This window comes from Phyllostomus discolor, chromosome 6 (assembly GCF_004126475.2).
Source record: "Phyllostomus discolor isolate MPI-MPIP mPhyDis1 chromosome 6, mPhyDis1.pri.v3, whole genome shotgun sequence".
NCBI lineage: Eukaryota > Metazoa > Chordata > Mammalia > Chiroptera > Phyllostomidae > Phyllostomus > Phyllostomus discolor.
This window is the reverse complement of record NC_040908.2, coordinates 90038979-90327336: the sequence shown is the minus strand read 5'-3', so window position 1 is coordinate 90327336 and position 288358 is coordinate 90038979. Positions and strand designations below refer to the sequence as shown.

The 288358-nt window shown below is 38.7% G+C and overlaps 3 protein-coding genes and 4 pseudogenes across 5 annotated transcripts; 4 read left to right on the top strand and 3 right to left on the bottom strand.

Moving 5' to 3' along the window:
• Positions 1-48423: 48423 nt before the first annotated feature.
• On the top strand, positions 48424-82227 carry RAB39A (RAB39A, member RAS oncogene family). Its single transcript, XM_028515955.2, has 2 exons — positions 48424-48809; positions 77384-82227. The coding sequence occupies exons 1-2, from the start codon at positions 48583-48585 to the stop codon at positions 77808-77810; spliced, it is 654 nt and encodes a 217-aa protein (XP_028371756.1). The 5' UTR covers positions 48424-48582; the 3' UTR covers positions 77811-82227.
• LOC114501055 lies at positions 67428-67513 on the bottom strand (annotated as a pseudogene).
• Positions 82228-82572: 345 nt separating the features above from the next.
• LOC114501037 lies at positions 82573-82798 on the bottom strand (annotated as a pseudogene).
• Positions 82799-109831: 27033 nt separating this feature from the next.
• CUL5 (cullin 5) lies at positions 109832-216981 on the top strand. Its single transcript, XM_028514489.1, has 19 exons — positions 109832-110364; positions 135265-135374; positions 158112-158211; positions 161703-161879; positions 165175-165316; positions 167002-167147; positions 167230-167310; positions 177952-178045; positions 181271-181401; positions 181634-181741; positions 184389-184453; positions 201948-202080; positions 202956-203087; positions 206598-206721; positions 207280-207455; positions 207987-208148; positions 209045-209163; positions 210055-210178; positions 214277-216981. Exons 1-19 carry the CDS (start codon positions 110341-110343, stop codon positions 214469-214471), a joined length of 2343 nt encoding a protein of 780 aa, XP_028370290.1. The 5' UTR covers positions 109832-110340; the 3' UTR covers positions 214472-216981.
• LOC114498539 lies at positions 148604-149231 on the bottom strand (annotated as a pseudogene).
• Positions 216982-225549: 8568 nt separating the features above from the next.
• Positions 225550-278807, top strand: ACAT1 (acetyl-CoA acetyltransferase 1). 3 transcript variants are annotated; one of them, XM_028517315.2, is made up of 12 exons: positions 225550-225703; positions 253454-253501; positions 254580-254697; positions 254949-255044; positions 255285-255385; positions 268962-269105; positions 269542-269692; positions 270703-270798; positions 271947-272060; positions 273290-273354; positions 277712-277869; positions 278266-278533. In XM_028517315.2, exons 1-12 carry the CDS (start codon positions 225632-225634, stop codon positions 278384-278386), a joined length of 1284 nt encoding a protein of 427 aa, XP_028373116.1. In that variant the 5' UTR covers positions 225550-225631; the 3' UTR covers positions 278387-278533. The 3 variants fall into 3 exon arrangements, with proteins under 3 accessions (XP_028373116.1, XP_035884503.1, XP_035884502.1); XM_036028610.1 differs by having other exon boundaries at positions 225556-225703; positions 278241-278359; XM_036028609.1 differs by having other exon boundaries at positions 225561-225697; positions 278266-278807.
• Positions 278808-283045: 4238 nt separating this feature from the next.
• Positions 283046-285344, top strand: LOC114498806 (annotated as a pseudogene).
• Positions 285345-288358: the final 3014 nt, after the last annotated feature.

Below are 288358 nucleotides of genomic sequence, written 5' to 3'. Positions count from 1 at the left end.
AGCTCCAGGCCCAGAAAAACAGGAAGACCAGCTGGGGCAACGTCATGGCTAACATCAAGACCAATCACTGGACACCAAAACCATGAGGGACACACCTGTACACCTGGAAAGCTGATACAGATTCGATTAAGATCCTCCTCTGAGTCCTCCAGATAAAACCCCTCACGACCAAGGAACCAGCCTGAAGCTCCCGCTCTCTCTCTCTCTCATGCCCGAGTCTGTTATAAGTGGCATACTGCAAAGAAACACCATTCCCCATGTGACTCATATAAAACCCAGGGGTACTCTCTTTGTCACCTAGGATAAGGCCAGACCCTTGCCTCATAAATTATTAGCTGAACTACCTATCCCCCCTGACTAATAGGAACAAAATGCTCCTAAACCAAACTGGTTAAATTCTCCTTCTTCTTCCAGGCCTGGGAACTTGTATCCAGTGTGGCCTGAGCCAGCGTATAACCCTTCCTTAACAGGCCCCCCCTGTGAATATGTTTGCCTCAGGGTAAAACATTCCCTGATCTACTATGCAGTCTAGCAACCCTTTCATTCCACTCCCCACAGGCAGGGAACATTCTCCAGGTTCCTATTGTAATAACCCCACCACCATCACCACCACGTGTGCACGCACACACACACACACACACACACCCCTTGCAATCCTTTCAAATAAAGTCTCTCCTTACCTAAATCAGGTTTGTTTTTTATTCCACAATATGTATGTGGTTAGTGAGCATGGGGAATAGTGTAGGTAATTCTTTAAAAATTTAAGGAATACAGAAAGAAAAAGAAGAAAATGACTTAAAACACTCCAGCATGTCTGATAGGTTCCTTTTATGTAAAAGTGTGTATTTTGTATAAATACATGCAATTAAAAAATGGATTTAGATGTGGAAAACTGAATAATGTCACCCCAAAAATATCCAGTTCCTAATCCCTAGAACCTGAGAATGTTCCTTTACACAGTAGTCTCCCCTTATTCATGGTTTCACTTTCCACAGTTTCAGTTACCCATAGTTACCCATGGTCCAAATATCTTAAATGGAAAATTCCAGAAATGAGCACTTCATAAATTTTAAATTGTGAATCATCCCTTTGTCCACAGTATCAGTGCTGTATCTACAACCTGTCCCCCATTTAGTTCTCAGTTATCAGATGGACTCGTGCTATATCTCAGTGCTTATGTTCAAGTAACTCTTAGTTTATTTAATGGCCCAAAGTACAAGAGTAATGATGCTGACAATTCCGATATGCCAAAACGAAGCCGTAAAGTGCTTTCTGTAAGTCAAAAAGTATGTACGTATAGGAAAAAAAACACAGTATGTATAGGGTTTGGTACCCTCCACAGTTTCAGGTATCAATGGGGCTCTTGAAACATATCTCCATGGATAAAGGGGATGACTGTATAGCCAAAGGAGTTTTGCGGATGTTATTACATTATATGCCTTGAGAGTAGGGAAACTATCTGAATTATGTGATTGGCCATAATATAAGAGGGAAGGAAGCAGAGGAGGAAGGTGATACGATGATGGAAACAGAGACTAGGGTGTTGCAATGTGAAGATGGAGGAGGCGCCACAAGCCAAGGAATAATGACAGCCACTAGAAGCTCAGAGCCTCGAAAAGGAAGTAGCCTCCCGAACTGTAGCCTTAGCTTGTAGCCCAGTAAATCATTTCAGACATCTGATCTCCAGAATTGTAAGAGAATAAATTTGTTTTGTCATTATGTTAGTGGTAATTTGTTATATCAGGCATAGAAAACAAAAGCAGATGTACATACACTAATGTGTAGAACTCATGATATATTGTCAAGTGAAAAAAAGAGAGTTGCAGAATAATTGTATAACATGATTCCATTTCAGTAAAAGCCCCAACTAAGTAACTAAGTATCTTTATATGTACATATATTTATATGCGTATCTTTATGCTTCCCTGTGTTTATATGAGCAACAAGAAGGGTGTGGAAGAATACAGAGCAGGCTACAGATATTAGCTTAGGTCATGGGAGTGATGGTGGGAATAGTGAGGAGAGGAATACAGAGAAGAAATGGCCTTATACATCTTCATTTCGTGTTCTTACTATAGGTATATTCTACTTCTGCAATTTGAAAAATAAGCAGTTAAGATACATTAATATGCAGTTAAATCACATTAATCCTAATTCAAAACATGTTAGATTCAGCATATCGCCCCCACAGGAAAAAGGAGCCAGGAAATATAGCCTGCCACTATACGTGGATTCTAAAGTTATGAACAAAATTACAGGTAATATTTTCTAAACAGAAAACCCTCAAAAAATACCAGTGGGCAGTTCATACCACTTTTACTCCCACTGCCCAGGTTCAAATCACCATCATTGCTTAACTGGACTATTGGGATAAACTCTCTCTCAACAGTCTGTTCTCTGCCCAGCAGTTAGTGTAAGCCTTTTAATATACAAGTCAGATCATGGCACTCATCTGTTCAATACTGTCTTTTAAAATACATCAGAATAAAAGTTAAAGTCTTTCCAATGACCTGTAAGAGAATATGTGGTCTGGTCCCTTGTGGCCTCTGTGACCTCATCTCTTTTATTCCCCCTTGATCTCTGTAATTCAGCCACACTGGCCTCAACTCAGCTCATCAGACAGACCAGGTACACTCCTATCTTAGGCCTCTGTATTGTTCTTCTCCCTGCCTGGAACACTCTTCTCTCAAGCGTCCTCATGACTTGCTCCTCCACCTCCTTCAAGTCTCTGCTCAAATGGCCCCTTGTCAATGAAGGACTTTTTTCAATAAAACATTTTGATCGGCCTATTAAAACGGGCAAATGCAATTCCCCTAGTGCCTTACCAGTACTATTTCTCTCCTTCCCTGCTTTTTCTCCTCAGAACACTTCACCATCTGACATATTACATATATTCTTAATTCTTTATTTATAGATCATTGCTTATTGTATCCTCTTTACAATATAAGCTTCATAAAGGTTCCTAATATATTCCCTTGCCTAAATCAATGCTTTGCACATAGTAAGCAACCAATAATTTTGTGAATTTAATTTTTTTAAGTAGCAATGGTAGTAATATTCTAGCATTGCTCCAAAATAAGTTCATCCCTTCACTGAGGATAACTGGTCAGTCTACATTATTTTGGTATCAGGATTAAAATAAATTGAGTGAATCCATAGGCACCAATCCACAAATTTACTGAAATTTACTGGAAAAAAATGATTTAGATGTTGGAGATTTTGTACATAATAACCTTCTTACAAGTACCAGAAGGTAGCTACCACTTATTAAGCACCTTCTGTGCCAGATGTTTTATAAACATTTTCAGTACTGTTCCAGTTATCGACTGAATGTATCAAATCACTCAAAGTTTTAGTGGCTTCCAACAATAATCATTTTATTATCTCCTGTGGTGTCTGTGGGTCAGAAATTTGGAAGGTCCTGGCTAGGAGATCTGGCTCAAGGTCTTTTACGCAGTTGCAGTCAGAAGGTAGCTGAAGCCGGAAGTCCAGGGGCAGGGGGACAGTGGGGAGGGGTGTTAGGGCTGGAGCATCTAGGGGCTGACCAGCATCTCTCTCTCCACTTAGTCCTCACAACATGGTGATTTTAGGGAAGTTGGTCTGCTTACATGGAGACTGGTTTCCCTCCTAAACCTCCACTCCCAAGCAAGTGGTCTACTAAAAGAGACAAAATGTAGTTTTGTTGATGTCTTCTAGCCAGACTTTCATGAATATACGTGTAGTTAAATAAATTCAATGTATTACTCCTTGCAGTGAGGGAGAACAAATCCCCTGGGAGAACTATAGGCTAAGTAAGAGCACGTTAGAAAGAACCTATTATAGGATTTGGGCTTTGACTGAGTTATTTGAGGAAGGGTTTGAGGAAGGAGGGATGGATTCTCCAGATTGAATGCTATCAGATTGGATGCAATTCTGATGGGTATCCCAACTGTCTTACCTACATGGAGAGCAGAACAAGATGAGGATAAAATTGCAATTGGTAAAGAAGTAGCCCTCACTCATTTTGACCAAGAGGAGGAGAGCTGGTATTTTGTGGATGGCACAGTGACCTTGTTTTAAGTTTAGATAAAATTATGAAGTGGTCTTGCTTTGTCTCATTTCATCATGGTCTCAGAGCAATCCTGTGTGAGGATGGTACTCTTAAGATGTTCAGTAAGAAAAAAATATGGCCTAGAATCTGAGTGTCAGTCCAACTTCAAAATGTTACAGACTGCTTTTTTCCCCGTAGTATCTCTTTTCATAACTTAGCTTTAGAAGTCATATAGCACCCTCTTTACCATAATCACAAGCCCTTCCAGATTCAAGGGGAGACCCCGTTATGGACTGAATATATGGGACCCTCCAAAGTTCATAGGTTGAAATCTAATTCCCAAAATGTGATGATATTTGGAGGTGGGAACTTTGTGAAGTTATAGGGCATGAGAGTTGAACACTCTGAGAAGCCAGCGAGCTAGGTCATTCTTTCTTCCACCACTCGAGGATACAACAAGAAGTTGGCCATCCACCACCCAGGAGAAGGCTCTCGCCAGGCCTGACCATGCCGTTACCCAGATTTCATATTTCCAACTTCCAGATTTGCAAAAGCTAAATGTTTGCTGTTTAAGGCACACATCTATAGTCATTTGTTACAGAAGCCCCAATAAACTAAGAACCCCCACATCGCAGTGGAGATGCAGCAGAGTCACATGGAAGGGAGCATGAGAAATAGAAGATACTGTTGCAGCTGTCATTTAAAAATATAGTCTGCCACATGTGCTTTCTAAAATGCTAGGCTTATTAACACTTATTAATGTATTAGCACTATTTTTTTCAGGTAAGTAAACTAAAGCTCAGTGAAAGTCACATGAGCCATGTGACTTTGAAAGATGCTAGACACAAAAGATGCTTTTACCCTGCCTTCCATCTTTTCATCGTAATTTCTTCTTTGCCCATGAGTTGTTAAGATATCCCTTAATATGTAAGCATGTTTTTAGTTATTTTTCTACAATTGATTTCTAACTTAATTGCATAATAATGTAGCCTAGATGGTGCCAACACTCTGAAATTTGCCAAGACTAGCTTTAAGACCTAGTACATGGTCAATTTTCATAAATGTTTCACGTGTGTTTAAAATAATATGTATTCTCAAATGTTTTAATACATCCATTAGATCAAGCTTAATAATGGTGCTCTTCAACTATTCCATCTCCTACTGATTTTTTGTGTGTTTAATCTATCAATTTTTAAAACATTTGTTAAACTAGTGTTTCTAAAAATGTTCTGGAACCATAAACATCAACAGCACTTGAGAACTTGTTAGAAGTGGAAATGTTGAGACTCCACCTTCAGCCTATTAAATCAGAAACTCTGAAGGTGGGGCCAACAAACTATGTTTAGCAAGCCTTCCTTGGGTTCTGATGCATGCTCAAGTGTGAGAACCAGTGCGTTCAACAATCCCTCTGTGATGGGGGCTTTGTCGGTTTCTCCTTGCAGATTTGCCAATATATGCTTTGTATATTTTAATTTTTTTCTTAGTAAGTACTTAGTACTTTTACATTGTTATTGCCCTGGCTGGTGTGGCTCAGTTGGTTGGAGTGTTGTCCTGTAACTAAAGGATTATACATTCAAATTCCAGTCAGGACACAAACCTGGGTGGTGGGTTTGATCCCCAGTTCTGGCACATACAGGAGGCAGCCAATCAATTGATGTTTCTCTCTCATATCGATATTTCTTTCTCTCCCTTCATCTCTCTCTCTCCCTTCATCTCTCTCTGAGGGCAAAGAAAAAAAATGTCCTTGAGTGAGGACAAAAAATTAAGTTTTTACTTCTTTTCAATGAATTGAATATGTTATTATCATGAACTGAGACTCTACCTATGGCAATACTTTTTGTGATACAGTCAGTTTTTTCCTGATGCTATTATATCAATACCGTCTGTAGCTTCTCTTTATGTAGTTAGTATTTACCTAGGGTATTTTCACCCCATTCGTTGCCTTTCAGACACATTATACAGACACATTTGCTGTACAATAATGATATTTATACATCTCTTAAGACAGCATATAGCTGGATTTTGTTTCAATTTTCAACTTGACAATCTTTGTTTTTTCATTATAGTTTTGTCTCTTTACCTATAGAGTGGTTACTGGAATATTTGGATTTAATTTATCCAAATTAATATTTACCCAAATATTTTGGATTCACTAAAAAGTATGTGTTTTCAACTTGTCTCACTTCATGGTACTTTCTTGCCTTCTTTTTGGATTAGCTACATTTTTTTCTCCTCTACTTATTTGAAAGTTATATACACTATGTCTATTCTTTTATGGTTGCCCTACCTATTCTAACATGCAAACTTAACAAAGTTAAAATTTGTCTTCATTCTCTTCCCAAATAATACAAGAACCTTAGAATACTTGAACCCTAATAATTCCTCCAAATTATATGCTGTTGTCTAGTAATTTAATTCTCACTTGCTTTTTCTCTCCCACAAAGTAGGTAAATTTATTATTGTTTCATGCAATTGATTGTTTAGATGTACCTAGGATCAGATTCATGGGTGGGTGACATAGGACACCTGCTCAGAAGGGACCCATGCTTGATTTCATGCCCTGCTGTTGCCATCTTGAAATTCTTAATAGTGCTTTTTGTTTGCTTGTTTGTTTGTTTGTTTGTTTTTTAATGAGAGCCCCTGAATTTTGGGTGCCTTGCACTGAGATCCAAAAGTTATGTAGCCAGATCTCCACTGGGGATTTATTTCCTTTCTACATGGGTTAGATTTTTAGAACTTCCTAGAGGATATCTTTTGACGGTAAAGTCTATTTTTGTCTCTGAAAATATCTTTATTTTACCCTCTTTGTTTTTTAAGATAGCTCTGGTGGGTGTAGAAGTTTAGACTGAATAATATTTCCTCGCTGCTTTGAATATATTTTTTCTGTCTTCACTATTGAAACTGAGAGTCACCCAGCCATCTAATTACCATTTCTTTGTAGGTGACCTGACTCTCCTACGGCTACTTCTTCCTAACTTCCCTTTTTTCAAAGGGGTAGAGAGAGGGTTGTACATTTCATTATGATGTGTCTAGGTTTTTTGCATGGGATTTGTTTGGCTTTGTTAGGCTTCCTGGATCTAAAAATATTTTTCAATAATTAAAAAAATATTTAGCCATTATCTTTTTGGAGACTGCCCTTTTTTTATCCCCTCTATTATTTTCTTTAAGAGCACCTTTTAAACATAGATGAGACATTCTTATTCTCTCCCCCATCTCTTCATTTCTTTCACATTTTCCATATCTTTGTCTTTGAACTTATCTGGGATAATTACTTCAACTCTATCTTCTCTTTTTAATTGTGTTTTAATGGTGGTTTAAACCAATTTTGAAATTTTCATTTAAATTATTTCTTAGAGGTTATTTTGCAAATCTATCTTTGTTTCCTTCTCATATTTTCAAGCTTCACTGTTATTTCTTTAAACACTGTACAAAGTTATTTTATATTTTGTCTTAAAATTCTAAAAGCTGAAATTTTTATAGACCTATTTCTGCTGTTCATTGATTCTATCTTTTCTCACCAATGATAGCTTTTTTCTTCAAACTGTTCTTTCCTTTGAAATATTATCTGTGAATATTTCAAAGTATATTTTTGATTATGCTATTACAGTTGTCACAATTTTACTATTTGTCCGCCTCTACCTGGTACCCCATTCCCTCAAACAATTCCCCTCACTTAGTTCATGTCTATGGGTCATACATATAAGTTCTTTGGCTTCTCCATTTTCTATACTATTCTTAACCTCCCCCTGTCTATTTTGTACCTAACAATTTATGCATCTTAATCCCTAACCTTTTCCCCCATTGTCCCTCTTTCCCTCCCAGCTGATAACCCTCCAAATGATCTCCATATCTATAATTCTGTTCCTGTTTTGGTTGTCTGCTTAGTTTGTTTTTTAGATTTAGTTGTTGATAGTTGTGAATTTGCTGCCATTTTAATGTTCATAGTTTTGATCTTCTTCTTTTTCTTTTTTTTTTTTTTTAAAGATTTTATTTATTTATTTTTAAAGAGGGAAGGAAGGGAGGGAGAGAGAGAGAGGGAGAGAGAGAGAGAGAGGGAGAGAGAGAGAGAGAGAAACATCAATGTGGGGTTGCTGGGGGTTATGGCCTGCAACCCAGGAATGTACCCTGGCTGGGAATTGAACCTGGGACACTTTAGTTCCCAGCCCACGCTCAATCCACTGAGCTACGCCAGCCAGGGCCTTCTTCTTTTTCTTAAATAAATCCCTTTAACATTTCATGTAATAGTGGCTTGGTGACAATGAATTCATTTAGCTTTACCTTGCCTGGGAAGCACTTTATCTGTCCTCCCATTCTAAATGATAGCTTTGCTGGATAGAGTAATGTTGGCTGTAGGTCCTTGCTTTTCATCACTTTCAATACTTCTTGCCAGTCCCTTGTGATCTGCAGTTTCTTTGGAGAAATCAGCTGACAGTCTTATGGAAACTCCTTTGCAGGTAACTATCTGCTTTTCTCTTGCTGCTTTTAAGATTCTCTCTTTATCTTTAACTTTTGGCACTTTAATTATGATGTGTCTTGGTGTGGTCTTCATTGGGTCCAACTTGTTTGGGATTCTCTGTGCTTCCTGGACTTGTGTGTCTATTTCCTTCACCAAATAGGGAAATTTTCTTTCATTATTTTCTCGAGTAAGTTTTCAATTTCTTGCTCTTTCTCTTCTCCTTCTGGCATTCCTATGATCCAGATGTTAGTATATTTGGAGATGTCCCAGAGGCTCCTTAGACTATCCTCATTTAAAAAGTTTTTTTTCTTCTTGCTATTCGGATTGAATGCTTCTTTCTTCCTTATGTTCCAAATCGTTGATTTGAATCTGAGTTTCATCCCCTCCACTGTTGGCTCCCTATAGACTTTTCTTTATTTTACTTGGTGTAACATTCATTTCTGCCTTGGTCTTTTTTATGCTATTGCCATACTCATTGAGTTCTTTGAGCATCCTGATAACAAGTGTTTTGAACTCTACATCTGAAAATAGGTTGGTTATCTCCATTTCATTTAGTTTTTTTCCTGGAGTTCTGTTCTTTTTCTGGAGTTTTGTTCTGTTCTTTCTTTGGCCATGTTTCTTTGTCTCCTCTACTTGACAGCCTCTCTGTGTTCATTTTTGTGTATTAAGTAGAGCTGCTTTGACTCCCTGTCTTGGTAGCATGGCCTACTATAGAAAAGGCTCCTATAAATTGTGTAGGGCAGAGCCTTAGGTAATCACCAGGGTGAGGCAACCTGTTTTACTACTTTGTGGCTCTGTGTGGGGGAGTGCTCAGAAAGGAGACAATGCTGCTGCCTGGCTTCTGGAGGTTTGCCCAGGAGGAAGCTATCTCCCAGCACTCACCCTATTTCCAGTCACTTAACTTTCTCCCCATATTCCAGCTGTTGCCCTAGTGCTGAATCCTAGAGGGTTGGGTCTGCATAAGTCCTAAGTCCATGTGGGCCCTTTAAGAGGAGTCTCCTGAAAATCAGGCAGTTTCTTCCACTGCCCCAACTCCCACTGGTTTTTACAGCCAGAAGTTATGGGGATTTATTTTGATGGCACTGGAACCCTGGACAATGGGGTCTGGACTGGGACTGGGATTCCTCACTCCCAAGGTATCCCTCCCAATTTTTATCCACTACAGGTGAATGTGGGACCACCTGTTCCATCACATCTCTGTGTCCATATGCCTCTCCACCCCCCATCTCTGGGTCTCCACCTCTCCTATCCATCTGAATGAATATGGCTTCTTTAAATCCTTGGTTGTCTGACTTCCATACTACTTGATTTTCTGATGGTTCTGTATGATATTTGTTTTGTAATCTAGTTGTAATTTTTTCCATAGTCGTGAAAGGAGGCAAAGCATGTTTACCTATGCCTCCATCTTGACCAGAAGTATCTGTGAATATTTTGATATCTAGATTGCATCTATCAAACTGGGATCACTTTAAATTAAATTCTATACTGGAGATTTTTTGAGTCACACAAATAGCATTATTTAGAACTGTGAAACTCACAAGGGCCAGTTTGTGTTATTGAGGACTTATAAGAACTTTAATTTCATAATTTGTGGCCCAATATTTGAATTTTTACAGGTTGAGCTCTGCAGCTGCTTGCAGAACATAACTTTGCCCTATTGGGCTCTGGATCTGCCTGCAGAGCCAGCAGCCCCACTGTGCTGACTGTACTATTTGATAAACTGTACTCCTTGCATTGTTATTAAATAATATTCACTGTACTATGATGGTGATCAAAGACAGCCTTTTTGTTCTACAGGCCTAGACTGAAACCAGGACTTGATAAACACTTCATCACGTATTACCCATTGTTCTCACATCACAACCTCACTTGCTTGATCACTGAATCAGCCAACCATTGAAAGTCCAGTTAGCCCCACCAGTCAGAAAACAAACAAATGTAAGTTTATGGTCATTTTTTCCCTAGAAACCCATCTCTTTGATCATTAGCTCCTCGCAACTTTTGCCTTTATAAACCATTCCCCATCCCATCCATTTTTAAACCTATTCTCAATTCATACCAAGGGACTATGTTTCCTAGTTTGAAAATCATTATCTGAATAAACTGTCTATAAATTTCTTTTTTTTAAAAAAGGTTATCTCCGGGCTTTTGTTTACATTCTTAATCTTCAAAGAATATTTTTCACCTCCACCAACACTCAGTTTCAAGACAGGCAACTCTCTTTTCTGATCCCTTCAGCATATGAGATTCATTTTTCTTTCACTCTCATTTTTCAACTATAGTTCTCTGGGCCTCCAGCTTTATACAGAAGATTTATCACTAGGCCCTTCATTTTAGGCATGCCCGAACCTTAACATCTGCACCAAAAGAGGTAACTGATCTTCAAAGCAGAGGTTCATATTCTTCAAGATTTAGCAAAAGTCTTCAGGGCAAAAGCTGGCTTTAGCATCTCCTTAGTTGCCAGGATCTCTGAGTGCACTTTGTTTAGAGGCCTCTGCAGAGGTGCTACTTTCTTACCATCTCAGCAATAGATTTTAAATGATTTTGTATTCTTTGTTTTATTTATTTAATTTGTAGGGCCATTTAGGGACTCTAATTGGCAACAGTACCTGAAATGGAACACTGCATTTACTTAATCTATAACATGAATGTATTGAACGATTGGAATAATTTAAGAAAAAAAAATAGCAACAGACTATTTTTGGGGAGAAGATATTTACAATACCTATACATATCAGACAAAATACTGAAGTCCACAGTAAATTAAAACTCCTACAAGCCCTGGCTGGCGTAGCTCAGTGGATTGAGCGCGGCCTGTGAACCAAAGTGTCGCAGGTTCGGTTCCCAGTCAGGGCACATGCCTGGGTTGCAGGCCATGACCCCCAGCAACTGCATATTGATGTTTGTCTCTCTCTCTTTCTCCCTCCATTCCCTCTCTAAAAATAAATAAATAAAATCTTAATAAATAAATAAATAAAATCTTTAAAAAAAACAGCTCCTACAAATCAAGAGAAAAAGACAACCCAACTAAAGAGCAGGCATATATTTTTACAGGCACTTCATAAGATAGGATATATAAATGATGCACAAATATAAAATACTATCATTACTCATTAAGGAAATGAAAATACATTCCACTACAGATCCAACAGAACTGCTAACTTTTTAAAACAACAATAACAAGCATTGATGAGGATGTAAAACTACTAAAACTTTCATATACTGGTGGGAATATGATTAAGTACAACCGCTTCAGGAAACTGCATGAGGAGAGACCCCCCAAAAAACTGGAATTATCTTCTGGAGGACAAGCTCCTTGTAGTACAGGCTTCCCCAGGTAGGTGAGTGTTCTAGTAATCCATGTGTATCTGTACCAGCTGATGGTGTTATGAGAGGCTGTGTTCAGCGTCAGTGAATTTTTTTTTGAAGACTCAGCACATTTGCCCATTTCATGATGGGTGATTTACAAGTGCACCTGCCCACATCACACTGACTGTTCAGCAGTTTTTGGCCAAAAACTGTATGGCCCCATGCCCCACCCTCCCTATTCACCCAATCTCACCTTGAGCGACATTTTTTTTTGTTTCCCTGGGTGAAAAAAGTCGTCCAAGGGAAATGTTTTGCCAATATGGAAGAGGTGAAACAAAACACAGTAGAAACATTAAAAGGCATCAAAACTGACAAGTTCAAAAACTGTTTTGAGCAGTGGAAAACAACATCTCGACAGGTGTACTGCATCAAATGGACATTACTTTGAAGGTGACTGAAGTTTAAACATGTAAGAATAAACACACAATTTTTTTACAAATAAATTCTAGGTTTTTGGGGGGTCTCCCCTCACATATCTGCTAAAGCTGAACATGTGCATACCCCAATTCTAGTGTAAACCCAAGGGAAAATGAATACATATTTGCATCAATGGCATATATAAGAATTGTTCATAGCATCTTTATCAATAATATCCCTATAATATGATGATGTAATAAGAAATACATATTTGGTCCCAATTCCTAGCACAGAGCTCCTAAAATTCATAAAACTTCCCAAGTAATGGGATTAGAGGAACATCTTTTGTTATTTAGACCACATCTGAGTTTATGCCAATGTGATGAATCTTGGAAGATGGGGTCTGATTGCTAGAGAGACCAACAGCTTGATTAGAGAGTTGGAACTCTTAGCTTTACCCTCTGACTTCCAGGGACAAGAGAGGATCAGGAAATTTAGTATATGACCAATGGGTAGTGATTTAATCAACTGTAGCTCCATAATAGAACCTCCATAAAAACATTAAGACAGTGAGGTTCCAGTTTGGTGATCACAAGGAGGTTCTTGGAGGGTGATGCACCCAGAGAACATGGAAGCTCTGTGCCCACCTGCCTCTCATACCTTGCTCTATGCATCTCCTCTAGTTGGCTGTTCCTGAGTTTTATCTTTTGTAACAAACTAATAATAGTAAGTAAACTCCTTCTGAGATTTGTGAACCCTTCTTATAAATTATAAAACCCAAGGAGGGCATCATGGGAACTCCTTGACTTTAGAGCTGGCTGGTCAGAAGTCCAGGTGGCCCAGCCTTGCAACTGGCATCTGAAGTGGGGTGGGGGTGTGGGGGAGGGGGGAGTCTTGTGAGCCATTAACCTGTGGGATCTGTGCTAACTCCAGGTAGTTAGTATCAGAATTGAATTGAACTGTAGGATACCCTGTGGGTAGATGGAGAGTGGCTTAATGGGTCATTGGTATGGAAAATCTACCCATTTGGTGTTAAAAGTGTCCTGTGAATAAAAACAGATTCTAGTACCTCCAAGGTGGAAAACATGTAATTGTCCATCAACAGTAGTGTATATAAGTATCTACAGTGAAGCACTATGTTGCACTGGAGGGGGAAAAGGGTACTGATATGTAAAACAGTATGGGATGAATCTCACAGAGATATATGGAGTTAAAATAGCCTGAACTACTCTGTGCTTTCACTTATATGTATTTCAAGATGTTCAAAAAAGTAAAACTACTCTATTATAATAGGAATAGAATAGTGGTTACTTTTGGTGTTATGGATTGAACTGTGCCCCCTCCAAAACATAGGTTGAAGGTCTAAGTCAGGTACCTGTGAATGTGACCTTATTTGGAAGTAGGGACTTTGAAGGTGTAATCAAGTTGGGTAAGGTCATACTGGATTAGGGTGAGCCCTAATCCAATGACTGATGTCCTTAGAAGAACAGAGACATAGAAGGAAAATGACATCTGAGGAGGACGGCAGAGATTAGAGTGATACAGCTACAGGATAATGAGCTCCAAGGATTGCTGGCAGCTGCCAGAAGCTAAGAGAGAGAGAGATCATTTTCTCCCCCAGAGCCTCTAGAAGGAACCAACCTTAACAATAACTTGATGTTGAACTCTTAGCTTCCAGAACTGCGAAAGAACAAATTTCTGTAGTTTAAGATACTCTGCTTGAAGTAATCTGTTATGGCAGCCCTAAGAAACTAAAACACCATAGGGAGATATCAACTGGGAGAGAAAACAAAGAAGCCCTCTGGTTACTAAAAATGTTTGTATCTTGACCTGAGTAGTGGTTATATGGTATAGACATATATAAGAATTCACAGAACTACACTTTTATATGCACTATAATTATACTAAAATTTAAAAAGTAGATAAAAAGGAAACTAGACAGAAAAAAACATAGTACATACAGTAAAATAGAGTAAGATGTGGGTGCTGAAAAAGGTTATCTCTATATGCCTCCAGACCTAAACACTCTTAATGAGAGCTTTTATTTTAGGAGAAAATACAAATGATAAAGGGAACCAGGTGACATCTCAGGGCAGGTCTCACAGAGTGCACAGGTCTCAGGTCCGAACCCTGAGATGATACCGTACAGAGACATGCCCCATTCTAATTTTTTCAGTCAGGGTTTAGTTGCAAAAAAAAAAAAAAGTAACTAGGAACTATTTTAAACATAAAAGGATATAAATGGGAGAATTAGGTGCTTACAAAGAAAACATTTGGAGTGCCTGGAGAAGCAGACATTAGTCAGGTCTCCAGGACATCTAGAAAGAACAGCACCATAGAACTAGCCCACCAGGGGAGCTGCAGCCTCTGCCACAGTCAGGAAGGTGGAGAATCCAAGGCTGCCGTTGGATTCCAAGGCTACAGTTGGTAGCAGAAAATTCTACAAGTGATGGACACATGGACTTTGCCTCACTTCCACCTTTAAAGCATAACAAATGCACTTAATTTGTGGAAACTATATCACAACAATAATCATAAATACAAGAGAGTCTTAAATGTGCAGTTTGTAACATTTTTGGATTGGAAATCAGGTTGAATTATGAATTATGTTGCCCATAATTCAACCCTTTGGCTACTCCATGGCCATACATAGACTTCTAAACAATGGAAAGAGCAAAAAAACAACCCGCTTCTACCTAATATGATGCAATTTCCCTTCCTAATAAAAAGACATGCTAAATCTTTCACAAGAAGGATATATTCAAATTCTCAAGGATCACTGCATCCATCTCTGGGTGATGTTCAATCTTCATCTGCTTGAATCCCAATCCTGCCATCATGTTTTATAAGCAGTGGGCTAAATTACAAAATTAACCACTGACAACACACCCTATACAAATAAGGAAAAAGGAAGAAGAAAAAACGATGAAAATTGGTTCAGGTGTATAAATATTATACCCAAGACAAGGACATGGGTGCATGTATTTATTTGGGTGCTGATCCCACAAAGGAAGAATGAAAGAGTTGGGTGTGTGAGACAGGAAAGAAGGAAATATAATGAGGTACCCATTATTTAGCTGGTTACCACTAGGGGAAACTAGAGCTGGTTCTACTGGGACTCCTCTGAAGAACAAATCAAATACAACTCCAAGTTATCCCTCTGAAGGATGGAAGGGGGCATTTATCCCACAACTCCAATCCCCCAGGGTAGAGAGTTGCCCCAGTGTGTTAATGTATCTCCCTTTCTGGGCTGCCCTGTGCATGTGCTGGGCAAACTCCCACAACTTCAGAGAAGACCCTGAGCAAGAAAACAGAGAAACACTTGAAGAGAGACAATATCAGCAAGCAAAGGAATTGTCTACCAAGGGAACTATTCACAACAATTGCAGCTGAAATCAGAGAACACCAAAGGTGTCTGCAACAATGTGTAAAATCAAAAGGAAAAAAGTCTGGGTTGCTACTACAGGTCCTATTTCTTTTACAGGTCCTAAAACCGTAGTTGGTATTCGTAATTTCCTTCTTCATTACTCATTCCATGTTCCCTCTTAGAAGTTAAGCTGGTTTGGATCTTACCTGGTAGGATGATCCAAACTAAAAACTGGTAAAATGCAGTTTTAAGGTCTTGACTCTGGAGTTATGTCTTCTGGATTTGAAGCCCAGTTCTGGCTACTTATTAATTTTGTGACTTGGTCAGGTTATTTAATTTCTCTGTGCCTCAGTATGCTCATCTGTAAAACAAAGAAAATGAAAGTGTCTCCATCATGGGTGACTGTGAGAATTAGATAGGTTGATGTATGTGAAATGCTTAGAACAGTAGGTGACATGCAGTCAAGGCTATCTAAGTACAGGATGTTGCTCCTTTCCTGAGGAGTCCTGCCTGCATTAGGTAGCTTAGTTTTCTATTAAATTTTATCATTGGCATGGCACATAAGAGGCAACCCAGAGGACTTCCTAGATTCCAGAAAAACCCTTTTTTCCCCCTGTATTGCTAGCAGCAACCCTATATCTCCTTGATGATAAAGATCATTCATTTCAGAAAGTGTGCTGACTTTTCATTGGCCAATAGTAGCAGTTAGACACCGGACTGCTGTTGCAAATAAACTCAGTGTTTTCACCACCCATGCCCAACAGTAGAAGTTACAGACAGATGACCTCCACCTCCCCTCTACCTTTCACATCTTGATCATATACATCTTGTAAGAGATTAACTGTTGTCATATTTTCAAGGTACTTATCAGTTACAGACACCTTCTGAAATACTTATAAGTACAAAGAAATGACATCTTAAGATTTGTTTTTAAAAATTCAAAAAAAAGTGGAGGGGCTAGATGGAACAAGATTGGCAAAATGTTGATAACTGTTGAAGCTGGATGATGCATAGATATGCAGGGTCCAAAATACTAGTCTTTCTACTTTTGTAAATGTTTGAAAATGTCCATGCTAAAGTTTTTTTTTAACACAGCCACAAAATAATCTGGAAATCTAATTTTTATGTTTCCAGCCTTTGCTAACCAGGAAAGCTCACAGGGAGGAAATGAAGTGCTAGGAAGGAAGGATGGAGATCAAGTGCTCAGCCATGATGTTATCACATAGATGGCACACAAAAGAGTCGGTACATAAATTAGAAAGCTTTTGCCCTGCAAGAGATTCCATCTCTCCAGTAACTGGAATATTTATATATGTTAAATACAATGACCCTCTATCTTGGATAGTGCAGAAGGTTATAACTTTCTGGGTTATTTAAGCACTAGAATTACAGTCTAAGCACAGTGTTTATCAACAATAAACACAGGTGGTGTCCACTGCAGGAGATAAATAATTAATGCATTGATTCTTCTTGGTTCTGCTCTCAAAGCCAGCCAACTTTGGGAAATGCCTTACTGTAGCCCTCTTTATACTTATCTCATTCTCACTGGGGAATAACTCAGTTGCCTGTATTGAAAATGTCAAAGGGAAAGAAATTAAGGAGAAAAAATGCATAGGGAAGCTAGGTTCGTTATGTAGAGTTATTCCATGTAAAATCTACTTTGTACATTATTGCATTATTGTTCAAGTACTGAAGTGCTTTTAGAAAAATTTCAAGCAGAAGTAAAAAAGGAAGAGATTCGAACATTTAGGATGTAATGGAACATCATTAAAAGTACTGTTGTTGAAAAGTAAGTAGGTAAGCACTTGAGAAATTTGGGCATATCACATTCAGTACATATAAAAGAGGATATTTTAAGCTCAAGGATGAACTAAATGTCTTATTGAACTGCTGACAGTTTTGAAAAGTATTGAAAAACTATAGTAGCACAAAGAGTTGAAAAGGCAGCTAGAGTGCCATTCTGCATCAATCGCCTAGACACTGTCCCTTAATGTTTCTTACAACTATCCTCACAAGCTCAACCCACTTGTCAGCAAAAATTAAATGGCAGAATTATAGTGCTATTATTACTGAAATGCTGCCTACTTTTACAAAACACTCTTCAAGACATTTACTAATGCACTACAGTGTGTTGTTATAAATAATTAAAATCAAATAAATTCAAAGCAGCTAAATAATTTAAACACTTGTCAAAATAAATCAGCTAAGAATACTTTGAGGTCTAATATATTTGATTTTCATGCTTTGATTTATTTGTTTTCTCATTATCAGATAAAATAAAATTAGTGAAACAGTTAAACTCTTAACTCATATGTGGTAAATAATATCACATTTACTACCCTGCAAAACTTAATTGTTAGAAAACAGACTTCAGTACATCAACAAAAAGGAGTTACAAAGTTTGACATTGGAGTGGATTTCCACAAGTCACGAGTGGCCCATTTTCAAATAGCAGTCCTCTCTCCCCCATAAGGACACATTTTTCACAGATCATTTGTCCCAATTTTTAGTTTAATGTATACAATCCTTAGACACAAGATATTAGTATATGTATTAATATACATATGTGTCCCTGACATCAAGAAATTAGCACTTTATTGGCAAAATAGAGAATGTATAATAAAAGTTAACTGACAAAATAAGACACTAAATATCAAGTACCATAAATTCCACAGAGATTCAGAATTAGGTGAGATGTTTCCAGGCACAGAGAAAACTTCCTGAGGAAAAAAAATACCCCTTTTTCCTAAGCTTTAAGTCATGGTAATGACCTTGGATAGGCGACAAGTTGGAGAGCATTCGGAAGCAAGGCACAAAGTAGAGCATTATGTGTGACCACGAATGAATAAGCAAAAAGAGCCCGACTGTAAGAGATTTCTTGATAAGAAACAGGAGGAGAGAAGGATGGAAAAGTAGGTAGATTGGGACCAAATTGTGAAGGGCCTTGAAATTCAGTCTGCTAGTTTCAGTTTCATTCTGAGGACCATCATTAGAACCTTTTTGAGCAGTAGAGTTGTACTAAGAAGGTTGCTCATGTAGAATGAATTTAAAAGAAAGGACCTGACAGCAGGGAGAGCCATTAGAAGGTAATTACTGTAGCACCACATTCAGTAATAGGGTCCACTTGAGTAGCAGTGATAGGAATACAAAGGAAAAAATCAAAACAAAAGAGGTACCTATAGGATCTACAGAACTTTGGTGATTTGAAAGTGACCAAGAGGATGATGGCACTATTGGCAGAGAAAGAGAAATCAGGAAGATTCAATTTGTGAAGAACAGAATGTTTGAATTTCAAACCTGCTGCACTTCAAGGAGCCACTAAGCTTGCAACACATCTGGGCCTGATTAAGATATATGAAGAAGACAACACTAGAAAAAGATGTTTGGGATTCTTTTGCCTAGAAATGGTAGCTGAAACAATGAAACTAAATTTCTGAGGATGAGAATGTAAACAAAGAAAAACAGAACCAACCTAACAAAGCCCTCACTTAGAGGATGGAAAAGAGGACAGAAGAGAGGCTACTGTGAAGGTCAAAACATGTAGTAGATGTCAGCTCAGAAAATGAAAAATTTTAACATGAATGACAATAATAATTATTATTCTAGAAGGTTATTTCTCAATATTACTCAAGAAAATATAAGATATTGAAAATTTGTGATACAACAAGGCAATAAAAATAATAAAAAGACAAGCATGACATCAAAACTCTTTTTCATTAAATTATACTGTGTTAAGAGAAAGATAAATGTTGCAATGTTTTCAAGTCAAATGTGTATTCCTCACTTAAATGACATGAAGGTTAGTACTTGAAACAAACATTTGAGTAAAAATGAATACAAAACTTCTAGGAAAGGTAAGATGCAATTATCTGTAGTAATGACATTTATGTATGGGAAATAAATCACCTGTGCTAGCTACCTGAGTCAATTAACTAATGGGAGGTTTTTGTCAATAAATTGGCCAATTTAATTAATGTATTTGATTGCTTGTTTAGAATTTTATGGTCACACGGACAAAGCCAAACATATTCAAATCTATGCTTAAATCCTAATTATTCGCTGACACTATATAAATATTCCTCAAACCTGTTCTGTGTGGGTCCCTGAACTCTGACTGGGTTGATCCCATTTCCACAGTATATTAAGCAATAACGATATTTGGAAATAATTACATTATAAGCATGAGACTATTAATAAACTTTTAAGGAATCACCAAATTATTAGAAGAATTTAAAGAGATTGAAAACCAGGATGCTGTCTGGTAAAATAGTATGAATTTGGGAGGCAAGCAGACTTAGACCCAAACAGAACATTGGAAGTATATGAGTGAATATGTGCACATAAAAAGTGATTAGTTAATGTTGTTGAATAATCAGTTAAGGAAGTTCTGACTTCAGGTGCTCATGGGCAACAGAGGAAACCAGATATATAAGTCACCAGTTAAAGTAAAATAGCCTTGGCCTGGTAAGTCAGTTGGTTGCAGTGTCATCCCTGCACCAAAAGGTTGCAGGTTTGATCCCCAGTCAGGGCACATACAGGAGGCAATCAACCAGTCAGTGTTTCTTTCTCTCTTTCTCTCTCTCTCTCTCTCTCTCTCTCGCTCCCTCCCTCCCTTTCTCTCCCTAAAGTCAATGAACATATCCTCCACTGAGGAAAAATAAATAAATAAATAAATAAATAAATAAATGCAATAATAACAGTACCTTATTATTATCATTATTACTAAGTGCTTACTTACCATGGGTAAATTATTATCCCCACTTTATAGAACAAGAAACTGAAGTCTAAAGAAGTTATATAAATTGCACAATGTTACAGCCAATAAGTGATACATTCAAACACAGATTTGCTGACTCCACAGTCTGGGTTCTTAAACACAGATCTCCTGATGTAGTTGGATAGAAGGTATTATGGAAGTAGAAATGAGGAGGTTCTGATGCAGGGAGTCAAGAGAGAGCACTGAGAGGATGAAAAAGGGATCAAGAGTAATATTACTTTGGTCAAGATGGCAATGTAGGCAGACATGGCTCACCTCTTCATACAACCACATCAAAATTACAACTACAATATAGAACAACCATCACTCAGGAGCATCAGAAGTCAAGCCGAATAGAAGTCTGACAACTATGGAATTGAAGAAACTATATCCATCCAGACTGCTAGGAGGGGCACAGGCACAGAACAGGCTGGCCCCACACCCACGTGGATAAAAATTTAGGAGGGATATCCTGGGAGTAAGGAGTACTGACCCACACCAGGCCCCCCAGCCCAGGGTTCCAGTGCCAGGAAATTAAGTCCCCACAAGTGTGTGGTTGTGAAAACCAGCAGGGATTTGGCTGGTGGAGGAGGCTCCTGGAGCCCTAAGCACTTCCCCTTAGGAAACATACACACAGACTCACCTACTCAGACTCACTCCCCCTGAGCTCCAGCACCATGGTGGCAGCTTGAAGGGCACCAGTGGTATACAGGGAGAGACTGAAATGTCTGGCATCAGGGCGAGCAGAGACCATTGTCCCTTTGCTGAGCACCTGCCCTCCCTGCCCAAATCAGTAGGTTGGTGCCATACCTGAGACTCCATCAACCTAACACTGTGTGACTCACCTTGGAGGTCCACCAAAGCTCTATACCACCCTACTTACATGACCACCCAATCTGCTTTTCCAAAAGAATTGGCTCTTCTTGAGCCAATTCTGGAAAGAGCTCGTCTTGGCTCTTAAATCCTTTCAAATGAGAGACAACTGGCTTCATTGAGCCCTAGCAGCAGCTAGATTAGAGTCACAGCTTGGCTTCACCTGGGAATATCCAAGCCCAGCACAAGTTGCGGGGACCTCAGTTTACTTTACAGCTCAGGCAGGGTGCCCCAGAAAATTCAGATGGGGGCTGACTTTGGCCTGCTGCACCCAGGAAACCCCAGGGCCAGCACACCCAGTAGATGGCTACAGACTATGCTGGAGCACCTCCAACCTGCCTCTGCATAGCTGATCCTCAACAGGGGGCAGACATTGGTGCTCAGTGATCACAGCCAGTCCTTGCAGCTGACTGGCCTGGGAAAATCCCCCTCATTGATAGCAATCAAGTCTCAACTACAAGAGGAGGGTGTACTCTGCCCACACAAAGGGCGCACCTCGAGTACCCAGCTTGGATAATAGGGGAGGCTGTGCCACTGGACCCTATAGGACACCTACTACAATAGGCCACACTACCAAGACATGGAGTAAAAGCAGCTCTATCTAATACATAGAAACAAACACAGAGAGGATGCCAAAATGAGGAGACAAACAAACCTGGCTCAAATGGAAAAAACAGATCAAAACTCCAAAAAAAGAACTAAACAAAGCAATCTATCTGATGCAGAGTTCAAAACACTGGTTCTAAGCATGCTGGAGGAACTTTGTGAGGATCTTGGCAACATAAAAAAGATCCAGTAAAAAATGAAGGATACACCAATTGATATAAAGAACAATTCACAAGGGAACAACAGTAGAGTGGATAAAGCTGAGAATCAAATCAATGACTTGAAACATAAGGAAGGAAAAAACAAACAATCTGAACAAGAAGAAGAAAAGAGAATCAAAAAAAAAAATGAAATAGTATAAGGAGCCTCTGGGTCAACTTCAAGCCTTCCAACACTCACATCATAGGGGTGCCAGCAGGAGAAAAGAAAGAAAAAGAAATTAGAAATCTATTTAAAAAAATAATGAAAGAAAACTTCCCTAATTTTGTGAAAGAAATAGACATACAAGTCCAAGAAGCACAGAGAGTCCCAAACAAAATGGATGCAAAGAGGCCCACACCAAGACACATCATAATTAAAATGCCAAAGATAAAGATGAACAGAGAATCTTAAAAGTAGCAAGAGAAAGCAGTTGGTTACCTACAGAGAAGTTCCTATGAGACTGTCAGCTGATTTATCAAAAGAAACTTTGCAGTCTAGAAGAGATTGGCAAGAAATATTCAAAGTCAATGAAAGCAGGGATCTACAGCCAAGATTTCTCTACCCAGCAAAGCTATCATTTAGAATTGAATGGCAGATAAAGAGTTTCCCAGACAAGAAAAAAACTAAAGGAGTTCATCAACACCAAACCATTATTATATGAAATGTTAAAGGGACTTATTTAAGAAAAAAAAGTAGATCAAAACTATGAACAACAAAATGGCAATATATATACCTATCAACAAGTGGACGTAAAAGAGTAAAATAAGCAAACAAGAACAGAGACAGAATCATGGATAAGAAAAGGGTTTTGGGGTTGGCAGGCTGGAATGGGAGCAAAAGGGAGAAAACTGTGGGGGGGGGGGCTCCACCCACAGGGCCCCCACCCCCAGCCACCATGGATGAGAATAAGTCTACCAAGACATGATCTGCTTGGGTAGGAAAGGTGGCCATCTCTCACAGGACAAGGGCCAAGAGCCTTTTCCTCAATGGCTTTTATTGGGTTCATTTACACAGGAATTCAGGTAAAGCTCATTACTCATTGCCAAGGAGTAAGGATCAAATAACAAGGAACTCTGAGGGCCTATTTTGAGTCAGGGTCAGATAGCTAAAGAGCTGTAAAAAACTTTAAGGAACAAACTTACTTCTTCCTTGGACCCTTATCATTCAATTGAGAGCATTCTAAACAAAGCAGGTTTCACAGGATTTTACATATTCTTTCTTAGGCCTGATCACCTGGGGAACCTGCCCTTTCCAGCACAGGGCTGTACCACCCTCTGTCATTGTTTCAGGCTTAGGTGGAGCAAGGGAAGTAAGGCAGCCAAGAGATTAGGAGATTTTCTCACAGACAATGAGGACTCAGGCTATGTCAAAGCCAAGGGGCAGGGGTCCATCACCCCCTTTTGCTGTAGCCCCCAAAGACCTTCCTTGGGGGCCTCCCAAATGATCGTGCCTGTCTTAGATCATTCCCCCCTTGGGGAATCTTACCCATCGTTGGCTAACCAACCAAGCATTGGGGGCCAGGCAGGGTGAAGTAAAAGGAGCAGAAGCAGTGCTCCTGCCAGGGAAATAAGCTTTTGTCTCCTTGGTGGCTTTGGTCCAAGGTCATTCCCTCAGCCTTAGCCTTGGCGGGGGTTACAGCTTCTGATACCAGGCAGGGAAGTTCCCCCCAAAACTGTACTTGAACAATGATTAAAATAAAATTTTTTTAGAAAGGGTTTTGATGGTTGTCAGATGGGAGGGGGATTTGGGGCAATGGATGAAGAGGTGAGGGGATTAAGAAGTACACATGGTAGTTACAGAATAGCCATGGGGGTGTAAAGGTACAGTATGAGAAATGGAGTAGCCAAAGAACTTATAGGCATGACCCAAAGACATGAACAATGAATGGTGTGGAAATTGCCTGAGGGAGTGGGGATGCTGGGTGGCAGGGGACAAAGGGGAAAAATTGGAATAACTGTAATAGCATAATCAATAAAATATGATTTTATAAAGTAAGAAATAAATAAATAAAAACAAAAGCTTTGCTAATTATTAGAGTCATCATAGTCTGAAGATTTAGGGAAGAACACCAAGACAATAAAGAATGACTTTCTAACCTTTAGGAAGTAAACTCACACAAGTTCTAACAAAATATAGTTAGTTAGCAGTTATCCATAATGAATGAGGAAGAAATGCCTCCTTTCTTCAAGCACAGACACCATAGAACTCCAAAAGGGAGAATGACGATGAGGAGAGACAAGGGCAAACTTGAAAGAATGAACTGATCTGAGGCTTTAAAATTCAAACTTTCTTACCTTCTAAGACTTTTTAAAAGGAGGAAGCAGTTACAGATTTTTTAAGTAAGATAGCTGGGATTTGAACCCAAGAACAAAAATCTAGTTCTTTTTTTTCATTATTGAATTTATTGGGAGGTGATATTGGTTAATAAAATTATATAGGTTTCAGGGATACAGTTCTATAATACATTGTATGTATACTGTATTGTATGTTCACCAACCGAAGTCAAGTTTCTTTCCATGATCATTTATCACCTCCCTTTCCCTCTGGTAATCATCATACTGTTGTCTGTGAAGGGTTTTTGTTTTGTTTTTTTACTTAATCCCTTCATCTTTTTCACTCAGCCCCCACTCCCTCCCCTCTGTCAGTCTGTTCTCTATCCGTGAATCTGTTTCTATTTTGTTTATTAGTTTATTTTATTCATTAGATTCCATATATACAAGTAAGTGAAATCATATGGTATTTACCTTTCTCTGACTGGCTTATTTCACTTAGCATAATACTACCCAGGTTCATCCATGCTGTGCAGCAAAAGGTAAGATTTCCTTCTTTTTTACAGTCAAGTAGTATTCCATTGTAAAAATATACCACAGCTTTTTTATCCACTCATCCATCTACTGATGGATACTTGAGCTGCTTCCAAATCTTGGCAATTGTAAATAATGCTGCAGTGAACATAGGAGTGCTTATATTCTTTCAAATTAACATTTCAGGTTTCTTTGGATATATTTCCAGAAGTGGAATAATTAGGTCATAAGGCAGTTCCATTTTTAATTTTTTGAGGTAACTCCATACCGTCTTCCACAATGACTGTACCAACCTGCATTCCCACCAAGAGTGCATGAAGGTTCCTGTTTCTCCACATCTTTGCCAACACTTGTTGTTTGTTGATTTATTGATAATAGCCATTCTGATGAGTACAAGATGATATCTCATTGTGGTTTTAATTTTCATCTCTCTGATCAAAAACCTACCTATATCTTTAAATTTTATTCTCTCAATCACCCTGCTTTCTGTCTGTTAGTAAAGAAGTTTAGATATTATCTTTCAGAGCCCCAAGTCAAAATGTCTAAATGCCTCTCATCCACCATCACCTAGAGAACAGTTTGTCCTCTCCAAAAGCCTAATCCTAAGTGAGGGGAAATCAAAGGTACAATTCTCTTACCTTTTTACTAATCCATTTAATAATTAAATACTGAGTGCTTACTCTGAGCCAGGCACCATTCTAGTATTGCATATATACAGCATGAAAGATGGAGTGGGGAAGTGAATGAATGAATGAGTGAATAAAATAAAAAGGAAGCATACCACATAGTTATACATGCTGGAGGTAGAAGAATAGGGGAAAGAAAAAATTGTTAATAACCTTGAACTTGAAATCAAAAGAACTAAGTTTTAGTTTGGCTTTGCCACAGACTTGCACTTGGTCTTTGGGCAAAGCAGCTCACTCTGCTGAATCTTAGTTGCTCACACACCAAATGAAAGTCATATTAAAACCTAACGTATTGAATATATGAGGAAAAAGTCCAACCATTGTTAATATAATGAGAATGGTTTGTGCAACATTGATGTAACCTGACAGCCAAGGAGAGTGGACTGGAATACACATGTATGAACAATGATTACTTCCCTGTACTACTCAGTGGAGTCTGTAGACACTGTTGAGTGAGCATGTGACTGTGTGACTGTGGCATTCAAAATAACTGAGCAAGTAGAGCAACAAAACTGCATCAAATTTTGCTTTAAGTTTAAACATTCCTGTGCAGCAACTGTTTGGGTGATTCAGAAGGCCACAGCTATGGACAACTGTTGATTGGCATCTTCATCACAAGGCTCCCGCTCAGGCATCACGTCTTGTGCAGAGTTTTTTGTCAAAACATTAAATCACCCATGTTACGCAGGTTCCTATAGCCCACATTTGTTTATCCTTGTTTTTTCCTAAAACCTCAGTGAGGGACATGGTAAACAGGTTAATAACAACAAAAAAGTCTAATACCTCAAGGACAAAGATAACAGAAGACAAGACAACAACAGAAAAGGTGTCCCTCAAATTTTGGGAGACAAAAGTAGTGAACAAGTGGTAACTACATAGAACTGAGGAAACTGGAACCTCAGTGTGGAAAGTCAGAGGCCAAAACAAACCACCAGAGAGAATAAAAGGAACTCAGAGGAAATATAAACTAAGTAGACACCAAAAGAAAACTTTAAAAATAATAATTAATATCATCAGAGACATATTACAATAATGTATTCATGAAACAAGAACAATATGCTGTTACAAAAAAGAGAGCAACAACAAAACAAAAGCCTTTTGGAAATTAAAGTAGGATAGCAAAATTAAAAATTCAACAGAAATATTGAAAGATAAAGTTGAGGAAATATACTAAAAAGTAGTAGAGATAGAAAACGGGAGATAAACAATAAGACAATCAGAAGATATATCCAAAAGATCTTACAGCAAACTTTTACACCAGGCATTTCAGAATAAAAACAAAGAAATGGAGAAAAGGAATTTCTCAAAGAAAAAAACAAATACAAAAAACTCTAGAACTGAAAATTTAGAATATCAATATTGAAAAAGCCCATAGTGAAGCAAACAAAAAATAACATTATTGTAAAACTTTATAAAATTAGATATAAAGAAAGGATCTAAAAAGCTTCTGGAGAGGAAAAGCAGATAGTCTCCACACAAACATTTAAGAATGAACATGGCCATGGCTGCTCTGGTTGGTGGATTGAGGACCAGCCTGCAAATGAAAAGGTTACCAGTTCGATTCCCAGTCAGGGCACATGCCTGTGTTGTGGGCCAGGCCCCCAGTTGGGGGTACGCAAGAGGCAACCTATCAATGTATCTCACACCCTTCAATGTTTCTCTCCCTCCTTTTCTCCCTTCTTTCCTTTCTCTCAAGAAATAAATAAAAAATATATTTTTTAAAAGAGAATGAACATGGCATTGACTTCTCAACCACAACACTGGAATCCAGGAGACAATGCAAAAATGTCTTCAAAATTCTTATGGAAATTATTTACAAAACTAAAAATACTATACCCAGGCAAACTATTAAGTAAATATGAAGGTCAAATAAAGATATTTTTAGACATGAAAATTCTCCAAAAAATTCCTATCAATGCATCTTTTGGGGGGAAGCTGTTGGAGAATGTAATCCACCAAATGAAAAAGTGTATGAAGAAATAAGGAGATATGGTATGCTAGATGCAGTGATGGGCTCCCTAAATAACTGTCCTGACCTTCCCCTAGTGTGCTTCTCTGGTGGTGTGAAGGCTGGGGAGCTAAAAATTGTTATTTGACTGATTCTCTTGAGTATGCGTGCATGTAAGACTTCAATTCAGGACTGAATTCAGTGGAGAAGGGGTATATAACATGTATGACATCTGATTTTGCTGGCATGGCTATAGCAATTATGACATGGCTCTGATGGTACTGCGGCAGCATCCTGATTTCTTTGCAAAGCTCAGAGGATCTGTTCCTGGAGACAAACATTGCAGCAAGGCTTCCCAATTCACCAGCATCCTGGTCAGAGCAGATGTGGCAGCACTCCAGTAGCCAGTCTTGTTCTGAGGGTCATCTCTGTAGGCCCAGCCTAGAGCTTGCTCCTCTGGCCCTCTCAGAATCATCTTCACTACAGAATTGCTGTATGAAATCATTTTCTGCTTTAAATAGCTAGAGTGATTTCTGATGTCTACCTGTACCCAAAAGGATTGTAGGCAACAGACATTCAAGGAAGGATCTGGGATTATGTGACCTGGATATATCTGAAAGGAGTGGGGAACTGTTACAATTAGAAGATGGGATACTAATAGTCTGTGCCACCCAATGGCATGTTACGTAACTTGTCACTTGTGTTATAATGAAGTGCCTTTTGTAGTCACAGCTTTGATGGAATGAGTAACCAAAGCTCCTCATAATACATAGTACAGTGTGATGTGCACAAACTATATAAGGACTGAGAGTTTCAGGTTATTTTTTGACTCCCTGGGTTCCTTTACATACCCTCTATTGCCTTTCACCTCGAAGTAAAAACTGAAGCCATGGACTTTTCAGGCCAACCTTGTAGTACTCCAAGTCACACAACACACACTAATTCAATAATCTCCTGTTCCATGATTCACTTGTGGCTTCTCCCCTGCTCCCCACCACCCACATACACCTGCTCTGGCCTGTTACATGAGAAGGCAGCAATCAGGGAAGAGGAAGAAGGCAGCTTCTCCCCCTATGCCACCTAGTGTTGCTCCTTCTCCTCCCACATCTTGCCAGTCCTGGGTTTTGGCTCCTCTAGGGTATGAGGACATGAAAAGGGAAGAAGAAAGGAAAGCAGAAAAAATTCATACCTAACTGGCACTGTTGTGGTGATATGGCAAAACATTTCCTTCCTGTTTATAGAAAACACTTCCTCATCTTTTTGCCCAAATCAAGAGGAGAAATGCAGGTTTCAGTGACCCCAACATATCAGCGACCTCTCTTTTGCTCTTGCACTGGAACAGAGAGCCAGCAAGGCTCTCACTCTAGATTTCTCAGGGGAAGCTCAATTTCCCCACACTATGGGGGGGGGGGGGTGGTAATTGTTGAGCTCTGTAAGTGGCCTTTGTTGAGGCCCTTTCCCTGCATGGGAGAGCAGGAGTAGGCATCCCTTGCGAGGGGACTAGGGACACACAAAGCACAACCCCTCTCTCTAAAACTCTCCTCTCATCACTAACAACCTGTGACTTTTTATGTTCTCTTTGTAGCTGATTTTTTTAATATTCTCTATATAGGAAGAGGTTTATGAGTGAAATGACCAGTTTGGGGCTGTCTTCTTTGAAATTTTTTAATCTTGTCTGAAGACTTACTTTGGAATATGGTCTCTGTTGTACAGGAGATTGTCAAAACTGGTATTATATCTTGTTACATTTTGGCAAAAAATTAAATTTAAATGATGGGCTTTCACTACACTAGATATTTTTTAAGGTCTCTTCCAGCTCTAAAAACTGTGTTTTCAGGTGGGGGAAGGTGTATATGAATAGAAGAGGAGGAAAGGGGGTGCAAATGTGTGTGGGGTGATGTGATCAGGGAAGAGAATGGCAACCAGCCACGCTTAACATCCTATTGGCTGTCCCTGAAAGCCTCCAAGGATGAGGCCAAAACGATGACCATAAAAGATTTCCAAGAACGATTGGCCAGCCACTGTCATTCAGTTATATATTAAGAAGGTGGTTTAGGGAAAAAACTAAGCTTTTTTCCCCTTCACTTTGAGATCTTTAGGATGTTAGGGAAATGCAGTTCAACATATTTAACACTAGGGAGGACCATAATAGTGACTCTTTTATAATATGCTAGGTCTCTATATTTTTAATAAAAATAAATGGGTACTCTTTTACAGTAACTCTATGAATGCATTATTGAAGAATGCAGGCTGCCTGTTCCTAATGAAATGTTGCTTGTTAGCAAATGTAGTAAAAGTGAAATCATTTCTTAAGGAATCATCAGAGCCCAAACGTTTAGCTCTGATGAGGTGAATAGGTCCTGAACACTCTGGTAGACTTCCAATCAGAAATAACTGGCATCTGAGAAGGCTTAGAATTGGAAGAGATCCAATTCTTTCTCTGTCCTCTTCCTCAATAATATTGATTTTGGAACATATTTGTGAAGCAAAATTTCCTAAATGTTTTGGGTTACTAGAGGAAAATTTGTATCTACTTTCACAGTTCAGAAATTCTAGCAAAATTGCTTTCTTAACAATCTTGAAATTTATTGCGATGATTCATACACTCTAACCATTGATTCATTTAATTCCCAGTAATGGGAAAAGTAAGGTAAGGAAAAACCAGAGGGATCAATCAAATTAGTCACCCTCAGCAAAACTGTCACTCTGATAGGTAAAAACAGCATATTGTTGATCTAATTTACATCTTTTTAAAATATATTTTATTGATTATGTTATTATAGTTGTCCCATTTTCTCCTCTTCACTGCCCTCCACCCCTCATCCCCCCTCTAATTTACATCTTTTTGATTGCTAGTAGGGTTAGGCATTCTTTCAGAGCTTAATGGCCATTGTATTTCTTCATCTGTGAATAGCCTCTTCATAGGTAGAGTGGTCTTTTAATAAATCAGGTAACAATTTCCAGTGAGGTAAAGATGAACTGGTCCCTCTCATTTTAACTTTGCTCCTTAATGATAATGCTCTTGGATGAGTAGATTACAGGCCCCTAGCCATAAAACAAAAAACAAAATATCAGCCTTTATCTCAAATGTAAATTACTTTTATTTTTCTTAGTATTTAGTAATTTAGTATTTTAGTATAACCAATCTCCTCTCTATTTTTAGACAAGAAATGCTTCTGGAAAGTCAATTGTTCTAAAAGTAAATTCTTACCCTTGAAAGACGGATGCCAATGTTTAACTTACTTGTATAATAAATGTATACAAGTTAACTCATTCAGCTACCTACACATATTTTCACTTTGATTAGTTGAGATAGATATTAGTTTCATCTAATTTAAAAGTTTTCTGGATTAAGTTATTACAGTCATGTTCTACTATATTGAACAAACTAGTTCCTGAGGAAAATCGAGTCCCCAGCCAAGGGTAGTCTCTTGGCCTACTCCATGCCTTTATAAGGCTTTTCTGCCTTCAAAACACTTAGTTCTATTTCCAGCCCAGTTGCCTATTAAGATTTATGGCTTCACCTTTAACTACACTCCAGGTGCCTGGCAATAAGAATAACATTAAATTCACAATACCTGTCCAAATGAGACAAATAATATTTTATGGAAGATTGGATGATCTATTCTTCTAGTTTACGCTCAGGTCTACTATTAGGAAAGACCAAACCAGAAGGGAGCTGGACCTCAGCCTCTCATCATCTGTTCTTGCTGAATTAAGATCCGACATTGATGCCATTGGCCTACACCAAGGAGCTTTTATGTGAAATAATCAAATTTACTGGCCTCTCCCTTTCCTGACCTCCTCATCTCCAAGGACATTTTTTATCTGCACTACCTAAGGTATACCCACTTTCCAGAGTCACATTCTGGATGTCACCACCAGAAACTGTACCACTTCCAAAATGACAAATCTAACATCTCAACCTCTCTGCTGTCCACCCAGCTCCTTTACTCCAGTAGCATACTGCTGCACTCTTCACCTCACACAGAGCATCTATCCACTGACACCACCAAGACCACCAGCACCACTTGTAACCTATCAAGGTTTTTTTGTCATTACTTTCCTTCTTATCCACCTTAGGTACCATGGCCAAAATTTATAATCACAACCTCAGAGATATTGCTGGTTCGTTTCCAGACCACCACAATAAAATAAATAGTGTAATGAAGCAGATATTATCATAAAACAAGTCCTGTGAAATTTTTGGTTTTCTAGTACATATAAAAGTTATGTTTACACTGTAGTCCATTAAGTATGGAATAACGTCTTAAAAAAACACAAGGCAGCTACCTTTTTTAAGAATACTTTATTGCTAAGAAATGCTAACCAGAGTCTTTAGCAAGTTGTTATCTTTTGGCTGGTGAAGTTTTGCCTCAGTGTTGATGGCTGTTGATGAGGGTGGTGGTTGCTAAAGGTTAGGGCAGCTGTGGCAATTTCTTAAAATGAGACAACAATGAAGTTGTTGAACACCTAGATGCTATTATAGGGTTATTAATTGGCCTAATTTCAATATTGTTGTGTCTCAGGGTATAGGGAGGGCGGGGTTGGGGAGACAGCTGGTTGGTGGGGCAGTCCAAACACACACAATATTTATTAATGATGTTCACCATCTTACGTGGCCGTTGTTTGTGGTGGCTGCCCCAAAACAATTACAATAATAACATCACAGATCCCAATAACAAATACAGTAACAATGAGAAGTTTGAAAGATAAAAATTAACAAAACGTGACACACAGAGACACAAAGTAAGCAAATGCTTTTGGGGAAAATGGCACCAATGGACTTGCTTAATGCAAAGTTGCCACAAAACTTCAATCTACAAAAATACAATGTCTACTAAGCACAACAAAGGGTAGCTCAATAACACAAGCTATGCCTGTGATTTAAAAAATGCAAGGGTACGTCTTGCTTTAGCTACAGTTTGATGCTGGGCATTAGACGATATCAAGAGTACTTAGTCTCTTTTCTAGGTTTAAGAGTCTCTGCTTCCTCCAGGTTGGCTCCACTCTTAGGCTGGCTCAGTCTTCATGATGGCAAGGAGGATGCACTCAGCCTGAAAATTTCAAATCCAACTAAAAGAGCTATTTCCTTTATTAATAGTTTTCACTAAAATTCTGGGATTCACTAGGAATCACTTACCAGAGGGTGCACACTTCATTCTTCCCTCTTCTGGCTTACTAGAATATGGATATAATGGCTGGTGCTCACGCAGCCATTTTGGAGGTAAAAGCCACGTGGAGAGCATGGCCAAGTGGCTCAGACAAAGCCTAGGTCCCTACCTTTGAAAAGCTGCTCTATTAGTCCTGGACACCACTTTATACTTCTTTTACATGAAAGGGAAATAAACTTTCACCTTGTTTAAACCATTATATATATATATTTTTTTTTTCTTTCACTGACAGCCTAATCTAATCCTCAACTATTCAAAGTGTATGGTGCTGAGATAGACCATGGCATTTCAGGAGCCATGGATAGTATAACAACATAAGGACAAATAGAAGTAGGAGAAGGAAAGAAAGTCCAGTGGTGACTAAAAACATTTTATGTCGTCCTAATTATTTAAATTGTATCTTTTAAGCAGTCTGTGTGTGTACCTACAGGGGAATTTGAAATAGCTTAAGCCAGGCATAATGTAATGGGATTATTGTACATGTTAGAAAGATTCTTCATGTGAAATGATGGATATTTTGGAGGTGGACAAGAGGAATTGAGCTTGTATTGGGCTGGCTGAAAAGTATGTTTAGTTTTTTTCATGAAATAAGAGATACATTTTTCATTTTTACTAATAATGTATTGATTTGGATATTCTGAGCATGTCAGCTATCTCTTGCTACTGGCTTCTAGTGGGTAGAGGCCAGGGATGCTGCTAAACATCTTCTCATGCATAAGACAGCCCCACAGCAAAGAATTATTTGGCCAAAATGTCAATAGTACTGAGAAACTTTGCAAACCACTTCTGACATGTTTGATCAGTCACAGCACCTTCTCCATACCCTGCACAGATCCTTTTTAGTGTTTCAGTTGTGTTTTTACCTTTCTTGAAATAATAATGCATAATACACCCAAAATATTGTGTATTTTCTTCCATCTTCAATATTAAAATAGCTGCACAAAAATTCACTAGTTCTGGTAAGTATTTTTTAAATGTACAGTTGTCACAATACAATCTAACTAAATTGTTTCAAATGAAGTTAAAAATAACTAAGCGCTACTAGAACCATCCTATGGAAAAAAACTAAACAGACTTCTTGGCCAACCCACTAGCAACTCTAGCAAGGAATAAGGATCTAAATCAGAGCAAACAGTGTTGGGGAAGGCAACCAAGGGACAGATTTAAAAATACATATACAAAGCAGAGTGGGCCAGAAATTGGTCAACGTGAACAAGTTCTAAAGCATTAGAGGCAAAGAGGCACAATTAACAAGAGTACAACTGGCTGATGTAAGGAGTCCAAAAGGGCATTCTAGAGAGATGACATGAAAAAATGCAGCTATCCATGTTGTAGATTTTTTATTTACCACTTGTGACTATAGTTGTCATAAAAGTCCTGAGATTCACGTGCATATTGTGTTTGAATGAATGTTCATAATTTATTGGAGTGCTTTTGAGCAGGCAAGATATCTTCAAACTACTGCCTCAGGTATGCAAATGAGCTGTAACTTTATTCTCCTCCAACTTAATGTAGTCTTTATTCTTAGCCTCTATTCCAATTAATGACCTAATATAGTTATTTAGGATATTTTTTTCCAGCCATTGTAAGTTTAAACTCTTCTCAGTTCAGGATATTTTCTTCTTCCCCATATCTGTTCAGATCATTTAAACTCCTGAACATTTATATGTGTTCATTGTACTAGAGGCAGGATGTAGAATTAAACATTGGTCCAACTGAGAGATGACAAAGGCCTTCACTAATATAATGTCTGTAAAGTCTTATCTTTTAAGTACAGAGGAGTATCTAGAGGAAATTCCACCATCAGATGCCCCTCACTACAAATATAACAAAATTAAAATAATGCCTACACAAGTTAAAAAATTATTTACATTTTTAAAGTGTAAGATTACCTCTAATTCATTTGGATGGTCTGTCCTCCTCAGGAAAAAATTGTAAAAACACAAATCACAATTTTTTTAGAGTATTGAGAGTGGCATGAACATATATTCCAAGCTGACTTCTAATTTTATGCAGTTATTTATGTCCAAACTACTCATATACTCCTGAAAACTCTATTTTCTCCAACAGTCCCATTCTAGGTAAACAAGAATAAATGAAGCTAGTTAACCAGCTGAAATCAGAAGTTTGGTTCTAGTTTAATCTGTCTCTGATTATGAGGGTCAGGATATTTAGGGTACTAAGGATTTTATTGTGTCATATGGATCCCACGATAGTTTATCTCATGACTCCCTGGTGGAACCACTAGAAAAATATCCAATTTTCATATCAAATTTAATTTATTATCAAGTTAATATTTGATAGAAAAAAATATGAAACACTCAATTTATCAATACAAAATTATAACTGATAAATCCCTTTCTCTACTCTCCATACCCAGAAATTTTTTCTTTCATACAAAGTCTAAAAGAACAGTACTTTCACTTACTAAGCTGATGAAGACTAACAGAGGAGCAGATTCTTTTTGCTGTCCTCTCATCTATGTATCCTAACACCCATAGTGAGTATACAAAGCACTTCTCAGTGTTTAACACAGTAAACACAAAGAGCACATGGAGACTTTCTGAGCATTTTAAGAGACTCCCAAAGCCAGAAGATACATTAGAGGTCATCTAGCTCACTCACTTTTGAAATTTTTTACTTTGATCCAAAAGAAATAAATTTTACATCTTGACTCAGAGCACAGGCATGAACACACACACACTTACACTCACAGTTATGCATGAAGTTTTATGAAACTTCAAGTTTTCATGAAACAAACATCCCTATTATATATGATGTATTCTCGTGTTTTGTTTCACTTTAAAGCTTGGTACTTACCCACCAAATTGATTTTATTACCCTCAGTTTCAAAAACATAGATGCAGCTCAACCTTTTTATTGTTTAAATGAGGAAAACAGAAACTCAGAATAGGTCATTTATAAAATGCCCCCAAATTTGTTCTGTGCCTTGAAAGATGAATTGAAATTTGCTGACCAGATAAAGGGGTATAAGGAGAGGAGACAATAGCTTCAGAAAGAAAAAAGTAAAACCTGAATAGCACATTATATAGAGGAATCACTGCTTAGATCACAGATGCCACATTATGATTGCTCATATGTAACATAATTAGGTATTTAGAATGTATCCTAGGGTGAATAACTCATCAAAGGTGTTTAATAAATTAATTCTGGGAATAATGTAGATACTAAGTGGCAAGGTATTATGGGTTGAATTGTATCCTCCAAAAAAAGATATGTTGAAGTCCTACCCTCCAGTACTTCAGAATGTGCCTTATTTGGAGATAGTCTTTGCAGATGGATGATCAAGTTAAGATGAAGTCATCAGGGTGGGTCCAATGACTTGTGTCCTTATAAAAAAGAGAAAATTTGGACACTGACACAGACATGCACAGAGGGAAGACTATGTGAAGAGACACAAAAAATGCCATGTGAAGGTGAAAGACTGGAGTGATACATCTACACTGCAAGGAATGCCAAAGATTGCCAACAAACCACCAGAAGCCAGGGAAGAGGCATGGAACATTCTCCCTTATAGCCCTCAGAAGGAACCAACCCTGCTGACAACTTGATTTTGGACTTCTAGCCTCCCAAACTGTAATGCAGTAAGTTTCTGTTAGAGTTGCCCCAAGGTATCTGCAAGGGATCACTTCCAGGAGCCCCTCAATACCAAAATCCAAGGATGCTCAAGTCCTTATATAAAATGGTGTCATTTTTGTATATAACCCACACATATCCTCCTGTGTTCTTTAAATCATCTCTACATTACTTGTAATACCTAATATGATGTAAATTCTATGTAAATAGTTGTTATACTATATTGTTAGGGAATAATGACAAGGAAAAACAAATCTATGTATGTTTAGTACAATACAGGCACAACCATCCTAGGTCTAACTATGTAGTACATGTCAACTACAAAGTAACTTTTTATCTGACCATTTTTCATCCAAGGTTGGTTGACTCTGTGAGTATGGAACTCACATACACATAGAGCCAACTGCATTTTAAGCCACTCTGTTTCTGGTACTTCGATATAATAGCCCTAGGGAACTAATACAGGCTATTGAGCAGTGCAGCCTAAAGTGATGGGACTGAACAAAGACAGTGGCAGTGGGATGTTCAGAAGTATCATAAATCTGAAAGATACTGATGATGTAAAAGCAACAGGATATAATGATTGGCTGAATATGGCCAAAGAAAGGGAGGAATCCAAGATGGATACAGCACAACCCTCAGCCTCCAAGTTCAACACCACACACTCTCACTTATATAGTGAGCTAGAACAGGCACTAAAGCACTTTACCAACTTGTAAATATATAGAAAAAGAAAATATGGCAAGAAAGCTGATGAGTTCACTTTTGGACATTATAGAGAATATATTTTAAAAGATGTTATTTATTTTTAGAGAGACAGGAAAGGATAGAAAAGGAGATGGAAAGAAACACTGACATGAAAGAGAAACATTAATCAGTTATCTCTAGCATACCCTCACCTGGGGACCTGACCTGCAACCCAGGCATGTGCTCTGACCAAGAATCAAACTGGTGACCTTTTGGTTTGTAAGATGATGCCCAATTCACTGAGCCACACCGATCAGAGTGAGAATATATTTTTGACACAAAGGAAAGGAAGGTATTAACCTACCTTTTCTCCAGGACTGCTAATACCCCATATACATCATCCAAGGATTGGCCTGCTGCATATTCCTGTTCCACTGGCCCTATCTCTTTGGTATGAACACCTGTTTCAAACTGGAACAACTAGACAGTCTCTACAGAGAAACAGAAGTCAGTCTCCATATTTATCTACCTATTTAACATGAAAACTGCAGAAAACTTTGTCTTCCATATAAACTAAGCAGCAGGAGAAACTGGTTTGCCGAGAGAGAAGAACTAAGTAGATGTTAGAGACAAAGACACATGATCCTTGGGTTCCTTACAGCTTTCCCTTTTCTGGTACCAATTCCTTTCTAATACCAGTTACATTCCTTCCTGTGGAGTCCATAAAAATGCCTCTGTATCTTCATGATAAGTTCATTCATCTTTTTATATCCCACTAACTGGTGTTTGTTTTAAAGAACCCTAACTAAGGCAGAAGTGTTGAGTCTGAAATGTGTATCCAACATCTAAGAGGAGATGTAGTTGAAAATGTGGGTCTGCAGAAGGTCACAATACTCAAATGCTTCATAATACTCAAGGGAATAATCCATCAAGAAGACATAAACATTGTAAATATATGTACACCCAACATAGGAGCACCTGAGGAGCACCAAGGAAAATCTTGGAGGACTTCAAGAAAGATATTTGCAGCAACAGAATTATAGTAGGAGATTTTAACACCCCACTGTCAAAAATGGATTGACCTTCCAAACAAAATATCAACCAAGGTATTGTGCAATTGAACAATGTCCTAGATCAAATGGACTTAACTGATATATGTAGAAGCTTTCATCCCAAAGAAGCAAAACACATTCTTTTCAAATGCACATGGAATATTTTCAAAGAAAGACCACATGATAGGACACAAAACAAGCCTCAACAAATTCAATACAATTGAAATCATATCAAGCATTTTCTCTGACCACAAGGGACTGAAACTAGAAACCAACCCCAAGGAAAAAACTCAAAAACACTCAGACTCATGGAGATTGAATAGCATGCTATTAAACAATGAATGGGTTAAGAATGAAATCAAGGAAGAAATAAAAAAATTTCTGGAAACAAATGAAAATGAACTCACAACAATCCAAAACTTATGGGACACAGAAAAAGGCAGTCCTAAGAGGGAAGTTCATAGCTATACAGGCCTACTTACAAAAATAGAAACATTTCAAATAAACAACCTAACCTTACACCTACAAGAACTCAAAGAACAACAACAAAGACAGCCCAGAGAAGTAGAAGGAAAGAAACAACCAAGATCAGAGTAGAATTAAATGACATAGAGAATAAAAGCACAATTCTAAGGATCAATAAATCCAGGAGCTGATTCTTTGAAAAAACAAACAAAATCAACAAGCCTTTAAGCAGACTCATCAAGAAAAAAAGAGACAGGACCCAAATAAACACAATCAGAAATGAAAGAGGAGACATTACAACTGATACCACAGAAATACAAAGGATTGTAAGAAAGTACTACAAAGAACTATATGCTAAGAAATTTGAAAACCTGGGTGAAATGCACAAATTTCTAGTAAAATATAATCTTCCAAAACTCAGTGAAAAAGAAGCAGAAAGCCTGAACAGGCCAATAACAGCAAAAGAAATTGAAGCAGTAATCAAAAAATTCCCAACACACAAAAGCCTGGGACCAGATGGTTTCACAGGAGAATTCTACAAAGCATTTAAGGAAGAGCTAACCCCTATCCTTCACAGACTATTCCAAAAAATCCAAAAAGATGGAAGACTCCCAAACTCTTTTTATGAGGCCAACATCATCCTAATTCCAAAACCAGATAAAGATACAACAAAGAAAGAAAACTTCAGACCAATATCACTGGTGACCATAGATGCTAAAATCCACAACAAAATATTGACAAACCACACCCAGGAATACATTAAAAAGATCACACACCATGACCAAGTGGGATTCAACTCAGGGAGGCAAGGATGATACAGTATTTGCGAATCAATAAATGTAATACATCACATAAACAAAAGCAAAGACAAAAATCACATGATCATATCAATAGATGTGGAAAAAGCATTTGATAAGGTACAGCACCCATTTATGATACTCAGCAAAGTGGGAATAGAGGGAGCATTCCTCAAAATAATAAAGGCCATATATGAGAGACCTACAGCCAACATCATACTCAATGGTCAAAAACTAAAAATTTTCCCACTAAGCTCAGGAACAAGACAAGTTTGTCCACTTTCACCACTTCTATTCAACATAGTATTGGAAGGTTTAGTCACAGCGATTAGACAAGAAAAGGAACTAAAAGGCATCCAAATTGGAAAGGAGGAAACAAAACTGTCATTGTTTGCAGATGACATGATAGTGTACACAGAAAATCCTGTAGACTCAACCAAAAAACTACTCGACCTAATTGCTTGACCTAATAAATGAATTTGGCAAAACAGTTGGATGTAAAATCAATATCCAGATATCAAAGGCATTTTTGTATACCAACAATGAAACATCAGTAACAGAAATCAGGAAAAAAATCCCATTTAATACAGCAACAAGAAAAATAGAATACCTAGGTGTAAACCTAATCAAGGAGGTAAAAGTTTTCTGTACTCAGAAAACTACACAACACTGAAGAAAGGAATTAAGGAAGACACAAACAAATGCAAGCATGTACCATGTTTATGTATCAGAAGAATTAATAACATTAAAATGCCCATACTACCCAAAGCAATTTATAGATTCAGTGCAATCTCTATTAAAGTACCAATGACAAATTTCACGGATATAGAACAAACATTTCAAAAATTTATATGGAACCATAAATGACCCCGAATAGCTACAGCAATTTTGAGAAAGAAGAACAAAGTAGGAGGGATCACAATACCTGATATCAAACTGTATTACAAGGCCACTGTAAACAAAACAGTCTGGTACGAGCATAAGAACAGACACATAGATCAATGGAACAGAAAGAGACCAGAAATAAACTGAAGTCTTTATGGTCAATTAATATTTGACAAAGGGGGAAGAAGCATAAAGTGGAGCAAAAATAGCCTCTTCAACAAATGGTGTTGGGAGAGCTGGACAGCTACATGCAAAAAAAAGAAAAAAATGAAACTCGAGGGATTTCTGGCCAAGATGGAGGTGTAGGTAGACACACCATGCCTCCTTACACAACCAAAAGAAGGACAACAACAATTTAAAAACAACAACCAGAACTGACAGAAAATCAAATTGTATGGAAATCCAACAACCAAGGAGTTAAAGAAGAAACATTCATCCAGACTGGTAGGAGGGGTGGAATTGGGCAGCCAGGATGAAGAGGACTCCCCACAAGGCAGCGGCTAGCAGACCGGGGCACACAAGGTGGCACATTGTGGAATGAGGTACACAAGGCAACAGCTAATGGAGCCAGTGGTCCCACATTCATGTACAGATACCCTGGGAGAAACTACTGGGGAGCAAGACAGCCCTGGCAACCGATAGCTCCAGTTCAGGGAAATAAAGCCTCAAACCACTCGTTGAAAACACCTGTGGGGGTTGAGGCAGCAGTAGGAGAAATTCCCAGCCTCACAGGAGAGTTCATTAGAGAGACCCACAGGGTCCTAGAATGAGCACAAGACCAGCAACCAGGAATTAGCACCAAAAGGGTCCACTTTGCTTATGGGTACCTGGGGAAGTGACTGAAACCCAGCAGAGAGCAAAGCAAGCATCATTGTTCCCTCTCAGACCCCTGCCCCACATACAGTGTCAGAACACTGCCACGTGGGTGGCCCCGCCCTGGTAAAAACCTAAGGCTCCGCCCCAATGTGTAATAGGCATGCCAAGAAAAAAAATGGCCCCAATGAAAGAACAGATCAAAGCTCTAGAAAAAATACAACTAAGTGATGAAGAGATAGCCAATCTATCAGATACACAGTTCAAAACACTGGTAATCAGGAGGCTCACAGAATTGGTTGAATCTGGTTGCAAATTAGATGAAAAAATGAAGGTTATGCTATGTGAAATAAAGGAAAATGTACAGGGAACCAACAGTGATAGGAGGGAAACTGGGTCTCAAATCAATGGTGTGGACCAGAAGGAATAAACAAACATTCAACCAGAAAAGAATGAAGAAACAAGAATTCAAAAAAATGAGAAGAGGCTTAGGAACCTCCAGGACAACATTCCAACATCCAAATCAGGGGTAGCAGAAGGAGAAAATGAAGAGCAAGAAATTGAAAACTTATTTGAAAACATAGTGAAGAATAACTTCCCCAATTTGGCAAAGGAAACCAACTTCCAGGAAGTCCAGGCAGCCCAGAGAATCCCAAAGAAGTTAGACCCAAGGAAGCACATGCCAAGGCACATCATAATTACATTAGCCAAGGTAAAAATGAAGGAGAGAATTCTAGAAGCAGCAAGAGATAAGGGGGCAGTCACCTACAAAGGAGTTCCCATCAGACTGTCAGCTGATTTCTCAAAAGAGACCTTACAGGCAAGAAGGGGCTGGAAAGAAGTATTCAAGGTCATGAAAGGCAAGGACCTACATCCCAGATTGCTCTATCCAGCAAAGCTTTCATTTAGAATGGAAGGGCAGATAAAGGGCTTTTCAGATAAGGTCAAGTTAAAGGAGTTTATTACTACTAAGCCCTTATATGAAATGTTAAAGGGATTTAGCTAAGAAAAAGATAAAAAATATAAACAATAAAATGACAGTAAACTCACAGGTATTCACAACCACACGTAAAACAAAAACAAACTAAGCAAACAACTAGAACAGGAACAGAACCACAGAAATGGAGATCACATGGAGGGTTATCAAGTGGGGAGTAGAAGGGTGAGAGATGGGGAAAAGATACAGAGAATAAGTAGCATAGATGGTAGGTAGAAAATAGACAGGGGGAGGGTAAGAATAGTATAGGAAAAGTAGAAGCCAAAGAACTTATATGTATGACCCATGCACATGAACTAAAGTGGGGAGGTGATGTGAATGGGAGGTGGCATGCAGGGAAGAGGGGAATAAAGAGGGTAATATGGGACAACTGAAATAGCATAATCAATAAAATATATTTAAAAAACGAAACTCGATCACCAACTTACACCATACACAAAAATAAATTCAAGGTGGATAAAAAGATTAAACATAAGTCATGACACCATAAAAGTTCTACAGGAGAAAATAGGCAGGGAAATCTCAGATATTCCATGCAGCAATATTTTCCCTGATATGTCCCCTAGAGCAAGGGACATAAAGTAAAGAATAAACAAATGGGATTTCATCAAAATAAAAAGCTTCTGCACAGAAGAAAACAGCATTAAAATGAAAAGGGAATCAACTGTATGGGAAAACATTTGCCAATGATACCTCAGACAAGGGCTTGATCTCCAAAATATATAAAGAACTCACAAGAATCCACTCTAAGAAGACAAACAACCCAATTAAAAATGGGCAAAAGATCTGGACACTTCTCCAAGGAGGACATACCCCAGAGACATATGAAATGATGCTCAGCATCACTAGCCATCAGAGAAATGCAAATTAAAACCACAATGAGATACCACTTCGAACCAGTAATGGCCATCATAAGCAAATCAACAAACAACAAATGTTGGAGAGGACGTAGAGAAAAGGGGACCCTAGTGGACTGTTGTTGGGAATGCAGACTGGTACAGCCACTATGGAAAACAGTATGGAATTTCCTCAGAAAACTAAAAATGGACCTGCTTTTTGACCCAGCTCCACTGCTAGGATTATATCCTAAGAACCCTGAAACACAATCCAAAAGTGTTGGGAACCGCCCTTCCTGGTTTCAAAACCTGTAACCCCTCATGGCTAAGGCTGAGTGAGAGACCTTGAGACCTTAAGCCACTGAGACATAGCTTATCTACCTGGCAGGAGCACTGCCTCTGTGTACTTTACTTCAACCTCCCTGGCCCCCAGTGCATGACTGGTTAGCCATTGACGGGTAAGATTCCTCAAGGAAGGGATGACCTAAAACAGGCATGGTCACAGAGACCCTGAGGGAAGGACTTGGGGGGCTCTAGAAAAAGGTGGTGATTGACCCTCACCCCTCAGCTTTGACATAACCCGAGTCCTCATTCTGTCTGCAAGAAGTCTCCTAATCTCTTGGCTGCCTTACTTCCCCTGCCTGACTTAAGCCTGTAAAATGACAGAGGGTGGTGCAGTCCTGTACTGGAAAGGGCGGGTTCCCCGGACAATCAGGCCTAAGAAAGAATACATAAAATCCTGTGAAACCTGCTTTGCTAAGAATGCTCTCTATTTTCTGATAAGGGTTTGAGCTGGAAATGAGTTTGTTTCCTGAAGTTTTATAGCCCTTTAGCTAACTGACCTGGAATAAGCCCTGGTAGTTCTTTGTATGTTATCTATTGTTTGATCCTTACTGCCTGACAATGATTGATGAGCTTTACCTGCATTTCCGTGTAAATTGAACCCAATAAAAACCCATTGAGTAAAAGGCTCTTGGCCCTTCTCCTTTGAGAGATCAGCCACCTTTCCTCGCCAAGCAGATTATGTCTTGGTAGACTTATTCTCATCTGTGGTGGCTGGGGTCCCTGTGGGCAGAGCTCCCCCCCCCCAACAACCATACTTGAACAACAATAAAGGGAGGGAGGGACGGAGCGAGGGAGGAAAGGAAGGAAGGAAGGAAGGAAGGAAGGAAGGAAGGAAGGAAGGAAGGAAGGAAGGAAGGAAGGAAGGAGGGAAGGGAGGGAGAGAGAGAGAAAGAAAGAGTGTAGGTCCAAAGGCAGAGGTGAGGTGAGGTTGGGCGGAGGTCATGTGGCTTGTATAAAGGAGCAACCAAAGTCTGTGGAGCAGAGGAAGTCACCAGAAACAGCTCAAAGTAAAAAGAGGAAATATGGGTCCCTTAGGAACTTCAATACATCAGAAATGGGTCACAGAGAGAGGAATCAGTGAAGAAGTTTAAAAAGAATGGGAAACTAGAAGAGAATGTTTTTATAGAAGCCAAGAAATAAGAGTTTTCATATTGTACTTAGAGAAAATCCAACCACCAGTAGCTTAAACAAGTGTTGATTTATCACAAAGAAAATGTACGGAGCTGGTAGAGCAGATCAACAAGTTTGTCAGGGAGTTAGGCTCTTCCTCTTTCTCCTACTACCATTTTTAGCACCTGGCCTTCATCTTTATGGTCACAAGGTGGCTGGTACGTGTTCCAGGTAGAAAGAAAAAGGAAAGGAGAAAGGGTGAAGGGCAGTACAGGTGTCAGTCTCTTATCAGAAAAGCAAAAGCATTGCTAGAAGATCTGTCACAGGTGGGCACAGGTAACCAGGTTCTTGGTGATGGGGACAAAGAATTGAACCGAACACCCAGAGTTTATAGCAGAGAACATGGAAGCAGGCCAGCTCCAAGCAGAGATGAACCTCGTGGGCTGGAGGTACTCTATTCTTATAGGGCGGATTCTTCCTGGCTAGTTTTGGTGGGCTTTTACTGCGCATGTACAAGTAGTTGTATTACTTTAAAGCTACTGCACATGTGGTCTCCCATGATTTTCCCTGGCTGGCCACCAGGGAAGAGGGTCCCACAATGTTACTGAATTGATCCCCCCTTCTCCTGGGGTCCCCCTGTACTAGGTTGACCTTTCCCTTTGCCAGAGAATTATAGCTCTCATGTTAAAGATTGGTGAAAAGGAAAGGAGTCATTTATTCAAGTTATACAGACCTGAGAGTAATGAGTTAATGTTTTCATCAAAATTCCAAACTCCCTTAAAACACCCACAAACACACACCGTCCTTCCTTTCCTCCTTTGCCCAGTCTGGGGTACCATATCTCAGGAAGAAAAATAGAAGTCTATGGCTCAGGCAGCCCCCGGTTCTTCTCAGTAATCCATACTCAGCTGGTAGGCCTCCCTCGGTTCCCAGCACTATCGGTTGTTTTGCCAGGATTTCCAGCTAAAGCCACGTGGTGGTTCTCTGGTAAAGCTGTGTGGTGATTCTTCTCATGGCTGGGAGGGGTCCCCACTATGCCAAAAGCGTACGGTTCTCCTTTGCTAGGATGCCGCAACTGGGTTTAAATCCCCATGCCAATCTTCCTCTGCAGCCCCATTTCCAACTCCTCCCACAATCGGCTACACTTACCAGCACTCACATATCCTCCCAGCTTTACTGGGCCGCCATTGTGAGTCTGGGCAGGGGTGGCCCCATAGCATGGAGCCAATCTTCTCCAAGCTCTCACAAAGGAGCTGTAAGCAGGGGAGTTGCCTCCCAGTTACTTAGTGGGTGGAAGTCACTCCCTTCTCCCTGGCTCAGAGCATGGCCACAGCTATTTAACATATCTATGAAACCATTTAAAGGTTATAGAGATGTGTTAAATGACTATGCCAGAGGTTAGCTACAAAGCTGTTGCTATGCAAAACAGCTCTCAATGGCCCTGCAACATGTGTACCTTCCCCCAACTCACACCTGTGGTGGAGGGTGAGGACATCCTATATATCTTTCTAATATTTCCTGGACACCTTGAGTTCTGGACCCCATTACAAATCCTTCTTTTGGGCCACCCCCCTGGCTGCACCCTCCTACAGACCTACATACCTCTCGTTGGTCCAACTCTTTCACTTGGCCATCCCTAACCAGAGGAGGACTAGAAGAACTGGGGCTAAAAGTTGGGTTAACCAATGAGCTTTCTGCCACAGAATATAATAAACAAAAGCTACCAGGAGGTCAAGAAAGATGAATGGGGGGGGGGTGGGAGGACACTAAAGGAGGACACAGCTGTATCACAAAACTTCCCCCACCCCAGCCCCACAACTTTATCAGCAATTTGAGGAGTTCATTAGGTATGGAAAGGGTTGTTGAAGACTAACTGGTGGATGAGAAGTTAGAATGAAATGGTTCTTTCCTAATGTTTGAAGATGAGAATAATGTAGGAAGCAAAATTCTAAAGGAGAGGTATAATAGACAGATATTTTGCCTGGTTTTATAATTGTGGGTACTCGAGTATGTTTAAAGGCTGAGGAGTAGGAATAATTGGAAAGGGGGAGATTTGAGGTAGAAATGCCGTGAAATAGAGATTAACTGTTGGAAAATGGTAAAACAAAAAAAAAATAGGTGGCAGGGGATTAAACATATCCTCTTCCTTCAAAACCAGAAAAGAAGGATAACAACGATAGAACAAGTTTACATGTGGGCCCAAAAAAAAACATGGAATGTTGAAAATTTTATTTTGGCAAAAATATACTTTAAAATTCTTTTAGAAAATAAACTTTGAATTCACTATTTTCCAGTTTTAATAAAGGCATGAGAAAGTTATTAAGATTTCACCAGAATTCAGGTGTGGTTTGTTTTTTTAGGTCCGTTGACCAGACAAGCTAAATTGAAACCACATTAGGATTTTACTGACTTACTGAACAGAGACAGAGAATGTTTTATTTGTGTGTGTGTGTGTGTTTTAGCATCTCAATATTTCATTTTTTTTTCCTCCTCTTCTTTCCTGGACTGGAGAGCCCCGAGAGTATGGAGATGATATTTAGCATTTTTCTTACTCTTCTGTGGTAACGGAAAGCAGTGAGGTAAAGATGCTGGTAAGAGCAATGGAAAAAGCCCTTACAGAAGCATCCTTAACTTTCTCTGCAAATTTATTTCGACTGTGCTTGTAACAGGGTGCAGCCAAGAGGGTAGCCTCAAATAGGGATCTGTAATAAGATCCAGAAGAGCCTGGAGATAATTGGCTCCACACCACAGGGCCACACCTGCCCGGAATTTGGCAGCTGTAGCCAATTGTGAGGGTGTAACAGGGTGCAGCCAAGAGGGGAGCCTCAAATAGGGATCTGTAATAAGATCCAGAAGAGCCTAGAGATAATTGGCTCCACACCACGGGGCCACACCATGGGGCCACACCTGCCCAGAATCTGGCAGCTGCAGCCAATTGTGAGAGTGTAACAGGGTGCAGCCAAGAGGGGAGCCTCAAATAGGGATCTGTAATAAGATCCAGAAGAGCCTGGAGATAATTGGCTCCACACCACAGGGCAGGGCCACACCTGCCCAGAATCTGGCAGCTGTAGCCAATTGTGAGAGGAGCCAGAAATGGGGCTTCAGAGGAAGATTGGCACCGGGATTTAAACCGAGATGCAGCAGCCATTGGAGGGGGAGGGCTATGCGCAGCCCTGCAAGGGAGAACCCCACAGCTTTGGCAGAGTGAAGACTCCCTTGGCCCTGAGAGGAGGAGAAGCACGCGGACTTGACGGAGTGTAGACTCCTGCAGCCCTGAGGAGAGAACCACGCTGCCTGGCAGAGTGGGGCCCCCACAGCTTTAGAAGGGGGAATGACCACCTGGTTTTAGCAGAGATCCCGGTGACTCAGCCCAGGGTGCCGGGAACCCAGGGAGGTCTCCCAGTCGAGAGGGAGTACTAACTGAGAAGAACCAGAGGACTACCTAAGCCATGGACTTCTATTTCCTTCCCTGAGATACGGTACTCTGGACTGGGCAAAGGGGGAAGGAAGGAAGGACTGTGTGTTTGTGGGTGTTTTAAGGGACTTGGGGATTTTGGTGAAGACATTAGGTCACTACTTTAAGTTTGTATAGCATTAAATAAACGTTTCCTTTCCTTTTCACAAATCTCTGGCATTGAGAGACGTCTTTCCTCTGGCGGCGGACATAACGGACACGGGGCCTTCTTTCAATAATAGTATATCATCCCAGGCCCCCCTTGTTGTGTGTTCTGTAACATGCTCTCAAACTCCTTCACATTAGAATGCCTCGGAGGTGATGCTCAGCAGGCTTACAGAGCAGGACGCTGCAACAAGAATCTTCAGAAATTTGGAAAATAAGGGAGGCCACAGAGCTGGTTAAACCTTATTAAAGAAGAACCAGCAGCACTGACCCAGACTCAGTAGTTACGGCCTGTGAGTTCCAAAATCAGAGCCGGAATCTGACAAGCCCGCCCGAGGATCACAAGAGTGTCTCACTTTTCATTGACCGTCCTTCCCAGAGTTAGGACCTTACTTCATTTTCATTGGTTGTTGCTTCTGTACGTACTTTCACCACACCCACTTTCTCACCGTGGCCCAGTGAGCTTTTCGGGATAGTGATTTACAGAAATCTGGGCGGGAGCCTGAGCGTAGCGAGCGCGTTTCCCCCTCCTCAGCTTCGTGGCCCCGCCCCGCCCCATGGCGGAGGCCCGCCCGGCCCCGCCTCTCCCTCCAAAGAGGGCGGGACGAGGCGGTGGCCGCAGCTGCAGGAACATGCTGGAAGCCAGCGGGCGGGCAACCGAACGGTGCTGAAGGGACAGTTCCCGCGGCCGAACTTGCCCAGCGCTGTTGGGAGGGTGGGGCAGCCCTCGGAGCCGGCGGGGCGCTTGAAGGATGGAGACCATATGGGTCTACCAGTTCCGCCTCATCGTGATCGGGGACTCCACCGTGGGCAAGTCGTGCCTCCTGCACCGTTTCACTCAGGGCCGCTTTCCCGGGCTGCGCTCCCCCGCCTGCGACCCCACCGTCGGGGTAGACTTCTTCTCCCGCCTGCTGGAGATCGAACCTGGCAAAAGGATCAAGCTGCAGCTCTGGGACACGGCGGGTCAGGAGCGGTTCAGGTAGGGCCGCCCGTGCTGGGATACCCGGGGACCTCAGGGACCGCGGTGCCCCTTCTGTCAGCCCGGGCGCCCTATCCCCGAGCTCCGGCTGCAGGAGCCCTGGGCGGGAGAGGCTCTCTGGCCCTTCCCTCTTGAAAGTGCAAACACTCCATTCTCGCTTCCCCTTGCCCCTCCTCTTCCAGGAACGACTTCCTCCTCCGCAATTACTCACTTCTTTCTTTGGCGCCCATTTCCTGCGCGCCCTTTCGGCTTTTCCCTATCCGCCTGAAATGGGGTCACCCTCACGGACCCCCCTCTTCGCCAACTCTCTCAGTCCCAGCTGGTATTTTGGTCCCCAACTCTTCGGCCCCCTTGCTGCCTTCTCCCCAAACTCAGCGTACCTCGCTGCGCACACCCTCCTCACAGCTCGCTTTTTCCTCTTTTAACCAAGCTGTTTCCCCGTTGTGCGCGCCGGAGAACTGCCAAGTAGGTTTCCCAGGTTTGTGACTGATCCCCTTAGCTTCACAGCAAGCAATGCTGAGGCCCACGTTACTGCCTGAGCTCACTGAGCATCGTTTAGAGGGAGATGGATGCGGTAATGGTTTGAGCACCTCACAGCACCGAATGTGGTCATTAGAAATACGGGGCCATCACCCGTAGCAATGAGTCTTGTATAACAAGGAGGTGTAACATCGGGGTCACAGGCACAGCTGAGGGATTTTTGTTTTGTTTTGCTTTTTAAAGGTTGAGCTCTTTCGAAGTTTGTCGTCATTGGTGCTTTGATGGGAAAAAGAGATGCTGAGGTTTGTCGGGAACTTTTATTTATTCTTTTATAATGGGTACTTAACGTTCCAATAATACATCCGAATATACATTTCTAAACAGAGAAGGAGGGATCCAAATGAGTAGTCTCACTCCAAATGTTCGCTGAGACCCTGAAAGAAGGATTTCACAAAGGTGACTATGCAAATAAAACCAAATGTAAATTGTATGTATTTTCTGGATATTTAAGACTAAACCAGAGACAAATCACATTTTAAATTTCTAGGATTTGGCGACACTTTTTTTTAGTGGAAGGTAGGAAATCTGATATATTTTGGTCTTTGGTTTCTTTTTTTAACATTTCAAATCTGTAAGCAAACATTTTGCAATCTTCAGCAAGTACATGGCCTGTGAAATACAGTGCCCCATGAGGGGACTTCCCAAACATGGCTCCTCCTCACCCCCAGTCAGCATCCCATTCTCTATGAGATCAGACTACTTCTGTGAGATTGTTCCAACATTTAAAGTTTTGGCTTCCGTTCCCAGCTATGACACTGATTCATAGAGATGATATCAGTGAACTGCTTAGCTTGCTTATTCCTTAGTTTTCCTATGTATGAAGTGGAAAGATGATAAGACCAGCCCTTCGAAAAGGTGTTAAAGGTTATTGATTTGAATTACACAATACCTAGAATTTCATGAAGAAATTTTTTCCATTTCAGGAATTTCCTTTAATTAAAATAATTTTCAAACTTCTGATTCCTCATCTGTGAAATGAAGGAGCCATTGAGCTCTCTAAGATTCTTTGAGATTTTACCATTATAAGGTGGACTGCAAATTCTTTGTGATGCAGAGATGAATTCTAAGATATATCAGGGTCAGGAAAAAAGCATTCACTAATAGCTCTTGCTCCACCCCCTAAAGTGAATATAATAAAAACATGTTTTTTATGCTTTAAACTTCTAGCCTCTACTGTGAACTGCAACTTCAAGAAACATGAGTAGTAAAATCTTATTGTATCTAATTGTTTCTTAAAAGTAGCTCCTGAACTTATTGACAAGAAAGTAAAGGATAGATAGATCTTAAAGACCTTTCTGCTAGATAATTACCTTTAAGAAGAATGTAAATAGTAATTCATTTTAATGTTATTAAAACCATTTATATACATTATTATGGGAGTTAGCAGACTATAACTCCCATAATAATGCAAGGACGTGTACAAAATGTGTATTGACAATGAATCTTACCTTATTTTTGTCTGGATCTTTACCAAAGGTACGTTTATAAATAAGAGGGGGCACCCCAAAAAAACCTCCAGAATTTATTAATAAAAAATTATTTATTCTTACATGTTTAAACTTCAGTCACCTTCAAAGTACTCTCTATAAGATGTAACACACCTATCAAGACATTTTTTCCACTGCTGCTCAAAACAATTTTTGAACTTGTTGGTTTTGATGCCTTTTAGTGCTTCTGCCATTTTTTGTTCTACCTCTCCCACATTGGCAAAACATTTCTCCTTTGAGGATTTATTTCATTTGGGGAAACAAAAAAAAGTTGCTTGGGGTGCAATCTGGTGAATAGGGAACATGGGGCATGGGTGTCATGCCATTTTTAGTCAAAAACTGCTGAACGCTCAGCATGTTCAGGGCAGGTGCACTTGTAAATCACCCATCATGAAATGGGCAAACACATTTAAAGAGTCTTCAGAAAAACTCACTGAAGTCGAATGCAACTTCTCACAACAATGCCAGCTGATACACTGATACAGATGGGTTACCAAAACACTCACCTAGTGTGGGAAGCCTGTATTACAAGGGGCCTGCCCTCTAGAGGATAATTCCCATTTTGGGGGAGTCGCCCCATACATACATATTTTAATAGCTACATCCAATTACTTGATTTTCTTTTTTTTAGTAAATTGTTTGTTTTTATGTGAGTTGTGTTTATTATATATTTTTATATTTTAGTTGTTCAAGTACAGTTTTCTGCCTTTTACTCCCATCCCAGCTTAGTAGAATGTTTCACCGTAAAATTTAGCATAAAACATTCTGTTAAATCATTCTGTATCTTCAGGAAAATACAGATACTTCTTTTGCATAATAGATATCCCTGAACATGTATTTCATAGAAAGATACTATAGTTCAAAAAGATATATTTCTGTCATAAATCATACCATTAGGAATTTGGGAAATCTCATATTTGGAGGTTTATTAGTGATTAGTTTTTTTAAATATATTTTACTGATTATGCTACTATAGTCCCATTACCCCCCCTTCACTTCCCTCCACCCTGCACACCCTCTCCCACCCACATTCCCCCCTTTAGTTTATGTGCATGTGTCATAAGTTCTTTAGCTTCTACATTTCCCATACTATTCTTGCCCTCCCCCTGTCTATTTTCTACCTACCATCTATGCTACTTATTCTCTGTATCTTTTCCCCATCTCTCGCCCTTCTACTCCCCACTTGATAACCCTCCATGTGATCTCCATTTCTGTGGTTCTGTTCCTGTTCTAGTTGTTTGCTTAGTTTGTTTTTGTTTTACGTGTGGTTGTGAATACCTGTGAGTTTACTGTCATTTTATTGTTCATATTTTTTCTTTTTCTTAGCTAAATCCCTTTAACATTTCATATAAGGGCTTAGTAGTAATAAACTCCTTTAACTTGACCTTATCTGAGAAGCCCTTTATCTGCCCTTCCATTCTAAATGAAAGCTTTGCTAGATAGAGCAATCTGGGATGTAGGTCCTTGCCTTTCATGACCTTGAATACTTCATTCCGGCCCCTTCTTGCCTGTAAGGTCTCTTTTGAGAAATCAGCTGACAGTCTGATGGGAACTCCTTTGTAGGTGACTGCCCCCTTATCTCTTGCTGCTTCTAGGATTCTCTCCATTTTTACCTTGGCTAATGTAATTATGATGTGCCTTGGTGTGTTTCTTCTTGGGTCCAACTTCTTTGGGACTCTCTGAGCTTCCTGGACTTCCTGGAAGTCTTATTTCCTTTGCCAGAATGGGGAAGTTCTCCTTTATTATTTGTTCAAATAAGTTTTCCACTTGTTGCTCTTCCTCTTCTCCTTCTGGTACCCCTATGATTCGGGTGTTGGAATGTTTGAAGATGTCCTGGAGGTTCCCAAGCCACTCATGTTTCTGAATTCTTATTTCTTCATTCTTTTCTGATTGTATGTTTTTTTCTTCCTTCTGGTCCACTCCATTGATGTGAGACCCAGTTTCCTTCCCATCACTATTGGTTCCCTGTGCATTTTCCTTCATTTCTTTTATGGTAACCTGCATTTGTTCATCTAATTTGTGACCAAAATCAACCAATTCTGTGAGCGCCCTGATCACCAGTGCTTTGAACTGTGCGTCTAATAGGTTGGCTATCTCTCCGTCACTTAAAAGTACTGCTTGTGGGGTTTTCATTTGTTCTTCTGTTTGAGCCATCTTTTTTTTTCCCTTTGGGCTGGTCGTGCCTCATAGGTATGAGGGGCAGAGCCTTACGTGTTCACCAGGGCATGGCACCTCAGTCGCTGGGTTGTGACGCTGTATGTGGGGGCGGGGTCTGAGAGGGAACAGTGGCACTTGGTCTGCTCTCTGAGGACCTCAGTCCCTTCCTCCACTTCCCCTGCATAAACTGGGCCTTTCTGGTGCTATTTTCTGTGGGTGGGCTTATGCACCCCATGGGTCTTTCCAAGGACCTCTCCTGTGAGGCTGAGAGTCTCACCCTACGCCTCAGTCCCCCACAGGTGTTTTCATTGACTGCCCCATGCTCTATTTACCAGTGCTGGGATCCTGGGTTGCGTGCAGTGCCTTGCTTCACAATTACTGTCTTGCTGGGTCTGCCCGCTGCCGCTTGCACACCCAGGGTCCGCCTGCTGCAATCTTGCGCACTCGGGATGCCGTACGCCGGTCCCAATGCTCTTTGTTCCGTGACCCCTCTCCACCCAGCTGCCAACTGCCTGACTCTGCCCCTCCTACCGGTCTGGATGAACGTGTCTATTTTAACTCCTTGGTAGTCTGACTTCCATACAGTTCAATTTTCTGTCAGTTCTGGTTGTTATTCTAAGTTGTTGTTGTCCCTATCTTGGTTGTGCGACGAGGCACAGTGTGTCTACCTAGGCCTCCATCTTGGCCAGAATTCTAGTGATTAGTTTTAAACTAACAAAAATGAACCTCATTTAGGCAGCTTGGGGTGTAGCTTGAAAACATAGACAGATATGTTACAAAATAACTAAAGAGTGGGCCAGTAATTGTAACCAAAATTAGTTTTAGTTTTCTTCCCCACCCAGCTTTATTAAAATATAATAGACAAATTTATCTGTTCCTTAGTTTTCAATGTTCTGATTAACAGGCTGGCAGACAATAACTTCTTGAAAAAAATAGAAGGGAATAAAGTAAAAATTAAGAAGGTTTAGAACAGCAATTTTCAACTGATAGGCTACAAGAATTTTTAAAACATGCAGTACCTGACTGTTTAGTCAGGGGCACTGACCTCTTTTCCCTTAGATTGTCAAATTAAAAAAAAAAAAAAAAAAAGACAGCAGCCAACATAACAATAGCCATTGGTTCAAGAATAAAAATTATACCTATTTTTTGTCAGATCAGCAAAAAATATATTTTTGGTGTGCCACAGAAGTTTAGTAATTAGTTTACATGTGCCATGAGACAGGTGAAAAGGATGGAAAATTGCTGCTTTAGAAAAATAATGTGTATGTGAACATACTGTGTATGTGATCAAATGTTAAGTTTTTATTATTAACACTACATTTTAGTGAGGATGAATGTTAAATTGCTATGTTAAGGAGAGTCAAAATTACAACTCTTTCATTAAAGACACAAGTTTATTTCTCTTGTATAACAGTCTTAAGGGGTCCCAGGTGGTGGAGTGGCTCTCCTCCAGGCTGTCATTCAGGTGCCTTCCCTCTCATCTTTCTGTTATCCTTAGGACATAATCATTTTCGTGGACACTGTGTTCCAGCTCAGGGGAAGGGAAAAGAAAAGATCTAAATTACATGATGTTCCTTTTAAGCAAGTGAGATTAAATGGTACAAATCACTTCAGCTGTCAATTCATTGAGAAGAAGCTAGTTAGTTATAAGGTCAGACTTAGACTGGGCTACCATGTGCCCAGGAAGAAAGGAAGATGGATTTTGCCTTGTGGGGGTTGCAGGGAAACTATCAATCGCCATGTTTAATTTTTAATCATCATAGTGGAAAAGACTTAGCAGGGAAGGAAACAAGATTATTATTTAACACAGTGTTAATAAGGATAAATATTGGAAGGGCTAGAAGTATGGAGAGAATCGAATATAAGAATATAGGTTTTAGCCCTGGCTGGTGTGGCTCAGTGGATTGAGCACCAGCCTGCAAACCAAAAGTTCACTGGTTCAATTCCCGGGTCAAGGCACATGCCAGGGTTGTGGGCTAAGTCCCCAGTTGGGAATGTACCAGAGACAACCAATCAATGTTTCTCTCCCTTTCTTTCCCTCTCCATTCCTCTCTCTTTAAAAATAAAATAAATAATTTTTTTAAAAAGGAATATAGATATATTTTAATTTTTATTGTATTTATTGGGGGTGATATTGGTTAATAAAATTATGTAGGTTTCAGGTATATAATTCTATAATACATCATCTGTATATTGTGTCTTCACCACTCCAAGTCAATTTTCCTTCCATCACCATTTATCCCCCTTTTATCCTCTTCCACCTCCTTTCCCTCTGGTAATCACCATACTGTTGTCTGTGTCTATGGGTTTTTTTCCTTTGCTTAATATCTTCATCTTTTTCACCCAGCTCTCCCCAACACCCTTCCACTCTGGCAGCTGTCAGTCTGTACTCTATGAATGAGTCTATTTCTATTTTGTGTATTTATTTTGTTCATTAGATTCCACATGTAAGTGAAATCATATAGTACTTTTTTTTTCTGACTGGCTTATTTCACTTAGCATAATATTTTCTAGGTCCATCCATGCTGTCGCAAAAGGTAAGAGTTCCTTCTTTTTACATCCAAGTAGTATTCCATTGTGTAAGTGTACCACAGCTTTTTTATCCACTCATCCATCTACTGATGGATACTTGGGCTGCTTCCAAATCTTGGCAATTGTAAATAATGCTGCAGTGAACATAGGAGTGCTTATATTCTTTCGAATGAGTGTTTCAGTTTTCTTCAAATATATTCTTAGAAATGGGATCACTTTTTGCCAAAAGGCAATTCCCAAACTGCCAAATGCCCAAAATGCTTTTGCCAAAGGCATTTTTAAGTTTTTGAAGTAACTCCATACTGTTTTCTACAATGGCTACACCAGTCTGCATTCCCACCAGCAGTACACAAGGGTTCTTTTTTCTCCACATCTTATCAACACTTGTTTGTTGCTTTATTAATGACAGCATTCTGACAGGTGTGAGGTGATATCTCATTGTGGTTTTAATTTGCATTTCTCTGATGATTAGTGACACTGAGCATCTTTGCCTATGTCTTTTGGCCACCTGTAGGTCCTCTTTGAAGAACTGTCTGTTCAGGTCCTTTGCCCATTTTTAATTGTTTTTTTTTGGGGGGGGGTGGTGTTGAGTTTTATTAAGTTCTTTATAAGTTTTGGACATCAACCCCTTATCAGATATATCATTGGTGAATATATTCTCCTACTCAGTGGGTTGTCTTTTCATTTTGTTGATGGTTTCCCGTACTGTGCAAAAAATTTTTAGTTTGATGCAGTCTCATTTGTTTGCTTTTTTCTGTTGTTTCCCTGCCCAAGGTGATCTATCAGAAACAAATATTGCTACAAGAAATGTCTGAGATTTTACTACCTATGTTTTCTCCTAGGATTTCTATGGTTTTTTAAAAATATATTTTATTGATTATGCTATTTAAGTTGTTCCATTGTTTCTCCCCTTTATTCCACTCCATCCTGTATCCCCCCACCAGCATTTCCCACCCCACTTAGTTCATGTCCATGGGTTGTACATATAAGTTATTTGGCTTATCCATTTCCTATACTGCTCTTATCCTCCCTGTTTATTTTGTACCTACCATTTATGCTTATTCCCTGTACCTTTTCTCCCATTGTCCCTCCTTGCCCTACCTGCTGATAATCCTCCATGTGATCTCCATTTCTGTGAATCTGTTCCTTTCTAGTTGTTTCCTTGGTTCATTTTTGGTTTTTTTGTTGTTGTTGTTCTTTTAGGTTCGGTTGTTGATAGTTGTGAGTTTGTTGCCATTTTACCATTAATAGTTTTGATCTTTTTCTTAGATAAGTCCTTTTAACATTTCATATAAGGGTTTGGTGATGATGAACTCCTTTAGTTTTGCCTTATCTGGGAAGCACTTTATCTGCCTTCCATTCTAAATGAAAGCTTTGCTGGATAGAGCAATCTTGGATGTAGGTCCTTGTGTTTCATGACTTCAAATACTTCTTTCCAGCCCCTTTTTGCCTTCTCAAGGTTTCTTTTGAGAAATTAGCTCATAGTCTTATGGGAACTCCTTTGTAGGTAACTGTCTCCTTTTCTTTTGCTGCTTTTAAGATTCTCTCCTTATCTTTCATCTTGGTTAATGTAATTATGATGTGCCTTAGTTTGTTCCTCCTTGTGTCCAACTTCTTTGGGACTCTCTGGGCTTCCTGGACTTTCTGGAAGTTTATTTCCTTTGCCAGATGAGGGAAGTTCTCCTTCATTATGTTTTCAAATAAGTTTTTAATTTCTTGCTCTTTCTCCTCTCCTTCTGGTACCCCTATGATTTGGATATTGGAACGTTTAAAGTTGTCCTGAAGTTTCTTAAGCCTCTCATTTTTTAAAATTCTCGCTTCTTCATTCTGTTCTGGTCAAACATTTATTTTTCTTCTTTCTGCACTAGAACATTGATTTGAGTCCCAGTTTCCTTCCCTTCACTGTTGGTTCCTGTATATTTTCCTGTAATTCACTTTTTATAGCCTCTACTTTTTCCTCTAGTTTGCAACCATACTCAACCATCTCTTTGAGCATCCTGATTACTAGTGTTTTGAACTGTGCATCCGTTAAGTTGGCTTTTCTTCATTGTTTAGTTGTATTTTTTCTGGAGCTTTGGTCTATTCTTTCATTTGGGCCACATTTTTTTTGTTTCAGCACGCCTGTTATGTAATAAGGGGTGGAGCCTTAGGTATTCACCAGGGCAGGGCAACCCTTATCACTGCATTGTGGCACTGTCTGTGGGGAGGGGTCCAAAAGGGAACAATGCCATTTGCTCAACCCTCAATGGGCTTTCAGTAACAACTTCTGCTATCCACTAGCAAACTGGGCCCTTCTAGTGCTGATTCCCAGTGGTGGAAGTGGTTTTGTGTCCGTTGTAGGAACCTGTGAGTCTCTCCAATGAACTTTTCTGTGAGGCTGGGAGTTTCTCACTGCTGCCTCAACCCCCACAGGTTTTCCCAGTCACAGGTTTTAAGGCTTTATTTCTCTGTGCTAGAACCCTGGGTTGTGCAGTCTGTTTCACTCCCCAATTGTTCCTCCCAGTTTATCTGCACACAAATGTGGGACCACCTGCTCCACCAGCCACCACCTTGCCACACATCCTCTCCACCCCAGCTGTCTGTCTCCACCCCTCCTACTGGTCTAGGTGAATGTTTCTTCCTTAAGTTCTTGGCTGTTGAACTTCCATACAGTTCTATTTTCTGGAAGTTGTGGTTATATTTGTTTTTAAATTTGCTGTTGTCCTCGAGGAGGCAAAGTATATCTACCTATGCTTCCATCTTGGCCGGAAATCTGTATTTTTATGGTTCTGAGTCTAATATTTGTTTTTAATCAATTTTAAGTTTAATCTTGTGTATGGTGTAAGAAGATTGTCTAGTTTCATTTTTTGCATGCATCTCTCCAATTTTCTCCATACCAGTTATTGAATAAACTACCTATACTCCATTGTATGCTTTTGCTTCCTTTATCAAATATTAATTGATCATATAAACATGAGTTCATTACTGTGCATTGATCTATATGTCTGTTTTTATGCCAATACCATGTTGTTTTGGTATTTTTTAAAGATTTTATTTATTTATTTTTAAAGAAAGGGGAAGGGAAGGAAGGAAGAGGGAGAGACATCAGTGTGTGGTTGCCTCTCGTGCACCCCCTGCTGGGGACCTGGCCTATAACCCAGGCATGTGCTGTGACTGGGAATCAAACCAGTGACCCTTTGGTTCATAGACTAGCACTGAGCCACACTTGCCAGGGCCAATACCATGCTGGTTTGATTACCACGGCCTTGTAGTATAGTTTGATATCAGATAGTGTGATTCAAACACATTTAGGGCAATGTGAAAATAAAATGAGATAAATACTAGATATGTTGGCTATAGGGAATAGGAAACTTCGAGGCTTCAAACCAGGTTTGGCCTTTCCTTTTTCCTTTCATATTGTCTGACCTTTGAGGTGTTATATTTATAGCTACTGGTAATAACGCTCAGAAAATAATGTCCTCCTAATGCAGTGCTTCTCAAAGCATGTTCTGTTGAACACTCATCCCTTCGGACTCATTTTAAAAGATGGGCTCTGTGCCCTGAATGGTGTGGCTCAGTTGGTTAGGCATTGTCCTGCAAAGCAAAAGGTCTGTGGTTTTATTCTGGTCAGGGCACATGCTTGGGTTTTAGGTTTGCTCCCCAGTTGGGGTGCATGCAAGAGGCAAGTGATTGATATTTCTCTCTGACATTGATGATTCCCTCCCCATTTCTCCCTCCCTTATCCTGTCTTTAAAAATAAATAAATAAAATCTTCTTTAAAAAATGAATTCTGTGATCAAATAAGTTTGGAAATCCCTGTATTCCATATAGTACTGTCTTAGAAATGTATATCATTGAGGCTTTAAGAAGTACTGTGGCAAGATCTGTTTAACTTTGATTAAACTACCTTTCAAAATTTGAGGGACAATTTTTGAAACAAGGAAATCTACGATCACTGGTGTTCTAAGGAGTATAATTTGAGAAACACTGCCTTAATGAGTTGCTTTAGTCACATTTTTTTTGAGCAGAACCACTAGCTTTGGAGGTTTGGAGCTGTGGAAGACCTGCAGACATTATAAGTTACCCAGAAAACCTAGCTTAGCAAAGGGTTTTAAGCAGTAAGTGATAAATACAGTACAGCCTCCCCCATAACCCCACAAAAAAATCTCAGGTTGGCCAATAATTCTACTAAGTATGCTAGGCTTCTCTCTCACCCTCGTCCTCTGCCTGCTTCTTTTTTTCTTTAGCTGCTCTTCTGTGTATCTTTCTCTTCCACATGTGTGTTACCTGCCCTTCACCTTATTTTAGTTTTTCCCTTGTCTGTTTCTACTCACAGTTTCCTTTCAGTCTTTTTCTCTCCTTTTAATTTTAATGTGTCTCATACTTGCATTTTCTTTTTAGTGTATCTCCCCTTATTTATCTCTTTGGTCCCCTGTGTCTGTTTTTTACTCTACTGACTCAAAATATGAAGTTAATGTTTAAATGTGGTTTACTTTATGTTTTCTGCTCTTGTTTTTAAAAATAAGCAATGTGAACATTTTATATTTCTCCTTAAGAGACCTTTTAAAATGCCTACACTGAACAGTTTTATGTGTTTTGTTTAAAGGGACCACATTTGATGCCTACCCTCTTTACTATAGCTCTTCACAGTCTTCAATATTAAAAAAGATTTTCTGATCCTGGATTGGTGTGTTCATAATTGCATAGTTAACAAAGTAAAGATTGTCACAATTAAATACCATGATCATTGCCGTCTACTGTAGCTCCAAGTTATTAGAAACAATAAAAAGCTAGGCTATATTTTTATATTGAGAAACCAGATAATACAATGTCTTGGTTAAAATTAAGTTGTAATATGTAACAGAAATCTAGCCAAATTATTTTATTTTATTCTATCCTTATCCAAGGACTTTGTCTTTCATCGCTTTAAGAGAGAAATATCTATGCAAGAGAGAAGCATTAATTGGTTGCCTCCCAAACATGTGCAGACCAAGGATGGGCCCCCAGGTCCTCAGACCAGGGATCATCAGCATCTGATGAACCAGGGGGTCATGTGCACCTACGCCCAGACAGGGAATCAAACAACCTAAGTATGTGCCCTGGCCAGAATTGAACCCTCAGCCTTTTGGTTACACCACAACACTTCAACCAACTGAGCCACATTGGCCAGAGACTAGCCAAATTAGTTTAGATAATAAGAAATAAATTATTAAATAATACAAATCTTATGAAAAACAAAAACTGATTACACAGGTGTCTGAAAACATAGAAACTCCAACAACAAGAGTTTGTGGACCTTCCTTTTAGTTTATTTTCATTTTCCAACTTTGTTGGCTACAAATTCTTTCAATCTCTGAGCCTTTTATTCAATTTCTTGAATGAAAATATCTCATTGGCTACTTGAATGACCAGTGAATCAGCTTCCCCACAGTTAGTTATTAAGATGTACTTACATATAATACAAATCTACTATAATATAAATACATTGGGTATGTATTATGTACATATGTACAGATACAATGCAAATTAATCTGTGATGGTCTGACTTTTGGGAAGGAGAAATTCACAGAAGAAGGAAGTGAGCAGTCATCCCCAAAAGTGTCTGTTATGTGGTGTTTCAGAGTAAAATGATATGTAAGAAGCCAGCATAATTTCTAACAAGTGAGACAGAATGTGGAAAGATGACTCATATAGCCAAATGTACTTATAAAGATTTTCACTGTCCACTCAGGCAATTCAGACCATTTTGAGTGATTTTATAATCAGTACAGTCAAGAAACTTACCAGTAATTTGAAAAACCTGTAATTGTTTTTTTTTTATTTTTTTCTTCAATAAATTCATTGATTTAGCATATGTAGACAATGCCTCAATGCTGGATTGCAATACACACCCTGAAGTAAACTAAATAGTGTACGCTAAATGTCTAAAGGGCCTGGTCCAGCAGTAGGCAAAATTGCTAAGTAGGTAAAGCTCATTTTGGGTATTTTGGGGCTTTCCCATTTTTCTTTGTTTTTTAGAAAAAGTAAGAATAAAAGAGTTCTATTTCCTGGAACCAGCATTTCTTATCCCTAATTGTAGGGACCCCTACTTTTACTTTCTATTATAGTTTTGATTTGTTAGAAATAATGTTACATTTATGGTAACTTCATCTATATGAGCTATTTATTTGTAGTCATGTCTGAATACTGTATATTTTTTTCTGTGCATTGCCTTACTGTCAGAATGTTGCCTTTAAGGCTATATGCATGTTCTACAAAGGAAATTTTACACACACCCAAACAAAAAAAAATAAACCAAAGTACCTTCAGATTCTGAGAAAATGAGGCAGAGAATGGAAAAGGAATAGGAAGGAAAAACCAGTCATGACTTGGAACACAGACATGGTGTGAAAGTCTACAAAGCCAGTGCACATTGGAACAGTGGGCCTGGGTGAAGGGTCACACTGGTAGGACCAATAAATGAAGAATAGATGGAGACTTGCCTTGGGGTGGTAAACACACAATACAATGTATAGATGATGCATTGAAAATTGTGTACCTGAAACCTATATAATTTTGTTAAACAGTATCACCCCCAATAAAAAGGGGGAAAAAGAATAAAACAAAGACAAAAAAGTAAGGACTTTCAGTACATGTATGTATGTTGGGGGTTAAGACTGTGTAGTCCTTTCTGCCACTCAGCTCCCAGAATGCTGCCAGTCAGGCCTTCACCCTTAAAACAGGACATGGTGAGATCATTTCTGAAAAATCTTACCAGACCAAGACAAAAGACTTATGATAGCAACATTACAGTTTCCTCAATTAAGTAATCCAATCTGATCATTTTACAGTGGAGTTTAGTCTCAATTATGAACATTTCTTTTAATATGAAATCTAGAGACCAAAATAAACAGACCAAAAGCAACTGGAGAAACAGCTTAATAAGGGAGAAAGGAACGTTGATACAAACAAACAAAACTATTTTTAATTTCTTCAGAGAGGTAATAGGAAAATACTGTAATCATAAAAGAAAAACAGTATACTATTTTTTTTAAGAGAATATTCTGAAAACAAAAGACCCTTTGGGAGCACAGTAGAAAATATAAAACACTTAATATAAAGTTGAGGAAATTCCTCAAAAAGTAGGGCAAAAGGGCAAAAACTTAGAAAATAGGAAAAAATTTTTATTAAAAATTAGAGGACTAATCCAACAGTTCAATACACAAATAACTGGCACTACAAAAAGATAAAACGAGAGGAGAGATCATCAGGGAAGCAATTCAAAACAATTTTTCAAGATTTAGAGACTGAGTTTTTAGATTGTTAAGGCCCAGTACAATAGATCAAAGCAGACACATTCTAAGGCACATTGTCATGAAATTTGAGAACACTGGGGCCACAGAGAAGATCCTACAAACTTTCAGAAGGGGATAAAAGGTCACATAGAAAAAAGATCAGGGATATCAAAATTACAACTATACTACAGAACAACCATCATTCAGAACTGTAAAACTTAGCTGAATGAAATTCCTACAAGTAGTGATTTAAAGAAAAAGCCACACTGAGACTGATAGGAGCTGTGGAGCCCCAGAACAGGCTGGTCCCACACTCACGTGTGGCAAATAAAAATTGGGAGGAGTATATCTGCTGTGGAAGCTCCTCTGAGGAGCAGGATCCCACACCAGGGATCCAGTGTCAGGAAGAGAAGTCCCCATAACTTCTGGCTATAAAAACCAGCAAAGATTGTGGCTGAATGAGGCAGAGGGCTTCTGGAGCCCAGACAGTTCCTCTTAAAGGGCCCACACACACATACTCTGACTCACTCACTATGAGCTCTAGCACTGTGGCAGCAGCTCCAAAGGCAACAGGGGCATGTGGGGAGAAATGGAATTGTCTGGCATCAGGATGAGAGCTGAAGGGACAGCTTTCCGCTAGATAACAGTTCTGTCAGAGGCCATTGTTTCTTTTCTGCCCTCCAAAGCCCTCCAAAGAGCCATCAGGCAGGAGCCAGATCTAAGTCTTGATCGCTGGCTCACACCATTCACACCATTCACCATTCCCTGGTGATTCCCTGAGACCCTGCCCCACCCAACTTGCAGGCCAATCCAAGCAGTTTCCAGTGGCTTTTCCATACAAATGGACTGTTGCAGCTCATACTTCAGACTTTCCCCAAATCTGAAACCAGCAGCCTCAGTGTGCCCCATACCTCTTGCTAAGTGGCCACAGGCCCAGCAGTAGCAGCAGTCAGCCTTTTTACACAGCTTGGCCTCATCTGGGCACCTCCAAGCCCAGCACTAGTAGCAGCCATTTGCAGATTGCTTTGTAGGCTCATGCCTGGTGGCTCTTTGCAGAACAGAGACAGTGGCTGACTTTGGCCTATGTCTCCCAGGAAGCCCCAGAGCCAGTACACCTAGTGGACAGTTTCAGACCACATGGAAGCACCACCCAACAACTTCCACAAACGACACACTCAAAGGCAGACTCAGCAGGCATCAGAACCCCACTGAAGAAAGTCCTGGTCTGTGGGTTGGGTGCTTGCTCAACTGACCCTCCACAGTAGTCACTGTTCACAGCCAGTCCCTATTGCCTATCAGCCTGGGGATAAATCCCTCCCATTGACATGCCAACAATCATCAAAGCTTAACTACAACAAAGGGTGTACATGGCACATGTGGATGGGGTGGGTGAACCTGGAGTGCCCAGCTTGGGTGACTGGGGCGTCTGTGCCACTAGATCCTACAGGACACCTACTACATTAGGCCACTCTACCAAGCCCAGGAGATGTAGCAGCTCTTCCTAACACATAGAAACAAACAGGGAGGCAGCCAAAATGAGGAGACAAAGAAATATGTCCCAAACAAAAGAACAGAACAAAACTCTAGAAAAAGCACTAAACAAAATGGAGATAAGCAATCTACTAGATACAGAGTTCAAAACACTGATTATAAGGCTGCTGAATGTACTTAGGATAAGAGTAGTTGATTTTAGTGAGAACTTAACAGCATTAAAAAAGAACATGGTTCAGTGGATTGAGCGCGGGCTGTGAACCAAAGTGTCGCAGGTTCGATTCCCAGTCAGGCCACAAACCTGGGTTGCAGGCCACGGCCCTCAGCAGCCGCACATTAATGTTTCTCTCTCTCTCTCTCTCTCTCTCCTTCTCTCTCCCTTCCCTCTCTAAAAATAAATGAATAAAATCTTTAAAAAAATAAAAAATAAAAAATACAAATAATAAAATGGTAATAAATTCATATGTGTTAGCAATTGAATGTAAAAAACAAAATAAACAAAAATACAACAAAAACAAATTCATAGGTACAGAGAACACTTTGTCAGCTGCCAGATGAAAAGGAGGAAGTGGGGGGTGGTGAAAAAGAAAAGGGATTATGAAGTACAAATTTGTTGTTATGGAATAGTCATGGGGATGCAAAATACAGTATAGCACATATAGTCAGTAATATTCTGTGTAGTGTCAGATGAGTAGCAGATTTATCAAAATGATCACTTAATAGGTTATATAATATCTAATTACTGGGATGTACACCTGAAATAAATATAATATTGTATGTCAACTGTAATTGTAAAATAAAAACTTATTTAAATTTTTTTAAAAAGATTAGGAATCAGATTGTCCTCAGACTTCCCTAAAGTAGTTGAAGCTAGAAGACAATGGAAAAATGACTTCAAAATTCTGAAGGAATTCTGTATCTAACAAACTATCATTCAGTTGTGAGAGCAGAAATCTTGTTTGAAATCTTTTCAAACTTGAAAGATTTCAAAATATTACTTCATGAATCCTTTTTAGATAGCTACTGGAGGAAGTGCTACATATACACATATACCAATAAGGGAGTAAGAGGAATGAAGAGGAACTACCTGTGAAGAAAGGCAAAGCTAAATACATAGAAAGATGGTGAAGAGAGATCCTAGGATGATCTCTCTGCTGCAGATACCAAGGCCAGATTGAAGCAAAAGGTTGTAGGAGAGAACTCTTCAGAAAGAGGAAATTGGCAGAAAAGCTAATGGGAATGAACATCTTAAAAGAAGATGACTGGTAGAGAGTTTGGGGTTGGGTTATTGAAAACTCCACAGAAAACTTAGCAAAAGAAAGGAAGGAAGAAAAAAATGTGGTAGAGACCTAGTGCACACTCATATTTGATACCTCTTCTGGACACATGAGAAGAATAAATTTCTCTTCCTTTTGCATTTAGCAGAAGCATATGACAAACTGTGGCCAGTGGATCTGAGCAGAAGTCTCATGTGATGGTTTTAAAATACAGCCCAGATTCTTTAACAGTCTTCCTGTTGAGAGGTAGGTTGTTACTGCCCATAACCTAGTCTATCTTGAAAGATAATATGAAGGATAATTATTAACTCTAAAGAAAAGAAGTCATAGACTACCCCAAGGCTCAGTGATGAAAAAAATCTACATGGTCAGAATAACACAAGTGTTAAAAATGATCTTTCTAAAATTATGATTCTGTGATACTGGCAAGTTGGGGGAATGGGAAGAGTAAGAATGTGTGGTAAGTGTGCACATGTAAATTTGATAAAAACACTAAATTAGAGAAAGAAAGAAAAGAACATAAAAGAAAAAAAGATGATAATAAAAGCTACATAATTTGTTTTATCCTCACCAAGCACATTTTTTTTATTGCCTTTGGAGAGAGAGGAAGAGAGAGAGAGAGAGAGAGAGAGAGAGACACTGATGTGAGAGAGATACATTGATTGGTTGCCTTCTTGTATGTGCCCTGACCAGGGATTGAACCCACAACCTGGGTTTGTGCCCTGACCAGAAATCTAACCCACCACCATTTGGTTTGTGGGCCCATGCTCCAACCAAATGAGCCACACTGGCCAGGGCAAAACTGCCAAATTTCAGAGATAGAGAGAAATGAGGAAAGTATAAACATCAGTTATAAATTCTGAGATGTAGACAGATATACTTAAGCAAATGGGACAAAACAGTCTAGAGGAAGTCATATGAGAACAGACAGAAATCACAAAAATGGTTGGAGAATTATAACCCAAGGAAAAAAATATTCTTTAATGATGTTAGATCACATATGTTATATGGAAAATAAAATAACCATGAGAAGCTGGTCATTGTCTCATCTTTGTTCTGCAAAAGCATGCCAGGAAGCATTGGGATAAGTAAAGTCTGTTATTATACTTTCTGGTAAAATATCAGATGGAAAATAAACAACCTTTCATAATCACCTTCTCGGCAATTAATGAAGCTAGAAACATTTGTCACTACTTTCTATATAAATTATTTTGATTTTCATACAAACTTGTTTGCCTTCCAGAATCTACTGCAAAGAACAGTTTGAATTACTAATTACTTCTAATTTAAATAGAGTAGTTTTTTAGAAAATGTAGATTACTTCACTTACATGCTTATGGTGTTTGTAATTCTTCAGCTTATTTTTCTCCTTTTGACTTTACAGATCCTTACTATAAATATGAAAAGGAGATAAGGATTTTTTTTTCTCTCTGTTATTCTCCCATTTGCTTAGCATTCACATGCTGGCTGGGCATGATCTGAGAAAATCTGAACTTATTAATCTGGCTCTTTCTTCATATACAAATACGGGTAGGACTCATGTGTGCCCAGCCTGTTTTAGACACTTAGGGATGCAGCATTTCAAATGAACTGACAAAAATCTTTGCTCTCATGGAACTTATCTTTTAATAGGGAGAGAAAATCTATGACCAGAGACAAACTAGAAAAAACTACATAGGATATCGGAATGTGTAATTGCTACAGAGGAAAATAGAGGACAAAAGATGAATAGAGCATGCCAAGGATGACAAGAGGGCCTCAATATCATAAAATGATGATCTTTCATAAAAGGAAAATACAAGGTGGTATTACAAGGGAATAAATTCACATGTTCAAAGAGAGAATATGGCCCATTAGGTCTTATCAGTGTTATATATAGTTCCCACAGCCACAGACTTGGTTCATAATGAAAAGACCTTGGAATTATAGTAACGAACTATAGAAATGATCCCTGAAAGTATAGTCTTATGGAATTATAAAAGAAAATGAATTTTAATGTTTGTATGTATAAAGAAAAATATAAGTTATAAGCTTCCAGTTTCCGAATCTTAAGCAAGTGCAGGGACTATTAACATCAGTACTAATAAAAAGAACAGTGAGACTTGTTTAGTCTTGTGAAAGCAGTTCGAAAGGTCCAGATCACAAGGCAACTGACACAGTTAAATAAAGTACAATGACTGCTCCTAAAATGGAGGCAGGAGTGTAATGTCATGATGAACAGAGGCTCTCACAAGACTAATGCTTTGTTGGGTGCTTGCTGCCAACAGCGTTTGGCATCAAAGTACTCCTATCCTCTAAGTGCCTATTTTACAATTGGCAAAGCCACAAGAAGGGCATTTCCAGGATGGAACATCTGGTTCATTTTACCTAAGTCAGTCCACAAATGCTCCATGTTTTGTTGCTTTTTAAAGAGGTCTGTGTACATCCAACCACGTTCATAATAACAGCATATAAGATGTATATAATCTTGCCACATTCAAATAAAATTTTATATATAACTAATAGAAATAATATTGAACATTCTATAGCCTATGAACTTTTGTCCTTCATATGACAATGGCATCCTATTTCTTAACACCTTTCAGGAAACTAGATAACTGTTTAATTTGCGATATCATTTACACATTTTAGAATCACACGTGCTCAGCAGCCTGCAGTGAGTGCAGAACACTGCGGATGGCTCGTTGAAACGTGAGAAAAGCATACACAGAGACAACCAGGTCCTGTGGGGAAGTAGGGACAGAACGGCCACTTTCTCTAGTGGGGAGCGCCCTGTTTCCATTCCCAAGCAGATTTTTATTAAGAATACAGACTTAGTTTGTGGATTCACAGTCTGGCAGAAAAGATCAAAAGAAGTAGGTGACTTACAAAGGTGCAGACAGAACCCCCACTGTGATTCTGAGCAGAGCTTAGAGTTTTAACATATGAAAAGACTACATGGCTCAAAGGGCTAGTTTTGGTTTCCTGTCTGTGCCTTCAAATTCTAATCTAATAACATCCTCCAGCAAACAGATCTCACAGGATCTTGTATATTCTATGTCCCAGGCCTGATTACCCCGGAGGTCTGCCGTTTCTGATCTGGGCTGCACCATCCCTACTATTTCCACAGGCCTAAGTCAACAGAGGAGACAAAGGCAGCCAGGAGACTTGGATTTCTCACTTCTAAGAACAAGGACTCAGGCTTTGACAAAGCCAAGGGGGCAGGGGTTGATGTCGATCACCCCTTCATATCCACAGCCCCGAGTCTCTTCCCAAAGGCCTCCTCATGATCATGCCTGTCTTAGGTGATTCCCCCACCGTGGGAAATCTTACCCGTCATCGACTAACTGATCAAGCTTAGGAGGTCAGGCACAGAACAGGCAGCGTTCATGCCAGGGAAATAAGTTTTATCTCCTTAGTGGCTCCTGGTCCAGAGGTCTCTCACTCAGCCTAAGTCAGGGGGAGGTTACAGCTTCCTGAGACCAGGCAGGGTAGTCCCCAACATTAGAATCTTAGTAATCATGTCATTTGTGTAAAAAAAAATTCCAAATTCGCCAAGGAATATCATTCATACTTGATTGCATTGCTCATATATTAAGTAACTCATTGTAAATGTAAGCAAACATCAGTGCTCTCAATATCCTTTGTGTATTTCAGGAATAAAAGGAAAACAGTTAGAAATGTTTACATAAACAAGGTGAGCATTTTTTTTCCATTATAAAGCAAATATACCATAGTTTTAGGTCCATAAGATGCACCTAAGTTTTAGAGGAGGAAAATAGGGAAAAAAATTTTGAAGCAAAAAATGTGGTAAAATACTTAATAACCTGTGACCCTGCTCCACCGCACCCACCCCCCACAGCGAGCCATGTAAGCTACATTGGGACTGTAAGACATACCACCCTTTTCCTCCCAAGTCGGGGGGGGGGGGGTGCATCTTATAGTCCAAATAATATGGTACATAGAAGAATAAACTTTGTGGATGAATAAAAGTGCAGTATATACATATGATTGAATATTATTCAGCCATTTTTAAAAAAGAAATCCTCTAATATTCCTCAACATGAATGAATCTTGAAGACCTTATACTGAGTAAAATAAGCCTGTCACAGAAGGAAGGGCAAAGAATGCATAATTCCGCTTATATGAGGTATCTAGTCAAACTCATAGAAGCAGAAAATAGAAGAGTGGCTGCCACAGGGAGGGCGGAGAAGGAGATGTGCTGGTGTTTGGTAGGTATGGAGTTTTATCATGCATCATGAGAAAAGTTTTAAAGAGCTGCTCTGCAACTTGTGTGCATAGTTAACAATACAGTTAAAAATTGTTAAGAGGGGTGGATCTCGTGTGTTTTCCAGCACAATAATTTTAACAAAGAATGAAACTGTTGAAAGTTTATAAATATTTGTGACTTTGCTTTGTGTCATTCTTTCTTACAAAATATATACAGACTGTATCAATTGGGTCTTTGGTTGCTAGCTACAAAATAAACCTGAGGACCTTAATCAAAAATGAAAGTAACTGGAAGCATGACTGAGGCACAGAGACTTGATAGGAAACTGGAGGGACCAGGCTGGGAAGAATCAAAAGATCCTAGGAGTTCTAGGCAGCAAGAACCACAGAAGGCCAGTATGGTCCCCACAAAACCCTTGTCTCTTTTTTGCCTGTTTACCCACTGCCATAAGAATCCCCAGATGGCCAGTTGGCAGTCTCAGCCAACTCAGTAGAAGCATCATGTAGTTGTCTAGTGAAAGCATTTCTCCCTTGCATACTTAAACCTTTATATCAGCATAATTTAGAGTTATGGGAATTAGGGGCAAAAAAAATTAGTGACTTATTAAGTATAATTGTGAGAGACACCATCACCCCACTTTCACCCCTTGTTCCCCAAACCACAGTGTCTTGGGAAAAAATACCATCTACTCTGTTCCTCACTGGTTTAGAACATAGATCCTGAAGGATCATGCCAAAATTTAACAAATCTGAACATGGGCATAGCTGAATCTTAATACCCGTTCCACAGTTTTACAGGGCAATGTGCCTCTGTGTGGCAGTGACAAGATCAATGAATTCCCTGGCATCTGCCAACTTCCCTATCTCTTCCTCTGTGAGGTGAAGTCTTTGCTCTGTATCAAACTATGAGATACCATGGCTGTACAAGGTATTTCATAAGTTGGTGGATGGTGGTGCTAGTATCATTTGAGTCCAGATTCAATGTCTTACAGTATCCATTCCATGATGGCCCACCCAGAGTAAAGTATCATATCCAAGGTGTCAGTAGCTGCTGTGAAATGGGGGATTAAGCAATGACAGTCCAGGTAAGAAAAAGTCTGTTGAGCCCAGTCACACCCTGCATCTCTCCACCGTGACTACTTTGAGTCCAAACTGGGGTGAAAGTGTACTGACTCTTAACTTAGGACAGAATGTTTTGTTTTGCTGATCATTAGGAACTTCTCCATGGGGATTTTTTGGTGAAATTCACATAGGATACAAGTATTCACATACTGTAGACCCTTCAACATACCTCTTCCCTAATACCTCTTTTTTATCAGTCCTCCATTCTTGTTTTTTTCACCATGCCAAACCCTCAGCCTCTGCTTAGGAATTGATGTAGGTTCTTACCTACATCTCTCTGTCTCTTCCTCTGGGAGAGGTTCCACAAATTGGAGGGTTGCTCTTTTCCATTGACCTTCAAGTTGAGTGGGGCGGACCAATGGCAGCATATCATTTTAAGCCATCTATAAGGCAGACTTGAAATTATTTCCTCCTTAATTATTGGAACATCCAGATAAGACCATACATGGAGAGGGTGCTGTAGGAGTAAGCATACGGATGTTTGAGCTTTGTTACTTTAGGTCCCTTGAGCTTGCACCCCTATTCCTACCTATATATGTGACTTCTGCTTGATGACACAGTTCCAACCTAATGAGTCAGAGAACATACAGCTCTTGATGAGCATTTAGATTGCACAATCACTTGGTGTTCCACAGCTAGGCATTTTGATCTCTTACTAAAGAAAGATTGCATTTCTCAAAATTGAGATTGCTCTTGACAAAGAGAGCGTGGCTTAACTCCAAAATACCACTCCTGTAATTGTCCAGTGAAACCTTCCCTAAGCTTGATAGAGCATCCCAGTCTGCAATAGACACTTCAGACAGGCACCATCAAACCTGGTGGCCCATGGGCCGAGTGAAAAAGCTGCTTGCATTGTAGCTTCAACAAGCTTAAGGGACTTCCCTTCCTTTCAGTTCTATTAAAGCCAGTGGTAGCCTTTTGGGTCTCCCACTTACTGTGTTACAGAAGTACATCCAAATATTTATACAAAATCCTCCAAAACCCAAAGAGGTCCACCAAGTAGTATGATTCTTTCTTCATGGTAGGGGGCATAAGATAACTACAACTTGTCTTTGGAGAGGTTTTTTCAGCATGTTCTGGATTAAGGGATCCTCCACCAAAGAAAAATCACAGAGATTACTGGCTATCATATTTTCATTGGACATACAATGAGGTCTGTCTGGGAAAAGTCCAACTGTTGTTAATATAACCAGAATGGTTTGCACAACATCAATGTAACCTGGCAGTCAAGGAGAGTGTACTGGAGTGCACATGCATGAACAATGACAACTTCACTGTTCTAGTCACTGGGGACGGTAGATGCTGTTAAGCGAGCACATGTATTGTGTGGCCATTGCATTCAAAATGACTGAGCAAGGAAAGCAATGAATATAAATCAAATTTTGTGTTAAGCTTGAACACTCCTCCATGGAAACTATTCAGATGATTCAGAAGGCTGCAGCTATGGGCCACTGGTGGTTGGCAGTTCATCACAACAATGCTCCCACTCATGCATCATGTCTCCTACAGACTCTTAGCAAAACATCAAATCCTTCAGGTGACTCAGCCCCCTGTAGCCCAGATGTGGTGCCCTGTGACTTCTGGGTTTTCTCAAAACTAAAGTCACCTTTGAAAGGGAAGAGATTTCAGACTGTTGATGAGATTCAGAAAAATAAGAGGGCAGCTGACGGTGATTGGGAAAACTGTGTGAGGTCCCAACATACCTGCTTTGAAGGGGACTGAGGTGTCATTGTCCCATGTACAATGTTTCTTGTATCTTCTTCAATAGATGTCTCTATTTTTCATGTTACATGACTGGACACCTTCTGGACAGACCTATATTTAGGATATATATATATGTATATTTAATTTATCCACCCTTCACTGACAGTGACATGCTAATAGCAACTTAGTGACCTAGTGATGAGCACCTTTCTTTTTTTATGCACTGCTAGTATCTTATTCCCTCAAACTTCCTTAACTCTCTCCGCCATTTGTTCTATTTCCCCAAAGCTGTATTCATGGCTCCTATCAAATTAACCATTCATCCACTAATAATGCACTGAGTGCCCACAATGTGGCAGACACTTAAGGACCACTCAGTATTCAGTGATGAGCATAAACATGGCAGCTGCCTACCACTCACAATTAGCAAACCAATATAAGGATTCAGAAAGCGGAAAGGAGAGGAAAAGGATGCTATACAAGGATACTATCCTTGAACACAGTGATTCTTCCCACCAGCCTGAGAAAGACTCTAATCACACAGAGCAGCCATGTTTCCTTCTCTGGAGGAATCTAGTAAGAGAAGTAAAATGTTCCCATCACTTTTCTTCTGGGGAGAGGAAGGTTGTATGGAAATTGTTTTTTTCTTATTGTAGAAACCTAAATGTGAAGAAATAGGGAGAAGACTTTCTCCTAATACCAGTAGTATTCCTTGACAGTGCTGAGTGTCCATTTGGGATTGGTTATTATTAATTCATAGGGATGCCAGCCTATCTGGTTGAATGGTTTTCCTCAAAAACATTCAGCTGCACTCTGGAATGATCTGGATATAGTTTTCCCAAATGAAGATGACAGAAGGAGAGGGCTTGGGAATTGAGATGTTTCTAAGAGAAAAACTGTAGTTATGTTTCATAGAACTAAGACATAGGAGGAGGTAAAGACAGCAAGATATTGATGGATAGAAAGTCACAGAGTTGGGCAGTGGATTACAAATCTTAGTAAAATTAAATAATTATCAAAGTAAAAATATGCTGGTGTGCTGTGAGATTTTGATCAAAAAATAAATTAAAATTTTCATTTTGGGGGTGGTGAACATTTCTGATGATGAAAAGGAAGTGAATGAGAAAGGCAGAATGGAGGGGAAAGTTCATTAGAGATGAGGAAGTCAAGAAACAGAGATTACATCAGAAAGTTAAATGGATGTTGAAATCAGTGAGCAAAATGACAAGAATTGAGATAGAAAGAGAAACAAAGCAAAGTTCTAGTCTTCAGTACATCGAGAATGACCAAGCAGTTGGCAGATGACAGCAATGATAGAGCCAGATGGCATAAGCCTCAAAGGAACAGGGGATTTTAATTAATTAATTTATTTATTTATTTTACATCAGGGTTGGAAGAGAATAATTATCTGGAAGTGGCATTGGGGATGCAGAAGCTACCTCCTGAGCCTATAGAATGAACAACATGAGGATGCTGCAGGGAAAGCTGTGTTCTCAGGGACTAGCTGTTCTCAGTTAAGGCAAAGAGGAGAAAACAATTCTGAGAGAAAACTGCTCTTTGAAAATGGAATAGGAGTTGCTAATAGTGTAGCTTTCTAGGCATAAAAGAATCAGTAGGGCCCTGACCAGTGTGACTCAGTTGGTTGGAGTGTCATCTCTTACACCAAAAGGTTGGGAGTTCAATTCCCAGTCAGGGTACATACTTAGGCTGTGGGTTCAATCCCTGGTTGAGGCACGTATGAGAAGCAACCGATCGATGTTTCTCTCTCACATTGATGTTTTTTCTTTCTCCCTTCCTCTCCCTCTAAAACTAATAAAAATATACATATATATTTTACCTTTAAACATAGTTTTTATTTTTATTTATTTTTATTTATTTTTTTATTGCTGTTCAATTTAAAAAAGAACCAGTAGAGTTTTTTGTTTGTTTATGTGATCAAAACCAGATCTTCCACATGGGACAGATAAGATGTGACTAAGAACTTATAACCCTGATCCCTGTCCTCCATAGTTCACCTTCCCTTTCATACCACCATCACAGTGGTTTTAGGGGGTGCAGCATCCCCCTTACCAGTAGTGCCAGAGTGTAGTCTCATAATTCTTAATTCTCCAATAACACACTTGAGACCAGATTGTAATCCATGATTTTATTTCTCCTCTCTTCTCTAATGTTTTCCTATTTAGTCAGGGGCACTGACTTCTTCTCCCTTAGATTGTCAAGTTAAAAAATGACAACAGCCAACACAACAATAGCTGTCCAGTGTGAATGAATCAAAATTATACCTATTTTTTGTCTGATTGGCAAAAAATATATTTTTTGGCATGCCACAGAAGTTTAGTAATTAGTTTATGTGTGCCATGAGATGAAAAAGGTTGAAAATCACTGCCCTAAATGATTGACAGCAGGATTCCCAATTGTTGTAGGGAAAACCTACCCCCTGTGACAAATAAAATCTTAATCTGAAGCCTAACCTTATCAGAATTTTAAACCTGATATCCATAACTGCACCCAGAAACTGGAGATCAACTAATTACATAGAAAGCGGCAGATGCCATATTGAGACCCTTTATTCTAATGTATCAATAAGGGCTGTTGTATAGGATAATTGCATATACCGTACTTTGTTGTATTTTACTTTATAGAATTATTTGCCAACTGTATTCTAAATGTTTTCAAAATTAAATGCCAGGTATTAGAAAACATGGTAATTCCTGGAGTGTAAGACATGTCTCTGCCTAATATATAAGCATTTCAACATTGAGTTTTCAACCACAAAAGCATGTTTCTAAAAATCTTACAAATGGTAAATTAACTAGGAAGGGAAATAAAATTAATGAAGATGTGGTGCTGAATAAATTAAAACTTTCAGCCTAATAACATAGCTTTAATTTTGTCTTAAGGCACTGTACATCTGCCTAAATTCACACATATAAAGATGAGTAGTGGAACAATAACAGATTGATTATCCCTCAAAAAAATGTTTAAAGCAACAACTTAAATGAACTCCATTATTTGTAGCCTGCTAAAGATAGTGGGAGGTGAATTTTTATTGTCAATGGCTAAATAATACAGTAGTCCTTGAGAAAAAATATTTAAGTATAATCACTTGAGAATCTCTGGTGGAAATTCTGAGGAGAAACAGGAAAGGAGAAGAAATGGCAAGAAAGGGGAGGTGAAATACTTCCTTCACATTCCCACAATAAATGGTACTTATGGTATCAGGTAACAAACTGAATTGTAATTTCAGCAATAAGGATGATGAAAGTATGCAGAGGTTGAGAGGACCCGATAATCCATTGGTCCTCTACAAAGACCTTTGATGAAGTCTTTGTAGAAGTCAGTCAAGTAATAGACAAGTTTGCTTATGGATGATCTCAGTGCTCAGAACCATTGACAACTTGGAAACTGAGATACATACTATCTTTGGCTCATACAACTTTTAGCGCTTTCCCTCCAATAAAATTAATTAATCCAGTATAACAAATATTAAGTGACATCTATCATTTGCCAGGCTATGCAATTGTTAGGTACAAAATAGGTGAAAAATATTTGACCCTCAAGGAGCCTTGAATTTAATGGGAGACATACCACCAGCACCTCCAATGAGAGCATTATGAAAATTGATATAATCATAATGGCAGTGTGCCTAAGGTCTAACAGAATATAAGAGGAGTACCTGAGAGAAGTGAAGGTGGGGAGGTCAATGGCAGGGAAGGCTTCTCATATACATGATTTTTGATCTGACACACGAAGGAGAAAAGGAGAAACAAGTTTGCTAGGCAAAAATGGAGAGAAGACATTCTAGGTAGAGAAAATAACATATTGTAGAGGCAAGAAATATGAAACAATATATGGCCTTGTCACCTTGCCTCATGATTCAGTCAGGAAACAAATGGTACAAGTGAAGGTTAACTGAAAAGAGTTTAATGAAGTAACCATTTACAGAAATGTGGGAAAGATCAAGGGCACCAACAAAGAATGGTGAAGCATTCAGGGATAGCTACAGTGGGAAGACAGATGGAGCGGGAGAGGAGGATGAAGTTGGCAGAACCTGGTGAAAGCCATGGGAGTGGGCCTGCCCAACGGGAACCTTGGCCAGAAGCAGAGGAACATAACCAATGCCAAGTCACAGGCTGGTGGGGGGTGGGGGCATGGGGGTGTCAATACCTATCTTCTCTTTCTTCTAGGCTCCAGCTGGCACCTCACATTGGCTGGACCCCACTGCAAGCCAGATGGCAAGGGTGTTTGGGAAAGCTTTCTGTAAAGGGTCAGCTTCCTGAGGCCCAGGGAGTGGAGACTAGATCTGGAGAGGCAAAACTCATTAGCATACCTCCTCCCATATCTAAATAATTTCCTTTTTCTTGAATAAGTATAGGATAGGACTCTAACTGTGATTAACATGATAGCAAGTTTGCTGGCAACCTCTGCCCTTCACCAGATCTTTCTGTGTGTCTATTTTAAACTACAATGATGTAGTAATTATTGTAGAACTACAATTATTCTTTCAGACATTTAAAAAATAAAAACAAATAATCCTAAAATAGTGTGAGAAGATATACCATGTAAGTGCTTGTCTATCTAAAATAGCTTCTTGTTCAGTGGTTGAAACTGGCTTGCATATTAGTCTCAGAATATTTTTGTTCACTTAAGATACTTTGTACTTGATTTATAAATTCTAATTAAATCACATTAAAGTATATTCAAATTTTATTATGGTGAAATATTTCAAATTTTCATTATTTGAAAAGTGGGAATAAGAACAACTTGTTCTTTTACAACCATTTTTTCTATTTATTTTTCAGATCAATAACTCGATCTTATTACCGCAACTCAGTTGGTGGATTTTTAGTATTTGACATAACTAACCGACGATCTTTTGAACATGTGAAAGATTGGCTAGAAGAAGCAAAAATGCACGTACAGCCATTTCGGATTGTATTTCTGCTAGTGGGACACAAATGTGATTTAGCTTCACAACGTCAAGTCACAAGAGAAGAAGCTGAAAAACTGTCAGCAGACTGTGGAATGAAGTATATAGAAACCTCAGCAAAAGATGCTACAAATGTTGAGGAATCCTTCACTATCTTAACAAGAGACATATATGAACTTATCAAAAGGGGAGAGATTTGTATTCAGGATGGCTGGGAAGGGGTTAAAAGTGGTTTTGTCCCAAATACTGTGCATTCTTCTGAAGAAGCAGTGAAACCCAGGAAAGAGTGCTTCTGCTGACTTCAAACATGCCAAAGAATAAGAACAGATTGAATGTCATTTCAGGATAAACACCAACATTACCAGGAAAATGACACAATGAAAACATTTATTAAAAAAGTGCTAAACCCATGTTAACACTATTTTGTAAGGTATTTGATTCAGAGCATGATGCTTACTTGTAACACTACAAGATTAAGTATTTTGCTAAAATATCAGGCAAAGAAGGCAACTTTTTCTTGAAACTACCAAATTACCCCGTTCTCACTTTATTGCATATAGGTGAACTTAATTTCCAAATATGTCAATATTACTGATTTTTCTTGACAGATTGAAATGGGCTTTTTGTACAAATATAGTCTGATTGAAAAAATTTTATCAAGAATTACATTCTCTTGAGTTAATTTATTAATATTGAATAGTAAAGTGGATTTAAAAATGCACTGTTCACTTACAAATTAAGCAATTTCAGAGGTATCAACTAAGACTAAAAGAGCAGTTTTTTGTTTAAGGTACCAGGTTTTTAACTATTCTCTGAAATATTTGTCTTCCCTTAATTTTGCCTGAGCATAAGAAAATAAGTTTTATACTCATTTTTGTTCTCTGATTTATTGCTCCTGAAAATTTTATGTTTTATGAAGCTATGTAAGTATCCAAGCAAAATATTTTATGTTTTATGAAGCTATGTAAGTATCCAAGCAAAATATTTTATTGCAAATATTTGTAAAAATAAAAGCAAAGGACCACTTATCAGCAAATGTTTTGATGTTATATTATACTGTCCCTATTTAGACAAGAAAAACAAATGTATTTATATACTGACATTCTCACAGAAGTAAATGAAATTTACTCAAACTAAATGCAATTTACCCTGAACTATTATCAAAATTATCAATATAAGTAAATATAGAATGTTTTTAGTAATAGCTTTTTGTCCAAGTAAATTTCTAAATTTCCCCATTTCCAATAAAAGAAAATTGTAGTAAAGATTTTCCTGGACAAGGTTAGAAGTTTGATACATTTAGCATTCAAATTGTATTTTACATCTCATCAGTCAAGGTAAAGATAAAATAATGAGTTAAGGCTACAAAATGACTTTTGAGTTTCTGAATTTTTAACTTACTGGTTAAATTTCCCTCCTGGAAAAGACAGTTTGATGATAATGTCATATATTTTACAACACACATTTCTATTCTGTTCTGTAAACCATTCCTATCACAAAGGGGCACCATGAAGCTGCCTTTTTGGAATCATGAGGTTTTTACTGTTAAACTGTGGTAGCTTCATTTTGTTCGAAAACCAAAATGGTATGGTAGGAAGAATATTTAAGGAGAAATAAAAAAACCTGAGTTCTAAGCTTGCCTTTGTTGTACTGGCATTTGTACACAAATAAGTCACTTAACCTCTCTAAGTATCCATTTTCTCATCTGTAAAATGAGGCTAATAACTGCATTTATGGGATTATTTTGAGAATCAATTGAACCATGTGAAAAAGCTTTATAGATAGAGAAAGCAACATACAAATGTTAGATTGGTATCAGCTGCTCATGGGCATACTATTATATTTACAGTGGATAAGAATTTGGATTTCTCATGTTCTTTCCCTGCATTCCCACATTCTGCAGAGAGAGCAGAAAAGGTGCATGTTCTCATGGACCCGAGGGAGTTCTTGGTTTGATGTACACCTTATGCCCTCCTATCCTGGAACTCTGCTCCTCCAAAGTGCAAATGATGGAAAGGGAAATCCCGGGAGACTTAATTGAATCAAAATCATGTTTAAATCTAGATTCTGTGCATCTTAAAAGTAGATATTTAATTATGTTTTTAAATACTTGTACATGTAAGCTGCATGTAAGTATTTTTAATAGCACATACAGAGAGAAAAATAACATTTTTGTATATTTATACTATCAATATTTTCTTAATATCCTTAGATTAATTTCACTTAAGTTCAAACTATAATTGACCAGATAAGAAAATACCTGTTCCCCAAAGTGTGAAATAATCTATTTTTATTGTTAAAATTTTGTATCTTATATTACAATTTTCCATCAGCCCAAAATGGCATAAACTCAAAAACTGACTATATAACAGCAGTTTAAAGTATAGTCACCTGTCCTACTTATAAAATTACACAGCTAAAATACAAAATGTGTAGTTTAGTGGACACCCTTTGTGATGCTAATTAAGACTAATATTTGGGCTAAATGGTGTGATGTGTTCCAAGATTCAGAATGGAATTAAGAATAGAAAAAACAAATGACAAGGCAGGGCCTCCAAAAGTTGATAATTACCAAGGCCACACATGAGCAGAAGCAAGCCTAGAACTCTGGTTCTCCTTCCACCTTGGTCAGGGTTCTTTCCATTACCATGCTATGTTGGGTGTGTATGTGTTTGTGTGTGTGGTGAAGAAAAGGGGAAATGTGATTTTAGCTGAATCCACAAAATACTAAAATTGGGCTAAATCATTCTGATATTTTACAGGAGCTATATATGATAAAACAATTTTAAAATGAACAATGACATGAAGATCTGAGATACGGGGTTGCCAAACGTGTATAATCTTAGCCAGATATCTTTATCCAGATATATATATATAAAATAGCTAACCTATTTTCTTACATATCATTATAGAGCATATGGGTAATAATGCCAAAATAGTAAAAATATTTATTCGAGGCAAACATTTTGACTAAGTGTCTTAGAAGTCAGACATACATGAATCACATAATTGAAATTATTTAATTTAAAATCTATTTAGTTTAAATTTAAGTCCATTTAAATTAAAATTTTTCAAACTACTGAATAATGTTGCTAATTACTAAACATTTTAAATAAATATCACTTTTAAAAAAGAAATGAAAAGCTATCCAGTTATATGATAAACTTGTCCCTAACTGAAATTGGTCATTTTTTAAAGTATATTTTATTGATCATTTTGAGTTGCATTAACACTTTTAGTACATGTGGTGATGTGATGATTTGTTAAATGGTAATAAGCTTAAGCTAAAATAAATAACTATGTAATCAGAGTGCTTTTAAATCTGGTCTTTATATATATATATATAGTGGTAAACAAGATTTCTTGAGCCTAGAAACTTGAGAGTTTACTATAGATTTCAAAAAGCCACAAAGAACTCCATGATTTTTGTGTGTATGGCAACAAAATCCATCTTTATTATTAAGATAACCTCACTAGTCTATCCAACTTTACATCATCAAAAAAATGAACCTATGGATTAATAAAATCATGTTAAGAATGTTTTCATCAGGTTTTATATTGCCCCTGGTTCAATTAATTACAAAGCTTCCATTGACTTCAAAAAGTGCACTATGTTTGAATAATATCCTTAGGTCTGACAGAGAGAAGAATTTGAAAGACTAAAGGCCCATTTCATAAGCTAACCCATTTGTTCTCAAGTAACTGCCTGGAGAGATTTAGTTGGAAATGCAAAGGAAACATGTTGTCTTTAAGGAAAAAAAAAAAAGATTATAAAGGCTTTAAATTTAGATCCTTTATATTTTAACATAGAATACATTCCCAACTAGAAACTAATTCTTGGAAATTCCACAGCTGATAAATAGCTATCTCTGCTTTCTAAATCCAAATGTTTTCACTAAACTTTACTGAGCAGCCAATCTTCACATGGTCTTAAAATAACTAACAAACTATTCTAAACCTAAATCTACTGCTGCATACTTGGTATTTTTATAATCTTAATAACCAATTAAAGTAGACATGAGTAATGAGCTGTGACAATCTCTATCAATCATTAACTATCTAGTTCATTTACTATAAGTAATCATGGTATAGAATAAATGAAAAGAAAATTCTTTAAGATTTTAAAAAGTAGTGTTCTTGATTGTTATCTCTCTGGGAACCTTTTTTGTGTTTTTTTTAAATAGTGCCTCAAACATTGTGACATTCAGTGACTTCTAATCGATGTTATTAGGTTGAATTAGTCCTATTAAATTTGGGTTCCATATACATGGTTTTAATTTATACATTCCATTCTATTTCATGGAAAAACGTGTTTTGCTACAATTATACCTTGTCATTTTTTAAAAGAATGACAGCCAATGGAAGAAAGATATGGTATAAACTTTTTAAGTATGTTGTTACTTTTATTTTGTAGTATTCTTTTATTCTAAATAATGAATAAACAGAATGAGAATGAGAACTATGATTTTCATAGGATTGTTACATTACCTTTCATGGTGCTTTTTAAAACAGAAGCAACTATTTAACTGCAATTAAATGCATGTGCATCTGTTCACAAATGAAGTGCACAAAAGAACCAATGAAGCATCTGAAATTTCTTATGTATTACATAATATCCTAGTAAACTACAGGGTAGAACCCTATAACCAAATATTAATATATATGCAGCAACATGTATGAATATTCACATTAGAAAAGACAAAATCTAGTAAGTTCAGGTCAGATTTTTTTTTGCTGCCAAATGAATTATTAAAAGAATTTTAGGTTTTTCAGAGCTTTGGGGATTTTGGAATGGTAGAAAAGGGATCATGGTAATGTACTATACCTTAACAGATAATTCAGAATTTGTAACTTTTCTAGTTGGTTCATCTTTGCCATGCTTCAGACTTGCATATAGTAGGAGCTTATTAAACTTTGACTTGACATGCACACACACAAAATGTCATGACTTCTGCACATATAACCAGTTACACATGTCATATAGAGTGAGGCAACTGATTGTTGCCTCGCTCATGCCCCTAACTGGGGACCCGGCCCGCAACCCAGGCATGTGCCCTGACCAGGAATCAAACTGTCAACCTTTCAGTCCGCAGGCTGGTACTCAGTCCACTGAGCCACACCAGCCAGGGCACCAAAAACTAACTTTCGATAATGGTTGTCTTACTGGTTCATTGTAAATGGTCATGACTCTTTGAAATGGTCCCATTCTTAGAGTCAAGGAAGAATGTTTTAAACTGATCAAGAACAGATACTACACTTGATCTTAGCCAAAAGGTTGAGAAGTAATTAAAGGAAGAATGTTTTAATACAACAAAGAGAGATAATACAGCTATTGGGGATAGCTGGCAATGACCAACATCATCTGACTGAATGGGTAGGTGCTCAAATGAGGGTAGGCCATCATGTTTCAACAGCAGTGCTGGAAACAGTTATCACCAGGAACCATAAATGTATGTGCATAGTGTAGCGAGGGCTATGCGTCAAAGGGTTGGAATTCTCAGTCTGTCATATCTAAAAAATACTTTGTTTTTTTAATCCTCACACAAGAATCTGTTTTTATTGATTAGAGAGTGAGTGGAAGGGGAAGAGAGAAAGAGAAAAAAAACATCAATGTGAGAAACATCTACGTGAGACAGAAACATCTATCGGTTGCCTTCCTTAGGCACCCCAACCAGGGATCAAACCCGCAACCTTTGGCATATGGGATGATGCTCCAACCAACTGAGCGACCGGCCCAGGCGAGTCTATTATATATAAAATAATTATTAGTATCATTGTTTTTTAAATATATTTTATTGATTATGCTATTACAGTTGTCCCATTTCCCCCTTCACTCCCCTCCACCCTATACACCCTCTCCGACCCACATCCCCCCCGTTTAGTTCATGTCCATGTGTCATAAGTTCTTTAGTTTCTACATTTCTCATACTATTCTTACCCTCCCCCTATCTATTTCCTACCTACAATCTATGCTACTTATTCTCTGTACCTTTTCCCCTTCTCTCCTCCTCCCACTCCCCCGTTGCTAACCCTCCATGTTATCTCCATTTCTGTGGTTCTGTTCCTGTTCTAGTTGTTTGCTTAGTTTCTTTCAGTTTTGCTTTAGGTGTGGTTGTTAATAATTGTGAGTTTGCTGTCCTTTTACTATACATTTTTTTTATCTTCTTTTCTTAGATAAGTCCCTTTAACATTTCATAAAATAAAGGCTTGGTGATGATGAACTCCTTTAACTTGACCTTATCTGAGAAACACTTTATCTGCCCTTCCATTCTAAATGAAAGTTTTGCTGGATAGAGCAATCTGGGATGTAGGTCCTTGCCTTTCATGATCTTGAATACTTCTTTCCAGCCCCTTCTTGCCTGCAAGGTCTCTTTTGAGAAATCAGCTGACAGTCTGATGGGAACTCCTTTGTAGGTGACTGTCCCCTTATCTCTTGCTTCTTCAAGGATTCTCTCCTTCATTTTTACCTTGGCTAATGTAATTATGATGTGCCTTGGTGTGTTTCTTCTTGGGTCCAGCTTCTTTGGGACTCTCTGAGCTTCTTGGGCTTCCTGGAAATCTGTTTCCTTTGCCAGAATGGGGAAGTTCTTCTTTATTATTTGTTCAAATAAGTTTTCCACTTGTTGATCTTCCTCTTCTCCTTCTGGTACCCCTATGATTCAGATGTTGGAATGTTTGAAGATGTCCTGGAGGTTCCTAAGCTTCTCCTCATTTTTTTGAATTCTTATTTCTCCATTTTTTCCTGCTTGGTTGTTTTTTTTCTTCCTTCTGGTCCACTCTATTGTTTTGAGTGCCAGTTTCCTTCCCATCACTATTGGTTCCCTGTGCATCTTCCTTCATTTCTTTTATGGTACCCTGCATTTGCTCATCTAATTTGCGACCAAAATCAACCAATTCTGTGAGCTTCCTGATCACCAGTGGTTTGAACTGTGCATCTGATAGGTTAGCTGTCTCTTGGTCGCTTAAAAGGATGAGTCCTGGGGCATTGATTTGTTCTTCTGTTTGAGCCATCTCTCTCTCTCTCCCTCTTTTTTTTTTTTTTTTTGGTCTGGTCTCTCCTGTTACAGTGAGGGGCGAAGCCTTAGGTGTTCACCAGGCCTCAGTACCCCAGTTGCTAGATTGTGACTTTGTATGTGGGGGCGGGCTCGAGAGGGAACAATGGGGATAGCTCCGTTCTCTGTGGGACCTCACTCCCTTCTCTGGGATCCTGGGTTGCATGCTATTCCCTGCTCCACAATCACCACTCCACTGGGTCTGCCAGCTGCCACTTGCGTACTCAGGGTCCACCCGCTGCAATCTTGCACGCCCCAGATGCCTTATGCACCAAATTCTCCCTGTTCTCCATGCCGCAACTCACACCTGGCTGCTCGTCTCCGCCCCTCCTACCGGTCTGTATGAACGGGTCTATTTCAACTTCTTGGCTATCCATTTATCTCCTTGACTTCCATTCAGATAAATTTTCTGTCAGTTCTGGGTGTTATTCTACCTCTAAATTGTTGTTCCAATCTTGCTTGTGCATGGAGGTATGGTACGTCCACCTATGCCTCCATCTTGGCCAGAAGTAGTATCATTGTGTTTTTAAAAAGTTTTTGGTACTTCTTTATTTACATATAATTCACATGCCATATAATTTATCCATTTAAAATGCACAATTAGCCCTGGCTTGTGTGGCTCAGTGGACTGAGCTCTGGCCTGCGAACCAAAGGGTCCCTGGCTTGATTCCCAGTCAGGGCACATGACTGGGTTGTGGGCCAGGTCCTCAGTAGAGGGTGTGTGAAAATCAACCATACATTGATGTTTTTCTCCGTCTTTTTCTCCCTCCCTTCCCCTCTGTAAAAATAAATAAATAAAATCTTAAAAAAACACAAAACTAACTGGAGTTGGCGGAGAGTGGTGGAGGGAAAATGAAGACAACTGTACTGGAACAGCAATAAAAAATGTAAAAAAAAACCCTCATCTCCATTTAAAGAAATGAAATAAAATAAAATGCACAATTAAATGTTTTTTTCAGAAACTCAGAGTTGTGCAATCATTATCACAATTAGTTTTGAAACATTTTTTGTCACCTCAAAAAGAAATCCCCAGGCACTGTTACTTCCAACACCACTCCCCATGCTTATACCACCTGAGTCCTAAACAACCACTAATCTACTTTGTGTCTCTATATTTGTCAATAGTGGACATTTCATAAATGGAATTATGAAATGGAGTGGAATTATACAATATGCTGTCTTTTGTGACTAGTTTGCTTCAATTAATTTAATGTTTTTAAGGCAGTACCATCATTTTATTAAAAGTGTCCCCATAAGGTAATAAATACTGGCTCATACATTTCAGCTCTACTTTTATTTTTTTAAGATTTTATTTATTTATTTTTAGAGAGAGAGAAAGAGAAACATCAATTTATGATTGTCTCTTGAGCACCTTCTACTAGGAACCTGGCCTGCAACCCAGGCATGTGCCCTGACTGGGAATCAAACCAGGGTCCCTTTGGTTCGCAGACCAGTGCTCAATCCACTGAACCACACCAGCCATGGCTTCTAACTTTTTTTTGAAGTTATTTCTATATTTATTGGTTGCTTTACTAATTTATACTTATAAATCATAGATGTGCACATAAAATAAGGAAATATCCCTATTGTTTTATTTCCTTCACTGACTTTGGTTTAACAAGACATAAACCACAGGAACTAAGTTGACATACAAGGTCTGTCCAAAAGGTATCCAGTCATGTATATGAAAATAGAGACATGTATTGAAGATACAAGATACAAGAAACACTGTACATAGGACAATGATGCCTCAGTCTCCTTCAAAGTAGGCACCTTGGCATCTCACACAGTTCTCCCAATTGCTATCAGCTGCCCCTTTGTATTTTCCTGAATCTCACTGATGGTCTGAAATCTCTTCCCTTTCAAAGGTGATTTTAGTTTTGGGAAAAGCCAGAAGTCACAGGGCACCAAATCTGGGCTATAGGGGAGCTGAGTCACCTGGGTGATTTGATGTTTTGCCAAAAAACTCTGCGCAAGACATGATGCATGAGTGGGAGCACTGGTAGTGATGAAGCTACCAGTCACCAGTTGCCCATAACTGTGGCCTTCTGAATCATCCAAATAGTTTCCACGGAGGAATGTTCAAGCTTAATGCAAAATTTGATTCAGATTTGTTGCTCTACTTGCTCAGTCATTTTGAATGTAAAGGCCACACAGTACACATGCTCACTAATGGTGTCTACCACTCTCACTTACTAGTACAGTGAAGTCATCATTGTTCACACATATGCATTCCAGTCCACTCTCCTTGGCTGCCAGGTTACATCGATGTCACACAAACTATTCTCATTATATTAACAATGTCTGGGATTTTTCTGGACAGACTTCATATAAGTAGTCTATATAAGAAATATTCCCAAGCCCTGGCTGGTGTGGCTCAGTGGATTGAGCACAGGCTTGTTCAATTCCCAGTCAGGGCACATGCCTGGGTTGTGGGCCAGGTTCCCAGTAGGGGGTGCATAAGAGGCAACCACACATTGATGTTTCTCTCTCTTTCTCCTTCCTTTCCCCTCTCTAAAATCTTTAAAAAAGAAGTATTCCTCAAAATATTTTAACCCAAATTTGTTTATATAATTTCATTTTTAGGAAATATTACACATGTAAAAATCTGTAATACAGTTTTATATATATGAGACATTCCTCACTGAAGCAAGAAAGTTAGTGATACAAGTAATATTGTACAGTTATCAGTACATTTTAATGATATAATAAAAGTTAGCTATAGTTTAGATGATCAATAACTTTTTCCTAAAATATTTATGCTATGTCAGGCACTGTGTTAAGATTAGAAGTGTCAACAATGAAAAGAAAGCAGACTCACTCAAGGAAGTTATCTTAAGGAGCAGAAAAGCTATTGAACTATAACACAAACAAGAACTTTAGGACACAGTAATGTGATGGACAAAAGAAGAGACCTATGGCAGGTTTCATAGTCAGAAGGTTTCTTCAACCACACAGTAAGGAATGATTGGACCAACTAAAAGAAATGAAGCAGACATGGGAGAGTTTCCCAGCACAGGAGACTGCAGGGAAAAGACCTAGAGGTTGTCCACATAAGAAACATCTAAACCTATAGAGAATTTGTGTAAGAGTTTATTTGAGCCAAATTGATGACATGCTGGGAAGTCAGGTCTCAAACGCTCCCCCACTCTGCTTTTAACAGGCCATTCCAGTGTTCTGTCAGGTCAGCAGCTTCTGGGTGGTGCAGTACATCATCACGGGCCCTCTCCTTCACATTTTTTGACATAAAGTGGGTCCCTAGTCTATGTGGTAATTAATATGTGGCATGTTAGGCTGAGTCACTGCAAGAAAGGCAAACCCATACCAATATATGTGTCTATTCCTGCTAGAATTAACAGTTGACTTTTCCAACATAGTCAACTTGCCACAAAGGGGCCAATTATGAATGACTCCATGTTGGTCTCTTCTGCTGGTAGATTCAACTTTCAATGATGGACATTCATCCTTAATAAGTGGTGGCCCATGCTGTTGGGTCTAAACACAGCCTCCATTCCTGCCACCATGGCCACTTTGCTCATATGTCCTTCATGCCAGAACTGGGTGGCCAACAGCAAAGATTGTTTGATGCCAACTGGTAGGGTAATTTTCTCTGTTTAGTTTAGTGCCTCTTCTGAGGTAGCTGCTCTTGTCAACATTAACATAATAAAAAGACCTTTATACTTTGTGCCCTACCCCATATGTTCATCCGGTACCTCTACCCAGACTTCTTTGTCCTAAATCTTCCTACTTTCACACCCTTAATGAATAGCTAAGGCATTTAATACTGCATAAGGGTCTGTATATTCTAACTTCATTCCATTTCTCATTCTACATAAAGTGTAGAACAACCAATTTGTCAGAGAAAAACAAGAACTGAACAGCAATTAAAAGAGTAAAAAGAGATTTTACTGAGCAACCACACAATGGAGGAAAAGAATCCTCCATATAGAACTGGGTTTAAAATTGGGGTGGTGGACACACACTACCATCTACAAACGATGCATTATAGAACTGTACACTTGAAACCTACATAACTGTATTAACCAATGTTGCCCCAGTAAATTCAAGAAAAAAGACAAAAAAGAACTGGGTTTAATTCCAAATTCAACAAGAAAAATGGGAATTTATAGACAAGAAGCAGGGTGGGACCAGTGGATGGAAAATAACTAAGAAATATTAGGGGATTCTGGCCTAACAGGATTCTGCTGAAGGTGGACCAGGGTGACCAGATTACCTGGGAGATGATAAGGGATGAGTAATTTAATCAGATATCAAGAATTAGAGATTTGGGCCAAACTGACTTAGCAGGGTTCTTACTAAAACTGGGCTCTGAGACATGCCCAAGGATGAGGCCTGCTCAGGCTCAAAGGAACCTGACTTAAATTAGGTCAAAGAGAGCATCTTTGTAAAAGTGCACCACTCAAAGCTCTGTCCATAAGGCAGTTTTCCCTACCACTGTCTTTCAAGGCTTTGGTGCAACTGCTGGTCATTTTTGGCCTGCACGCACACACACTGAACCAATCCATCATGAATCAAGCCTGGCATGTTTTTCTTCTTCTTTCTCAGTTAGTCAAAAGTGTGACTTATGGAAAGTGTGACATAGGTGTGAGCAAAGGAAGAGGTATTGGTACAATAGCATTGGAAGACATAGGATTCCAAACGTCCTGCCTACACAGTTTCCTCTTGCTCCTGGACTCACTTGTGCTCAATACTGGATGCATCACTCTATCTTGTGAAAGTGCTGCTATATTTGGTGGCTCTAATGGAAACCAATTCATGAAGAGCAGTTGTAGCTACAATACATGGTCATTTGGTGCTTCATAGTCAGGCTCTTCACCTCTACCAGTGCCAAGTATCATGCCAGAAACTGTTTTCTAAAAAGCATAAAACTCCCTGCTATAAGTGGAACAACTTTGATTCAGAATGCTAGAAGTTGTTTGTGATTCTCCTATTGGGTCTTGCCGTAAACTCCACAGTATGTCTTTTCCACTACTGATATGTCTAAGAGTAGAGTCTGCTGATTTTTGGTCCAAGCAGTAAGGCCACCTGCACCACAATCTGGACCACTTTCATTTTTAGAAATCTGGTATATAGGTCAGAAGAGTATTATCCAGTGTGAACTTAAGTTGTCTTCAGAACCCGAGAGGCCTTCCAGTATCTGCTCTTCCTTCTGCATGGTAAGAGGCAATGTCTCTTACTATGCAGAGTAAGATGCAATGTCTCAGCATGAATCTGATCACTTGACCCTTTAAAAACTTCTACTCTTGTGGAAAGTTCCCGAGTCTTCATAGGGTCTATTTCCCACCTCTGAAGTACAAGTGTCTTATAAAGGCTTCCAGAATAATAGCCAGTCATTTATCATAGATTATGTCATTTATCAATTAACCAAATGTTTTGCAGGATGTTAAGATAGTCTACACCTCTTTGGACTACAGTATGACAAAGGACAAGAGCATTAACTCAGCTGTAGGGCAAAATTGTAAGTTTTACTGTTGTCCATACCATGTGCAAACTTTTGATTCTCTTTTCTGATGTACATGGAAAGAAGGCATTCACAAAATCAAAAACCATATACCATGTATCTAGGTCCCTGTGAATCTACTCTAGCAAAGATAGCCCATCTGGGACAATGCTACAGTTGGTAGTATTGATTTTGCAGCTGGTTGAGTTTGGTAGTCTACTATCATTCTCCCAAGACGTGGGCAGTGTCCATGGTGTTATGGATGAGATGAGATAAATTCACACAGACTACTGAGTCCTCTGGAGGAAAAGGGATGACACAGCTACTGTCTCAAGGGGAGAGTGCACCGAACCTTGCCTTGACAAGCTTTTATTGGCTTTCTAATAGCATACATCAAAGAAGGTTTTCACTCATTATACTTAGATTTCCTTTAGGTAATTATTTTTACAGATAGCAATGGAAGGGATGTTACTAATTACTTCTTACAGATCAGCGAGGAAAAAATGTTGCAAATGCAAGGGAACAATAAGAGTAACAGGTCTGGTTACACTTCAATCCTTGGGAGAATTAACACAGACTTCAGGAAATTACTTTAAAGAATGCAACAAGTGCTCCCCGCCTGAACTCAGGGTGAGGGAGTTTTAGGAAGAGCAAGTCACAAAGCAGCTTAGGTATAATGCAGGCCTGAACTCCCATGGGAGAACTTCTTTGTGGGGGTGGTCTTGCATGCCAACTTGCTCCCACTGGTTTTCCACGTGGGTGCTGAGCTACATTCCCATGCCTTGGGAAGTGGTTCCCTACACTCCCAAATCCATCTGGAGTATTCAGGGGCAAGACTGGTAAATTAAATGGAGATGTGATGAGAATTACCACCCTTGAAATCTAAAATCTTTAAGAATAGCCCTAATTCCCACCACCTCCCTCACAATATAATATTTATTCTCTTGGCCATGGAAGATGTGCACTTTGAGAGCCTACGATTTGCCCTTCACCACTGTGCTCAATTTTACCCCGTTATAGGCTAATAACTTGATATGATGTGTGAACTACCAGGTATGGGTTTCCTGGGCTTGGGGAGTTTGAAGGAATCTAGTGGTTCAAGATTTTGTAGATCATAAAACTAGATGTTCTCACTCCATGTATCAGGTTCCTTTTTTGTTTTGTTTTGTGTTGTTTTTGTTTTTTTCAATTAACTCTCTTTGGAGCTTGGCTACTCTAATGATTAAGTCTTGGTCCTGGTCCTTGGCTTTCTTTATCCTCCCATTGTAAGAGATGAAAGCCTCTTTGTAAGCTATCAGGGAGACCTGGATTTCACACTTAGATTACAACTGGTGATTAGTGCTCTCAGCTTTTCAATATTTTCTCTAGTTCTTAGTGATAACTAATATCATTGTCCTTAGAGTTACTATAGTTACCTCCCATATTGTTAGCTTATATTCTTTAAATGCCTCATATATCTCACCAGATAAGGAATTCCCTTCCACCATATATCAAACAATTCATCACTGAAGAAAATTTTAACAGCCTGTGATATGTCCTTATCACAAGTAAGAAGTGATTCAGTTTCAAAATTTCATATTATAACTGCTCCTTTATTGAAACCCTTCTGGTAAGAACAGTTACAGGATGGATTTCTCAGGAAGCTGACTCTAAGACAAAGTTTGGTTAAGACAGCCAGGCCTTCATTACTTTTTGTTGACAAAAGTTGTCAGACATGGGCCTTCCCAAAGAGGTGTGGCATTGGGTGAGGAAGCTCTCTGCAGCTGAGACAATCCCTGAGGGAACTGGTGGCTGAATGCTGCCTATTGACAGCAGCTGAGACAGTAAGCCCTTCATAGAAAAGGAAGCAGTGTGGGGTGCCCACCAGAGCCCACCAGAGAAGCTAATAAGTTAAAGAGACTTAAGGGATACATCAAGCATATGCGTTGTATTGATCAAGTGATCCTGATTCAACTGTAAAAATTATGTGAGAATGAGGGAAAAATGGATACTGAACAATGACATTGACATGTTGATTTTTTAGGTGTGATAATGGTATGTAGTCATGTTTTTAAAATGAGCTCTTTCTCACCTTTTAGAGATACATGCTCAGATGTTTATGGATGAAATGAAAGGCGATCTGGGATTTGATTCAAAGTAGTAGGTTGAAACCAGTTAGAATATACATGGAACAAGAGTGACTATGAGTGGCTGGTATGGGTGGAAGACAAACTAACGCCTCACCACCTGCAAAGATGGCCATGTCCTAATCTCTAGAACCTGTGACTATGTTAATATACACAGCAAAAAAAGGATTTTGTAGATGTGATTAAGGATCTTTTTTTTTTAGACTACTTGCCCTTTTATTTTTTTTAATTTTTAAAATATATTTTATTCATTATGCCATTACAGTTGTCCTATTTTCCCCCTTTACTCCCCTCCACCCTGCCCACCCCCTCCCACCCACATTCCCCTCTTTAGTTCATGTCCATGTGTCATAAGTTATTTAGCTTCTACATTTCCCACACTATACCTGCCCTCCCCCTATTTTCTACCTATTGTCCATGCTACTTATTCTCTATATCTTTTCCCCCTCTCGCCTCCTCTCACTTCCCTGTTGCTAACTCTTCATATGATCTCCATTTCTGTGGTTCCACTCCTGTTCTATTTGTTTGCTTAGTTTGCTTTTGTTTTAGGTATGGTTGTTACTGTGAGTTTGATGTCTTTTTTTACTGTTCATATTTTTTATCTTCTTTTCCTTAGATAAGTCCTTTTAACATTTCATATAACATTTCATATAATAAGGGCTTGGTGATGATGAACTCCTTTAACTTGACCTTATCTGAGAAACACTTTATCTGCCCTTCCATTCTAAATGAAAGCTTTGCTGAATAGAGCAATCTTGGATGGAGGTCCTTGCCTTTCATGACTTGGAATACTTCTTTCCAGCCCCTTCTTGCCTGCAAGGTCTCTTTTGAGAAATCAGCTGACATTCTGATGGGAACTCCTTTGTAGGCAACTGTCCCTTTATCTCTTGCTGCTTCTAGAATTCTCTCCTTCATTTTTACCTTGGGTAATGTAATTATGATGTGCCTTGGTGTGTTCCTTCTTGGGTCCAACTTCTTTGGGACTCTCTGAACTTCCTGGACTTCCTGGAAGTCTATTTCCCTTGCCATATTGGGGAAGTTCTCTTTTATTTGTTCAAATAACTTTTCCATTTGTTGTTTTTCCTCTTCCCCTTCTGGCACCCCTATAATTTGGATGTTGGAACATTTAAAGATGTCCTGGGGGTCCCTAAACCTCTCCCCATCTTTTTGAATTCTTGTGTCTTCATTCTTTCTTTTTGGTTGTTTCTTTCCTCCTTCTGGTCCCTTCCATTGATTTGAAACCCAGTTTTCTTTCCATCACTATTGGTTCCCTGTGCATTTTCCTTCATTTCTCTTATTGTCGTCTGCATTTGTTCATCTAATTTATGACCAAAGTCCATCAATTCTGTGAGCATCCTGATCACCAGTGCTTTGAACTGTGCCTCTGATAGGTTAGCTATTTCTTGGTCACTTAAAAAAACTGGCTCTAGGGCTTTTAACTCTGTCTGAGCCATCTTTTTTATTTTTTTCCTTTGGTCTGGTCGCATCTGTTATATATGAGGGGCGGAGCCTTAGGTGTTCACCAGGGCGGGGCACCTCAGTCGCTGGGTTGTGACGTTGTATGTGGGGCCGGGGTCCAAGAGGGAACAATGGCACCTGTTCCATTCTCTGTAGGACTTCAGTCCCCTTTGCCACTTCCCGCAAGCAAATTGGGCCCTTCTGGTGCTGGCTCCTGGGTGGGTGGGTTTGTGTACTTTCTCAGACTCTGTGAGTTTCCCCAAGGAGCCTCCTGTGAGCCTGAGAGAGTCTCCTGGCCTCAACTTCCACAGGTGTTTTCAGTCGGTGCCTTTAGGCTTTGTTTCCCAGCGCTGGGTCCCTCGGTTGCTTGGTCTGTGTCACTGCCCGTTTTCGCTTAGTTTGTCTGCACGCGAATGTTTGGCTACAGACAGCCAGCTGCCTTGCACGCCTCACTGGGTCTGCTGGTTGCCGCCCGCTCCCAGGGTCTGCCACCAGTCCGTCAGCTGCCCCTGCGCTTCTGGAGTCTGACAACTGCCGTCTGCACCCTGCGGGCCCGCGTCTGCCAGCCACCGGTTTTTCCTGCCGGTACCCTTCAACCCCTCTCTATAGGCCTCCAACTCCGCCCCTCCTTACCGGTCTGGATGTATGGTATTCAGACTTCTGTTCGGTTCATTTCTCTCTGTTCTGGTTGTTTTTTTGTTTGTAAGTTCTTGTTGTCCTTAGTTTTGGTTGTGCGAGTAGGTACAGTGTAACCACCTATGCCTCCATCTTAAGTTAAGGATCTTGACATGGGAAGATTATTCTGGATTTTTTCCAGGTGGGCCCCATATAATCACACAAGTTCTTATAAAAGGGAGGCAAGAGGGCCAAAGTAAAAAAAAGAGAGAGAGAGAGACAGAGACAGACACATACTCTGACTGGTGTGGCTCAGTTGGTTGAACATTGTCCTATAAACCAAAAAGTTGCCAGTTTGATTCCAAGTAAGGGAACATGCCTAGGTTGTGGGCCAGGTCCCCAGTTGGGGGGCATGCGGGAGGCAACCCCATCACACAATGATGTTTCTCTCCCTCTCTCCCTTCCTTCTACTCTAAAATAAATAAATAAATATATGTTTTAAAGGAGATCTTATCACAATGGAAGCAGAGTCAAAGAAAAAAGGTGCTATGCTACTAATTTGGAAAAAGGAGTCACCAGCCAAGGAATGAAGACAGCCACTAGAAGATGGAGAAGTCAAGGAACAGATTCTTTCCTGCAACTTTTAGAAGAAATGCTGCCCTACCAATACCCTTATTGAGAGATTAGTCTTCTGATCTCCAGAACTGTAAAAGAATAAATTTGTATTGTTTTAAGCCACTAAACTTATGGTAACTTGTTACAGCAGCAATAACTATCTAATGCAATAGACATATGGGAATTTCATGTGCTATTTTTTCTACTCTTGTGAAATTTTCTATAATAAAAAGTTTTTAAAAAATACAACTGTCTGACTGGATAGCTCAGTTGGTTAGAGCATTGTCTCAACATGTCAAGGTTGCAGGTTCAATACCCGGTCAGGGCACATACAAGAATCAACAATGGGCACACCTGGCTGGGTACTGTGGGTCTGGAGGGACAGAATGGAGGAGATAGTCCAGTGGCAGTCGCTGGAGCTCAACCACGCCGCCCGCCTGTGCTGCAGTCCACAGAGTCTAGCAGGGGGGCCCAGCATGGTCATGGCAGATGGCCCAAGGCATTTGCAGAGCTGGTTGGTCCATGAGGTTCTATGGCATGGAGGGCATGTTGGGCAAGGGCACCTTCACTGTGGTGAAGCTGAGGAGCTGGATCACCCGATGGTGCAAAACCATTTTACTGACGAAGGTGAGTAAAGGTCAAGACGAAGATGCAGGTAGATACACTTCGCCTCCTTGAACAACCATAGAAACGATTACAACCAGATCTCAAAAACAAATAACACCCAGAACTGTCAGAAAATCAAGCTACATGGAAGTCTGACAACCAAGGACTTAAAGAAGCCACACTCATCCAGATGGGTAGGAGGGGTGGAGTTGGGGAAAAAAGGAAAAGAGGCAGTAGCCCAGGGTTCTAGCACCGAGAAGATAAACCACCATTACCTCCAGCTCTAAAAACAGTGGAGGTTGGGGTGGTGGAAGAAACTGCAGGATTTTTACTACTAAAGGGCCTGAAAGGTCTTAGAATACGCAAACCCCAGGGCAGCAACAGGAAAGACACCAATTGCATACAGGAAGAGAGTGAAGTGACTAGAAACAGGGCAAATGCCAGGCAAACCTCCAGAAGCCAGACAGCAGCATTGCCCCTCTCTGAGCCCTCCCCCACACAGAGCCACAGAGTGGTGAAGCAGGCTGCCCTGCTCTGGCAATTACGTAAGGCTCCACCCCACACAATTTACAGTGCCTTTTATTATTATTATTATTATTATTTTAAAAATATATTTTACTGATTATGCTATTTCAGTTGTCCCATTACCCCCTTCATTACTCTCCAACCTGCATACCCTCTCCCACCCACATTCCCCCGTTTAGTTAATGTCCATGTGTCATAAATTCTTTAGCTTCTACATTTCCCACACTATTCCTGCCATCCCCCTATTTTCTACCTACCATTTATGCTACTTATTCTCTGTACCTTTTCCCGTCTCTTCTCCCACTCCCCTGTTGCTAACCCTCCATGTGATCTCCATTTCTGTGATTTTGTTCCTGTTCTAGTTGTTTGCTTAGTTCCTTTTTGTTTTTGTTTTAGGTGAGGTTGTTAATAATTGTGAGTTTGCTGTCATTTTACTATACATGTTTTTTATCTTCTTTTTCTTAGGTAAGTCCCTTTAACATTTCATAAAATAAGGGCTTGGTGATGGTGAATTCCTTTAACTTGACCTTATCTGAGAAGACCTTTTCTGCCCTTCCATTCTAAATGAAAGCTTTGCTGGATAGAGCAATCTGGGATGTAGGTCCTTGCCTTTCATGACCTTGAATACTTCTTTATGGCCCCTTCTTGCCTGCAAGGTCTCTTTTGAGAAATCAGCTGACAATCTAATGGGAACTCCTTTGTTGATTACTGTCTCCTTACCTCTTGCTGTTTCTAGAATTCTCTCCTTCATTTTTACCTTGGCTAATGTAATTATGATGTGCCTTGGTGTGTTTCTTCTTGGGTCCAACTTCTTTGCGACTCTCTGAGCTCCTTGGACTTCGTGGAAGTCTGTTTCCTTTGCCAGAATGGGGAAGTTCTCCTTTATTATTTATTTGTTCAAATAAGTTTTCCACTTGTTGCTCTTCCTCTTCTCTTTCTGGTACCCCTATAATTTAGATGTTGGAATGTTTAAAGATGTCCTGGAGGTTCCTAAGCCTCTCTTCATTTTTTGGAATTCTTATTTCTTCATTCTTTTTTCTTCCTTCTGGTCCACTCCGTTGATGTGAGACACAGCTTTCATTCCATCACTATTGGTGTCCTGTGCATTTTTCTTCATTTCACTTATTGTAGCCTTCATTTTTTCATCTAATTTTCAACCAAAATTCTAATCTAATTTCATGTAATTTGCTCAACCAATTCTGTGAGCATCGTGATCACCAGTGCTTTGAACTGTGCATCTGATAGGTTGGCTATCTCTCAGTCGCTTAAAAGTACTGGTTGTGGGGTTCTCATTTGTTCTTCTGTTAGAGCCATCTCCCCCCCCACAGCCCCCCGCCTTTGGTCTGGTCATGCCTCATACGTATGGGGGGCAGAGCCTTAGGTGTTCACCAGGGCAGAGTACCCTGTTGCTGGGTTGTGTCGTTGTATGTGGGTTGGGGGCGGGGTCTCAGAGGGAACAATGGCGCTCCCTCTGCTCTTCATCGGACCTCAGTCACTTCCGCTGCTTCCCTCAAGCAAACTGGGTCCCCCTGGTGCCAATTCCCATGTGGGTGGGCTTGTGCACACCATGGGACTTTCCAACGACCTCTCCTTTGAGGCTTGGAGTCTCTCCCTGCACCGCAACCTTCCACAGGTGTTTTCAATCAGTGACCCAAGGCTCTATTTCCCAGAGCTGGGATCCTGGATTGTGCACAGTGCCTGGTTTCACAATCGCCACCTTGCTGGGTCTGCTGGTTGCCACCTCTCGGCCGGGGTCTGCCAGCTGCCGCTTGCATGCCCAGGGTCCACCCACTGTGGTCTTGCGGCACCCCAGATGCCTTACGTGCCTGGTCCCAACACTCTCTGCACCATGACCCGCGCCCAGCTGCCCGACTCTGTTCTTACCGGTATGAACGTGTCTATTTTAACTCCTTGGTTGTCTGACTTCCATACAGTTCAATTTTCTGTCAGTTCTGGTTGTTGTTCTGTTTCTAAATTGTTATTGTCCCTATCTTGGTTGTGCGAGGAGGCACAGTGTGTCTACCTATGTGTCCATCTTGGCCTGAAGTTAAATCCTACAGTGCCTTTTCTACATAGGCCATGCTACTAAGACAGAGTAAAAGCAGCTGTATCTAATACACAGAAACAAACACAGAGAGGCTGCCAAATTGAGGAGACAAAGCAATATGGACCAAATGAAAGAATAGAACCACCACCCAGAAAAAGAGCTAAACAAAATGGAGAGAGCCAGCCCATGAGATGCAGAGTTCAAAACACTGGTAATCAGGATGCTCAGGAAAATCATTGAGTACTGCCACAAAATAAAGGAAGAAATGAACGTTACACTAAGTGAAACAAAGAAAAATATACAGGGAACCAACAGTGAAGGGAAGGAAGCTGGGATTCAAATCAATGATTTGGAACAAAAGAAAGAAATGAACATTCAAAAAACCCAAAACTGAGTAGAGGCTTAGGAACTTCTGGGATAACTTTTAGCATACCAACACCCAAATCACATGGGTGCCAGAAGGAGAAGAGGAAGAGCAAGAAATTAAAAATTTATTTGAAAAAATAATGAAAGAAAACTTTCCTAATTTGATGAAGGAAATAGACATACAAGTCCAAGAAGCACAGAGAATCCCAAACAAGTTGGACCCAAAGAGGGCCACACCAAGACACATCATAATTAAAATGCCAAAGATTAAAGATAAAGACAGAATCTTAAAAGCAGCAAGAGAGCCCTGGTTGGTGTGGCTCAGTGGATTGACAGCAAACTAAAGGTTTGCCAGTTCAATTCCTAGTCAGGGCATATGCCCGGGTTGCATGTCAGGTTCCAAGTTAGGGGCACACAAGAGGCAACCACACATTAATGTTTTTCTCCCTTTCTCCCTCCCCTCCCCTCTCTCTAAAAGTAGGTCCTTGCCTTTCATGACTCTGAATACTTCTTTCCAGCCCTTTCCTGCCTACAAGGTTTCTATTGAGAAATCAGCTCATAGTCTTATGGGAACTCCTTTGTAGGTAACTGTCTCCTTTTCTCTTGCTGCTTTTAAAATTCTCTCCTTATCTTTCATCTTGAGTAATGTAATTATGATGTGCCTTGGTGTGGTCCTCTTTGGGTCCAACTTCTTTGGGACTCTCCGAGCTTCGTGGACTTCCTGGAAGTCTATTTTCCTTGCAATATTGGGGAAGTTCTCCTTTATTATTTGTTCAAATAACTTTTCCATTTGTTGATTTTCCTCTTCCCCTTCTGGCACCCCCATAATTCGCATGTTAGAACATTTAAAGATGTCCTGGAGGTCCCTAAGCCTCTCCCCATTTTTTTGAATTCTTGTTTCTTCATTCTGTTCTGGTCACATGTTTATTTCTTCCTTCTCCTCCAAATCATTGATTTGAGTCCTGGCTTCCTTGCCATCACTGTTGGTTCCTGTACATTTTCTTTTATTTCACTTTTCTTAGCCTTCACTTTTTCCTCTATTTTGCAACAATACTCAACCATCTCTTTGAGCATCCTGATTACCAGTGTTTTGAACTGTCCATCTGATAGGTTGGCTATCTCTTCATTGTTTAGTTGTATTTTTTTCTGGAACTTTGATCTGTTCTTTCATTTGGGCCAATTTTTTTTTTTGTCTTGGCATGCCTGTTATGTAGTAAGGGACAGAGCTTTAGGTATTTGCCAGGGTGGGGCAACCCGCCTTTCTGTGTTGTGGCACTGTATGTGGGGGAGGGTTCCTAGAGGGAACAATGCTGCTTGCTTAGCTCTCTGCTGGCTTCCAGTCACCTCCCCCATCACCCACAAGCTAATCGGGCCCTTCTGGTGCTGATTCCCAGGGAGGGGGATGGTTTTGTATACGTTCTAGGACTCTGTCTCCAACAAACTCTCCTGTGAGGCTAGGAGTTTTTCCTGCCACCTCAACCCCTACAGGCTTTTTTGGTCAAAGATATTGAGGCTTTATTTCACCTCACTGGGACCCTGGGTTGCATGGTCTGTCTTGATCCCCAGTTGTTCATCCCAGTTTATCTGAATGCAAATATGAGACCAACCGGTCTGCCAGCTGCCACCTTGCCTCAAGTCCTCTCTGCCTGGCTTCCCATCTCCCCCCCCCCCCAACACCCATCTGAATGTATGTTTCTTCTCTAACTCCTTGATTGTCAAACTTCCATACAGTTCAATTTTCTGTCAGGTCTTAGTTTTTTTGTTTTTAAATTTGTTGTTGTCCTTCTGTTGGTTGTGGGAGGAGACACAGTGTATCTACCTACACTGCCATTATGCTTGGAAGTTGACGTTTTATTATTTTCATAGTCTGTTCTTATCTTGTCTACTATCTAAACTGAGAAAATTTTAAATTAACCAAGACTTTTGAATGAGAGTAGCTTGAATATAAAGGTGTTATTGTAGAATTTTAATGTAAAATTTTAATGACATAGTCTCCAACTGATACTCTAAATAAAAGGTTATAATTGGCCAAGAGCTGCTAATTTTTGTTTCTTCTATTTAGTGCTAATTAGGTGAGATAAAGTTGTTTTTTCTGGTATTGAGAAAGCGAATAATTATTTGTGTAATTATAGATAATGAAACAAGTATTAGGTGTGTGTGTGTGTGTGTTTTTCTGGGTGTTTGAAATCCTCCTTAGACCAAAGAGTCAACGCAATCCACAGCTGTGGACAGGGCAAAGAGAAACTAGAGTCTGAGCCTTCTGGACAAGCAAAACATTACCTGAGCTTTTTGTCCCTGTTCTCTTTGATGCTTTTTCCTGAAACCATCCTTCACACAAAAGCACTGAATTGCAGATTGGAGGGCTTGGTCCAAGCCCTAGTCCAAGTTCTGACAATGGACAATACTAATTGATATGGTGGAAGGTATTTGACCCTAAGCAAGTTCATAGAATGCAGGTTGGTCAACTGAGGTTGGTTAAAATGTCTATCTGTTCCAGAAATTGTATACCTAATAAATGATTTTTTTCAAGAATTAATAATTCTGGGGCTTCACAGTGTTGTTTTGCAATATTTTTTAAATATATTTTATTGATTATACTATTACAGTTGTCCCATTTCCCCCTTCTCTCCCCTCCACCCTGTACCCCCTCCCACCCACATTTCCCCCTTTAGTTCATGTCCATGTGTCATACTTATGAGTTCTTTAGTTTCTACATTTCCCGTACTATTCTTGCCCTCCCCCTATCTATTTTCAACCTACATTCTATGCTACTTATTCTCTATACCTTTTCCCCCTCTCTCCTCCTCCCACCCCCCTGCTGCTCAGCCTCCATGTGCCCTCCATTTCTGTGCTTCTGTTCCTGTTCTAATTGTTTACTTAGTTTCTTTTGGTTTTGCTTTAGGTGTGGTTGTTAATATTTGTGAGTTTGCTGTCCTTTTACTATACATGTCTTTTCTTTATCTTCTTTTCTTAGATAAGTCCCTTTAGCATTTCATAAAATAAGGGCTTGGTGATGATGAACTCCTTTAACTTGACCTTATCTGAGAAGCACTTTATCTGCCCTTCCATTCTAAATGAGAGCTTTGCTGGATAGAGCAATCTGGGATGTAGGTCCTTGTCTTTCATGACTTGGAATATTTCTTTCCAGCCCCTTCTTGCCTGTAAGGTCTCTTTGGAGAAATCAGCTGACAGTCTGATGGGAACTCCTTTGTAGGTGACTGTCCCCTTATCTCTGGCTGCTTCTAGGATTCTCTCCTTCGTTTTGACCTTGGCTAATGTAATGATGATGTGCCTTGGTGTGTTTCTTCTTGGGTCCAACTTCTTTGGGGCTCTCTGAGCTTCTTGGATTTCTTGGAAGACTGTTTCCTTTGCCAGATTGGGGAAGTTCTCCTTTATTATTTGTTCAAATACGTGCTCAATCTGTTGCTTTTCCCCTTCCGATTCTGGTACCCCTATAATTCGGATATTGGAACGTTTAAAGGTGTCTTGGATGCTCTTAATCTTTTCTTCAATTTTTTGAATTCTTATTTCATCGTGCTTTCCTGCTTGGTTGATTGTATCTTCCTTCTGGTCCACTGTATTGTTTTGAGACTCATATTCCTTCCTTTCACTATTGGCTCTCCTCCGCGTATCTTCCTGCATCTGTTTTATGGTAATCTGCATTCTTTCATCTAAATTTCGTCCAAAATCCACCAGTTCCGTGAGCTTTCTGATCACCAGTGTTTTGAACTGTGCATCTGATAGACTGGCTAATTCTTGGTCGCTCAAAAGGATGAGTCCTGGGGGACTGATCTGCTCTGTTGAAAACATATTTTTTTTTCCCCTGTCTCTCCTTTTATTTTCCGGTCTGGTTGCTCTTGTTACGGTGGGGGGCGGAGCCTTAGGTGCTCACGGGGGCTGAGCACCCCGGTCGCTAGATTGTGACGTTATAAGTGGGGGGCGGGGCGGGAGCGGGAGCGGGGCGGAAGAAAACAATGGCGGTAGTTCCGTTCCCCTGGACTCAGACCCTTTTCTGGGCTTCTGGGCCGCGAGTTCTGCCCTGATCCACAATCGCTACCCCTCTAGGTCTGCCAGCCGCAGCTTTCGTACTCAGGGATCACTGCTGCCTTCTTGAGCCCCCGGATGGCTTTTGCGCCGATTTCGCGCCAAACCTTCCCCGACCTCCGCGCGCCGTGGACCCAGCCCCGCGCCCTGCCGGCTCGTCTTCTCCTACCAGTCCAGATGAACGCGTCTACTTCAACTTCTTGGCTGCCCAACTTCCATTCAGATAAATCCTCTGCCGGATCTGGGTGTTATTCTGATAGTAAATTATTGTTGTAAATTATTGGTTTTCTAATCTTGGTTGTACGAGGAGATACGGTGCGTCCACCTACTCCTCCATCTTGCCGGAAGTCCCTGTTTTGCAATATTTTTAATTTTTAGACACTTTTCCTATTTTTCAGCATTTGGGGGTTATTTTCCATTACAGATATATAGTAAGTCCCAGATTATTTAATTCATCCTTGTCTAGAAAATATAATTGAGGCATAAGCCTCAGGCATTGTTCAAGTTATTAATAATAGTAAATAAGTTAATAGTTGTCTATTCACCAGTTGCTTTGAGAAGACTAGCACCAAACTAGTTATTAAATCTTTTTCTTCAGAATCCTCAGTTCAGTACAGGTAAGCTTATATCTCTCCCTGGGATCTCTGACTCCTGCAGTAATGGCCAAGAGAATTCCCCAAAACTCTGTGAATTTGAGTGGAGTAGGAGGGCCTCTCCCCAGCTTTCTCACTTTCCACTGTGGCAGAGAAGAGGGGACCTTAGAGATCTGTGTGTTTCTGGCAAGATACCCCTCCCTATCATACCCCTACTGTCTGCCCTTCCACCATTAAGACAAATCTCATTATGCCTTTAGTCTTATTTCAGTCTTTGCAAGAAGTACCCACACTTAAGTTACCCCTCATTTGAGTACATCTCAGCACTTAACCCTTTCTGAGTCCATCTCCCATTTCCCTGACCTCCAAGCCTCTGGACAGGCAGCAAAATCCTCTGAACCTCAAGCTCTTCTCTAATGGTTCCTTTACTTATTCTGAGTGGAACTTAGTAAATAAATAACCCTCATTTAGGGTTATTAACCCTCCTTGTCATTGTCATGTACTGACCTGCCCCCCATGTCATACTCCCTCATCCCTTAAATAATTCAGGTCCTGACTCATTATCATTCTCTCCAACATTCTCCCGGCCTAATTCTTACAGATTTCAATATTCACATAAAAATTATTAATACCTCCTGGCTGGTGTGGCTCAGTGGTTGAGTGTTGGCCTGTGAACCAAAGGGTCACAGGTTTGATTCCCAGTCAGGGCAAGCGCCTGGGTTGCGGGCCAGGTGCCCAGTAGGGGGAGTGCAGGAAGGCAACCACACATTCATGTTTCTCTCCCTCTCTTCCTCCCTCCCTCCCCCTCTCTAAACAATAAATAAAATCTTTTTTAAAAATTTATTAATACCTTCGTGTTTCAGCAAGTTTTCTCCTGAAAGCAGACCCTGAAACAAGGACTTGGGACATAATTGGTTTATTTGGGAGATAACCCAGGAAGCAGGAACCAAGGAGCAAGAAAAATAAAATAGAGAAGGAAGAAAAACCTCTGTAAAGTTTTTTTCTACCATGAACAAAGGGGACTTAAGTCCACTGAGATCTCTGGGAAATATCCTGAATGTCCCACAGAATTGTTTGTCAGAGGACCAGAGGCTGGAACACATATTCAATGGCTTTTGGCCCAACTGGTTAAAAGTTGTTCCCCTAAACCATTTTATTCCCCATACTTTGCTATATTTGCCTGTGAACCTAGCAGGTTCGCAGGCCTTTGGAAAAGACCTGGGGTGAAAGAAGAAAGGAGCCCTTTTCGGGTGGGAAGCTGTTAGGAGGAGTCCTAAATGTCCACTTTAGCTGCTGCTGAAATTAGAGGTGGGTCAAGGGGATGTGACTAGGACACCAAAAGTGTCTGGAATGCCTGATTTCTCAGCTCTCTGACCTCGTTTTCCAGGGATCCTGTTCTCTGCCCTACCTCAACTGTTCTCCTTTGACCTTAACTTAGCCCTTGTCATTACCAGTAACTGCAAACAATAACAACCTAGGCTCAAATTCACCTTCAAGCCACCTCCTTCTATCTTTCCAACTCCTCCCTCCCGTGTAGTCATTCTGACAGTCCTGAGACTCTCACCTAGGCACATGGTACTTTGATCCCACTATCTTTCATTGTTCATTACCCTACAGATTCAGCTTTCGTCCCATGGTCAATCATCATACTCTTACATATATGCTCAACTCCCTGCAACATCCTCTCAATAAAACCCCAAACCGGGTTACATTCTAATTTATACCTATTCAGGGCCAGCATCTGATTTGGCTTTAGAAGCAAACAGATCCTGCCACTCAAGAGCCAAGAGATCTTGGGCACCTTGCTTAACCCTGCTCTGTCTTAGTTTCCTTAGCTATGCCAAGTGGTCTCAACCAAAATTCAGGATTACTGCTTTCAATTGGGTATTTGGGGCTAGCCAGGAATCAAAGCCTTTCCTGTCTTAATTTTCCCTCCATTGTATACAATAATTTCCTATCTTCTTTTCTCATTTCTTCTTAAACTTCACAACATCTGTTGTTGAAGACATTTGCAAATTATGTAAAATGTATAAATTGGACTGTGGGAGTGTCACTCCTGGCCTGGTCCCAAGAAAATCTAGGATAGTTCTCTTTGGTTTCACACAGTTGCTAGTGGGGCCTTCACTTCCTTAGCTTCCCCAGCCACCTATATTGTCCAGGGCTCCACTTTCTGGAGGCAGGAATGAAGCCTAAAAGTGTTTTGGACCATGGGAGAGGGGGTTATCCCAAAACAGTAATTTTGTGGGCTCACTGTAGACTTAAGGTACAGGTGACTGTCTTACAGGCACTGTGGAGAAGGCAGATGTCTCTGAGATACCCTCTCCCAAGAAAGACAACATCCCCCTCAGCACTGGCAATGTGTGGCATTCCCTGGCACAGCTTTGACTTAATAGTTAGAGTATGTATTTAAAGTGGAATTCAAGAGCCTATTTTCATAATCCCAAACATCCTGGAGGCAATGGATACATTAGGGCCTGTCAGTAATTGTTTGAATTTCTATAATAAAGTGTGAAAAAAAAATAAACACAAACATATTTTCAGTGATTTATATCATACAGCTGAATGGAAAAAAAGATGTTAACAGTGTAAGTAGTATGCCATCATCTGTGGGGAGTGAAAAAAATACATATGTGAATGTTTACATATGCACAGAACATCCTAAGGATTTGCAAGAAACAACTGCAGTTGTCTCTGAGAAGGAAGAAACAAAAAAAGAAGTACCCATAAGGTTCAGAGTGTCCACAGAATGATGGCAATTAGAATATTGGTTCCTCTCCCTACCATATGGTCTCAAGGCATGTTACAGTTTTCCTTTGGAGTATTTATCCAAATTCCAATTAAGCAATATTTGATTTGTGTAACTATGCTTCGTATGTGCCTCCCTTTTAAGACTATAAGGTCCCAGACAGCAGGGTTCTCTGTCTCATTTATTTCTTATATTTCCAGTGCCTAATACATACAGACATACTTTGGAGGTTTTGTGGGTTTGGTTCCAGACCACCACAATAAAAGGAGTAGAAATCTCTTTGTTGGTGGAGGGTCTTGCCTTCAATTTGTGAAAAATGCAACACTTGTGAAGTGGAATAAAGCAAAGAGCAATAAAACAAGGTATGCCTATTGTAGGTACTCAAATAAGTACTAAATACTTAACTGGATTCTTTAAGTGGTGTCATACATTCATTCATGCATTACATTATGACTTGCCACCTATTTTTTTTTACAGTACAAAAAGCTGATTATTATTTAATCTACAGTCTGACATTTTATTTTTTTAAAGGCAGGAACAGAGGGAAAACCTCCTCTCTTTGTTTTCTTTAAAATTGTATTTATTTTTAGAGAGATGGGAAGGGAGGAAGAGAGAGAGGGAAAGAAGCAACAATGTGTGGTTGCCTTGCATGCACGCCTAACTGGGGACCTGGCCCGCAACACAGGCCTGTGCCCTGACTGGGAATTGAATCAGTGACCTTTTAGTTTGAAGGCCAGAACTCAATCCATTGAGCCACATGGGCCAGGGCCACAGTCTTACATTTTAAATTAGGTAGAAGAGTTTGACTAGGTTTAAAGATAACCTAGTTTCATTGGACAAGGGAACTATATATAAAGTTTATTCTGGACTAGGTCTTCTCTGACCCAGTTGAGTGACCTTGGCCAGATCACCTGAGTCTCATTTTTTCTAATCTGAAAACAAAGATGGCCTCTAAGAGTCATTCCTATGTTCATATTCTTCCAGGACATTATGGGCATGGGCTCTGAACCCTGGTTGTACCACTTACTCATTGTTTAATAGTGCCTAGATTGCTGTCTACTAAGTCATTTGTAAAATGGAGACACCTAGGTGGCATGATTGTTGTGTTGATTTAATGAAATATTACAAAAGCTTTCTAAATTACTTTTCTGCTTCTATTCATTATGCAACAGCCAGAGTAATCATGTTAAAACAAGAGTATGACCACGCCAGTCCTTTGTTCAAAAGCCTGCAGTGGTGCCCCACTTCAGTCAGAATAAAAACCAGTCTTTACAGTGGTCAACAAAGCCATATAGTCTTATGCTCTCTTTCCTTTCTCTGCTCTGAACACAGCAACCCTCTCACTGTTCCTTGGACATTCTTGGCAACCGGCCACCTGTGAGTCTCCTCTGGGATGCTCTTCTCCCACATAGGCCTGGTTTTCTTCCACACCTCCTTCAAGTATTTGCTCAAACGCCATCTTCTCAGTGAGTCCTACTTGGATGAGTCTATTTAAAATTTTAAACATCATCCCCCTTCCCTGGTTTATTTTACTCTATAGCTCTTATCTATTTCTAACATATTATGAGTGAATGATGTTTGTAAACATGCACGATGCAGTATCAGGTATATTGCAGGTTCTACCTATAAATTATATTCTCTTCCCTTTTCCAGTGGCTTGTGGTCTAAAGGTATAAACCTTGGGGGCTTGTGGTTTAGGATCTTCTAACATAATATGCCTTCAGGAAATGCATGATTGATATTCATTGTCTAATCAAGCATTTATAGATTTCAGTGTTAGGCACTCTTTTTTTTTTTAAGATGTTATTTAATTATTTTTAGAGACTTTGGATTAAGATGGAGGTGTAGGTAGATACACTTTGCCTCCTTGAACAACCAAAAGAAGTACAAGAACACATTTAAAAACAAAAAACAACCAGAACTGCCAGAAAATCAAACTGTATGGAAGTCTGGCAATTAAGGATTTAAAGAAGAAACATTCATCCAGACTGACAGGAGGGGCAGAGATGAACAGCTGTATTGGGTGGTCCCACACTTGCCTGTGGATAAACCAGGAGGAAGAACTGGGGAGAAAGACACACCACATAACCCAAGGTTCCAATAGGGTAAATAAAGCCTCAAAACCTCTGACTGAAAAAACCTGTGGGAGCTGAAGCAGCAAGAGATACTCCCAGTCTCAGAGAAGAGTTTCTTGGAGAGACCCACAGGGTCCTAGAAGGTACACAATACCACCCGCCTCCTTGGGATCAGCACCAGAAGAGCTCAATTAGCTTGTGGGTAGCGGTGGAAATGACTGAATGTGCACTGATTGCTGAGCAAGCGGCACTGTTCCCTCTAGGAACTCTCCCCCACATACAGTGCCACAACACAGAAAGGCGGGTTGCCCCACCCTGGCAAATACTTAAGGCTCTATCCCTTACTGCATAACAGGTGTGTCAAGACAAAAAAAATTTGGCCCAAATGAAAGAACAGATCAAAGTTCCAGAAAAAAATACAACTAAACAATGAAGAGATAGCCAACCTATCAGATGGACAGTTCAAAACACTAGTAATCAGGATGCTCAAAGAGATGGTTGAGTATTGTTGCAAAATAGAGGAAAAAGTGAAGGCTAAGAAAAGTGAAATAAAAGAAAATGTACAGGAACCAACAGTGATGGCAAGGAAGCCAGGACTCAAATCAATGATTTGGAGGAGAAGGAAGAAATAAACATGTGATCAGAACAGAATGAAGAAACAATTCAAAAAAATGAGCAGAAGCTTAGGAACCTCCAGGACATCTTGAAACATTCCAGCATCTGAATCATAGGGGTACCAGAAGGAGCAGAGGAAGAGCAAGAAACTGAAAAGTTATTTGAAAAAATAATGAAGGAATCTTCCCTAATATGGCAAAGGAAACAGACTTCCAGGAAGTCCACTAAGCTCGGAGAGTCCCAAAGAAGTTGGACCGAAGGAGGAACACACCAAGGCACATAATAATTAAGTTACCCCAGATGAAAGATAAGGAGAGAATCTTAAAAGCAGCAAGGGAAAAGCAGACAGTTACCTACAAAGGAGTTCCCATAAGACTATCAACTGACTTTCAATGGAAACCTTGTAAGCAAGAATGGGCTGGAAAGTATTCAGAGTCATGAATGGCAAAGACCTACATCCAAGATTACTCTATCCAGCAAAGCTTTCATTTAGAATGGAAGGCAGATAAAGTGAAGCTAAAGGAGTTCATTATCACCAAGCCCTTATATGAAATGTTAAGGAGACTTATGTAAGAAAAAGATAAAAAATATGAACAACAAAATGAGAACTCACAACTATCAACAACCGAACCTAAAAAAACAAAACCAAAATGAACTAAACAAACAACTAGAACAGGAACAGATTCACAGAAATAGACCACATGGAGGGTTATCCATGTGGTAGGGGTAGTGGGGAGAATGGGGGAAAAGGTACAGGGAATAAGAAGCATAAATGGTAGGTACAAAATAGAGAGGGGGAGGTTAAGAATAATATGGGAAGTGGAGAAGCCAAAGAACTTGTACGTATGACCCATGGACATGAACTCAGGTGGAGGAATGCTTGTGGGAAGTGGGGTACAGGGCAGAGAGAAATAAAGGGAAGAAAAAGATTGCGGCAACTGTAAGAGCATAACCAATAAAGTATATTTAAAAGATATTTTATTTTTTTAGAGAGAGAGAGGAAGGGGAGGAGGGAGAGAAACATCGATAAGTTGCTTCTAGTAACTGCCAGGATCTGGACCAAACCAGCAACCCAGGAATGTGTCCAGACCCCTCAGGATCCAACAGGTAACCTTTCCCTTTGGATAACATGCTGAATGAACTGAGCCAAACTGGTCAAGACTAGTGCCAAGCCCTCTTTAATAGAGTAGTCAATACTTTTGTGCATTCATTCATGTACTCATTCAATAAATATTTATTGGGAGGCTTCCACGTGCCAGTTCTTACCGAAGACAGCTGTTACAGACATTTCATTAGACCTCCCTTAAAACCCAGTCACCTGGTTTGGTGCGCTGGATGAAGAAGATGTATGGTCCCGCCAGCAGAGGGCGCGCTCCCACTCCTGCGCCGCCTCCGGGACCCACCAAGGTTTCCAGGCTCCCACGCTCGCTCTCGAGCGCGCCCCCGCCCGCTGTGTCACGTGATGCAGCCGTGGAACCTGAGCTGCCGGGTCTAAGCCGAGCTAAATTCGTTGCCGGTGGCGGCTGCGGGTGCAACTTCAAAAGCTAATCCGAAGGAGTGGGGAAGCTCGTAGAGTCGATGCTTCCACTTCTCATTCAGGTCGGCTCCCGTTACCCTCTCACCGTTCGCCGTAGCCAGCTCCCTGAGCGTTTGCATGAGTTCTTCCGAGTGGGGAAGCTCCGGTGACCATGTAGGGGGAAAGAGAGAAAGCTCCAGGTACCTGGGACGAAGTCAGCGCTGTTGGCACGCCGTCAGCTTCCCACCACACCCCCGGTGTGGCCGGTGGGCCCGTCGGACCTGGTGGGAACTCCGGCCTCTAGTTGTGGCCTGGTCTCCGGCGCCACGAAATCTCGCGCCGTCTCGCGAGATTCTAAGTTGAAGAAACATGGCGACGTCTAATCTGTTAAAGGTAAAACCCTCAGTCCAGCTTCGTTTTTAGTCCGTGACCGCTGGGTTCAGCTCTTCGGTAAAGACTCGGTTCAGGTTCTGGAGGGAAATGTGGGAGTTGTCTACCGGAAGGGAAACCTGGGAGGCTGCCGCTGAGGACCGGAACGCGGGTCTCTGGCCTTGGGGTCGAGAGGTTTTGGTTGTCCCTCCCGCGGATTGACCGATGTTAGAAAGGCCCGGCTGCGGTCTAACGGGGAGCGAAGCTTCCAAAGGACCAGTTCTGACCTCCGGCGGGAGAGGAAATGTGCCCTGACCGATTAAGCAGTCGCTACTCTGAGGGTCTCGGTTTTTTCCGAAATGAGAATCTAAAAGGAAAATCCCAGAAAATGCTGCCCAACATGGGTTTCATGACTATCTCCTCCTCCTCAATTTCTGTTCTCATTCTCTCTGCACGGAATTCCATGTCAGACAACAGCGCTTTCCACCTCACTCCCCGTTCTACACGCTGTACTTTCCCTTCTACTGTTCTCCCATTCTTCAGTTCCTATTTTACCCTCTTTTTTCCCTTGGGAAACTGCTCATTATCTCCATTACAGCACCCAACCAGTTGAGTACTGAGGAAGTGCTACTCTAATTTTAGGGTTTAGGAAAGTTACCGTATCCAAGAAAAACGGTTTAAAGTTAGTTTTATAGATTTGGGATAGCAAGGGAGATCTGGGCCTAGAGGGTCAGGTTCTCTATCAGTTAAAATGTTGAGAATGAGGAAGACAGAGCACTACTTTGCTTATTCTATGCTTGTGTTTATAGTAGGGACGTTTTGCCTTAAAAGTATTTACTGAAATGGGGGCCTGATTAGCTCAAGGAACATAAGCACAACGGATGAAGTACTCCTCGCTCAAACCATCATTTATGCCTCTAGGCAGTGTTGATGGATAGTGGAAAATAATCGAATAGAAAACATGTTAAAATACACTAAATCCTCTCTCGTGTCTTCTCTAAACTACTTTACATCATGCCTGATAGATGGGACTGTCTTAGAATGTAGACCTATTTTTACTAACTTATGGGGCAATATATCTTCTTTTAAAGGGGGAGGGGCCTAGAACTAGACTGAATTTTGGTTGGTTAGAAGCTGTGTGACTTTGGGCAAGTTTCTTAACCTCTCTGCCCGGTTTCCCATCAATGAAGTGAAATTATCAATAGTGCCTGTGTCATAGGAGCATTGTGAAGGTTGAGTTAATGAGTGTAAAATGCTTGAAACAGTGACTGGTACTTAATTCTTGAACGATACACATAAATTACTAGAATTACTACTCTTGCTGTTTCTCTAGGAAAAATAATTCACAGAAATTGAGTAACCTGTCCTACTCTACGCTTTTTTTATAACAGTATAGCAAAGTTCTAATATATCACCTTAGAAAGAAAATTTGTTTGACTTCTATAGACTACTGTTAATGCATCCGCATGTAACTTAAGCAATAGCTTGTTTTTAATTGAAATGTGTTTAAGAAATAATTGGGTTCCTAAATCTTTATGAATTTTTGACTTGATTACCTGCATATTACAACAACATATCTTGTTTCCCCCCCAAAAAATATCTCTTAGAAAACAGTAAGTCACTTTATTTTACCCCATACAAAGTCTGGCAAAGGATTGACTGGAGGAGGTGTAAGTCTGAAACTACTTCAGTCAACAATAGTAAGTGCTTACCTTGTAGAGATTGTGAATCTACATCTACAGCACACATCTAAAGAATGAAAAAATTGCCTGAATGTATAGAAAATGAGCAGATAGTATTCAGGTTAAAAAGATAAGGATTCAAAAAATCTGTAACCCAAACAACTTTTGCAAATAAAAGGAAGGAAACAATGCTTTTAAAAACTGGTAAATGATTCAGTCATTCTAGTGAACATGAAAACATACCAAAGATACACTGGGAAAATTTCAATAAAATTGTTTTATGAAATGTTGAAAGGGGGAAATGAACTTCTAAATATTCTTTTATATAGTATGTGATTTTAGATATGTACAACTAATGTAATATAATGGACATTATAGAGAGACGTTTGATCCTTTTAACTGTATCACCAAAAGTTTACATATTTAAATTGGCCAGAAATTTTTTTTTTCTCTCCCTGTTTGGGGAGGGGAGATTTCCTTATATTCATACATTTAGGAGTAGCTAATTAAAAAGTGGAAAGTTTGTCTTCCTTGGAGAAAGGTAGTGTGATCCTGTCAGGATAGAGCCATTAACATGATTTATAGGATCATTTAAATTCAGAGCTGGTGGTACCTTGAATAGAGACAGGGCTGGCTAGGGTGTGGCCAGATTAGCCTCATTTCCTTTTTTTTTTTTTTTTTGGAGAGAATTAATAGACTGGTTCACTAGAAAAATGCTTTAGACATTGTATAATTAGATTTCGCCAGAGCAATTTGACAGAATTATCACGTTTTGTGGTCAAAATACAGAGATGTAGGCTACATGTGAATATAGTTAGAATTTGATTCATTATCAGTTAAACAACCCTGATTATCATCAATCCTGAAGGAGGCCTTTTTAGTGTCCTGCTGAAAGAAAATGTCCACTTCCTGTTTTGGGTTAAGTTTATTGAATTTGTGGATGATCCAAAAGAGGGTAGTTAGTGTTATGAAAGATAAGATTCAAAGCTTTGATATGAAACTTATTAAGTCAGAACTCAATGCAATAAAAACCACCTACTTTTTAAAATATTGGGATTTGATTGTGATACAGTTGTATTCTCTGTTTAAAGCAAGTAGACTATTGCAGGATTTTGGGAATATTTTGGATAATACAAAGATTTGTGTTGTACATGTTGATGTACAATTACTAGTTGCCTGGAGAGTTTATAACTTTTTAATGTTACTACTCTTTTTGTTTTAACGTTTGTTCTTTTACTTTTGCAGTTATCATCTAGGTCTTCAGTGCTCATTTTCTTTATTTCCAATTGAGTGTCCTTTTCCAAATAGCAATTGCTCACATCTTATTTTGCTGAGCCTCACCCTATTTAATTCTTTATTCCATACTTTATCCAATTATTGGAGTGCCCTTAATTTCCTTGTCAATACCACAAATTTTTATAGTTTCCCCTATGTTCTCCTCTTTTTCAAGGTACCCTCTGTATTGCCTCCTTCCACTTTTTCTGCCTTCATTTCACCCTTCAGGACTTGGCAGCATGTTTCCTGTTATTTTGTTTCAGTTTCCTTTATTCTGTGGGGATAAAAAAGTTCATATAACTCCTCATAGAAACTTAACCTGTGCTCTGCTTTGGCCTCAGACTTTTGCCATTTTCTCTCTTTCCATTCACTATCACAGTTCTTACAAAAGCAGTCCCCACTTGCTGCCTTTCTAATTCTTTACCTTTTCCCTTAACTTACTGTGAGTTGGCTCTCTCCCTGCCCGCACACAATTATATTGAAACTCTTAGTCTTAAGAGCTTTAGCAACCCCCTGTTTGTCAAGTAAGATTCTTTTCATACATTCATCCTCTCTTCTTTTATTGTTGGTTACTACCCCTGCTTCCCTTCTGGTTTTTATGAGATTCTCTCCTCGGTCTCCTGTCTCTCAGCTCAGGTAACTTGTGTTTTTCACTGACCTCCTTCCTCTTTTCCTCCTCAGTATAATCCTCAGGATTTAGTTTTTAGCTTTGGTACTCCCCCCCCCCCCAACAGTTTTTTAATGTTTTTTAAAGATTTTATTTACTTATTTTTAGAGAGAAGAGAAGGAGAAAGAGAGAGAAAGAGAAACATCAATGTGTGGTTGCCTTTCATGTGCTCCCTACTGGGGACCTGGCCTGCAACTCAGGCATGTGCCTTGACTGGGAATTGAACCAGTGACCCTTTGGTTTGGAGGTCCGTGATCAATCTCCTGAGCTGCACCAGCCAGAGCTCTCAGAGAGTTTTAACTGCCATGATTTCACTATTTTTATCTCTTAATCCTGATCTGAGCTGTAAACTGAAACAGTACTAATCATATTACTTTCCTACTTAGATACCTTTGATAGTTCAAATTCTTTGAGGTCCTTCCAGCTGGGTCTTCTCCCTAGTAACACATTCATATTCATATTCCCTCCTTCCCTCTCTCCTCTTACTCCTTCTCTCTCTCTCTCCTTCTCTCTCTTTCTCCCCTCTCCCCCTCTTCCCTTCTTCCTCTTCCTCTCTCTTTCTGGCTGTTATTTTTTGGTTCACTAGCATACTAGAGATTTCCAAGACTTTATCTTTACTGCTACTTCTGTTAGGAATGGCCCCTCCCTTTGGTGTTTTCCTGTTAAAATCTTATTTATTCATTAACACTCAGCCTAGATATCCCCTTTCTTTTCAGTGCTCTCATTTGGAATTAATTGTTGCCTGCTCTACACAACCCCAGCACAGCCATCAGTCTGTTCTAGCGCTTACAGTATGCCTTATGTGTAATTTACAGGATCTGCTCACATATCTCTGTTTCTGGATTGTAAGCCCCATTAGTGCTGGGACTTTATTAATCTTTTGATGCCTTAACCATCTAGTGCAAAGGAGTGACTCAGAGTTGTGTACAATTTATTCATTTTTAAATTAATTTTGTTAGACACATGTCTAAGGCATCATGAAGGGTACAAAGATAAATAAAACAATGCCCAGCCTGTTTGGGAAATTACCATATGTTAAAGGAGATTAAAAAGTACTAATGATCTGCTTTAAGATAAGAGCTTCAAGAGTGTTACCACATGTTGTATGGTCCCTTACAGACAGATCATTTCTGGTGGGATGATGAAGGAAAGTTTTATGGAGAAAGCATTAGATCTGGATTTTGAAGAATGTTTAGGCTTTTTGTAAGTGGTGGTTAGCAGAAAATTTGGCAGGAAGGGAGACTAGATCATTGTGGCTGCAGTGTGCAGGAATGCATGCTGTGTCTACGTGAGTGGTTCTTCGTGAAGTCTGCAGCATAGTAGCCCAGAATATGGGAAACAGTGGGAGATAGGAATACAAAGGAAAGTCAGATTAGATTGTGAAAGGTCTTCAGTGCTAGACAAGGGAGTTTGAAATAAAAGTTCCATAGATAATGAGGAATATTTGAAAGAATATGTGAGCATATATATTAAGCCCTCAATCTCTTCTTGGCTCTTACACATAAATCATATTACTCATTGCTTCTATTTTGTGTGTATTCAAAATATGATTTGTGGGGTGGCCATGTATGAGGGGCATTTGTGCTAATAAAACCATGTTTCTTAAAAACCAAACCGGAGTCTTTAAGTCTGTGGAAAATAAGTTTAATTCAACAAGTATTTAGCATTTTCTAATTCCAACCGGGTAATGGTGATCTAGGCAGACAAATTCTTGCCCTTAATGTAACTTATAACTTACATTTTTGTAGGGGAGACAGACAATAAACATGTAAGCAAATAAATATATACTGTGAAGTCAGGTTTTGATAAATGCTATGAAGAAAAATAATCATGGTAAAGGATAGAGAGTGATAGGTGTTATTTTTGATAGGATGATTAGGGAAGGTTTCTAAGGACATGATATTTGAGCTGAGACCTGAAGGAAACAGGAAACAAGTCATGTATTGGGTTGGCCATAAAGTCCATTTAGTTTTTTTCATAAAATAAAAGACATTTTTCATTTTCACCAATAACTTTTATTGGTTTCGATATTTTGAGTATGTTGAGTATCTTCCACATGATATAATGTTGACTGTTCTGAATTTGATTGCTATCACCTTCAACTGGTCTACCTGACCATGGAGCATTGTCCAGTGAGAAATCTCTATAATGTAACTTCACAAACCACTTTTGACACATTCAATCAGTCACAGCACCTTCCCCATACACTGCATAAATCTTTTTGTGTGTTTCAGTTTTGTTTTTACCTTTCTTGAAATAATAAAGCATGATATGCCGAAAATGTTGCTTTTTTCTTCCATCTTCAATATTAAAATGACTACACAAAAATTCACTAATTTTTAACAAATTTTTAAAAAATATTTATTTTATTTCTTAGATGGCAAGGGAGGGAGAAAGAGAGGGAAAGGAACAACAATGTGTGGTTGCCTCTCGTGCACCTCCTACTGGTGACCTGGCCTGCAACCCAGGCATGTGCCCTGACTGGGAATCAAACTGGTGACACTTTGGTTCACAGGCTGGTGCTCAATCCACTGAGCTACACCAGCTGGGGCAAAAATTCACCAATTTTGTAAGTTTTTTAAATGTACACTGATATGACAGATATCAAATGCCATCTAATAAAATTGTTTCAAATGAAGTTAAATATTACAGGACTACTAGTAGTTAGGTACAGGACCATGAGTCTAGTAGTTAAGCACTGCTAGAGCTAGCTTACGGAAAAAACAACAAACTTTTTTTTTTTTTAAGATTTTACTTATTTATTTTTAGAGAGGGAAGGGAGGGAGAAAGAGAGAGAAACATCAATGTGCGGTAGCTGGGGGCCGTGGCCTGCAACCCAGGCATGTGCCTTGACTGGGAATCGAACCTGTGACACTCTGGTTCGCAGTCCACGCTCAATTCACTGAGCTACGCCAGCCAGGGCTTAGAACAAACATTTTGGCCAACCCCATAGTTAAGAATAATCTGGAGGTGATGTGTGTTAATTAAAGCTACTAATAGGAAGTTGCAATTCAAGATGAACTTTGAGGGATCAATCATCAGTGAATTATCAGAGGAGAATTTCAGACTGCAGGAGGGTATCAAGAGGACACTAGGCTTCTATCTGGTGGACAAAGAAGGGTAGAGAAGAGAGGTAGACAAAGCCAGGTATTTCTTATTGTTTTGCTACGGTCCTGGTGATCCTAGTTGTGTCACAGAAAGTCATCTACCTCTTGCTTCAGTATAGCAGGTAGAATAAATTGGTGCCAGATAGGCTCTGTAAACAAATTAACAAGTTACAGTCCTGGTTAAAACATAATACATGGAGTACATAAAGGTACTGTGAAGGATGTTTGACCTCTATAACAGGGGTTTGTTCATTCCACTAATACGTGAGAATCTACTCTGCCACATACTATTCTAAGTGTCAGTGATACAGTACTGAATATGACAAGTTAAAGAAATGAGTAACACATTGGGTAGTTTTTGTAGCAATGAGGGATGTGAAGAAAACAATATAGTTGAGTGTTCAGAAGATGGGGACACTATTTTACTTACTTATTTGCGACAGGAAATCATCTTATTTTTTTCCCTAAATATCACTTTCAGCTATGTTCTGTTGAGTTTTCCTTCCCTGGCGCTAAATGACATTTCAGTCAGATCCCATAGATTTCTGACCTTAAAATGTTTTGTTTAGTCTGAGTTAAAATTTCAGTCTCATAGCAAATGAAAGCAAGTTTCTTACCAGCTCATGACCTTGGCTCTGGATATGCAAGGAAGAAAGGGAGAAAGGCATTTCTTAGATTGGTTTGGGAAGTCCTCTCTGAGGTAATGTGGGTGCTGGGACCTGAATGATCTGTATTTTAGGCAAAGGCCTTAAGGTGCAGTGGTGAGCTTGGCATATTTGAGGAATGCTTTTAAAACAGTGGTGTGGCTGCCATAGAATTGATAGGATTCAAGTATATGCTGTAGATTGTGGTTCTTTGGGTTAATGGGGATTGCAGATGTGGTTTCAAAATCACATAACTGGGAGCACTGGTGGGTTATTGACAGTATGGGAACCCACACATTCAAATAGCTAACTTTATAATTTACATGAAACCTACACAATACAAATTGGATTCCTTTTGTAAATTATTAGAATGCCATCATTGGATATAATCCATAATCAATAGATTAGGAACTTCAAAGAAGGAACAAAGAGAAATTTTTTTTAAGGGACCAGCAGCCTTTTACTCTATTGTTTTGGTCAATTTTGTATAAGATTTATTATTTATTTTTAGAGGGGAGAAGGGAGGGAAACATCAATGTGTGGTTGCCTCTTGTGCTCCTCCTACTGGGGACCTGGCCCGCAACCCAGGCATGTGTCCTGACTGGGAATTGAACCAGTGACCCTGTGGTTCTCAGACTGGCACTCAATCCACTGAGCCATACCAACCATGGCCTTTTTTTTTTTTTTTTTTTTTTTAGATTTTATTTATTTATTTTTAGAGAGAGGGGAAGGACAGGAGAAAGAGAGGGAGAGAAACATCAATGTATTAGAGATACGTCAATCAGCTGCTTCTCATGTGCCCCAAATGGGGACCTGGCCTGTAACCCAGGCATGTGCCCTGACCGGGAATTGAACCTACAACCCCTTAGTTTGCAGTCCAGCACTCAATCCACAGAGCCGCTCAATCCACCAGACAGGGCAGAACAAAGACAAATCTTAAAACAACTAAACTCCTTGGCCAATTGTGAAACTGTGGTCAAAATACTATGGGTGTGAAAAAATACAAATGATAGAAAATAATTGCTATTTGTTGTGTACACATTACTATTTCTAGTCTTGCCTTGAGCTTTTCCTTTCACCATAATTATTCTTGGGTTTTTGTCATCACAAAAAAAGATAAAGCAAGATGATATGCAGTGATGATAACTACTTTTTTTATTTTCTCTTAAATGCAACATTTGACATAATATTGTAGTAATATTGCTTCTACTTTCTGATGGGGTAAGTTTTGTTCTATATGTTATATATGGGTTTCTGGACATTTTCAGGCAAACTAATAAATCATTTGTGTTTTTGTTTCAAAGTTAAGTGAGTCATTTAAAAATGATTCTATTACTTTTAAAACATTTTGCAAGCCAATGGACTTTTCTGTTTTTGTTTACTTTTATGTGTTTATTTAAGCATTTCTTTTTTTTAACTGGGTACCAAATTTTCCACATAAGCAATTACATGTCTCCTTTTTCTTGAGATTAAATAAAATGGGATTGTTGTAGGTTAACTCATTATTTGAAAAAGCACTCTTGCATTTCAGTGGGAGGTGTGACTAATAATTTTTAAGTAATAATATGTTCCAGAAAGATCTATATAGCATCTTTCATTACTGGCCTATAACACCTCCCCACACTCCAAACACATTATTAAAAAGTTAAACTTTTTCTGTAATTGACTTTCTTCCAAATGCATGGGTTTTTTATTTTGTTTGTTTTAAACAACCATGACTACAGGTAAGATATTGTGGGACTTTTTGTTACTCTGTTTTAGAACCAATTCTTTCATTAAGGAATACTTTAATGAGAGTATTTAGGTAAAGCTGAATATATTTTATTTGAGTCTGGGCAACCAACAGTTGTATTAAGACATTCTGATTTTTTAATACTGATTAGAGCAGGGAAGGGGAGCTGAACCTTTGGTCACTTGTTTTTCTTTCATCTTTTTTTTTTTTATACAGTCTTCATCCTCTCTCCTAATTGTTTCTGAGAAACTTGAAACAGATCCTCCCCCACCCTCAGTCCTGTGAGGGAGACATTAGGTAATAAGTAATTTAGTAGAAAATAAACTTTTATTTAAAAGAATGAGAAAGGGAGAACACAGGGAAAAAGAAATGAAGGCAAAGAGTTATAACTGCTTTTATCTGACAATACATCTGAAACTGAACTCATCTCTTCTAAACCACTGGTGGCAAACACAAGGCCCAAGGGCTGAATCTAGCTCTCCACCTTGTTTTATCTGGCTTGGCACCTTGTTTCTACCCAGCAGCAGTGCTGAGCTCTCACATAACTGTTAAGGAGGAGTAACATTTATACAGTCCTAAAATTACATTCAGCCCTTTGAGGGCAACTGCGAGGCTGATGTGACCCCTGGTGAAAATGAGTTTGATACCCCTGTAACCATCCGACTGAAATGCATTCATCCCCAGCATTTCTTCTATGGTCAGTGACTCTACCAGCCATTCACTCAAGTCAGAAACTGAGAGCCCTGTTGTATTATCAAATAGGCAGAAGAAGCACTTGTTTAGGATACCCTAACCCACAGAAAAAAAAAATGGGGAGGTTACACATATATCCTCATAACAACCCTTTCAAATACATGCTTATTATGTTTTATATTGATGAAGCCAGAGCACAAAAGTTACTGAAGGCCACACATTTGGCAAGTGGCTAAGTTATAATTTTGTTCTTAGACAGTCTGCTTCCTGACCATCTTAACCATTAGCACCTTTCTTTCTGATTGCGTCAGTTTGGGGTTTCATCACTTATTGTCCTTGTGGACCGTTTCAGTTGCTTCCTGTAGACTCCCTTTCAATTTTTCCTTCAATTAATTTATAGATCATCTTTCTAGAAGTTAAATATAATCATGTCAGTAGCCAGTGGCTATCATTCTCCCACCATCCAAAGAATTATTTAATGTGTTACAGATTATTACTATCATTTATTTTGCTGGGATTGAATACTTTCTTTCTGGTACAAAAATCTGTTCCAGAATCATCCCTGCCCCAACCTTGGAATTAGCACATTCTGTAAGAAGTCTTTTGTGGCATCGACTATCGAGAAGTCAAAATCTTGATGCTAGGTATTCTGGTGTCTATTGTGGCATCTCTCCTTTCTGGCCCTCTCAGGGACCGAACTAGGATGCACACACAAACATGTACCTACACCACTATACTTATTTCTGTATCTGTGTTACTGAAACCCATGAATTCACTCTAATCCCTCTAATTCCAATAAATTGAATTCTGTCTTTTTCCCTTTTCATATATGTAACTTTCATCTCTGGCAGTGAGAAATCTGGCTTTTGGACTGAATTATTCAAGAAGGAGGGATGACAGGATGGAAGGAAGAAAGGAAGTTATAGCATTCTGAATGTTAGATGTGAAACTCTATACATTTCTTTAAGCTAAAAATTCTTTAATAATTAAAAAATAGACTTACCAATTAAGTACAACACTAAAAACTCAAGATTTAAATAACACCAGTATGACAATTTTTTAAAGTAAACTATTGAATTATGATCTATTTACATGAATTTTTATAAAGTAAATATACCTGTATAATCAGACCCACAGCTAGAAAGAATAATAACAGTACCCCTGAAAGCCCTTCTCTTATCTGTCCCAGTCTGTAACTTGCTACTCCCTCCCCATGATAATCACTTGTGCTTTCTAATAACTATAGATGTGTTTTGTGTATTCATGAACATAGTATGTACTTGTGTGTGACTTCATTGCTCAACATGTCTGTAAGATTCATCTATACTATTAAATGTTAAGTTTTTGTTGCCTTTTCCTATTCCACTATTATGACTATTCCACTATTATGACTATTCCACAATTATTCCATCCTATTGTTGATGGACATTTGGGATGTTTCCAGTTTTTTTATTATTGAGAATAAAGATACCGTGTACTTTCTTTTACAAGTCCTCTGGTAGACATATGCATGTAATGTAGCTTTGTTGGAAGTATACCTAAAAGTGAAATTGCTAGATTATATGGTATACATATGTTTAGTTTTCATAGATACTGCTTAAATAATTTTCTGAAATGAGAGTTCCAATTTCTCTAAATTCTCTCTGATACTTGGTATTGTCATTCTTCTCTGTTTCAGCCTTTTCAGTGGTATGTAGTGATATTTCTTTGTGGTTTTAATATGTATTTTTCTGTTGATGGATGAATGATATGGGTACCTTTTCATATGATAATTGGCCATTTAGATACTGTGTTTGTGAAGGGTTTGTTCAAATGTTTTACCAGTTTTAATTTTTTAAAAATATTTTATTTTTAGAGAAGGGGAAGGGAGGAAGAAAAAGAGGGAGAAAAACATCAGTGTGTGGTTGCCTCTTGCATGTCCCCTACTGGGGACCTCCTGGTCCATAACCTGTGCATGTGCCCTGACTGGGAATCAAACCAGTGACACTTTGGTTCACAGGCTGGCACTCATTCCACTGAGCCACACCAGCCAGGGCTGTTTTACCAGTTTTTAAATTAAATTGTCTTTCTCATTAATTTTTAGGAATCTTTACATATCTGGATATGAGCATTTTGTGGGTATATGTATTAGAAATATTTTTTTCTACTCTGTGGATTGCTTTTTTTCACTCTTGACGGTGTCTTTTAAGGAACAAAAGTTCTTAATTTTAGTATAGTATATAATTTGTCATTTTTTTTATGGTTAGTCTTGGTTATTAGGTCATAGGGATGATCCAGCCTCTACTTGTATTAATATTTTATTTAACTTGTAAGAACAAAAACAAAATTAAAAGTTTATTTTTATAGTTCTGAGCCTCAAAAATACACCCTGGGCCCTTTTAGGAGTCTGTGAACCACACTTTAAGAAGCATTGTACTAGAATGTGAATTCCTTGAGGGCCTTTCATTTGTGTCCCAGTAACTAGTATAATTTTTCATGTATAGTAGGCACTCAGGGCTTGATTGAATGAATAAATGTAATAAATGAATGGTGAAGAAGCCCCCTAAAATAAACAGTTCCATCAGTGCTATTATTTTTGTTTTTTTTTTCCCTTAAAATAAGTTATTTGGGTTTCTAAAAATATGTGCATTGTCAGAATTTGTTTAATTTTTTTTTTGTCTATAAGATAAACCTAAAGGTTTTAAAGGAAAGTGTAATGTGATATTTCTTATTTCCATGGAAACAGATATTTAACTTTTGGGAAAATAGTGTTTTTCCCCTCTCCCACCATGTTTAAAGAGAAATATGTCTTTTACATAGTAATGCCTCCACCTAATGGCTCCTAGATAATTGCCACTAAATTTTTGTAATTGTAGATTTTTGCAATTTATTCTATAAACCTAATGAATTTGAACCAAAAGCTGGATCTGGCCTGTAGGTTAGAAGTTCCTCTATTCTTCATCCAGGAAAGATCCAAGTAGTAGTTAAGAATGTGGCTGTAAGCAAACTAAATTGGATTTGAACTTCTGCTCTGCCACTGTAGCCTGTAACCTTAGGGAAATAACCTAACCTAATCTTAGGTTAAAATGTACAGTTTTTTTCATGTATAAACTGATAATATCACCTAACACATAGTATAGTTGTAAAGAGTAAATGAATTAATACTTGTATGTATTTAGAACAGTACTTGATACATAATAGCAATCACATACTATAAAGTAAAATTATCAAAGTGATGGAGTGATCTACACTGAAGATTACATATACTGAAGTTAAATAATAGTGGGCATAAATAATTCAAATTTATTTACAGATACCAGATATCTGAACTACTTATGGAATTGTAAAGGAAACTATTTGAAGATAAAAGAAAATTCTCTTTTGTACCGCAGATATCACATGTACAGAATAGACAGATGCCATATATTCGTAATGAAAAAAATAGTAAAACATCTTGTAGTGAAAATCAGTGGTGTCCAACCGAGCTGTGGCCTGTGGACCACATGCAGTTCAGGAAGGCTGTGAATGCAGCCCAACACCAGATTGTAAATTTAGTTAAAACATTATGAGATATTTTTTGTGTGATTACGTGTTATACTATATTTAATGTGTAGCCCAATACAACTCTTCTTCCAGTGTGGCGCAGAGATACCAAAAGGTTGGATACCCCTGGATTAAACAAAACAATAACATAATGAGAAAGTTTTTAAAATTCCACTCTTCCATGACTTCAATATCAAGCATCCTACTCTAATTACCCCCTCCTATTCTTTTAACTCACTCTAGTGCACTTATTCTGATAATCTAACTCTGCTAGGGCCTCCAGCTCATTGCCTCTAACACTTTATTGTATAATGCCTTAGATCTGTGGAGTTTTTTTCATTATTAAAGCATTATTATTTTTTTATTACAGTTGACATACATTATTATATTAATTTCAGGTGAACACCCTAGTAGTTAGACATTACATAACTTACTAAGTGATTATCCTTATAAATCTCACAACCAATCTGATACCAAACATAGTTATTACAATATTATTGACTATATTTTCTATGCTGTAATAGTCATCTGCATGACTATTCTGTTACTGCCAATTTGTACTTGTTAATCCCTTCACCTTTTTCACGTATGGCCTCCCTACCCCCTCCCATCTAGTAACCATCAAAATATTCTCTGTATCTTAGTCTGTTTCCTGTTCTACTTGTTAGTTTATTTTGTTCTTTAGATTCAATTGCTGATAGTTTGAATTTTTTGCCATTTTATTGTTCATAGTTTTGATCTTCTTTCTGTCTTCTTAAAGAAGACCCTTTAACATTTTATATAATTTAGGTTTGTTGGTAATGAAGTCCTTTAGCTTTTTCTTGTCTGGGAAGGTCTTTATCTGTCCTTTAATTCTAAATGATAGCTTTGCTGAGTAGAGTAATCTTGGTTGTAGGTCCTTGCTTTTCACCACTTTGAATATTTTGTGCCAGTCTCTTCTGGCCTGCCAAGTTTCTGATGAGAAATCAGCTGACAGTCTTATGGGAGCTCCCTTGTAGGTAGCTAACTGCTTTTCTCTTGCTGCTTTTAAGATTCTCTCTGTCTTTAACCTTTGGCATTTTAATTGTGATATATCTTGGTGTGGGTCTCTTTGAGTTCACCTTGTTTAGGACTCTGTACTTCTTTGACTTCTGTACCTATTTCCTTCAGCAAGTTAAGGAAGTCATTATTTTGTCAAATAGGTTTCAATTTCTTGCTTACTTTCTTCTCCTTCTGGTACCCCCATGATGTTCACATCACATATTGGTAGGCTTGAATTTGTCCCAGAGGCTCCTTACACTATTTTCATTTTTTTAATTCTTTTTTCTTGTTGCTGTTCTGACTGGGTGTTTTTTGCTTCCTTATGTTCCAAATTGCTAATTTTATTGTCACTTCATCTACTCTGCCGTTGATTACCTATAAATTGTTCTTCATTTTAGTAAGTGTATCCTTCATTTCTGACTGGTTCTTTTTTATATTGAGGTTCTTACTAAGTTCATTGAGGATCCTTAGAACCAGTGTTTTGAACTCTGCATGTAGTAGATTGCATGTTCCATTTTGTTTAGTTCTTTCTCTGGAGTTTTGTTTTATTGTTTCATTTGAGACATTTTTCTTTGTCTTATTTTGGCAGACGCCCTGTCTTCATTTCTGTGTATTAGATAGAATGGCTATGTCTCTCAGGATTGGTACAGTGGCCTAATATAGTAGGTGTTCTGTAGGGTCCAGTGCCACAGTTTCTCTGATTATCGAAGGCTCTTGGGCACTTAGGCACTTGAGATGTGCTCCCATGTGAAACCTGTGTATACCCTTCTGTTGTAGTTGAGCCTTGATTGATGTTGGCATGTTGATGGTATGGATTTACCCCCAGGCTGGTCAGCTTCAAGAACTGGCTGTGACCACCATAGATGATCAGCTGTGCAGGGGCTCACCCCCCAGAGCAGGACTTACTTCATCAGGACGCTGGTGCCTATGGAGTCTGCTTCTTGAGGGTTTCACTTGTGGATGTGGTTGGGTGGCAGTGCTTCAATATGGTCTGAAGCTGTCCACTGGATTGTGGGCAGGGCTCCGCCTGCAGGGTCCCCCCCAGCCACCATGGATGAGAATAAGTCTACCAAGACATGATCTGCTTGGGTAGGAAAGGTGGCTGATCTCTCACGGGAGAAGGGCCAAGAGCCTTTCCTCAATGGCTTTTATTGGGTTTGTTTACACAGGAATTCAGGTAAAGCTCATTACTCATTGCCAAGGAGTAAGGATCAAATAACTAGGAACTCTGAGGGCCTATTTTGAGTCAGGGTCAGATAGCTAGAGAGCTGTAAAAAACTTGAAGGAACAAACTTACTTCTTCCTTGGACCCTTATCATTCAATTGAGAGCATTCTAAACAAAGCAGGTTTCACAGGATTTTACATATTCTTTCTTAGGCCTGATCACCTGGGGCACCTGCCCTTTCCAGCACAGGGCTGTACCACCCTCTGTCATTGTTTCAGGCTTAGGTGGAGCAAGGGAAGTAAGGCAGCCAAGAGATTAGGAGATTTTCTCACAGACAATGAGGACTCAGGCTATGTCAAAGCCGAGGGGCGAGGGTCCATCACCCCCTTTTGCCGTAGCCCCCAAAGTCCTTCCTTGGGGACCTCCCACATGATTGTGCCTGTCTTAGGTTGTTCCCCCCTTGGGGAATCTTACCCATCATTGGCTAACCGACCAAGCATTGGGGCAAGGCAGGGTGAAGGAAAAGGAGCAGAAGCAGCTCTCCTGCCAGGGAGATAAGCCTGTCTCCTTGGTGGCTTATGGTCCAAGGTCATTTCCTCAGCCTTAGCCTTGGCGGGGGGTTACAGCTTCTGATACCAGGCAGGGCAGTTCCCAACACTGGATGCACTGGCTTTGGGGCTTCCCAGGAGGTGCAGGCCAAGGTCAGGTGTCACCAGATGTTGCTTGTTTGAGAGATTTTAGGAAATCTGAAACATGAGCTGTGAAGGGCCATTTGTGTGGAAAAGTCACTGGAAACAGCTTAGTTGGGACTGAAAGTTGAGTGGGGCAGGGCCTCAGGGAATCACCATGGTGAGATAAAGAGTGAGCCACGGTGATGAAGTCTCAGATATGGTGAGGGCTGAGAGAAGGAACAAGTGGCCTCTGCCATCACTTCCCTAGGAGAAAACGGTCCTCTAGCACTTGCCCTGATGTCAGCAGTTCAGTTCCTCCCTGCATGTCCCTGTTGCCTTTCAAGCTGTTGCCCTAGTGCTGGAGCTGAGAGGGAGTGAGTCTGAGTAAGTCTGGGCACATGCCCTTAAAGAGGATCTGCCTGGGACTCCAGTTGCTTCAGCCATCCCCACTGGTTTTTATAGCCAGAAGTTGTGGGGACTTCTTTTCCTGGCACTGGAACCCTGGGCTGTGGGGCGGCTGGTATGGGGCTGGGACCTCTCACTCTTCAAGGGAAATGTCTGCAGCCAAGATGTCCCTCCCAATTTTTATCTGCCACACATGATATGGGACCAGCCTGTTCTACCTCTCTGCCCCTCTTATTAGTCTCCGTGTGACTTCTTTAATTCCCTTGTAGGACTTCCATTCAGGAGGTTGTTAATTATGGCGGTTTTGCAGTTTAGTTGTAATTTTGATATGGTTGTGGAGAAGGCAAATACGGTGCTTACCTATGCACAGTGTTCCCTCAAGTCTCTTACCAAATATGAGGTCTGTGGGATTTTAGCTTTTATCAAATTAAGAAATATTTGGTTTTCATTTCTTCACATATTCCTTCTACCCTAAGATTCCAGTTATATGTTGGCTAGGTCATTGATATTGTCCCATAGCTCACTGATACTCATTTTTAAAATCTTTTGTTTCTGTGATCATGCTTTCTTTTGTTTCCTCGAACGTGGGGATTATATTTATAATAGCTGATTTAACATCTTTGTCTACTAAAACTATCAGTGTCATTTCTGGGTGAGTTTCTATTGATGGGTTTTTCTCTATGGCTTATATTTTCCTGGGTTTTTTGCCTACCTGGTAATTTTTGATTGGATGCCAGACATTGTTAGTTTTATGTTAAAATTTTTTCTTTAAATATTTTTGGATTTGGCTGTGACACAGTTAAGTTACTTGGGATCAGCTTGATCGTTGTGAATGCTGCTTTTCAGTTTTGGTAGAGTGAGTCTAGAAGGCTCTTCATGGTAGGGCTACTTTGGCTCCACTGTGGATGCAATATCTTTCTGAGGACTCTACCCCATGCCTCACATTTTAAGGAACATTTCCACTCTGGCTGGTGGGAACACAAACTATTCCTAGCTCTGTGTTGACTCTGGTGACTGTTTTGTCTCCTTGTTTCTAATGGTTCTTTCCCCAGTCTGATAGTTTTTCTCACACATGTACTTAGGTCAATATTCAGTCAAAGGCTCTAGGGAACCCTTCTACATATCTCCATAACTCCCTCTCTGTGCAGCTCCTTTTTTTTGGTACAGTGTGCCACAAAATTTTGTTGCTTTGGCCTCCCCAAATTCTGAAACCTGTCTTCTAAGCTTTGTGGAACCACCAAACTGTTTTTGTGTCCCTGGCTTTTGCTAAGGCTTGGAAACTCTCTAGGCAGTATGGTTGGGCATTTGTAGGGTTCACCTCATTTGTTTTTTTTCTTTCCCTCCTCAGAAAGCACTGTCATGCACTGCCCTTTGGCTTTGTAGATGTTCAAGCATGTAGCAAAATCTAATTCCTGTTATTCCATTGCAGCTGGAAGCAGGGATCTCTTGTCTCTTGTCCTCATGATGTCCTTTCTCTCCCTCTTACCCAGCACAAATTCTTTGTTCACTCATTATAATCTCATCTATGAATACAGTTTTGAATCCTTGCTCCTCTCGTTTCACTGGGGAAAACTATTTCCTCACCTTTTGGTGTCAGCACCTGTGTAGTTGAATGTTGCATACGAAAAAGACACAGTCATATTATTTTAATTTTAAATTCATGACCACAAACCATGATTGAACCCAGCCATACTACACTTCCAAAGTAACTTTTTCTTTCACTTTTGTAGATATCTATTTCACATATTTTGTCTAAAAATTCCAGTACCTCCTTCCCTATCTTCCAAGTGTTTTCCTTATTTCCACATCAGTGAGATATTGAACTAATAAGAAAATGAACTTCTCAGTACATTATCTGTCCTCCTAACCAGTATCTACATGTACATATTTATCTTCCCCTCTTGGTATATAGCTAATTCCTCCACCTATGCAATAGATTCCATTGCTTTTGCCTCCCCAGAGCAATTTAAGTTCTATGGCAGTTGCTCCTTTTTTTCTCCTGTATCATTAATATTATGTCCTGGAACATGCCCATCAGTATTCCATCTTCTTTAAAAAAAACTTTATTTATTGATTTGAGAGAGAGAAACATGAATTTGTTATTCCACTTAATTTAGGTATTCATTGGTTTCTTCTTGTATGTGCCTTGGCTGGAGATCAAACCTGTAACCTTGGTGTGTTGGGATGTTGCTCTAACCAACTGAGCTACCCAGCCAGAGCCACTTGTGTTCCATCTTTAAAAAAAAAAATTGATTCCCTCTCAATATATTAGTTATGATGCCATTTCTGTGCTCTGTTTTACAGCAAAAAATAGTTGAGTTCTCTAATTTTTCTAGTTTTTTTTTTTCCTTTCTTTCTCTTTTAATTCTGTTCCAATCTGGCTTTTGTCCTTATCACTCCACAAAAAGTATTGTCTCAGTAACTTCCATGTCGCTGTTTCAGTGGTTATCTTATATGGTCTCTCAGGAGTATTTGCTAAAGTGGATCACCCTCCAAAGCAACCCCCAAAGCCACTGACACAATAAATTTTATTGTTTACTTAATGATAGGTTCTGGACAAAGTTAAGACAATGGAAACAATGACAACACATTTAAACATCTATCAAAATTGATCTGTCAAAACTTTCCAGTGATTCAACATATTAAAATGTAAAATATATAAAGAAAAAAACAAGAAATATAAATATTCAGATTTTTGCAATACAGAGCACCCCCTTTTCTTGATATGCTTTATTCACTTGGTTTCCAGAATGTCATACTCTTTGTGTATGTCATTAAAAAAATTGCTTTAAATTTATTATTTTTCAATTACAATTTACATTTAGTATTATTCTGTAGTAGTAGTTTCAGATATACCATAAAGTGGTTAGATGGTCATGTACTTTACAGAGTGGTTCCCCCACAGCTGCAAGTACCCATCTGGCCCCACACATAGTTATCATGATACTATTTGCTATAGTCCCAATGCTGTAATCCACATCTCTGTGACTCTTCTGTAACCAACAATTTGTACTGCTTAATCCCTTCACCTGTTTCGCCCAGCCCCTGAAACTTCCTTCCCTCTGACTGTTCTCTATAACTGTGAGTCTATTTTGTCATTACGTTCCACATATAAATGAAATCATATGGTATTTGTCTTTTTCTGTCTGAATTATTTCACTTAGCATAATGCCCTCTGGCTCCATCCATGCTGTTACAAAAGGTAAGGTTTCATTTTTTTATAGCTGAGTAATATTCCATTGTGTGTATGTACCATAGTTTTGTTTTGTTTTGTTTTTAAACCACAACTTTTTTTATCCCCTCATCTATTGATGAGCACCTGGACTGCTTCCAAATCTTGACTATTGTAAATAATGCTGCATTGAACATAGGGGTCCATATATTCTTTCTAATTAGTGTTATGGGTCTCTTCAGATATATTCCCAGAAGTGGAATCACTGGATCATGAGGTAGTTCCATTTTTAATTTTTTGAGGAACCTTCACAGTGTCTTTCTTAATGTTTGTACCAGTCTGCATTCCTACCAACAGTGCACAAGGGTTTTCTTTTCTCCACATCCTTGCCAACATTTGTTTGTTAATTTATTGGTGATAGCCATTCTGACAGATATGAGGTGGTATCTCATTGTGGTTTTGATTTGCATTTCTCTGATGATTAGTGATGTTGAGCAACTTGTCCTATGTCTGCAGAATGCCATTACCCAAAGATATGTTTATTGATTTTAGAGAGTGGGGTACAGCAATGTGAAAAACATCAATCAGTTGCCCTCTGTATATACCCTGACCTGGGAACTGAACCCACAACCTAGGCACACACTGACCAGGAATCAAATACACAGTCTTTTGGTGTACAGTATGATGCCCCAGCCAACTGAGCCACCTGGCCAGGATCAGAATGCCTTACTCTAGATTTTCTTGCCACCTCTCTGGTTGCTCTTGCTGTCTTTTGTAGGTCTTACTCTTCCCCCCACTTTTTAATGTTGGATACCTAAGGGCCAGGCCTGGGTTTTCTTTACTTATATTCACTCCCTTAGTGATCTTATTCATAAACAAGATTTAAAACCCATCTATAGAGTAATGACCTTCAAATTTATAATTCCTGATCAGATCTTTCTTTTAAATTCTAGATTTACTTACCAAGTTGCCTATTCAATGTCTTCAAATGGCTACTTAATACATATATCAAATATAACATGTCTGAAATCCAAGTTCTGAGCTTTCCTCTTAAGCCTGTTATACGTGCAGTTTTTCCATTCCAGTTAATAGCAATGCCATACTTCTCAGACATGTCAAATCATACAACTAAAACAATTTAGTAACTGGCTTAGTGTCCTTTATTCAAGGGGAAAAATTCATGGATTAGGGGAGTACAGTGCCTAACAAGCAGTGGAGCATTCTTCCTAAGGAATTTTGAGCAAGAGCAAGTTTTATAGAATGTTAAAAGAGGCAATATGGAAACAGGGCATGATTGGCTAGGAGGTCAGGGATTTCCTTATAAGGCTAGCAGGTCCTTTTTTTAGTTAAGGTTAGCTAGCTAGCTGTGTTGGAGGATTGTGATCATTTTCTTGACAGTGAGGCATTTCCCATATGTGCAGGTTGACTTAGGTTTAGATTTATGATGTGGGCTGGGCCACTGGGGTGGCCTCCATTTTCTGGGTCCCAATGTACAAATTAAGTTTTTTAGAGACATGCTAACTACTACTCATTACCTCCACTGCTACTACCCTGGTCCAAGTCATTATCATCTTTCACCTTGCCTCCTAACCCAACATTCAGCTTTAACCCTTGCCCCTTGTGATGTATTCTTAACACATCAATCAGGGAGGTGTTAAAATGGAAATCAGATCCTGTTACTTCTTGCTCAAAAAATTTTAATGGTTCTCCATCTCTCTTATTTTGAAGCCAAAAGTCTTTGTAATGGTCTTTACACTCCTGCAAGATTCAACCCTCTATTTTTCTGACCTCATCAGCGCTTTCCTCTGTCCTTAATTTGCTCTACCCTGAGTACATCAAACATCCTTCTGTGTTTGGATTAGGGTCTTTGGAATGGCTGCTTCCTCTGCCTGCAATACGCTCCCCCCACATATTCCATGGCAAACTCCCATTGGCTTCCCCAAGGCCCAAGCCCATTCGTGTGAGAAGAGTACCTGTAAAAGAATTAGTTGTGCCGTAAGGAGTGCATGATAGAGGGGCAGAAGTATGGCAAATGTTGAAATCCTCTCTGTGAAAAAGAGCCAGAATCGGAGATTTACTAGCAGTTGGTGAGTTCTGAGTAACAATGTAATTTCTATTGTGAGTAATAATGAAAGGATTAAAGCAGAAGATACTTTGTAGCACATTAATAGAAATGAGGCAGCCTTCATTTCACCATTAGAAACATTCATAAATCATGGTTCATAATTTGAAGGTCCCTACACTTAATGAGGCATTCTGTTTTGTAGATAGTAGGTTTAGTATCCTGCTGCTTAGTTGTGACTTAATGATATGCTCTTCAGTTTAACAGAGAATAGGTCAAAGAACTGCTTGAGTATCATTTTTTTGAACCTATTATAAAAGCTTAATAGAAAATATTTGCTTATTAAATTCCTTCTTTAATTGAGTATTAGGGGGAAATATTTCTGTAGTTAATCTTGTATGTTTCATAAAACAGGAGAACCAAAGTATTTTTCCTGCTATTTTGCCATAACTGATTTCAGAGCCTAACCACTATTTAATTTACCTCAAATACCTGTTTACTCTAGTCCTCTGTACCTTTCTGATTTTTAATTAAAGGATTTATACTATGTTTAATTTTATAAATTGGCGAAATTGCTCATGGAAATAGACTTAATTGACATTATAAAGTATTCCTTTATGAAGAGGAAATTATGATTCTCCATGTCATAGGGAAGAAAGATTTGTATGTGCTTTTTATTGTTCATTGATATTTGTTTGTACATCTTTTCCTCAGAGGGAAGAGTAAATGAAGAAATGAGGGTTATAGGAAAATAATAACAGTACAGAAAGATTAGTACATAAAGTGTATGCCATAGGATCACTAATCTGAATGAATTTTTCATTAACCAACTATGTACATAAGGTAAAAACAAACTAGTTATTCAGGGGAGAAGCACAGCTAATCTTGTTATTAAATTTTGAATGAATATCCTCTGTGGGTCTTTAACAAAAATGCTGTGTGATAAAGTAGGTACCTGGGACAAGATAGTACAGTAACTTTTAGGATCAACTATGTTTGTAAATGTAAGAAGCATTATTTGCTTTCACAAAAGTTTAATATTAGTGACTCCTAAACTTTTTTGAGTCATAAACCTCTAACATTTTTAAAAGATTTTATTTATTTATTTATTTATTTATTTGTAGAGGGAGGAGAAGGGAGGAAGAAAGAGAGGGAGAGAAACATCCTTGTGTATCTTTTGCCTCTTGTGTGCCCCCTACTGGGAACCTGGCCTGTAACCCAGGCATGAGCCCTGACCGGGAATCAAACTGTCGACCCTTTGGCTTGCAGGCTGGCACTCAATCCACTGAGCCACACCAGCTAGGGCAAAGCTCTTTAACATTTGTACATACATGAATTTGCTAAACATGTAAATTTTAAACTCACCTCAAGAGATTTTGATCCAGCAGGTCTGAGGTAGGTTTAAATAATCTGTGTGTCTACCCCCATCCTAGGTGATTTTGATATAGGTCCCTGTCAGACTATATGTTTAAAAACTACTTCTGGGCTTATAATTTTGGGGTGTTCGCAGATTCTATTCAGTCAGTACATGAACCTTCTGTGATTCAAGTGAACAACACCCTCAACAACACTCATATAGTGAAAACAATAATGAGTTACTTAGGGGTGTGTGATATTGGTATATTAGATAATTAATGTTTTTTGTTCAAATTTATTGGCAAAAAGAAGTCACGTGGCCATATTTCAAAGGAAGCAGTACAAATGACTAGTACATATGGTATCTTTTTATTTTTTTAGTAACATAATGAATTGATTTTTTTTCTAATATTGAATATTGAATATTTTCTAATATTCACCTCCTGGAGTAAATCATGTATGACTATGAGGTATCATTCTGTTGACATGCCACTTGTTTAATTTACTGTTAAGATTTTTGTACCTATGTTCTCCAGTTAGATTGGTCTAGAGTTTCCATTTCTACTTCTCACCTTATTGATATCAGTGTCTTCTTAGCATTATAAAATGAAGTGGGTATCTTCCTGGGGTCTCAGTTTTCAGAGTTTGTAGAGATTTTAAATACACTTTTTGTGAGAGGTTTAGGTGATCTATAAAATTAGAGGCCATATTCTTCACACACAAAACCACCTTCACTTCTCACATCAGATGCATATTTGGGGGTTCCCAGAACCAGCAAGAGGTTTCATAATGCATTAGAAAAACTCAGATCTTACTGTAAGCTGCACTATTCATGGGTATGGTTTATAATAAAGAAAGGAAAGTTTAAGACTGGCTGGTGTGGCTCAGTGGGTTGAGTGCCTGCCTGCAAACTGAAGGGTCACCAGTTTGATTCCTGGTCAGGGCACATGCCTGGGTTGTGGACAGAGTCCCTAATTGGGGGAGTGTGAGAAGCAAGTAATCAGTGTTTTTCTCTTGCATGTTGATGTTTCTTTCCCTCTCATTCTCCCTCCCTACCCTCTCTCTAAAAAATGTACAAAACCTTAAAAACACACACACACACACACACACACACACACAATGAAAGGAAAGATTAAGATCAGCTAAAGGAAGAGACACATAGGGCAAAAAGTCCAGGCGGGTTTTGAACATACAGCTTCTCTTGTCCTCTCCCGTGTAGTTAGGCCTCATTTTTCTCTTTTCCTCAATGTGTGACAATGCATATATGAGGGGGGACCCAAAAAACCCCAGAATTTATTTATAAAAAATTGTGTATTTATTCTTACATGTTTAAACTTCAGTACTTTTAAAGTACTCTCCATTTGATGCAATACATCATTGAAACGTTTTTTTCCACTGCTCAGGACTACACAGGTATTGTTAATTCCCTCCCTGAATCACATTGTTAGATTATCTAGTATGTCCCAAGGTCCCCAAGTTTCCAAGGGCCCAGAGTCTACCTATTAGAAGCCAAGGGCAAAGATCTTCACACTGGACAAGACCAAATTCTTTATTATACAGTTTGACAATTGATTTTTTTTTAATGGTTGTCTTCCTGTGATCCTTGATACCAGATTAAGTTCATAGGGATTCTACTATGGAAACCTGATTCATTTACATTTTTCTTGCTATCTCTTAAAAGATTATAATAACAGTTTTTACTTAACTGCATTTAAATTAAAATATTGTTTATCCTTTTTTTTTATCAAAGAATAAAGGTTCTCTTCAGTTTGAAGACAAATGGGATTTCATGCGTCCAATTGTTTTGAAGCTTTTACGCCAGGAATCTGTTACAAAACAGCAGTGGTTTGATCTGTTTTCGTAAGTAATCCATTAATTCTAACTTTCTGTTAACAAAAGGAAATTTTGGTCATGCATTTATATATCCAAATGGAATGTTTACTCTAGGTTGAACTGTTTACTTTTTTAAAAGTATTACTACCTTTGTTGGGGTCCTCAGGACCATCCATAGTTTTAGTGATTTGCAAAGAGGACTCATAGGACATTCTTACAGCTATGATATATTACAACACAAGGATACAAATCCAAATCAGCAAAGGGGAAAGGCATATCGAGTGAAGTCTGAGGAAAAACAGGTACAAACTGCCAGGAGTACTCATGGAGCTCATAATTTCCCCAGCAACAAGATTGACAACCTATGTGATGTGTTGTCTACTAGGGAAGCTCATTGGAAACTCAGTACCTGGGGTTTTTGTTGGAGGCAGGTCCCCTAGGAAGCATCTGCCTGTCTTGTACCAAAATTTCAGTCCCTCAGAAAAAGAGAGGTGTTTAGTATAAACCATACTCTTTATACAGATTATTAGGCACTGTTAGATATTCTTATCATTTCAGGAAAGTTTTATGTCAGTGTAGGGAACTGTTGACCATTTAGGTTCTCAGATGCCAGCCAAGGCTAAGAAGGCTTTTTCCAAGGAATACAATCCCAGGTCTGCTGTGTTAACTGGTGGCCCTTGGCCAAATGTTTTTGTAGGCAAGACCAACCTGTAGTATTGATTTCAGTTAGACCTTTTAGAGGTCCTGGAAGTAGCTAGTTAAAATAAAACCTGTTAACGATGAGGTTTATCTTAGAAAACTAGATGGCTTTCTCCTTTAGTTTCTGTTTGGACCTGTACATGGCCTGAGGTATCGGTTTAGGCAAGTACAATCTGGCTGATAAATTGATGCAGACCTGAGCACTTCCCAGGGTTCCAGCAGTGTCATGATAGGCTACACACATAAAGAAGTAAAGCCTCTGATGGTATACATGGTACCCTTGGAAACAAATAGTTTACAGTTGTTAGGGAACCCCAACCAAGACATATACTGGCCAGGTAGTATAGGTTCTGAAGGCCCCCACAGTTTGCCTTCTTGGGGCCTTTCTTTGTAGAGTTCCTAATCCAGTCAGTTCATTTTAGGCCTTGATTTCAGGTGGACTGCCTGAAGGCAATTGATTCCTAACAGTTTCACTTATCCATGACACAGTTCATTTGCCTCACTAGTGCGGATGACATTTAGAGGTGTTCTGTGTGAAAACTGTAGGAGTTGGGTTGCTCCCTGTCATCTCAGAGCTCTGTAGGTGTGATTGGAAGCTTGGCAGACAGTTTGGATTGAATGCATTCACAGCAGTGTGGAAAGTCAACACCAGGAGTTTTTTTGTTTTTGTTTTTGTTCTTTCAGGAAGAGGGGAAGACCTTAAAGAATAGTTCTGAAAAATAAAAATCATTAATGTCCTTCTTGCTCCTCTGATGCTGGGTTTTATTTTCTCTCCCTTATAAATCAGTATGTCCAAATCAGTAATGAAAGCTATTCATTTTTTCCCAGTTACCCAGACCTGCAAGAGGAACAAAAACATTTGTACAGAAAGACATTTTTGTACAATCTAACTGGGAAGATAAATCATGTTTAGGAATTGGTCCCAAAGTTTCAAAAACTTTCAAAATAGGTTTATGTCACCTCACACCCCTTTGTTCTGAATACTTCTTTAGTGAGCAACCTGGTAAAGATCAGTTCCTCTGGAGACAGCTGTGTTTAATAATCAAGTTTTCTTACTAAGGTGTGTGTATAAGGAGAGGTGAGGTGAATGAAAGAGAAATAGAGGCAGGTTATTAATATATTGTTGAAAATTGGAACTAGTCCAGAAAGCTGAACACAAGTTTATAGCAGTGAGAGATCCATAGAGGGATTGAGAGTCCAGTCTATGAGGAGTGAGTAGAGTGATCTCTCCCATCTTGCAGCTTTTGTCAGTAACCACAAGTTAAGCATGTATTTATTTAGTCTCTATATCAGATATATTGAACCAAACAACCACCTGACTTCAGATGGCCCATCAGAGAATAAGCCCTTTTCTGTGGGTATTCCAAGTGATTCAAATGGTCCAACCTGAATGTGTGACGTTTTCAGTTTGTGGCTCTACCGAGTGTCTTAAATCTTTAGCAGTCCTCAAGTCAAAGTCTTGTTCATTGAGCATGTGCCTCCTGTAGCTCCTTGCAGCTTGTGTTGAGGTTTAAACAGCCCAATACCAGACATTATCAAATTTTAGCCTAGATTCAGATCCACATAATTAGGGTCTGTGAATTCAGAATTCAAAAAAAAGCCAATGACTTTTCTTCAGAGTCAGCAAAGCCAGGATGTGGCAGAACAGACAGTCATGTTCCAAGTCCAAGTGACAAGACTTTTCTAAGCCTCTTTTATTTTGGATTCATTCTTAGAGTTCAAATTGGTCCACTCAAAAACATGCACTTCAGACTGGAAGATCATTGGCCTCTAAGGATCAGACATCTGATTTCAAAAGAGCTTAGTAACAACTAAAAGCTACTTTTTTAAAACTCTAAAAGTGCATTGCCAGCTGAAGATTTTCTTTGTTTTCATGTTGTCTCCTTTTTCTCAGAGACCTCAGTAGGTAAAAATAACAGTAAATACCATTCACTACAGAGATTTATTCTGTTTCCTGTACTTAAACAGTTTAAATTCCAGTCCCCTCACCAGCAATAAAAAGCAAAGAAGTTGTGTCTCACTTTTGTCCCTTTTCAAAAAATTTTGGTTTTTATTGTATTTTTTCCATTACCATTTATCCCCCCCCCACCCTCTTCCACCTCCACCCCTGCTGCAGTCACCATCACTAACTTTTTATTTTGCAGTTTTTCCTGAGTGATATGATCCCTCTAGCATTTATGAGAGTACAAACATATAATATTTTATGTCTTTATCATATATCCAGATGTGATAGCCACAGAATACAAGGCTATCTTTTTAAATTTTCCCTGCCTCTTTATACTAACTACAAATTTACTTAAACCCAGTAGTAAAATACAGCATTTATAAACATTATATATGTTAATCCTGTAATTCAGCATTTATAACATTAACATTATATATGTTAATACTGTAATAAGAGATATGGAGGGGTTGATGCAGCAGCAACATTTAGGCTGAAGAAACAGTTGGAGTGGTTTCCTCTCCTTTGGTTTATCTAAAACTTTGTTCATCCCTGGGATCTAATTTAACTATTGTATTTCCTCATGCTTGGAGGAAAGAGCAACACAAAAGTTTAACATCTGTGGTCTACCCAAAGCCTGCCTTTGGGACCTTTAGGGCATTTTCTCCTCCTACTTGAAGGTGAGAACAAAAACTAAAGGCATCACCTACTTTAATCTGATGGCCAAAAGCAGCCAGGGAATTAAGCGAGCCAATTCTCCTGGGGTTAGAGCTATTACTTTTAAATTTCATAGGTAGCTTTTCCCTCTCACAACTGATACCAACTCAGCTGCTGTTGCATAGCCACCCAAGCAGGAAAGTTTTGTGATCCTACCATTTCATTCTTCCCCTTCCCAAATAATGCTTTCACTCTGTTTCAATGAGTAGGAGTTTTCCTAGTGAATCCCACTTCTGACACCACCATGTCAGCAGTCTCAAGACCACCCAGGGTTTAGAGATTGCTAGGAATACTCATAAGATTCAGCATATAGTTGTATTCATGGCTATGATTTATTACAATGGAGGATACATAACAAGATGCCATGAAGATGCATGTGGCAAAGTCTAGGGGAAACCAGGCATCTTCTCCCAGTAGAGTCACACAGGATATACTGAACTCCTTCAGCAGATAATTGTTAAAACACATGTGGAATCTTGTCTACCGTGAAAGCTCACTAAAGACTCAATGCCTATGTTTTTTACAGGGGTTGGTTACTTAGGCCCTCTGCCTGACAGAAACCAAAATTCCAGACTCCTAGACAGAAGCAAATGTTTAATATAAATCATATTTTTTACATAGAAGTATAGGTATAGTAAGCCATTCTTACTGGGAAATGGTGAGAACTTTCCAAAAATTCAAATTCCCAGATGCCTTCTGAGGGTCAGCTTTGCAACTATGTCTTCCTAAGGATAGCTCTCTCAGACCAGCTATAATTTGTGTGTGTGTGCACTAGTGAAATACTGTATCAATGAGTTGTAAATGTGTGACTGAATAATTTATAAATAAACATTAAGCTGTTATGCTCAGTGTTTTCTCTTTATTACATAAAATAATCTAATTTCCCTAAATAATATAGAACTTGTTGCATAATATTAATTAACCTACATCTACAATTCTTGCCTTTTGATAAATTAGTACTCATTGAGAAACAGCAGTGACCTTTTAAAACTTCAAAGCATTCGTGTATGCATATATTTTTCTTAAATTATTTGATTAAATATAAGTAATGTGTTGGATGTGGTAGGGTTTGTTTATATTTTATTTTTGCCAATTTGTGTTGATGATATGATTTATCACCTAGAACAGGGGTGTTAAACTCATGTTCACCAGGGGCCATATCATCCTTGCAGTTGCCTTCAAAGGGCTGAATATACTTTTCGGACTGTATAAATGTAACTACTCCTTAACTAGGGGCAAGGAGCTCTATATTTGGCCCTTTGAAGGCAACCGTGAGGCTGATGTGGCCTCCAGTGAACATGAGTTTAGCACTCCTGACCTAGAATAATGCTTATTCTCTGTGCACCCCTGACTGGGAACAGGCATATAGTGTGATGCTATTGTTTGCTTAAAGTATTGTTATAAAGAAATAGTCAGTAACCTTATACTTGCTACAGTTAGTGGTCTCAACATATTGTCTTTAGAAACCTTGATCTCCTTGGAATTACCCAACTTTGGTTAATAGGATGTCCTTTTAGGATTTCTGTATATCTTTTCCTGCCATCAATAAAATGGTAAGACCTACATTAATTAAAACCATTCCAAACTTTAGCCTGTTTAACCATATTAATAACAGAGGTTGCTTATATCTAAGTCTGATGTATCAGTATTAAACTACATTGAGTATTGCTTCCTTTTTCTCATAATTTGTATCCTTGTTTTTTAGTAGGAGTGCTGTTGATGTTTCGGGTGGTTATAAAAGATTGTCGTGCATGTTTTGGGTTATTACTCTGGTCTTCACCCTCATAAAGTCTAGTAGTGGACACTCCCTATGTACTATCCTTTTTACCCCTCAGTATTGAAACAAAAAAAGCTCTCCTGTTTCCAAATGGCCTGAGGAGGCAGTACCTCACTCATTTGAGAATTGCTGCTTTAGATAACATGTTGTTTAGTTTGACTCTGGTGTGTGAAATTGAAGCCAGAATTAAATGATAAATTATTTTCAACTTGTGAGACCTTATTTTTTATGAAAATCCCTCTTTACTAGAAATAATTTTCAAATAGTTGTTTTTCTTATTTCTGAGTTGATTTTTATGACACCATTTTCTTCTGTTTTTATCTCACCTTTTGTCTAAAGTTTGCCTCATCTCAGTCATCTTAGCTGACTCATCCTGTGTGCCTCCAGAGTTCCATTTTTTTCCTTTTATTTTACCTGAGTTTTCATCTCCATATAAGAAGTTCAGATTATTCTGAGTAGACCTTTTAGGCTCATGAGGCCTGTATATGCCTGTCTTTTAAGTTCAATAAGTACTCCAAATTTAGAAGAATCATAAAAATCTGTTATTCATAGTCTTAAGCCCCAAATCTGTCAGCTACCATGAACCTCCTTTGTCTTTTCACTTCTTCATATCCAGTTGATTACTAGATTTCATAGATTTTTTTAAAAGGTTTTATTTATTTTATTTTTAGACAGGGGAAGTGAGGGAAGGAGAGAGGAAGAGAAACATCAATGTATGGTTGCCTCTTGTGTGCCCCCTGCTGGGGACCTGGCCTGCAACCCAGGCATGTGCCCTGACGGGGAATCAAACAGGCACCTTTGGTGCCACAGGTCAGCACTCAATCCACTGAGCCAAAGCATTCAGGGAAGTTTCATAGATTTTTAGTAAGTATCTCTTGAACTTCATTTCAGCTATCTTTTTCCCCACTGCCTTCATCTGAATAATTAAAATAGTTCTACACATCCCTACCTTCTTTGTTGTATCTCTGCATATTACTTTTCTTTTGCTGCATAACAAACTCCTCTAAAACTTAAGCAGCTCAAAACAAACAAACAAAAACATCTATTATCTTATAGTCTCTTATGGTCTAATAGCAGCTTTAATTGGGTGGTTCTGGCTCAGGGTCTCTCATGAGGTTGCAGTCAAGCTCTCAGCAAAAGATCTGTGCCTCTAATCAACTAAGGGCTGAATGATTTTTTTCCCAAGCTCACATGACTAGTGGCGGGTCTCAATTCTTCACTAGCTGCTCAGTTCCTCACCATGTGGAACCTTCCATAAGGCCATTTACAGTGTGACGGCCTTTTTTCCCCAGAGCGAGAGAGCTTCCAAGACAGAAGTCATCGTGTTTCATAACATAATTTTGGAAATGACAAACCATCACTTCTGTCATATGCTTTTGATCATACAGGCAAATGCTTATTATACACTGTAGGAGGGAACTATACACAGATATGAATAATAGGAGACAAATCATTAGGGGTCATCTTAGAGGCTGTACTTCAGAGTTAGGGGAAATAGATGATGCAACGGTTAGAAAAAAAACTCCAAAAAAATTCCAGTTTATATCATTAGTGAGGATTAAAATGAAAAAGATTACTTTGGAAATGAAATAGTCAAAATGAAGAAGAGATCTTTGAATAAAAAAATAAAAGAGCTAATAAAAAAAGACCAAATTAGTGATTTGAAAAAACCAAAGAATTTTCCCTGAATGTAGGGCAAAGATATATTATGGAAAATTAAATAAAAATTAATAATTATGGAGACTAGATCTAGAATTAGGTTAACTTCTGTTTAAAAGAGTTCCAGAAGAAGAAAACAGAAATAGAAGAGGAGAGGATAGAGTCAAAGTATAAGAAAGTTTCCCAGGGCTGAAAACTCTTATCCTTTCCCACCTATTCCTATAAGTTTTCATTTTGAAAGTACTATAAAAATATCTGGATACATCCTCATAGAATTTGAGAATTCTAAGGATAAAGAAAATAATAATGGTTCTTGCAGAGAAAAAAAGTTACCTTCAAACAAAACAGATTATCCCCACTTTTTAGTGGACAAATGGGATGCAAGAGGTTGAAGGAACATTTTCTTTAAATATTTGAAGGGAAATTATTTCAAACCTAGTATACTATACCTAGTCAAGTTTTCAATTAAGTTTAAGCCAAATGGCAGTATTTCCAGACAGTTTAGGATACAGAGGATTTAAAGATTCTGCAGAAATGAGACATATCTTTTTGTCCACCATTGCCAATATCAGCCATTAAACAAATTGAGCTTTATTAAATTAAACAGAAAGAGGTTCTTTTGAACTAGGAATCCTGACCATGAGGTGAATATACATTATCCATCCAAAAATACAAAAAGTATAAATCAAAACACTTTTTAGATGATAAAAATTGTCCCACAGAAACCAACTATGAAATCAAAGAACACAAACACAAAAGTCCAAACAGAATTTAATATCCTTAGACAGCCATTTTGGGTTAAAAATCTCAAATCCAAAATTCAAATGCTGAAAAATCAAGAAAGTAAGAGGGAAATGTAGGAAACAAATAGAAAAAGACAAACTCCTGTCACAAATCAGTCATCTCAGCATATGAAAGAAAAGACGTAAAGAGAATCTTTCCACGGGGGTGGGCGGGGCAGGGAAAAGCAGGACGACTGTAAAAGAACAACAATAATAAAAATAAAAGAGTGAGAATATCTTTCCAAAACAAACTAGAAAATTAAAAAGATTATTCTTTATTCCAGTGAAGGTAATCTGTAAATATATGTACTAGCAGTAAACATCCTAGTATTGATAGATTGGAAGCATTCCATTTAAAATTGGGAATAAGACAAAGTATATGTACACTTTATTTCAATTTTTTCTAGGTGTAGAAATTTTTTGCCATAGAATTACAAGTAGTATACTTCTCTTGTATATGTGGTTATATTCATTTTTCATCCCTAATCCCATGTATTTTTCTTTTATCTGGCTTTTAAGGAATTGATGGCTTTATAGGTTTTTTCGAATTACTAAGTTATAAAAACTACTTTGATACATCCTATCAAAACTTGTTGGATCTACCTAAGCAGTGCTTAACTGGTAAGGTGTTTATGGCTTATAAGGCATATATTTGGGGGGGGGGAGGTGAAAAATTCGTGATCTAAACTTTTTTTGCAAGAGATGATGGGAAAAAACAGCAAATTAAAGATAAAGAAAGGAAAAGAAAGGAAAGACAAAAGCCAAAATTAATGAAACACAAAATAATTGTACATTAGAGAAGAAAAAAGACAAAAATTAACCCTGGCTGGTGTGGCACAGTGGATTCTGTGCCAGTTTGATTCCCAGTCAGAGCACATGCCTGGGTCGTGGGCCAGGTTTCCAGTTGAAAGCATGTGAGAAGCAACCAATCGATGTTTCTCTTGCACATCAATATTTCTCTCCCTCTCTTTCTCTCTTCCCCTCTCCCTAAAAATAAATTAAAAAAAGAAAAAAGACAAAAACTAGGTCTTTGGAAAAAATAATATTCCATTTTTGTTCATTATCAGATTATCATTTGCTTCTTTATTTTTTTCTGGTTTCTTCAATTTTTTTCTTTTTCTGGGGTCTTAGTTTTTGTTGAATTCTTAGTTTCTTTATTATTTTTATATTTTCTTTAAAATGAAAGCATTAGAAGCTGTATTTTTTTCTTGATACGGCTTTTATTATAGCTTTTGTGCTATGAAGTATTTTCTCCTTTTTTGCTTTCTATTTTTTTAACTATTTTTATTGATTATGCGATTACATAGTTTTTCCCCTTTATCCCCCTTCTGTCCTGCAACCACCAACTCTCCGTCATTCTTCCCCTTTAGTTCATGTTTATGGGTTGTACATGTATGTAAGTTCTTTGAATTCTGTTTCCTATACCATTTTTGACCTCTCTCTGTCTATTTTATGCCTACCAGTTATGCTTCTTCTCTGTACCTTTTCCTCCCCTTCCCCTCCCCATTGAAAACCCTCCATGTGATGTCCATTTCTCTGATTCTGTTCCTGTTCTAGTTGTTTGCTTAATTTTGTTTTCATTGTTTTTCATTTTTCTAGGTTTGGTTGTTGATAGTTGTGAGTTTGTTGTCATTTTACTGTTCATAGTTTTGGTCATCTACTTTTTCCTAAATAAGTCCCTTTAACATTTCATAAAATAAGGGCTTGGTGATGATGAACTCCTTTAACTTGACCTTATCTGAGAAACACTTTATCTGCCCTTCCATTCTAAACGAAAGCTTTGCTGGATAGAGCAATCTTGGATGGAGGTCCTTGCCTTTCATGACTTGGAATACTTCTTTCCAGCCCCTTCTTGCCTGCAAGGTCTCTTTTGAGAGATCAGCTGACATTCTGATGGGAACTCCTTTGTAGGTAACTGTCCCCTTTCCTCTTGCTGTTTTTAAGATTCTCTCCTTATCTTTAATCTTAGGTAACTTAATTATGATGTGCCTTCGTATGTTTCTTGGATTCAATTTCTTTGGGACTCTCAGAGCTTCCTGGAAGTCTGTTTCCCTCGCCAGATTGGGGAAGTTCTCCTTCATTATGTTTTCAAATAAGTTTTCAATTTCTTGCTCTTCCTCTTCTTCCTCATAGTGAGACTCCCTATGATTTGGATGTTGGAACATTTAAAGTTGTCTCGGAGGTTCCTAAACCTTTCCTCCTTTTTTTTTGAATTCTTGTTTCTTCATTCTGTTCCAGTTGGATGTTTATTTCCTCCTTTTGTTCCAAATTGTTGATTTGAGTCCTGGTTTCCTTCCTGTCACTGTTGGTTCCCTGAATATTTTTCTTTATTTCACTTTGGGTAGCTTTCATTTGTTCTTTTATTTTTTGACCAAGCTCAATCAGTTCTGTGAGCATTTTGATTACCAGGACTTTAAATTCTCCATCAGATATGTTGGCTATGTCCTCATTGCTTAGCTCTCTTTCTGTAGTTTTGCTTTGTTCTTTCATTTGGGCCTATTTCTTTATCTTGGCACACCTAATAAGTTATAAGGGGGCGGGGCCTCAGGTATTCAACTGGGCAGGGCAACCCTCCTTGTTGTACTGTGGCGCTGACTGTGGGGGAGGGGCCAGAGAGGGAACAATGCAGTTTGCCTGCTGGTCTCTAGTGCGCTTTCCACGAACTCCGTGTGAGACTGGCAGTTTCTCACACCTCAGCAACCCCTGCCATAGTTCACAGTCAGCTCTGAGTCTGAGTTTCTCATTTAGCCAGCCCTGACTAACCCAGCCAACTCTGCTCTCATGGTCTACTGCCTGGCCGGGTTCTGTCAGCTGGACCCACCTGCACGGTCCCTCGCCTTGATGCGAGTTCTGTCCATCTGCCTGTCTTACTGGTCTGGTTGGTCTGGTTGGCTGTTTCTTTAATTCCTTGATTGTTGGAGTTCCATGCAGTTTGATTTTCTGGTACTTCTGGTTGTTTATTGATTTTAGATTGGTTGTTATCCTCCTTTTGGTTGTGCAAGGAAGCAAAGGGTTTCTACCTACGCCTCCATCTTGTCCAGAACTTGGAAACTTTTTTCCCCTTTTTTTTGCTTTCTTGGTCATAATTTTTTTTCGTAATTTAATCCATGTGTTACATAGGAATTTAATTTCTAAATAGTGAAGTTTTTGAGTCACATATATTTATGGATTATGATCACAGAACTAGCTTATAAAAATATCTTTTAAAAATTTTGTATGTGTGCATGTGTTCTTAGAAAAAAATTATCTGTCTGAGAGATAAGAAAGATCTTGTCATGAATATCTAATAAGTCATATTGATTAATTGTGTTCTTAAATTCTTCTGTGTCCTTAATTTTTTTTCTCCTAGATTTTCAAATGTTGAGAGATTTCGTGATAGTCACTGAGAAACAATTGATTTGCCAAGCCATACTCATTCCCAGTTTTCTCTGCCTTGTGTGCCTTCCACGTTAGAGGTTAGGTAATTTATTCACTTCTTTGACCTCCCCTCTTGCCAGGGTGGCCATGTGACACAGTTATGGCAAATAGTTCTACAGGAAGGCTTGTAGGAAAGGTTTTGCTTTCCAGATGAGTTAAGTTAATGTGTCTGGCACTGTCTTCGCCTTCCCCCTTTAATAGTCACATTGATGAGAAGCTAACATGTTAAGATGACAGAGTGGAGATAGAAAGATCCTGGTGAGGGTCTAAGCAAACAACAACAGTCACCTATGTCTAGACTTCTTGTTACATAAGAAAAAACCTAATAATCCAAGACAGCGATTTTCAACCTTTTTCATCTCATGGCACACATAAACTAATTACTAAAATTTTGCGGCACACCAGACATATATTTTTTGCCTATCCGACAAAAATTATATATGTATAATTTTGATTCATTCACTCTGGACAGCTATTGGTTGTATTGGCTGTTGTCATTTTTTTTTTTTTCATTTGACAGTCTAAAGGGAAAGAAATCCGTGCCCTTGGCTAAATAGTCATGTATTGCATTTTTTAAAAATTCTTGCAGCACACCAGTGTGCCTGCTGTGGCACAATGCTTGAAAATTGCTGATTAAGCCACTGTTGATTGAGTTAAATGTTATTTTCAGCTGAGTGCATCTTAACTGAAATAAGGATGTGTTAAAGTATTCGTGTATCTATATCAAGTTTTTATATATGTAATTATTTTTGTTTTATATTTTGATATATATTTTCTTGTATAAATAGATGGACATATTTATCTATTCATAAAATTTTTATTCCACTTATATGAACTTAGTACACATTTCTTAACAATCATTCTTAGATCGTTCACGAAAATTTCATAAGACATTAAATAAAGCTAGTGATCATCTCAAGTTATTTCCCTGTTAACTATTTTACAGCATATGCATGTTAGGCAAGTATAAAAAAAAATCAAGCCCCGGCTGGCATAGCTCAGTGGATTGAGCGCGGGCTGGGAACCAAAGTGTCCCAGGTTCGATTCCCAGCCAGGGTACATTCCTGGGTTGCAGGCCATAACCCCCAGCAACCGCACATTGATGTTTCTCTCCCTCCCTCTCCCTCTCCCTCTCTCTCTCTCTCCCCCTCCCCGCCTTCACTCCCTAAAAATAAATAAATAAAATATTAAAAAAAAAAAGTTATTAAAAAAAAATCACACAAAAGCAGAAAAAAAACTTAAATATATGGGTTTTTTCCCTTTGTTTTACTGCTGTGTTTGATATACATAAAGTAATGGATATCAAGCAATTCATTTTACTGCATCTTGTACATTTGTTCTTGGGTTGCCAAAAACATTAAAATACAAATACAGTGAGTTTGGCAAAAATAATCGAAACAAACAGGAGGTAACTTTACAAATAATAGAATGTGAACCGTTTCTGCCCTTATCTGGAGTACATTGGGTCACAACTAAAGGAGCGCTTTCTGGAGCTGTAGTCAAAGGTGTGCACATTGAGATGAGTATTCCACATGTACACATGTGATTCAAAGTGTACTCATCTGTGGGATATCCACTTCTATCCTTTAAGTGCTCTGGAACTTAAATGCCCACAACAACTCCACCTGTGACTGGAAACAATTATCTCCTTTATACCCCACTGGGACAAATAATATGCAGGTAGTTTCCTTTGCTTAGACATGAAACGGTTTTACTTTAATTTTTTTCATGTCTAATTTTTATTCTGAAATGTAAAGCTTTTCTGCATTAAAGTAGTTGGCATACAATATTATATTAGTTTCAAGTATAGAACATAGTGAGATTTCACATTTATTACCTTACAAAATGATCACCATGAAAAGTCCACTGTCCACCTGTCACCATACAAAGTTATTGTGATATAATTAATATTCTCTAAGTTGTACTTTGCAACCTCATAACTTATAAGTTTATATTATAAGTTATCTTAATCCCCTTAACCTTTTTGCCCATACTCCTGCTGCCCAACCCTTTGGCAGTTACTGAGGGTTTTTTTTTGTGGGGTTTTTTTGTTTGTTTGTTTTTGTACCTATGAGTTGGTTTGTTTTCTTTGTTCATTTAAAAAAAATTTTAGGTTCCACACCTAGGTGAAATGATAGAGTATTTGTCTTTCTCTGACTTAATTTTACTTAGCATAATACCCTCTAGGTCTATTCATGTTGTCATAAATGACAAGATCTATTTGTTTTCCATGGCTGAGTAGTTCCCAGTGTGTTATACACACATCCACTTCTTTATCCATTCATCTAGTGATGAACACCTAGGTTGCTTCAATAACTTGGCTACTGCATTATTAGCATGCTATCTTTGTATGAGTCTTCCCTTAATTTATCAAGTTCAGCAAAGGCTTCATCAAAAGCTTTCTTTGCAAGAAAGCAAGCTTTCTCCAGGGAGTGCAGAATCTCATGATAGAACACAGAGAAGTTAAGGGCTAGACCCAGCCTGATAGGATGTGTTGGTTGCATCTTGGTATACTTGTGACTGATCCACAATCACTTTCTTGTCATCACCAGCAGCAACCTCAGCCAAGTAACGATAGTAGTTTCCATTCCTTTTCAGATGAAGACTTTGCTCTCTGTTTGTGAAGCATTGGGGATCAAGAACTTTTCCAAGAGAAATAAATACATCATTGCAGATATCTCTTAGCTTGGTCTCAATTTCTCTCTGTATTCTCAAGTCATCTCCTGTTTCTTCTCAGTATCTCTCATTTTTTGATCAATGCTTCTTGAGATGACCCTCCAAGATGACCTATGGATTCCTACAACATTTTTAGAAGCATCTAAGAAAAGATTCCTCTCCCCTTTGGATAATTCAGGTCCTTACTCAGTTAGAGACTTCAGGCAGGCTGCCATGTCATCATTTCACTCAACCTGCTCAGTTTGGCCTTCTGCACTAGGTAGCTAATTTTTATCCATGACTGGATGTTCTGTGTCCAGGTGGCTATGGACTGACAGGGGCTCAGCAGTCTCTAGACAGACATATGTTCATAAATAATGCTTTTTATCATTATATACATGATGTTTCTTCTAGTTCTTTTAACCATAAATTCCCTTTTGGATGATAGTAATATTGTCATGCTGCTTTCTTTTGGTTTGTGTTTGCCTAGTATCTCTTAAAACACAGTCAGTTTTAAAAAAAACTTGGTAAAATGTACATTACATAAAAAATTACTATTTTATCCACTTTAAAGTGTGCAGTTCAGTGACATCGAGTACATTCACAATGTTGTGCAAACATAACAACATGTGTATCGTAGTGGCTTGGTAGCTCAGTTGTTCAGAGTGTTGTCCTGATACACTAAAGTTGCAGGTTCCATTCCGTCAGACATATACAAGAATCAACCAATGAATGCATAAATAAGGGGGGCAGCAAATCAGTGTTTCTCTCTCTCCCTCTCCCCCTCGCCCCCTCTCCCTCTCAAATCAATACATTAGCCCCGACTGGTGTGGCTCAGTGAATTGGGCCTGCAAACCAGGGAGTCGCCGGTTTAATTCCCAGTCTAGGGCACATGCCTGGGTTGCAAGCCAGGTCCCCAGTGGGGGGAGTGTGATAGGCAACCACACATTGATGTTTCTCTACCTCTCTTTCTCCCTCCCTTGCCCTATCTAAAAATAAATCATTTTTTAAAAAATCAATAAATTAAAATTTTTTTTTAAAAAGCTAAAAAATATCTTCATTATTAGAACTTCTTAATTATTTCAAGCAAAAGCTCTATACCCATTAAACAGTAGTTCCCAGTACCCACCTTCCCCAGCCCTTGGTATCACCATGCAATTTTTAGTTTGTATAAATTTGCTTATTCTAATTGTCTCACGTAAGTGGAATCATATAACGTTTGCCCTTTTGAAAAGCATACTGTTTTCTAATGGGATAATTTATTCAGTTGATGGTTAATGTTATAACTGATATTATTATTTGTAATGCTTCTGTAAATTATCACTTATTAGATACTATTTTTTCCTTATTTTTGTTAATTTGAAATGTCACTTGCGTTAGTGATTACTTTTCTGTTTCTCACTCTCAGTCAAAGGCATATAGTATTACTATTAATTAAAAGCAAAATATCACCCTGGCCAGAGGCTCAGTTGGTTGGAGCATTGTCCTGTGCACCAAAAGGTTGCAGGTTTGATTCCTGGTTAGGGTACATACCTGGGTTATGGATTCGATCACCGCACTGGGAACATATGGAGGGCAACTGATCAGTGTTTTTCACATCAGTGTTTCTCTAACCTACTGAACCACACTGGCCAGGGCAGCATGTCCCTTTTAAAATGCAGTTTGGTAATATATTCCAAAAGAGTGTTTTCTTATTGATTCAGACTTAATTTCATATGTATAAATTGTTTGCTATTGCTTCTTCCCTTTTACATTGAAGTGTCATTTGATATAACAGTTATAATATGTTATGTATGTAAAGGAGAACACATAAACTTATAAGTAAATATCAGAAGCAGTGTTGAATGAAAAATTATTTGAAAATATTTCTATTTAGTAAATTTTCTTTTTTACTTTCTTTTTAATTATATTTTATTGATTATGCTATTACAGTTGTCCCTTTTGCCTCCACCCACCCTGTGCACCCCCTCTCTCAGGCAATCCCCACACCATTGTTCATGTCCATGGGTCATGCGTATAAGTTCTCTGGCTACACCATTTTCTATATTGTGTTTTACATCCCCATGGCTATTCTGTCAGTACCTATTTGTACTTCTTAATCCCCTCATACGTTCACCCATTCCCCCACACTCCCCTCCTATCAGGCAACCATCAAAACACTCTCTGTATCCATGATTCTGTCTCTGTTCATCTTGTTTGCTTAGTTTGTTTTTTAGATTCAGTTGTTGATAGAGTTGTATTTATTGCCAATTTATTGTGCATAGTTTTGATCTTTTTTTTAAATAAGCCCCTTTAACATTTCATATGATAATGGTTTCGTGATGATGAATTCCTTTAGTATTTTCTTGTCTGGGAAGCTGTTTATCTGCCCTTCAGTTCTAAATGATAACTTTTCTGGGTAGAGAAATCTTAGCTGTAGGTCTCTACTTTTCATGACCTTGATATTTCTTGCCAGTCCCTTTCAGCCTGCAAATTTCTTTTGAGAAATCAGCTGACAGTCTTATAGGAACTCCCCTGTAGGTAACTGACTGCTTTTCTCTTGCTGCTTTTAAGATTCTCTTTTTATCTTTAACCTTTGGCATTTTAATTAAGATGTGTCTTGGAGTGGGCCTCTTTGTGTCCATCTTGTTTGGGACTCTGTGCTTCCTGGACTTGCATGTCTATGTCCTTCACCAAATTAGGGAAGTTTTCTTACACTACTTTTTCAGGTATATTTCCAATTTCTTGCTCTTTCTCTTCTCCTTCTGGCACCCATATGATGTGAATGTTGGGCGGCTTGAAGTTGTCCTGGAGGCTCTTTACACTGTTCTTGTTTTTTTTGGATTCATTTTTTTCCTTGTTGTTCTGATTGGTTGTTTTTTGCTTCCTTATCTTCCTAATTATTGATTTGATTCTTGGCTTCATCCACTTGACTGTTGTTTCCCTGTAAATCATTCTTTATTTTAATTAGTGTATCCTCCATTTTTTTTTAAGATCTTATTTTTATTTATTTTTAGAGAGGGGAGGGAGGGAGAGAGAGACAGACAGACAGACAGACAGACACATCAATGTGCGGTTGCTGGGGGTCATGGCCTGCAACCCAGGCATGTACCCTGACTGGGAATCGAACCTGTGACATTTTGGTTCACAGCCTGCACTTAATCCACTGAGCTACACCAGCCAGGGCTGTATCCTTCATTTTTGACTGAATCTTTTTTATGCTCTTGAGGTCCTCACTAAGTTTCTTGAGCATCCTTACAACAAGTGTTTTGAACTCTGTATATGATACATTGCTTATCTCCTTTTTGTTTAGTTCTTTCTCTAGAGTTTTGATCTCTTCTTTCATTTGGTCCATGTTCCTTTGTCTCCTTATTTTGGTAGCCTTTTTGTGTTTGTTTCTATTTATTAGGTAGAGCCACTATGATTCCCTGTCTGGGTAATGTGGCCTAATGTAATAGATGTTTTGTAAGGTCCAGTGGCATAGCGCCTTCTATTGCCCTAGTGGGGTACTTGAGGTGTACCCTTCGTGTGAGCTGTGTACACCTTCCTCTTGTATTTGAGCCTGATTACTGTTGGCAGGTCAATGGAAAGGATTTACTCAAGCCAGTCAGTTGCAAGGACTGGCTGTGACCACTGGCCACCAACCTCTGCCCTCCATAGAGGATCAGCTGTGCGGGGGCAGGGTGGTGATGCTCCAGTGTGGTCTGCATCTGTCCACTGGGTGCATGGGATTTCAAGTTTCCTGGGTGGTGTGGGCCAAAGCCACTTCCTTTGTTCTGCCTGGAGCCGTCTTGCATGAGCTATAAAGCAATCTGAGATGGCTACTACTTGTGCTGGGTTTGGAGCAGGCAAAGCCAAGCTGTGAATCTAGGCTTGCTGCTGCTAGTGCTGGACCTGGGGCCACTTAGCAAATGTATGGGGGCTAGAGGCTGTTGCTTGTTTGATAGGATTTAGGAAGTTGTGAAGCATGAGCCAAGACCAGCCATTTGTATGGAAAAGTCACAGTTAATAGTTTGGGTGGGCCAGTAAGTTGGGTGCTAAGGAAGGATCTCTAGGGCAGGGCAAACAGTGTTAGCCAGGTTAATGGAGTCTCAGATATGGCAACCACCTGCCATCTCTATGGCTCTGGAGGGAAAGCTCTGAAAAGGGACAATGGCCCTGCCTGCCTTTCTGTCTGGGAGAAAGCTGCCCTCAGCTCCTGCCTTGATGCCTGACACTTCAGTTCCTCTGTGTATGCTGCTTATGCCTTTGAAGCTGCTACCCCAGTGCTGGAGCTCAGAGGGAGTGAATCTGTGTTAGTCCATGTATGGGTTCTTTAAGGGGAAATGCTTGGCACTCCAAGAGTTTCTTCCCTTGACTCAAACCCCACTCTTTTTTGCAGGCTGAAGTTATGGGGACTTACCTTCCTGGCACTGGATCCCTGGGCTGGGGGGCCTGGTGCCAGTCTGGGACTCCTTGCTTCTGATTTATCCACCACATGTGATGCGGGACCAGCCTGTTCTGCATCTCCTCCCCTCCTGCCAGTCTGCATGGATGTGGTTTCTTTAATTCTCTAGTTGTCAGATTCCCATTCAACTCAATTTGGTCAATGCTGACTGTTCTGAGTGATAGTTCTATATTTTAGTTGTAATTTTGATGTGGTTATATGAGGAGGCAAGCTGTGTTTACCTATGCCTCCATCTTGACTGGAAGTAGCTAGTAACATTTCTATAAAGTTTAGAAATCCTTATAGCATGTTGTAAAATTTGGGATAAAATCAGGTTTGGTTACTTCTAGGGAAGGATGTAGTAGAATTAGGGACTAGAGCATGGAGGACTTTAAGGGTATAATTATAGTTATATAGCATTCCTCCTATATAATATGTTCCTCAAAATGGGTATGAAAATGGGCCAGGATACTTGACACATTCTATTGTGTAAGTAGTATTGTGTTTTGAATAAGTTAAGAGTATATTGAGGACATTCTTTGTGATATAGCAACACATGAATACCTGGAGTTGAGAACAGGGAACTAGAAAAGGTATATTAAGTTATCAAGTTTGATTCTTTCTTGGGTAAGATTTTTGGGTAGATACTGTACCCCACATCCTTCACCACACCGTTCCCTCTTGCCTTATGAGGTGCAAGTCACATTTGAGCCATTCTGACACGTACCCAGCAGTGGTTTGAATACACAGGGATACTAAGGTAGTCTTATTTCAGGGAGGCCTGGGTCTCCTCTGACTAGTGAGTTTTGCTCCACAATTCTCCAAGCTTTATCAGACTTAGAACTACATTTGTGGTCTAATATTCTTGTTACATAACCTTCCTTTCTGTTCTTCCCTGTAGGGATATAGGGGTGTCCAACCCATGACCCAGGATGGCTGTGAATATCACTCAACACAAAATCATAAATTTATCGTAAAAAACATTGAGATTTTTTTGGTGGTTTTGTGTCACAGTGTATTTAATGTGTGGCCCAGAGATGCCATAACATTAGACACTCCAGTAGACTATCGTTGTAGGCTTATCCTTTGCTCAACTTCCTGTAGTTCACCTCCAGTTTTCTTTCACAGGCATTTCCATGAGTAAATCTCTTGCTCTTCTAATCCCATGTGCTTTTTGGAAAACCTAAATGAACACAAGTCAGTTTTGTAAAGTGCCTGGCACATTATAAGCAGTCAATTAATATTGGTTTTTGTTATAATAAACAAGAGATGATGGTTATTTTTGATTATGCTGATGGTGATGGATGGAAATATCCAAATTGGAGTGGCATTTATGCATTAGGTACAGTAGGACTGTGAGTGAATGTAGGGGATAAAATAAGGTTAGTTTGCCTAATTTCTTGCTTATCACTCAGCACTTCACACGCTAACTGCATTGATTTGTTTATAGTTTACTGCAAACACCATAGTAATCCACAGTTCTTTATATTGTTTCTTCATAAAATATTCTTCCACTGCCCTCTTACACCTTGTGTTTTATGCATAGTAATAGTTGTAAACATATTGAATTATAATCAGTCTATTTTTGTGTGAGTTTCTTCTTTCTAACTGTAGATTCCTTTAGTTGTCAACTGAGATTGCAGCCATATTATAGGGTCACTTAACTATTCTGTACTTTATTTAAAGAGAAATGGAAAACCACTGGAGGATTTTAATAATAGAGGTAATATGATATGATATTTTAGTTTTATAAAGATTACTTTGGCTATAGTTTGTTGGATGGATTGGAGGACTGCAAGAGTAAATTTGGGGCCCTGGCTGGCGTAACTCAGTGGATTGAGCACAGGCTGTGAACCAAAGTGTCGCAGGTTCGATTCCCAGTCAGGGCATATGCTTGGGTTGCAGGCCACAGCCCCCAGCAACCCCGAATTGATATTTCTCTCTCTTTCTCTTTCTCCCTCCCTTCCCTCTCTAAAAATAAATAAATAAAATCTTTAAAAAAAAGAGTAAATTTGGGGAAATGGTTGGTCTGGGCTCTGGAGCCCAATTGCTTGGTTCCACCACATACTAGCTGTGTAATCTTGGGAATGTTCCTTATGCTTTCTTTGCCTCAGTTTCCACATCTATAAAATGGCAATAAAAACAGTACTCCTTCAGAGCTGCTGGGAAGAATAAATGAATTAAAACAGCTTACGCTAGAATTTGGCACGTATTAAACTGTCAGATGTTACCTATTATGTTATTATTTAACAAATATTTGTGTGCTTACTGCACCCTAGGCACTGGGCTAGATACTACTGTTAAGCTGAATTTAATTAACAATTGACAAATACAAATTCAAATTAATATGCAAACTTTTGGGTTATAATGTTCCTAAGAATATGAATATAAAACAAACTATTTGGCCATTGATATGATACAGTTTTGGAACTTTTGGAGATGTTTTATTTAGACTTCTTCGACAGTTTTTATAGCTGGGACTCGAGAAGGTACTGAATAAGTCACTGGGGGAGCATTTATTGACTAGAAGAATGCTCAGTATAAGACTACCTTTTGTTATGTTTTCCTGCTCTACAACTTGGTAAATAAGAAATTAATTTTGTGAATATGTATTAATATTAAATATATGTCTGTAATGAATGTCCTTGGGGTAAAATATGTCAACTTTATAAATTTAGAGTTTTTGTCTACCAGTTTATAAGGGCTTTTTGTTGTTATTTATGTCTTTTTAAATAAAGGAGACTGTAGTAATTAGTGTGTAAATGTAATGAATATATGGCGAAGGTAGGAGATTTGCTATAATGAGAATTAAATTACTGTTTTTTCTAAAAGATAGACTAGTGTACATGTATTGTGTTACAGAATTAAAAGGGCCCTGACTGGTGTGGCTCAGTGGGTTGGGCATTGTCCTGCAAACCAAAAGGCCTCGGGTTCGATTCCTGGATAGGGCACATGCCTGGGTTGTGGGCCAGGTTCCCATTTAGAGAGGTGTGAAAGGCAATCAGTCAGTGTTTCTCTTGCACATTGATGTTCCTCTCCCTTTCTCCCTTGCTTCCCCTCTCTCTAAAAATAAATAACATTTTAAAAAAGAATTAAGGAATTTATACTCATTTTCAAAGAAAATATTAATAGTTGGCCAAAAAGTTCATTCTTTTTTTTTTTTTTCTATAAAATGACTCTAATAGTGCTTTGTTGTCTTTAACTTCATTTGAAACACTTTTGGTGGATTGTGACAGCTGTTATATCAGTGTGCATTTAAAAACAGTGTAATCAAAATTGGTACTCATTTCGTAGTCAGAACTGGTAAAATTTTTGTGTAGTCATTTTAATATTGAAGATAGAAAATAAGCAACATTTTCAGCATATTATGCTTTAATATTTCAAGAAATGAAGAAACTCAACTGAAATGGAAAAATAAAAAAGATTTGCACAGTGTATGAAGAAGGTGCTGTGACTGATCAAATGTGTCAAAAGTGGTTTCCAAAGTTTCTTGCTGGTAGTATCTTGCTGGATGGTGCTCCATGGTTGTGTAGACCAGTTGAAGTTGATAGCAATCAAATCAAGACATTAATTGAGAACAATCAATGTTATATCATACAGTAGATAGCCAACATTGCCAGAATACCCAATTCAAGTGTAGAAAATCAGTTGCAACATCTTGGTCATATTAATTGCTTTGATGTTTGGGTTCCACATAAGTTAAGCAGAAATAAAAAACCTTAATCGTATTTCCACCTTCGATTCTCTATTTAAATCTAATGAAAATGTCCTATTTTTAAAACAAACTGTAACGGGTGATGAAAAGTGGATACTTTACAATAATATGGAATGGAAGAGCTTGTGGAGCAAGCAAAGTGAACCACCACCACGCACACCAGAGGCCAGTCTTCATCCAAAGAAGTTGATGTGTGTGTGGTGGGATTCGAAGGGAATCCTCTACTATGAGCTCCTTCTGAAAAACCAAATGATTAATTCCATCAATTACTCCTCCCAATTAGACCATTTAGAAGCACTCGATGGAAAGTGTCTGGAAGTAGTCAACAGAAGATGCATAATCTTCCATCAGGATAACACAAGACAGCATGTTTCTTTGATGACCAGGCAAAAACTGTTATAGCTTGGCTGGGAAGCTCTGATTCATCCACCGTATTCACCAGACATTGCACCTGTGGATTTCCATTTATATCAGTCCTTATAAAATTGTCTTAATGGAAAATATTTCAATTCCCTTAAAGACTGTAAAAGGTACCTGGAACAGGTCTTTGCTCAAAAAGATAAAAAGTTTTGGGGATATGGAATTATGAAGTTGCCTGAAAGATGGCCGAAGGTAGTGGAACAAAACAGTGAATATGCTATTCAATAAAGTTATTGGTGAAAATGAAAAATGTGTCTTTTATTTTTACTTTAAAACCAAATGAGCTTTTTGTTCACTTTGGGGAGGGGGAGTAGGAAGTAGTATACTTTTATAATTAAAAATATTATATACAGTAAGTAGCAGAGATTTAAAGAAAACAATGAGTGACAAATAACTATATAAATGAATGTGTGAAACAACTTAACAAAAAATGCTTGGTTCATGTGAATGGATTTAAGCACCTTTAGCTTGGTCTAGCATGGTCCATGGAACCTGTATTAAAACAGAACTTAACAAAAGTTTTATCTTTGTTCTTGTCCCAGTGTTAATGTTTGTTTACCTGCTTTATTTTTATAGGGATGTGCATGCAGTCTGTCTCTGGGATGATAAAGGTCCAGCAAAAATTCATCAGGCTTTAAAAGAAGATATTCTTGAGTTTATTAAGCAAGCACAGGCAGTAAGTTTTGTATTTTTATATTAAGCTTGTTTTAAGGTTTAATCAAGGAATATTATAAGAAATATTTTAAATGTAGAACTTCCTAAAGTAATTTTAAGTGTCACATTGACTTTTGATATATTGTTAAAAAAAATTTGTAATGAAATGATTGTCATTTGTTTTCCCCCCTCAGTGACACTTCTTTCAAGAGAGTACACTATTATCCTCAATTAAAAGGTGTTATATACAACAAATGAAAAAACAAATTTATAGACATAGACAACAGTATGGTGGTTACCAGAGGGAAAGGGGCTGGGGGAAGGTTAAAGAGGTAAACTTTATATAAAGGTTACTAACCAATTTAACTTAAATAAATTAAATTATTAAAAAAGCAAAGAAAAAATATACAAAGAAATTCAGTTTTTTCGATGTTCCCACTACCATTTATTTTTGGCCATATGTCAGCCAACATAAACCTTTTTTTTTTCTTACAACTAATACCTCTTTACAAGCTGACAGTAATTTCCTTCAAGTTCCATTCATATTGTTCCAAATGGCAAGACATTTTTTATAGCTGAATAATATTTCAACTATATATTCTTTATCCATTCATCTGTCTAGAAACTTTTAAGTTTTTTCCATAACTTGCCTGTTGTAAATAATATTGCAATGAAAATGGGGGATACATTCAGTTTTCCTTCGTTATCTGCAGGGGTTGGTCCAAGGTACCCACCAGCAGATGCCTACGTCCATGGATGCTCAGTCCCTTAGTCAGCCTTCTGTATCTGCACATGCAGAGCCCACAGATGTGGAGGGCCAACTGTAGTTTTTCAAATTAGTGTTTTTATTTTCTTTGGGAAGATAGCCAGAAGTGGAATTTCTGAATCATATGGTAGTTCTATATTTAATTTTTTCAGGAACCCCCAAACTATTTTTCATAGTGGCTGCAACAGCTTAAATTCCTGCCAACATTTCTTATCTTTTTGATAGTAGCCATTCTACCAGGTATTAAGTAGTATCTCATTGTGGTTTGGATTTGCATGTCCCTGATTAATGGTAATGAGCATCTTTCCATGTATCTGTTGCTCATCTGTATGTCTTCTTTGGAAAAAGGTCCAGTCAGATCCTCTGCCCATTTTTAATTTTTTTTTTTTTTTGCAGTGGAGTTGTATGAGGTTTTTGTTTGTTTGTTTGTTTGTTTCTTAATTTATTTTGGATGTTGACCCTTTTCAGGTATGACTTGCAAATATTTTCTCTCATTCAGTAGATTGCCTTTTTATTTTGTTGCTTTTTTTTTGATGTATAGAAGCTTTTTAGTTTGATGTAGTCTTACTTGTTTATTTTTGCTTTTGATATCAAATGCAAAAAATCACTACCAACACTGATGTCAAGGAGCTCACCACCTATATTTTCTTTTAGGAGTTTTTATGGTTGCAGGTCTTAAATTTCAGTCTTTAATTCATTAAAAACATTTTTTCCCATTACCATTTATCCCTCATATTGTTCTTCTACCTCCATCCACCCCCCCCCCCATTATTTAATTCGTTTTGAGTTAATTTTTGTGTATGGTGTAAGATGGTGATCAAGTGGTATTCATTTGCATGTTGCTATCCAGTTATCTCACTATTTATTGAAGAGACTGTCCATTCCCCATTGTGAATTGCTTTGGTGTGTATGGCAATTTTAACGATGTTCTTCCAGTTCATGAGTGCAGAATATCTTTTCACTTTTGTGTCTTCAGTTTCTTTCATCAATGTGTTAATGGTTTTCAGTGTAGGTCTTTCACCTTTCTGGTTAAATTTATTCCTAGGTATTATTTTCTTTTTGATGCATTGTAGATGGTATTGTTTTCTTCATTTCTCTTTCTGATAGTTTGCTATGAAACACAAACTATAGAAATACAGCAGTTTTTTTGGTTTTGATTTGGTATCCTTTGACTTTACTGAAGTTTTATTCTAACCTTTATTTCTGGAGTCGTATCACATTCAAATAGTGAGAGTTTTATGTCTTCCTTTTTAATTTGGAGACCTTGTTTTTCTTTTTCTTGCTTAATTGCTCTGGCTGGGTCTTCCAGTATTGTATTGAATAGGATTAGTAAGAGTGGGCATCCTGTTTGGTTCCTCACCTTAGGTGAAAGACTTACAGCTTTTTACCATTGAATGCAATGTGGTGATAGTTGTGGGTTTGTCACATATGGTCTTTATTATGTTGAGGTATGGTCTCATTGTACCCACCTTGTTGAGAGTTTTTGTCATACAAGGATGTTGAATTTTGTCAAGCGCTTTTTCAGTATCTATCAAGGTAATCATATGATTTTTAGATATTTTTGTCAATGTAAGTGTATCACATCAATTGATTTGCCAGTGTGGAACCATTCTTGCATCACTGGAATAAATCCCACATGATCATGTATATGATTTTTTTTAATGTGTTGTAGAATTTGGTTTGCTAATATTAATATCTTCAGGATTTTTGCATCTATATTTATCAGGGCCATTGGCTTGTAATTTTCTCTTCTTGTGGCTTCCTTGTCTGATTTTGGAGTCAAGGTAATGTTGACCTTGTAAGAGTTTAGAATTGTTTCCTTCTCTTCTATTTTTGAGAGGAGTTTTAGAAGGATTGGCATTAATTCTTCTGTAAATACTTGATAAAATTCACCAGTGAAGCCATTTGAGCCTGGACTTCTCTGTTTGTTGAAGTTTTGATTACTGATTCAATCTCCTTAATACTAATCAGTCCGTTCATGTTTTTTATTTATTTATGAATCATTCTGGGGTAGATTGTATGTTTCTAGTAATTTATTCATCTCTCCTAGGTTGTCAAATTTGTTGGCATATAATGTTCATAGTAGCCTCAGGATCCTTTGTATGTCTTTGGTATCAGCTGTAATGTCTCCTCTTTCATTTCTGATTTTATGTGAGCCCTCTCTCTTTTATTCTTGTGATTATACACAAGTTTTTTGCAAACATTTTTGGTACACAGACATTTATAGCAGCATTATCCCCAATAGCCAAAAGGTGAAAACAACCCAAATGTCTGCCAGTGGACATACATAAACAAAATATGGTACATTCATCAAATGAACTAGTATTTAGCCATAAGAAGAAATAAAATGCTTATACTTGCTACAACAGGCAGATTTATAGCCATAGAAAGTAAACTAGTGGTTCCTTAGGGCTGGGAGGTAGAAGAAGGGAGAGACAAAGGGGAAGATAAGGTGACAGCTGATAGATACAGGGTTTCTGTTTTAATTGACATATTATTGACTAATAATGGTTTTATTGATTTCCTGTAGACAACATAATGATTTGGTATGTGTATTTATTGTGAAATGATCACAAGCCTATGTGAACATTTTAATTTTCTCTTGGATATATACATATGTTTTAATTTCTTTTAAGTATAAGATAGTATAGTAAATAAAGTAATTTAAATTTATAGCATAAAAATTTTCTAGTATTCTTTAAAGGATCTGTATTTCAAATGGATACAATTCTTTTTTTTTTTTCCAGAGAGTACTGAGCCATCAAGATGATACAGCTTTGCTAAAAGCATATATTGTTGAATGGCGAAAATTCTTTACACAATGTGATATTTTGCCAAAGCCTTTTTGTCAACTGGAGATTACTTTATTGGGTAAACAGGGTGGCAATAAAAAATCAAATGTAGAAGATGGTATTGTTCGAAAGGTCAGTTTTCCCATTTTTTTCCCTAATATTCTTTAGAAAGGATGATTTGAAGACTTTTAAAACTAATTTACATAAGTGGGTTTTTCTACTTCACATACAAATTTCCAGCTCTTGCTGGATTTTGTTGAATGGTATTTGTTTTCTTTCATCCATTTTTAGCTATAAATTTCTTTCATCTTTTTGTATGGTGTTAAGCTTTAGAACTGTGTTTGAAACACTATCTCCTTTGCTTTTCCTTTCACTTTCTCCTTTTCTTGGATTTATCTTTGAGATTTTATTTCCTAATTCAATCTTTGTACTTTTTTACCTTGCTGTAAATTCAGTTGCTTTTATTCTATCTCAAAAATCTCTCCTTTTATTAGGTTATCTTCTGTTATCTTTGTATTTAATCATGACTAAACTACTATAATCTTTATAATTGTTTTACTTCATTATAGTTGTAATAAACATAGTATGTTCTGTGTTTATTTTTATATTTTGTATATTTTGTAGTTAAAAGCTCTGTGCCCAGTAACAACTCATGATTTAATGGAAAAAGCTAAGCTCTGAAATTGGAATCCCAGATTTCCCCTTCAGCTCTTGAATCAGTAATGAACTAACCTCTCTGTCCTCATTTATTGTGTATTTTCCTATTTGTCAGACTCAAATGGAACCACAGATTTGAAAAGTTAAAAAAGGCCATTTGATCTTTAAACAACTGATTACTTGCTACAGTGGTTATAGCAACAAACTCGGGCATTCAGACATTCAAGTAGCATTCTAGGTATTATTGCCCCAGCATTAAAATTTGTACTAATGCTGACAGGGTTATTGTAAAATTTAGATATCTAGTGGTTTTTCAGTGGTAGAAATAACTGCAATATGAGACATTTCCACCACCATCTGCCCTAAAAGAAAAACGCTTCTAGATGTTTTTTATTTTTTTTTTAAGATTTTATTTATTTATTTTTAGAGAGTGGGGAAGGAAGGGAGAAAGAGAGGGACAGAAGCATCAGCGTGTGGTTGCCTCTTGCACACCCCCTGTTGGGGACCTGGCCCACAACCCAGGCATGTGTCCTGACTGGAAGTCAAACCAGTGACCCTTTGGTTTGCAGACCTGTGCTCAGTCCACTGAGCTATACCAGCTGGGGTTCTTCTAGATGCTTTTTAATTTGTAGTTCCATAATCTTGTCCACTCTTGTTTTTCTGTTATTTCTTTAATTTTTACTATTCCCTATGGATTGTAAGAATTGGCATCACTTAGTGATTAAGAGCACAGATTCTGGGACTACAGTTGTTGAATTCAGGTTCCAGTGTTGCCACTTAACTGTTTCCTGTGTAAATATGGGAAAGTTAGCTTTCCTCTGTGTGCCCCAGGTTCCTCATATCTAAAGGGAGATAATAGCACCTAAATCTAAGTTGTGAAGATTAAATGAGTTACACATATGAAGAAAGTATTTAGAGCACTGCTAGGTATGTAGTGAATGTTATGTAACTGTTATTCTTGTATGATGTTGCTGCTGTTGTTATTAATATATTTCCTATATCTGACAAAGTTACTTGGAGAGATAATACATACTTATGAATATGTATATATCATTCCCATCATTTAAGTGGAACTTCTGGCCTTGACCGGTGTGGCTGAGTGGGTAGAGTGTCATTCTACAAACCAAAACGTTGCCTGTTTCATCCCTGTCCGGGCTCATGCCTGGGTTGAGGGCAAGGTTCCCAGTTGGGGGTTTGCGAGAAGCAACCAATTGATATTTCTCTTGCACATCAGTCTTTCTTTACCTTCCTTCCCCACTCTCTAAAAATAAATAAATGAAATCTTTAAAAAAAAAAGACAAGACATTCTTTGGGAAAAAATGGAATATCTGTAGATGGATTTACATATACTTTTTTTTTAAGGTCTACTATCTGACAGATTTTCAGTTGGTTCTTTCACATTTATTATGTGTTTGTACAAATATGAGCATGACTATACATACCAGTATTTTTGAAATTCAACCTTGGAAATATAGAAGTAACATTTTTTAGGTACTACCATATTTAATTTTTGCAACCACTTGAAATTTGAATTATTATTTTCACTATTTTACAGATAGAAAAGCAGGTAAATAAGTAAAACCTGGAATTCAAATATGTTTGACACTGAAAAACATATTCTTTATCATTATTTACCATATATTCTTTTTTCTAAATATTTTATTTACTTATTTTTAGAGAAAGGGGAAGGGAAGGAGAAAGAGAAAGAGAGGGAGAGAAACATCAGTGTGTAGTTGCCACTCATGCACCCACCACAGGGGACTGGGCCTGTAACCCAGGCATGTGCCCTGACTGGAAATTGAACCAGTTACCCTCTGGTTCACAGGCCAGTGCTCAATCCACTGAGCCACACCAGCCAGGACTACTTACCATGTATTCTTTACCACATTTGAATATATTGCTTCCCTGAAATATTCAAGTGAATGTAGATGTAAGAATTTGAATTCCTTTTTTAGCATTTGTACTTAATTTTTTTTGACCCTGGCTCAGCTATCAAATTACTCACCCCTCTTTCCAAGACTCACACTCGTCTTAATTTTGACTCATCTGAGCTCCAAACTCCAGATCTATCCCCCAAGCCCTCCCCAAATAAAAGAAAGTGCTGCTTCCCCCTGCAAAAAAAGGAATTGTGTATACAAGTTCTGTCTGGGAAAAGTCCAGCCATTGTTAATATAACAGGAATGGTTGTGATGTTGATACAACCTGACAGCCAAGGAGAATAGACTGGAATGCACTTGCTTGAGCAATGATGACTTCACTGTAGTAGTCAGTGGGGACGGCAGAGGCTGTTGAGTAAGCATGTGTACTGTGTGGCTGTCACATTCAAAATGACCAAGCAAGTAGAACAATGAATCTGCATCAAATTTTGCGTTAATCTTGAACATTCCTCCTCGGAAACCAATTGGATGATTCAAAAGGCCTTCAGAGACAATGCAATGAGTGCAGCACAAACACTTCAAAGATGGTTGAGAATCTGCTGAACCTGATTCACATTCTGGAAGGCCTGCAACAAGCAGAACACTTGAAAATGTTGAATGTGTACAGGTTGCAATCTACAAAGACCTGAGAACTGTGTGAGGTCCCAAGGTGTCTACTTTGAAGGGGACTAAGGTGTCATTGTCCTATGTACAATGTTTCTTGTATCTTCTTCAATAAATGTCTATTTTTTCATAACACATAGCTGGATACTTGCTAGACAGACCTTGTATATACTTTGTACATTCATAATGGTAATGATTGCATATTTTGTTTTTTGTTTTTTTTTTTCTAGCTCATGCTCGATACATGGAATGAGTCAATCTTTTCAAATATAAAAAACAGACTCCAAGATAGTGCAATGAAGCTAGTGCATGCTGAAAGATTAGGAGAAGCTTTTGATTCTCAGCTGGTCATTGGAGTAAGAGAATCCTATGGTATGTTCTGAACTTATATGATTATAATTTCCTTTTCATGCAAATTCTAAGACAATTACAGAGTAGTACTATCAAAATTATATTTATTAGCATATAGTCACACCTACTTATAGTGCCAGATGCTTTTAAGAGTACACAAAAGGTATTCTGCTTTGAAGTAACCTACAGAAATTCACATTTGTGTGGTGAATAATTCATTTTCTCCATCTCATTTTTTGGCTGCTGAGTCTTTTTAGTGACTTATGTTACAGAATGTAGATTTGAATCTATAGCTTATAAAAGGTTTTCTACTTATATTTTTAGGATGTAAGTTAATTCCAGGTGTACATTTGTCTTCAGTCTTTTCTGTTTTTGACAATGACATTCTCATTTGTTCTTTCAGTCAGATATTCCTCTAACTAAAATGTTCTTCCTTCTCCTTTATGTTCTAACTCATCATCATCTGTTTCCTTATGGAGCCCTTTCCTAAAACCCAGGCTAACAGTGATGAGTGGGTGGGCTGGAATGGGAATAAAAGGCAGAAAACTTTACTTGAACAATGATTAAAATGAAGTTAAAAAAAAGTAACTGGAAAAAAAAAAACCCAGGCTAAGGTACATCCTCTCATAGTGCTTTATAGCACCTGTGCTTCTCTGTCGTAGTACTTAAGTGTAATTAGTTGTGTTGTTGACACTGTCTCCACTGAATATAGAATGCCTGGTGCAAAATAGTTGTCAATGAGAATTTTTTTATGTTAATGAACCTTTAGTTATCTTTGACTTGCTTTCTCATATTTCTTTAGGTATCAGATTTAGATTTTCATTAGGCAAGTCCCTGACATTTCTTTTGATTTCACCTGCCACCATTTTGGAATTATTTAAACTCTATCCCTGGAATTTTGAAACAGTTTTCTTCTAGGGATCATTTTACTAGCATTTTACCCTTATACTCATCACAAGATTTAAGTACTATTTCATTGGTATTTTTCTTTTCTTTTTAAAATCTTATTTATTTTTAGAGAGAGGGGAAGGGAAGGAGAAAGAGAGGGGGAGGCAACCTCTTGCACACCCCTAACTGGGGACCTGACCTGCAAGCCGGGCATGTGCCCTGACTGGGAGTTAAAACAGTGACCTTTTGGTTCGCAGGCTGGCACTCAATCCATTGAACCACACCAGCCAGAGCAAATGGTATTTTTCTTACCCATTTAGTGCTTTCCATGCTAAATTCAGGTTACTTAGCCTGAGCTTTGAGGCTGTCCTAACTTACCCTTACCTTGTATTAACCTTACAATCCCCTCAGAGAACCTAGTCACTGTACCTTGACTTGCCCTGTGCTTTTCTCCTTCTGAACATTTACTTACTTTAGACAGATCTAGCTGTGTAAATCCTAGTTTATTCCTTAACATGCATTTCAGATCTTACCCCTTTTGTGAATGGCTTCTTGACCCAATAAGATGTCACTGTTTTTCCTATTCAAAAATAAAATAGTCCATGTTCTCTGTACTGTTTGTCACTTTACTACTTTGTGCTGTTATCTTTTTAAGTTGTTTTTATAGGGAAGATTTTGTATTACATGTTCTTATGTTCTCTTGAGTACAGTCAGCCCCTTGCAAATAATGACTCCTCAATATTTGTTATTTCATTTGCTGTACTCAAAATACTGATTTGAATCATAATTAGAGTAAAATTTTATTTTCTGTTTTTCAGTTAACCTTTGTTCTAATCCTGAGGATAAGCTTCAAATTTATAGGGACAATTTTGAGAAGGCATACTTGGATTCAACAGAGAGATTTTATAGAACACAGGCACCCTCGTATTTACAGCAAAATGGTGTACAGAATTATATGAAATATGTAAGTCAGAACTTAATGTATGTGCTAATTTGAGCTAATATCTTGGTATTCTTAAAATGATTGCTATTTTGCCTCTGGACAGGCAGATGCTAAATTAAAAGAAGAAGAAAAACGAGCACTACGTTATTTAGAAACAAGACGGGAATGTAATTCTGTTGAAGCAGTAAGTAATTTTTGTAATTATATGTTCTGTGGGATTATTTGAAGTACAGTAGGCCAGGGATGGCAAAAACATAATGCGGGTAACATTATTTATCCCCTATTTGTCTCTGACCAACATTACTAATTGATTATAGTACTCTTTCCCAATGAACCAAAGCACAGCTTTTCTAGACACCTATTTAGATACTTATTGTTTTTTAGAGCTGATGTGCAAGATAAAATCTACCATATTTTTCAGACTATAAGACACACCTTTTTTTTTTCCTTCTTCCCCCAAATTTGGAAGGAATATTGGTGGTTAATGCTGCTGTTAAGTTCTTTTTACATTTACATTGATGAAATATTATGTTATTTATGTTATTAAATATTTTACCACATTTTTTGCTTCAAAAGTTTTTTTCCTATTTTCCTCTAAAACCTAGGTTCATCTTATGGTCTGAAAAATACGGTATTTGCCATCCCTGCACTAGAGTTTACTATATTTAATGTACTTAAGTTTTAATCCGTCTCCTTTATTTTTTGCTATGCATATCTGAGGTCAACCATTTTAGTGACTTTTGTGTGGCAAGTAAAATATGCTCTGCGAAGGTACAGTTGATTCTCATTATTTGCAGTGATTATGTTCCATAGTGTGGCTGCAAGCACTGCATTACTGATTGCTGAATCATTACTACTGAGGGATATTTTTTCTTATGGGAGGATGATTTCAAACTTCATCTTGTCATGAGATAAAATATTATTTGATAAGTGAACATCAGTCTTTTATATTGTTTTATTTATCTATATTTGAAGTCCCTTGTTTAAAAAAACTGATCAGAGCTAGTAGCCATGCTATAATATTTGTCCTGGGTATTTTCTTTTACATGGAGAATGACCTTATAAGGATAATACAACCTTTATAAGGAAAATATAACAATAATATTTCCTCCAGTTCCTTTCAGCCTTTGGAACCTAGGAATTAGATTTAGATTAACATTCAAAGAAGTAACATTCTAGTTGGCCTAAACTAAACATTTTCCAGCTATGATTATTTTTTTTCTTTTTAACTTTTCTTTGGCTTCTTCCATCTTGAATGGTAGTCATATTTATGCTTTGTTCAGGAGTTGGGTTGGATCCCCCCCCCCTTGTTTTTGTTTTATGTTGTTTTTCATAATATCCAGTATATTTCCTTTTTCAGAGGTTAAAATAACTTTGATATTGGCCAGAAAGGGGGCTTAGTGGTTGTTTATAGAAATTCTCTACAGAAATTTAAAGCTGACTTGGGCTTTATTCAGAAGGCAGGGAAGGCCATTGTATGTTTGTTAAACAAATATGCTGTGCTCAAAGTCATCCCTCAGGAAGATTAATCTAGTGACAATATGCAAGTTTAATTGTAGTGGGGAAGAACTGGGAATAGGAAGTAGTTGGGAGGTTTTTACAGTACTCAGGGAAACTATTAGGAGTACCAAATAGGGTTGCAGCAAAGGGAATGGAAATGACAAGGGTAGGGAGAAAGAATTCCAGAAGTAGAACATTGTATCATATGGATGGGGCTAGATATTGGACAGAATTGAGTTAATTTTGTTTTTCAGGTTTTGGCTTGGGAGAATTGTGCTGCTACTGAAAGGTCAGATATAAGAATAAATCTTAGATCCTGGCCAGTGTGGCTCAGTTGGTTGGAGCATTGTCCCCTAGACCGAGAGGTCACAGGTTCAATTCCCAGTCAGGGTACATGCCAAAGTTGCTGAATGGATTCCCCCATTAACCCCATTAGGGCACAGATGAGATGGTAACCAGAGAAAGATGAGTTTAGTTAGAGGGATTTGAAGTAGGTTTTTTTTTTTTTAAATTGATTTTGAGAGAAGGACGCGGGGAGGGAGCGAGAGAGAGAAACACCTATTTATTGTTCCATTTATTAATGCATTTATTGGTTGCTTCTTGTATGTGCCCTGACTGGGATCAAACCTGCAACCTTGGCATACTGGTATGATGCTCTAACCAACCAAGCTGCATGGCCAGGTCAGGATTTGAGTATTTTGAGTTGATTTTTTTTGTGTCCATTTCATCTGGGTGGGGAATGTAGCAATTTTGTAAGAGAATTGTTCTATTCTTCTACTCTAGTTTATACAGCTTAATTGAAGCATATCCATGTTAAGCATAAGAAAATTCAACTATAAAGGTCCATCTAAGAAAGGATAAGAGAGAGCAAGAAAGAGAGAATGAGAAAGGTAGAGATAAACAAATACACATGACAACCTGAATAGAACAGTCAAGACCCCCTTTCTACTTGAAAACACACATACAGCCCTGGCTGGGTTACTCAGTTGTTTGGAACATTGTCCTAATGCGCCAAGGTTGTGGGTTCCCTCCAGTTGGGCACTGAGTGTATGGATAGTTGAAGTGACATGTCAGTGTTTCTTTCTTCCTCTCTCTTTAAAATGCATTAAAAAAAATTTAATACACATAAAGTGGGAAGAAACTTGAAATAGGAGATGTGAATTTTCTTTTCCACAGCTACCAAATAGTGTGAGCATTTTACCCAGCTGAATGATAGTAGAGTTTAAAGATAAATTTTTGTTTTGTTATTTCTCAACAAAGACACTAAGTGCAGTATAGTATGCTTCCAAAGAAATTGTACTTTATTGGGGATGTTAGAGGTCTGTTTATGTAGTTCATTTTTATTTTCTGCTCATTTTTAAAAATCAACCATTCTATTTGAAATATGACATATGTACTGAAAAGTGCACAAAATCTAAAGTGTATATATAAGTTAATTATCACAAAGTGAACATAACTGTAAAATCAACAGGGAAAGAATTAATAGCAATTTGGAAACCTTCTATCATACCCCCTCCAAAGGGGGTATAAGACTATTAATTAATATCTTTTTCTTCAAAGGTTATCACTTTCCTAACTTTTAACAACATTGATTATAGCAAAATTTGGTGCAGAGGCGACATCAAGCACCAAAACTCGATAATTAATTTTGACATTGAGAATGTAAGGCTTAACGTTTTACTATATTATATACCTCACTGAGCTAAAGCCATTATACTATATACATAATATTTATTATGTGTTCATTAGTTTACAGTTTTGTTTTGAAAGAGAAATAATATGTTAAAATGAAATATATTGTAATGGAAGGAACAGTAAACCAAAAATCACCAAATCCTAGGTTCTAATTTAATATAAATAAAGTACAAATACTATTATTTGAATAGCTAGTAAGACACAAGTCACTTTCAAACTAAAATCTAATGAAAATAGACTTACTGTCCTAAATTTCCTCTTAGAGGAATTATCAGCCCTCAGAAACATGTTATGCTATATCTTAATGCTTTATTGATACTAGTTTTAGTTTATACTTATCTATTAGGCTGTTCTTGTTAATGGTGGACAATTACATATCAGTTTATGTGGGGATACACAGCATTGCTCACCAGAATTTAAGGTTAAAGTATGTACATATTTGGTACTTATATTTTTCTCTAAAAATTAGGAAATTGTTATGGTTTATTAATTACCTTCTTTGAATTTAGTTGGTGTGGGTTAGTCTTAATCATCTAAACCTGATTAGTTTTCAGTATACACAGAAAAAAAGTTTCTGGACTGTATTTTGTATAATAGAGCAAGTCTCACCTAGGTGGTACCCAGTTGTGAGGGCAGGCCTAATAAAGGCCAGATGTACGTTTCAAGTAGAGTTCTTAAAGCACTTAGCATCTTACTGAATTTGTTTATGGTTTATAAGAGTGTTCTTTCATTCTCTTGGGTATTCCAAGCATCTGATCATATCATTTGCAAATAATGATGCTTCCTTTATTCTAATATTAATATCTTCTGTTTCCTTCAGTGGATTAAAAATCTATCTAATATTAAATGATAAATTTTACAAAAATGTTAATAATATTGGGAATCCTTGTCTTCTAATCTTTGATGGGAGTGCTTAAGCATGGTGGGTTTTTTGGCATGATGTATGCATTTTACTGTGTTAAGAGAATATTCTTATTCTTTTATAAAGAATATTATCAGGCCAGCTCTTCTACTTTTACTTACAGGAGAGCAACTTAGCCCCACTTAGATCCAATTAGACACACAATTCTAGTAAGCTTGATTGTCTTTGGATGGGCTTGTAGCAGTGGAGCAGCAGTGTGTTAGTAAAACTGGAGAGGCTTTGGACCTGTGCTGCTGAAGGGGCATTAGTGACAGCAAAAAGTGACACATAACAGTAAAAAAAAAAAATGAGGAAAAAATTTTAACCAAACGAACTTTTTACTTTTTTCTGTGGCTATTAGTAGTTTAGGCAATGGTCCAATATATCTTGGTATTCCTTGAAGGCATTCAGGTAGTATGTATTATGCACCTAAAATATGTCAGGCCTCATGCTAGTTAGGGACAAGAAGACAGACCTTGTTCCTCTTCTCATAGCGACACTAGACTAAATGGATTATTTATATAACAGAGTAGTGGAATAGAGAGTTGATTGGTGGTGGCAAGTTTTCATCTCTTCACAGTGACTAGGGCACTCATAGGGAGACAGAGGCAGTATGTTATAGTGGTGTGGGGCTTTCATGTTGGAACCAGATGAGGATTTGCATTTCACTGTTACTATTTTATCAGCTGTGTGCCTTTTGGCAAGTTATTCAACCTTTTTATTTCTTGTTTTCCTAACTGTAAAATGGGATAATACCCACTTATGCTGTCACAGTTTAATGAAATGACTGTATAGAAAACATTTAAGCACTGTGTCTGGCATGGTAGTTTTTACTGTTAGGGCTCTGGTTTGGAGATAGTTCCTTACTGATTCTGAGACAACTATTTTACTGTCTGTACAAAGCACTGATAAAACTGGATTAGTACTAGGTCATAGTCATAAATTATCTAAAGTGAGTGCTTATTAGCCTTTAGTATTTTAGTATACTAAAGGTGAATTGATCTGACTCTTCATTGTTCTCTGTAAAGAGTTGTGTGTGTAACTGGTTTAGAAGTGAAGCAATTACCACTAGTTATAATGTTAAAAAAGAAAGAAGAGAAATCTAAATCAAGCTAGAGAGTCCAAGATAGTTTAATTTTGAGAATAACCTACTACACATGGAATAAATTAATAATTGACTATGTTACAGATATCCATGTATGGTTAAATAACTAGTTGATAATGAAAAAGTAGAATCTTAAAGTGGAGAGATGTAGGATAATTTTTAGTTCACCTTCTGCTTTATAGCTGAGGAAAAGCAACTTATTGATTAGAAGGAATTATGAAACTAATAAAAATCAGAGCTGTACTTGTTGCCTTTTACTAAATTTCAGTGAAGTAGAAGTTATTGTTCAAACTGAATACCGCTTAAGGAAGACTCTGCTCTATCACTTAGTCTGCCTGTCCCACCTTTCATCTTCACAGACCTATGCATTCATTCATTCAACAATTACTGAGTGCCTGCTGTGTTTTATGGCAGGCATCATCTTTGAAGAGTTTTGCTATAGAGGAAGGTAAAACATCAAGCACACTGATAGTTAAAGTGTTTCACCTTGCAGACCTCTGGGGAGAGATTGCTATGGATTTAGAAGTTGTGCTCATCTCAGGCAAAATACAGGAATTGATGGCATATGACAAAAGGTTTTTTTCTTCACGGAAGCTAGCAAAAGGAGACAGAAAGGGAATACAAGGTGAGAGAGTTGGTTTATCGCTATCCTTTCCATTCAAGATGTATTTTTCAAATAACAAGAATATGTTTAGGGTTGACTGTATATAGTACTTTGGTAAATGATGGGGAAGTAATACAAAAGAGGAATAACATGGTCTCTGCCCTCTAAGAACTGACCCATTTGTTAAGATAAGACTCATTTAAAATAAGGAGAGAACTCTGTCAAGCAACCTCCTTTTCTTCTTTTTGCCTACATAAAATAGTTTTCTAGCCCTGGCAGTGTGTCTCAGTGGATTGAGCATCTAAAAGGTCACCTGTTCATTTCTCTGTCAGGACACATGCCTGGGTTGCGAGCCAGGTCCCCAGTTGAGGGAGGGTGAGAGGCAACCACACATCGATGTTTCTCTCCCTCTCTTTCTGTCTCCTTCCCCTCTCTCTGAAAATAAACAAAACTAAAAAAAAAAAAGGTTATCTAAAAGATTTTTCAACACACAGAGATCAACACACAGAGTAATACCATAATTACTCTTTTTTTAAAAAAAGCTTTGTTATGAAAGTTTTCAAATATTTATATTTGAGAAAATAGTCAAATGAACCCAACCCACACTCATCCCTCAGATTTAGCAGTGATCATCATTTTTATCATATTGGCTCAGTTGATCCCTCTTTTTCCCCTTCTCTTCCTTCTGTTCTCTTTCTTTCCTCTAGCATTTTAAGAGAAATTTATGACATCATGCATTTTAACTCTAAACCCTTCTGTATTACATTATTTTTAATAATGGTATATATTTTATCATATATGTACTATAATATATTGATAACTAACCAGTCCTCTAATGATAGGCATGTTAATTCTTACTCATTATTATAGTTTATTTTTTACAAATAATACTTCCTGGAATGTCCTTATATGCCTGTATCTTTTTAACATCTTTATGCATACATCTTTCTCACATGTGGCATTCTTTTGAAACAAAATTTCCTAGAAAAGAGATGGCCAAAGCAAAGAGTATGCACCTTTTACAAATTGCTACATAATACCAAACTGATCTTCAGAAATGTTATAGTAGTTTTTACTCCCATCAACAGTGTGCCTGTTTATCTTTGTTGATCTGAGTTTTGTCAATGTATTAATTTTGCCAATCTCCTAGTATCATAGATTTTTTATGTCCATGTGGAAAATTATTAATAAGACTTGGACACCTTTATTCATATTATGGACCATTTGTATTTCTTCTTTTGTGTGTTCAAGCTAACCTTTTATAAGCATCACTTCCATTACTTTACTTCTTCATTCAAAAACCATAGTGTCATTTTCTGTCTCTGATTTTCAGGACCCTTCATAATTGGCCCTAACTTATTTTTCTAACTTAATAGTGTCCTGCAAGAGTTCTTCTACATCAATAAAGAGTATTTCCTCATTAATATACCTCATTCTGTTCATTTTTTTATTCATTTCTGAATAACATTTAACTTTCTTTAATATTTTACTTACTACTTTTCTTACTTTTTCCTGCCTATTAAATCCTTCAGAATCCTTATAGTCCATTATGCAATAAAGTTACCCCAAATTCTCTGGCTTTTATAAATTTTGTCTTATTTGATTTCCCATTGTACCTATTTATTGTTTCCACCACTTGATTTAGTAGCATATTGTAGACTGCTTTGTTGTGTTATTTTATCAAGCACCAACTCTGTGTGAGGCCATGAATAAATATGTAATATGGACAGAACAGTTTCCTTATAAAGTTTATAGTGTAGTAATATGGATTTGTTTTCACTTTGCTTTGTTAGCGAGGCTGAACTTCTTTTCATATACCTCTGTTATATGTGAAGTATGTACACATTTTTAGATACGTAGTTAGTTACATATCCCAACTGGATTGTAAAATCATTGGGGATATATCACCATATTTTATACTTTTCTCTTCCTCACAACACTTAACTCAGTTCTGATCATGTAGTGATTACTAAGTACATACTTGCTCTGTAAAGTAGGCTGTGGAGTTACATACATGACCGCATATTGTCGTTCAAGACCTTATAAAGTAACTGTACAGCATTTACAAGCTACTTTGCCTGTCTAAGTTTGTTTCTTCATATGTTAAATATCTGCTTCATAATTTCATGTGGGTTAAATGAGATAATGTATGTAAACCATTTAGCACAATGCTTGGTTCAGAGTAAGTGTTTTTTAAAACATACCTGTTATTATAATTTGTTTAACCTCCCAACCTAGGAACTGCTTCATCAACCTTTTATTTCCCTAAGTTTTTTTCATCTAAACAGCTAAGCAGATTCTGCTCTGTTTACTTCAATTATTTTGTCAATTTAGCATTTCAGTTATTTTGTCAGGTTAGCCTGTCCTTTTAATCCTCATCCTAACACACAATAATACGTTTAATATTGTGTATTACATTCATTTGCAAATATTTGAAACAAAAGTTTTATGAAATAATACTATTATTTGTGATGCACTCTTTTTGCTCATTATTGTACTTTTTTTTTTTTTAAAGCTGGTCACAGCCATTAAAACTGATTGTATAACAAATAGTTTCAAAAACACTGGTCTAGATTTTTGGAATCGGCAAAATTTGGACTGTTACTGAAATGGAATATGTTGAAGTGTAAAAAATTTTTTCTGTAATTTCCTTTTTCTTCTTTTTTTTATTATTGTTACTCTGTTATAGTTGTCCCAATTTTTCCCTCTTCTACCCTGCCCACTCCCCACTCAATCCCCACACTGTTGTCCACGTCCATGGGTCATTCATACGTGTTCTTTGACTGATCCCTTCCCCTTCTTTCCACCATTATTTCTATTTCCCCCCAAAGGGGGGCTCCACTTTGCAGCTGTCAATCTGTTCTGTTTCCATGTCTCTGCTTCTGTTTTGCTAGTTAGTTAGTTTATTTTGTTCCTTAGATTCCTCTTATAAGTGAAATCATATGGTATTTGTCTTTCACCGACTGGCTTATTTCACTTTGCATAATAGTCTCCAGTTCCAACCATGCTGTTGCAAAAGGTAGGAATTCCTTCTTTCTTTTTGCTGCGTAGTATTCCATTGTGTAAATGTACCAGTTTTTTGATCCACTCATTTACTGATGGGCACTTAGGCTGTTTCCAGCACTTGGCTATTAGAAATGGTCCTGCTATGAACATTGGGGTACATAGGTTCTTTTGAATTGGTGCTTCAGGATCCTTAGGGTATATTACCAGCAGTGGTATTGCTAGGTCAAAAAGCAGCTCCATTTTTAATTTTTTGAGGCAATTCCATACTGTTTTCCACAGTGGCTGCATCAGTCTTCATTCCCACCAACAGTGCACTAGGGTTTCCTTTTCTCCACAACCTGGCCAGCACTTGTTGTTTATTGATTTGTTAATGATGGACATCTGACAGGTATGAAGTGGTATCTCATTGTGGTTTTAGTATACATCTCTGATGGCTAGTGATGCTGAGCATCTTTCCATATGTCTGTGGGCTGTCTGTATGTCCTTCAAGTGTAGAAATTTTTAATGAAATAGAAAACAGATAAAGTGACAGGCTGGGAGCTTATTTCAATTGCATTTTCTCTTTCTTTTCCATTAGTTAAATATAGTTAATTTACCTATTCTCAGTCTGTTTTTGCTGCTGAAGGTAGGAATTAGTTGTGTATTTTCCACATATAGAATGGTATAAAATGAGGTTACTCAGCAGTTGGTGGGACAAATTTCTCAGCCACTTTGTATGTATATTGTTTTTCATAGGATACAAATTGAAATACATAGATTTTAGTGTAATTCTCAAAGAGGGACTTGAAAAAGCTTTTTATTATGGAAATGTTAAACTATATTTACAAGTAGAAAGAAAGAATAGTATAATGAATCTTTATTGCCTAAATAAAACTTCTATAATTGTCAACATTATGTTAATCCCAAGAGGAATTTTTAACAAAGAACTTTTAAGGCAATCATAATTTCTTTTCTTAATATAGATAAATGATCTGTTTTTCAGAAGAGATATATCAGCCTTAGTATCCCTTGCTTTAGTACCAACAGTCCACTTATTTTATATGATAATTGCAAAAAGAATAAATAATTATATGGCACAAGTCCTGAGGGCCATATAAAACACTAAACCCTTGCCATCTATCTTACTTGAAATATTTCAACAGCCTTCTTTGCCAGTCCCCCTCCTGCCTACCACTCAGTATCACCTACCATGCTGCTGATCTTTTCAAAATGACTTGGGGGAAATACAAGCTTGTTATGTGTGTCCTCTGTTTAAACCCTTCGATTTTTTTTCCTCTACCTATAGAATAAAATCCCAAACCATAGATTTTTTTCATTCATGATCTGGCTCCAGCCTACCTTTATTGCTTTCTCTTCCACTGTCTGTCTTTTCTCTACCACATTTAGCTTATTATTCCTAGAATACTCTGTTCACTTTGGACTTGTACTTATTTTTTCAAGATTCAATTTAAACTTCCTGTATGGATGAGATGTTTTTAACTTCCTCAGAAAAAAGTATATAGTTCCTTTAATTGCTTCTGTTTGTTTTGGGGGGCGGGGTGTTTCGCCAATTAACTGAGTCATATTTATTAATCTATATTTGCCTTCCTCCTCACCCTTAATTAGTGATCTCCCCCCAATATCTTAGTCTCCTAAACACTTTTTTGGTGCCCATACATAGTAGGCATCCAATGATGGTTTATTGAATGAATGTATGGATGTGTTTAGAATTTGAAAATCTCATTCCAACATGTGTTTTCTTCAGAAGTGTTTGTCTTCTTAAGCAAAAGTTTATTTTTTCATTTTGTTTTGTATGAGTGTTATTTTTTCTCTCCCCCCTTTGGAGACTTTTGTTAAAATTTCTAAAAGAGAACCTAAGTTCCTTAATGGGAACTATATTGTGATAAAGGTAAGTAAAATCTTCTTTTAGTATGCTTAACTTTTGCTGTTATTGAAAAATATAGTCTTACGGAGCTATAAAGCAAAATGAAGTGGGATAAATTTGTACTTATAATAGCCTTAACTAATTTTTCAGCTGATGGAATGCTGTGTAAATGCCCTGGTGACATCCTTTAAAGAGACTATCTTAGCAGAGTGTCAAGGCATGATCAAGCGAAACGAAACTGAAAGTAGGTAAAATATCACTTAAAGTTCTCATAATCTTTTAAGAGGGTATTTTTGAGGCAGATCTCTTAATAAATTGCTCTTAGATCATTCTTTTATACATAAGTATATTTGTTAAACTGTGTTTAAAGAAAAGGATAAAATATTTAGCATAGTTAGAAGCACTGTAAGAAGGTTTTAAACTTACATTTTTATAACCCCCCTTTAGTAGTAACATTATGTGTACGAATGCATATGTGTATTTCAATATGTTCTCCAAAGTAGGACTCTTCATTTAAAGGCTAATTTAAATGGTAAACATATGGTATAGGATAGAACTGGATATTTGACTTGTTTATGGAACCTTATGGTTTTTTTAGAAAGTCATATAACTCTCCATGTTAATCTTTATCCTTGACCCCCAAAATATGTTATAATTTAAGATTACAGAAGTGTTTTTTAAATCACTTAAATGTTTTCTTCGTAAAGGTATATTTAAGGGGTGGCAAATACATTACAACCAAAAAGAATATAAAAAAAAATAGTCCATATCCCTACTACCCAGAGATAACCATGTGTGATATTTTGATGTATTCCTTTCCCAATTTTATTGTGTATAGTTGTAAGGTCCCATTTAATTTCTAGTTGCATTCAAAATATGTATCTCAATTCAGTTAAGTTCATACACTTTTTAGAAGTAGTTTTGTAGTGAAAAGCAAGACTGCTCATTGGAATAAATGAAATATTTGAATTTCTGTATGCCGCCAGGCTAAGTAGAGATACATCTGATCCATTTTGGAATCCCTCCCAAAGCATTTACTTAGTAATAACCAGTTTTATGAGGTAGGATTTTTGTGAAGGTCAAGTGGTATAACATGCGAAAATACTTTTGAATGCTGAAAAATTCTATATAAATACAGCTTTACATTATATCTTATATACCTTTATTTTATAATCATTACTCTCAATAATCTGATGACATGATTTTTTTTTTACTTATTGATATTGTTGTGTATTCCATATTTTATCTACCTCATAAAACGTACTAATGTTCTGTATAAATTTTGTACTTCTTAAAATAAAAAATATGCCCTGGCAGGTGTAGCTTAGTGGATGGAGCGTGGGCTGCGAACCAGGCATCGCAGGTTTGATTCCCAGTCAGGGCACATGCCTAGGTTGCAGGCCATGGCCCCCAGCAACCGCACATTGATGTTTCTCTCTCTCTCTCTCTCTCTCTCCCCCCCCTTCCCTCTCTAAAAATAAATAAATAAAATCTTTAAAAATAAATAAATAAATAAATAATAAAAAATATTCCATGTGTTGACAGTCACACTACTCACCTTTCTATTTTATTTTTTTTAATTGTTCAAGTACAGTTTTCTGCCTTTTACCCCCAACCCTCGCCACCTCCCTCCCATTTCCACCCCCCCCCCCCCATTATTGTCCATGTGTCCTTTATACTTGTTCCTGTAAACCCTTCCCCTTTTCCCCTGAAATTCCCTCTGCTGTCCCCTCTGGTCACTGTCAGCCTATTCTTGATTTCAGTGTCTGTGGTTATATTTTGCTTGTTTGTTTGTTTTGTTGATTAGGTTCCTGTTAATGGTGAGATATGGTATTTGTCTTTCATCGCCTGGCTTATTTCACTTAGCATAATGCTTTCTAGTTCCATCCATGCTGTCACAAAGCGTAGGAGCTCCTTCTTTCTTTCTGCTGTGTGGAATTCCATTGTATAAATGTACCGTAGTTTTTTATCCATTCATTTACTGATGGGCACCTAGGTTGCTTCTAACACTTGGCTATTGTAAATTGTGCTGCTATGAACGTTGGGGTGCATGGGTTCTTTTGGATTGGTGTTTCAGGGTTCTTAGGATATAATCCTAGCAGTGAAATTGCTGGGTGAAAAGGCAGATCCATTTTTAGTTTTCTGAGGAAATTCCATACTGTTTTCCATAGTGGTTGCACCAGTCTGCAATCCCACGAACAGTGCCCTAGGTTTCCCTTTTCTCCACAACCTCTCCAACGTTTGTTGTTTGTTGCTTTGTTTATGATGGCCATTCTGACCAGTGTGAAGTGGTATCTCATTGTGGTTTTAATTTGCATCTCTCTGATGGCTAGTGATGCTGAGCATCTTTTCATATGTCTCTGGGCCCTCTATATGTCCTCCTTGGAGAAGTGTCTGTTCAAGTCCGTTGCCCATTTTTTAATTGGGTTGCTTGTCTTCTTAGAGTGGATTCATGTGAGTTCTTTATATATTTGGGAGATCAAGCCCTTGTCTGAGGTATCATTGGCAAATATGTTTTCCCATACAGTTGGTTCTCTTTTTATTTTGATACTGTTTTCTTTAGCTGTGCAGAAGCTTTTCATTTTGGTGAGATCCCATTTGTTTATTCTTTCCTTTATGTCCTTTGCTCTAGGGGACATATCAGTGAAAATATTGCTGGATGGAATATCTGAGATTCTCCTGCCTATGTTCTCCTCTAGGACTTTAGTGGTGTCACAACTTATATTTAAATCTTTTATTCACCTTGAATTTATTTTTGTGTATGATATAAGCTGGTGCTCGAGTTTCATGTTTTTGCACGTGGCCGTCCGGTTCTCCCAGCACCATTTGTTGAAGAAGCTATTTTTACCCCATTTTATGCTGCTGCCCTCTTTGTCAAATATTAATTGACCATAGAGACTTGGGTTTATTTTTTGGCTCTCTGTTTTGTTCCATTGGTCTTATGTGCTTGTTCTTATACCAGTACCAGGCTGTTTTGATTACAGTGGCCTTGTAATATAGTTTGGTATCAGGTATTGTAATCGCTCCTACTTTGTTCTTCTTTCTCAAAATTGCAGCAGCTATTTGGGGTCATTTATGGTTTCATGTAAATTTTTGAAGTGTTCTATGTGACTCACCTTTTAAAAGAGTTGAGTTTTGCAGTGTGTGATGATTTTTAAAAAAAATTTTTTATTGTTGACACTATTACAGATGTCCCCCATCTTCCCCTCTTGCCCCGCTCTGTGTGAGCACTTTTAATTAGAGTTTCTTTTAAAAATAATTTTTGTTGGACTGACAAGGTAGATCAGGAAGTTATAGTACTTCCTATAACAACTCCTGAACTAGTTATACCCACAAGATACTGTCAACTTCAAACTAGTGTTTCTCCAAACTCTTACTATCATAGGCATTCTAGATCCATGATACAAATCAAAGAGAAAATATAGTCTATTGGTTGAAGTGATTACATAAGTATGTTCTATCCTTTCAGAATTACACTTAATGTTTTCATTGATGGACAAAGTCCCTAATGGGATAGAGCCAATGTTGAAAGACTTGGAGGAACATATCATTAGTGCTGGCCTTGCAGATATGGTTGCAGCTGCTGAAACTATTACTACTGTAAGTTTTCCTCAATGGTAATGATAGATATAAATCAGGTTTATTTTTTAAATGGAAGTTTGGGTATTAAAAATAGTAACTGATAGAAAAACAGTGATATTGGAACATCTTTTAATTTTAAGGAAGCAATTTTTCACAAAAATTCCTAAATTTTAATGCTCTAGTGTTTTATTAAAATTATGTTTATATTTTCTTTTTTAAGAAACTCAAATATAAAACATTTTCTTTTTAGGACTCTGAGAAATATGTTGAGCAGTTACTTACACTATTTAATAGATTTAGTAAACTTGTCAAAGAAGCTTTTCAAGATGATCCACGATTTCTTACTGCAAGAGATAAGGTATATATTTTTTTATATTAACAGTACTATTATTATTTACTTTTTCTAGATTTGGAAAGATAAATTGTTTACTGTATAAAAGCAAAATGCAGAAAAGGATATAACATGATTTTGTTAATGGAAAACAAAGGATATGCATTTTATACTTACTTTGTGTATAATATCATAATTTAATTTTAATAAGAAATTTTCTTGGGTGGGATAGGTGGAAGAGGACTGGGGAATTGGAATAGCTGAAATAGCATAACAATTAAAAATGATAAAAAAGAAACTTGCATCATTATACTATTAAATTACAAACTAAAAAGCTAGGAACAGTGATTTTTTTAATCAGTCAAGGGCTACCATATTAAATACATTTGTCTTATTGTATGTTTTTATAAGCATTGGGTACACTTGTGAACTAGAATTTAGCCAGAAAGTTGCTGTTTTTCATTTTTCAAATAATGTTTTTCTGTTTTTTAATATTATTGATTATTGAATTCCTACTTATATTTCTTTTATGACCCAGCTAAAGTATACGTCTGAAACTTCCTTAATACCATACTTTACCCTTCTTATCCCAAGTAGATTTGATTCTTCTGTCCTTTCATTGGGCTTCTGTGAGAGTTGTGTCACATTATTCTTGCTTCCCACACCTTTTTTTCTATCCTCACTAGAAGAGGATAATGATAGTAAAACTTAGTATTGTCCTTACAGTTGTGTCTTTTTAAACATCACTAACCTATTACTAGAAATTACCATTGTTTTTTTCCCCTCTTCAATTACCTTTCTTTACTTTCCAAGTTAGCCTACTTTCCCGTGACTCTAAAAAGACATCCACTTCCTCTGGTAGGCTTTTGTTTTCATCCATTTTTTAAAAGGTGGATAGATAGATAGAGTTAGATATAGATAGATAGAGAAGGAAAGAGGTTAAGGGAGTATCACAGTAATGAGATGTTTTTAAATATTAAATTAAGTGACCTGCAAAAGCTTCTTTGAGGTGATGTTTGAATCAGGATTGCAGGTGATTAGGAATAAGTCATGTGGCTATCTGAGGGGAAAGTGTTCCAGCTGGAGGGGACAGCAGGCTGCTGAGGCTGTAAGGCAGGAATACATCAGTGATGTTTCAGGAACATAGAAAAAAGAGGTCATTTTGACCAGAGTGGATTGAATGAGTGGTAGAGATAATAGTAGAAAATAAAGTCAAGAGGTGACAGGAAGCCGGGTCATGTAAGACTCTGTGAGCCATGGTTTTTACTCTGAGTAGGGTTTGGAATGTCATAATAAGCTTTGAAACAGAATGACAGGACCTGACTTAACATTTTAACAGAATCACCTGGCTGCTGTAAAAAAGGAAAAATAGACTAAAAGGGGGCAAGAGAAGAAGCAAGAATACCTGTTTAAGTAATTCAGTTAAGTAATGTTGGAAGCTTGGCCCAGAACAATAGTGGATAGAGGTAGTCAAAAGTGGTTTAATTCTGATTGCATTACAAAAACAGACTACACAAGATTTGGTAATGAATCAGATATGGAATGTGATAGGAAGAGATCACTCCAGAATGGCACTCAGATTTTTGTTGTGATCAATTAAAAGTATATTTTTACTGAGATGGGGAAGACTTTGGAAGAAGCAGGTTTGGGAGAGATGGTTGCAGAGAGGTTAGGAACTCAGTTCCTAACAAGTTAACTTTGAAATGTTTATCAAACACCCTTTTGGCAATGTCAAGTCTGGAGTTTAAGGGAGGGAATGGACCTGGCAAAAATAAATTTGGGAGCTTCAGCATGCAGATAGTTTTTAAAGAACTGACACTGATTTTGATACCAACAAAATGAGTGAGGATAGAAACGAGATCCAAGACTGACCTGGTGCATTGTAAATTTAGTTGTCAGAAAGATGAGAAACCGTCTTTCATGAGGTGGCAGGACAATGAGTGGGATGACCAGAAGAGTATGTTGTGCTAGAACACAAGTGGAAAAAGCGCTTTGAGGAAGAAGGCATGAGCTGCTGGTTTAAAAGTGTTCCTGAAGGTCCAAATAAAATGAGAAAATACCATTAGGGCAGAGTAGTGGCGTGAAAGCCTGGTTAGAATGTTTTCTAATAAGAATGGTAGTAAAGAATTTAGAGAAAGGGAGTTGGATAGTTCCTCCAGCAGTTTAGCTTAAAGAGAGAAATGGGGCAGTAGTTTAAGGTGGACAAAGCCAAAAGAGGACTTAAGATTTAAAAAAATGACAATATGTTTGTATGTTGAGGCTATAGAACCAGTGGAGAAGGAAAAATTTATTGATGCAAGAGAAATAAGAGGGAATTATGATTATTAAAGCTTCTTTAGTGAAATAAGAAGCTACATTATCAGCCAAGAGTGTACATGGAGGAAGAATTGTTGGAGGTTTGGAGAGAGAAATGAGAGTATGAAAATGTTACCCAGGATAACGTGTGGACAAGAGAAAATGATCTGGTTGTCAGGTAGCTTTAAGATCCTACTTGAAAATAATGATAACCATAAAATAACAAAAAGGATGCCGAAGTCATTGACTTGAAACGTCCTATCAGGCCAGATATACCATTAAAAATAAAAAATTATGTATATTTTTATGTACTTTTGGAATTGAACTGTGTTTTAAATATCAAAAAGAATGTTTATATTTTATTTTAAATTATTTGCAGGCATATAAAGCAGTTGTTAATGATGCTACCATATTTAAACTTGAATTACCTTTGAAGCAGAAAGGGTAAGTTTTTAAAAAATCATGTTTAAAATTCTTAAATTTTATGGTGTGTCATATATATTATTGGGAACTCAAAGTGCTCTATTTTCTAATCCTATTAGGCTTTTTGCTTTTATGATTTTTGCAGCCTTTGATTATAAGAAACTGTCTTAGTTTTCAATTTTATATTATTTCTTGTGATAAAAAATTTACTTTTTAGGTAGAAAAAAATGTGTTCTTGTTTTTCTTTATTTTTTCTTTTTTTTTAAATCCTCACAAAAAGATATATAATTTATTGATTTGAGAGATAGAGAGAAAAACATTGATATGATAGAAAAATCAATCAATTGCCTACTGTACATACCCTGACCAGGGATCAAACCTGCAGCCTTTTAGTGTATGGGGCGACGTTCCAACCAACTGAACCACCCAGCCAAGGCTTATTTTATTTTTCAATTACAGTTTACATTCAATATTTTGTATTAGTTTCAGTTGTACAGGATAGTGGTTAGACAGTCACCTGCTTTACAAAGCATTACCCCTAATATTTCCAGTACTCAAGTGGGAAATGTTTAGTTCTTTTCCTTTTAGAATCCCTATTTGATTATTTTCCTTTCTCATTAGTCACTAAAGTTATTTTATACCTACAAAAGCATAGAATATGACTCAATTCACAATAAGGATAAAATATAGAAATCAATTTTAATGTAAATTTTTATTTAACATTTTAAAAAATTGATTGTCATTGGTAAGATGAATTTATTTATGCTCAGTACTATTATAGGAAATATGAAAATCATAGTTTAATGAAATAGAAATAAATCTAAGGTATTAATAGTATCTTCACAGTAGTGCTAAATAGCACTACAGGTTAATTGGAAATATTTTTATGTAATTCCTAGCTGAGAATTGTGATTTTTAAACAAATTTTACACTTAATGCTAAAATATTTTAGAAATATCTTAAAAACTTTTTCTAGCCCTGGCTGGGTGGCTCAGTTGGTTGGCGTATTGTCCCATGCACCAGAGAGTCATGTGTTCAATTTCTAGTCGGGTACATACCTGGGTTGCAGGTTCAGTGCCAGGTTGGGATACATAAGGGAGGCAACCAGTTGATGTCTCTTTCTCACATTTATGTCAGTCATTCTCTGTTTATCACTTCCTGTCTCTGAAAAAGCAATGAAAAAGTATCCTTGGGTAAGGCTTAAAAAAAAGAGCATTTCACCCTGGCTGGCATAGCTCAGTGCATTGAGCATGAGCTGCAAACCAAAGTGTTGCAGGTTCGATTCCCAGTCAGGGCACATGCCTGGGTTGCAGACCACGGCCCCCAGCAACCGCACATTGATGTTTCTCTCTCTCTTTCTCCCTCCCTTCCCTCTCTAAAAATAAATAAATAAAACCTTTAAAAAAGTAGCGTTTCTTAGGTTGAAAAGTTTAGGGTTTTTTAATTTAATTTTAATCTTTAATCTTTAATCATCTTTAAACTTTAATTTAATCATCTTTAGGTGTTTTTTGTTTTGTTTTGTTTCATTAGCTGTATAAGTTATTTGAGTGATATTACAGTGGACGATACCTAGGTCATATAGTGTTTTAGTAATTGACATAATTTAGAAGGATATATATTCTGTTTTTTATAAATTGTGAAATATATGAAACGTATAGCCCTATATCTTGGTGATCTCTTCATGTTAATACATAAAGGTCCTTTTCCTTTATAAAGCATTCAAATTTTTGGTCTTTTTTTTTCCAGTTCCTCATTCTTCCCTGCCCCAGCATTTTAAAAAAATTTTCAAACTTACAGTAAAGTAAGTTTGGTTTATCAAATGCATATCTCCCTATACACTTATTTATCAGTCAACTTTTTAAATATATTTCAGAAGAAGTTTCAGGCATCAGTAACCTTCCTAAACATTTCAACATTCAGTCATAAATTAAATATATATGTGATTATATTTTGAAATAAAATTTACCTTTAGTCATAGGCATAAATCTCAAGTGTACAGTTTTGTGTGGTTTGGCAAATGCCTATACCTCTCTTAAGATATACAATAGCATCTTCATCCTTGAGTGTTACTTTATGCTCATTCTCAGGCAGTCCCACCTCCACTTATTTCTGGAGACAATGATTGTTCTGATTATTTTAACATAGGTTAGTTTTGCCTCATCTAAGACTTCATATAAATGGAAATATATAATACATACTTTTTTGTGTAAAGCGTCTGTCAATTTAGCATAGTGTTTTTGAGATTCATCCATGTTTTTGCATATCACATAGATTTGTTTGCCAGAGTGGTTGTACTTACTGTTTTATACTCCCACTAACAAAGTGTGAGAGTACCAGCTGATCCTCATTCTCCAGTTTAGTGTTGTCATTTTAACTTTAGTCATGATGTCTGTAACTAGTGATATTTCATTGTAGTTTTAATTCCCATTTCTCTCATGACTATTGATACTGAGTACTTTTTCATGTATTTTTTTGCATTATATTTTCCTTTATAAACGATTCAAATTTTTGGTCTTTTTTTTCCAGTTTGGTATTTTTAAGATTTTATTTGTTTACTTTTAGAGAGAGGAGAAGGGAGGGAGAAAGAGAGGGAGAGAAACATCAATCAGTTGCCCCTTGCACGCCCCCAGCTGCGGACCTGGCCTGCAACCCAGACATATGCCCTGACTAGCCACTGAACTGGTGACCTTTTGTTTCACAGGCTGGTGCCTAATCCACTGAGCCACACCAGCAGGGGTTGTTTTTTTCATTAGTCAACATGTAAGACTTCTTTTTATTTATTTATTTATTTATTTATTTTTTAAATATATTTTATTGATTGTGCTATTACAGTTGTCCCATTTCCCCCCTTCTCTCCCCTCCACCCTGTACCCCCTCCCACCCACATTTCCCCCTTTAGTTCATGTCCATGTGTCATACTTATGAGTTCTTTAGTTTCTACATTTCCCGTACTATTCTTGCCCTCCCCCTATCTATTTTCAACCTACATTCTATGCTACTTATTCTCTATACCTTTTCCCCCTCTCTCCTCCTCCCACCCCCCTGCTGCTCAGCCTCCATGTGCCCTCCATTTCTGTGCTTCTGTTCCTGTTCTAATTGTTTACTTAGTTTCTTTTGGTTTTGCTTTAGGTGTGGTTGTTAATATTTGTGAGTTTGCTGTCCTTTTACTATACATGTCTTTTCTTTATCTTCTTTTCTTAGATAAGTCCCTTTAGCATTTCATAAAATAAGGGCTTGGTGATGATGAACTCCTTTAACTTGACCTTATCTGAGAAGCACTTTATCTGCCCTTCCATTCTAAATGAGAGCTTTGCTGGATAGAGCAATCTGGGATGTAGGTCCTTGTCTTTCATGACTTGGAATATTTCTTTCCAGCCCCTTCTTGCCTGTAAGGTCTCTTTGGAGAAATCAGCTGACAGTCTGATGGGAACTCCTTTGTAGGTGACTGTCCCCTTATCTCTGGCTGCTTCTAGGATTCTCTCCTTCGTTTTGACCTTGGCTAATGTAATGATGATGTGCCTTGGTGTGTTTCTTCTTGGGTCCAACTTCTTTGGGGCTCTCTGAGCTTCTTGGATTTCTTGGAAGACTGTTCCCTTTGCCAGATTGGGGAAGTTCTCCTTTATTATTTGTTCAAATACGTGCTCAATCTGTTGCTTTTCCCCTTCCGATTCTGGTACCCCTATAATTCGGATATTGGAACGTTTAAAGGTGTCTTGGATGCTCTTAATATTTTCCTCAATTTTTTGAATTCTTATTTCATCATGCTTTCCTGCTTGGTTGATTGTATCTTCCTTCTGGTCCACTGTATTGTTTTGAGACTCATATTCCTTCCTTTCACTATTGGCTCTCCTCCGCGTATCTTCCTGCATCTGTTTTATAGTAATCTGCATTCTTTCATCTAAATTTCATCCAAAATCAACCAGTTCCGTGAACTTTCTGATCACCAGTGTTTTGAACTGCGCATCTGATAGATTGGCTAGTTCTTGGTCGCTCAAAAGGATGAGTCCTGGGGGACTGATCTGCTCTGTTGAAAACATAGTTTTTTGGGGGTTTTTTTTTTCCCCCGCTGTCTCTCCAAGACTTCTTTACATGTTTTGTATACAGGTCTTTTGTAAAATATATGCTTTTATTTTATGGTTTCTGCTTTGTGTGTTTTGTCTAGAAAAACTTTGTCTACCTCTGCCCTTAGGTCATGAAAATAATCTTTTGTTTTCCTTTCAAAGCTATCTAATTTTTGTTTTCACATTAGGTCTAGATCCATTTTAAATTAAAGTTGTTATAGTCTACATTACAGATTAATTTTTTTCTTTCCATATGGATAGCAACTGGTTTCATCACCATATGCTGGAAAGGTATTCCATTTCCCACTGTGTTGCTTTGGTGCCCCCCTGTCAAAAATCAAGTGACTTAAATGTATGTACTTATTCTAGATTCTAGATTCTTTTTTTTTGAAATGTTCTTTTTTATTGTATTTTTCCCATTACTAGTTATCCCTCTGTACCCTCTTCCACTTCCACCCACCCCCCTCCCCCACAATCAGAACACTTTTGTCCATGTCCATGAGTTCTTTTTCTTTTATGCTCAATCCCTCCATCCCTCTAACACCCTATCCCAGAGCTGTCGGCTTGCCCTCTATCTATGAGTCTGTCTCTATTTTATTTGTTAGTTCAGTTTGTTCATGAAGGCTCTCTATTCTATTCCATTGATTTATTTGTGTATCCTTAGGCCATTACTACATAGTCATGATTAATATAGTTTCGTAATAAGTCTTGAGGTCAGGTATAATTTTGTTCTTTTTTTCCATGAATGCCTTTGCTATTCTAGCATTTGCTAGTACTTACAAATATGCTTGATTTTTGTATATTTATCTTATATTCTGTTACCATGTTAAAGTTATAGTAGTTGTTTTGTAGATTTCTTTTTTTTAAAGATTTTATTTATTTATTTTTAGAGAGGGAAGGGAGGGAGAAAGAGAGAGAGAGAGAGAGAGAAACATCGATGTGCGGTTGCTAGGGGTCGTGGTCTGCAACCCAGGCATGTGCCCTGGCTGGGAATTGAACTTGCGGCACTTTGGTTCACAGCCCGCGCTCAATCAACTGAGCTACGCCAGCCAGGGCTATCTCTTCCCTTTCATAGGTGAGTTTAGTTTTGGGAAAAGGCAGAAGTCATAGGATGGGCTGCAGGGGAATGAGTCACATGGGCAATTTGATGTTTAGCCAAAAAACTCGACACAGGACATGATGCATGAGCAGCTGTGCTGTTATGATGAAGCTGCCAGTCACCGGTTGCCCAAAGCTGTGGGCGTCTGAATCATCTGAATAGTATCCACACAGGGATGTTTAAGCTTAATGCAGAATTTGATTCAGATTCATTGCTCTACTTGCTCAGTCATTTTTAATGTGACGGCCTCGTGTACACACGCTAACTCAATGGTGTCTACCACCCCCACTGACTAGTACAGTGAGGTCATCATTGTTCACACATGCACATTTCAGTCCACTCTCCTTGGCTGCCAGGTTATGTCGATGTTGCACAAACCATTCTCATTATATTATCAATGGATGGACTTTTTCTGGACAGACCTTGTATATGCTGTCTTCAAGAGACCAACCTCAGAATGAAACACACAGACTGAAAGTGAATCACTGGTAAAAGATATTTGATGCAAATGGAGAGGAAAAGAAAAGAGGAGTAGTGATATTTATATCTGACAGAATAGACTTTAAAATGAAGGCTACAGTAAGAGACAAAGGAGGATGCCACATAATGATAAAGGGAACAGCCCAACAAGAAGATATAACCTTTGTACACATTTATGCACCCAACATAGGAGCAACTAAAGATGTGTAGTAAATCTTTTTGGAAATAAATGGAGAGATTGATAGTAATAGGGATATAACAGCGGATTGTAACAGCCCATTGACATCAGTGGATAGATCTTCCACACAGAAAATCAATAGGAGATGGCAGCTTTAAATGACACACTAGATCAGATGGATTTCATTGGTATCTTCAGAGTATTTCACCCCAAAGCAGAAGAATATAGTCTTTTCAAGTGCATGTGGAATATTTTCTAGAATGGACCACATATTAGGACACAAAACAAGTCTCAATAAATTTAAGAAGATTGAAATTATATCAAGAAAGCCATCCCATTCACCAGTTTTGTGAATTGCTTCAAAAAGAACAATATACCTGGGAATAAAATTAACCAAGAATTTAAAAGACCTTGGCTCAGCAAATTATAAGACACTGGAGAAAGAAATTGAGGAAAATACAAATAAGTGAAAGCATATACAGTATTCATGGATAGGAAGAATTAACATCATTAAAATGTCCATGCTACTGAAAACATTATACAGATTCAGTGCAATTCCTATCAAGATACCAATGGCTTATTTTATAGAACTACAACAAATATTTCAAAAATTTATGTAGAACCACAAAAGACCCTGAATAAGTAGTCACCTTGAGAAAGAACAGAGTTGGAAGAATCATGCTACCTAATATCAAGCTAACTACAAGGCCATAGTAACAAAAGCAGCATTGTACTGGCATAAAAAGTGAAATACAGATTAATGGAACAGAATAGATAGCCTAGAAATAAATTCACAACTTTGTAGTCACTTAATACTTGACAAAGGAGGCAAAAATCATACAATGGGCTAAAAATAGTCTATTTTGTAAATTGTGTTAGGAAAATTGGACAGATAAGTGCAAAATGTGAAATAAGGCCAACTTCTTGCACCATATACAAGAATAAACTCAAAATGGAATGAAGACTTAAATGTTAGTCTCAAAACCATAAAAATACTAGAAAAAATGTAGATAGTAAAATCTCAGCCATTTCTCCTAGAAATGTTTTTTTTTTCTTTCTGATATATCACCTCAGACAAGGGAACCAAGAGAAAAAAATAAACAGATGGGGCTACATGAACTATAATATTTTTATGCACAGCAAATAAAACCATCAACAAAATGAAAAGAGAACCCATTGAATGGTAGAGCATATTTGCCAATATACCTGAAAAGTGGTTAATATCAAAAACTTACAAAGAACTTCTAAAACTCAACACCAAAAAAACCCCAAACAATGAAATTTAAAAAACAGGCAAAGGACCTGAATATACACTTCTCTTTAGGGTATATACAGATGGTGCATAGACATATGAAAAGATGTTCAATGTCAGTAGTCATCAGAGATGCAAATTAAAATCACCTCACACCTGCCAGAATGGCTATCATCAATAAATCAACACACAGCAAGTGTTGGCAAGGATGTGGAGAGAGAGGAACCTTTGTGCACTTTGGGTGGGTATGCAGATTGGTGCAGCCACTGTGGAAAGCAGTATGGAATTACCTCAAATAATTAAAAATGGAACTGCATTATGACCTAGGAATTATACTTTTGGGAATTTATTTGAAGAAATCTGAAACACTAATTTGATATAATATATGAAATCCTGTGTTCATTGCATCATTATTTACAATAGCCCAGTTTTGCAAGCAACTCAGATATCCATCAACAGGTGAGTGGGCAAAACACCAATGGTACATTTACACAATGGAATATTACTTGGCCACAAAAAAGAAATTTTTCCTCTTTGCGATAGCATGGATAGACCTGGAGAACGTTATGTTAAGTAAAATAAGCATGTTAGAGAAAGGAAGTACCGTATGATTTCACTTATATATGAAATCTATTGAACAAAGTAAACTCACAAGGAAACAGAGCCAAAAAGAAGGATAAAAGAGAAAGAACTCATGGACACTGACAACAGTATGGTGATTAGAGGGGCAGGTGGTGGGTGGAGGTGAAGAGTGTATGAAGGGAATAAATGGAAAAATAAAAGAAAAAATAAATTTAAAAGAAAAAATTAAAAAAGATGTGTAAGCATTAATTTAAAAAAATTATGTTTCAATTTCTGGGTAAACTCTACTTGGTCATGATGCATTGTTTTTTTGTTTGTTTTGTTTTTTAAGTATTCTTTAATTCAATTCACTAATTTTTTGAGGTGATTATAGATTTATAGAAAGTTGTAAAAATTCACTGATTTTTTAAAAATTATTTTTTGTCTGTTTACGAAGGATTTATCTTTTTGTGCTGCTTGTGCTTTGTACAATTTTCATTTTTGTTATTGTTTTTCATTTTCTGGTATCAGGATTATGCTGGCATCATAAAATGGATTGGGAGTTAGTTCCTCCTTTGTATGTTTTAAGAGTATTAGTGTAATTGCTATAACTTCTTTCTTACATGTTTGATAGAATTCATAATTATAATCATCTGGGCCTTGAGTTTTCTTTAAGGGCAGATTTTGATCACACATGCAATTTTGGAATAGATACAAGACTCTTCAGATTTTTTTATTTAATCTAGTTTTAGTTTTGGTAAGTTACATTTTGCAAGAAATTTGTTTATTTCTTTTAAGTTGTCAAATGTATGTACATGAAGTTGTAAGTACTCTTTATTATTTTCTCTTTGGAAATACATTAAAATTTTTTCTAAGAACTATTTGAGAGTAAGTTGTTCATTGTTCCAAGTACACTAGTGTATATTTTTAGAAATATAATTACAACTAGCAAAATCAAGAAATTGGGAGTTCTGGCAAAGATGGAGGCATAGGTAGGAATGCTTCGCTTCCTCGTACTACCAAAAGAAGAATAACAACCAATTTAAAAAGAAAAAACAACCAGAACTGCCAGAAAATCAAACTACATTGAACTCCGATATCCAAGGACTTAAAGAAACATTCATCCAGATGGGTAGGAGGGGCAGCTGGGTGGAGAGGATACGTAGCAAGGCAGTGGACTGTGCAGGTGAAGCGGGGCTAGTAGACCAGGCCGTTCCACATTCACATATGGATAAGCTAGGAAGAGCAACTGGGGAGCAAGACAGCTACAAAACGTAGGGTTTTGCAAGGTTTCAATGTAGGAAACTAAAGACTCAAAACCTCTGGCTGTTAAATTCTATGGGGGTTGTGAAGGCAGGAGAAACTCCCATTCTCACAGGAGAATCCATTAGAAAGGTCCATGGGGCCCTAGAATGTACACAAATCCACCCACCTGGGAATCAGCACCTGAAAGGGTGAAGTCTGCTTATGGGAAGCGAGGGAAGTGACGGAAAGTGGGGTGAGAGTACAGCAAGCAGCATTGTTTCCTTTCCAACCCCTTCTCCAAAGACAGCGCCACAAAGCAGCAAAGAGGGTTGCCTTGCCCTAGAAAATACCTCAGGCTCCACCCCTTACAATGTAAAAGGAACTACAAGACAAAGAAATATGGCCTAAATGAAAGAACAGATCAAAACTCCAGGAAAAAGAACTAAACAACAAGGAGATAGGCAACCTATCAGATTCAAGGTTCGAAACACTGGTAATCAGGATGCTCTAGAAATTATTGAGTTTGGTTGCAAAGTGAAGGAAGAAACGAAGACTATGCGAAGTGAAATAAAGGAAAATATACAGGGAACGAACAGTGAAGGGAAGGAAACTGGGACTGAAATGAACGTTTTGGAACAAAAGGAGGAAATAAACATCCAACTGGAACAGAATGCAGAAACAAGAATTCAAAAAGAGGAGGAGAGGTTTAGGAACCTCTAGGACAACTTTAAAATTCCAACATCCAAATCATAGGGGTGCCAGAAGAAGAGGAAGAGCAAGAAATTGAAAACTTATTTGAAAACATAATGAAGGAGAACTTCCCCAACCTAGCAAAGGAAATAGACTTCCAGGAAGCCCAGGAACTTCTGAGAGTCCCAAAGAAGTTGGACCCAAGGAGGAACACACCAAAGTACATCATAATTACATTAGCCAAGATAAAAATGAAAGAGAATCTTAGAAGCAGCAAGAGATAAGGGGACAGTCACCTACAAAGGAGTTCCCATAAGAGTGTCAGCTGATTTCTCAAAAGAGACCTTACAGGCAAGAAGGAAGGGGCTGGAAACAAGTATTCCAAGTCATGAAATGCAAGGACCTATATCCCAGATTGCTCTGTCCAGCAAAGCTATCATTTAGATTGGAAGGGCAGATAAAGCGCTTCCCAGATAAGCTCAAGTTAAAGGAGTTTATCACCAAACCATTATTAAATGAAATGTTAAAGTGACTTGGAGAAAGAAGAAGATCAAAACTAGGAATATTAAAATTAAAATAACAACAAACTCAGAACTATCAACAAGTGAACCTAAAAAGAAAACAAAAATGAACTAAGCAAACAACTAGGACAGGAACAGAATCACAGAAATGGAGATCACATGGAAGGTTATCAGCAAGGACAGGGTAAGGGGAGAATGGGGGAAAGGTACACGGAATAAGAAGCATGCCATATTTTTGGACTATAAGATGCCCCCCCTCCCCAGTTTGGGAGGAATATTGGTTGTTAATGCTGCTGTTGAGTTCTGTTTACATTCACATTTGTGAAATATTATGTTATTTATGTTATTAAATACTTTAAAACATGTTTTGCTTCAAATTTTTTTTCCCTGTTTTCCTCTAAAACCTAGGTGTATCTTATGTTCCAAAGAATGCGGGTAAACGGTAGGTACAAAATAGACAGGAGGTGGTTAAGAATAGTATAGGAAATTGAGAAGCCGAAGAGCTTAACATGTATGACCCATGGACATGAACTGATAGAGGGGATCCTGGTGGGAGGAGGAGTGCAGGGTAGAGAGGAATAAGGGGGAAGAAAAAATTGGGATAACTGTAATAGCATAATCAATAAAATATACTTAAAAAATCAAGAAATTGACTTTGATGCATCATACTGTCTATTCAGATCCTATTAAATTTAATTGGTGACTATATAATGTATTTTTTAGTAGGAAAAGTATCCAGTACAGAATAACGTGTTGCATTTAGTTATTATATATATATATATATATTTTTTTTTTTTGGTTCTACTTGGTCTGGAAGCACATCTCAGTTTCTTTGACTCTCATGACCTTTGAAGATGATAGACCAGTTATTTTGTAGAATATCACTTAGTTTGAGTCAATCTGGTGTTTTCTTGTAGTTATATTGAGGTTTGTATCTTCATCAGAAGTGAAACTTTGTTCTCATTGCATCTTTTCAGAGGGTTCATGATTTTTATTTATCCCATTACAGTTCTTGTTTAGTTTGGTCACTTAAGTTCATGCCTGTCAGACTTCTCCTCTGCAAAGCTATTCTTTTTTCTCTTTGTAATTATTTTGTGACTTGGTACTTTAAAACTATGTAAAGATCCTGTTGCTCATTTAGATATCCAGTTTATGCATTGATTATCACATCAGTATGCACTGATGGTTTTCTGTTTTAAGCATAGAGTTATAATTTACTGTCATTTGATTTTCAAATTTTTGTGGAATAAAATTAGTATTATTAGCTGATCTGATTAGCATCAGAACATGGGTGTTGTGGCTATTGGAAGTGGTAGAAGTAATGTTTTAGAAAAATAAAACTGCTGGTAGTATCCAGTTATTTTGTAGATCACTTCTGAGGGTAGTTTGTGATGGACCAATGCTTTCAATGAGAAAACCCAGAAAAGTCAGGTAAATTTAGAAAATAGTAATTTTAATATTACCAAAGAGCTACAGAAAAACAAGTAGGACAAAAGGTTGGAAACTTACAGAAATGAGAGAGAACCTTTCAGATGTTAAGAGAGGATTTGTAGTTATGTTTCTCTGAAAAGATACAGCTGAGATTTGGGTTTACCTTAGGCTGAGCTTTACTGCCAGAGAAGAGTAGAGCTTTTGGTGGTCACACAAGACTGGGATGACAAAACCCAGTAGGCCCTTAACTGAAAGCCCAGGAGGGACATACCTTACATTCAGTGGCTAACCAGAGGTGGATTGATTGAACCAACAGAGTTTCTGATTAGATTAAAGTTATCAGACTCCTCCATAGTAGAAGAAAGGATGAACCACTCTTAAATTTTATTTTTCAATTCCAGTTTACATTTAATATTATCTTGTACTAATGTCAGGTGTAGAGCAGAATGTTTAGACAATCATATATTTTAAAAAATGATCCGCTCTTTATTTCTGGTACGTACTTTGCACCATACATAGTTGTTACAATATTGTTGACCATATTCCCTATGATGTACTTTACATCTTCATGACTGTTTTGTAACAACCAATTTGTAGTCCTTTTTTTAAAAAAAATATTTATTTATTTTTAGAAAGAGAGGGGGTGGAGAAAGAGCAATGTGCAAGAAATCCATCGATTGGGTGGCTCTGGTACACTTCCAACTGGGGACCTGACCTGCAACCCAGACATGTGTCCTGACTGGGCATTGAACCAGTGACCTTTTGGTTCATAGGCTGGCATTCAGTCCACTGAGCCACACCAGCCAGGGCCCAATTTATAGTTCTTAATCCCTCTGTGTTCAGTGAAACTCCTAATGCCCCTGCCCGCTGGCAGCCATCTGTCTGCTCTCTGTATCTATGAGTCTGTTTCAATTTTGTGTGTTCATTTATTTTGTTCTTCAGACTGTACATATAAGTGAAATCATATGGATTTGCCTTTCTCTGACTTATTTCACTTGGCATAATACTCTCTATGTCCACCATTCTTTTTTTTTTAAGGGTTTTATTTATTTTATTTTTAGACAGAGGAGAAGGGAGGGTGAAAAGAGGGGGAGGAATATCAATATGTCATTGCCTCACACACACCCCCTACCGGGGACCTGGCCCACAACCCAGGCACGTGCCCTGAGTGGGAACTGAACTGGCAACCCTTTGGTTTGTAGGCCCGCACTCAATCCACTGAGCCACACCAGCCAGTCAACCCTCCTTTTGTATGGCCAAGTAATATCTCATTGTATATATGCACCCCTTTTTTATCCTCTCATTTATTAATCGGCCCTTGGGTTGCTTTCATATCTTGGCTGTTGAAAAATAATGCTGCAATAAACAGAGGGGTGAATCTCTTCTTTCAAACTAGTGTTTTGGGTATCTTCAGGTGTATTCCAGGAAGTGAAATCACTGAGTCATAAGTTAGTTTAATTTTTAATTTTTAATTTTTTGAGGAAACTCCATTCTGTTTTCCATAGTGGTCGCACCAGTCTGCATTCCCATCCACAGTACATGAGGGTTCCCTTTTCTCCACATCCTTTCCAACACTTGTTTGTTGATTTATTGATGATAGTCCTTATAGGTGTGAGGTCAGAAGGGTGAGCCTGCTCTTAATGGAAGATAATATCATCTGGTGCCGCTGTGATTCTCTTATGTGTAGAGCCCAGTATTCAGTCTGACATTACCAGTCCTGTGAAGACAGAGCAGTGTGTGATCATCTAAGAGAAAAATCATTTTAGAAGCAGACCCTCAGATTATTCCAGTATTGGAGTTAGCATGTAAGTAGTTTAAAATAATTAAGATCAATAGCTTGACCACTCACACCCACTAGGATAGCTAAAATTAAAAAGTAGTTAAAAAAAAGGGTGTTAGCAAGTGTTGGTGAAGATGTGGAAACATTGTAATCGTACACAGATGATGTGCAGCTACTTTGGAAACAGTTTGGCATTTCCTCAAGAAGTTAAATGCAGCCATGTGAGGAAAATGACACTGAAAACAAAAAAGGAAGTCCCCTGCCCCTGCCAAAACCAAAGCCAAAGCAAATGCTTTGAAGACAAAGAAAGCAGCGCTGATAGACATTCACAGCCACAAAAACGAAGATCTGCACGTCATCCACTTCCAACAGCCGAAGACACTGGCTCCGAAGGCATCCTGAATATCCTTGGAAGAGTGTCCCCAGGAGAAGTAAGCTTGACCACTATGCTATCAACAGATTCCCTCTGACTACTGAGTCAGCCGTACAGAAGATAGAAGACAACAAATACACTTGTGTTCACTGTGCATGTTAAGGCCAACAAGCACCAGATCAAACACAATGTGAAGAAGCTCAGTGACATTGATGTGGCTCAGTGACAAGGTCAACACCCTGATCAGACCTGATGGAGAGCAGAAGGCATATGTTCTACTGGTTCCTATGAGGCTTTGGATGTTGCCAATAAATATTGGGATCGTCTACACTGAGTGCAGCAGGCTAATTCTAAATATAAATATTTAACACTGTAAAAAAAATTAAACGTAGAGTTACCATATGACATAGCAGTTCCACTCTTGGGTATATACCCAAGATAAATGAAAATATACATCCACTCATAAACTTGTACTTAGTATGAATATTTATGTCAGTATCATTCTTAATAGTCAAAAAGTAGAAACAACCCAGATGCCTATTATCTGATGAATGGATAGCAAAAGATGATGTATCCCCTTCCTGGCTGGGTAGCTCAGCTGGTTAGAGTGTTGTCCCTCTATGTCAAAGTTTTGGATTCCATCCCTGATCAGGGAGTGTGCAGGAGTCAACCAGTGAATGCATAAAATCAACCAGTGAATGCATAAATAAGTAGAACAATGGACTGATGTTTCTCTCTGCTTTTCTCCCTTCCTCTCTCTAAAAATCAATTTAAAAAGAAAAAAAAAGGATGTATCCCTGCAACAAAATATTATTCAGCCATAAGAAGGAATGAAATTCTGATATATGCTGTAACATGAATGAAACCTTGAGAATATTCAACAATACAAGCTGTGCACAAAACGACAAATTTTTTATGATTCCACTTATATGACGTATTTAGAATAGTCAAATTCATTGATAGAAATAGTAGAGTAGACTTACCAAGGACTAGGGGGAGGGAGAGGAGTAGAAAGTTATTTTTTAATGGGTATGGGGTTTCTGGGGAGGTAATGAAAAAGTTCTGGATATATCTATATAGTGGTGGTATTTGCAGAACATTTGTGAATGTACTTAATGCCACTGACTTGTACATTTAAAAATAGGAAAAATGCTTAATATATTTTTTAAGAGTTTATTTGTTTCTTAGGGAAGGGAGAGAGAAAAAGAGAAACATTAGTATGTAAGAAATATATCAGTGGGTTGTCTCTCGCATGCCCCCCAACCAGGGACCTGGCCCACAACCCAGGCATGTACCCTGACTGGCAGTCAAATTGGCAACTTTTTAGTTCACAGGCCAGCACTCAGTCCTCTGAGCCACATCATCCAAGGCACTTAATATTATTTTTACCACAATAAAAGATAAATATTTTTCTAAAGGAATGAACTACTAACACATGCTATGATATAGATGAATCTTAAAAACATTATGCTAAGTAAATGAAGTCATTCACAAAAGACCACATATTGTATGATTCTGTCCATATGAGATGTCCAGAATAAGGAAATCCAGAGACACAAAGTGTAGATGTTTTGTAGTCTGAGGTTGTGAGGAAGGGATAGGTGCAGAATGGGCTTTAAGTGCTAACAAGTATGGGTTTTCTTTTTGGAGTAATGAAAATGTTTGAAAATTTTATTATGATGATGACTCTACAGCCTTGAGAACATACTTAAAAGACATTGAATAGCACATTTTAAGTGGATGAATTTTACAGTATGTGGATTATATCTCAATAATAATCTTACATAGATAATAAGTATTAATATTAATGAACAAATAAGGTGAAAATGTTTACCTGAGAAAAGGTAAAATATCTATAATAATGTAATTAGAATCATAAAAAATAGAAAGGGGAACATAAGCAATAATTGAGCGATTAACCATAATTTTCCAAAATTGTTAAACTTAACCAACTCTTAGATCCAAACATCTCTTTAATCCCATGCAGGATAAATACAAGTGGGTACTTCATAGTTAAAAACAACAACAACTAAAGACCAAAAAAGCTAAAACAGCCAGAGGGGGAGAATGACACACCTACCTTCAGAGTAACAACAGTAAAAGATTGACAGTTGTCTTCTCAACAGGTCAGGAGGAAGGGAGATAGACCACTGCAGTTACTACAGTAGTTCATACTGGAGTTAGTCATTGGTAGTGTGAATAGATTGAACGATGTGAATAGATTTTGTGAAGTAAGTTAGTGGTCTTCAGACTGGCATATTGAGAGATATAGAAAGAAGAGTTCGCCAGTATGTGTATACTTTTAAGGAAATCAGTTTCTAAATCCTCAAACATCTATTCTTTTTCTAAAATTGAGCTCTCTGGTGGAAGTATCATTGCAATTTCTCCTCCTCATTTCTCCTTTCTACAATTACTCTTTTAAAAAAAGATTTTATTTATTTTTTTAGAGAGAGGGGATGGGGAGGAAGAGAGGGAAACATCCATGTGTGATTGCCTCCTGCACACCCCCTACTGGGAATCAAACCTGCAACACTGTGGTTCGCAGGCCTGCACTCAGTCATTGAGCCACACCAGCCAGGGCCTTTCTACAGTTCTTACTTTGCAAAGAAAAGCATACCTCCCTTCATTTTTACTATGGTATATTACATTCTAATTTAAAAAGCCTCCACGTTGCATAAAAAAGGAGTATTTTTGAAACATTGGTATTGATGTACAGAAAGTGAATTTCAGTAACTAGTTGTCAGATTCTTTTGCAAGTCAGATGGTTTTCAGTTCTTTGCTTTCAACACAATGGCTTATTTGCTGCATTATTAAAAATAACTTTTTTGTTAGATCATCATGTATTTTTTTTAGCAAATAACTCAGGAGATGCTCAATGAATTGAGTAACGTACTAAGAAAAACTTCTTTCAGTTCTACCTATTTATGAGTAAGATTTCTGAGGGCAAAGACATAAATTTATAAAAATAAAAGTAGAAACACAGTTGTGATTCCTGGATTCATAATTGGAAGGGGAAAGAGCCTCATCCCCCTCATTAAGAGTTGACACGGTAAAATATTTCATATTTATATGTTTTATGTATACCCTATAATTATGTTGTTTTTAGTGAGGTGTATACTTACAATAATTTGGATAACTCAATTCTGGTAAAATAACACTTGGATTTTATATACACAAGAAATTTTAAAATCTTGAATGTACATAACATAATTTAAAGAAGTAGAATAAAAAGAAGTGCAGAACTTTCAAGTGTAAAGGTTAAATACACTGGTTTTAAAATTTTGTTGAGAAAGTAAAAGATATAAATTCTTAATTGAGAAAAGGTGGTTTGCAGTTTTTTTAAATGGATGATAATATCACATCACTGTGGGATTTAGTTTACATTGGAAACATTTCAGAGTGAAGGGACAATTTGATGTTAACATTAGTAATGAAAAGTTGAGATGTTAACTTACATGTGCAGATTTACACAGTGCAACACACAGATGATGTATTCTAGAATTGTACATTTAAAACAGTTTTGTTAACCAATGTTACCCCAATAGATTTATTAATTTTTTAAAATTTAAAAGTATTTTAGCAACTGTATGAATAAAATCTTTCAAAAATCACTGGCAAGGCCATTGCTAGAGTGAGGCAAGGAGGCACCTAGGGTACAGAATTTAAGGTCTCATTCTCAGAGAACCTAAGAGTGAGTGGCTCCTTAAATTGCATGCCTGAAGTTCTTTTTGCTCCCCCTAGACTCAGTTCTGATCACTGGATTACTACAACATAAGGAATTTGTGGAAAATTGGCTCCCAAAAAAATAATTGCAGATATCAATCATTTCTTATTTGTTTTTTAGGGTAGGATTAAAAACTCAGCCTGAATCAAAATGCCCTGAGCTGCTTGCCAATTACTGTGACATGTTGCTAAGGAAAACACCATTGAGCAAAAAACTAACCTCTGAAGAGATTGAAGCAAAACTTAAAGAAGTGGTACATTTTTTTATTTCAGAATTTTTAATGACCTTACTTTGCATTTGTGTTTTGCTTATTAGATGTTATGTGATAGCATAAATTTTTAAAATATGTATCTGTAAGCAACTGGTAAGAAATTTTATAAGCTGTCTATAGTCTTTTTTCTTTCTGAAAATTTTTATTTTATAGCTTCCAGAAAGGGAAGTAGCATTTAATTGTCCCCCTTTATTGATTCTTTTTAGATAATTACATTGTAGCACCTGTTAAAGGTAAAAAAAAAAACAACAACAAAAGGTGGGGGAAATCATGCTGATGGTGATGGGATGATTGTTGATAGACAGGGAGTTTTTCTCTTCTTTTTGTGAGTCCGAAATAGGTAATTAGGAACTAGTGAGTATAAATAAATAATTGCTTTTATTTTTGTTTTTTTCCTGGTTGTTAGTGTAATATAATATAAGCCCAGGAACACAAAGAGGAAAATAATAAGTAAAGATATATATATAGAGAGAGAGAGTATAAACAAAATAGCCTAAAGACATTAGTGTAAGAAAAAGTGTGAAGAAGATCTGTAGAAGAAAATATTGGGAAGAACCATTGCTTTTCATGTAAAGTTTATTTTTTATCATCATGTAAAGTTTTATCACATATATATAAAATTTCAAAAATTGATGTTTATAGGATTTAAAGGTTGTTTGGTTATTGTGTCAAATGTACTGATTTGTAAGGTAGTATATCAAGACTGGTTATTTTTCAGAGATGAGCAGTTAGTTGGCCTCTCTCTATATATGCTTATATAAATTTTAATTTTGACAATTGGGAGATATAGAAAGGTCTAAATGAAAGAAATGGCTAAGCATATATGTGAATTGGCAGTAACTTTGTTTTCTATACAGCTCTTGGTACTCAAATACGTGCAAAACAAAGATGTTTTTATGAGATATCACAAAGCTCATTTGACACGGCGTCTTATATTAGACATCTCTGCTGACAGTGAAATTGAGGAGAATATGGTAGAATGGCTAAGAGTAAGTAATTTTTTGTTAATATTTATTCTTAATATAGCACATGGTTTGTGTGTGGTTAAGTGATGCATTTTGGTGTGCTATCTTTAATGTCAAAGAAATAGGGAACATTTTATAAGCATATAAATCAATTCTATTAAAAATGTGGTATCTGATAAAGTATATTTTTTAAATAAGGACTTTTAGTGAAGCACCTTCACTCTCATTGGGACTGACCTTATTAAATAATGCTACAGGACAAATCATTTCATTTTTAAGGTGTTTTCTGTACTAAATACTTAACTATTGATATGTTTGTAAATACTTTTGTGTAGCAGAAATAACTAATAGGTAAATAATGATGGCTTATTTAGGACATTCATAACTAATTTTGACAAAATTCCTCTATCAAAATGTTTTTGTTGCTTTCAGTTGATTTTAATAGAATTTGAGTTATATTAAAATGGGTTTTAATTTTTACATATGGTATTACATATTATATTACTAGATTAATATATAACAAATGTATATATAAGAATTATATACATTTGTTATATCTGAGGGGGTACCCAATAAAAACCAGAATTTATTTATTAAAAATTGTGTACTTACTCTTACATGTTTAAACTTCAGTCACCTTCAACGTACTCTCCATTTGATGCAGTATTTTCCACTGCTCAAAACAGTTTTTGAATCAACAATTTTGATGCCTTTTAGTGTCTCTGCCGTTTTTTGTTTCACCTCTTCCACACTGGCAAAATGTTTCCCTTTGTGGAATTTTTTCATCCAGGGAAACAAAAAGAAGTTACTCGGGTGAGATCTTGAATAGGAAGGGTGGGCACAGAAGTCATACTGTTTTTGGTTAAAAACTACTGTGCACTCGTAAGTCACCCATCATGAAATGGGCAAACGTGCTGAAAGACTCGTCAAAAAAATTCCCTGAAACCAAAAGCAGCCTCTCACAACAGTGCCAGCTGGTGCACTGATACAGATGGGTTCCTTGAACACTCACCTAGTGTTACATACAAGGGGACCACCCTCCAGAAGGTAATTAAGGTTTTATTAGGATCCCTCCTTGTATGTTTTTCATTTGTGTTTATATATTTCAAACTACATGTTTGCCGAGAACCCTGCTTTGTAGTGTGGGATAGTAAAACTTATGCAGACTGGTACTAGGCAAAGTGATCTTAATATTAACAATCAGTGGGAACAATTATTGTTTTGTGACTGATTTCAGAAATTTTTGTCAAAACATTAAAAACTCTCACCGTCTATTACAAATATGTAGGAAAAGGGAAAAACTAATGTGTATTTATACACAAATTTAATACACAAAATTATACACAAATTAATACACAAAATTAATGTGTATTTATTATACCATAATTTAAAACATAGACTTTAAGGGTTAAAATGTTTTATTTGTGAAAAAACTTAAGTAGTTAGGGAAGCATTTGCAATTCTTATATCTGCCATATCTAAAATATATAAAGACTCTTAGAATTTAACAGTAAAAAGACAACTCAATTAAAACTACACACAAGATTAGAATAGACATTTCTCAGAAAGTACACACATGGCTAATAAGTTTATGCTAAGATTCTCAACATCATTAATCATTATGGAAATACTAATCAAAGCCACAATGAGATACCACTTTACTCCCACTAGAATAGCTAAAAATTTAAAAGGAAGAGGAGAAATTGGAACCCTATTGCATTGTTACTGAGTATAAAATGGTGCAGCCACATTGGAAAACTGTTTGGTAGTTCCCCAGAAAGTTAAGCATAGAGTTGACCTAATAATTCTACTGTTAGGTAGTTCTACTCAAGAGAAATAAAAACATGACCACGCAAAAACTTGTATGCGAATGTTCCTAGCAGCATTATTCATAATCGTCAAAACCTTCCCAAAATGTAAATCAGTTGATGAATAATAACATGGTATATTTGTAAAATGGACTCTTACTTGGCAATAAAAAGAAATGAAGAATTGGTACAAGCTACACCATGAATGAACTTTGACAATATTATGCTAACTGCAAAGTCAGTCACAAAAGAGCACATATTGTATGATTCCACTAATACAAAATGATCAAAATAGCTAATTCTGTACAGACAGAAAGTACACTAGCGGTTTCCCGGAGCTAGAGGAAAGGAAAGTGGGGAGTGACTTCTAGTAAGTATGGATTTTCTTTTTAGGATGATGAAAATATTCTAAAATTAGATAGTGGTGATGGTTGCATAACACTGTAAATGCTGTACAAAAATCCAGTTAATTGTACACATTAAAAGGGTAAATTTGGTGGTATATAATTATATCTCAATAACATTGTTATTAAAATGAAGAGTAGATTGACTAGCATTTACCTTCTTATCATGTAACTTCCAGTACAAAGTGAGATCTTTGTATGCCTTGGAGAGTTGTCATACGTTCTGTAAGTTTGGATCCACTTCCAGCATTTTTTCTTTTGGAGTTTTCAATGTTGTGAAACTTTTTGCTTGCATAACATCCACGGGGGCATCCTAATCTTTTTTGTCACTACGACTTTTCTCATTTATGTTGGTTATTTACCTTCACAAAGTTTCTATGCTTCTGCATATTTAGATTCTTCAACATTGGTAGTGTCAACATTACATCCGAGTCAGTTCTTTCTTCCATACTCCATTTATGTTCTATGTTATTTTCATTTGCAGCATTACTTTCATTTCATTGGTATACTTTTATCATCTTTACTGGTGAATTACCTCTTGATTATCCATTTTTGTAAATGTCATGTGGATTTATCATTACCACACAGGGATGCAACAAGACTACATGTTTTGCTGTCTGTCGGTGAACTAAAAAATGATTAACAGATTGAGCACGGGCTGGGAACCAAAGTGTCCCAGGTTCGATTCCCAGCCAGGGTACATGCCTGGGTTGCAGGCCATAACCCCCAGCAACCGCACAGTGATGTTTCTCTCTCTCTCTCTCTCTCTCTCTCTCTCTCTCTCTATCTCCCTCCCTCCCTTCCCTCTCTAAAAATAAATAAATAAAATCTTTAAAAAAAATGATTAACAGATTTTAAAAGAAATATTGTGGTTCGTCACTGATGGGGTGTGCTCTGTTACTTGTGTAGTCATTTGCAGATTGAGGAGCTAGAAGTGAAGTTTGTAATTTATGCATTACTCATATTTAACATATCGTGGTAACTGAAAGTTGAACTGTGTTGTTAGGAGACTGATATTATTTATTATCTATACTGTAGTGACTCAAATTCATGCTTATTAGAATTGTGCAAAGAAAGCCAAGATTGTCTGTACAATTCTATTTAGTTTCTAAGAATCAAGTTTAATAGATACTAAACTATAAACATTGTAGTAAATAAGAGGAAGAATTTTGTATTAAAGGATTTAATATATATGAATATATTTTAGCATCTAAGATGTACTGATGCATCTAAGATTAAAGCATTTTAGTTTTCTATTTAAAATTTTCCTAATAATATATCACATTATATATTATTACCTCTTCTGTCTTTGGTTTTCATAGGAAGTTGGTATGCCAGCAGATTATGTAAACAAGCTTGCTAGAATGTTTCAGGACATTAAAGTATCTGAAGATTTGAACCAAGCTTTTAAGGAAATGCACAAAAATAATAAATTGGCATTACCAGGTATTATTTTATAATTTATGTATATATTATACACATTATACTTTTAAAAACTCTTTTAAAAAGGAATATCTTCGTTTTCCAGTAAATTAAAAATAAACCTTGGGCCCTGGCTGGTGTGGCTAAGTGGATTAAGTGCAAACCAAAGGTTTGACGGTTGAATTCCCAGTCACAGCACGTGCCTGGGTTGCAGGCCAGGTCCCAAGTGAGGGGCGTGTGAAAGGCAACCACACATTGATGTTTCTCTTCCTCTCTTTCTCCCACCCTTCCCCTCTCTCTAAAAATAAATAATAAAAATAAAATCTTTTAAAAAATAGATAAACCTTGACAGTAATAGATACAAAGATGTTGCAAATACCATATTCCTTGAAGATATTCTGCAAAACAGAATTTAGATTTGTTGATCCTTATTTTGTAAACAAAAATACACTTGTAACAAAATCTTTAGTTTTATTTATTTTTCACCAAAGCTTACCCTGTACATATGTATGTGTTTATTTGTATTGAATTTTATCCATTGTCCAGATTTACTCTATATTTTTCTGATACTCTTGCCTATAGCTGATTCAGTTAATATAAAAATTTTGAATGCCGGTGCCTGGTCAAGAAGCTCTGAGAAAGTCTTTGTCTCACTTCCTACTGAACTGGAGGATTTGATACCTGAAGTAGAAGAATTCTATAAAAAAAATCACAGTGGTAGAAAATTACATTGGCATCATCTCATGTCAAATGGAATTGTAAGTAGATAATGTTATTAGTCAAGATATTGGTTTGGCTGAAAGTAGCAAGTAAGAGTTGCTTAAACAAGATAAATTTGCTTCTCTCACATGTAAAAGTTTGAGCAGGAATAGTGGATCTCTTCCATGAACTTGTTAGGGACAGAAGCTTCTGGTAATAGCACCGTCCGTAAGATATTAAATATGATCCTTACTGTTTCTTTCAGCACAACAGAAAGATGAGTATATACGTTCAGTTAAGGGCAACTTCTAGAAGTTCCCCCCCATATTTCCACTTGTATCCCATTGGCCAAAACTCAGTCACATGGCTACATTTTCTTTTAAGGAAAGTTGAGAGATAATCCTCTGTTCTGGACTGTCATTGAGGTCTGCCAAACATGTTCCTACCATGTAAGAAATTGAGAATGGATATTGGTAGACAACTACCAGTCTTTCCCATATATAATCTCATGTAAGAGGTATTATAGTAGAGAGATAGTAATCAATATGAAAAAGATTCTTATTTTTAAAATTTTATTTTATCTATTATAGATAACATTTAAGAATGAAGTAGGTCAATATGATTTGGAGGTAACAACGTTTCAACTGGCTGTGTTGTTTGCATGGAACCAAAGACCCAGAGAGAAAATCAGCTTTGAAAATCTAAAACTTGCAACTGAACTCCCTGATGCCGAGCTTAGAAGGACTTTATGGGTTTGTTTGTTTTGTGATTTTAAAATTATGTCCTGTCAGCAGAAAATGTGTTGGCTTGCTTATAATAAATTTATGAACTCATAACATTCTCAAGTCCATTTTGACTAAAAAATACACTAATGAGGTATTTATGGACTATAATTAAAAATAAACAGGTTACTAAAGTGGACAAGGGCAAAAAATAAAAAGAGCAAAAGATTGAGTTGGTGGTTAAATATTACCTGTGAGGAGTGCGACAAAAGGTTCATAATGAGAATGTGTTTAAAGATTTTATGATGACCAGAAATTTAAGAATTAGACAACTTTGGCTCTGGGAGCTACCTTAGTTAGAGCATTACCTTGATATGCCAAGGTTGTGGGGTCAATCCCCAGTTAGGGCACATGCAAGAATCAACCAATGAATGCATAAATAAGTGGAACAAGAAGTCTGTCTTCTTTTCTCTCTCCCCACCCCCCCGCTAAAATCAATGAATTAAAAAAAATTAGACAACTTTGGTCCTTCCTGTGGGCTTGTAAAATGTACTCATTAGCCTCTTCCTTGTAACATTTTATCTCTACTCTATAGACTTCTTAAAAGTTCCAAAATAAATGATTACCTAGAGAGAAGCAGCTGGTATATAACTGGCAAGTGGTGTTTGTTGTGGGCCATGTATGACCAGTCTCTCCAGTTTCTTAGTGTAAAGAGAACATTTGTTTCCTCATAACCAACTTGTTTCTCCTCATTCTCTCTGTCCTTATTATACATTTACATTATTATGTTAATAGAGGTACCAAATAAAAGTTTGAATTGTGAATTTGTGCTTATAATGCTTTCTTACTGCTATTAGTCATGTTGGAGAAGTGATCTTAGTATTTAATGCTTTTAACAAATGCTAATTTTTCTCTTTATTTTATAGTCTTTAGTAGCTTTCCCAAAGCTCAAACGTCAAGTTTTACTGTACGAACCTCAAGTCAACTCACCCAAAGACTTTACAGAAGGTACCCTCTTCTCAGTGAACCAGGAATTCAGTTTAATGTAGGTTTATGTTGGTTGATCTAAAATAGAAATACCTTGTTTGAATTTTAGTGCTTTATTTTTAACAAAGTAATTAGTTTTCTTACATGATATTTAAAACACATCTGTGTATTCATTATTCTAACTCAGCAATTTTCTGCCTTTTTCATCTCATGGCACATATAAACTAATTACTAAAATTCTGTGGCACACCCAAAAATATAATTTTTGGCCAATCTGACCGAAAAAGTTAAATATAATTTTGCTTCATTCACACTGGACAGCTATTGTTGCATTGGCTGTTGTCACAGTCTAAGGGAGAAGAGGTCAGTGCCCCTGACTAAATAGTCAGATTTTGCATGTTTTAAAAATTCTGTGGCACACCAGTTGAAAATTACTGTACATTTATGCCATTTAGTTGTTTATTAAACATTAATGAGCTAGAGATGTTTACTTCTTTACATATTTTTCATGGGTACATTTTGGTATCTGACATTATGCTATATTGCTTTTCATGTTTAAAGTAAACTATCCTTTTGCATTTTAAAGTATCTTTATCCACACAAAGCTTTTTTTCCCCCTTAAGATCCAGTTAGAAGATAATGCTGAATTACAAGCTATATATATCTTCAATTATCTAGTTGCTTTCATGGCAATGTAAAATATATTAACTTTGTTATTACAGGAAGTATAGTCACCCATATTTTACTAGCAGGGCCTTTATTGTGTTTAAGGGAAATCACAGTGTTCATTTCAAATAAAGCTACACATGTTGGTTATTTTTTACCTTTCCTTCAAGCAATTCTGGATATTAATTTTTAGAATATTTCTAACTCTTCTCTCAGATGTTGCTGTAAGTATGATGTTTACAAGGCCTCTCCTGTAAAGTATTTCTTTCAATGTTTTTCATAGAAAAAATGCAAAAGTTCAGAAGAGGGGTAAAATCAACTTGATTGGACGCTTGCAGCTCACCACAGAACGAATGAGAGAAGAAGAGAATGAAGGAATAGTTCAGCTACGGATACTGAGGACCCAGGTTTGTAATGTTAAGACAGAATATCTAAGTTTTGAACAACGTTGGCCATTGTGTTGTTGTTTAAATCTTCACACATTTTTCTTGAATTTAAAAACATGTAGGTATGCAAACTTTTTGTAAGGTAGAGCTACTTTTCATTTTACTAGAATTTAAAAATTGTATTGATGGCGTTCTCTTAGCCGCAGAAAAAGATGTCTATATGGCTTTGTGGACTTGGGTAGATTCTCTTGGTTGGGAAAACCTTGATTTTAGGTTATGTCTTCATTTGACCATACCTGAGTAAATGTGTCTCAGCAACAAATTACAGTTCTAGGATTGATATATTTAAATTTTTATTTGACTTCTTATTCTATTATAATATGAAATTAGGGAACATTTTAAAACTAGGCTTATGATATTCTGAACATGATAATGAATACCTATTATAAGCTAACATGATTGTTTTAATTTTACAAATATTTCTATTAAAACCACGTGCCACACTTTTACAGTCTTTACTTAGTGTTGTTTGAAACTACTGGCCAATGCAATGAAATACAAAACAAATAATAGGAAAATGGTTAAATTTTTTTTGTTGCTTAGAGATCATATAATAATAAAGGAACAAAGATGAATAAATAAAAATTACATTTCTGTTTTTCAGTGAACAAATTGTAAAACTTAAGAGGAAAATAAGACACCATAAAATCCAAAGATTTTGTTATCTTTTCTAAATTGATTTTAGAGAGGGAGAAACATCAGATTGTTTTTCCACTTATTTATTCATTCATTGGTTGATTCTCATATGTACCCTAACTGGGGATCAAACCTGCAAACTTGGCATGTCAGGATGATGCTCTAACCAACTGAGCTACCTGGTCAGGTTGCATAGGCATTTCTTTGAAAAGTAGTTTATGGGTCTTTATGTGAAGAGAGTGGCTCTTTACTGAGAGAGTCAAAAGATTTGAATAAATAGATCATGCTCTTTTTCTTCTAAAATTTTTAGTGAGGTATAATTTATATAAAATAGAATATTCATTTCAAAGTATAGTTTTCAATGAGTTTTGATAAATGTATATACCCGTGTGACCATCACTTCATTAAAATACAAAACATTTCTATCACTCCAGTAATTTCCCCATGTCTCCCATCCAGCCAATGTCCCTCCCTTCCAACCCACATCATTCCTATCACCATTGCTTAGTTTTGCCTGTTACAGGTCTTCATATGAATTGAATCAGTGTATATACTTTTTGTGTCTAGCTTTTTTTGCTCAACATGAATACTGTATTCTTTATTTGTATTTTTTAAGTGATTTGAGAGAGAGACACACATTGATTTGTTGTTCCACTTTTTTGTGCACTCATTAATGGAATTTTCTATGTGCCCTCTCTGGGGATCAAACCTGCAGCATCCGTGTATCTAGATGTTTCTCTGACCAACTAAGCTACCCAGTCAGGGTGAAATACCATATTCTTTAATGATAAGGCTAAATAACTTAATGAGTCAGTTTTTTCCATAGTAATGTCAAGTTTACTGAATTCATATAAAAATTCAACTAGAAATATTTTTGGAATTTTACATATTGATTTTCAGTTTTATCAGAAAGAATGAATATGATTGAAAACCTTAAAAGAATAATAAGATGATGGTAGTTGAACTTGCCTTGCCAAATATTAAAGCTTATTAAAATATCTACAAAAATAAAGACTACTCTCAAGGGTCGTTTCTATAGTTCATTACTAGAGAAGTTCCTCTGAATGTGTAAAATATCTACAAAAATACAATATGACAAGCAGATTAGTTGAAAAAAAACCCTCAGAATTAAACCTCCTATATAAGTATAGACCGGCTTTACAATAAAATAAATAATCTCTATGGCCAATTTAAAGGGAATGGATTATTCAGTAAGAAGTTTTAGGAAATTATACTTCTTAGAGGAAAAATTAGGGTATATTCCTAGTTTACACCCCAGGATAAATTTCAGATGGATTTGAGTTGAGATGTATAATGGGATGGCAGGTATAGTCATATAATACTGTAAGGAGTGCAGAGAAAATGAAGTATTTTTGTTTTGTCTCAAACTGACCCATAGTTATGCCCAGTCTAGTAATCCAAGCTGTTCCTTTAGGTAATGCTGAGACTTTATTTCTCCCTGATCCCATTCCACCCATCCCCATTATTTGCTCTTTTCACAGATGGCATCGGGATGTATTGAGGTTTAGAAGAACTCATTTGAGTTTGTAGTGACAATAAAGGGACTGTTGTATTTATAAGTTGTGACATTGTCCTGGGTTCCAGCTGTGGACAGCTTATCTGTCACCTATAGGAATCTGACTTTCTATTGCTCTCTACTGTTGATGTCTGTAGTAGATGAACTATGGTGTATTCTTTTCCCAGTTGGTAAGGACCACATAGCTACTTCCCTGCTCTCACCTGTCCTGTTCTCTCACTGAGCTCTTGTGCTTTCTGAGACTGTATCACCACATCTTCTGTGTGGCCCCTTGGTCTGTATCACGCATTGTTGTTATCATCTGCTGCTGCAGGTTCACCCTCTCCTGCCACTAAAGGCCCTGTGGCAGGTTTATTAGCTCTAAACTCCATCTGCATCATGTGAGGGAACTGAGAGAGATTCAGAAGTACAAATTATTTTCATCATATCATTCCCCTCTTCAAGCGACCCCCAGCACATTAGATGGGGACCAGAGCCCGAACCCCTGTGCTTTCTGTTTTTCTCTCGAGTTCTTTAACACAACCACCATCTTCATCTCTATCAAATCTAGAAGGGAGAAATTAGGGCATTTACAGTTGTTTGTCTTCTCCTCCCTGCTTCCAGTAGTCCTCAAGTGCTTGAAGGGACAGACTTTCCCTGTTTCTTCTTTGTGTTTGGACCCTTGACACAGACCCCTGTGATTAAGAGCCTGGTGTCTGGATGTATTGACAGTGGGAAGAATTCACCCAACCTAGTAACAGGGGAGGAATTAAAGAAAGGAGGAATTAAAGAAACCATCAAGGAAAACATTGATCACATTGATGTAGATGAAAATGCTTACTCCTGATGAAACTGAAAACATTTAATGAATCAGTACAAAGTGAAGATAATATTTATAAAATGTAATTTATTAATCTGACAAATATAAAAAGAGTAGTGATCACTGATTTTTTAAAACAGACACCAACTAATTTCTGCTACTATAAACAGGAATAACTGAATATAAGGGGAACATTATGTGGAAGGGGTTTGTTGTATTGTAATCGATTTTTAACACAATACTGGATTATATACATATTATGTTCACAGGTAAGATAAATTTTTTAAATGTATATGGTGTGGAAAAAGCAATGAAAGGACTTAGTCAAAACATTAGATATGGTTTTCTTTCAGCAGAGAGACTGTAGATAATTTCACTTTTCCTCACTTTTCAAAACCTGTAATCAGATTTTTTTACAGTGGGTGAAAAAAGATATTTTTATTAAGTAAAAGATACTGGTCTCAGTTTTAATCAATGATTGCAGCAATTTTCAACCTTTTTATCTCATGACATATATAATCTAATTACTAAAATTCTGTAGCACACCAGAAGAATATATATACCAGCCTGTCAAAAAAATAGGTGTAATTTTGATTGATTTACAATTAATAATAATAATAATAGTAATTACCAACACTTTTTTCCCAAAGTGACTTTTTTAAAAATCAGGTGCTTATACTTGTATATAAGGATTTCTGGTACCAAGAATTAACCAGTCAGACTCCATCTTATGATACAACATGACCAGTAAGACATAACTCTTGTCAGATGACCTATATATTTATAGTTCAAGACAGGGCGTTCACACCAGACTGTTGTTGTGTTGGGTGGGCATTGTCATTTTTTTATTTGTCAGTCTAAGGGAAAAGAGGTCAGTGTCCCTGACTAAAGAGTCAGATACTTGCACATTTTAAAAATTCTTGTGGCACACTGCAGCACAGCAGTTGAAAATTGCTGTCTTGGTGGTTGTAATCATTTGGCTAGATGTTGGATGGAGAGTGAAATACATCAAAAGTCCTTTTTTGTTTTGTTTTCCTTAAAACAATTTAGTATATTAATTCTCTTTCATTTTTATTTTTTCTTTTAGGAAGCTATCATACAAATCATGAAGATGAGGAAGAAAATTAGTAATGCTCAGCTGCAGACTGAATTAGTAGAAATTTTGAAAAACATGTTCTTGCCACAAAAGAAAATGATAAAAGAGCAAATAGAATGGCTAATAGAGCACAAATACATCAGAAGAGATGAATCTGATATCAACACTTTCATATATATGGCATAATTTTGAATATCATGGACAATAATACGAACCCAAAATTTGGAGTGCTTGGGCAGAAAGTTGTAACAGTTTGTGCTGGGGGAAGGTTTATTTGGACTTTGATTACATAAATATTAAAATCTCTGCCTTACCTAACAAAACAACTCTATTTTGCCAATCACATTAGTTAGCATGATGGCATTCCCTTCATGTTACACACTCTTTAACAGCATGCTGTTTTGTGGAGACACTTGCATTCATGAAGAGCCCTTTATGAACTTTTAAAAGTAAAATTTGACTTATACCCACCAGAAGAAATACAGTTGGGAAGGGTGAGGGTGGGGTTCTTACTGCTTTTTGTCCCTCTTTTTCCCCTTCTCACAAAAATGTACTTGCACAAGGGAGGATCTTCACATGTTTGTGCACTGAAAAATGCTGTTATGTTTTGTTTTTATGATGCAATTAAAACCAGAAATAGCACTCTTGGTTTCTGTTGATCAAAAGAGTGAGCTGGTCTACCCAACATTGGGAGAGGGCAGGAGTAGGTGAGAAGATAAGTATTTAGTAAGTATCAAGTTGTTTGTTCAAACATTGCTTCAGCATAATAACCGGATTTTAATGGTGGCCTAAAAATGGTGTTAAATTTTTCCATCTCACAGATACTGGCTTGCTTTAATCAGGAGACTGTTGTTTTAGTTGTTTGTTGTTAAAGGATAAGGAGTACTTTTTATCTTATATGGTTGGAGAGCTTGTTTGGAAAAAGTGGGCCTTATATTAATGATTTCTTCAATTTTTTTAAAAGTATGGAGATAAGTAGGTCATTTTGATTGCTGAGTCAAAATAGTGAAATTAGGTGTATTTACTAATACACTACATATATAAAACAAATATTAGGTATACATATAATATATGTATAATATATGGTATAATATATGTATACCTAATATATGTATAATATATGTATACTTACTATTATGTCATACTCAAATTTATTAAAACCAAGGCAGAATCTCCTGCTCTCCTATAATACAGTTATGTAACTGATCCCTTAATTTGTAGCATAGAAATATTTTGGTATTTTAAAGTCTCTTGGTTAGGGATTTGTAGCCTCAGGTTTCTGGAAAGGAAGACATTCTCTTTTTAAAAGTAGTAATTATTAGTCATTTAGGATGAGAAAAACCACCACGTAGGGAAGACCTGAAAAGCATAAGCAAAATTGTTGCGATCTTAATATGAGCAGTAAACTTGCCAAATATATGTACATATATATTTATATATTTTAAAAATAAACATTTTTAAATGTTCAGAAGGCAATTCTTACCTTGTTCCTTTTAGTCAATCCAAAGTAGCAACTTATTAGTTGCCGGTAACTGAATATCCAGAGTAGCAAAGAGTTTCAGATTTCACAACATGAACAACTTAAAAGAGAAAAACATATTCCCCATTGGGAAAGTATGGTGCAACGGATTTTTATTCATTATGGTACATGTTTCAAATTTTCTTGGACCTTATTGTATATCTGGTTTTGATATTGAGTAAAGTTTCTAACGTATGGTTTTGAAGAGAATAGGAAATGGGGTGCGGGAGCACGGGAAAGGCGTCCAGCAGCACCGCAGAGTGGAGTCAGCTCCCAGTCCCCGAAGGCTTTGTGAGCCGCCTGGGGAAAGGAAGGAAAGCAGATTTAAAACACTTAAGAGTTTTGTTGGTTGTACTCAAATGCCTGTTCTGAAGCTGATAAGAAATTGGAGTTTTGTTTCTAATTTAAAATCTTACACTTGAGCTCTAAGGTAGCATATGTACATTATTAGACCAAGTATATGGTGAAGACTTAAATTAGTGCTCACCTTTTTCTTTAATTAAATGACTGCTAACAATGGAAAAATTTTTTACAAATTGTAATAATTGTGGTCTTCATGCTTAACAGATAGTTTGCTGTTGGCATATTTGCTTATCCAATATAAGAATGCCAAAGGAAACAAGAATGGAAGGAAATGTTATAGGCTATTTTTTAAAGTTTAAGGTTTGTTGTTTTAAATCATAATTGTTCTCAGAACTTTTGTGGAATTTCTAAAGAAAGAAATTTAAGAGTGAAAGCCATGATGTTTTGATTTAATAAAGGCAAATTTAATGCAAAAGTGGGTAACTCATAGCAAACTTTTCTATTAAATTTTATAAATTTTTAAGTAGCTAATTATGTCCTAATCGTATTTTTGGGGAACATAACAGCAGTAAATACTGTAGGTTCACAGTTTTCATAATTTTTTTGTTATATACACAAATGTTTAAGTACTTTTTGGTGTATATGAAAACCATTCAGTTGACAAGGTGCCTATACCATTACTGAATTTCCTTTAAATATGTTTTGATGATAGGTTTGCTAATTTAAATAAAAAGAATCTGAAAAAAAAAAAGCTTACCAGCAATTTGCTAAAGACAGAATCAAAGTTAGTATTCTTTATCAGGTTCCTTTTCTATAACGTGCACTTAAAATTAGTGCTATCTGAGCAGGAATGAAACTTGACATAGTTAAGGGGTATGCCACAGGTAGTATGGCAATAGGACTCTTCACAGGTTAATTTAAGCTTTGAACATTTGTCTTCTAATTTAAAGCTGAAGTCATCTCCAGAACGTTAGCCTTTATTGCCATCGCATTGCCAGAGTAAATAGAATGAAAATAAACTTACAAAGTAAAAATATAGAACAATTTTAATGCTTACAATGAAATGAATATTAGACCATTATGGTTCCAGTGATTAGATGAGGATCTTGAAATAAATTCTGAAGTCTTCCAATTTTTACATTTATCGGAGGGGTCTCTGCATTTTGTCAGCCTGTTTGTTTAAGTCTCTTTCTTTGTGCATAAATGTCAAAATTTTGAAAAATGGAATGCTAGCTTTTTTGTTTTTACTTCCTATTAAATTTAATACAAAATATGACTGGGGTAGTTTAAAAGCATTATGTATTATTTGCAGGAGGATTTCATTAGCCCTCAAAGGGCAAATTTTAAAAATTCAATTTGGGTGAAAGATTTGCTAATTTGCCAGAAAGATTTGCTATCTTAAACTCAAGGTGGTTTTTCTATTTTCTTGTAAATGACTGGAATGCTATCTTACAAACTTCCAAGGTCATGTTTGTGAGTTAAACATTACATGAGGGCTTTCCTGTCATCTACACTATATATGTCTTCTGGAGTGTTGAACAAATTTGAGTTCCTAAGTTGTAACCTATCCTCGGATGGTATATACAATTTTGAATGTGTGCCACTACATACTGAGATGATAATGCTGTACACTTTTAAATAGTAGCAGTTTCTGTATGCAGTAGGCTGAAATATTTTGATGAACTGCTTAATTTTTGAATTTTATTTTTAAGTTGTATAATTTATTTTCTTGCAAAATAAAAATGTAATATAAAAGCTTCCACTTACCCAGAAAATGTTGATGTTCTACTGTAAAATAAGTCTTTAAGAGTTTAAAATTTTTATAATAGGTATATTTATATAGTTCATGGCAAAATAGTAAATCTCAGCCAGCCTTTGGAATCAAAAATACGAAAAGTAACACATTTATTTCTCTTAGATTTCAAAGTCTAGTTCAAAATGAAAGCTGTCAGGAAATATAGCTTTGCCATTGATTTCAGCAGATGCTTCTCATGCCTGGAAGAGGTCAAAATTCCAAACCTGAAAGGGGTTAATACATTCATTCATTAGTTTGGATAGGCCTTGTCCTAACTACAATTTAAATTTCATATTAGATGAAAGTTAAAATATAAATTATTCCATGTTTGGTATATATTTGAAAACTTGTGAAATATTTAAGTTTTAGCCCTGGCTGGCGTAGCTCAGTGGATTGAGCGCGGGCTGGGAACCAAAGTGTCCCAGGTTCGATTCCCAGCCAGGGTACATTCCTGGGTTGCAGGCCATAACCCCCAGCAACTGCACATTGATGTCTCTCTCTCTCTCTGTTTCTCTCTCTCTCTCTCTCTCTCCCCCCCTTCCTTCTCTTATTTATTTAAAAATAAATAAATAAAATCTTTAAAAAATATATTTAAGTTTTGAAGCTAGAGATAGTTTAGTAATAAGGTGTTAGTAGGGAGGGAAGGAGGGAGGGAGGGGGGCTTAGGAATACCTCTTTATAAGGTTATTTTCCTGTAACTGGAATTTTTTTCTTCTGCTCTATATTAGCCCCTACATTCCAAGAGAAGACTTTGCTTTGAGAAAACAAGCAGACAAAAAAAGCCAAGGCCTTGGGCACAAACTTTCATAACTTGCCATCTCTCTACTTCTAAACTTCACCTCTAACAGTGTATATCTTCATCTACCTCCCCGTCTCAGAGGAAAGAGATACCTTACTTCTTCTTACTCAAGGCCAACTGTTCTACGTCTTCACTGAATCCCTTCTGCCTCCTGTGTTTTACTCTAAAAATATCTACATTTCCTCTGTCTTCCAGACATACTTCTTTTGGTTATTTCCGTCTTAACCTACAATAGGGGTTCTCAAAGTTTTGATCTACAGACCATCAGCATTATTATCACTTGAGAACTTGTTGGAAATACAAGTTCTTGAGCCCTACTTCAGCCTGCTGACTCAGAACTCTCCAGGCAGGGCCCTGCAATCTAAATTTTAATAACTCCTCCAGGTGATGCCAATACACACTGGCTTACAAACATAATCAAGTGTCCACCATCCTTTAAAAAATGCCTTCCTGTGCCCTGATCCAGCACTATGCCTCACTGCACTATGTATTATGACCTTATTTTCCCCTTTACTCTACTCTTTGCTAAACATCTTAAAAGTAGTCCATAGTCTGATTGTCTCTTCTTCTGCTTGGTACTCAGGGATTTATGTTCCCACTGGTCCTCTTGCCAAGGTTATCAGTGAATGCCCACTTGCACCTTAAACATTCCTAGTTATTGAATTTGTTTCATCCCTTAGCTTCGAAGATGCTATTGTCTCCTGGTCTCACACTTCTTTCTCAGCTTTCTCTGCCTCGTCATCTGTCCTTTTTCTCACTGTACACCTCAGGATTTCATCTCAGTTCTCTACTGTCGCTGAGCTGCTGCCTCTTCCTGGATGACTGCATCTACTTCCCTGGCTTCAGTCACTATCTGCATGTTGATCCTCCAGACTGTCTCCAGCCCACCTTTCCCTCCTAAGATCAACATGTGTTTCCAGAAATTTCTCAAACAACTCGTCTTTTACAAACTTGTTCTACTTAACAACTATATCAGTCTCCCAGGTTAGGAATTTTGATGTAATCTCTATTGCTTCCTCCCCATACCACATTATAATTCTGCTTCTGTATTATCTCTAGAATCTGACCTTTGTTTACCTTCTACTGTGTTCACTGAATAAAAAAGAACATTTTATAGTACGCTTATACCATCTGAGGTAAGGACTAGGTGCTGGGTTGCTTCTTGGCCTGCATTTTGAAGTAGACTCAGTGTACGGAATGGTAAACTGTGGTCGGTAAGAATACATTTGCCTTAAATCAGGCATTTCTGGACCACTAGCCTGTCCCCAGTTTTTCCCTTAATTGAGCCAATACCTCATTGTCTGAGGCCTGACACACCGATGTGACATGAATCATTCCCTTAGCCTATGGCTGAGGGATCATTCCAAATATAAAGCATAAAAGCAGGGAAAAGATTTTCATTATTTAAAAATTTCTCACACTTTCCAGTGCAGTTCCTTGCTCAATTAGGGGCCCACTATTTGTAAAATTGAAATCATACGCTTGGGAACCACTCTTGACAAAACCATATCCTCTAAAGGTAGAGCAACATGTAACAAGGCCAAACATCATTCTCTGGACAAGTAGGACTTCTGTCTTACACTCATTAAGAACTTCCTAAGATATCTTCTTTTGTCTCTTTTTCTCTACATCCCAAGATAAATCAGGAAATAGTACACAGGAGCTGTGTACTATTGTTTGTGTATTTTCTTATTATAATTTCTTAGATATGTGGTGTCAAATGACAAAATAAAACAATTTAGTAACAAGTTTGATGTTCTTGATTCAAAGGAAAACAATCCTTGGATTGGAGGAGAGGAGTGCCTCACAAGCATTCTTCCCAAGGGATTTTGGGCAAGAATGAGTTTTAAAGAGCATTAGCAGCACAGCAGCATGGAAATAAGGAATGATTGGCTAGGAGCTCTGGGATTTCCTTGTAAAGCTAGCAGGTCAAACAGAGGATAAGGAAAGAGTATTTGACTTGGATTAATTGACTAAGGTTACATATCTGTCCTTGCTTAGAACAAGAAAATCAGTACAGTTGGGGATCAGCTGGCTGGACATACTGTGTTTCTGGTTAAGAGGAGTATTTACAAGCACATAAGAGTTAAACCTAAGTTTCAGTTTGCTGGCTTGGCACCCTGGGCAGGAGTAGCTCCATTGTGGACCTAGAGATTTATTTCCACATTAGGGTACAAACATTTCCATATGCCTAGTAAAGATGCACTCTTCAAATTTTGTTCTTCCTAGGATTTCAAGGAAGATGTTTTATGGGGCATATGCAGTCAATGGAAAACAAGGAAACAGCATGTATACTTTGACCCAGGATGAGTGTATTAATTTCCTGTGTATGGCTACTATAACAAGTACCACAAACTGGATGGTTAAAACAACAGAAATTTACTGTCTCACAGTCTGAAATCCCAGGTGTTAGCAGCATTGGTTCCTTCTGTAAGTTCTAGAGAGGACCTGTTCCTGTCTCCTTCCTTGCTTCTGGTGGTTGCCAGAAGACCTCGGCCTTTGTTTTGTAGATACATCGCTCCAGTCACCTCCAACTCCACATGGCTCTCTCCCTGTGTGTCTGTTTCTCTTATTGAAAGGACACCAGTCATTGGTACTGATGGGTGTGGCTCAGTGGGCTGAGCATTGTCCTGAAAGTCTCTGGTTCGATTCTTTGTCAGGGCACATGCCTGGGTTGCAAGCCAAGTCCCCTATTGGGGGCATGTGAGAGGCAACTGATGTATGTTTCTCTCCCTCTCTTTCTCTTTTCCTCTTTCTCTGAAAATATTTTTTTTTAAAAAAAGGACACCAGTCATTGAATTTAGGGCCCACGCTATTCCAGTATGATCTCCTCTTAACTTGCTTTTCTCTGCAAAGACCCTAAATAAAGGCACCTTCCCAGGTATGAGGGTGAGGCTTTGGGGGACACTATCCAACATAGTACAAGGAGTTATTCCAATAGACTATGACAGAAGTTACTTGTCATAGAAGTTCATTAGAAGTGAATAACAAGCATCTTTGTATTATAAATCTAATACCCACATTTTTTTTCTAAAATTTTCTTAATTTTTTCAATTTTTCAGTTTGTTTCCTGATTTCTAAAGCTAACTTCTAGAAAACCACTGGGGCTAATGAATACAGTATGGGCCTTTACCGAGAGAAAGATTCCTGGGGCAGGGATGATAACTCAAAGCTACAAATTCAGATACGCAAAAATATTTAATTCTCTTTTTAACTGGAGTTAATTTTTTTTATGCCAACACTCCATTTCTGTTTCATGGAAGAAGTTTTAATTTAGTCATTTTCATCTAAACTCAAATTCAGTTATCTTTTCATAAATTTTAGGTTTACGTTCTGTCACTGTCAGGAGTGTGCCCTTCACGCTTCTGTCCTAGGCTTTCCTGTGGTCCTCAGCTACCTCATTCCCAGATGTGGTGACACCTCCATATTGACTTGTGAAGTGATGCCCAGTTTTCTAAGAATTGGGCTGTTTGAGGACCACCAGCTCCAGCACAGCTAACTTTTGTACTCTTCACAGCTACAAGAGGAAAAATCACCTATTTAGCTATCAGGCTATTTGGGTTATGGGGGACTTTGTGTGAGGCTACCTCAAGCCCTTCATATCCAAGCACTCTAAGCAGCCACCTCAAACTTCTGTTTAACCTCTAGTGCTCGTGTGGGCTACTTTTTTCATCAAACCAGCTTGAATCAGGGAACTCTGGACTCCTCTTATCACCCTGAATTTATCCTGTGTGTGTTTCTATTGGCACGGACCCCTGTGGCTAGTCTGCAGGGCACAGGGTCAAGGCCTTGCCTCAGGGATGCTTATCAGTGGCTAATCCTCTGGCTTGCTTTCCTGCTCTAACCTTTCTCCCGAGTTCCACTTAACCAGTATTGGTTGGTGGCAAGAGAAATGGATTTACAAATCTTTCTTCTCTCACCTAAACTGTGACTTCAGAATTTTTAGAATTAAAAATGTGGTGTCCTTTTATTTGTTTTGATTCTGCTTCACCACAGGTGATGATGACTTCACAGGCTGGGTGTGAGTGGGAATTGATTCACAGATTTTAAAAGAAATAGGGGTAGAGGGTGCAGCACATTACAGCGTAATCTGGTTCTCTGCTACCTACGTTTTCACAATTCTTGCTCTATCTACTGTGGTGTGTCCTCTTCCTCCACATAAATGCAGGTTTTCTCAAGTTTCTATATGAGACTTCCTTGGGGTGATGCCATCTACTTAACAATTAATTGCCGTTATGCTCTGACCCCCAGTTCTGTACTGTAATCCTGAATTGATTCCAATTTTTTGACAACTGTAATAAAGATCAGAATTAGTTTTCATTTAGGAATCTAAACTGCCCCAAGTATAGACCACGCTAGTGCTATAATTATTCTGGATGCAGTTGTTTTTTTCCTCTTATCTATTAAAACTCTTGGATTTTCAAATTCCTTGATTTGTTTTTTAAAAATATTTGATATTTTTATTGAATGTATTGGGGTGGCATTGGTTAAAATTATGCAGGTTTCAAGTATGCAAGTCTGCCACACATCATCTGTACTTTGCATTGTGTGTTCACCACCCCAAGTCAAGTCTCCTTCCATCCCAAGTCTACTTCCAGATATTCTCCCTCTGCCCTCTTCTGCATCCTCCCACCCCATTTTCCCTCTGGCAGTCGCCATAATGTTCTGTGTCCTTGAGTCTTCCTTTTTTTTTTTTTTTACTTAATCCCTTCACCCTTCTCACCCACCCCCAACCCATCCCTCTGACAGCTGTCAGTCTGTTCTCTGTATCCATAATTCTTTTCTTTTAGATTTATTTGTTTATTTTTAGAGAGGGGGAAAGGGAAGGAGAAAGAGAGGGTGAAAAACATCCATCAGTTGCCTCTCACACACTTCAAACTGAGGACCCAGCCGGAAACCCAGGCAAGTGTTCTGACTAGGGACCGAACCAGGAATTGAACCATCAACCTTTTGGTTCACAGGCTGGCACTCAATGCACTGAGCCACCCCAGCCAGGGGTGTATCCATAATTTTTAAGTGAAATTATTAACCACATTTTTTTGTCTGCTGCTCATATTGTGATGAAGCTCCTCTAATTTTTTTTTTTGAAGCTCACTTTTGAAGAAGAATTGTCTGCTGTAGCTCAGGAGAAAGTTTGGTATTCTCCCTCAAATTAGCCCTAAGTCTCTTTGAACTTCACTAGAAGCTGTCCTGTCCAACATAATAGCAATATTTCCATAGTGGCAGTGCTTTTGATAGCAGAATCGTCCAATCAAAGCTGACTCCTCTGCTTATAAAGCAAGTCTCTCTTTAGGCAAAATTAGTGTAGAGGTTAAAAGCTAATTCCTGGCACCCAGACTGCCTGAGTTCAAATTGCAGCTCTCATGAATGGCTTGTTCTGTGACCTTGGGGATCTTATGTAACTTCTGTATCTGAGTTTCCTTATTTATAAAATGTGGATAGAATGAATTAAACGGAAAAAACTGCCTCATACTAAGAACTATGTAATTAGCTTATAATCAGTCATCTTTTGCGGTTTGATATTCTAGTTTAGTCATTGGCTTTGGCCTCTTACAACTGGTAATCCCTATATACTATTTTTGCCAGACCATCTGTTTAATTTTGTTATTCTGTACATTTTTCATTCACACACACAGAATTTAAGCACTGATATACATTGTAATAATGATTTCCTCTCAATAGCTATTGAAGCAATAAGTATGAAAAGATCCTCTGCCTAGACCTAGAGTAAGGCCAGCAAGACTGAAGGCATCAGTAGATAGAAGGACACTAGGAAAACCCCTTGACTACCTGGAAGAACTTTTAACACATACTTGAAGCCCCCCCCCACCCCCCAAAAAGCCCCTTCATGTCATGTCTAGCCCAGGAAGGTTTTTTTTTGTTTGTTTGTTTGTTTGTTTGTTTGTTTTAATTTTAGATAAGGTAAGGGAGGGAGAAAGAGGGAGAGAAATGTATGGTTGCCTCTCATGCCCTCCCACACTGGGGACCTGCCCTGCAGCTAGGCATGTGCCCCGACTGGGAGTTGAACTGTCAGTCCTTTGATTTGTAGCCCAAGCTCAATCCAAGCTCAACCCACTGAGCTATGCCAGCCAGGGCCTCAGGTTGTCTTATATACGTACCCATGTTCCCTTTGTCCTGGAACCTCTTGTGCATGGGGGTCTCTCAAGTATACAAAGTTTCCATACATGTGTCAAATTTGGTTATTTTCTCTTATTAAACTCTCTCATCTCTATTTGATTATTGGGCCAGTCAGAAGAACCTTGACTGTAGAGGAAAGTTTCATCATCCCCCATATTATCTCATTAGTTAAGGGGTATATATTAGCATTTGAGTTACAGTGAATGCGGTTAATCCTTATTAATTGTTCAGTAAAGTTAGCCATTATGTATTCTGTTTCTTGCCTTCCTCCATCTACTGAAAAACAACTGCCAAATTATATATTAAAGCTAATCACGTTACTTAAAAATATTTTTCATGACTTTCCTTTGTAACTTGTGGTTATAATTTAAACAACAGGCTGGGGCCAGCCCGTTGGAAAGGAAAGGGTCCAGATTAAATTTAAACCACTGATTTTGGAAGGTCAAAAGTGGTATAGCCGTGCACTAGCAGCGTGGCAAGTGTTGCGGGGGGCGGGCATAGCGGGGAGGGCTCCTCGATCGCCTCTTAAACCACTCGAATCTTCTGTCAGTCAAACCGTAGGCGGGGCTACCCGGGAGCAAGGAAGCCAGGCTCCGCCTCGCCCTCCTTTGGCTGCCGGCCAATAGCCGCGGGCCTCAGCGAGCGGAGGCTGCAATTGGAGGAGGCCTGGCCAAACTGGCTGCCATCCTCGAGCCCTCTCACTGCGAGGGGGGTGGGGCACGGTGGGGTGAAGGTTGCAGCACTACTCGCTCGATCAGTGCCCTTGGCTTCTTCTCACTGTAGTGGGCGACCATGGCTGTACTGGCGGCCCTTTTGCGCTGCGGCGCCCACGGCCGCAGCCTCCTGCTTCGGATGCAGATGCAGGTGAGAGGGTCTGGGACTGGGAAATCTGCGTGCCGTTTTTCGCCTTGGCAGGGTCTGCCCTGCGGGCCAGGCGGAGCGCGAGTGGTAGGCCCCAGGGGACCCCCCCCCCACCCCGCCCAGTGACCCACGTCCGGAAAGCTCCCCCAATCCCTCACAACGTGCACAGCCTGAGTGCTGTTACAAAGCGCGTTTCCCTTCCTAGGATTTCTTCTGTGATCGTAATAATCGCTTACTGGTAGGCCACTGGTAGGTCATTGGAAGAGGCCACGTCGTTTAGCAGGCGGAAATACGGATTGGCTCTGGCCTTGTCTGGTTGTATCCAAGGCCCATAAAACCATTTCCTAAAACCACTTTAAAAATAAACATATCTGAGAGACAGGGTCGGGGTGGGGAGGACGGCTGGGTGGTGGGGAGGATTGGTTCCAGGTCTCGTGATTCCCAAGTCCCCTTATATAATATGGCATAGCATTTCCATATAACTGCAACCCTCCCTGTATATTTTGTCATCTCTAGAATACTTATAACACCTAAAACAGGTTATATGTTGTGTAAATAGTTGTTATACTGCATCGTCTAGGGGATAATTACAAGGGAAAAGGTCTGTAAATGTTTAGTACAGGTGCAGCCATTAATCATTTTAGGCTTAACTACATGGTACACGTTAACAATAGTGGAACATTTTTGCCAAAATTTTTAAAAAAGATTTTATTTCTAAAAAGAAGGGAAGGAAGGGAGAAAGAGAGGGAGAGAGACATCAATGTGTGGTTGCCTCTTGAGCACCCCCACTGGGGACCTGGCCCTCAACCCAGGCATGTTTCCTGACTGGGTGCCAAATATTTTTTCCGTCTGAGGTTGTCTGAATCCCTAGATGCAGAACCTCTGGATATGAAGGACCCATTGTATTTGATAAATGAGTAAAGCTTACATTCTGAAGGTGTCCAGAGACCTGTTTCTACTCTGGATGTTGTGTTTAGGGAATACAGGCATGACATCCTTGAAAAAAAAATGAATTTCTTTCTGGTGTATCAAAGCAAGGTAGCTCACATCACAGATTTAGGATCTAACAAAACCTAAGGCAGGGGTGTCAAACTCATTTTCACCGGGGGCCACATCAGCCTTGTGGTTGCCTTCAAAGGGCCGAGTGTAATTTTAGGACTGGATAAATGTAACTACTCCTTAACAGTTAGGCGAGAGCTTGATGCTGCCTCTGGGTAGAAACAAGGTGCCAGGTTGGATAAACAAGGTGGAGGGCCAGATTCAGGTCTCGGGCTTTGTGTTTGCCACCTGTGCTCTAAGGAGAATGTAGAGAACATGGTTGGTGAAGTGTGAGCTTTCCTGCTTCGGTTGGGATTTTAAACTTTGAAATGTATTTATTCCAAAGTTTATTCAAGTTATTTTGGAACAGTTAAGATTTGACCCAAATCACTGGGGTCGATTGATAGTTTTGTTTTTGTCATAATCAGATGTCAGGGAAGACTGACGGGGGAGGAAGACGATAGTGTAACAATAGTTTTCCTCCCAGATGTGAAGTAACTAGTGTGCTGGTAATAGGTGAGCATTATACAAGAGATTGTGAAAAAATAAATGTAGAACTTGACAAATAATGGATTGCAGATGTGGAGCCAAAGGAAAAGGAAGAGCATGAAATTAATTCCAGTGACTGAGATAATGGAAAAGTCAGGAGGAGGAGGTTTCCAGGAAAGTTGATTTCTTAATCAGCATATTTGTTAATTTCATGGGATGACTTGGGAAATCAAAAAATGTTATTAGGGTAACCTGCATTTCAACCAGTGTTGACCAGATGCACTAGGTGAACTAAGTGCTCTGTGTAAAAAATGGAGGAGGGGGGAGCAAGAGCAGAACCTTCTTACAGCTCGAGTTTACAGTTAAACATAAGTGTTGCTAATGAGAAAAATGATGCTGTAGGTTATATACCATATGGCTTACTGTGTTCATCTTTTTAAAGTATATTTTATTGTTCTGGCTGGTGTGGCTTAGTGGATTGAGTGCCAGCCTGTGAACCAAAGGGTCGATGGTTCGATTCTCAGACAGGGCACATGCTCAGGTTACAGGATAAATCCCCTGCTGAGGGCACACAAGAGACAACCACACATTGATGTTTCCCTCTCTCTTTTTCTCCCTCCTTTCCCCTCATGAAATAAATGAAATCATTTTTTAAAAGTGTATTGTATTAAATATTCTATTACAGTTGTCCCAGTTTTTCCACTTTTGGCCCTCTCCACCCAGTTCCTCCCTTCCCTCCTATGATGCACCCTCCCCCACTAAGTTCATGTCCATGGGTTGTGCATATAAGTTCTTAGGCTTCTCCATTGTCTATACTGTTCTTAACATCCCTTGTCTATTCTGTACCTACCAATTATGCTTCTAAATCCCTGTGCCTTTTCCCTCATTTTCCCCTGTTCCCCCTCACAGCTGATATCCCTCCAAATGATCTCCATATCTATGATTCTGTGCCTGTTCTAGTTGTTTGCTCAGTTTGTTTTTGTTTTTCAATTGTTGATAGTTGTGAATTTGTTGTCATTTTAATGTTCACAGTTTTGATCATCTTCTTTTTCCTAAATAAATCCCTTTAACATTCCATATAAGGGCTTGGTGATGATGAACTCCTTTAACTTGACCTTATCTGGGAAGCACTTTATCTGCCCTTCCATTCTAAATGATAGCCTTGCTGGATAGAGTAATCTTGGATGTAAGTCCTTGCTTTTTATGACTTGGAATATTTCCTGCCAGGCCCTTATTGCCTGCAAGTTTTCTTTTGAGAAATTAACAAATGGTCTTATTGAAACTCCTTTGTAGGTAACTCTTTTCTTATCTCTTGCTGCTTTTAAAATTCTCTCTTTATCTTTAATCTTTTGCATTTTAATTATGATGTGTGTTGGTGCAACCCTCTTTGCATCCAACTTGTTTGGGACTCTCTGAGCTTCCTGGACTTGTATGTGTATTTCCTTCCCTAGATTGGGGAAATTTTCTTTCATTATTTTTTCAAATAAGTTCTTTAAAAAATATTTTTAAAAAGATTTTATTTATTTTGGTTGGTACAAAATAGACAGGGAGAGGTTAAGAATAGTATAGGAAATAGAGAAGCCAAAGAACTTATATGTACAACCCATGGACATGAACTAAGGGAAGGGAATGTGGGTGGGGGATGTAGGGCAGAGGGGATTAAGGGGGGAAAGTGGGACAACTGCAATAGCATAATCAATAAAATATATTGAAAAAAGATTTTATTTTTATAAGAGAAGGGAAGGAGAAAGAGAGGGAGATAAACATTAATGTGTGATTGCCTCTCTCATGCCCCCTCCTGGGAACTTGGCCCACAACTCAGACATGTACCCTGACTGGAAATAGAATGGCAGCCCTTTGGTTTGCAGGCTGGCACTCAGTCTGCTGAGCCATGTCAGCCAGGGCTCAAATAAGTTTTCAATTTCTTGCTTTTCTTCTTCTCCTTCTGGCATCCCTATGATTCTGATGTTGGCCCTTTTGGAGAGGTCGCAGAATTGCCTTAAACTCTCCTTGTTTCTTTGAATTCTTGTTTTTTCATTTTGTTCTGGCTAAATGCTTATTTCTTTCTAATGTTCAAAATCATTGATTTGAATCCCGGCTTCCTTCCCTTCACTGTTGGTTGGTTTCCTGTGGATTTTTCTTTATTTCCCTTAGTAGAGCCTTCATTTCTTCCCTTATGCTTTTGCCATATTCAATGAGATATTTGAACATTCTGACCAGTGTTTTGAATTCTGCATCTGATAGGTTGGCTATCTCTGCATTGCTTAGTTCTTTTTCTGGGGTTCTGTTCCTTCATTTAGGCCATACTTCTTTGTCTCCTCATTTTGGCAGCCTCCCTGTGTCTGTATACCAGATAGAGCCACTTTGATTATGTTTTAGAGCACCTCTTAAGTTGTGTGGGGCAACTGTGGCTCCATGTGTGGGGGAGGGGTCAAAGAAGGGACACTGCTTCTGTTGGTTAACTTCTAGGGGCTTGCCTAGCTCTCATCCTGTTTCCAGTCACTTCACCCACTTCTTGTGTATGACTGGCTCCCCTTCAGCTGCTATTCTGGTTGTGGTTCCCAGGGTGGGTGGGTTTGCGGACGTTCGACTCTCCTGAGAAACCGGTGGTTTCTTCCACTGCCCCAAACTCCAGTGAGTTTACAGCCAGAAGCTATGAGGCTTTCTTTTTTCCTAGCACTGCAGCAGTGGGCTACATGGTCTGGCCTGGGGCTGGGCTCACTGGCTCATGAGGTGTCTTTCTGATTTTTATTCACCACACATGAATGCCAGGCTACCCATTCCTCGGTTTGCTGCTGTGTGGTGGTCTCTCTTCCTCTCCTTCTCTCTGCCCCTGGCTCTCTGCCGCCACACCGAGTCCTCTCCACTCCAACTCCCCGTCTCGCCCCTCCTACCTGTCTGGATGAACATAGCTTCTTTAAAGACTTGGATGTCAGACTTCCATACAGTTCTGAGTGTTTTTCTGGGTGATTTTTTGGCAGCTCTGAGTGTTTTTTGTTTTTAAGTTACCTTCTTATGGTTGTGCAATGAGGTGAGGCGTGTCTACCTACCCCTCCACCTTGACCGGAAGCCCATTACTGTGTTCATTTCATTGAATTCTAGGAATTTTTTGTACAGGCATGGCTTGGAGATATTTCAGGTTTCTTTCCAGACCACCACAGTAAAGTGAGTTGTAATCTTTTTGTTGATGGAGGACCTTGCCTTCAATTTGTGAAAAATACAGCATCTGTGAAGCACAATGAAGTGAGGTACAGTAAAACTTAGTGGAGCTTGGTTCTTCCCATCGATGCAGGAAAGAATCACAGATCAGTCCGATGAAAGTGGATGAGTAAGAGTTTTATTAGTATGTTCTCAAGAGAGGGAACAGGCCTGCCGAGAGGGGTGAGAAGGGTGAGTGGTGGAGAGTGTCCTGAATCTGCTGCCTTAAGTACATGTGTGATTATATTAGCATAAGGGAGGGATTTTTGATTGATTGATGGATACTTTGGTGATATAGCTTTAGTCTCTTTTGTGCATGTCTTTTCTCATGATTCTCCTTGACTGCCCATATGGGGGTGGGGGGTAGGAGTGGAGGCATGGTAAAATCACAATGGAAATTCTGCTAATATGGGCAGGTAGCTATTTCAGCTGTTTGCCTTGGGTCAACAAATGTGGTGGCCCCCTTCCTCTTTCCTCCCACTGCTCATTTCATTTTTTTTTTAAAGAAGATTTTTTTAAAGATTTTATTTATTTATTTTTAGAGAGGGAAGGGAGGGAGATAGAGAGAGAGAGAGAGAGAGAGAGAGAGAGAGAAAGAAACATCAGTGTGCGGTTGCTGGGGGTCATGGCCTGCAACCCAGGCATGTACCCTGACTGGGAATCGAATCTCTGATACTGGTTCGTAGCCCATGCTCAATCCACTGAGCTACGCCAGTCGGGGCCATTGCTCATTTCTAACTGCTGTCTAACGTTCCCCCATCAAACAATAGGAACCCAAATCTTTGGGGACTACTGCTCTCACTGCTTCCTGCCAGACAGGAACATCACAGTAATCTTGTGTTCCTATGCTTGCTAACTGTTGGTCGGGTGAGGTGAAAGGAGGTGTCAGGTGAAGGAACAGTCTGCAATAGATAGTTGAGGACTGTAGTCTCAGAGGCTAATATCCTTCTGTAATGGTCATTTGTAATTTTATGGCTTCTATTCTGGAAGAAATGAATTTAATTAATAGGTTAATTATCATTGGTCCCAACATTAGTCGTGTTAGGACAATTAGTAGGAGAGCTGCAAAAGGGAGGAGCAAAGACAAGAGTCATGACTTTGTATCCCAAAATGAGGTTGATGTTTTAATTTTGGATGTGGTCTCAAGGACACCTTGAATGTTCTGTTATACTTGTCCTGATTCGTTGACATAGAAGCAAAACTGCTCCTTGAGATACAGACACATGCCTCTTTCTGAGGCAGTGAGGAGATCTAATGTGTGTCTATTCTAGAGGGTGACCATGCTAGGGAGTCTGTCTGCTCCTGGAGGAATGCTAAAGTCTCCCCTGTTCCAGTTAGTGCTTGGGCAATGTCCTGGGACAGGTGATGGTGGATGCCTAAACAGGCTCCCTGCATTTCTGTTACCATAGACGGGAGAATGCCTATGAGTGATACTGGGGGAGTGAGGGGACCAGCCCTCTCGATTAAGTGTCCCTGTGCCCTAAATGGGAATGAGAGACTGGCATTTTCCCAGGCTATGGAGACATCAGGAAGGACGTACCTGAGGGAGCCAATTCCTCTCTACTGTGAAGGGAGGGTCCAATATGCCTTAGACCTGCAAACCCAGTATACTCTTTCTGACTGGGGTAGTCTGCTGACAGGGTGATACCAACAAGCTTAACAGGCGGTTTCAACAGAAACATAATTGGCATTAATTTTTTTTATTTGGTCCCTTACTACTGGACCCCTCTAGGTTACTAGAGAGTCTGCCACTAGAAGATCAACAGTAGGGTTGTGAAATTGGGTTTCATTTATTAATTTGGTAAAGATAGAACCCATTTTTTACCCAAAGCGTGTAGCTACTTGGGTATTACAAAAGAGAGTAGTGTAAGAATCTGTTTTCTGTGGAAGAAACTGGTTGACTTGAAAGTAGGGTCTGCCTTGACAAGGCATCTTTGGTGAGCTTCTATGTAAGGGCAGAGTAGGAATGACTGGCTTTGGAAATAAGTTGTGTAAAAAGTTTGTCTGATATCCTTCCAGAAATGTGTGGTATTGCGGTTAGAGCAATTCCATGGACAGTGTTAGTGCAAGGAAAATCTGGGATTAGGAAACTCTATTGACACTGTCAGAAGCCTTCCTACCAGTGTACGCCCTGAGGTATTACTAGTTGTGTAACAGGAATAGCTGTGTTGGAGCCAACCAGGTTATTTATGTGAGAAAATAGGGCCCATTAAGGGGAGCACTCACTGCTGGGAGAGAAGGTTTTGGGACATTGTTTAATGAGGTTTTGGGTTATGAAACCACCCCATGGATTGGAGTCTAGAGTTCTCTGATCTAGAGTGGTGGGAACATTTCCCTATTGATATGGGGGTAGGAGTGGACATATCCTCAGCTGCAGGTGGAAAGGCAAAGACAGCAAGAAGTGTTTAGCTTAGTAGTTGGACTGTGTGGTTTTCCAGATCATAAGCTGTCTCATGTTGGGACTGGGCAGGAGTAGATAAGAAAAGAGAGAAAAAGAGTAGGCTCTTTCAAAAGACAAGTTTGAGATCATCTAGTGCAGGTGTGTCAAACTCATTTTTCACCCGGGGCCACATCAGCCTCAAGATTGCCTTCAAAGGGCCAAATGTAATTTTAGGACTGTAAAAATGTAACTACTCCTTAACTAGGGGCAAGGAGCTCGGCGCTGCCTCCAGGTAGAAACAAGGTGCCAGACCAGATAGAACAAGGTGGAGGACTGGATTCGGCCCGTGGGCCTTGTGTTTGCTACCTGTGTTCTAGTGGCTCACAGAAATATGTGGAATCATTTTGTCATTCCACTGGCTCAGCTTAGCTTGGGAATGGTGAATCCAGCTGGAGATACTCAGGACCTTGATGTCTGTTGGAGAGGATTTAAGAATTGAGAGAAGCCCTATCCATGAGGGTTGTTGTTGAGAGTTGGGGGGACCATCATTCCAAACCTTTCTTAAGACCTGGGCTCCCAGAAGGTATAGTGGGGTAGTGGAGTCCTGGCTAGGTTTTTGTTGCAGGCAAAATTCCCTCAGGATGGTTTGGAACTAGGCTTCTAGGGAGGAACGCTGTGTCCAGTAGGAGTTATGGAATAGGAAGGGTCAGTCATATAAGGCCTCAAAAGGACTAAATGTTAGCCGAGCCTTGGGGCCTACTCTAGCCTGGAGTAAGGCTGTTGGTAGAGACGCCTTCCAGTTGAGAGATGTTTCCTGAGTAATTTTTCTTTACAAATTTAAAACTTCAATAGACTTCTACAACTTTCACAAACCTTTCTACAGCTTTAACAAACTTTTTTATCCATTCAGAAATAACCGTCTTTAGAAGAACTCGCTTTCAGTTCTGACCCTTTGAAATTGCATCTCCATTCTTTATGCCTTCTATTACTAAAGTCATACAATTTCTTTCCAACTTAATTTGAACTTTTAACTCCTAGAAATCTCAATTTCCAATGATGACCAAAAAGTAAGCAACCAGCATTCTGTAGATTGACTTTTATGAACACATTTTATTGTTGCTGAACAGCAAGTGGGGTCCTGCTGCCCACAGCCACCCTCTAGGCAAAATTCTGGAGGCAAAGGTTTGGTGATAAAGGAAAGGAATTTTTATTCAAAAACTACACAGTTTTGGAATAACAGCTTTCCATATGCATTAGTCACTTAAGCCCATCACTTAAGGCTAAACTCTTTTTTTTTTAAAGATTTTATTATTTTTGTGTTTTTAGACAGAGGGGAAGGGAAGGAGAAAGAGAGGGAGAGAAACATCAATATGTGGTTGCCTCTCACATGCTCCCTATTAGGGACGTGGCCCGAAACCCAGGCATGTGTCCTGACTGGGAATTGAACCTGCAACTCTTTAGTTTGCAGGCTGGTGCTCATTCCACTGATCCACACCAGCCAGGGCTCTTTAACTCTTTAGTTACAGTTTCAATCACTTAAACCTATCAATTAATGCTAAACTCTTTCACACCTGAGTTCTCCTATCATTTTCTCTGTTTTTAATTATCTTATTTCTATAGGATTAATTTACAAACTAAAACAACATAAGATACAAAAGCTACACAATGGAAGAATGACAGGCTTCTGCCTCAGAACTCTTCCCCTCTGGAACACCCAAAGCATAATAACCCTGATACCTTGTCTTGCAGCGTTTCAAGTCTGGGCAGGTTCACACAGGATTGGGGCAGGTGGAAGAAAATTCACGGAGTTGTGGGGATGCCCCTTTTCAAGGATGAGGTGATACATGCCTGCTGTAAGCTGTGTGCCACTCTGTGGGAAGTCCCGATTCCCTTATATACTAAATGCATACAAAGCTGGCAGGGTGCCAAGATATTATATAATAGAGCATGGTTCTGCACATGCAGTCCCAAACTCAAGGTTATATGAATACTCCTCAATCATACTTGCCCAGACATCCAGGTAAGGGAGCCTGACTGACTCTATTTTCCCTACAGTCCACCCCTTCAGTGTTCTTCACTGTGCAATCTATGTGAGGGTGTCTTCTGCAAGGGTCCATTGGTGAGGAGGGCAGAGCCCTACACCCAGATGCTGCAACAGCTGTACAAACTGCAATAGCAAGCAACCGAAACACAACCGCTGCCACCGAAGACACACTGACCCCCTGCCATTCAGTGGTTACGGATGTCCACCCTTCCTGCAGGGGATCACCTGTCCAGTGTTTGATAGTATGGGTCTCAGAAGCTAATGCCCGTGGAGCTTGGCTAACATTGTGATGGACATCTGGAATGCACACACAGCATTCGGCTCCAGCTAGGGCACATACCCAGCCTTGTGATGCAGTGAGTGTATCTAAGGCCATACGATTTTATAGGGCAACTTTTCTCAATACACTTCGTTATTTACGAGGCTCAAGGAATCCTGTGCTGCATTCAACACATGAGCAGTGAGCAAAGCCAAAGCAGTTATCTCAGTCTCAGTGACTGTAGAAGTAGCTTGAGGAGAAGAAACAGCTAATGGATAATACCACCAGGGAGTATGCTATCCCCAGTGTTGTGCCTTAAACACTTCCCAATTGGTTGGCTGGATTGCAAGTGCTTTCTGAACTGGAGCAGGCAAATAGGGCCATCCCCAGGTAATGGCCAGTCCAATTTCCAGGTAGGTGTGTGGCATATGAGCCACACACCCAGAGGGCCCCAGTGGGAACTGCAGCCCATGCATCATCTTGCGCCTCTCAGTCATGCTTCAGAGCCTGAGTCTGACACAGGCCTGTTGGAGTCTAGTCCACTTGGGCTTGTCCTTTGAGGTTCTCAGTACAAAGGGGAGCTGGTTCTGCCAGCCCCACAGCCTCAGCTGTGAGCCACCCTGAGCCCTCCCATATGGAGTAGCTGATGACCCGTAGCAGCCTGGGCCAGTCATACCACTGCTTTGCCCCAGCGTAGATGTCAATCCAGGTCTCATTCCACAAGGGATGTGCACTGTTCCACTGGTGGTGTAACCAAGACCAATTTGAGACAGAAGCTGGAGAGATGTGCCGTGGGAGGCCGGCCGATGTGCTCCAGGAAAGTTCAGTGCAGACCCAGCATGCTGATTGGTTAGCCTCTGAGGCATAGGCATGTACCCAGTCCTCTAAGGGCTTTGCACCCTAGGGGCGAAAAGACAAAGCAGTTACTGGAACTCACATTGGCAAATCATGACCCTCAGGCAATAGAGAAGCAAGTTTTTGGTCAGCCAATAAGACAGTGGCTGGCAGAGGGCTCTTCCTGGACGTGAATACCATACCTTCCCATGCCTCAACTGGGGTTCAGCATTTATTTGCAACAACAGTGGAGGACTCATAATGGTCCATAGGGATATCATGGAGGTGCCATGGAGAAGCATTTTATGGTCTGCTGGCTGTGGGTATATTACCCGCAAGATTCAGGGCCAGGTCTCAAGCACCGAGGGCACTATTTACAAGTTCCCCTCCACCCCTTGTCCCCAAGGGGCAACAAGAGCCACCCAGCACATGTGAGGGGCTTTTATTTCCCAAGGCCACGTCCAAGTGGCCATTTGCCCTTGCTCTAGGCCCTCAGGGGTGGGCAAGAGAATATTCCCCTGTTTTCCCATGCCTGGTTTCAGGAAGGCATCCTTAGCCTGTACCTGCAGCTGAATTTGAGCTGCAGTCTGGTGGAATGATGCTTCCACCAGAGCTGGGTCCCTCCTCTGACTCCCCTCGTTTAGAATCTGGAGGACAGTCCACAAGCGTTTCATCCACTCCCCCAGCATGGGGGTGGGTGCTGTGGCTTGCAGGCCCTGCTTTAAGAGACCATTGTACCGTTCAGTCATCCAGGCAGCTTGGGGGTAATAGGCCACATGGAACTTTTAGTCAGTCTGCATGTCTTGGTCCCACTGTTGCACCAGGGCTCCTGCAAAATGTGTGCCCCGATCACTTTCAATGCTCAAGGGCTGCCCGTAAGCAGCGCATAAGCACTCCAGTGCAGCAATCACAGTTTTCTAATCTGGGTGGCGTGCGGGGTATGCTGTTGAAAGTCCAGTAGCTGTGCCCACACATGTGATTGCATACCTGTACCCCTCTGAACTAGGAAGGGGCCTGATCATGTCAACCTGCCACTGGGTCAGTGGGGCCTGTCCCCACACCACCTGCCCAGTAGTTCCCACAGACCTCTGAGGATGCTCTTGTGAGGAGACAACACACAAACTTCCTTTACCTCTGCTAAGGTGTCAGGTAACTGCCAAGCTTTTATAGTAGACCACAATGTCTTCTGCCCAGCATGTAAGAGGTGACAGTGTGGCCACTGGGTGACATCTGTTTCTGATGGGCCAGCAGGAACCGTTTCTAGCCACCACACCTTGGCTGGCTTGTCAGCTGCCTCATTCCCTGGGGAGGCAAGGGGTGCAAGCCCTATCACATGATAGACAGCAATTTGTTTCTGGTGGCCTAATTCCCAGAGGTCTTGCCACAAGGCCTGCCCCCATAATGGTCTGTGCATAACCATCCATTTATTTGTATGCCAGGTAATCCATAATGTTAGCCCTCAGTATACTGCCCAACTATCTGTGCAGATAGTCAGGGGAGGGGCTTCACTGGATGCCACGAGCCACAAGGCTCTCAGTTCTGCCCACTGGCTACTCTGTAGGTCTCCTCTAGTGTCAAACCGATCATGTCTGTTTCTGTTGAATTACCACAGCAGTCCATGCAGCAGGCTGGCCCCTGCTGGACTCATCAGTGTACTATGCATCTGAGGGAATAAGTGCCTGCCCTTGCTGGAAGGGACTAGCTTCCATTTATTCTATGGGGGCAGGAGCAGTGGATTTTTCATCTACATAGGTAACAGGGTCCAACACTTCCTGCAACTTGGCCTGTAGGGATCTAGTTGACAGAGTACTTTTTTGTTGCAGGTAAGTCCCCTGCTTAGCTAATGTGGTGTCTGAGCCATCCCACTGCGAGGCGAGGCTGTCTGGTCTTGTGCCAACCTTGCAATGGGATATGTGGTTTTTATTGTCATGGGGAGTCCCTAGTGTGGCCTCTGTGGCCAAAAGGGCAGCACACACCGCTGCCAGTTGCTTTTCAGTCAGGGGTACTGTACTTCTCCTTTCAGTAGTTGGGACCAGAGACCCAGAGGTTGATGTAGCCGTTCTGATCCCTGCCGAAGACTCCACCCAAAGTCCTCCTGTGTCACATGCACATCTAGCTCACAGGGTCCAGAGCATGCAAGGCCTGGGCGTGCTTAATGATGCGCTTCACTCCTTGGAACACTTGTTCTAAGGTTGGGGTCCAGTCCCATTTCACTCCCTTTTTTACCAAAGTGTACAAGGGGCAAACAACTTGATCAGGGTGGGGCACGGACACTTTTCAGTACTCAGCAGGCCCAAAAATGTCTGGAGCTGTTTCACAGGGGCAGGGGTAGGATACACCTGGATTTTATCTGTCACCGCAGCAAGGATGACTTTTGTGTTACCTGACAAGACAACCCCCAAGAATTTGACAGTCCAGGCCCTTGCACTTTGACCTCGCTGACGGCCCAGCCACATGATTTTGGGTGTGACGGCACTTGTGGCACTGCCTTCTCTAACTCTGCAAGAGAATCACTGGTCAGGAAGACATCATCAATGTAATGGGGCAGGTGTGGCTTTGAAGGCCATGGCCACTTAGCCAGGTCTTCCACAGCAAGCTCGCTGCAGTTAGTTGGGCTGTGCAAGTCCCCTTGAGGGAGCACTGTAAAGGTGCCTTGTCGGCCCTCCCATGTGAAGGCAAACTGACCATGACACTCCAGAGCAGTATCAATGGAGGAAAATGCATTTGCTAGATCAGCCACAAAGTGGTAAGTTCCCAGCTCATTGGTTAATTGGTCCATCAAGTCCACCACAGAGGGGACCACTGCATGCACTGGGGGAATGACATTGAGCTCCTGGTAGTCTACCATTATTCTCCATGTGCCATCTGGTTTTCTCACTGGCCACATGGGGGAGTTAAAGAGACTGTGAGCGGCCCTAATTACCCCCACCTTTTCCAACTCCCCTATAGTAGTTGTGATCTCTTCATGTCCTCTGGACAGCCGGTAGTACTTCACTACCATCACCCATCAGGGATGGCAACTGGACAGGGGGATGCCCAGCATGTCCCTGCATAATGGCTTTTACCACTCGCACTCTCAGGCAGAACTCTCCTGCAGTGATGCGTAGCCCCAGTCCTTGGAGCTCATCAATACCCAGGATATACTCAGGAATGGGGGACACATAAATAGTATATTCACAGGGGGCCAGTTGCCCAGTACCTAGGGACAGCTGCATGGCCTTCAGCTTCACACTGTACCCCACCCCCCACCCTGTAACCATAGATAGAGGCCTCAGGCCCCAGAAATTTCTCAGGGTTACCATACAGGAGAGTACATTCTGCCCTTGTGTCTACTAGAGCCAGGACTTGCTGAACATCTTTAGGGGACCAATGGAGAGCCAATTCTACATGCTGCCTCTGGTCCCCGGCCGAGCCCCGTCCAACCCCTGTAGGTGAGTTCCTGGGCCTTCCCCCTATTCAGATGTCCAAAGGATATCTCCTCCCTCTTCTTGGGAGGTTGGCACAGCCAGGTGGTCTTCCAGCCAGACTGGATGGGCCTCTCAGGTCACATCCCCAGGTTTTCTCCTCACCACCGCCGCCTTCTGGGTCCGCAGGAAACGTCGGTCAGTTCACCACTGTTTCCAGAGTTCTAATAAGTAGGCATTTGGCTTCCTATCAATCTTATTTCCATCTCACAGTAAGAGTTCTTGGAGAAGACTGGATATTTGCATTTGGAAAATGTAGGGGAAGAAAAGCAAGCCCTTCCTAGAGTGACTTTGGTTTCATAAAGCCAATTATCTGTAAGTCTTTTAAGATGAATAGAGGAAGTTTTGGAAAGGTAAAAGATTTGGTGGGCTTTGATGGTCTGGAGCCACACCTCTGGCCCCGTAAAGACTTCGTTTGTAAACAAAGGTAGTTATTTGAAATACCTGAACAGTTGGGTCACTGCTCAAAAGTTTGTAAAGGGTTTGGCCAGGAACCCCGTGATCCTGTATTGCCAGGTCGATTTGGCATTCCCATGAAGGAGTAAGTGTTAGGGTGGTTGGTGACATGGCTGTGAAAGAATTCACAAAGAACAAAAGGCAGCGAGCGAAGTTTTGCTCACTTTCTAAGAGGGGGAAAGTGGCATGGTGAGGAGAGGTATACCAGCAGCAAAACTAGAGGCTTTGAGTTTAATTGGATTGTAGTTGGATTATGAAAGGGAGGGTGTGTTGCTGTTGTGTCGCCCCTGGGCTGTTAGAGATGTTGCAACGTAGGAGGTTTTGGGTGGTTTTTGCATAAGGTACAGTTTGTTCCATTGTTAACTTCTGCCTACCTCTGTGGGAAGTGGTAAGTTATATTCTGTTCTTGTTTTACAGTAGTTCCCAGTCCTGGGGTCATATGCTCAGAAGAGTAAAATGGCAGTCATTTTTAACAAGATCATAGGCCTGCTGGGCAAACGGTGCCAAGACAGCAAGTGGTACAGACTTTGTCCTTACAGTAAGGGTATCTGAGTGATTCCTAGCTCGCACGACTGACATTTGAAGTGGGGGCCTTGATATAGGGCTGTCCCCTGTAATTATTCTAGTTCCTAATAATTGAAGGAGGTCGCTTCTGAGTAGAGAGGTAAGACACTCTGGGATTATAAGAAAAGAATGAGTGACGTAATATCTGTCCCAGAGACAGCCCAAAGGAATGGTGAAGTTTTTGGCTGTAGGCTTTCTGGCTACTCCTAAGACAGTGCAGGACTATGAGGAAAGGGGTCTGGAAAAGACAGTAAGGATAGAGTAGGTGGCCCCAGTATCCAGTCAGAAAGTTATTGTTCATGGAGGGGTGGGTGGGCTGGAATGGGAGTAAAAGGCAGAAAACTGTACTTGAACAATTAAAATTTAAAAAAAATACCCCCCCTAAAAAAAAGTTAGTTATTGTTCTCCCTGCCATGTGTTGTTAACTCTAGGCTCCAGTCCAGTAATGGTGACCTCTTGAGGCAGGGCCAGCTGGAGTGAGCAACCTCAGTCCTGTGCCACCATCTGCAAGGCAACTGCGCACTCGGGCCCAAGAGTCCACTGACCTAAGGGACAGAGAGCCTCCCAGTGGCTTGCCTTCTTGCACTTACAGAATGGTGCCTGAGGTAGCTTATTATGATTTGGACATTCCTTAGCCCAGTGCCCCACCTTCTGGCACACTTGACACTTGGTGTCCTGGGTGGTGGACTTGGAGGGGCCTCTGGAGTGTGGCTATGATTGTCCCTCAAGAGCAGCTAGAATTTGGGCATACCAAGTCTCCTTCCTTTTCTCCTTCTCCTGAGCCCTGGCCTCCCTCTCCTGGTCCCAGTTGTGATAGACTGCATTGGCCATAGTTAACATTTTGTCCAAGGAAACTGGTTTCCTGAATGAGCTTTTGTAACTTTCTCCTAATATCAGAGGCTGATTGAGTTAAAAGTTTGTCTGTTAGTGTTACCTGGCCCTCATATGTCTCTAAATCTAGATTGGTGTGCTTGATGATCTTAGTTTTTCCAGAAATATGGTGGGGTTTCTCACCCGGACCCTCACTAATGGCAGAGACCTTGGAATAGGTTCATGCAGAGTAGGAAATGATTCCTTTCCCACTTCTAGGAAGAGCTGTTATAGTCCCATTCAGGATCCATTGGTGGGACTGCAGTTTCTTCTATGAGATATTTGCTATCTGATAAAGGTAAGTTAGCAAATTTTCTGGCCTCCTTTAGTACTGTCTACTGCTTAGTATCTGATAGGGTCTACCCTAGAAAACCATAACATCCTTCCAGGTTAACTCATAAGCCAAGATGAGGTGTTGAAAAGCTTCTATTTATTTATCTGGGTTGTCAGCATAGTTTCCTAAATTGGTTTTAATTTGCCTAAGCTCGACAAGAGAATGGGGTTTGTGGATTAACTAGGGACTGAATTTAGTAGCACTTTCTACTAAAGGTTAGAGCCTTGTGGATGGGGAAGGCTTAGGGGGAGAGGAAGTAGGGCCTGTTGGTTGGGCTGGGGGCCCTAGGTATGGGGGCAGTAAAGAAGACAGTGGGAGGTATTTCTACAGCTGGAGTAGGCTCTGAAGAGGTCTGGGAATTGGAGGAAAAGTCATTGGGTGAAATAGTACTGGGAGTAAGCTTCCACTCATGACATAAATCTCCACAACCCCTTAGATAACAGAAGGCCTGTTTGTGAAATTTTGGACCATTTACCAAGCTGTTTGCAAAAAAGGTCAAGCTGTATAAAATTGTATTCTAATTTAAGGTCCCATTGAATGGTCAAACCTCCCCATCCCTTAGCCGATATTGAGGCCAAGCAGTGTTGCAGAAAAATATAAGTTGACTTTTCTTCAGGATTTGGGGATCAAACTGAGGCCAACTGGAAAGGATACATTCTAAAGGGGTGCCAGCAGGAATGGATTCTTGGTTTCCCATCTGGAAGGGAGAGATACCGAGAGAGCCCAGTATCCTGGGGTCTAATTTGAGGGTTTTGGCGTCCCAAAACTCAGGGATCTGGACCTAAGCATCCAGAGACCCTGGGATCTAAAACGGATGTCTCCACTGTGGATAGAGTGGAGGCAGAGGCAAGTCTGCTCCTTCCTTCCTAAGGTAGGAAGAGTCTTGGCAGTTCCCATGTACTGGGAGTCGCAAAGGTGCGATAAAGGGTGGGAGCCAGAGGCTTAACCAGGGATTGAGGAGGAAATTACAGAGGGCTAAAGGGAAAATAGGAAGAGTGGAGTCATGCAGAGCCTAAGTACCTGAGTAGTGGAGGTGAGGGCTGTGCTCCCATTGTATTTGACCTGCTTACAGGAGGCATTTTACAAGCTGGATTTCTCTAAAAGTTGTAACGCTGGTATGCTGGTAATGGTACAAGTGAGTTATTAATCAGGTGTCCTGATAGGATTGTAGGTCTAAATCGTACGGACTAATCCAGTACCAGTGATTCTCAGAATGGATAAGTACTCTCCAGGACCAATAGTCTGTCTGGACTGGCCCAGTCTCATGGGTCCTCGGGTCTTAAACAGAGGAGATGTCTGAGGAGGAGGGGGATCCCTGTCTCAGTAAAAAATCAGAGGGGCAGGTTGCAAACCTGAATTTGTTCCCTCTGCCTCTTGAAGGCACACGAAGGACACATTTGTGTCAACTTGTTGGCCCTTTCAAGATACTTTTGGAAGTGGGCCTCATTCAGAAAGTGTGCAGGACGCCCCTGAGGAGTTACGTGCAAAAGGTCCCTTGTTCCCACATGATATGGGCATGATAGGGCTGAGCCCATTTTGAAATGCAGGGCTCAGAGCAGACAGGTAGTCTAAGAACATGGGATTCAATGTAGTGGACGAACATTAGGTGGGTCCACAGCTGGCCACAGAGTATCAGGAATTGTCTCTTGATAGCCTCTGGCCAATGGTGGTATAAGCAGTGTTTACAGAGGCAAGAGAGGGGAGGGATAGGGTTGTCATCCATGGTATAGTATCTTGTGAATGCACAATCTAGAGGAGCATGGCCATCATTTGGCAAGAGAGCAGGCCCATCAGCCTCCCTGCCTGCAGGATAAGCAGAGAGGGTAGAGGAGTAGGGTGGCCGAAAGGCAACAGGAAAAGCTAGACCTAACAGGAAAGATGAGGACTTATGAGTATGGCTGATTGAACGAGAAGGCATGGTTCAAAGAAACAAGCTTAGAAGGGACAGAATTTTCTGCTGAAGGTTAAAATCTCGCCTTCTCTCGAGAATGAAACCTAAGTAGAGGAGTGCTGTAGGGGTGGGAGCGTGATTGCTGTTACAATGTTCTTTGTTGCGTGCACGCTGCTTGTGGCAGCGTCCTAGTGTGTCTTCCCCAGTCCATGACCAGCTTACCCTTTCACGGGAGTCTTCTAGTGGCGAGCACCCTAGTGGCTTTTATTTTTTTGAAGGTTTATAGTGTATTTTATTTCTTTTTGGGTTGCAGCTGTCTCCTTCATAACCTACCACTCCTAAGATGGTTTAATAAGACACACTTCTCTGCCATCACCTTCTGAGATGTTTTATTCAGTAGTCATTATTTGGATGGAGAGCTGATTTTGTTTTAAAGTCTGTTTTTAGGTGCATACTTTGGGGCATGGGCAGCTGGAATTGTGGCAAGAAAACCGTTGTGTAAAATTTCGTCAGATCTTTGATATTCAGACTTGTTTCAATAAGTGATTTTTTCCTGCGTCTAAGAATTTAACATGCATTGTGTATCCAGTAGTTCAATCTAATTTTGTCTGATATCCAGGGTCAATTGAAAGGTTGTTGTTCCTGTTCAGCCCACCTCCCAAGACACCTGGATGAGCTGGAGCCAGCCACCCTGCCTACTAGAACTAGTAGGTATAGTTGGCTGTGAAGAGTGAGTGGTGTGCAGCACAGGAAGAGCCCATGGGAGCATACTTGCCTTGGGCTGCCTGGAAGTTAGCCGTGGCCTGCTTCACAAAGGCCGGCTGTGTCGCCTTCTTGTTTGCAGCCTTGCCACCCTAGGCAGCCAGTGCACTGGCCTGCAGGGCCCATCTGTAAGAGAAACTTGGTTTCCAGGGCGTTGGTAGAGGGCAGAGGTTGATAGCATTGAGGTTGAAGATAGTATTCTCTTCAGTCATGCCGCCAGTTGAAAAGCAGATGCAAATAGCTGCAGGAACAGTACAGTGGAGAGTTGTGATGGTGGCCATAGCCACTTGCTCTGGAGTATACTTCTTGGTGCAGGTGTGTTCAGGAGTCACCATATTGGGCTTTAACAGGGTGCCTTCCAGGTAAAGAGGATGGTAGTTTAGGGCCTTGTAGACAGAAGCCAGGACCAGTCTGGATGGATGTGATTTCTTTTATTCTGTAGTTGTCAGACTTCCATTCAACTCAATTTGTGACAGTTCTGAGTGATGGTTGTTCTATATTTTAGTTGTAATTTTGATGTGGTTGTGTGGAGGTGAGTCGTGTCTGCCCATGCTGCCATCGTGAGTGGAAGTCCCCCCAGTGGCTTTTAAATACTTGACCTGTGCCCACAGGGTGCAGCAATTTCTGGAGAGGGAGAGAGCAAGATATTCTCAGCAGAATCAGAAATGGTAGGCCTGCCATCTGACCAGGAAGAGGGCCCAGGCAACGTAAAAGGGTATGAAAGGATCAAGGATCCATGGTGATGTGGCGAAAGGAAAATTGTAATGGAAGAACTTACACTATCCAGCGATCTGAGTCACACCACTAAAAGATGTTCCTGGAGTTCCATTCTTCTCACTGATGCAGTAAAGAATTACAGCAAGATGAAAGTGAATGAGTAAGAATTTTATTAGTACATCCTAAAGGGAGAGAAAAGGCCTGCTGAGAGTGGTGAGAAGGGCATGAGTCTCCCGAATCTGCCGCTTTAAGTATGTGCATGGTTGTATTAGCACAGGGGAGGGGTTCTATATTGATTGACAGATACTTTGGTGATATGACTTCAGTCTCTTCTGCACATGCCCTTTCCTATGATTCTCCTTGACTGCCCACATGGGGTGGGGTGGGTAAAACTGCAACAGAAACGTTGCTAACAAGGGCAGTTAACCGAAACTATTTCAACTGTTTGCCTTGGGTCCACAAGTGTGGTGGGCCTCCTTCCTCCTACCGCCCACTTCTAACTGCTGCCCACCAAAACGAGGTCTGCCTGTTTTGGTTACTCGAATTCGGTGGTCATTAACTAACTGTGGAAATCTGTTTGCTTTGACAGGGTTTTCAGTATTAAATGCCATTTTGTGGAATGGGACTTGATCTGTCTGGCCTTTTCATTTTTTTACCTGTAAAACAAGAATAACAGTACCACTGGCTGGTTCTACCTTTAACACAGCGATTTTCAACCGGTGTGCCACAAGAACTTGTAAAACATGCGTGACTGTATAGTCAGGGGCACTGACCTCTTTCCCCTTAGACTGTTAAATAAAAACATGACAACAGCTAACACAATAGCTGTCCGGTGTGAATGAATCAAAATTGTACCTACTTTTTGTCAGATCGGCAAAAAAATATATTATTTGGTGTCCTGCAGAATTTAGTAACTATTTTATGTGTGCCATGAGATGAAAAAGGTTGAAAATCACTGCTCTAAAACATATTCCAAATCTCTCTATTTGTATGCAGCCTCTTGTGACCTCTCTGGCACTAGCACATGAGCTCTTGCCTGGGCACCTCCTTTTTCTACTCCTGCTTCACTAAACTCAGTTCTCCACTGTGGCCCAAGTGATCAGTTTGTAACAGAAGAGCCGCCAGTGGCTTCTTATAGCACAGACCAGTACCCAGACTCCGTCCTGTGGCCTGTTGGGTCACTGCTTACTAGTCCAGCCTGAACTCAGCTCTGGCTGTGCTTTCCTGAGTGTGTGGCTCCTGCCACACTGCTCCACTCTCTGCGCTTGTTATGTGCCAACCTGGCTCCTAATTCAAGGCCTTTGTCTTAGTTTTCCCTGTCCCTCTGGTGCTCTTTCCTTAGATCTTACCAAAGTCGACTCTTTAATATTTATTTCTCAGCTCCAGTGACATGTCCAGAGAGCCCTTTTTTAACCATCCCATGTAAAATAGGCCCTCATGCTAGCTCATTATCCCATTTTGGGGCTTCATACGGTATTTACCTTCCCTGAAATGGTTTTGAGTTGCTATTCAGACTTTGTTCGAATATTTGTATAGCACATCCTGCCATCGATCTCTTCTTGGAATTCACAGCCCTGTGGAGGTCACCAAGGGTTACACAATTATGTATTCTAGGAAAAATGAGAGTGTGCACAGATAGGGTGCTGTGGATGCTGGGATGGATTTCCTCCCACCCAGAAGGCAGTACAGCTGAGCTCTCCTTGAAAGATGATTGCGCTATGATTTTCTGAGGTTTTTCGTGCATAGTAGGCACAGTGCCACGTGACAGGGCTATAGCAATAAATGAGACAGCCCTGCTCTTGGGAAGCAATGTCAACCCCATATTCACACAGTGCGAGAGGTGCTTTGAAGAAAGTAAACATGTTGAAATAAGGGAGGCCAACTTCTTTTTGGAAGCCAACTTTAAATAGAGTAGCTAGGGAGAGCTCCTCTAGGGCATGTGTCTTTTGAGCTGAGAACTAAGGAATGAAAATGAACCACCCATGAAGAGCTGAGGAAAGGCTCTTATTGGCATAGGTACACTGCAAGATCTTAAAGTGGAAATGGGTTCAGAAGAAGGAAGGGGCTGGTGTGGCTGGTGCAGCAATATTACAGAACAACATGGGGGGGCCTGGGACAATATACTATTAGTGAAAGAAACCCCCAGGTCCATTATGTCCGCCGTCTATAGGAAAGACGTCTCTCAATGCCAGAGATTCGTGAAAAGGAAAGGAAATGTTTATTTAATGCTATACAGACTTAAAGTAGTGACCTAGTGTCTTCATCAAAATCCTAAAGTCTTTTGAAACACCCACAAACATACATAGTCCTTCCTTCCCCCTTTGCCCAGTCTGGGGTACTATATCTCAGGAAAGGAAATAGAAGTCCTTGACTCAGGCAGCCCTTGGTTCTTCCCAGTAATCCATATTGGCTGGGAGACCTTCCTCCGTTCCTGGCACCCTCAGCTGTGTCACTGGGATCTCTGCTAAAGCCGAGTGGTTGTTCCTCCTACTAATGCTGCGGGGGTCCCCACTCTGCCAAAGGCACGTGGTCCTCTCTCCACCGCTCCAGCTGTGTGGTCCTCTCACCCCCAGGGCCACGGGAGTCCAAAACCGCATGGTTCTCTCTCCTCAGTGGCTGTGAGGAGGGGGAAGTCACCACTCTGCCAAAGCCGAGTAGCGATTCTCTGCTAAATCCGCATGGTGATTCCCTCTCACAGGGCTGCAGGAGTCTACACTGCCAAATCTGCGTGGTTCTCCCCCAATGGCTGCCTTGTCTGGGTTTAAATCCCTGAGCCAATCTTCCTCTGCAGTCCCATTTCTGACTCCTCCTACACTCAGCTACAACTGCCAGCACTCTCAAAGCCTTCCAGCTTTACTGGACTGCCATCGTGAGTCTGGGCAGGCATGCCCCATGTCCTGGAGCCAATCTTCTCCAAGCTCCCACGCAGTCGCTGTGACTCGCTGTAACTCGGGGGACCTGCCCCCCAGTTACGTCTTGGTGGGGAAGTTACTTCCATTGCCCTGGCTCAGAGTGTGGCCACAGCTATTTAACATATCTATGTAACCAGTCAAAAGTTATAGATATGTTAAATGACCACACCAGAGGTTTCTGCAAGGCTGTTACTATGAGAAACAGGTCTCAATGGCCCTGCTCCATTTGTCCCTTCTCCCAACCCACACCTGGGGGTGGTGGTGAGGACATCCTAAAATCTCCTGGACACCTTGAGTTCTGGGCCCTATTCCAAATCCCTATTTGGGGTCCCCCTCTTGGCTGTACCCTGTTACAGCAAGAATGACATGACCTTGGAAAGAAAATCAGGTGTCAGATCACGCAAGGTCTTGTAGGTTAAGGGGAGGAGTCTGGATAGTATTCCAAGGGCAATGGAAAGCCATCAAAGGATTTTAATCAGGGGATTAATGAGTAATGTGATCCAGTTTACATTTTAAAAACTGGATGGACTGGAAGGAAAGTCAGGAAGTAGGAAATGAAGTAGAAGTCCCTTATAGTAGCAGGAGGTGGTGGCTGGAACTGATGGCAGTAGTGGGTATGAAGCCAAGTGGAAGAATTCAGGTATATTTTGGACACAGTATTGATAGTATTTATGATGGGGTATCTGGGTTTGTTTTAAGGAAAGATGAAGGGTGAGTCCTAAGATTTTTGGCTTGAGCACCCGGGTAAATTGTGATACAATGTTCTGAGGTGGGAAATACTGGGATGAGACTAGTTTTCTAGGGGTGGAAATTAAGAGCCATGATGTGGTCATTAAATTGAAACTACTATTAAAAAAAATTAAAAAAAATATAAAAAATAAATTGAAGCTATTAAGTCAACACTTAAATATACAAGGTTTGTTCAGAAGGTGTCCAGCCATGTAATATGAAAAATAGAGACATTTATTGAAGAAGATACAAGATACAAGAAACATTGTACAATGATGCCTCAGTCCCCTTCCAAGCAGGCACGTTGGGACCTCACACAGTTCTCCCAATCACCATCAGCTGCCCTGTCATATTTTCTTGAATCTCATCATCAGTCTGAAATCTCTTCCCTTTCAAAGGTGATTTTAGTTTTGAGAAAAGCCAGAAGTCACAGGCGCCAAATCTGGGTTATGGTGGGCTGAGTCACCTGGGTGATTTGGTGTTTTGTCAAAAAACTGCATGAGACGTGATGCATGAGTGGGCATGTTGTCTTGATGAAGCTGCCAATTACCATTTGTCCATAGCTGCGGCCTCCTGAATCATCCAAATAATTTTCTTTGAGGAATGTTCATGCTTAAAGCAAAATTTGATGAAGACTTATTGCTGTACTTGCTCAGTCATTTTGAATGCCACTGCCATAGTACACCTGCTCACTCATCAGTGTCTAGTGCCCCCATTGACTAGTACACTGAAGTCATCATTGTTCATGCATGCTCATTCCAGCCCTCTCTCCTTGGCTGCCTGGTTACATCCATGTCTTGAAAACTATTCACGTTATATTAAAAAAGGCTGGACTTTTTCTGGACAGACCTCAAATGAGCCTGGAGGTGAATTGAGAGGACATAAATGCTGTTTAAAGCCATGGGACTAGATATGGTTGAGGAGACAGTGAAGTTGCAAAGTTAAGGGCCTAGGACAAAGTCCTGAGACATTCCAGCACTTAGAGGTTGGAAGGGGGAGGATGAGACAGCAAAGGAGACAGAAAAATAACTAGGGAGGTATGAGGGGAACCTCAAGATTGTACTAAAATAGAAGCCAAGAAAGGGGAAGGTTTGCACAGTGGCTTACACATACTACCTCATTTCATTCTCACAACAGCCCACGAGGGTATTTGGAAAAACCAAGGTAAACCCTGGCTCTTAACTACTGTGCAAAATTCCTAAAGAAGAAAAGTGAAGCCCTGGCTGGTGTAGCTCAGTGGATTGAGTGCGGGCTGGGAACCAAAGTGTCCCAGGTTCGATTCCCAGCCAGGGTACATTCCTGGGTTGCAGGCCATAACCCCCAGCAACTGCACATTGATGTTTCTCTCTCTCTCTCTCTCTCTCTCTCTCTCTCTCCCCCCCTCCCTCCCTTCCCTCTCTAAAAAAATAAATAAATAAAATCTTTAAAAAAAAAAAAAGAAGAAAAGTGAGACCCAATGTTGCCAGGAATTAATTATGGTATTTATTGTGTGTTGCTACACCTTGCTCAGAGTCAACAGTAGTATAGATAAAAGCCACATTGGAGGGGGTTGAACAGCAAACTGGAGGCGAGGACAAGGAAACAGACAGGGGAGAACTTACATTGTGCAAGGGAGCTAAGAAATGAGGTGAAAGTTCACTGGAAATGTGGGTTCAAGGACATTGGTTTGTTAGGTAAGAGAAACCAGAGCCTGTTTGTATGCTTGTGGAACGATCTGGAGCAAAGGGGATGAATGATGTAGGGGAGAGGGAAGGGATCACTGAAAATGTGGCACCTTCAGGCAACTGGAGGTGGCATCCAGAGCAGATATATCAACAGAAGAGTTGATATTGCTGAAAAGGCCTTTTGATTGCTAGGAATAACATGCCATTTCAAACTACCTAAGTATAAAATTACATTTTTGAAGATATGTAACAGGCAAGCTCTTGGACATGCAAGGAGACAAAATAAAGTACAGCTGACTTTGCAGAAAACCCGTATAGAAGATCATTAAGCAGAGACTCTTTTTTAAAAAATATTTTATTTATTAATTTTTTAGAGAGCAGGAAAGGGAGGGAGAAAAAGAGAGAGAGAAACGTCCTTGTGTGGTTGCCTCTCACACTCCCCCTCCTAGGGACCTGGCCTGCAGCCCAGACACGTGCCCTGACTGGGAATTGAACCTGCGACCCTTTGATTTGCAGGCCGGTGCTCAATTCACTGAGCCACACCAGCCAGGTCTGAGGCTCTTCTTCTGTCTCTTGTGCCATGGACATTTTCCTCCTCTGAGTGTGTATATTCCATTCCTTTGCTTCTCTGCTTACTCAAGACTTTTTGCTGTAGCCTCTGCTTTGACATGGCCTTTGCTTGCCATGGTGCTGACTAGCGCCCACCCTAGTGACCTTTCAGTTCAAGTGCTTGTCATCATCCAGTTGACCCAGTCTTTCAGGGAGTCACCGAGGCTCAAAGTCCATTCTGTTCTTGGTCCTGTCAGCTCTAGCCAATGGGAGGAGGGTGGGAGTCACGTTGCATGTGCTTAGGGCTGTCCATTAAAAATCTCTTTAGGTTGGATATCAGTGAGTGGCACATTTATTACAAGTAGGATCTTTTAATTCAAAATTGGTACAGATAATGTGTTAGAATCTCTCATGAAAAGTAGGTTGTATAAACAACAGCCTAAATTATATGGCATGTGAAGGTACACTTGTTTTTGCACAGCTGATACTGAGGAGTACATCCATGAAGCAGATGCACCGGGGCCTTGCCTACCCAGTACGGGCCTGTGCTGGCCTGGGCCAGTATGCACACTATCGTTTGGGTGCACGTGTACAAGTAGAGATAGAGAGGGCCGATACATTTTACTTCAAGGTCTGCACAAACAGGTTAATCTGGTACTAGCAAGTAATAGGTTGATGATCTCTATTGTGTTTATACTTGGCATATTAGAAAGATGAATTTAAACAATGTTTATAAAACTCCTGCCTGAAGCATTTAAGTGCATATTTGACATCCATTGCAGAATGCCACATGATCTTTCTCCTCTGAACCCTGGGGATGGCATACTTATTTGTCTTCCTTACAGTTCTTAACCAAATTCTGCCTCCAGAATATGTACAGATAACTTTTAACATTTCTCCTTGATAAGATTATAATGCTGCTTGAGTATAGGGACCATATGTTACAGATTTCAAATTATGCATAATGCCTTCTGTAAGGTAAGTGCAGGACCAAATAGTATTACGTGTGACAGTCCCCTCTCCCTTACAAAGGCTGTAGAGGCATCTCTTCAGAATAGGGGCTCCACTGAATATTGTGATACTTTTCACTCAAATCAGGACTAAGTTATTTCTTACAGCAAAGTTATATGAACTTTCTACATAAAAGTGACTTTTTTTAAACCATATTAACATTGGAAAAAAGATTCCCTGAAGTAAATTCTGTTCTTCCATTACCAAGCAAAACATGCTGCCTTTAAGCTGCCATTTCATGATTTATTCTCATGTGAATGCTTTATACAAGCCAGTTTTGTGGGAGTGCCTTCTGGTTATCTCTGCTTATAACCAGTGTTTATCAAAAATACCTGCCTTTTGTCTGTGCTTTTCAGTTTATTGTTTGCATTGAGTCAGGACAAAGCTTGTTTAATCTGTGAAAAGCTAAGTTCTTTGGTCAGTTTAAAGTTTTCAGATTTTGTATACTCTTACTCTGTGAGATATGTTTGTATATAATTATCAACAAGATTAAGTTCTAAATATGGGCTGTCATATTTGAATAGTTATTTTTTTGTTTTTTTTTTCAAAAGATTGTATTTATTTATTTAGAGAGTGGGGAAATAAAGGAGGGAGAAGGAAAGGGAGAGAAACACTGATGTGTGAGAGAAACATTGACTGGTTGCCTCTCACATGGCCCCAACCAGGGACCTGGCCCATAACCCAGGCATGTATCTCAACTGGGAATCAAACAGGAGACCTTTTGGTTCACAGGCTGGTGCTAAATCCACTGAGCCACACCAGCCAGGGCTGAACAGTTATGCTTTCTGACATCAGAGGACAAAAAATTTTCTTTGTTCTTTGTGCTATAAATTGTCCAGCTTCAGAGTAATTAGGTCTCTGAACTGTAACCTGCATTTTTAGAATTTGTCCTTGTTGGTGTTTGTTCCTAAGAACAGTGTGGGAGAAACTGAGATACAGGGGCAAGATATTTACTCTTTTCTTTCTTAAGAAAGAATTTATCTCTTAATATAGACTGTATTTATGTGAGGTGTGTTTTCCTTGCATAAAACAGAGATAATTGTTAGGAGTGGATGGGGAGAGGTAGCAAGTTTTACTTAAATATCTTTTGAAGCCTTGAGGATATTTTCTTTTAAAAAAAGATTTTATTTATTTACTTTTAGAGAGGGGAAGGGAGGAAGAAAGAGAGGGAGAGAAACATCAATGTGTGGTTGCCTCTTGCACACCTTCTACTGAGGTCCTGGCATGCAACCCAGGCATGTGCCCTGACTGGGAAACGAACTGGCAACCCCTTGGTTCACAGGCTGGCACGGAATCCACTGAGCCACACCAGCGAGGGCAGATATTTTCTTGTAATTTTTAAATTGTTTAATTTAGAACTTAAAGATTAACAATTTTAAGATAAACTTACATTTCCAATGAACAGTTAGAAGAGTATATTACAAAGTAATTTTTTTTCTCAATGTAACACTGATATATGCTAACTAGAAAACTTGGAAATAAAAGTATAAAGAAGCAGAGAAGTCATCATAACCTTGTCACTGAGAAGTATAAAATGACATACATTAATATTTTTTATATCATAACATTATAAATATTTATATTACAGGAAATAAGATATGTGGAGCGAAGTTATGTATCAAAACCTCCTTTAAATGTAAGTGTAAATTTAATTACATTTTATTTAGTTTAAATTAAATATTAAAGCCTTCATGAAAGAATTTAAAGGAAATATAGTTAATAAAAATGTAGATTTTTATGATTTGTGTATATGAAAGCATCAGCTCAGGATGATGCATTGGTTAGAAATAGGTAATTATTGATATACTAACACCTAAGTTACCATAAAAAGTTTAATTTAGTGGCCTGTATAATTTCTGCTTTTTTTTCTTTGTCTACTGTAAAAGTACCTTCTCTGAAAAACTGGGCAGTATTTTTTCCTTACTCTCAGGGACCCTCATTATATTGTGTGTGACACATTCCAGAGGCCCCTTGGAGATACCAGGAGAAAGGGACCAAACAGGGCTGGGGACTGGAAAGGACGGACACAACCTGATCACCTGGTGCTTTTTTAGGGAGTCATCTCTTTGTCTCAGGAGGGCCCCGAAGATGACTCCGTAATAGCCTTCTACCAAAAATCTAAGTAACAATCATTTATTTATGAGCTTAAAATGGGAATGTTCAAGGCAAGTGTAAGGAGAGAATTGTTGCAATAGTTTTATAATATTTGAAAGCTTTCGTCTATTTTTTCTTGAATTTCATATTAATATTATCTTGTGAATCACTTAAGAAATTACGTCTCCGGCCCTGTCCCCGCCATGGAATGGCCCTCCAGGTGCTGATCACTAGTCCGGAGTTCCCTTCAGTTAGGAAGCCCTTTGGTTAGGGTTGTTTGTTAAGCAGTTAACAAGGATAAAGTTATCATCTCTTAAATTTTGACTGAGGAATAGAATTGAAATTTAAGCTTCTCATTTCAAACCTCCTATGGAGAATTGAGAAGGATCAATGCCTGTTTTGGAGTGAGTTTGTCTTAGATTTTCTATTAGATCTTAAGTCTTTACCAGCATTCAATGGATTAGTTTTATTGCTGTTTGAATATTGAGATTATTTTACTCTGTGATGAGTAATCATTCATAAAAAGTTTTTCTTAGATAATATATCTACGAATTATTATTTAATAAAAGGTGATGGGTAAAATACTTAAATAATAATTTTTATCATCTCTCTCTTACCAGGAAGTGGTCATAGCAGGAGCCACCAGAACACCTATTGGGTCCTTTCTCGGCAGCCTTTCCTCCCTGCCGGCCACTAAGCTTGGTTCCATTGCCATTCAGGGAGCCATTGAAAAGGCGGGTCAGTAGTCACTTTGCTTTTTGTGTTAAGTGGGCAGTGATTCAATGGAACAGATATTTATTGTGCATTTACTATATACATAACACTTAGAAATGAATTCCCTTTTAAAGAAGTCCTTGTATTATAGAGTTAGGAATGAAACTCAAAAACTGACAAGAAAAAGAAACAATTCCTGCTATATGATGTCATGCACTTTACTAGGTAATCGCTAATTATTGAATTGGAAATTCCTTTTTGAATTTTTGAAAAAGGGATACCAAAAGAAGAAGTGAAAGAAGCATACATGGGTAATGTTCTGCAAGGAGGTGAAGGACAAGCCCCTACAAGGCAAGCAGTGCTGGGTGCAGGTACTAGGAATACATTCTTGCTTTTATACTTAAAGTGTTTGACATGGAAAAATGAAGTTCACTGCAGCTTAAATAAAATATTAAATGTGTAACAATTTAATATTTATAGCCTTGTATTGGTAGAAGTAATGTCATTGCAGATTATAGTTTAATATACTTTATTTTATTAGTTTTAAATCTATAGTTATGTTTGAAGGGTGTCTTTGTTTTTCAAAAATATGACACATGTGTTGGTTTTAGGCTTACCTGTTTCTACTCCATGTACCACTGTAAACAAAGTTTGTGCCTCAGGAATGAAAGCTATCATGATGGCCTCTCAGAATCTTATGTGTGGACATCAGGTAAGAAGCACCTTCTTCTCTATTTCATAATTAAAATAATACGCATGGCTAAAAGATACCAAAAATCTGCTCATAAGTATAGTTGCTATGTTTCAGACACTCAGGAATATCTGGATGTGCTAATTTCCTTTGAAGTAGAGATCAGAATGATAGTGTTTTGTGTTAAGAAGTATTTCCCAGCCCTGGCCAGTGTGGCTTAGTTGGTTGGAGGATTGTCCCATACACCAAAGGTTGGGGGTTCATTTCTGGTCAGGCACACGCCTAGGTTGCAGGTTCAGTCCCTGGTTGGAACACAAATGGGAGGCAATCAATTGATGTTTCTCATAATGATGTTCCCCTCTCTTCTTCTCTCTCTAAAATCAATAACTTATTAAACATTCTTTAAAGTAGTTTTCAGCTAAGATATTTTAGTCTTTGGGTGATTCTTACAGTCTTTGAGATTTTTGGTAATTTTAAACATCATAAATTTTGTATTTACTAGAGTAAGAGTTTTCATTATATATGAGAACACGGTGCTGACCCTCGGAATCAAAATTGATGGAGCCCAGAATTGATGACTACTTTGTAGCTCCCAGGTGCTGCCTGGGTTCAGTTGTTAAACTGTGCAGACTTTCTACTGGCCTTGCTGATTTAGATCTTGTCGTACCTCAGATCACACAAGAGATTGCAATATATGCTGTGGTGTTAGAAGACCAGACCTAGATTCATAGAACTAAGACCATTAGATCTAAGCCCTTCTTTTTTGAGTTGAGGGACATGAGGTTGAGATGACCACAAACACAAAGTTAGAGGGTTGGAATTAGAAAGGAGATGTCTCTTTCCTATCTAGTGCTTTCCAGCTGAGGAGGACATAACACGGCAGGGTAAAAATCAGTTGAGGTGTTTGCATATTGTTTCCTACATATACAAGAACCACAATTATGTGTATCATTGATGGTATTCCTCTGTTGCTTTATTACCAATTATAAGACAAACCAGGGAGAGAAAAATTGTGATAATCTAAGTGAATGTATCAGAGACTTTATGTTATTTATGCACATGCTAAAATCTGATGGTATAGGTAAGTATAAAATGAAAAATAAGTCTTTCTTCTCACCCTCCTCTGAGCCTCTGACTTATTCACCACTTGTGTATCCTGACATCTAAGAGCAGGGGAAGGGACTAAACAGGACAAACCATTGTTACACGACAGTCACACAGATGTAAAGTGCAGCACAGGGAACGGAGTCAGTAATAGTCTAGTAACTGCGACTGGGGTCAGAGCGGTGTGGGATTGATTGGAATGATCACTTATGTCTAGTCACTGGGGTGTACACCTGAAACTAATATAATAGTGTATGTCAACTGTAATTGAAAATTTAAAAAAATGATTAAAAAAGCAGAAAACTTTGGGCGAGTTGCTTAAACTCTGTGCCTCACTTAATGTCTTGGAGATTTTTCTGTATCAGCACAGAAGATAGTATTCTATTGAATGGAACAACTATGTTTTATGGGTCCTTGTTGGATGAACATCTAGGCATCTTCAGTTCTTCACTATTTTAAGTAAAGCTGCAGTGAGTATCCCTATACATATATCTTTGTGTACTTATAAATACTTGAATCACCTCACTGAGGCAGTACATTGTAGTGGTTAAGAACACAAAATACACGCTGGTGGGATAGCTCAGTTGGTTGAAGCATCGTCTTGATATGCCAAAGTTGCGAGTTTGATCCCTGGTCAGGGCAAATACAAGAATCAACCAATGAACGAACAAATAAGCGGAATGACAAATTGATGTTCTTTCTCCCTTCATCCCTTTCCCTCTGAAATCAGTAAAAGAAAGTTAAAAAAAAAGAACACAAAGTCTACAGCCAGGCTGATTCCAAATTCTCCTCTGTCTTGCATTAGCTGGGACATTCACTGGAGATGGGACAATAAAACATTCCTCCTTATGTGGAAGTCTGATGGAAACATTCCTAAGAGGAAAATTTTTGAGTCAGATATTTTTAAAATTTTGGTATTTTCAAATGCTTTCCATAAAAGTTGAACCAGTTACACACTTTCCAAGGGTGATGAGAGCTCACTTGCCTCTGTGGAAGGTAACACAAACATTGCATATTTCCAAACCCTGGTGGAAACAGTGGGTGTTAGATGGTCATGAGACTGTTTAGATTTTCCAAAACTTCAAATGACAATGAGTTTTGTCTCAGTTGATTTATTGTGGTTCAATACCAAATGCTGTCTGCACCGCATTCAGATGCATTTAGTTACTGTTATTTGATTCATATGTGCATGTATATAACATGTATATGTGTATATATATATCTGACTCACAGGAATGGGACTTGCCTTGTTTTGAATAATTTTCTGATTTTGGAAAATGGTCAATTTTATTTTACTTTCTCAATTATAGTTGATGCTCAATATTATTTCATATTAATTTCAGGTGTTTGGCATAGGCTAGACATATAATTTACAACATGATCCCCCAATAAGTTTAGCGTCCATCTGGTAGCATGCATAATTATTATAATGTCACTGACTGTGTTCCCTGTGCTGCGCTTTATGTCCCAGTGGCTGTTCTGTAACTAACAGTGTGGACTTCTTAATTCCTTCACCTATCTTTTTAAATTTATTTTTTATTAATTTTCTTTTTTTTAGGGATAGAGGGAGAGGGAAAGGGAGGGAAGGAGGAAGGGAGAGAGAGGCAGGGAGAGAGAGAGAGGGAGAGAAACACCAGTTTGCTGTTCCACTTATTTATGCATTCATTTGTTCATTCTTGTATGTGCTCTGACTGGTGATCGAACCCACAACCTTGATGTATCAGAATGATGCTCTAACCGGCTGACAGTTACTGTTTTGTTTGTTCATTTATTTTGTTCTTCAGACTCCACATACAAATGAAATCATATGGTTTTTGTCTTTGACTTAGTCCACATAACATGATGACCTCTGGGCCTATCCATGTTGTCACAAATGCTAAGGTTTCTTTCTTCTTTACGGCTGAATAATATTCTACCATATATATGTTCCACATCTTGTTTATGATGAATTTTATTCTGTATTGAATGATTGATACCTTATTTTCTGTCACTGCCATCATCCCCAGAAAAGATATTCAATATTTCAGGATAACTGAATAAAACATACATGAGAACTAATTGAGAAATCTAAATATTTCAAAATAGGCAATATATTTGTTTCTTTGGTGTAGAACTTGTTTCTCCTTATTCCTGATTAAAGGCTGTGAGAAAATAATGTTTGCTTTAATTACTCCTTTAATGTAAACAAATTTCTTTTGTTGATTTATAATGACAGGTTACTTGATTAATATTTACTAAACTTCTATATATGCTAGGCACCAAAGGCATGAAAATAGATTTAACAGGGTTTCTGGATTCAGGAGAGCTTAGTTTATTGTTTCTCTTTCTTTTCTTTTCCTTCCTTCCTTCCTTCCTTCCTTCCTTCCTTCCTTCCTTCCTTCCTTCCTTCCTTCCTTCCTTCCTTCCTTCCTTCCTTCCTTCCTTCCTGAGAGAAAGAAACATTGATTTGTTGTTCTACTTAATTTATGCACTTAATGGTTGCTTATTGTGCCCTGATCTGAAATCAGACCTGCATCCTTGGTGCATTGGGACATGCTCTAACCAACTAAGCTACATGGGCAGGGACTACACCACAGCTTTTTATCCACTTGTCTCCTGACAGGCACTGGGGTTGCTTCCATTTCTTGCCCGTTATAAATAACTCTGCAATGAACACAGGGGTGCATATATTCTTTCGAATTAGTGTTTTAGGTTTTTTCAGATATATTCCCAGAAGTGGAATCACTAGGTGATAAGGCAGTTCCATTTTTAATTTTGTTGAAGATCCTCTATACTGTTTTCCATAGTGGCTGTGCAAATCTGCATCCACACCAACAGTGCACTAGGGTTCCATTTTCTCCACATTCTTGTCAACACTTATCATTGTGGATTTGTGATGATAGCCATCCTATCATCAGAATAAGTAGATGTGAGGTGAAGTCTCCTTGTGGTTTTAATTTACATTTGTCTGAGGATTAGCGACGTTGAGCATCTTTTCATATGTCTCTTGGCCATCTGTGTGTCCTCTTTGGAGAAGTGTCTGTTCAGGTCCTCTTCCCATTTTTTAATTGGATTGTTTGTGGTTTTTTTAGTGTTGAATTGTATTAATTCTTTATAAACTTTGGATATTAACTCCTTATTAGATGTATTATTGGAGAATATCTTCCTCCATTCAGTGGGTTGTTTTTTAATTTTGTTGATGGTTTCCTTTGCTGCACAAAACTTAATTTTGATGCATTTGCATTTGTTTATTTTTCCTTTTGTTTCCCTTCCCTAAGGAGATATATCAGAAAAAATATTGATAAGAAAATTTTCTGTGATTTCACTGCCTGTTTTCTTCTAGAATTCTGTGGTTTTGAGTCTTACATTTAAGTCTTTAATCCATTTTGAGTTTATTCTCATATATGATGTAAGAAGGAGGTCTTATTTCATCTTTTTTACATCTATCTGTCCAATTTTCCTAACATAATTTATTGAATAGACTTTCTTTACCTAATTGTATGCTTTTGCCTCTTTTGTCAAATATTAATAAATCATATAAACATGGGTTTATTTCTGGGCTCTATTTTGTTTCACTTATTTTTTGTTTTTTTTTATGCCAGTACTATGCTGTTTTGAGATTTTGTTTATTTTTTAGAGAGAGGGGAAGGGATGGAGAAAGGAGGAGAAACATCCATCAGTTGCCTTTTGCTTACTCACTGCTGGAGACTTGGGCATGTGCTCTGATGAGAACCAAACCTTTTTGGTTTGTGGGATGATGCCTAACCCACTGAACCACATCTGTCAGGGCACTATGCTGTTTTGATTTCCCTAGCCTTGCAGTGTAGTTTGATATCAGGTAGCACAATACCTCCAATTTTGTTCTCGTTTTCTCAGGATTGTTGTGGCTTGTGGGGTCTTTTGTGCTTCTATTTCAATTTTTCCATTGTGTTCCAGTTCTGTGAAATATGCCATTGGTATTTTGATAGGAATTGTGTTGAATCGATACATTGTTTTGGGTAGTATGGACATTTTAATGATGTTTACTTTTTCTGTCCGTAAACATAATATATGCTTCCATTTACTTGTATTTTCTTCAATTTCTTTCTTCAGTGTTGTATAATTTTCTGAGTATAGGTCTTTTACCTTCTTGAATAACTGTTCCTAGGTATTTCATTTTATTTTTGAGTGGGATTGTTTTCTTAGTTTCCCTTTCTGATTGTTCATTGTTGGTGTATAAATATGTAACTGATTTCTGGATACTTATTTTATATGCTGCTACTTTACTGAATTCATTTATCAGTTATAACAGGTTTTTGGTGTTATCATTAGGTTTCTCTATAAACTGTATCATGTGCTTTGCAAATAATGACAGTTTTACTTCTTCCTTTCCAATTTGGATACTTTATATTTCTTCTTGTCTGATTGCTGTGGTTCTGACTTCCAGTACTGTGTTGAATAAGAGAGGTGAAAGTGGACATCCTTGTCTTGTTCCTGATCCTAAGGTAAATGCTTTTAGTTTTTCTCCATTGAATATAATGTTACCTGTGGGTTTGTCATACACAGGCTTTATTTTTTTGAGATATGTCCCCCCTAGTTTGCTGAGAGTTTTTTTTTTTATCATAAATGGGTGCCAAGTCAGGGGTGTCTGACCTTTTGGCATCTGTGGGTCACACTGGAAGAAGAGTTATTTTGGGCCACATGTTAAATACATCATGACACATAATCACAAAAACATCTCATAATGTTTTAAGTACATTTATGATTTTGTGTTGGGCCACATTCACAGCCACCCTGTGCCACATGTGGGCCCTGGGCCGCAGGTTGGACACCACTGATTGATATGATCATACGATTTTTATCCTTTAGTTTGTTTATGTGATGTATCATGTTCATTGCTTTGCGGGTATTGTACCAAGCTTGCATCCCTGGAATAAATCCCACTTGCTCATGCTTTATGATCTTTTTAATGCATTGTTGGATTTTGTTTGCTAATATTTTGTTGAGGGTTTTTGCATCTATTTATTCATCAGTGATATTGACATATAATTTTCTTTGTAGCATCTTTATCTGGTTTTAGAATTAGAGTAATGCTGGCCTCTTAAAATGAGCTTAGGTGTGTTCCCTCCGCTTGAAATTTTTGGAATAGTTTGAAAAGTAATAGGTTGTAGTTCTTTGAATATTTGGTAGAATTCCCCTGTGAAGCCATTCAGTCCAGGACTTTTGTTTGTTGGGAGTTTTTTGATTACTGCTTCAGTTTCATTAGTTATAATCATCCTGTTCAGATTTTCTGTTTCTTCTTGATTCAGTTTTGGAAGATTGTGTGTTTCTAGGAATTTATCCATTTATTTCATATTGTCCTACTTGTTGGCGTATAGTTGTTTGTACTATTTCCTTATAATCATTTGTATTTCGGTGACATCGCTTGTTACTTCTCTTTCATTTCTAATTTTTATTTGGATCCTCCTCCTTTTTTTTCTTTTTAAAATCCTCACCCAAGTATATGCTTCTTGATTATAGAGAGATAGAGGAAGGGGGAGAGGTAGAGAAAGAGAGAGAGGGAGAGGGAGAAGAAAAAGAAGAAGAGGAGGAGGTAGAAAAGAAGAGGAAGAGGAGGAAGTGGAGGGGAGGAGAGAAAAACATCAGTAGGTTGTCTGCTGTATGCGCCCTAACCATATGAAACCCATGTGGGAAGTAAACCCACACCCAGGCATGCACCCCCACTGGCGATCACACCTGCACTGTCTAGTGCATGGGATAATGCTCCAACCAACTAAGCCACCAGGGCATTACTTATTTATTTTATGTTTTAATTTTAATTTTTAGAGTGAGGGATGGGAGGAAAAAAGAAAGGGAGTCAATCGACCATGTGCATGAGAAACACGATTGGTTGCCTCTTCTGTACCCTGACTGTGAACAGAACCTGCAACCCAGGCATGTGCCCTAACCAGCAATAAACCCACCACATTTCCGTTTGTGGGATGATGCCCAGTGCACTGAGTCATACCAGTGAGGGCATTGTTCTTTTTTAAAGAATTCTTTTTTTTTTCTTTAGGTTTTATTTATTCATTTTTAGAGAGAGGGGAAGAGAAGGAGAGGGAGAGAAACATCAATATGTGATTGCCTCTCACACACCCCGTAGTGGGGACCCGGCCCACAACCCAGGCATGTGCCCTGACTGGGAATTGAACTGGAGACCCTTTGGTTCACAGCCCATGCTCAATCCACTGAGCTATACCAGCCAAGGCAGGGCATTTTTTTTAAAGAGATTTTTCAGGGCTCTTTTTTTCTTGATGATTCCAGTATAAGGTTTATCAATCTTGTTTAGCTTTTCAAAAAACCAGCTCTTGGTTTCATTGATCTTTTATATTGTTTTTTTTTTTTTAGTTTCTATATCACTTATTCAGTCTACAGCCTAAAGTTTGAATCTTGTCTATATCATTTATTCCCACACTGGTCTTTATTATTTACTTTCTTCTACTCATTTTGGGCTTAGTTTGTTCTTTTTCTTATTCCTTTAGGTGTATGGTTAGTGTGTTTGAGATTTTTCTTATTTCTTGACACAGACTGCTTTAGCTGTGTCCTGTAGATTTCAGGTGGTTGTGTTGCCATTTTCATTTGTCCCAAGGTATGTTTTGATTTCTTCCTCAATCTCATTAGCCTATTAATTGTTTAGTAACCTGTTATTTAGCCTCCATGTGTTTGTGTATTTTTCTGTTTTTTTTTTCCTTATAATTGATTAATACTTTCATACCATTGTGGTCAGAGAAGATACTTGATATGATTTTAATTTTCTTAAATGTATTAAGACATGTTTTGTGTCCTAACATGTGGTCTGTCCTAGATAATGTTTCATGTGTATCTGAAAAAAATGTATATTCTTCAGCTTTGGAGGAAAATGCTCTGAAAATGTCAATTAAATCCATTTCTTCCAATATGTTATTTAAGACTGCTGTTTTCTTACGATTTTGTTTTGAAGATCTATCCATTGATGTCAATGAGGTATTAAAATACCCTACAATGTCTGTATTATTATTGATTTCTTTATGTCCATGAAGATTTGCTTTATATATTAAAGTACTTCTATGTTGGGTGCATTTAATTGTTTACGTAGGATTGATCCATAAATGTTTTGTTGGATTGATCCATTTTTTATTATATAGTGTCCTTGTCTCTTATTATAACTTTTGTTTTAAATTCTCTTTTTTCTGATATAAGTGTAGCTACTCTAGCTTCTTAAATTTTTCCATTTGCATGAAGTATCTATCCATCCCTTTTCATTCAGTGATGTGTATCTTTCATTCTTAGGTGGGTCTCCTGGGGACAGCATATACATGGTCTTGTTTTCTTTTTAAAAATATTATTTATTTTTACAGAGAGGGAGAGAAAGCTCAATGTCTGGTTGCTTCTTGAGTGCCCCACACTGGGGACCTGGCCTTCAACCCAGGCATGTGCCCTGACTGGGAATCAAACTGGCAACTCTTTGGTTCACAGGCTGGCACTCAATCCACTGAGCTACACCAGCCAGGGCTGGTCTTGTTTTCTTGAATCAAAGTGCCTGCTGAGCTAAAGCCAGACCTGGTCTTGTTTTCTTATCCATTCAGCTTCCCTATGTCTTTTGATTGGAGCATTTAAGATATATACATTTAAAGTTATTATTAATAGGTATGCATATAGTGCCATTTTATTCCTTATAACTGTGATATTTTTCTTTACTTTTTTAAAAGAAATCCCTTTAACATTTCTTGTAATACTGGTTGCTTGTAATGAACTCCTTTAGCTCATTTTCCAGGAGGCTCCTAATCTGTCCTTCGACTCTAAATGATAGCTTTATTCGGTGTCTTGGTTGTAGGTCCTTGCTTTTTTTTTTTTTTTTTTTAAGATTTTATTAATTTATCTTTAGAGAGAGGGGAAGGGAGGGAGAAAGAAAGGGAGAGAAACATCAATGTATGGTTGCCTCTCATGCACTCCCTACTGGGGACCTGGCCTGTAATCCAGTCATGTGCCCTGACTGGGAATTGAACCTGTGACCCTTTGGTTTGCAGGCCGCCACTCAATCCACTGAGCGACACTAGCCAGGGCTCCTTGCTTTTCATCCTCTTGAATATTTCAATCTGAAATGTTTCTGTTGAGAAATTAATGGACATTCTTATAGGTGCTTCCTTGTACATTAACTATTGTCTTTCTCTTGTTGCTTTAAAAATTCTTACTTTGTCTTTCAGCTTTGGTATTTTATTTGGTGTGGGCCTCTTTGGGTTCATGTTGTTTGGAACTCTTCGTGCTTCCTGGACTTGTCTTTCTTCTTCACGAGGTTAGGGATGTTCTTAGTCATTATTTTTTAAGTAGTTTCTCAACATCTTGCTCTATTTTTTTTCTTTTTCTCCTGTGATACATGTATTACACATCATTTGCCCCAAAGGTCCCCTTATACTATCCTCATTTTTTTTAAAAATTCTTTTTTTGCCCTGACCAGTGTGGCTCACTTGGTTTGGTAACATCCTGCAGAATGAAGGCCTAATTGACTCCCTGTCAGGGTATATGTGTGGGTTGCAGTGTTGGTCCCTGCTGAGGCACATGCAAGACATGACTGATCAGTGTTTCTCTCTCACATCAATGTTTCTCTCCCTCTCTTTCCCTCTTCCCCCCTCTAAAAATAATTAATAAATCCTTTAAAAGTACTTTTTAAAATTCTTTTTTCTAAGAAGTGAACAAGCAAAATAGACTCAGAGCAGGCTGACAGCTCTGTTGGGGGTTGGGTGTGGAGGGAGGGAGCAAAAAAGAAAAACAACTGATGGACATGAACTACTGTGGGGTGATTGTGGGCCTGAGGGGGTAGGTGGAAGTGAAAAAGGGTGTAAGGGGAGAATGCAATAAAAAATAAACTATTAAAAAATTCTCTTCTTTTTGCTGCCCTAATTGGGTGTTTTCTGCTACCTTGTCTTCCAGATCACTAATTTGATCCTCTGCTTCATCTAACCTAATGTTGATTCCCTCTAAAGTCTTCATTTCCAATATTGCATTTTTTATTTCTGACTGGTTCTTTTTTTATGGTGTCTGTCCTTTTTATGCTGCTGAAGTTCTCACTAAATTCACTGAGCATCCTTAGAACCATATTTTTGAACTGTGTATCTGGTAGATTGACTGCCTCCATCTATTTATAGATGGAGGCATCTATATATATTTATTTGCAGATTTCTCCTTTCTTTCATTTGGAGCGTGTTTCTTTGTGTCCCTAATTTGACCGCCTCCTTGTTTGTCTCTGTGTATTAGGTAGATCTGCTGTCTCCCAGTCTCAGTATAGTTGCCTTATGTACTAGATGTCCTGTGGGACCCAGTGGTGCAGTCTTCTTGATCACTGAGCTGGGTGCTCTCCACAAAATATCCCTGTTGTGGGTTATGTGAGTCTTCCTATTGTAGTTGTCTTTTGGAGGGAGACCTAAAAAAAGAATCATTTATTTCTCACAGTTTTGTAGGCAGAAAAGTACATCAGCATGTCAGCAAATTCAGTTCTGGTGAGGACTTGTGTCCTGGTTTGTTGATGGCTGCCTTCTTGCTGTATTCCCTCACAGGGAATCTGTAGTTGAGTCTTGATTTGTGTTGGCCTGTGCATCTGTAGTGTCAACCCTCAGGCAAGCTGATTGTGAAGATTGACCCCTACCACAATATATGAGCTGCTGAGTGGGTGCTGAGCACATGAAGTGAGATTTGTCTCAGCATGGTCTAGTACATGCAAATATCTCCCTTTGTAGGTGGGACTTGTGGAACTAATTGGATCCTGCTCTGATGTCTGAAATGTACCACTGAGTGTGTTGGTTCTGGGACCTCTTGGGAGGAATTCTGGCACAGGTCAGTGTCACACCTGCCCGTGACTGGCCCTTAGCAGTCTGTGTAGAGCTAGAAAGGGATCCAGTTTGTGGCTGCCTTTGCTGGGGTCGGGTGTATGTGAGAAAGGCCAAGCTGTACACCAAGCCTGGGTTCCACCAGTGCTGAGCCTGGGGGGAGGTCAGCAAAAGGCCCAAGGCACCCGAGATCCATCTTGACTGCCTCTGCCTGTTAGGCTCAGTCACTGGAAGAGTCTGGCTGTATGCGAGTTGTGTTAGGTGGGTTCTCAGTGAAACACAAGGATGAGTTGTGATTACCTGAAAAGATTCAAACTTGGGTGCCATTGCTGGATCTGAGGCCTTGTTACAGGGTGCAGCCAAGGGGGTGGACCCCAAATGGGCATTTAAAATGGGGTCCAGAACTCAAGGTGTCCAGGGGATTTTTGGATGTCCTCACTCCCACTCCCCAGGTGTGGGTTGGGGGAAGGGACAAATGGAGCAGGGCCATTGAGAGCTGTTTTGCATAGCAATAGCCTTGCAGCTAACCTCTGCTGTGGTCATTTAACATATCTATAGCCTTTGGCTGGTCACTTAGATATGTTAAATAGCTGTGGCCATGCCCTGAGCCAGGGGAATGGAAGTGACTTCCCCACCAAGACATGACTGGAGGCAGGTTCCCCCCCCCCCACCCCCCGCCCCCTGAGCTACAGCGCCTGGGTGGGAGCTCGGAGATGATTGGCTCCAGGACATGGGGCCACACCTTCCCAGACTCATGATGGCAGTCCAGTAAAGCTGGAAGGGTATGAGTTCTGGCATGTGAAGCCGAGTGTGGGAGGAGTTGGAAATGGGGCTGCACAGGAAGATTGGCGCAGGGATTTAAACCCAGAGGCGGCAGCCATTGAGGGGGAGAACCATGCAGCTGTGGAAGTGCAGAGAAGATCACAGCCATTGGAGAGAGAACCACTTGGCCTTGACAGCGTGGAGACTCCCGCAGCCCTGAGAGAGAGAATCACCATGCGGCTTTAGCAGAGAACCACCACTCGGCTTTGGCAGAGTGGCGACCCCTCCCCCCTTGCAGCCATTGCACAGGGGGAGAAGCGCGCGGTTTTGGCTGAGTGGAGACTCCCGTGGCCCTGGGAGAGAGGACCACGTGCCTTTGCCAGAGTGGGGACCTCTGCAGCTTTAGAAGGGGGAACCACCACCTGGTTTTAGCAGAGATCCCAGCGACTTAGCTGAGGGTGCCGGGAAACCAGGGAGGTCTCCCAGTCGAGAGGGAGTACTAACTGGGAAGAACCAGAGGACTGCCTGAGCCATGGACTTCTATTTCCTTTCCTGAGATACGGTACTCTGGACTGGGCAAAGGGGGAAGGAAGGAAGTACTGTGTCTGTTTGTGGGTGTTTTAAGGGATTTTGGGATTTTTGATAAAGACATTAGGTCACTACTTTAAGTTTGTATAGCATTAAATAAACATTTCCTTTCTTTTTCACAAATCTCTGGTATTGAGAGACGTCTTTCCTCTGGTGGCAGACATAACAGACCTGGGGGCTTCTTTCAATAATAGTATATCGTCCCAGGCCCCCCTTGTTTGTTCTGTAACGGCCTCTCAGCAAAATTTCTAAGGTGCACCAAGATTAGCTACCACCTGCTAGGTGCCCATAGACTTTTGCAGTGCAGCAGGGTCTCAAGGCAGTCATCAGGGTGAGGCAGCAGAGTTTATCAGGCCCAAGCACACCAAGATCTGGCTATGTGAAGAGAAGGCTTTGTCCCGGACTGGTGTGCAAAAGAAAGATGGCCCTTGTCCTAGAGTCACACTACTCAGTCTTGACATCCTGAGTCCGCCTGGACCTGTATACCATGTGTCTAGTCAGCTAACATCTGTGCAGAACATGAGTTTGGCAGGGTGGGACCACAGGGAGTCAGAGGTGTGGGGCTATTGCATTGATAGTGTATGGAGGGTAGTACTCTACCCAAGAAAGATGGCATTAGTGGGCAGTGGGGGTGAGGGACTCAGCACAAGGACACTGATGGTTGTTCTTTCAGCTCTCCTAAGCCACATTCCTCATTCTCTCTTCACCTGAGTCTGTTCTGCTCCAAGGTGCCTTCCCTCCACTAGAGCCCAGGGTGAGTGGCTGCTGAAGAGATTTTGTGCATTTTCCCTTTAAGAAGTTTCCCGGGTTTCTAGCTGACTCCTGTCTCTCCCTGGCAGACAGATTTTCTGCTGATTTTCACAGCCATATGTCATGTGAGCTACTCCTCCTGACTCTGGTGCTCTGGGCTGGGGAGCCTGGCTGGGTTTAGACCCCACACTTCTCGGGCGGCTGGAGTGGGGGTTGCAGCTGATACCCCTGGGGATTCTCAGCTGCCACATGTGCAAGTGGGGTCAGCCCTTTTTGTGTTTCTGCCTGTCCTACCAGTTTTGGTGTGGCTTCTTCTGTAAATCCTTGTTGTAAGTCTTCTGTTCATCTAGCCTTCAGTTGGTTATTCAGGTTGTTCTATACTCTGCTGCCATCTTAGACCCCCTCTGACTCTCATCTTAATATCATTACACATTTTAGACCATTTCCTTTCATCAGGGTCAAGAGGGTACTTCCTGTGTTTACTATGTAACATGTCTAATAAAGTCCATGTAAATTACTTGTTTGTTATAGCTGGGTAATGGGTTTTCCACTGTCTAAAATGACGTTGGTTTTTCTTTGTGTGTGCTGCTGACCAGGATGTGATGGTGGCAGGGGGCATGGAGAGCATGTCCAACGTTCCCTACGTGATGAACAGAGGAGCCACGCCCTACGGTGGGGTAAAACTTGAAGATTTGATCGTAAAAGATGGGCTAACCGATGTCTACAATAAAATTCATATGGTAGTTATTTTTTACTAGTGAAATGGCATGTAGTGTATAATACTGCTCATTTTTTAAAAAATGATGTGTATTTTAGAAATTGAACTGTAGGGTGGGCTCTGTAAATGTTGATTTTAGCCATTCATTTTAGGAAAACATTTTTATATGTGCATTACATTGGCCTGGCTTAATTACTGAATTCCCACACCATGGAATCAGGCATCTTATGACTTGAAGTAATGTGTTCCATAACTATTTAATTATTTTCCTTTGAAAAAGCGACTTCTGGTCTAATTCAAGTATTTGAAGGTGAGACATGGGTGAAAAGTTGCCTAGTACAGAAGAGCATATTTTAAGAAACTAAATTTAACGGTTATTTCATGTTATCCAAAGGTAATAGATATTTTATAAGTTATACAAAGTTAATTAGTCTTTTAAAAATTTCAACTTTTATCAGGGTAACTGTGCTGAGAACACTGCAAAGAAGATGAATATTCCACGAGAGGAACAGGATACTTATGCTATTAGCTCCTACACCAGGAGTAAAGCAGCGTGGGAAGCTGGAAAGTTTGGAAATGAAGTTATTCCTGTCACAATCACAGTAAAAGGTAGAGGGATAATGTTCCAAAATAGATTTTATTTTTCAGTAGACTTTACATGTTGGTAAATTTTTTATGTTTAAATTTTAGATTAGTACATTTTCATCTTTTATTTCAGCTGAGGACACTGCTCCTTCTGCTTAATTAAGGGAAATGTTACCAGATAATATAATTCAACCCAACTTAATGTAGGTGACAGACAGCCCATTAGTTTAAGTGAAAAAGAATTATTAGAAGGCTTCTGGGATTACCTTCTAGAACTGACAGATGTATGGCAGCAACCAGTCAGCTCCTTGTTTCAGGGGTTTGAACTGGGTGTACAGCACTGTCAGGACCTGCTCTCTTGGCTTCTCGGTGCGCTGCATGCTTTTGTGCTTAATTTGCTCAGGCTTCCTGTTTCTGCCTTTATTTCTCTTCACATGTGTAAACCTCAAGGAGACCTACAGAGCAACTCCAGGTGAATAAATCCACAGTAAAGGCTCATTAACCTGGTTTAGGTTACATTTCCATTCTAGGCATGTTTACTGTGCCCAGAATGATGGAATACTAGAGCTTATGCAGCCTAGGTAGGACATCTGCCCTACCTAGGAATAGGAGAATGGGATCCATGATCACAGATGGAGGTGGAGAGAGAAGAGATGGGATGTGGCTGAAGAGATTTAAATTGTCTTAAACTACTTATTCATCTTTAAGACAGTAAGAGATTAGAGATGGTATATTCTACAGGCATATAAGGGAGCCACAGACTACCAGGTACCTTCTGCAACAGTTTCTTACTGAATGACTAATTGTTGTCTTAATTGATGATTACTTAAAAGATTTTTGGCCCAGGCCTGGTAGCTCAGTTGGTTAGAGCATCACCCCAGTCCATCAAAGTTGTATGTTTGATCCTCAGTCAGGGCACAGTACAAGAATCAACCAATGAATGCAGAAATAAGTGGAACAACAAATCAATGTTTCTCCCCCCTCCTTCTTCTCTAGAAACATTTTAAAAATTTTTAAAAAGATTTTTGTTTTAGGTAAACCAGATGTAGTGGTGAAAGAAGATGAAGAGTATAAACGTGTTGATTTTAGCAAAGTTCCAAAGCTGAAGACAGTCTTCCAAAAAGAAAATGGTTAGTATTAAGAACTGAAGCATAAGAAAAACATGGAGTCCTTAATACTCTATTTAGTCTTGGAATTGCATACGGATTTTTGAAAAGTAATTCCAGAAAACATCTAGGAACTACTTACATTTTCAGTACATCAAGATTAAGTGAAATTAACAAAACAGATATTTGGATCAAAGTATATTTATAGTTGCTTAACAGTTAATACCGTTAATATATACAATCCTGGGAAAGAGATTATAGAATGACTTTAAAATTGGTTTTCATATGCAGCTCATCTTGAAAGTTTATCGTGATATGAAAATCAGGTTTACATATTATGTTCAATGTCTGTAAGTTTCTTGAGGACTAAGATGAGAACTGCTTTGTTCACCGTTGTATTCCCAGTTCCTGGCATGTAGGAGTACATCCTCAATAAATAATTGTTAAATGTTAGTACAAATGAAATCTCAATGTTCTTAATGGTTTTGATATCCTTTTGTGGAAAGTTGGTTCTGCTTTTAAAATTGGCTATATATAATTGCTTAATAAACCAAAAAAAGTCTCCTGATTAAATCTCTCAAAACCAACTATAGGAATGGTGCATTTTTTAAAAAAAGCATCATATAAAAATTTATATTGCAGAAGTATATATAAAAATATTAGCAGCAGTCTATAATAGGATCTTCACTGATATTTTAAAACACACCTTAATTGACATAATTTACGTACCATAAAATTCTCTTTTTGAAATATAGCGCACTGATTTTTGGTAATCATTGACATTTAACTTCAGGTACTTGTAGAGAAGAAGAAACACCTGCTTTTCACAGATTTAAAAAACATATGACTGTCTTTTCTATGGTGGATAAACAATGAGATTTTGGGGAGAAAATATGAATTGGTCTTTACCTTTCAAGAATTGTAAACTAGCGTTTACCCAGTGCCATCACGCATGTGTTTCTGAGCTGGCTTTGAATATAAACTGTTGCGTTAACTGTTATAGTTAGCTAGATACATACATATTTCCCAGGGCAGGAGTTATCTCCATTTGTGTTTGTAATTTTCCATACATCTAGCTATATAGGCAGTACTCCGTAGGAATTTGTTTAATTGAACCAGATTAACTCAGTGTGAAAGCATGTTTGGTCTCCATACTCACTGATGAATTTCAGGCACAGTAACAGCTGCCAACGCCAGCACCCTGAATGACGGAGCAGCCGCTGTGGTTCTGATGACAGCAGATGCAGCCAGGAGACTCAACGTTAAACCACTGGCAAGAATAGCAGGTAGAAAATGTTCTGAACTTATTTATTCCTCAATCTCTATAAGCCGTTCCTGAAACTGAGGTTCTTGTTCAGTAATACATAATATTGAAGCTGTTTCTAGCTATAGGTTGTGCTTTGTGACAGGACATTAGTACATGTTTTAACTGAGATAGAAACTCCTTTTGCCCTGGCTGGTATAGCTTAGTGGATTGAGCATGGGCTGCAAACCAAAGTGTTGCTGGTTCAATTCCCAGTTCAGGGCACATGCAGGCCAGGTCCCCAGTGGGGGCCACGTGAGAGGCAACCACACATTGATATTTCTCTTTCTTCCACCCTTCTCCTCTCTCTAAAAATAAAATCTTTAAAAAAAAAAGAAACTCCTTTAATGTTTTGTTATAGTTTGCTTAATATAAAAGCTTAAAAATATTTTCCTGTCCTATGAGTGTGAGAATACGCAGTGCTTGTTTTACACCGGCACTATCGGGAAAGGTAGCCAGATAAAATTCCACGTACATAAAAGGAATTTGGGATTAGGAGTCTAGAAGTATGAGATCTAGATGTTCTGACATTTATTATTATTAACTGTGTGGTCTTGGCATACCCTCAATCTCTTTAAGCCTCTTTTTAGCTAGAAAATCTGCCTTGCTTTCTTTGAAATGAGTTAAACAGATATCTTGTTAATTTACAAAAAACACCTTGTTACTGCATTTTATTCTTTAGTTCAGGGGTGTCAAACTCATTTTCATTGGGGGGCCACATCAGCCTGGTAGGTGCCTTTAAAGGGCCGAATGTAATTTTAGCTCCTTAACAGTTAAGGAGTAGTTACATTTATATTATTCTAACATTGTTTCTACCCTTTGAAGACAACTGTGAGGCTGATGTAGCCCCCAGTGAAAATGAGTTTGACACCCCTGGTTTAGATCATGATTTAACTTCAGCATTACCACCTGACCTTTCAAATAATTCTGTTTTGGGGTTTGTTCTGTGCATTGTAGGTATCCTTGGTCTCTCCCACTAATTGCTACTTTATGTGTAACCCCAGTGTCCCTGGAGACAAATCCCTCTAATCCCCTGCTCATGAAAATCAATAGCTTATAAAGTATAGAATCTTAGAAAAGGAAGAGCTACATTTACATACATTAGAGGGGTTAGATAATTTGTATTCTTGCATATTATATATAAGGCTGTTAGATACAGCTTTGGGTGCTTATAAAAATGATTTTTAAAACTTTTAATTTTTTTTTATAAAGCATTTGCTGATGCTGCTGTAGAACCTATTGATTTTCCAATTGCACCTGCCTATGCTGTACCTAAGGTGAGAACATACTCCATTCTGCCAGCTTTTGGTTTGCTTATATCAAGGTTGCAGGTTTTATATTTTAAATATTATTCATGTCCAAAAGCATAGAGAGAGCTTGAATTACTTGTAAGGCATATACCAGCATGGTAACCACAAAGTGGGAGGTTGGTATGGCAGAGAGAAGGGAATGCTGAGGGTCTGATCCTAGAAGTCAAAGTAAATACTCATTACTACAAGAGCTCTCCATCCAGAAAGGGAACTGTTGGGAGAGGGTGTTACAGTACAACTAGAGATACAGAGACCCTACCTAATCGAATTTGTCAGTCTAATCTTCTGTGGAAAGTTGCTAGTGAGTCACAACAAAAAAGACCCTTGAGAAGGTTCGTGTTGAGGATTTCAGAAGACCGAATAAGTACACTCTTTCAGGAAAGGACTTCATACAAGACAGTAAACTTCTGAGAGCTGCACTGAGATTAAAAAAAATATAAATGGAGATTATGGGTAGAGAAGGGTCAGAAACAGTGGGGAGTGATGACCTGTCCAGAGCTGGCTGATCTCAGAAAGGGGCAATTAGACAATTGAAAGTGAATGTATCACACAGAAAAGCAAGGGTGATAAACAGTTCTAGATTCTGGAGGCAGATGCCTGACTGAGTCGACATCCTGCGAGCTAGAGAAGTGGTTACACTTGGGTGCCGCGTTGTGTCCTGTGCAGGTGGAACAGAGGAAGCCGTTTGAACTCCACAGCTTAAAAGTTACCTGAGCCCAATGGAGGAAGACAGGAAAAGTCAGGAATAGTTAGTTCCATGTTAATTTTATGGTTGCTTACTACATAAAAACTTTTAAAGAAAAACGGAACTAGCACTATTTTATAAAGATAATCACTATCATCACACCTTCTTGCCTATGAGGAACTGCCAAAACAGATATTAAAAAGACTTTAATGAGATAAAATTTAAATAAATAACTTAAAGTTATAATAACTCTGAATATATGTGCCTCAACTCCACAGCAATTTTTATAAAGCAGAAACTATAAATGCAGTAAAAACATTAACACATCAACAATACAGATTAATATGCCTCTTTTATTTGAAAGACCATTTCTCTCTCTCCAAAATAGAAATAAGAAAGTGCAAGTAAAATCCTCTGATTAAAATGCAGTATGTAGAGAAATTAAAATCTGAAAATAACAGGGGCATTCTTCCTGGAAGCTAAGAAACTCTGTATTTAAGTATCTCTTGCATCAAAAAGAAACACAAACCAAATTTCTGGTCAAGATGGTGTAGATAAATACAGTGCTCACCTCCTCCCACAACCACATGAAAATTACAATTGAATTATAGAACCACCATCACTGGAACCACTTGAAGACTAGGCGAACAGAACTCATAACTACAGATGATACAGAAGCAGCCATGTCAAGACTATAGGAGGTAGAGACATTGAATGGGTAGATCCTACACCCATGCTGTGGCAATTAAGATTTGGAGTGATACCTCAGCTGTGCAGGTCCCTTTTGAGGAGGGAGTGGTCACAGCCCAGGTCCCCAGGGCCAGGAAGAGGAGGTCCTCATAACATCCAGCTGTGAAAATCAGTAGGAATTGTGACTAAGTGAGAAGGAAGGCTGCTGGATTCCTAGGTGTTCCTGTTCAGGGCTGGTGTGTAGGCTTGATTCTTACAATCTCACTTCTTGGCTCCAGAACAGGAGGACACATGGGGGGAAATTAAACAGACTAGATTAAGGAACAGGGCTGGAGGGGCAGGGCTTCGCATGCAAGCATTGGCCGACATCACTGTTCCTTTGAGCCCTTCCTCTGGACAGCTGGCAGAAGGGCTTTAAACTGAACTCTCCATGAACCTAGCTAACATTGTTCACCCTGACCTGGAGATTCCTTGAGACCCTGCCCCACTAAATCATGCAACTGGTCTGAATCTCTTCCAGCAGCTTTTCCACAGATGTACCTTACTTTGGTTCCTTACCTTAGCTTGTATTGTGGACCTTAAATCACAAAGGTCCATAAAACCTAAACAAGCATCATCTGGCTTCAGTGTGCCCTGTACTTCTGGCTAAATGGCCAAGACTGACATAAGAAGTGATTGGTCTCAACTTTGAATTTCAACCCCATCAGATAGCCCCAAATCTAGCATAAAGAATGGCCAGTCTTGGCTTGCAATATAGCTTCAACTAAGCAGCCACAAGCAAAGTACAAGTGGCAGCTGGCCTCAGCTCAGTGTTATGCCCACCAACAGATCTCACACCCAACACTAGTGGCAGACAGCCTTAGTTTGCAGGACAGTCTCTCCCAGTGCCTTCAAGCCCAGTAAAAGCGTCAACCAACTTCAGGCCACTTTCCACCTCCTACCAGGCAGCATGAAGCCAGGAACAAAGGATGGCTGACTTCGACATCACCAGTGTCCTTTTCTAAGTGTCTCCGGCACCAACACACCTGCTGGCTAGCTTCAGACCATGCCAGAGCACCACCCAACCAGCTCCACAAATGACACACCGAAGGGTGGACTTGGCTGGTAGCAGAGTTCCAGTAAAGCAACTCTTGCTCTGTGGAGTCTGCCCTGCAAAAAAGTTTTTCTGCTATAGTCATGTCCATGACTCATTCGGGTCAACCCCATCTACTGACATAGCAAAGTAAATAAGGTGGAACTACAATAGGAAGGCACACACAACCTACACATGGAGCAACCAGTTCAGATGACCAGGGAGACTGGGCCCCACAGGACACCTTCCAGATAGAGCTACTCTGCCAAGACAAGATGTTCTAGATCTACCTAGTACACAGAAACAAACACAGTAAGGCTGCCAGAATGAGAAGACAAAGATACATGACCCAAATGAAAGAACAGGACAAAACTCCAGGAAAAACTAAATGAAATGGAGACAAGCACTGTATCAGATATAGAATTCAAAACACTGGTTATAAGGATGCTAAATTAACTTATGAGAGGATTATATGAAGTTAGTGAGAACTTCCAACAAAGAGGTAGAAACCGTAAAAAAAGAACCAATCAGAAGTGAATACAATAACTTAAAGAATAATTTACAGGGAATCAACATTAGATTAGATGAAGCAAAGGGTCAAATCAGCACTTTGGAAGACAAGTCTGAAAATAAAAGGATGGAAAAGATATTTGATGTAAATTGTAAAAAGAATAGCCCGGGGTAACAATACTCATGTCAGACAAAAGACTTTAAAGTGCTGTAACAGACAGAAGGGCATTTCATAATGACAAAGGGAACAATACAACAAGAGGATAGACATCTCATAAACATCTATGCACCCAACATAGGCAGACCTAAGTATATAAAGCAAGTATTTTTCAAAAGATCTTATTTATTTTTAGAGATGTGAAGGGAGGGAGAGATGGAGAGAAACATCAGTGTATGGCTGCCTTTCCTGTACCCACTTCTGGGGACTTGGCCTGCAACCCAGGCATGTGCCCTAGATTGGGAGTTGAATCGGTAACCCTTTTGTTCACAGGCTGTCACTCAATCCACTAAGCCACACCAGCCAGGGCTAGAAAGCAAGTAGTGACTGATATAAAGGGAGAGATTGACACTAATACAGTAGTGGCAAAGGACTTTAACACCCCAGTGACATCAATAGGTAGGCCATCCAGACAGAAAATTAACATGGAAATAGTTGACTTAAGTGACTCATTAGGAAAGAAGGACTTAATTGATATTTTAAAGGAAGTCACCCCAAAGTAGCAGAATATAACTTCTTCTCAAGTCCGTATGGAACATTTTTCAAGATAGACTACATTTTAGGCAAGAAACAGTGTCAATAAATTTAAGAAAACTGAAGTATCAAGCATCATCTCCAGTGACAACTGTATGAAACTAGACATCAGTTATAAGAACACTGAAAAACACAAATAGGTGGAGGCTGAAATGAATGAGTGAACAACGAGGTTAAGGAAGAATCAAGATGCCTTCAGGCAAATCAGAAGAAAAACACAATGACTCAAAATTTATAGACACAGCCAAAGCAGTTCAAAGAGGGAAATTAATAGCAATACAGGCTTGCCTCAAAGAACAAGAAAATAATAAATAACCTTATATTTAAAGGAACTAGAAAAAGAACAAAGCACAGTAGTAGAAGGAAAGTAAATAATAAAGATCAGAGTTGAAATAAACAAGTCTAGAAAAATATAAAATGTCAATAAACCCAAGAGCTGGTCCTTTGAAAAGACAAAATAAACCTTCAGCCAGACTTATCTCAAACTAATATAGGATTGTACGTCACATGTAACTGAAAAAAATAAAATTTAATCCAAATTGCAGGATTTCAGCAGAACAATGAAGTTTTGACTGTTAATTATTGACATGTAATCTATATTTTTAAAAATATTTAGGTTCTTAAAGATGCAGGATTGAAAAAAGAAGATGTTACAATGTGGGAAATCAATGAAGCCTTTAGTCTGGTTGTACTAGCAAACATTAAAATGCTGCAGATTGATCCTCAAAAAGTGAATATCAACGGGGGAGCTGTTTCTCTGGGACATCCAATCGGGTAGGTAAAATCGAAGAAAAATACTCTAGGTTAATGGCTGCCTTTGTGTGTCTCTCATGATAAGTCCTATTACTTTGTGTTAAAGATTTCCTTCCTGCCCTTCATAATGCAAACACTATTTGTGATAGGACTGAACACTGAACATAGATCTGTAACATTTGTTTCCTGAAATTAATATCTTTATTCTGAGGATGATTTCAGATTAAAATCTAAGCTTAGACTTTTAAAAAAGCTGTAACCATTTTTGAAACAACTCTCCCAAGTTTAAAAGTAATGAAATTCAACTATAAGTAAAGGCTAATAAGCTTTTCAAAAAGTTAATTTGGAGTAGAACCTTTTTTTTCTTACTTATAAATTCTAATTTATTAAAGAACCAAAATGCTTTCTTAATCCTAGGATGTCTGGAGCCAGAATTGTCACTCATTTGGTTCATGCCCTGAAGCAAGGAGAATATGGTCTTGCCAGTATTTGCAATGGAGGAGGAGGTGCTTCTGCCATTCTGATCCAGAAGCTATAAGACAACCTCTGTAATCACTGTGACCAGCTTCCTTGGGTCAGCTTATACTCAAAATGATGTGTCATTTTTTATTCTTTTCTGTTTAACTTTGAAAAATAAGACAGAAAAACCAAATCCCAAAATGTCTTGAATTGTTTCTTCATTCAGCTTTAAATTTTTGTTAATCTTCTGCAGGTTAACATTTTTTATTATATAAAGCTGTAATATTTGAAATATCAGTGTGTAAACTTAGTGGCTTATAAGTAGCCAGGGCCTTCCATTTTAGAGAATGAATTATGTTTTTCAGGATTTTTATAAGATCAAGTGAATGTCATCTCTAGCTAACATAGATTTAGCAGACTCTTTAATGTGAGTGGCTATAGTGGGCAAACTAGCAGTGCCTCATACCATCAGTTAAGCCACAGTGACTGCACTGTTGTTAGAAAAGGAGAAAACGTATGAGCTCAGGTCTAGGTGGGTATAATTTCATAGAAGCTCAGCATTCAGGATTTGGGATGAGGCACACTGAGAAAATCCTGGGGTTTGAGCTCTTAATTACCACAGCAACACACAGAATGGGAAAGAAGGTAGAAACTGCTCACCTGAATGGATTTATAAAGGAAGGGGATTGCTATTTTCAATATGCCACACTGCGTATTCTTAAACAGGATAAAATGCAGCACAGGTATTTCCAATTGCATTTCATCTGGGGAAAAGCACACCGTAGGCAGGGGCGATGCACATGCACCGCAGCTGCAGCTCTGGGAAGGGAAAGCAGGGCCTACTTAAGTGGAGACTGACTGACAGCAGTGGGAGAGGGGAGAGGCAGAAATGTCATTTAGTCACATAACTCTTGGCAAATAATCCACTGTGGATTCTTATCTGTGAAGCAACAAAAAGACAATTATGGGAAAAAATACTGTTTTATTGTCAAAGAGAACTTTCCAAAATATTTGTATGGTAATCACAGCTAACTTTTGTGACTCCTTTGCTAAGGACTGTCTTAGAAGCTTTCTTTGTTTTAACCCCTTTAATCCTCACAAAAATTCAAGAGGGCAGGTACCATTATTATGTATTATCATACTAGATGGTAAGGAAATTGAGGCATTGGATGGCTAAATAAATCCCAAGTTCAGATATCTGGTAAGTAGCTGAGATGGCCTCAAATTGAAGCAGTGTCACTCCAGAGTCCATGCAACTCATTATGCTTAGCTTCTCTGTACTCTAGTGTCTGCCCAACTGTACTAAGAACTAGTAAACTACATGAAAAAAGGAAACCCAAAATATATTACAACAATTCACTGAAAATATGCAGAATTAACGATGCATCCAAAATTCAGTGACCTGAAAATGTCTTAGAAAGCTCTTTGACAATTCTGGGGGAAAAAGTATATGGGGAAAAAATACAGAGAAGAAATGAAAAAAAAGATATAGAATCAACAAGTGGTATTTCTTAAAAAGAAATAAAAGCAAATGGTATTCTGAGGCAATAATTACAATACAATTTTAAAAAGTTATTGTTTTAGTGCTAAGCAGGCAGACATTGAAGGTCTTACTTCATTAGCAAAGGTAACAGGATCATGTGAAGACAATCGGGAGAAAACAGAATGAAGAGTAATTCCTCAAACATTGAGGTAGAAAAATCGGCAGGCTCAGACTTAATTTCTATTACAGTGAATGTCAGAATATAAGTGACCAACATCTGCATAGTATTTTTTACCCCTCACCTGAGGACATCCTTATTGATCTTAGAGAGGGGGAAGGGAAGGAGAGAGGGAAGGAGCAAAACATTGATGCAAGAAAGAAAATGGACTGGTTGCCTCTTTTACATACCCTGACTAGGGACTTAACCTGTACCTAGGAATGTGCCTTGACCAGGATTCGAACCTGTTACCTTCTGGTTTAGATGTCAATGCTCCAAGCAACTGAGCCACTTTGACCTGGGCTGCATAGTACTTTAGTGGCATAAAGTCACAGACCCTAGAAGGTGTCTAGGGACACAAGAACTTAGAAAATACAGCACTATGATGTTTCTTTGAAAAGTAACAGAGTAAAGAATAAAAATTAAGAATTCAGGAATGTGACAATTTTAAAATTTTTACATGATTAAGGACTGGCTGGGGATGAAGGTTAGTTAGTGGTAATGAAGGGAGAGAAATTTTACAGTTTGTTGAAATATGCAGGGATTAGGGGTTCATGACCCCTTATGTAGTCAAAAATCTGCATGCAACTTTTGGTTCCCCAAGAACTTAGTTGTCCCTCACTACTTGCAGAGGATTAGTTCCAGGATATCCCCTGTGGATAAAAAAACCTAATGATCAAGTGCCCTACATGAAATGGCATAGGTCATTGCATACAGTCAGCCCTTCACATCCACTGACTCCCGGTACGGGTAATTATTGGGGGGAAAAAACCCACTAAAACAGCTGTGTAATATAAGGGGACCCATACAACTCAAACCCATGTTATTCAAGGGTCAACTGTATATGCTAAATACACTCAAATGCCCATATAAATTACTATACAAGGTAAGAGCTGAAAAACCCAATTATAAAGTAAAAAGAAAGGCTGACTTGTAAACTTAAAATAGGATAAGAACTATTCTGTATAAAGAAAAGACGATTCATAGTTATAGGGAACCCAGAGAAGTAGAGTACAAGAAAAGTTAGTACACAACTGGGAGCTGACTGTGATCTTCCCTGAAGAACAGGGCAGCCAGCCGCTGCCACCTTCCATTCTCAAGGAAGACCATTACTAATCACCAATATCTCCCTAGAGGGTGCAAGTACACGTGTCTGACACCACAGAGTTGCAGGTGAATATGCCCACGTATCACCAGCTTTGACAGCCAACAGGGCCTTGCACGCATATGTCCAATAAAAATTAAAAGCAGCAGCTATTAATAGGTGCGGGACATATCCCTTCTTCACCCATAGCTATGCACTCGGGCCCTGTGTAGAGGGAGCAGGCAAAAAAGCCCATATCCCTGGAAGGGCCCTAACTACATATTTTCCCAGCTGGTGCCTGGTGGGGTGTAGCTTCCAGTCAGTCTGCATGTAGGTGCTCACTGCAATCCTCCCTTTAGGGCACTAACAGGTTTCAGCACACCTTCAACCATTGGGAACCACTAGGAACAAAGAAGGCAGCACGGAAAGTCACAAAGGATTAAGGAGCTCTGGCCAGGCTGACTGTGTCCTCCACCAGGGCACTCTGTTAAGATTGGGAGAGGTAGGTAGCTCTTTTATCTCATGCACAGAAACCAACACAGAGTAAAGGAAAATGAAGAAATAGAAGAGTGTTCAAAATAAAAGAATAAAGCACACTATAGAAACAGAAAGATAATGAAAGATAAGCCACTTAGGTGATAAAAATTCAAATTGATGGTTATAAACATGCTCAGTGAGGTTAGGAGAATAATGCATAAGCCTTGGCCGGGGAACTTGGATGAGTAGAGTGTTGTCTGGATATGCCAAGGTTGCGGGTTCAATCCCCAGTCAGGACACATACAAGAATCGATGTTTCTCTCTCTCCCTCTCTCAAATTAAGAAGTAATGCATTAACAAAGTGAGAATTTCAAAAGAGAGAAAACATATGTACCAAACAAATCACAAGAGTTGAAGAAGACAAAACTGCACTGAAAAATTCAACAGAGGGGTTCAGTATTGGACTATTTCAAGTAGAAGAGAGAATCAGTGAACTCAAGGCAAGGCAGTGAATGTCATCATTAAGAAGAAAAAGTTAACTGGGTAAAGGCCTTGTGTGATACCATCAAATGGGCAAATATATGCATTAACAGGGTCCCAGAAAAAGAGAGAAAGGGTTTGGAAATCATGGCTGAAAACTTTTATAATCTGGGAAATGAATGAAAATCCACACAAGGAAGCCCAGAGTGTTCCAAAAAAGATGAATGCAAAAAACACCACATTGATACACAGTATAATGACATTGCCAAAATAAGAATTTGTTAAGTACAAAGGAAACAGTAAGACTATAAGCAGGTTTTTTGCAGAAACTTACAGGCCAGGTGGGAATGGCATAATATATTCAAAGTGCTGAAAGAAAAAACTGCCAACTAAAAAAACTTTACCAGTGAAGAAAGCTGTCCTTCAGAATTGAAGGATAGGCTGTTTTCAGGTAAGCAAGGCCTGAAGCCCAATGCCGTATATTGGCCTTATAAAAAATGTTAGCAAAACTTCACCCTGAAACAAAAGGACACCAAACATTTGAAAGTATAACCCTCACTGCTAAAGAAAAATCGATAAATTCAGAATGCTCTTAGGTAACAGTGTTGAGCATATCACTTATTACTCTAGTATGAAGGTTTGGGGAGAAGAGTAAAAGTGTAGACTTTTAGCCCTGGCTAGGTAGCTAGAAGGGATTGGTAAGAAATATTCAAAGTCATGAAAAGCAGGGACCTACAGCCAAGATTGTTCAAGCTGTCATTTAGAATGGAAGGGCAAATAAAGAACTTCCCAGACAAAAACAAACTAAAGGAGTTCATTACCACCAAACCATTATTATATGAATTTTTAAAGGCACTTATTTAAGAAAAAGATCAAAACTGTTTAACAACAACATGTCAAAAAATGCACATCAACAATTGAATCTAAAAAACTAAGCAAAGAAAGTCAGAATACAGAGTGTTTTAATGGCTGCCCAATGGGAGAGGGCAGTGGGGGAATGGGTGGGGAGGTAAGGAGATTAAGAAGTACAAATAGGTAGTTACTGAATAGTCATGGGGATGTAAAGTACAGTAAGGGACATAAGCGAAAGAACTTGTAAGCATGATCCATGGACATGAACAATGGTGGGGGGATTGCCTGAGGAAGTGGGTAGTGCTGGGTGGAGGGAGGCAAAGGAAAAAAAATTGGGCCAATTTTAATAGCATAATAAAATATAATTTAAAATATGTGGGTAAAGGCCTTTTTTGGTCTTTCCTAATGGAGCAATAACGATCCTACTTTGAATCATGTTGAATTTCAAAACCACCGTAACTGTCTGTAACTTCTATTCAGTGTTGTAAACTATTCATGTTGCTAACACATCAAGTCCTAGGGTTTCTTCCCGCCCCCCCCCCCCCCGCCCACAGAGCATGACTCTGGGGGAGCAGTGTCATACATGTCACTTTAAAAATAAGCACATGTCCTTTTAAGAATCTGGCACAATGATGTTGGGTTTCTAAGTATCATGAGGAGTTTGATTTGAAATTATACAGGATCCCTATTTTGAGTTAAAAAAAAAAAATCAGGCCTGGCTGGTATAGTTCAGTGGATTGAACACGGGCTGTGAAACAAAGGATCACTACTTCAATTCCCAGTCAGTGCACATGCCTGGGTTGTGGGCCAGGTCCCCAGTGGGGACCACATGAGAAGCAACTATACATTTATGCTTCTCTTCCTTTCTTTCTCCCTCCCTTCCCCTCTCTCTAAAAATAAAATCTTTAAAAACAATCAAACTGGTGTGTGCTCTCATGTGGTTGCACAGCTCAGCCTCTCAGTACTGTCAGTATAGACTATGCTCTTAGTTTTTTCCAGACAGTTTTTTATAGCTGAAAACAACCAGCAAGCCTTTGATGTCTGTGACCTAGAAGACTTTAAAGCTATCAGGCATAAATTATTGACCAGATGACTGTATTTTCATTCTTAATAATTATTTGGTTCAAGGACAGCATTTCCAAACTACAAAACTACACATCATATGTAGTCTCTCAAGGGGGGAGACAATAAGCCTTCCAGATGCTGAGATCCAAGGAAACACCTTGCTGCTTTTAACCGTCTCTTTTAGTGCTAAGAGCTGTATTTCTTTCAAGTAACAGGTTGAACAGAGGAACCACCCAAGAACTGATTTTTATGCAGAAACTAAATTCTTAGAAAGAGTCTATCAGGAGAGAAATCTGTATGACATTCTTGCACAACTTTCCAGTCTTCCTCTAGACTGAATGCCACACCTGCGCCTCCAACATCAGCTTCAACAATCCCTGTTTTTCCTGTTCCACAGTCACCAATATCTCTACTGCTCAGGAATCCAAATCTTTTTTTTTTTAGAGATTTATTTATTTATTTTTAGAGAGGGAAGGGAGAGAGAAACATCAATGTGCGGTTGCTGGGGGCCGTGGCCTGCAACCCAGGCATGTGCCCTGGCTGGGAATCGAACCTGCGATGCTTTGGTTTGCAGCCTGCGCTCAATCCACTGAGCTACGCCAGCTAGGGGGGAATCCAAATCTTAAAAGACAGTTGCTTCCTGCTTTCCAAGCTACACTGTGCCTTAATTCTAATGTGCACATATCTAGAAGAAAGGAAGTTCTTATAGCAGCTCGGACACAAGCCTCATTGCAGTCTGTAATTCATGTTTTTTACTGCTGTACCATCAGCTTTCAACATAACCTCTCAATTTGAGCTGCTCAGCTCTCTACATAAGCCCAGCCATCTAATCAGTTTCCAATGTCTTTAATACCTGACACATTATCCCCAAGATTCTGTGTGCCTGCAAGAAGCAGCACACTGAAAACAGTCCCTATCAACCTTTGATTAATACTCCTGTTTCATCACAAGGAAAGACTACTACTTTGGTAGTTGAGGAAGGACCAGTTTCAAAATTGGCCACACTATAACCTCCTGTAAGTGCCGACAAACCACAAGATCATAAACCAGTTTCTTCCCTAAGTCTTCAGGGCTAAAATTGCCAGAAGTCCATCATCTGGCACAAATCATACTTCTGGTAGGAGTGCATGAAATGCACCAGTTGTATCACAATTCATCTACTCAAGACTACGTGTTCATTTACACCTTTGCAAGCAGCACACTTCAATGAAAATCTCGTAAAATGTGTTCAAGGATGGCCTGAAGATCATCATACTGACAAGCAGGTATCAAGATAGTGAAGACCTGGCTGAATTGCTTGGTTGGAGTGTTGTCCCACACACCAAAAGGCTGTGGGTTTGATCCCTGGTCAGGGCAACATACCTAGGTTGTGGGTTCAATCCCTAGTTGGTGTGTGCACAAGGTGACTGATTGATCTTTTTTCTCTCTTATCAATATAGATAAAAAACATATCCTTGGGTGAGGATTTAAAAAAAGATTGCAAGGAGCCCATAACATGGGGAATGTTCACATGTCTGAAATTCGTACTCAATTTAAAAACTTTAAGATCTTTACTCTGGGCATGTGAAATTCAAGGAACTTTGAGAGAGCGAAGTATACTATTTTTGAAACAATGGATTAAGGAACTCAAAAAGCTAAAAAGTCAGAATTCCTTCTTGGTGTGAAGATCTGAGTAATCATACATGGTTTTGAACATTGGATATTGCTCAATCTTAGTATTTTTCAGCTGCATTTAAGCAGACTTTTGACTGTTAAGCCAGGCGAAAGAAATGACAAGATGGCAGACTGTGAGTTAATTCAGGGCAAAGAGACAAAATTGATTTGTAAAACCCTTGATATGTAGACTTAATGTAGTTGTATTCTTTGCTTTGCAAAAGTTGTAGAGTGAAACCATGGGAAGCCATGTGTAACAGCTTAGCCAGCCCAAACTAATCAATGCTGTGAAAGTAACCTAGGCTTTTACACATGAACATGCCTGCAAAATTAACCTTACCAACCCCCCCCCCCCCAAAGCAACAAGAAACAAAAGGAGGGGGATTAATGTATTATTTGGAATTTTTTCCCCCCAAAATTCAGTAACAAGAGCTGGGCAATCTACATCTAAGGAAATATAATTTTGAACCATATGAGCAGCAAAACAACTGTTTCCAAACTTCAGCCTGATCAAGAGCACTGCTTCTTTTGCAGTGAAATGTTTTTTCATTTTGTGTTCCACTTCCCTCTGAAATACTTGATCTGCTTTTATCTATTTTTTAAGCCACCTTTTTTCTGCTTCCTCAAGGCACTGTTGCTATGGTACTTTTCTATAACCTTTTCATTCTTGTGTACAAAAGCTTAAAATTACAGTGACTGAACATAGCCTGCTTGCTTCTATAAATTATTGAAATCTGTTTATACCCAGTAAGAATGGAATAGACCTAAAAATATTGCTGGGCATATGTGCTGAAAGTACACTGAATGCTCACATGTAAGGAAGCAGTCCAATGAACAAGGCTGTAGGAGGGGAAAGAAGCAAGTTAGTCAAATGTGAATTGTTATCCATTATAGTAATGTGAAAATAAAGTTATTTTCCTTTTTCTTTGGTCAAATACATGTTAGAATGTGAACTACTTAGGGATTCTTTACCAGAACTGTTCTTGTTGAATATTGATATTTAATTGAAATAAGTCCTTAAGGGAGGTTTTATTTAAAGCATAGTAATAGGAAATGTATGTAAGATATTTAATGAAATAAAACATTCAACAAGAATGACAGTCACTTCCCAAGTGGTTGTCATTTGTTAATCTCTGGTTTACCTGTCTTGCTATGACGACAATTCATTTTGAAGGATGTCTGTGTTGCAGCTACCTACCTGTTCAAGTCTGGTGCTGACTGCTGTTCTTAGCCATCATAAAATGCTAAATGTATGTAATTGTAGCTTCCTACTGTTAGCTGAAATGGTGGAGAAGTTCAGCTTTGTATATTGTTTTCCTAAGGTATATTAAAAAAAAAACAAAACAAAAAACCAAACACAACTTGCCCTGGATGGTGTGGCTCAGTGGACTGAGGCTGGTGTGCAAACCAAAGGGTCACTGGTTCAATTTCCAGTCAGGGCACATGCCTGGGTTGCAGACCTGGTATCAGGCTGGGGGTGCATGAGAGGCAACCATACATTGATGTTTTTCTCTTTCTCCCTCCCTTCCCTTCTCCCTAAAAATAATATATAATACAAGTATTATATAAAAAACAAAAAAACACTACTGCTACTATAAAAGTTTTAAATATCCTATTTGCAATTTCATCGCAAAGAAAATAGGAATAAATTTAATCAGGGAAGTGAAATATATATATACTGAAAACTATAAGACATAAGAAATAGAAGACATAAATAAGCAGAAAGATATTCTGTGCTCATGGGGTAGAAGAATATTGTTAAAATGTCCAAACTGATAGGCAATGCCTATCAAAGTAACAATGGCATCTTCCACAGAAACAGAATATCCTAAAATTTGTATGGAACTATATAAAACCCAGAATTAGAGAGCTATAGTTACTGAAATAGTATGGTATTAATATACACAGATCAATGGAATACAAATAGCCCAGAAATAAACCCGTGCATATATGGTCAACTAATTTATGGGAATGGGGCTGAATTATATTATATGAGGAGAAGACAGTCTCTTCAATAAATGGTGCTGTGGAAACTGGGCAGCCATATGTAAATGAGTGAAACTGCACCCCTATTTTAAACCAACACAGAAATCAACTCAAACTGGATTAAAGACAAAGATTTAAAACTTGAACCTGTAAAATTTCTAGAATACAAAAAGGGTAGGCTCCTTGATATGAGTCTTGACAATGATATTCTAGATCTGAAACCAAGAGCAAGGCAATAAAAACAAAAATCTGTGTCAAACTAAAAAGTTTCTGCAAAATCAAGGGAATCATCGACACAAAGAAAAGGCAAGCTATGAAATGGAAAGAATATTTGCAAAAAACATATCTGATAAGGGGTTAATGCCCAAAATACATAAAGAACCCACATGACTAAAAGAAACAAACATGAATATGGTAAATATATATAATGAAATATTCACCCATAAGAAGGAAATCCTGCCACTTGTGACAAATGATTCAATCTAGAGGAAATCAAGCTACATGAAATAAGGCATGCAAAGACAAGTACTTCATGGTAGCACATATTTGGAATCTAAAAAATATCAAACTCATAGAAACAGAGTAAGAAAATGGCTGCTATGGTGTGGGTGGAGAAAAAGGGAGGTTGGTAAAACAGTACAAAATACCAGCTAAAAGATGAATCAAGCGTGAGTGTCTAATGTATGACATGGTGGGTACAACTGAGAATACTGTATTACACAACTGAAATCTGGCAACAGTGCAGAACTCAAAA

What these genes read in the sequence shown, in the direction of transcription:
- RAB39A (XM_028515955.2), top strand. Translation starts at nt 48,583, where the DNA reads ATGGAGACCATATGGGTCTACCAGTTCCGCCTCATCGTGATCGGGGAC. An exon ending in GCGGGTCAGGAGCGGTTCAG is followed by an intron (nt 48,810 to 77,383) that starts GTAGGGCCGCCC and finishes TTTATTTTTCAG; the next exon opens with ATCAATAACTCGATCTTATT.
- ACAT1 (XM_028517315.2), top strand. Translation starts at nt 225,632, where the DNA reads ATGGCTGTACTGGCGGCCCTTTTGCGCTGCGGCGCCCACGGCCGCAGC. An exon ending in TATCAAAACCTCCTTTAAAT is followed by an intron (nt 253,502 to 254,579) that starts GTAAGTGTAAAT and finishes CTCTCTTACCAG; the next exon opens with GAAGTGGTCATAGCAGGAGC. An exon ending in AGTCTTCCAAAAAGAAAATG is followed by an intron (nt 270,799 to 271,946) that starts GTTAGTATTAAG and finishes GATGAATTTCAG; the next exon opens with GCACAGTAACAGCTGCCAAC.
- CUL5 (XM_028514489.1), top strand. Translation starts at nt 110,341, where the DNA reads ATGGCGACGTCTAATCTGTTAAAG. An exon ending in AAGATGGTATTGTTCGAAAG is followed by an intron (nt 161,880 to 165,174) that starts GTCAGTTTTCCC and finishes TTTTTTTTCTAG; the next exon opens with CTCATGCTCGATACATGGAA. An exon ending in CAAGCGAAACGAAACTGAAA is followed by an intron (nt 178,046 to 181,270) that starts GTAGGTAAAATA and finishes CTATCCTTTCAG; the next exon opens with AATTACACTTAATGTTTTCA.